This window comes from Rattus norvegicus, chromosome 6 (assembly GCF_021556685.1).
Source record: "Rattus norvegicus strain SHRSP/BbbUtx chromosome 6, alternate assembly SHRSP_T2T, whole genome shotgun sequence".
In the NCBI taxonomy this organism is placed as follows: Eukaryota; Metazoa; Chordata; class Mammalia; order Rodentia; family Muridae; genus Rattus; species Rattus norvegicus.
The window spans coordinates 47,386,729-47,673,798 of NC_141539.1; the positions used below are offsets into that span (position 1 = coordinate 47,386,729).

A 287,070-nucleotide genomic window follows, 5' to 3' on the forward strand; every position below is an offset into this window, starting at 1 on the left:
TCTAAGAGCTGGGGATGTCGCTCAGTGATGTGGAGTACTTTGCTAGCATGTAGGAGAGTCTGGTTTCTAGGATCAGGGAAGAAAAAAAAAATCCAAATAGAAATCCAGCTCTAGCTCAACAATCTGAGTTCTCTACTTCAAAACATTGAGAATACATTTTGTAAAATCCAGAAGCAGGAAGTGCTAGCACACGTCTTTAATCTCAGCACTCAGAAAGCATAGGCAGGTGGATCTCAGTGAGTTCGAGGCCAGTTTGATCTCCTGAGCAGAATTCCAGGACAGCCACAGCTACAGAAACAAAATTCCAGAAAACCCGTGTAGGTCTGAGCTCTGTCTCTGGGGCCTGGTCTCGGTCCTGTATTGCCTGCTTGCAGCCTGGGTCTTGAGCCCGACAAAGACAGCACAGAAGACTTCTGGAACGCAAAGGCAGAGACAGTGTTTCTTGCCGGAGCGCTCTCCCCGGCTCTCCCGGAAGCGGTGCCTGGGTAGCGGTGTCAGCAGCGATGGACGTGGAGCAGATGGTAAGTACCTAGAGGTATGGGTCGAGCTCCAACTCGGGTTCCCTAACTGAAACAACCAAGGACAACTAGGAGGAGGAGGAGGGGAAGGAGCAGAGCCCGGAGGACGCGTCGGCTGGGGGCGGTGACCCGCATAGTGGGCGGAGCGAGGGGCGGCGGCCACGGGGCCCGGAACCTGGCTCCTAGTCCGCCCTGGGAGATGCGGTGGGTGGAGTGTTTGTTCACATGGACCGTGGGCCAGACAGAGGATGAAGCTGTGAGCTTGTGGGATAGCCACCCCCATGGCTCGTCTTCTTTAGAGGAGACCATCCAGTAAAGCTCCCTTTGATGCTGGGGCGCGTAAAGGAGAGCAGGACCTGGAACTTGGGATGCCTCCAAGTAATTCCTGTCAGTCTGTCTAGAGTACAAATTTCAGACATTCTAGTGTGCTTGCTATTTAGGGTTTCTATTGCTGCAATGAAACACTATGACCAAGAAGCAAGTTGGGGAGAAAAGGGTTTATTTGGCTAACATTTCTACATCATTTGTCAATCATCTAAAGAACAGGGCAGGAACTTGGAATCAGGAGCTGATGCAGAGGCTGTGGAAGGGTGCTGTTTACTGACTTACTCCTCATGACTTGGTCAACCTGCCAGGGTCTGTAAATCCTAGAACTACCAGCCCAGAGATGACACCACCCACATTGGGTCGGACCCTCCCTCACCAATCACTGATTAAGAAAGTGCCTTACAGGCCTACCTGCCACCTGATGGTATGGAGGTATTTTCTTAATTGAGCTTCCCTCCTCTCAGATGTCTTTAGCTTGTGTCAACTATCCAGCACATGTGCCCATACCTCATCATAAAAGTGGTCAGGATGCTCCTGAACTTTGCCTGCACTTTTAACATGATAGACATATTCAGTAATTGACCCATATGCCAAACACCAAAGAATTAGGAACCAATTAGGGACTCATGGTAGACAGTCAATACTATTTGTATTTATTACAAATGTAATAATGTGTCTAGATAATAAGTTGATAAAACTAAAATTATAACCCACCATGATCCGTCCATATAGACCAGGACCCTATGCTCCTTTTGCTTACAGTAGAACCCCCAAGTACCCAGTTAAACATCTAGTACACATGTAGTTGATATACCCTTTATATTGCTGGATGAATAAATCAAAATTTGGAACATCTACCTTATGATACATTCTCAGTGCCCCAAAGGGAAAGCCAACAGTGTTCTTAATCTTTGTGTGTTTGTTTTGCCTACACTGGGCTGTCTTTTCCTCCCTCAGCTCTTCGGGAAGTTTACCTATATCTTTGTTTCCAATTTAGCCCCGCCCACCTTTCCTTCTTTGTTCTCACACTGCATATTTCAGCAGTTTTAGTAACAGCATAGTTATAGCATTTCTTACTACTAAAGAAACTAAACTCTCCTTATTTATAATACTGTCTGATATATTTTTAGTTTTTCATGATTTTTTTTAATTTGGGGGGGGGGGATGATGAAATTGCCAGGAACACTGGAAGTAGAACTTAGAACCATGGGTTGGTTTAAGGTGCAGTGTGTTGGCCTGACAGTAACAGATTTCTGCCTTCCACAGAAAGCATTCACAGACCGCTGTTCTCAGTGCGCCGCTGTCTCCTGGGGCCTTACTGATGAAGGCAAATACTATTGTACCTCCTGCCACAATGTCACAGATGTAAGTAACATGGCATTCACGAACTTGATTATGTTTTTAAAATTGCAGTTTCAACCTGGTACATGGCCTGACTCCTAAAAACTGAATCCACATCACTCACTCAGTGGCTGAATTCCAAGAATAGAAACAGCCTTGGATAAGAACTTTGCAAATTAGACTGGAGATGAACTTTTCAAGTCAGCATCGAGTCACATTTTTTCATTTCATTTATACTGTGTATGTACGAGGTTTTGTTGTTGGTTTTTTGTTTGTTTGGTTTTGGTGTTTTTGAGACAGGTTTTCTCTATGTAACAGCCTCGGGTGTCTTGGAACTTGCTTTAGACCTGGCTGGCCTAGAACTCACAGAGATCTGCTTAACTCTGCCTCCTGAATGCTGGGATTCACACCCAGTTTGAAGTATTTAGCATTATACTTGAAGGATATTTTTATTAGTTTTTAACATGTTGTACCAGCTTAGAGATTTGGAGGACAGAATGTTAGAATGGTGGGGGACTGTTGGGTGTATTGGAAACATTCTTCCTTACCAAATATCTTTGTGTAGTTCCTTACACCCTACCAAGTACTTTCTCATCCATTATGTAATTCCTGCCTCACAACAACCTGTGAGATACAATGTATCTCACAGATAGACAGAGCAAGCAGGGCTCATGAGTCATTAGTGGTTTTTGTTGTTCTCGTTTTAAGACAGAGTCTGACTGTGTAGGCTCCCACTCAGAGAGCCAAGAGAGCTAGGATCAAAGCCATACACCACCACACCTGACACTAGATGAGTTCGTGGCTAATGCCAGAGGAGTGCAAAGATTTTGGATAGGACTTTGTATTAGTCAGGGTTCTCTAGAGTCACAGAACTCATGGGTAGTTTCTATATAGTAAGGGAATTGGTTGATGACTTACTGTCTGTAGTCCAACTCCCCAACAATGATCAGCAGCAGCTATGAATGGAAGTCCAAGAATCTAGCAGTGGCTTAGTCCCACAAGGCAGGGTGGTGGAGAAGAGAGAGAATCTTCCTTCTTCCAATGTCCGTAGGTCTCCAGCAGGACATGTGTCTCAGATTAAAGGTGTGTACTACCGTGCTTGGATCTGGGACTTGGTTTGTCCCAGATGACCTTGAACTCAGAGATCTCCTTGCCTTAAGTCTGCTGGGATTTATAGCCACTATGCCTCATGATTTCCATGCCAAGATCCAGGTCAGAAACTTATATCTCCCAGCCTCAAGGTCTGGATCACAGGTGAGCCCTCCAATTCTGGATTGTAGATCATTCCAGATATAGTCAAGTTGACAACCAGGAATAGCCATTACAATCCACCCCTTGTCAACTTGACACAAATAACATCTCATGTCCACCTGAAATAACAAAGTCATGAATACACCTAACATGATATAACTATTCCCTGAACAATTGCAAATGCATTTGTAATTTACAATGGGGCAATGTCCCTTGGGAACATTCCTTTAGTATCTCAACTTAAATACCAATTGATGTTAAGGAAATTGGAAGAAAGACAAATATATTCTTTTTATTTTAAAGATTTATTTATTTCATATACATGAGTAAACCGTAGCTTTTTTCAGACACACCAGAGGAGGGCATCAGATCCCCATTACAGATGGTTGTGAGCCACTATGTGGTTGCTGGGAATTGAACTCAGGACCTCTGGAAGAGCAGTCAGTGCTTTTAACTGCTGAGCCATCACTCCAGCCTGACAAATATGTTCTTAAGGAAATAAAACAGAAGTATTCATATTACTTTATAATTCTGATCATGTAGCCTTAGCTGGCATTTATAACAACCTTCCTCTATACCCATTCTGTATTTCTTCTATGCTCTGCAAGCCCCTCAGCAGATCTTGGCTCTTTTCCTGGAGGAGTGACCCATACCTTCATTCCTGATGGGTCTGTGCCCTTTGCCATCCTGCTTGGATTAGGCTGTTGTAGTTTCCCATTGACTTTAATCACAGGACATGGTAGTACCAAGAGATGTCCTAAGGGATCTCCTGCACTCTAGACATAACCCTTCTTACCTCCATTGTGGAGAGGCAATCCAATTTCCCCATGGTAATCTGAATCTATCACCCCTCCTAATGCTGTTATTCCTTTCTTAGCCTGTTGGTTTAAGGGCATTAAAAGCCCAAAATGACCAGGGGGATGTCTGAGCTTCCAGTTCAATGTGGTGGTCACCCCCTCTCTGGAACCAAAACCTCTAGGCCAACAGAACCGAGAGTTGTGGGGACAGGAAGCAAAAATTTTCCTAGAGGGTCACTAGGCATGATCGTGAGTGGAGTTATTCCCTTTTCCACCCCTTGATTCTTGGACCCATGGGTTCTGGCTATGGGAGAAACTGTACCATATATTGAATGCTGATTCAAAGCATATACTCCCTTCTGAAGAACTTTGCCCCAGCCCTCCATGCTGCTGCCACCTAATTGGCATTGTAACTGTATCATTAAAAGGCCATTCCATCTTCCTATCAGACCAGCTGCTTCAGGATGGTGGGGAACATGGTAAGACCAGTGGATTCCATGATCATGGGCCCACGTCATACTTCTCTGGCTGTGAAATGAGTTCCTTGGTCAGAAGCAGTACTGTATGGAATACCATGATGGTGGATAAAGCATTCTGTAAGTCCATGGGTGGTGGTTTTGGCAGAAGCATTATGTGCAGGAAAGGTAAATCCATAACCAGAATAATTATCTACTCCAGTAAGAACAAAACATTGTTCTTTCCACGGAGAAAATGGTCTAATGTAGTCAACTGCCACCAGGTTGCTGGCTGGTCACCTCAAGGAATGGTGCCATATGTCTTTGCTGTTGGCAGATATGGCATTCAGCAGCAGCTGTAGCCAGGTCAGCCTTGGTGAGTGGAAGTCCATGTTGTTGAGCCCAAGTATAACCCCCATCTCAGCCACCCTGGCCACTTTGTTCATGTGCCCATTGAGCAATGACAGGGATGGCTGGAGAAAGAGGCTGACAGTCCACAGAATGGGTCCTCTTATCCACTTGATTATTGAACTCCTCCTCAGCTGGTCACCTTTTGGTGAGCATTTCAATGGGACACAAATATCTTCACATCCTTTGCCCATTTGGAGAGATCTATCCACGTACTTCTTCCCCAGATGTCTTTCTCACCAATTTTCCAGTCATGATCTTTCCAAGTCCCTGACCATCCAGCCAATCCATTGGCTGCAGCCCATGAGCCAGTGAACAGTCATACATCTGGCCATTTCTTCTTCCAAACAAACTGTAATAACATGTGTACTGCCCGATATTTTGCGCACTGTGAAGATTTTCCTTCACTTGTATCTTTTAGGGTTGTCCCGGAAAGGGGTTATAATGCTGCAGCTGTCCACTTCTGGGTGGTGCCCACATAACGTGCACAGTCATCAGTAAACCAGGTCCTAGTCTTCTCTTCTTCAGTCAGCCGATCACAGGGAACACCGCAACAGGCTATACGCGCATGCTTGGCAGCAGATGGCCTTGTCACAGGAGTAGAGACCATGGGTATTTGAGCAACTTCTTTATATAACTTCCTTGTGCTTTCAGGACCTGCTCAGGCCAATCATGTATATACCACTTCCATTTGATAATAGACCGCCGCTGTGCGCGTCCTACTTTATGAGTTGGAGGGTCTGATAACACCCAGCTCATAATCACAGTTCAGGTCACGTGGTAACCTGCTGTTCTATTGTCAAACATTCAGTTTCCACTAAGGCCCAATAGCAGGCCAAGAACTGTTTTTCAAAGGGAGAATAGTTGTCTGTGGATGATGGGAGAGCTTTGCTCCAAAATCCCAAAGGCCTCTTCTGTGATTCACCTACAGGGGCCTCCAGAGGCTCCAAACAGCATCTCTATCTGCCACCACCATCTCAAGTACCACAGGGTCGGCTGGATCACATGGTCCACGGGCAGAGCAGCCTGCACAGCAACCTGGACCTGCTGAAGAGCCTCCTCCTGTTCCAAGCCCCACACAAAGCAAGCAGCTTTCCGAGTCACTTGGTAAATGGTCCTGAGTAACACACCCAAGTGAGGACTGTGCTGTCTCCAGAATCCAAATGGACCCACTAAAGGTTGTGCTTCTTTTTTGGTGGTGGGAGGGGACAGGTGCAATAACTTTCACCTTAAAAGGAATATCTCTGTGTGCCCCACACCACTTTGACTCCTAAGAATTTCACTGATGTAGATGGTCCTTCAATTTTGGCTGAATTTATTTCCCATTCTCTGATACACATTTGTGTTACCAATGAGTTCAAAGTGGTTGCTACTTCTAAGTCTTCTAACCCCATCACACCTATTTCTTTTTTTTTTTATTGGATTATTTTTATTTACATTTCAAATGTTATTCCCTTTCCCAGTTTCTCGGACATATGCCCCCTATTCCCTCCTCCTCCCCTTCTTCTATTCTTCATAAGGGTGTTCTCCTCACTATCCACCCTGCCTTCATGCCCCCCCCCCAACATTCCCCTACATTGGTGGTCCAACCTTGGTAGGACCAAGGGCTTCTCCTTCCACTGGTGCCCAACAAGGCCATCCTCTGCTACATATGCAGCTGGAGCCATGGGTCAGTTCATGTGTGGTCTTTTGGTAGTGGTTTAGTCCCTGGAAGCTCTGGTTGGTTGGCATTGTTCTAATGTGTTTGCAGACCTCTTCAGCTCTTTCAATCCTTTCTCTAATTCCTCCAACAGGGATGCTGTTCTCAGATCAATGGTTTGCTGCTAGCATTCACCTCTGTATTTGACATGTTCTGACTGTGTCTCTCAGGAGACATTTATATCTGGTTCTTGTCAGTATGCACTTCTTAGCTTCATCAATCTTATCTAGATTTGGTTACATGTGGAGCAGGCTCTGAATAGCCGGCCATTCCTTCAGTCTCCGCTCCAAACTTCGCCTCCATATCCCCTCCTATGGATATTTTTGTTCCCCCTTTTAAGAAGCACTGAAGCATCTGCACTTGGTCATCCTTCTTCTTGAGCTTCATGTGGTCTGTGGATTGTATCTTGGGTAATTCGAGCTTTTGGTCTAATATCCACTTATCAGTGAGTGCATACCATGTGTGTTTTTCTGTGATTGGGTTACCTCACTCAGGATGATATTTTCCAGTTCCATCCATTTGCCTATGAATTTCATGATGTCGTTATATTTAATAGCTGAGTAATACTCCATTGTGTAAATGTACCACATTTTTTGAATCCATTCCTCTGTTGTAGGGCATCTGGGTTCTTTCCAGCTTCTGGCTATTATAAATAAGGCTGCCATGAACATAGTGGAGCATGTGTCTTTTTTTTTTTTTTTTTTTTTTTTTTTTGGTTCTTTTTTTCGGAGCTGGGGACCGAACCCAGGGCCTTGCACTTCCTAGGTAAGCGCTCTACCACTGAGCTAAATCCCCAGCCCCGCATGTGTCTTTTTTATATGTTGGGGCATCTTTTGGGTATATGCCCAAGAGAGGTATAGCTGAGTCCTCAGGTAGTGCAATGTCCAATTTCCTGAGGAACCTCCACACTGATTTCCAGAGTGGTTGTACCAGTTTGCAATCCCACCAACAATGGAGGAATGTTCCTCTTTCTCCACATCCTCACCAGCATCTGTTGTCACCTGAGTTTTCGATCTTTGCCATTCTGACTATGTGAGGTAGAATCTCAGGGTTGTTTTGATTTGCATTTCCCTGATAACTAAGGATGTTGAGCATTTCTTTAGGTACTTCTCAGCCATTCGATATTCCTCAGCTGAGACTTCTTTGTTTAGCTCTGTACACCATTTTTTAATAGTGTTATTTGGCTCTCTGGAGTCTAACTTCTTGAGTTCTTTGTTTATTTTGGATATTAGCCCTCTATCTGTTGTAGGATTGGTAAAGATCTTTTCCCAATCTGTTGGTTGCTGTTTTGTCCTAATGACAGTGTCCTTTGCCTTACAGAAGCTTTGCAGTTTTATGAGGTCCCATTTGTCCATTCTTGATCTTAGAGCATAAGCCATTGGTGTTTTGTTCAGGAAATTTTCCCCAGTGTCCATGTGATCGAGACTCTTCCCCACTTTTTCTTCTATTAGTTAGAGTGTATCTGGTTTGATGTGGAGGTCCTTGATCCACTTGGACTTAAGCTTTGTACAGGGTGATAAGAATGGATCAATTTGCATTCTTCTACATGCACCATTTTGTTGAAAATGCTATCTTTTCCATTGGATGGTTTTAGCTCCTTTGTCAAAGATCAAGGGACCATAGGTGTATGGGTTCATTTCTGTGTCTTCAATTCTATTCCACTGATCTCCCTGCCTGTCTCTGTACTAATACCATACAGTTTTTTTTTTTTAAATAACTATTGCTCTGTAATACAGCTTGAGGTCAGGGATGGTGATTACCCCAGAAGTTCTTTTATTGTTGAAGATAGTTTTCGCTATCCTGGGTTTTTTGTTATTCCAAATGAATTTGCAAATTGATCTTTCTTTTTTTTTTTTTTTAATTGTGTCATGTTTTAGACCCGCACCCACATACACACCTTCTGAGCACCTCTCTCTTTTTTTTTTAAAAGATTTATTTATTATATGTAAGTACACTGTAGCTGTCTTCAGACACACCAGAAGAGGACATCAGACCTCATTACAGATGATTGTGAGCCACCATGTGGTTGCTGGGATTTGAACTCAGGACCTCTGGAAGAGCAGTCTGTGCTCTTAACCACTGAGCCATCTCTCCAGCCCCCAAATTGATCTTTCTAACTCTATGAAGAATTGAGTTGGAATTTTGATGGGGGATTGCATTGAATCTGTAGATTGCTTTTGGCAAAATGGCCATTTTTACTATATTAATCCTGCCAATCCATGAGCATGGGAGACCTGAGATCTTCTTCAATTTCTTTCTTCAGAGACTTGAAGTTCTTGTCATACAGATTGTTCACTTGCTTGATTAGAGTCACAACGCATTTTATATTATTTATGACTATTGTGAAAGGTGTTATTTCCCTAATTTCTTTCTCAGCCTGTTTATCCTTTGAGTAGAGGAAGGCCACTGATTTGTTTGAGTTAATTTTATATCTAGTCACTTTGCTGAAGTTGTTTATCAGGTTTAGTAGTTCTCTGGTGGAACTTTTGGGGCCACTTAAGTATATTATCATATCATCTGCAAATAGTGATCTGACTTCTTCCTTTCCAATTTGTATCCCTTTGACCTCCTTTCGTTGTCTGATTGCTCTGGCTAGAACTTCAAGAACTATGTTGAATAAGTAGGGAGAGAGTGGGCAGCCTTGTGTAGTCCCTGATTTTAGTGGGATTGCTTCAAGTTTCTCTCCATTTAGTTTAATGTTAGCTACTGGTTTGCTGTATATGGCTTTTACTATGTTTAGGTATGGACCTTGAAATCCTGATCTTTCCAGTACTTTTATCATGAAGGAGTGTTGAATTTGGTCAAATGCTTTCTCAGCATCTAATGAGATGATCATGTGGGTTTTTTTCTTTGAGTTTGTTTATATAGTAGATTATGTTGATGGATTTCCGTATATTGTACCATCCCTGCATCCCTGGGATGAAGCCTACTTGATCATGATGGATGATTGTGTTCTTAGATTTGGTTTGCAAGTATTTTATTGATTATTTTTGCATCAATATTCATAAGGGAAATTGGTCTAAAGTTCTCTTTGTAGATTTGGTTTGCAAGTATTTTATTGATTATTTTTGCATCAGTATTCATAAGGGAAATTGATTTGAAGTTCTCTTTGTTTGTTGGGTCTTCATGTGGTTTAGGTATAAGAGTAATTGTGACTTCATAGAAGGAATTCGGTAGTGCTCCATCTGTTTCAATTTTATGGAATAGTTTGGATAATATTGGTATGAGGTCTTCTATGAAGGTCTGATAGAATTCTGCACTGAACCCATCTAGTCCTGGGCTCTTTTTGATTGGGAGACTTTTAATAACTGCTTCTATTTCTTTAGGAGTTATGGTGTTGTTTAGATGGTTTATCTGTTCCTGATTTAACTTTGGTACCTGGTATTTGTCTAGAAAATTGACCATTTCCTCCAGATTTTCTAGTTTTGTTGAATATAGGCTTTTGTATTAGGAGCTGATTTTTTTTTTTTTTTTGGATTTCCTCAGATTCTGTTGTTATCTCTCCCTTTTCATTTCTGATTTTGTTAATTTGTGTACACTCTCTGTGCCCTCTGGTTAATTTGGCTAAGGGTTTATCTATCTTGTTGATTTTCTCCAAGAATCAGCTCCTGGTTTTGTTGATTTTTTTAAATAGTCTTTTTGTTTCTACTTGGTTGATTCCAGCCCTGAGTTTGGTTATTTCCTGCCTTCTAGTCCTCTTGCGTGTATTTGCTTCTTTTTGTTCTAGATTTTTTTAGGTGTGCTGTCAAGCTGCTAATGTATGTTCTCTCCAGTTTCTTTTTGGAGGCACTCAGAGCTGTGAATTTTCCTCTTAGCACAGCTTTCATTGTGTCCCATAAGTTTGGGTATGTTGTGCCTTCATTATCATTACATTCTAAAAAGTCTTAAATTTCTTTATTTCTTCCTTGACCACGTTATCATTGAGTAGAATGTTGTTCAACTTCCATGTATATGTGGACTTTCTGTCGTTTTTGTTGTTATTGAAGACCAGCCTTAGTCCATGGTGGTCTGATAGCATGCATGGGATTATTTCTATCTTCCTGTATCTGTTGAGGCCTGTTTTGTGACCAATTATATGGTCAATTTTGGAGAAGGTACCATGAGGTGCTGAGAAGAAAGTATATCCTTTTGTTTTAGGATAGAATGTACTATAAATATCTGTTAAGTCCATTTGGTTCATAACTTCTGTTAGTTTCTCTATGTCTATGTTTAATTTCTGTTTCCATGATCTGTCCATTGATGAGAATGGGGTGTTGAAATCTCCTACTATTATTGTGTGAGGTACAATGTATGATTTGAGCTTTAGTAAGGTTTCTTTTATGAATGTAGTTGCCCTTGCATGTGGAGCACAGATATTTAGGATTAAGAGTTCATCTTGGGGGTTGGGGATTTAGCTCAGTGGTAGAGCGCTTGTCTAGCAAGCGCAAGTCCCTGGGTTCGGTCCCCAGCCCAGGGGGAAAAAAAAAAAAAAAAAAGAAAGAGTTCATCTTGGTGGATTTTTCCTTTGATGAATATGAAGTGTTCTTCCTTATCTTTTTTGATGACTTTTGGCTAAAAGTCGATTTTATTTGATATTAGAATGGCTACTCCAGCTTGTTTCTTCAGACCATTTGCTTGGTAAGTTGTTTTCCAGCCTTTTAGTGTCTGTCTTTGTCTCTGAGGTGTGTTTCCTCTATGTGGCAAAATGCTGGGTCCCCTTTATGTATCAAGTCTGTTAGTCCTTGTCTGTTTACTGGGGAATTGAGTTCATTGATGTTAAGAGATATTAAGGAATAGTTATTGTTGCTTTCTGTTATTTTTGTTGTTTGAGGTGAAATTATGTTTGATTTTGTTGTAAGGAGATTACTTTCTTGCTTTTTCTAGGGTGTAGTTTCCCTCCTTGTGTTGGAATTTTCCATCTATTATCCTTTGTAGGGCTGGATTTGTAGAAAGACATTGTGTAAATTTGGTTTTGTCATGGACATCTTGGTTTCTCCATCTATGTTAATTGAGAGTTTTGCAGGATACAGTAACCTGGGATGGCATTTGTGTTCTCTTAGGGTCTGTATGACATCTGTCTAGGATCTTCTGGCTTTCATAGTCTCTGTTGAGAAGTCTGGTGTAATTCTAACAGGTTTGCCTTTATATATTACTTGACCTTTTTCCCTTACTGCTTTTAATATTCTTTCTTTGTTTTGTGCATTTGGTGTTTTGACTATTATGTGACAGGAGGAATTTCTTTTCTGGTCCAATCTATTTGGAGTTCTGTAGGTTTCTTGTATACTTATGGGCATCTCTTTCTTTAGGTTAGGGAGGTTTTCTTCTATGATTTTGTTGAAGATATTTACTGGCCACCACACCTGTTTCTTAAACTAGAGATTGTCACGCTGTACTGTGTAATCATGGTAAACAAGGTTATCTCCACACTGAAAGTTCCAGGTCCTGTTCTAGTCAGCACATCTTACCTTTAGGCCAGTACCCAAAGTGCGGACAGCCTGATGCTGGACTAGCTAAACATGCCTCGACTGTTCTTCCTCACAGGGAAGGATTTTCTAGAAGTGCAGAGCCAAGAAGGAGTAAGCACTGCCCTCAGCATTTAATCAGAAAGTCTAGTTGGGGCAGAAGAGAGACTGTGTCCCAACATAGAGTATGATAGGGGCTGACTTGCCTTCCTACCTCAGACAAAGATGCGAAACAACAGAAGACCCTTTAAGATACATAACTAATTTAGCAGATGACTCAGTTCCACAAAGCACTTTGCTTTTATAAAAAGTGTGTGTATGTATGGGTATGTGCATGTACATGTGAGTGTAGGTGCCTATGGAGTCCAGCAGGGGGAGCTGGGTTTGGGATGTTTGTGAGTTGATGATTGGTGGGGAACCCAAGGGTCTTCTGCAAGACCCATGCATGCTCTCAGCCCTGAATCATCTCCCCATCCCCATACAGGTGTGTTCCTTTGAGGTGGCTTCTTCAGTCTATAGCTCAAATGCTTGTTTGCTTCCCTGTTAGTCAGACAGGATATTACCCCAGTATATACTTAACCAAAAGCACTGGGGAATGGTGGAGTGATAATCTCCTTGATCATGGCAATGGAGACACGTCCCATCAAGATATGCAAATACTCAGGTACACAAATCCGTCAGATTGGACACTTGAAATGTATGCAGTTTATCCTGTGCTTTGATGCTCATCGAGGTTCCGGTGGTTTAGTCAGTGTTAATTTTATAGTGCAGTTCAGATGTAAACATAGTGAAGGAGCCTCCATTTGCAGGTGGAGTCAGGGCACTAATTTCATAGGAATTGAACAGCCGTAACTAATGGCTTCTTTTATTTCTGTCTTTGATGTTTCTTGGTTGGGACTGATTAAGTCAACTACCATCATTTTTAGTTTGAAAGAATATAATATTACTACCAAGCTTCATATTTAAGAGTCTCAACCCAAGGGAGTGAGAATGTACAGTTCTTAAAAGTGGATGACATTTTTTTTCTTTTCTTCCTGTTCAGTGGCATGATCTAGAACATTCTGTGTGCTGGACAAGTGTCCTATTAACTATATCCCTGGTCTCAATGTGTTTTTGTAAAAGGCTGTGTGAGTCTGAGAAGCTGCCCTCCACACCATAGGCAAGCCTGAGTGAAGTTACTCTGGGCTTTACACTAGCCCAGGCATATTCAACACATAGAAGAGTGTACAGCTGTGCTTCCTGGAGCTGTGTAGTATGGTGCTGTTGAAATCAGTGGGCGAAGAATGACTAGTGAGTCAGTAGCCTGGAACGCCTGTTCCAGAGGCTGCGATAGAGCTCTCCTGCCCTGACAGTCTGCTTCTCTCCTCTCCCCTCAGTTCACTGTGTGTGATTCTTCAAGTTCTTGGCACTGTGTACAATCCCAGGAAAGCCTTCTGAGTGGAAAGCTTTTTTCCTGGTGTGTTTTAGTCAGGAAAAAGAACTTAGGGTCCTTAATCTGGCCAGTTTAGATGGCACATATTTTTATAAGTCCTTAAGCATTTAATATCAAGTATGGGCTTAAATTATGTGAGTTTAATAATTTTTGTAAGAATAGTGCATGTTGAAAACTATGTAAGTGGAAGCCCAAGTGCCCAGCACTCTGAGCAGCTCCTGTCCCGACTTTTGTTTTTCTGTGTAGGGAAAGGGAAAGGAAACTTTAAGTCTCACTGAGTATTTTTCTTCATGGTTTCTACTACGTTGTTCAAAGTATCACAGATTTCTGTTAAGTATTGAATATGCCACAGTCTAATTATGGGGATGTTTAGCCTTCCCTAGTTCTTGTTCTGTGTCTTACATAGTTTGAGAGTGTGAAGCCCCTTCTCACTTCTTACATGTTTTACTGTCTTTTCTGGATAATGGTGTTGTGCTGTTTTGGCATGACTTCTCACCATATCCTCTTTAGTATACCATAGTGTTTTGAAAACAGTATCTGCACCCAGAAATGTATTGTTAGAGGCATGCCTCTTACTGTGTTTGAGATGGGTTTCATGTAGCCCAGGCTGGCTCTGGGGGCTTGAACATGTTCGGGCATGTTAGGTTGGTGGGGTACTCCTCAGCTTATGCCTTTTACTCTTATGAGACTCACTCTGCTGCAGGTGGTAGAGCCTGGAACGAGAGCTCAAAGGACAGGGCATTCCCAGGCTATCTGGAACCCTCCTCCCTCATTCTCAGTTTTTAAATTTAGAAAAGTTTATTAATATTATTTACTATTTAAAATTTTTTACTTTTATCCAGAAATGAGACTCAGTATTTTGTTTTTAGTTGCAAGAAAGTCAGTCTGAGATAATTGCCCTTGATAGCCATTGGTACCAATCAGTTTGTTATGAACGGTACTATTACCATTTTAAAGTGCTTTTATGGAAATAAAAAGTGCTTTTATTTTATTTATTTTATTTTTTTCAGATAAGGTCTTACTTTGTAATGTTGTCTGGCCTGGAACTCACTTATGTAGACCAGGTTTGCCCTGCCTCTGATCCCTAGTGCTGGGATTAAAGGCATGCTCCCCACACCCATGGTAGTAATTTTGTAAATGAAATCCTTTCTGAATTAATGTTCACACAACCATGCTGAAAGAGGATGAGTCTCCCTGTGTGGCAGGCATTAGCCATGGCAGGGAGTCAGGAAATTGGTTGTTTTTGTTGTCCCTTGTTTATTTTCAGGGAGGGTCTATGTAGCACAGGTTGGCCTTAAACTCTTGATCTTCCTGCCTTCACCGCCTAAGTGCTTGGATTATGAGCTTGTGCCACTATCCCTAACCACACATTGTTTTCATGTTAAAGTGTATTTTGCACAGATAAAAAATGAGTATATTTTATTTTTGGTTTTGTTTGATTCCCCTTATTTTTTAAAAATTTAAATAAAAGCTTTTAATACATCTTTGTTTTGTTTTGCTGTTGTTTTCAAGATATGGTTTCTCTGTGTAGCCCTGGCTGTCCTGGAACTTGCTCTGTAGACCAGGCAAGCCTCAAATTCAAAAATCTGACTGTCTCTGCTTTCCAAATGCTGGGATTAAAGTTATGCACCACCTTGTCCAGCTTTTTAAATTTAAATTTAATTGCATTATAATCTCATAATTTAGGTAAGGGTTTGTTTGTTTGGTTACTGTGTAATTGTCTCTTTTAGGAACCAATGTTTTGAATGAGAAAGTAGAATAAAGATTGACTGTCAGAGTAAGGCTTCGCACTCTCGGTCCGGCACTCTCAGTGTGCACTTGGGAGGTGAGTTTCAAGGTACAGAGCTTTCCTCCTCATGGCCTGTCTTTGTTTCCTGCAGCGATCCGAGGAAGTCGTGAGCACTGCAGTTATCCCTAACACCAAGATCAACTCCATTAGCAGGGGCCTGAGACAGAGAAGCAAGCATGGTGAGTACCGATGCCCACAGCAAGGCTCCCTCACACGTTCCTTCATGAGGACATAGACGAAAGTCCAAGTTATTAAAGTCCAGTTGCTGCTGGGGGTACACTCGGGAGCAAATGCGCTGAAGTATGTGTTGTCCTTAGGCTGCTCTTCTGCAGGGGCAGCTGTCCCGCAGAAGGTAGTAACAGTGTCAGCTGTCTGAACCTGGCCTGTGTCTTGTGCTGTGCTATAGTGATGTGATTGTCTGAAATGGTTCAGCTGAGTGCCTCTCAGATTGGGCTAGCTCAATGCCATCCATGTTCACCTTTTGAACACTGTTTCTCACGTTGAATTTTGAACATACCTTTTTAAAACAGGAAAGATTATTTTTTCCTAAGATAGCTATAGCATGAGTACTGATTCAGTGAATTCTTTTTTTTTTTTTTTTTTTTTTTTGGTTCTTTTTTTCGGAGCTGGGGACCGAACCCAGGGCCTTGTGCTTCCTAGGTAAGCGCTCTACCACTGAGCTAAATCCCCAGCCCCGATTCAGTGAATTCTTACAGTGGGCCATTATTGAGAAGGATCTGAAAATATCCAGCTGGTGTTTTTATATTTTTGTGACTAACTAGGACCAGATAGATTGTCAAGTGGAAACCCACTGACCTAATGATATGGTAAATAGTTCTACAAAAGGTCGCTGTCAAGGTATGTATCCAAATGTATATGTGGTGACATGTGTATGAACATACATATATGGACATACATGAAATATATATATGTGAAATCCTTAGATAAATAACAGAGAGAATGCTCAAATACACAGATTTCTGTTTAAGCTTTAATAGTAACTTTAAAAGAAATGATTATTTTATATTTATGTATGTTGGTATTTTTCTGTATATGCAGGTGCCCTTAGAGGGCAGAGGACTGTGTTATAGATGGTTGTGACCCCACCATGTCGATGCTGGGAACGGCGCCCAGGTCCTCTTCAAGAGCAGCTAGTGCTCTTTCATCACTGACCCGTCCACCTCTCCAGCCCAATAGTGACTTTTTAATAGGCTAAAACTTGGTTGATTATTATTCAGTTTTATTAGAGTAAAACACGATTAGTTGTAACTTAGATATGTAAATAGTTAAAGTGTATAGTTCAGGTTTAAATGTCTACGGAACCTTGGATGGTGCATTAGGTGGTGTCTCCTAGTCAATGCCAGAGTCATGGCATTGTCACCTGTGAAAGAAAACCATTTACCAATATATGTAGGAGAGTACAGAGAAAGTTAAATGCAACATCGTCAGTGTCTAACTTTGTATGACAGTATGTGGGAACCTTGTCCATGCATACCACTTGGAGGGTTTATCCTGTTCGCCTCTGCATGCATCAGAAATGATTGGCTTTTTTTATATTTAAGACTCTGCCCTTCACTGATATTCTGGTGGGTGGAAGGAGTTGGAGTCTTCAGGGTGTGCAGAGAAGCTGTGTGGGAGTCAGTAACAAACTTCAGAAGCCATGTGTGAGAAATTTTGATAGTGTGCTTTTGAATGAATTTCTGTGTTTGCCTGGCTATGGCAGGTAAAATCAAGGGTCTTCACCCACTGTAGCATTGTCTGCAATTGGTTGTTACCATAGCTAAACATATAATTCTGACTGCTCTGGCAATTTCTTTATGATCTCTTACCTCATAAGAATGGTCCATTTGAAATATTCAGGAGCTGGGAAATGGCTCTCTCAGTGAAGTACCTGACATACAAGCACTGGAGGTCAGAGCCTCAAAACACATGTACAAGTGGCTAATTATGCCATGCTCCTTGTGACCTCAGTACTGGGAGGGATGGATTCAGGTAGATCTGCAAAGCTCACTGGCCAGCCATCCTCACCAAATCCACGGGTTTCAAATTCACTGGGAAACCCCATTTAAAAAGCTAAAGGTGGAAGGGCTGGAGAGATGGGACAGCAGGGAAGAGCATTTTGCCAACACCCACATGATGGCTTACAGCTGACAGTAGTTTGAGTTTCAGGGGATCGGATGGTTTCTTCTGGCTTCTGTGGGCACCTGGTTTTCCTATGTGGTACATATACATACATACAGGTAGAACACCCATATACATGAAACGAAATAATAGTAATTTTTAAAGGATTTAGAGTGATCAAGGAAGACCCTGTCATTGATTACAGATCTACACACTCCCACACATGGCCACACGAAACCCACTTACATGTGCATACACAGTAACAATTACAAACACTGCACACAATATCACATATAGATACGTAGGATACATCTGGTACCTAGGCAGTGGTATATCAAATTTCTTAGTTTCAGTTTCTCTCTCCAGAACCATTTTCATAAAAGCAGAGTGCCATTTTGAGTTAGTTTGTTTTCTTAAATGTGTGGATTGCCCTTTCCTGACCTCTAGGCATCATTTATTGGATCATGGCATTGCATATTCATCAACTAAAATACTGTTGAAATGGAACAGAAAACTGGTGGGTGCAGTGACCAAGTATTTCCACATAGGAATGCTTTGGGCACTGTAAAATACTCATCTAAAAAACTTAAATCTCCCTGGGTATGGTGGCAAAGCCTTTGATTCTAGCACTAGGAGGCAAAGGCAGACAATTCCATGCTGGCTTGGTCTATGTATTGAGTCACAGGACAACTTGGGTTACAGTGAGACACTGTCTCAAAACCAAATAAAAACAAAAACAAAAACAAAAATCTCAAACAAGCAAATTTCACCCATTTTTTTTTTTTTTTGGTTCTTTTTTTTTTTTTTTTTCGGAGCTGGGGACCGAACCCAGGGCCTTGCGCTTCCTAGGTAAGGGCTCTACCACTGAGCTAAATCCCCAGCCCCCATTTTTTTTTAAAAAACATACCAAGTAGTCAGTTTTCTGCCTCATGGATAACTGGGAAAATTGAGTATGATAACAAAATGTTTAGCTTTAGCATCTTTATACAAATGCATCCAATTAGTAAAAAGAATGTACAGATAGAAACTGTCAGGCTGGGGCTGGAGAGATGGCTCAGTGGTTAACAGCACTGACTGCTGTTCCAGAGGTCCCGAGTTCAAATCCCAGCAACTACATAGTGACTCACAACCATCTGTCATGAGATCTGATGCCCTCTTCTGATTGTTTGAAAACAGCTACAGTGTACTTATATTTAATAAATAAAGAAATAAGTCTTTTTTAAAAAAGAAAGAAAGAAAGAGACTATCAGGCTGGAGAGATGGTTCAACAGTTAAAAGCACTGGCTACTTTTCCAAAGTTCCTGAGTATATTTCCTAGCAACCACATTGTCCTAGGGTTTCTAATGTTGTGATAAAGTACCATGACCAAGAATCAAGCTGGGAGGGAAGGACTTATTTGTCTTATACTTCCAGATTCTAGTCTATTATTGGAGGTAGCCAGGACAGGAACTCAAGCGAGGTTGGAACCTAAAGGCAGAAGTTCATCCAGCGGCCAAGGAGGAGTGTTGCTGACTGGCTTGCTTCCCCTGGCATGCTCAGTCAGCTTTCTCATAGTACTCAGACCACCAGCCCAAAGGTGGTACCCACAATGGGCTGGTCCCTCCCCCACTGATCACTAATTGAGAAAATGCCATCCCTACAGCTGGATCTCATGGAGGTGTTTTCCCAACTTGGGGTCTTTTTGTCCCAATGACTAACTTGTGTCAAGTTGACACACAAGTTGAGCAGCCACTACACACATGGTGTACTTACAACCATCTATAAAATGATCTGATGCCATCTTCTGTCATGTAGGCATATATGCAAATAGAGCACTCATATACATAAGTAAATAAATCTTATAAAGGAAGAAAGAAGCTATTCATGGTTGAGTAGTGATGGATGTCTGTGCTTTCAGCACTTAGGAGGTGGAAACATAGGCAGGAAAATTGATACACATCTGAGGCCACCTCATCTGCATAGCAAGTTCCCCACTGGGCACAGTCACATAGTGGGACCTTATTAAAAAAACAAACAAAACAAAACCCAAAGCATGTATACATATATAGCATACAAAATCACATATACAAAATGTACATACATACAATATGTACAACACAAATAGACACAAAATCCACATACATACAAAGTATACACACATACACAAAGAATACATGCATATTCATAAAGCGTACATGTGTACACACAAGAAAACTATTTGAAGTACAAAAATGGAAGTCTTTCGGCACATGTAAACAGAGATGGCGTTATGTAGAAGCATTGTAGTGAGTTAGGATCTATGCATCTAAGGCTAGCTATTTGTCCTTCAGAGAAAGGCTGGGATTGGTACGTGTGTGAAGGCTTCCAGTGCATACTTTATCACCAAGCAGAAGCCCTGGAGACCCTCGGAGTAAGCCCAGAACTAAAGGTAAGTGACGTGTGTCTGGATGTTAGCTGTTGTCGTTTGAAAAGTGGGACTCGAGTGGACCCTCCCCTAACTCTAAGCTTAGAAGTCTATCTTGAGGTCTGCATTTAATCCCCAGCACTGAAAAACAAAATGGAACATTATTTATTTGGTTTTCCCATGTGCCCAGTAAGGAGAAGCATGTGAGAACGCATGTAGATCAGGGGCCATCTGTAGAGTGTGAGAGCTTGTGTGGTACATGTGCCTATGCGTATGTCACCATCACCTGTTTTCCTTCCTTGGTAGAATGAAGTCTTGCACAGTTTTTGGAAGCGCTACCTTCAGAAGAGCAAGCAGGCCTATTGTAAAAACCCAGTTCGCACAAGTGGAAGGAAAGCCAAGGTGAGCCCTGGGCCCTGACATGAGGCACTAAAATTCACTCGCGTGACAGAAAAACAAAGGTGTTTCTCATGACTGCTTGAGTCTGACTGTGGTGCTTGTCTGTGAATTTTCAGGAAAGAGGCGTCTGGTGCAATCCAGAATGATCTAGACTTCAAAATGAATTGTGGCTGTTTATTAAACTAGTTATAACATGAAGGAAGTAAAATTTATCTTCTGTCTTAGCGTTTTACTGTTATGAATAGACACCATGACCAAGGCACATTTTATTTTATTTTTTTTTTTCTTTTCCTTTTTTTCGGAGTTGGGGACCAAACCCAGGGCCTTGCGCTTGCTAGGCAAGCGCTCTACCACTGAGCTAAATCCCCAACCCCCAAGGCACATTTTATAAAGGGCAATGTTTAATTGGGGCTGGCTTACAGATTCAGAGGGTCAATCCATTATCCTTAAGGTTGGAACATGGCAACAACTAGGCAGGCATGGTGCAGGAGGAGCTGAGAGTTCTACATCTTCATCTAAAGGCTGCTAGTAGAATATTGGCTTCTAGGCAGCTAGGATGAGGGCCTTAAAGCCCACATCCACAGTGACAGACCTACTCCAACAAGGCCACACCTACTCCAACAGGGCCACACCTCCAAATAGTGCTACTCCCTGGGCCAAGCATATGCAAACCATCACAGTTTCCTTTTGGAAATTTTTGTTGTTTTGGTTTTGGTCTTTTGAGGCAAGGTCTAACTTCCTAGTCGAGACTGGCCTTGGACTCTTGGTAATCCTTCTGCTACAGGCTTTCAAGTACTAGGATTACAGCCACCAAACCCAACTCATGCATTTTATAGAGAGAACTTTAAGGAATTTCTTATTTGCTTTGTAGCATCGGAGTCAAACTAATATGTTGGGTAAACTCTGTGCCTCTGGGCTTCCTAACTGGCCTAGAAGAGGGCTTTTGAGGGACATCTGTCATTTGGCTGCTTAATTTGTAGTATTTGTTTGTCTTGTTTTTTTTACTGTTGTTAGAATTTTTTGCATATGGTAGTCCTATGATGGTGGTGGTGGTGGTGGTGGTGGTGGTGGTGGTGGTGGTGGTGGTGGCTGTTTTTGAGACAGGACCTGATTATTTCTCCCTGGCTGGCCTTAAACTCACAGATATCCACACTGCTTCTGCCTCCCAAGTGCTATGATTAAAGGCAAGTGCACCACCCAGCTTATTTTATTTTGAGACAGGGTCTTATGTATCCTAGGCCAGCCTTGCTGTATAGTCGAGGATGACCTTGGCTTGCCTTCACCTCCCGAGTACTAGATTGACAGATATAATTTTATGTTTATGTTTGTATTCAGAAGATCCAAACCAGGGCTTTGTGCATGCTAGGCAAGCATTCTAGCAACTGAGCTGCATCCCCAGGCCCTGCATGTGTTGTTCCTTCAGTTGGCCCCCCTGCTTACTTTACCTGGCATCTCCATGTCTGCCCCTTACTGTCCCATCTCAGAGCTTTGAAGTGACGGCCAGGCAATCTGGGTGCCCGTCCAAGCCACTCTCTGAGCCGTTTGCTCTGAATTGCTTCCGAAGTGTGTTATGGCACTTTTGCTTGGAGTAAAGGACAGTTCCAGTGCTGAGGTGTGTCTGAAGAGTGGCAGCTACCCTCCAGGACTTCGCCTCAGTCCTCGAGACTCACGTTTGCTAGAAACTTGGGAGGTGGTCCAGCATTTCCTAGTTTGGCAAGGACCTCATAAGTCTGTATGCAAAGGTCAGTGATCCAGGTCTAAGATGCCTGGGTCAAAAGGAAAGGACTAAGTTATAGGTGAACAAAGGAGAGGCCTCAGAGCTGCACACGGGTCACTAACCTGTCCAGGTATAGGAGCCCACATGCTTGTCACGAAAAGCAAAAGGTGCTCTATGGTCTTATGATGCCATAAAAAAGAAAGAAAGAATTATTCAAAATAGTCAAAACATGACCTTTAAATTTCATACTTGGTGTCTCTGGTTGTCTTTGCGCCCTGGGATGCTGCCTAGCACATAGAAAACAGAAATGAAAAATTGGGATTCTCTATGACACTTTAATCTTAGGCTAACTGAAAACTTACAAAAGTTTTGTTGATGTGAGTAAACACCTGGTGGATAGTATCACATTAAATCCTGGCGAATAAGAAACGAAATTGGAAGCCCATTGGTAAATCACATCATTTCTGTCACACTAGTATTGCAGTACTGTTTCCTGAAAGGGATAGAAAAATATATTTTAAATTAAAAATGTGTTTGGGCTGGTACAACCACTCTGAAAATCAGTCTGGAGGTTCCTCAGAAAATCGGACATTGTACTACCTGAGGACCCCGCTATACCCCTCCTGGGCATATACCCAAATATGCTCCAACATATAACAAAGATACGTGCTCTACTATGTTCATCGCAGCCTTATTTATAATAGCCAGAAGCTGGAAAGAACCCAGATGCCCTTCAACAGAGGAATGGATACAGAAAATGTGGTACATCTACACAATGGAATATTACTCAGCTATCAAAAACAATGACTTCATGAAATTTGTGGGCAAATGGTCGGAACTGGAAAACATCATCCTGAGTGAGGTCACTCAGTCACAGGAAAACACACTTGGTATGCACTCATTGATAAGTGGATATTAGCCAAAAAGCTCGAGTTACCCAAGATGTAATCCACAGACCACAGGAAGCTCAAGAAGAAGGATGACCAAAATGCAGATGCTCCCACTCCTTCATGCAGATGCTCCCACTCCTTCTTAAAAGGGGGAAATAATATCCATAGGAGGGAATATGGAAGCAAAGTTTAGAGCAGTGACTGAGGAACTGTCATTCAGAGCCTGCCCCACATGTGGCCCATATATATATATATATATATATATATATATATATGTGTGTGTGTGTGTGTGTGTGTGTGTGTGTGTGTGTGTGTGTGTGCGTGTGTGTGTATATATATATATATATATATTTATTTATCTCCAGCAAAACTAGATAAGATTGATGAAGATAAAAAATGCATGCTGAAAGGGACCGGATATAGATCTCTCCTGAGAGAGACATCCAGGGCATGTCCAATACAGAGGTCAATGCAAGCAGCAAACCACTGAGCTGAGAACAGGACTCCCTTGGGGGGAATTAGAGGAAGGATTGAAAGAGTTGAAGGAGTTTGTAACCCCATAAAAACAACAATGCCAACCAATCAGAGCTTCCAGGGACTCAACCACTACCAAAAGACTATATACATGGACTGACCCAGGGCTCCAACTGCATATGTAGTAGAAAACAGCCTTTTTGGGGCACCAGTGGAAGGGGAAGCCCTTGGTCCTGCCAAGGTTGGACCCCCAGTGCAGGGGAATATGGGGGTGGGAGGCAATAAGGGGGGATGTATAGGAGGAATACCCATATGGGGAGGGGGAAGGAATGGGAGTGCTTATGGACAGGAAACCAGGAAGGGGAATAACATTTGAAATATAAGTAAAGAAATATATCTAATAAAAAATTTTTAAAAATGTGTTTGGGGAGTCACTTACAGATAGAGAACTTGCCTAGCAGTTCTGAACCACAGATCCCACCTTGGAATGTAGGGACCTCAGTAACGCTGCAAATGCGACCTTAGGGCTTTGGATGCAACTGTTCCAAGTAGAGAGGCCAGTGTCTGCACCCTAACCTACCGTGTTTGAGCTATGGATAACTATTGATTCCAGATCGAGCAAACGAATGTGTGTAGTAAGGCCTTGGAAAGGATGTTATGTAACCCAGACTGGCCATGGAGGACTTACCAGTATGGTGAAGGGTCTTGGGAAATGAGGTTAGCATGAGGTGTGGAAAAGAAGCAATGCTGAACTTCAGGCCTCCCTGGACCACCCACCCAATCCTATATCAGGTGAGCGGCAGCGGATGGGGCTGGCAGCACACAAGACAGGATGAGCAGTAGGCTGTAGAAGGGTTTTGTGAGAGATCCAACGGGACTTCCTGATGGTCTTCATGTGGGGTGTGGGAGGCAGGAGTCAAGGATGCCTGCAGGTTTCTCAGCCTTAGCAGGTAGAAGGAAAGAACTGCCACAAACAGAAAGGGCAGGTGGGACCAGGGGTAGGGTTTGGGACATGTTAAGTTTGAGACAGCTGTTAGACATCCAAGAGGAGAAATCACATATGTAGTGAAACAGACAAGTCTGTAGTGGAAAGGGTAGATATTTAAAACTGCCAGTGTACATTATAACCATGAAATAATCAAATCCAGGCTGTAAGCATTCTACCCCTGAACTACAGCTTCCAAACAAGTGCCTGTTACTCTGTGACAAAACATCACGACTGTAAGCAACTGGGGAGGAGAGGGTTTAATTCTCTGATACTCCACATCCTAGTGCGTCACTGAAGGAGGTTAGGCAAGAGCTGCAGCAGCGACTCTGGAGGAACACTACAAACTGACTGGCTCCAGCTTGCTCAGCCTCTTCTGTTATTGTTTTGTTCTACATGGAAAATGGTAGCATTTATATGAACCTCCCTGTGTGGCTTCGGCCGGCAGGACACAGGCAGACCCAACACCCTTCATCTTTTCCTCAGCTCTTCTGATGAACACTTTGGCCTTGAGGGACGACAGGCTGCTTAGGGACCTCTCCCTTCCCCAGGACTTTGCAGGATCCTGATTGTACCACAGCAGTGATGGCAGCAGCTCCATTCTTGTTTTGCAGCACTCCACCTGTGTCTGCTCAGCAATTCAGCAGCTGAAAGGCAAAAGGATGGCATCAAGTCTCCCAGCCTACTTTCCTATACAGCCCAGGGCCATCTGCCTGGGATAGCACCACCCAGAGGCTGGGCCTCTGTAGCATTAATTTCCAAATGGCACACATGCTTGCTCACTGAAGTTCCTTCTTCCCAAATGACTCAAACTTGTGTTAAGTAAGCCAAAATTAGCCAGCATACTGAGATACCCCAACATTTTAAGTACCCTTAAGGAAGAATGCTGTAAATTAAACTGTGACATGCTAATGATTGTTTGAGTTACCTGGATTTCAGGGGTTTTAAAATGTGGGTGGGTACATCACAAACGTAAAATACAGTAGCTATGATTTAAACCCTAAGTTTGTTGGATGTTACCAAAATGCAGACACAGAAGAGGACCAAAAACCTGAGCTCTGGGCCTTCCCAGGGTTACTGTGTTGTGAAGTCAGGACAGCTGAGAGGAGGGATGTTCTGGAAGCCAAGGAGACAGTGTTTCATAGGAGGACAGTGGCATCTGGTGATGCTGCTGCTAGGTTAGGGAGAGAGGGCTGAGACTGATCAGACAACCAGTGGAGCTGAACTGGAATGGGGTACCAGGCAGGCAGACGGATGAAAGGCAGCCTATCTTCACTTCCTCAAGGCATTTTGCTTCAAAGACATTCAGAAAATTGGATGGAAAAGTTTTAAGTGGGAGAGATGATAGTGTATTTAGTATTGACAGACTGCTACTGAAGGGTTAAAATTTCTAAAAGTTAGTCATGAACAAAGTCCAGACATGCCTGAGAGAATTTGAGATAGGGCTCACTGGCCCGACTATCAACTCCCAAGGACACTGGCCATCTGGAGCCACCCTCTCCCCTTCCTTCACTCCCTGAGGATGGGTCATCCCCCTGCTGCAGTGAGATGAGTTGCCCTGCCCACATTGATGAGATGCTAGATTACACGTATGCTTTGTTGATGTAACTCCGTGCCAAAAGTAACTGTGCACCCTTTGTATTAGCCAATTATGTGTATCCACACGAAACCCCTGGTTTTCCCTATATAAGCTCCTGCCTAGAGAGGCTCGGGGCTTGACTCAATCTCCTGTGTGAGATACGTGTCAGCCCGAGATCTCGTAAATAAAACTGCCTCTTGTTGATTACATCAAGACCGGCTTCTCGTGTTTCCTGGGGGTACCCCAACCCGTGACTGGAGCGAGAGTCTCCCCAAGTCTGGGGGTCTTTCACTACAGTAGAAATGAGTGATTTGAGGCGAGTGTACAAGTGGAGAAGTTGGCTTTAGTGGGAAATTACATATCCCAGAAAAACTGGGAACAGGGCAGAGTCTATGACAGAACAGCAGGCAGGTAGGTGCCTTGCAGGAATCTGTGGAAGTCCTCTTCTGATTGCTTCAGGTTTTCTAAGTGCATGCTTCTCGGTCAGCTTTGTGATGCACCTTGCCTCATGCAAGGGACATTTAGTTTCCTTCAGGATTTTTTGCTTCTGTGTTCCATATGCTTCTTCAGTACATGAGTTTGATCTCCTTGTGATAAGGTCATGTTTCTTGACCTGCAGGGGTGAGGTCATAGGACTGTGAATGTTATCAGCTCCTCTTGGCCATGTAAGCTAATGAGATCTTTAAGTAGCTGGTCCCCTGACTATTCTCCAGACACTGACTACCATCTCATTAGTTCACACGTGACAACAGTAGAATGAAGTAGTACATCCTCCTTAGGTACTGGTTATACACAGAAAGTGCTATGCGGGGAAGTAAGAAATCAGGAAGAAGAGTGGTTGGAAAGGCAGCATAGTAGAGTAAAAAATCAATTGAAAAGAGAGAAAAGGCAGTTTGGGCAAAAGAAATGAAGGGACAAGATACAAAGTTAAAATTTCCCAGGCAGATGTGGTAGAAAGCAGCCAGCATGGTAGATCCAAAATGACATTGGTGCTTTCTTTTGATCCTACAAGAGAGGTACACCTGGAAGGAGGAGGAGGAGGAGGAGGAGGAGGAGGAGGAGGAGGAGGAGGAGGAGGAGGAGGAGGAGGAGGAAGAGGAGGAGGAGGAGGAGGAGGAGCAGCAGCAGCAACAGCAGCAGGAGGAGGAGTGTGTGTGTGTGTGTGTGTGTGTGTGTGTGTCTGTGTGTGTGTCTGTGTCTGTGTGTGTCTGTGTGTGTCTGACTGTTTCCTTACTTAGCCTTGTTTGTAGTCCCTCTCTGGGAAACATTGCTGATTAGAGCAGTTCCCCAGAAAGGACTCAGTGATGGGCAGACTATTTAGAGTCACAGAAGTTAGCTTTCAAACTCCAGCAGTAATTTCTGTTTGTGTTGTCTTGTGAACAGGTATTAGAAGACAATCTGCAGTCCTCTGACTGGGGCAGTGATTTTGAGTTGCTCAGTGACACCACATGTCCTCCTGAAAGTGGAGCAGAGTTCCAGTCTGACTCCCAGACTCCAAAGCCTTTCCCTGCCACCAAACGATCATCAAAGTCAGGTAAAATGGAGAAACAGTCTACCTAGAGTCTTTAAAAACCGTTATTATTTATTGTGTGTGTATAGGAGAGTACATATGTGTGACAGTCACTGGCTGTTCTTCCAGAGGATCTGGGCTTGATTCTCAGCGTGCACACGGGCAGATCATAACTGTTTATAACTCCAGTTCTAGGGGATCTGGTGTCCTCTGTGTCCTCTGCAGATACCAGGCACACAGATGGTGCACACTCACATACAGACACACATGTACCAAAATAAAAAATAAATCTTTTAAAAATGATGATTTCTGGAGCGTTCTTTTAGTTTTTACACTAAAATTAAAACTATAAAGTGCCGACCATTACAAGGAATATAAAACACCAGCTACCATCCCACTCAGAAATAAACATGACTGCTATAGGTGGCATCCCAGCCACCAGAAAGCTGTTGATTTGCATATGTAGACAGAAAGGCAAGGGTTTTGTTTTGTTTTGTTTTGTTTTGTTTTTTGTCTAAGACAAGGGTTTCTCTTTGTAACAGTCCTGGCTGTCCTGGAACTCATTCTGTAGACCAGGCTGGAATTGAACTCATAGAGGCGAGAGGGTCTGCCTCTCAGGCATTGAGATTAAAGGCATTAGGCCACAGTGCCTAGCTGAAAGGCAAGATTTTAAGTACATATAATTCAAATAGTTCTCCATGTTATAAAAAAAATTGCAGAGAGAGAGAGAGAGAGAGAGAGAGAGAGAGAGAGAGAGAGAGAAAGAGAAAGAGACCCTTAGTATACCTCGCCTTCACTGCTGCTGGCATGCTGGGATTTCCCCTTAAGGTAGAATTTGTCAGCTTTCTGCTCAGATATCACCTTTTTTTTTTTTTTTTCTATTTTTTTTTTTTCGGAGCTGGGGACCGAATCCAGGGCCTTGCGCTTGCTAGGCAAGCGCTCTACCACTGAGCTAAATCCCCAACCCCAAGATCACCTTCTTTTTTTTTTTTTTTTTTTTTTTTCATATTTCATGGTATCTTTTCTCTCTTAGGTAGATGAGCATCTGTGATTTCTTTTTTTTTTTTTTTTATTAACTTGAGTATTTCTTATATACATTTCGAGTGTTATTCCCTTTTCCGGTTTCCGGGCAAACATCCCCCTAATCCCTCCCCCTCCCCTTCTTTATGGGTGTTCCCCTCCCCATCCTCCCCCCATTGCCGCCCTTCCCCCAACAATCACGTTCACTGGGGGTTCAGTCTTAGCGGGACCAAGGGCTTCCCCTTCCACTGGTGCTCTTACTAGAATATTCATTGCTACCTATGAGGTTGGAGTCCAGGGTCAGTCCATGTATAGTCCTTAGGTAGTGGCTTAGTCCCTGGAAGCTCTGGTTGCTTGGCATTGTTGTACATATGGGGTCTCGAGCCCCTTCAAGCTCTTCCAGTTCTTTCTCTGATTCCTTCAACGGGGGACCTATTCTCAGTTCAGTGGTTTGCTGCTGGCATTCGCCTCTGTATTTGCTGTGTCTCTCAGGAGCGATCTACATCCGGCTCCTATCGGCCTGCACTTCTTTGCTTCATCTATCTTGTCTAATTGGATGGCTGTATATGTGTGGGCTACATGTGGGGCAGGCTCTGAATGGGTGTTCCTTCTGTGTCTGTTTTAATCTTTGCCTCTCTATTCCCTGCCAAGGGTATTCTTATTCCCCTTCTAAAGAAGGAGTGAAGCATTCACATTTTGGTCATCCTTCTTGAGTTTCGTGTGTTCTGGGCATCTAGGGTAATTCAAGTGTTTGAGCTAATAGCCACTTATCAATGAGTGCATACCATGTGTGTTTTTCTGTGATTGGGTTACCTCACTTAGGATCACCTTCTTAAAGAGGTCCTTCTGACCACCTGCTCAAAAGAGCCATCTTGCCCCCTTTCTAGAAACCTTTGGATGCCCCTGCATTGCTGTTTTTCTGGACAACACTTTTCTCTGTCCACCATAATTGTTGTTTATGGCTTAGTAGAGTGTAAATTACTGGAGAGGTGAGACACCGGTCATTGTCATTTCCCCAGGCCTAGGGGAGTGGCACAGAAAGTGAGGTGGGTCTCTGTAGAATAAGTAGGCTTGGCTATAGTGTCTGCTGGAGGGCACCTGGAGGGTGGGTGGGGGTAAAGTGCTACCTTATCCAAGCAGTTTGGAATTTTCCCTCTGATTGTTTGACCTTTTATTTTTAAAAATAGCTTGTGTTCGCTACATAAAAATTTACATCTCTTTTAAAAATCTCATTCCACCCTAACGATAACCCTAATTAGATTGAATACATGAAGGGAATCAGTTATAGTTTATTTTGAATGGCCATTGTTTTGTTACTCGTTTTTAACAGTTTCACTGTGTTTCTGAATAAGCAGCATCCGTCTGTTCTGGATCTGTTGATGGAGTGGAGTACTCAGAGCGGAAGGAGAAGGGGCTCCTGAAGATGACTGTGCCCAGGACACTTGCCCTCTGCTATCTGTCCTTGCTCTGGCAGAGAGAAACAATTACACTTTCAGACCTTTTGAGGTAAGCTGAACTTACTTCCTGATTATCTGTGTGAATTTAGGAACATCTTCTAGATATTTTTAATTTTATAAGAAAGCATAAAAGCTTGGGTAGTCATTGAACAAGTCTGTAAATGTTTCTCTGTTTCTGCGTCCTTCCAGGTAAAACGGGTCTGTCATAGTAATAGCACCTTAGGGCTGTAACTGCTTCCACCACTGGCACTGTGTGAGCACCTGAGCAATGAGTGCAGCATCATTAGTGCCCTGGCAAGTCAGCATGGAGTCTCACAGTCACTGCTGTCATCATCGGCACTTGTCCTTCTATTAAATAGACTGCTCCTCATAAATGATGATAGTGCCTTTGATTTTGGCACATTAAGCAAATAAGAAAGCTGGTCTCAGGTGTGAGCAGCTGCACATAGACCTCTCGCGATTCAGTGAACTTTGCTCAGTTGAACCTTGCCTTGCTTTGTACCCTCAGTAGATGACATCATCTTCTCCCAAGACTAATTATTATCTCTGTGCTGATGACTCCCCACTCTATATCACCAGCCCAGGCTTGTCTGCCGAGGGCCAGACCCATATATTCATCTGTATAGCTGCCCATGGTCATGACTACTTGATGCCTTTAGTGTTAAAACCATGTGACTAAAAATTGCCTCACCATCTGCCTCCTTGATCCTGCTCTCCTCCAGTGTTCTTAGCACATGCTATGGACCCTGGTGGTGGCAGGAAACGGAGGGTTTCTCCTGGACTCTCCTCACTCTACATATGCAGCCCGTCATTGTACTGTAGCCCTTTTTTTTTTTTTTTTTTTGGTTCTTTTTTTCGGAGCTGGGGACCGAACCCAGGGCCTTGCGCTTCCTAGGTAAGCGCTCTACCACTGAGCTAAATCCCCAGCCCCGTACTGTAGCCCTTACATTTCCAACCCAGCTCTGTAACTCATCTTCCCTCCCTGCCTTACGTCACCTCACCCTGATTGATTGCTTACCGATCTCTCACTTGCACTCTGTCTGCAGGCTGTCATTCCTTTTCATCTCCCTGCTGATAACCAGAGGGTCTTTCAGAAAGATCCCTAATCAGAGGACGTAATCGTGTCCTCAGAGCTGGCCAGTCATCCCAGGGCAGTTGTAAGTGGGCAACAGAACTGCCCTAGAAATTTAACAAATGAGAGAAGTTCTTCTCAGGGAAAACACTGTGTGGGTGGAGTAAACAGTCCCAGTCTTCAGCCTCCCTTGCTCACCCTCCTCCCCACACAGGGAATTGAAAAATGCCTTCAAGATTAGATCCAGCAGTCGCCCACCATGCTCCTTGGGTACACAGGCTGAGTCCCTTGGGCAGTAGGAGAAGAGGCTGACACCACTGCTCCTCTGTGCTCTGTTTTAACCCCAGAAGGAGCTCCAAGTCAGATTCTCAACTGTCTCCTCTTGACCAGCAGCCCCAGCATTGACCGGGGACTGCAGGACTCAGACCCTGGGGTAGGGCCTGCTTATCTCTGCTGAGTTGCCCTCCAGGTTCTCCAGAGCAGTCTGAGCTACTGCTAGAAGCTGAAGAGCATTGCTCTGCAGGGAGCCATGGCTAGTTTGGCTGGAATCTATACTCATCCATTCATCCCCTCCTTCCTTCTTCTTTTTTCTTTTTTCTTTTCTTTCCTCTCCTTTTTTTCTTTCTTTTCTTTCTTTCTTTCTTTTTTTTTTTTTTAAGACAGGATCGCTCTCCTCACTCTGGCCTCTACTCAAAGATCTGCCTGACTCTGCCTCCAGTGCTGGGATTAAAGGTGTGCACTACCACACCCAGCCCTACATATTTTGTAGTTGATGGTGAACTGTGTCCTTATTTATCTTCAGAGCAGCATCCATAGGCTTTAGGATTAATTCTTCTTATCCCTTCACATTTACTATAATGGACCCTCCCCTGCTGGCAGCAACAACAGACAGTAACAGCAGCCAACATTGCTTGGACAAGTCCTTGTTGAGCAGCTGCTGTACTCGTGTAAGTGCTCCAGAGTGCAGAGCCTTGAGAGGCAGTTGGGAGCCTGTGAGCCGTGTCCACTTTCACACTGACCATGGATAAAGGAGAAGGTGATGGGCCACGCACGTCAGAGCAGAACTAGGGTGCGGGGCGGAGCCTGACTGCGCAAAAAGGCGTCCATCCGAGCTGCTCTTGGAGTGAAGGAGCAGCCAGCCCGACCCGCGCTATCCCAGCATTCCAGGGGGCGGGCACCTAACCAGGACAGGGCTCTGGAGGAAGAGACTGACGGGAGGGGAGGACTGAGAATGAGCAGCACAGAGGTGAGCTTGGTAAGCCACGCCAGGATCAGGGAACTTTTCCCCTTTAAAGATTTCTGACACTTTCATATGCATGTATAATAAATCTTAGTTGTTTTCACCTCCAGGCCTCTCATTCCTATATAACTTAAAAATATTGACATATAATTTCCATATGATAAAGTTCCAACCATTAAGAATATGCAGTCCCGGGGTTGGGGATTTAGCTCAGTGGTAGAGCGCTTGCCTAGCAAGCGCAAGGCCCTGTGTTTGGTCCCCAGCTCCGAAAAAAAGAAAAGGAAAAAAAAAAAAAAGAATATGCAGTCCCTTAGGGCTGAGATATGGCTCAGAGAGTTAGAAGCACTTCCTGCTCTTTCAGAGAATCTGAGCTCAGTTCCCAGCAAGCCCATGGTATCTCAGAACTGACTGAGTCCAGTTCCAGGGGACTGGTACTCTCTTCTAGACCCCACAAGCACTAGGTACACATGTATTACATACATAGATGTGCAGGCAAACACTCATATGCATAAAATAAATACATCCTTAGAAAGATGCACAATTTGCACTAGGTGTGATGGTGCAAGCCTTTAACCCTCTGCATTCAGGAGACAGAGAGGCAGGCAGAAGTGTGACGTGTGTTCCAGGGCAACAGTGCGACCGTCTCACATAACAAAACAAAACAGGAAGTAAAATGTGATTCAGTGGTTTCTCAGAATACCACAAAAATATTCACTGTCACTTTGATTCACTTCCAGGACATATTTTATTACCTTAAAAATGCCCCGTGCCCATTAGGACTTTGAGTTTTAAGTCCTATAGTAAGTGGTGGGGAGACTGTAGCCGGAGCGACCATCTGATCTTAAAGGGTCACCCAGGTAGCTCTGTGGAGTGGTATTCTGTACAGGGAAGGGAGACAGGTCTTTTCCTATACCATAGGCAAGAGGCGGCTGCTTGGATGAAGCTGTAGTAAGGGAAATGGAAAGGATAAACAGACCAGGACTGTTCCGCAGAGCACACAGCTCTAATATGTGGTGTTGCTTTGATGGTCTACAGCCAAGAGCTGGCTTGTTAAAGTCTAATGTGTCTCAAATCAAAGCTTCCAAATACTGTGTAAAATTATGAGCAGAGAGTATTTCCCAGAGATGGTGCTGAGACCTTTGTTGGGCAGGAGAGGGGCGAGGGATGCTTTTTTCTTGTGTCAGTTCCTTTTCAACAACTTCCTGGCTTGATCCAGAGAGGCTGCTGATAATACCCACTAAAGGAATAGTGTGTTAGAATTTTGATTGAGCTGCCATCCATTGTAGGGGTGAAAGGTTTTCAAAAAGAAATTTCAAATTCAAAAGTAAGCCAACATTGAGAAGTGGTTAGAACAGGGCTGAAAACTGTCATTGTTAAACCCCACATACCTCCAGATCTGCTCTGGGTGCAGCTCTGCTTCCCTGAGTCTCAGTCCTCTTTCTTGCCTCTGCTTCAGCACCACTGAATGAGCCTCTCTGGCAGCCCATGTGGGCACGATCCTTCTTTCCTGTCTGCCTGACCTGGTAGGGTGAGGGTGGGCCAACCCTTCATCTCTTGTCACTCTCTCTTCTAGCACTGGACCTGCTTTGAGCATGTATTAGTACATTTATTAAATATGTATAGTATGTGTGTGCACATATCAAGGAGTAAATAAATGATGCACATGTTAGCGTTTGGAAGTCTAGCTGTTTGGAATTGATAGGTATGTATTATATCATGTATATAATAATGTTAAACCAATTTTGTAGTTTACTATGCATAGATACCTTATGTAACCTAAAGCAACTAATGAAAACCCAGCGGGAGAGGCTTTCACCTATGTTACCTCAAATATTTTTTTTTCAGAGAGGCCTTACATATGGCATGAATTTAATACAAAAATAGATAGACATTGTGGAAGTCTCCACATTTTCCTCATAATTCCATAAAAAACCCAGACACTCATTGCAAGATTTCGTCAAAGAAAGGAAGGGGACAGAGTCTGTTATTACTTATGTTTCCTTGGTTTCTTCGTTTGTCCTTTTTTCTTTTGTCCTTTCTTCTTTTTCACGAGAACTGCCTTTTCTCCAATAAATGCATTCTTAGAATGGAATTTTCCTTCTTTAGAAGTAAAATTAAGTCTTTGCTTAGATTTACTGACATCTTTCTTCAAGCTTGGATTTGAATTCTGTTGCTTTAGTTTTTCTTTATTAACAGAACCCATGACTCTCAGTTTTCTTCCCATTAGCTCAGAATTATTTAACTTCAAAGCAAGATGAACAGCATCTGTGTTCTCAAAGAGCACGTAGCCAAACCCTCTGCCGACTCCTGTGAGTGGGTTTCTCACGGTCCTCACTGCCACAATGCTCCCACAGTCCAGAGTGTTCCTCCAAAGCAGACTCTTCCACTTTGTAAGGGAGATTTCCCACAAAAACTGATCTCTTGTCCCTAGAGGCAGTTTCAGATGCCAGATCAACGCAATACGAAATCCTTCTGCAGTCTGGGCCCCATTTCTTGACAGTGCTTTTGCAGCAGCGCTCTCCTCCTTAAACACTACATATGCATTGATGCTTTTCTGGTCAGGAGGAAATTTACGTTTTATTGCAGCCAACTTCTTGGATAGCGTCCCCTCTGCTGGCATCACAGAATGAAATCGTGTGGATTCTACTTGTCCATATTCTTTAAAAAACGACTTCAGCTTCTTCTTATTACACGTGACAGGCAAATTACCAACAAACACAGTTCTCTCATTTTTTAACTGCTCCTCTTCGGGGTTGAGTGGGACTTTTGTTCTTTTGTCCCCATCCTCATTGAGGCTGAGGGCAACATCCAGGGCTTCTCCATCAGCTGCTTTACCACGAGACTGAGACCTTCTCCGTGCCTGCCCTTGGTCCTGATGAATCTCTTCTAAATCAGCATTCGCTAGCGCACTTTCCCTGTTTGCTAGCCTCTTGTCTGCATCGAAGAGTTTCTTCACTTTCACTTTTCTTGCAGGTTCTTGCAAAACTGGCTTTTTTTTTTTCATATTTATCAGGTGGAATTTTAATTCAAAGGAGGTAGCTGTTCAAACAACATCATCGTCATCATCATTATTTTGAGAGAGGATATCACTGTGAAATTGCAGCTGGTTTTGAACTTGCTATATACACCAGGCTGACCTCATACTCACAGTTATCTATCTGCCTTTTCTTGATTAAAGGGCATGTGCCCTCCCACTTGGTTTCCAAGAAAGTTTTATAAGATCCAAGAAGTTTCTCTTATCAACCCAACTGGGACACACTGTTGCGTCCTTGTATCTTCTTTTTCTTTGCCTTTTATCCCCCTTATGTCTAAGGTCTACTCTGGAGGTATTCTTTTATGGTGAACTCTTCCTGACAGGTCCTGCCTCAGAGAACCCAGGAAAGGTGAGCATAGCCCACTCTGTACCCTGTCACTCCAAAAAAGGAATAAAGATTTACAAAACTGGCCTTTTAACGTGGGCCACACTTTCTTCTTCATCATCGAGTTTTCTTTTTTTAGATGTTTCCTGGGGCACAGGCACAAACACAGGGGGAGCTGATGTCTCCGGGGTGCTGAAGAGAGCTGCCAGCTGCCCTGTCCCTCCTCCAGGAGGATGTGTGCTGGCCACAAGCTGTTGGCAACCTGTCCCACCTGGTGGTTGGTGGCTGCATTCAGAGCTCTGTCTCCGTTCCTTCTTTCTCTTTTGTCCCTCCCCTCCCAAAGCCATGCTTAAAAACTCTACCTTGAATATTTAATCCTCAAGTTTCAATATACTAAAAGAGGAATCACATTTTAATTTTAAAGTTAAGTTTAGGTCAACACTTCCCTTTCTAGGAAGCTGGTGACAGTGGAGGCCGAGGCAGTGTATTCTCAGTGCTTATTCCCACCTGGCTTTCTTATTGTTTGGGAATTTACACAGGAGACCCTGTCCTGCATTCTCTCTTCTGTTTCTTTCTCTGCTTTGTTTTCTTAGCATGTTGTCATTTATTGACTGGCTGCCCACATCTTCTAGCTAGAATACAAGGTCTGTGGGAGCAGGAATTTTACCTGTTTGGTTCACTCTTGCTTCCTCACTAGTGCTCACGGTACCATAGCCTAACCTTTATTTTACTTGATGAATGGGGTATAAATACATGTTTTAGTCCATTTTTAACATTTGGAGTTTTCTTAAGACTCAACATTTGACTAAAATGTTTGATCTCTTATTGTATACAAGGTATTGGGATGAAAACCTTAATAGTTGGTCCATCAGCAAGCATGCACTGGGCTAGGTCCTGAAGGCAGAAGGGAGACAAAGAAATAGGGACCAAGGAAGAGCTTCCTGAAGAAGGGACTCACAGGATGAGCAGGAGATAGTCATGTGATGGGAGCTGGAGATGGAAGGAAGGCTGTGGGAGCCTGGTAGTGAACTGGCAGATCCATGCTCCTCAGACACAATGCATTGATTAGAGTTAAACAGTCTGTAGACAGGCAGCTGACTGGTCTTCATGGGTTCTGGGGACAGTAGCTTTTGAAATATGTGGGAGGTACAATCCACTGAGTGTATTCTTCCTTTGTGAAGGGGCTAGATTTTCAGAAAGAGTTGACTCAGAGCAAGTGTATAGCTCTCATTGAGATGTCTTTCTGAAAAATGCAGGTTTGTTGAAGAGGACCGTATTCCATACATAAATGCTTTTAAGGTTTTTCCAGAGGAGATGAAAGTATATGGTCGTGACAAAGGCATCTTTGCTGTCGAGGTAAGTTAAGATTCTTTTGTGTATTATTATAGTTCTTTCTACATTCTCTCGCGCAGTATCTGATTTTTCAGTTTTCAAACACATCTAAAGTCTAGTTTCCATAGTTGTAATTTAATGATGGGTAGATGTATTCTTTTTTTTTTTTTTTAATTTGCTCATGTGATGGCTCTGAAAAAGATGTGGTTCTGTCCCTGCTTCACACAAAATGGTCTTTAGGAGGAGCTGGCTTAAGTTTTCTACTTGTGTTAATTCCTCTCCTTTCTGAGACAGGGTCTCACTGTATCACCCAAGCTGGCCTTGAACTCATTATCCCTCCACCCCAGCCTGCTAAGTGCTGAGATTACAGGCAGGTATCTTATGCCTAGCCTCCTTTATCTTACGTTAGACCTGTTTCCTAGTGGAAATGCTTCCGTCCTTCAACAGTGCATCTTTATTACTATTAGAGTACTCCAAAGTTTCCCCTTGTTCTTCGTTAGATGGTTGTAGGTATGCTAAATATTAAGATTAAATATTTTCTTCCATTTTCCACTTAAATGATTGTACTAGGCTTGCGTGGCCTCTGTGGCAATGGCACTGTTTGCAGCTTAAGAGATATTTGTGGAATGCATGCCTGTGGTTTCTAGTAATGCTTGTGGCAACTTAATAAAGACAGTGTGCTTTATAAGATGTGGAATTAAGTCTAAAACATTGTAACTTTTCTACAGCCTTATATAATAGGCAAATCATTAGACCTAGGTCTGGACGGTATCTCCCATATCAGAAGTCTTCTGTGCCATGATAGTTTCTCAGTCTTGTAGAAAAAGACAGCTAAAGAAGCTCCAGATCTTTTCTTTCAAAAGCCACTATCGGACAGCAATGTACAAAAACTCCCAAGAACGTGGGTCTTGAGTAAAATTAACCAAAGTGAACAGTGCATTGAGAAATATTACTTATGAAAAACAAAAACATACAACAGCAATGGAAAACTCTCCATAACTTTGGGTGAAAACACTGAGTCAGGAACACTTACTTGAGGTTGCTCCTACCTGTCACCCGGCCTTGACCCAGCGGGTAGGATGGTGCTGCTAGAATGCTGCTGCTGTTCCTGTTAGCGTCATTGCTGGAGAGAAGCAGGGCCAGGTGAGATAGGAAAGTCCATAGGGGATGTTCAGGAAAGCCCACATCCTACGGACCTGAGACTGACTATCGATGGGTCAAGCAGAAGAACTGTAGTTACTAAGAGGACAGCTCGGAATCTGAGCAAATGTCCTAATGATGTCACTGTAGGTGGCGAGACATTGGCATCAGTCAAGAAGTTGATGTCTTTTTTTTTTTTCCATCTTTATTAACTTGAGTATTTCTTATTTACATTTCGATTGTTATTCCCTTTCCCAGTTTCCGGGCCAACATCCCCCTAGTCCCTCCCCCTCCCCTTCTCTATGGGTGTTCCCCCTCCCCACCCTCCCCCCATTATCGCCCTCCCCTCAACAATCACGTTCACTGGGGGTTCAGTCTTAGCAGGACGAAGTTGATGTCTTATACCAAAAGTTAAGGCACATACTGTCCCATCTACTTGTCTGTCTGTCTATCTGTCATCCATCTGTCATCTATCCATTCATTTGTCTGATTTACTTTGATTGTTCAATCTTTCAAAGGTAGGTAGATTCCTTTCTTTGGAAATAGAATTTAAGGCAAAATAAATAAAAAACATTTAGGACCAAATAATTGTAAGAATTTTTTTTCCTCAGTTAATTCTCTTAGAAAATACTTCCTTTGTTCTGAGGTAGGTTACATCAGTAATCATTATTTGGTAGTACATAATGCAGAGGACCTCCCACCCACTTTGGTCTCACATTTCAGAAAATCCTTTCTAATCAAATGCCCTGTGATGTAAAAGTATGCTGGCTTGTCGGTGTTGATAACATACTGACATAATGTTGGAGAAGTCTCAGGATTTTACCTCTCTCTGAATTAATCGGGAACTGACTGCAGTTTGTTGCCAATCAGGGTGTAGCAGGACTAGAGTGTGCCAACCCCTCCAACCCACTGTTCTAATTACCTGCAGCCAGTCACAGCACAGAAATATTAGATGAGAAATTCAAATGTTAACTCAAAAATTTTGAGAAATGTAATGGAACATCGTGTGTCTTGAGTTTTGAGTGATTTGATGGCTGTCCTGTGTACTGCTGCCAGGGTGTGAGTCATCCCTGTGCAGCCCGAATGCCTGGCATGTGACCTGCCCACTCATCACTTGGCAGCCATTCCTTATCAGACTGACTATCCAGGATCAGTCACAGTGTCTAGATTCAGTAAGCACTAGTGAACTCAACAGTGACCATAAGATACTGGCATGGTGATGTCAGCAATTCAGAGGTGTCTAGGAGCAGTGGTTAGGCCACCCCCATTTACATCACTAAAAAGTATTTACTATTTGAATTACGTATGAGGGATAGGGTATGCGCATATGAGTGATTCTCTCTGAGGAGTTCAGAGGCCTAGGATCCCCTGGAACTGCAGTTACAGGTGACTGTGAACTATCCTTGTGGGTTCTGGGAATCAAACCCAGGTCCCCTGGAATGACAGCTCTTACACTGCGCCTGCCATCTTCAGCCCTGCCGCCTTGGTTACTTGTGTTGCTGTTTGTTGCGGTTATTAGCACTAATCTCTTATTGTGCTAACTTTTGAATTCAACCATAGATGTGTGTGTGTGTATATAGAAGAAGAGAAGCTCGGGGGCTTTGAAAAGAGCAATTTGATGTCAGAGGATTAGGAGCATTCCCTGGCAAGCCACTAGAGCGCCTGAGTAGTTTGTGAACTTCTCTTACTTCTTTAATGTGTGAGGACATGCATGTGGGAGTGCGTGGGTGTGAGCATGTACATGTGCATGAGTGCATGGACACTTGCTGTTTGTCTTCTTTCCTACAAATACTGGTATGTCAGTGGTGATGGGAAGGATGTCATATTGTGTTGTATAATTTGTTTGCTAGCAAAAATAATTCCAAAAAAGAAAGTGTTTCATTTGTTCTTTGATAAGTAAAATTACAAACTTAAAAATTGTTCAAAATAAGATAAACTCATTTATATATCCCCTTAGCCATATTGCCTTACTATTTACAAGTAAAGTTTTGGTCTCCATTTTTAAAAAAAAATTTTTTTTAATTGCATGTATGTGTCTGTGTGTGAGTATATGCACATGAGTGTAAGTTGGCCTCCATGTTTTAATAGATTCACTCTGAGTGGCTTTTATTAATGTGGATTATCTTTGGATAGTACTAATAGTAGGATGAAAATTTACTGTTACCCCAAAAATCACACTTGAGCTAGTGAGACTGCATATTGGGTAGAGGAGCCTTTTGCCAAGTCTGACAACCTGGGTTCGATCCCTAAAACCCACAGGATATGAGGAGATAACCAGTCCTTCAAGTTGTCCTCTGACTATACATGCTCTTGCACATACACACACACAATAAATAAATAAGTAAACACAAAAATCACACTTATGATCTAGAATCCTTTAATACCTTACTTTCATTTCTGCAATTGTAGCCACATTTATTCTTATTTTCTGTCGTGGTTGTTGAAGACACTGAGCTTGTTCTGTTTTTGTGAGGTACTAATTTGTAGCCTTGAGCCAGATGAATGTATATGACTAGAAAGACAAATAATAAGCAGGCCATGTCATGTGACCAACATCTCAGGTCATTAAATCCTCAAAGCTTCCTGCACCAAGTTGAGATACTGTGAGAGATTTGTCTAACATGTGATGCTCCTTGGCTCTATGTCTACACCTTAAAGTCCAACCAAATTTGTGAGCAGCAGTCCCTAAAATCCTTGGTGAGCAGAAAGCACGCTTTGAGGTGGGGTTAGTCCAAGGGCAGCTATCTCTCCTCTTTAGTTGCCATTTTCCATCATGGCAGGCAAGGTTGTGTTCCACATGTGTGTGCATGTGTGATGGTGAGTATCCACAGAAGAGAAGCAGAGAGCATCTGCAGCTCTCACTCGACATGGAGAAAGCAAAAGGAAATCATACTAGTAGACATTATGTTTCAGACAGCCCTGGTTTGAAATCTTTATAGTTGATTCTTCATGCCAAGCCCATGAAGTAGGTTTCATGTGTTGTTATTGTCTGTGGCTATGGTTAGATAACTGGCCTGGCAATCTTACTCTGTAGGCTGGCCAAGGCAGCCATAGTTTGGAGGGACTGTAGGAATCCATGAGTATGAGAACAGAGAGGAGGGGGCAGAGATAGTATACTGAGCTAAAAGGGAGCTCCACACTGGTCACTGAGACCAATCTCAAGCCCGAGGCAGAGATGGCACTAGGAACAAAAGGCCTGCAATAGAGGACGAAGCTGGAAGCCCTTCAGGCTGGTACTTCCAGTGGGAGCTGTTCTGTTTCTGGCCTGAGGCAAGGCCTGCTACCCAGAGCAGTCACCTGAAGTGGGCTTCTTCCTGATAAAACAAGTTAGTGTCTCTTGTCTTGGGTGAGGTCATTGGTATAAAGGACAGGACATTTGCTCTCCAGCAAGTACTCTAAGCCTCAACTAACTTGTCAGAATGTTGGAGAACAGCCGAAGGAGAAACACCATCCTGGGAGTCTTGTTTCAGTATGGAGGAATGAAAACCTAAGCTCTTAGTTTTAGAACTGACCTGGACTCCAAGTTGGTATTTATATATATGTGTGTTAGGTGTGGTATGTGCACAAATGTGTGTACCTCTGTGTGCATGTGTGTGTAGGTGCCTGCACCCATGTACACTTATGCAGAAGCCAGAAGTGCCTTCCAATATTGCTCCGTGCCTAATTATACCGAACCAGGTCTCTCGGTGAAGCTGAAGCTTGCTGTTTTGACTAGGCATATGATCCACGAGCTTCCGGGATCCATCGTCCCCAGCTACTAATGCTGGGCCTTTAAGCACATACAACCATGCCTGCATTTCACCTATGTGCTGGGGACTTAAACTCAGACCCTTGTGCTTGCACAGCACATGCTCTTTCCTGCCAAGCCATTTCACCAGCCCTTGTTTATATGTCTTCAATGGCATCCCACATAAACTGAGCAAAGCCCTGACTTTCAGAGTAGTAAAGTTCCTGAAATCATCACATAATAGGAAGCTTGCTTTGAAAAAAATAATTGATTTGTAAAGTTTAACTTTAGACTTAGTGGCTGAAACATTGTTTCTGGTAGTCACCTGAGCCTTACTGAAATGTCCTGCTAAGCCAGCCAGAAACCTGCTGCCTTGTTCTAGTGTGTGTCTCTATGTCATTATATGTTCGACTTTTCTGGAAGGCTAGTGACTGGCTTATCACCTTTATGTTAGTTCTCTGCTTAGCTTTGGTTTGTAAAATCCGCCTTCCTGAGCCCTGGCTTATTTCCTTTCCCTTTCAACCTTTCCCTGTGGCCAGCATGTCATGCAGCTCACCTCCTGACCTGCTAGGCTTCCGTGCTGCCTCACAGCTGCTGCTCACTGAGTCCTCGAGTTTCGATTGGACAAGGCTGTGTCCATTCTGCCAGTGCCTAAAGATATTCTGTCCTTAACTCTCCAACCAAGTCGCAGTCCAGGACACACATCAGCAGCTTTATCATAGATTGATGGGAAACTCCAGTGTGAGGAGAACTGAGTAATCGCATGAGCCCACTTGTCATGTTTTCTGACATGGAAACTGACCTATGAGTTAGGCTCTATGAAGAAATAGCTCATCCTTCAGTCCATAAGGACTATCTGTGAAGTCCAAGTATGTGACAGGCGTCCACACAGCAGCTTCCTTCAGGCCCCAGGAAGGGTGTTCCCTCTCTTGATGAGAGTGGAGAGAATGATAAGCTGTTGTAGGGGAGAATTAGTTTTGAAAAAGAAGGGTTTCAATATACATTTCTTAGTCTTTGGTCACGCCCATTTCTAGGGCTTCTCACACCTAGAAAGCCTGTGTGCATCCATTTGCTCCTTTAGTATTTTATAGTCTTGGTTTAGAGGACATTGCTTTTTGATCTGAGTTTATGTGTTGAGATTAATATCAAGATAGTTCTTTTCTTTTTAATTAGGAAGTGTAGTTTTACTCTTTCTCTGTGTGTGGTATCTACATGTGTTTACCTATGTGTGTGGCCAGAGTCAAGTGTCTTCCCCGCTTCTCCCTCTTTCCCTCTCTCTCTAGAGGGGGGAGGAGGGAGAGAGAGAGAGAAAGAGAGAGAGAGAGAGAGAAAGAGTCAGAGAGAGAGAGAGAGAGAGAGAGAGAGTCAGAGAGAGTGAGTCAGTCTCTCACTGAACTTAGGACTTCCTATTAGTCAGGCTGGCTGTCCAGCGAGCTCAAGGTCCTGTCTTATTTCCTAGTACCCACTTCAGGCCCTCATGCTTGCACTGAGCCTCCTCCCCTATCCCCGGGGCTTCTGTCGCTATGATAAAATGCCATGGCCAAAAGTAACTTGGGGAGAAAAGGGTTTTTAATTCAGTTTACAGTTCCACAGCACAGCCCATAAGGGAGAGACATCAGGGCAGGAACCAGGAGGCAGGAGCGACGCAGAGGCCATGGAGGGGTGCTGCTTACTGGCTTGCTTAGTTTGCTCTCATATACCATCCGGGACCACCTGCCCAGGGATGACTCCACCCACAACGAGCTGAGCCCTCTCACATCAATCAGTTCCCCATGTGTAGACAATAGATTAAAACACACATACACATGCGCATGTATGCACACACACACACACACACACACACACACACACACAAGTATAAAGGATACTGTCTAAGGAGTGACAGAGGCGATGGGAGGGTGACAGGAGCAGTGAATGTAGGGAGAACACGATGACATAAGTGCACTGAATATCATAAAGGAACATTGCATATCTAATGAGAGAGATTAATAACTAAAACATATTTGTATAAAGAGTGAGGGGGAGTAAAAGTAGGTGTGCTGCTTGGCTTTGTTCTTTAGGACTCTCCACATTACCTTGCACAACGGCTGCACTAATTTACACTCCCACCAATAGTGTATAAAGGGCACCACCTTCCCCATCCTTGCCACATTTTGTTGGTTTTGTGTGCGTATGTTATTAATGACAATATTAATTACTGATTGGAATAATAGAAACTAGATTTGTGTTTCTCTGATTTTTTTTTCTATTCTTTTTTTTCGGAGCTGGGGATCGAACCCAGGGCCTTGTGCTTGCTAGGCAAGCGCTCTACCACTGAGCCAAATCCCCAACCCCTTTCTCTGATGTTTTGAGAGACATGTTTAGTAGGTGTCAAATTTGAACTACTTTCTATCAATATAAATAAAAATGTTATTTAATTATTTCAGGTCTGTTTGACTTTAATCCACATAATTAATTGTACATATTTATGAGGTATGATTTCTTACTTCAGTACATGTGTGCAGTGTGTGGTGATCAAATGGGGCAGTTGGCATGTCTGTCTTTGTGTTGGGAACATGGGAATCCTCTCTACTGTCTGTTTTCAGATATTCAGTTTTCATTCTTGAAAGGTGTCCTGCTGTGCACTAGACAGTCACAAGTCCCAGCCTCTGGCTCTCCCTGTTCTACTCTTGACCTCTTGAGCCTCCACATGGGAGAGCATGCCATAGCATCTCCTGGGCCTGACTTTAATCCCATGCCAGTGCAGGCCACTGCAACACAGGGTCTCATTCTTCATGGTTGAACATATCCTGCAGTGGCTGTAGACCACATTTTCTTACCTCCAGGCATGGGCTGCAGTGAGCTGTGCTGCAGTCAGTGTGCATGCGTGGCCTGAGGCTGCTTGCTTTCTCGTGGGTGCACTCTACTGTGTGACTTGCAGACTCCAGTGCTGAGCTTTCGGGTTTTGGAGTTTGGTGTTTTCTTTTGCTGCTTATTTTCCAGACGGGTGCTTTTGTTGTAGCAAAGGCTGACAACCTCAAACCCACAGTCTGCCTCCCTATCCTGATGCAGAGTGCCACTGTACCGGCTTCTGTCTCCATCCTGAAACAGAATGCCGCTGTACCGGCTTCTGCTTTAGTTCAGTGGCTCGTCCAGTTTACATTGCCGTGACAGAGTAGATGAGTTCAGACCATCAACCGGGGTTTTTGTTTTTGCTTCTTTTCCTTGGGGGAGGGTGTTTTAAGATTTTTTTTTTCTTCTCCATGTACCATGTTATGAAAGAGAAAGAAAACAGGTTTCTATCTTTTAGTAGGAGTCATCCTTACTCAGGGGAGATGTTTGGTATTGGGCTTTCCTTTGCATTTCTTGACAGCTGGTGGTGGTGGTGAGTGTTTTTCATGCATGTGTACATTTTCATGCATGTCACCCATTTGTATGTCATTTGAGTTGTTTGGTTCAAATCACTTGCCCATTTAAAAACTGGTTTGATCTACACGATTCTGCTATTTCCTTCTTTATATAGTCTAAGCATTTGTCTTTTGTCAGATGAATGGTTCATAGGTATTTTCTTCCATTTTTATAGGTTGCTTCTGAATTCTGCTGTTTGTAGTCTGATGTAGTTGCATTTATCTTTTTTTGCCTTAGTTGCCTATGCCTTTGATGTCATATCCAAAAAAATCTTTGTTGCAACTAATGCCCGGAAGCGTTTCCCTTTGGTTTTAGAATTTACTTAATTTTAGGTCACATCTTTAAGCCTTTGATCCACTTTGAGTTGCTTTTTTTTGTTTTAGTTGTTGGTTATGGTGAGAAATAAAATATGGGTCTCTAATTTTCCAGGTGCCATTTATTAGCAACTATCTTCTGCCCACCTCTTGGTTCTGGTATTTCCATCAAAACCAATTGACTGTTGTTCATGGGTTGTCTCTGGGTTCTTTGATTTGTTGCATTGCTTTTGTGTGTATTTCCTGCTACTGCCGTGGTTACTGTGGATTTGTAGCACAGTCTTGAAGTCCAGTGTACAATCCCACTAGCTTTGTTCTTGTTAGTGTTACTTAGTTATGGAGTCTTTGTGGTCCCACACACACTCAGGAGGTGTGTTTTTCTCTATGTATGTAAAGACTGTCATTGGTATTTGATAGAGATTGCACTGGATGTGTAGGTGAGTCACGTTGGGTACTTTGGGTTGTATGGACATCAAATAATTTCCTTCAATCCACAAACATGGATTGTCACCCCCCCACACACACCTCTACCCTCACCCACCCCTTTTGGCGTTCTCTTCAGTTTCTCAGCAGTGCTTCCCAGTTTATTATGGAGCTCTCTCATCTCTTGGTAAATCTGCAGTGTAGCTCTCTGTGGCTTTCTTGACTTTTTGGTAGTTATCAGTGCAGAGAAATGCTACTAATTCTTGTATGTTGATTTTGTGTCCTGAAAATTCATTGAGTTCGTTTATCAGTTCTGATCTTTGGTGGGCTCTAGGCTTTTATATGTCACGTGCAAGCAGGGAGAGTTTGGTTTCCTTTTCCTCTTTGGATGACTTTTCTTTCTTTGCCTTGTCCAGCGGTCCTGGGTAGAATTTCTTACACACTCACTAGGAGATGCGGAAGTAGGTGACCTTGCCCTGCTCCAGATCTTCCAGGAAATGTTTTCAACTTTGCCACCTTTTAGTTTGATGTTAGCTATGGGTTTGTCTGTCCTACATAGCCTTAATGAGTTAGAGGTGTGCTCCTTGTATACCCAAATTGGGGAGACCTGTATCATGAAGGGTGCTGAATTTTATTTACTGAATGCTGTTTCTGTGTGCATCCGGATGGAGCACACTGTTTTGTTTTGTTTCTTTCATTCTGTTGGTGAATGTGTCACACTTACTGACTCGTGTGTGCTGCACTGTGTACCCCCGGGGTGCTGTGTATCTTCACGTGCTCCTCCATTCAGTTTGCAGTGCTTTGTTGAGAGTCTTCTCATCTCTGCTCATCAGTGACACTGATCTGTAACTTTCTTTTTGTTCTTTTCATCTTGTCTGGTTTTGTCAGGAAATGCTATTCTCCTAGAATTTTCCCCCATTTCAAGTTTTTGAAATGGTTGGCAAATAATTAAAGTTAGTTATTTAAAAGTTTGGTAAAATACAACAGTGAATCTTCCCAGTCCTGGATATATTGTCTTACTGATTCCATTGTGTTGTCTCCATGTCTTTTTAGCTTGTCTGTTGCTTAACCCTGCAACCTTGGGAGCTTATGTTAGTCCAGGAGCAGACCATTCCTTCTGGGCCTTCTAATCTGCTGGCAAGCAGTTGTTTGTACACGCGATTCCCTAATGCAGGGTTCTCATGGCTCCTATGGCTCTCATCCCCTTTAGGAAGTCACCTGAGACCATCTGCATATCAGATATTTACATTATAACTAATAACAGCAAAATTACAGTATGACGTAGCAACAGAGGTAATTTTTTGGTTGTGGGTATGTGTGTATGTTTCTGTATCAAAGGGCCTTGGCCTTAGTAAGACTGAGAACCACTGTCCTAAGACCTCACGTGGTAGTTGTTCACCAGAGTCCCCAGTGCTGCCTATATTTCTCTTGTGTCGGTTAAAATGTCTTCTTTTTCTCTCCTGTTTTATTTGAGGCTTCCCTCTGTTTATTTCTTTGTCCAACTAAATGTTTGTTGACAAGATTTTAAAATTTCTTTTAAAAAAATATCACTTTTTTCTTCTTTTTGGGGGTGTGTGTGGGAGAATGGTGGTATGTGTCTGTTAATCCCAGAATGTGGGAGGCTGAGGCAGGAAGATTGAGAGTTTGAGGCCATCAGTCCAGGCTCAGTCTCAAAGCCAAACCAAATCAATATCAACCCCTTTTTGTTTCATTGATTTCCATTTCTCCTCCTGGTGCTGAGAATCAAACACAAAGCCTGCACTTAGCCCTGCTGTTCCTAGTGGCCAGTGTTGTCTCTCACTGGCCTCTAGGTGGTTTGTTTCTGCAGATCAATACTGACTTGACAGATCTCTGCTTTCACTATTAGTTGGTTTTGTTTTTTTAGGGCTGTGTTTGTATTTTTACCATGCTGGTGATTTGGTCTAGACCTTGTGGGTCTTCTGGTGTTTTATAGTCCCTTCCATCAGCTATGCTTTCCTTCTTTATTAGCATTCGTTGCTGTTCTTTTTAGCTGATTCCTCACATTTACATCCTAGGCAGGCCTTGAACTTAAAGCATTCCTCCTGCCTCATCTCCCCTAGTGCTAGCATTACATACAGGTATGTCTGTGCCCCACTTCCTTGTACAGGTCCCTGAGCTTTCTCTTCATGCAGCTTTATCCTCTCTGGGATCTGACTGTGAACTTCAGCCATTTTACTTCTGAGAATCTACTGACACCTGGCCCCCCCCAGGCCACAGGGCTGTTGTAACTAGTTTCTCACAGTGTTGGTGGACAACTGATCTAGCAGTGAGCTGGGTTCCTTGGGTTCTTTGCTCAGGGTTCTAGCTCAGTGCAGCCTGTTGTCCCTCACCTGAAAACTCCTTTGCATATTCCTTCCACTTCTCTGTTGTTTATGGCAGGTAAAAGATCACCTCCCAGTGTAGTTAACTCCCAGGGTAGAAACAGGAGTGTCCCAATGATGGGTCTCTAACATATGGAGTGGAGTTAGTGTCCAGATGCTGAACAGTTCTTTCCCAGATGCCTACAGGCATCTCAATGCTTACTCATTCTTAGATTCTAAAATCCTAATTGTAATCTCTATTCCTGAGTATCTCCACTAGTGTAATCTTTTCATAATCAAGACATCCCCTGCAAAGGGTCATCTGAGTGGTAAAGCACTTACCTAGACGACTTTTCCTTAAGTGGGGTGTGGTTTCGGACGCCATGGTTTTGGATATCTACATACTTGTTTTATAATCCCTCTATCAGCTATGTTTTCTTTCTTAATTAGTATTTTAATTGACGATCATGATTTCATACATTTATGAAGTCTATTTTCAGTTCCCTGTTTCTGTCCTTCTTCCCAGTACCTAGCTTATGGTCATTATTCCCATCTTCTGTGAGTATAACTTTTTAAAAATACAACATGCAAGTAAGATATTTGGCTTTCTGAGACTATTTCACTAAGCATAATACATTCTGGACTCACTCGTATTAATCATGAAGAGTCAAATTTTCTTTTCTCTTAAAGTGTTTGTTTTCATTTCATTTATGTTGCTTTATAAAATATATTAATAACTACTTTAGAGGAAAGGGTGTTTATTTTGGCTTACATTTTCAGGGTGTAGTCTGCCCTTGTGGGGAAGCCACAGTGACAGGAGCTTGAAGCAGCTCTTCACATTACATCTGTAATTGGAAATGAAGGGAATAAATGCATGCGTGCTGCTTGCTTATTTACTTACTTGCACTCAGCTGGACTTCTCTACTCTTATACAGTTCAGGACCTTTTGCCTAGGGAATGGTTCCATCCACAGTGGACTGAGTCTTCCCACATCACTTAACTAAATTAAGACAGTTTCTCATAGACATGCCCATAGGTCAAGTCAATGTAGATAATCCCTCACTGAGACTCCTTCCCCAGTTTCTAGATTATATAAAGTTGACTATTGAAGTTATCCATCACACTCTACTTCTTGTCAGTTTGACATACCAAACATCACTTTTAAGCCATAACCTTCCACATCTTGTCTTCAAAGTCTCTTTTTAAATATAATGTAGCCCAACTTTAAAAGTCCAAAGTCTTTTAACTATGGGCCCCTGAAAAATTAAAAACAATTTATATACTTCCAATATATGATGACACGGTATAGTATTTTTATTCCAAAAGTGATTTTTTTTAGGACATCACAGGGAAAAATCAGATAAAAGCAAAACCAAAATCCAGCAAATATACATTCCATAACTCAGTGTGCAGCATCTGGGGTTTGTCTTCTGGGCTTCACGGAACCTTGGTAGCCCAGTCTTTCCAACTTTGTAAGACAGCTGAAGTTTCAGCTTCACTGTTGGCCTCTTAGAACCTTTTTGCAGGAACTCTGGTCCTGCTACACAGTGCCAGCCTCAGCTGCTCTCTATCAGCCCCCCAATCTTGCATCTTTCATGCCTTCAAACAGTACCATAGGCGGGACAGTAGTGGTGCATGCCTTTGATCCCAGCACTTAGGAAGCAGAGGCAGGCAGGATCTCCAGGTCTGAGGTCAGCTTGGTCTACATAATGAGTCCCAGAACTACCAGGACTGCACAGAATAACCCTGTCTCAAAAAGAAAAGAAGAATCTGTTACTTCCTGGAACTGAAGTTACAGATGATTGAGCTGCCTTGTGGGTGCAGGGATCTGCCAGAGCAGCCAGTGCTCTTAACCAGGAGTGTCTCCAGGAGTGACCCTTTTCCTTTAATATAGTCTCATTGCGTTTACTTGAGGGTTGGGGAGGGCACTGTGCCATGGTGCTTATGTGGTGGTCAGAGGACAAGTTACAGAGTTATTTCTCCCCTTTCTCTTGTCGGTCCCAGGGGTCATGTTGAGCATATCAGACTTGGCGGCGAGTTCCTTTACCTTCTGATGCATCTCTCTGGCCCTCTTGGAGAGCTTTTGAAAATAAGCATCTTTTTTTCTTAGTAGCTGTTTATTGATAAATAGTTTAATATAAAGAGATTTTAGATCTTCAGATTTTTGCTCAGACAGAATCACAAGCATTACAAATATTTTTTTTCTTTAAAAAAGAGGTATGGAAGGGGATGAACCAGAAGGAGATTGATCTGGAAGTAGTGGCATTTGAAAATAAATCAACAAAAAAATTTAGTGTTACCATATATTGATGACAAGGAAAGACTAAGTTTCCTTACATTCCATGGGTGAAAAGTTCTGGCTAAACCTAGAGTTGGGGCAGGGCTGCGCTCGGAGCCACAGTGCTTTCTACCAGGTCAGCAGACCTTCCTGCCTCTGCACACATCACTAGGAAACCCATCACCCTTCCCTACTTGGAGGCTGGGATTGAGTGTACTGGGCCCTCCAGGGACACGAGCCTGTAGTCTTCTGGGCCCACAGGTAATATCCTGTAGTGTGGTAAAGAAGCTACCTCCTCAAGAGACACTCCCATTGACAATTTCTGTTATAATCAGTAAAGGTCAGGGCTTCAAAATAAGCACATTTTCAGGAATGATCTTAGATTTATAGGGAAAACCACAATCCTAAAAACAGTCCAAAGAATGCCCATATTCTGACACTTTCTCAAATTCACCTCTTGTTGACATTTTGTCCTTTTCCGAAGTATTGGCTGTCTCTATCTGTCTACCTGTGTAGCTATATACTTCTAGTTCTGAGTCACGGAGGGGAGTTACAGTCATCATTTCTTGCCCCTAAGTATTTTAGCATGCTTTTTTTTTTTTTTTGTTCTTTTTTTTCGGAGCTGGGGACCGAACCCAGGGCCTTGCGCTTCCTAGGCAAGCGCTCTACCACTGAGCTAAATCCCCAACCCCAGCATGCTTTTTTAAAGACTAAGAATATTCTGTTACATGCTACAATTTACTTACAAGTTTTTATTCTCTTTAGAGCTGTTTCAGACAGATATGCCATAATTTAAATAGTTTTCTATTAATATAAGATTCGTGTTTGGGGAGAAAAGGCTAAAGAAGCCAGCTGGCTCGTTAAAAACTAAAACTAAAGGACATCTCTACATCTGCAGTAGGAAAATTGACAAAATATGTCGTTTGTATTGACTACATAAACAAATGTGGAAATGAATATAGATGGCAGGTACAAGGAATGTGTATGAATCTAAGAAACACAATGAGTTTAGAAAGCAAGATTCATTTTATCCCAGGGATGCCGGGATGGTTCAAAATATGGAAATTCATCAACATAATCTACTATGTAAACAAACTCAAAGGAAAAATAAGCACATGATAATTTCATTAGATGCTGAGAAAGCATTTGACAAAATACAACACCCCTTCATGATAAAACTCTTGGAAAGATCAGGAACTCAAGGCCCATATCTAAAATAGTAAAAGCCATATACAGCAAACCAGTAGCTAACATTAAACTAAATGAAGAGAAACTTGAAGCAATCTCACTAAAATCAGGGACTAGACAAGGCTACATACTCTCTCCCTACCTATTCAATATAGTGCTTGAGGTCCTAGTCAGAGCAATCAGACAACAAAAAGAGGTCAAAGGGATACAAATTGGAAAGAAAGAAGTCAAAATATAAAATTTCCTGAACAAAACACCAATGACTTATGCTCTAAGATCAAGAATCGACAAATGGGATCTCATAAAACTGCAAAGCTTCTATAAGGCAGAGGACACTGTTGTTAAGATAAAACGGCAACCAACAGAATGGGAAAAGATCTTTACCAATCCTACAACTGATAGAGGCCTTATATCCAAACTATACAAAGAACTCGAGAAGTTAGACTCCAGAGAGCCAAATAACACTTTTAAAAAATGGGATACAGAGCCAAAGAAAGAATTCTCAGCTGAGGAATATCAAATGGCCGAGAAGCACTAAAGAAATGCTTAACATCCTTAGTTATCTCGGAAATGCAAATCAAAACAACCCTGAGATTCCACCTCACACCAGTCAGAAACTCAGGTGACAGCAGATGCTGGTGAGGATGTGGAGAAAGAGGAACACTCTCCATTGTTGGTGGGATTGCAAGCTGGTAAAACACTCTGGAAATCAGTCTGGCAGTTTTTCAGAAAATTAGACATGGTGCTACCTGAGGACGCAGCTATACCATTCCTGGGCATACACCCAAAGGATGCTCTAACATATAACAAAGTTACATGCTCCACTATGTTTATAGCAGCCTTATTTATAATAGCCAGAAGCTAGAAAGAACCCAATGTCCTTCAATGGAGAAAAGGATACAGGAAATGTGGCACATCCACACAATGGAGTACTACTCAGCTATTAAAAACAATAACTTCATGAAATTCTTAGGCAAATGGATGGAACTAGAAAATATCATCCTGAATGAGGTAACCCAGTCACAAAAGAACACACATGGTATGTACTCACTGATAAGTGGATATTAGCACAAAAGCTCGGAATGCCCAAGATACAATTCACAGACCACATGAAGCTCAAGAAGAAGGAAGACCAAAGTGTGGATACTTCATTCCTTCTTAGAAGGGGGAACAAAAATATTCATAGGAGGAGATATGGAGGCAAAGTGTGGAGCAGAGACTGAAGGAATGGCCATTCAGAGCTGCCCCACCTGGGGATCCAGGCCATATATATTCAGCCACCAAACCCAGACAATATTGCCGATGCTAAGAAATGCTATATATAGCTGTCTCCTGAGAGGCTCTGCCAGAGCCTGACAAATACAGAGGCGAATACTCGAAGCCAAACCATTGGACTGAGCACCCGGTCCCCAATGGAGGAGTTAGAGAAAGGACTTAAGTAGCTGAAGGGGTTTGCAACCCCACAGGAAGAACAACATTATCAACCAACAAGACCCCCAAGAGCTCCCAGGGACTACACTGCCATCCCAAGAGAACACACGGAGGGACCCATGGCTCCAGCCCCATATGTAGCAGAGGATGGCCTTGTAGGGAATCAATGGGAGGAGAAGCGCTTGGTCCTGTGAAGGCTGGATGCCCCACTGTAGGGGAAAGCCAGGGCGGGGAGGCAGGAGGGAGTAGGTGGGTGGATGGGGAAGCACCCTCATAGAAGCAGGGGGAGGGGTGGGTTAGGAGTTTCTGGAGGGGAAATCAGGAAAGGGGATAGCATTTGAAACATAAATAAAGAAAATATCCAATTTAAAAAAAAAAGCAAGATTTGGGGAAGTCTGTATAAAGAGATCCCATTTTGTTAGTATAAGTTATTGGTGGTTCAAGTTCAGGATACCAGGATCTGCCTCCAGTGGACAGGGGGCTGGGTAGGAAAGGCACACACTGTGTGCATCCCTAGTGATGATGTCCAAGTTCCTGAGCAAGTAGTAGGTTCACTCTCCTATCTTACATCAAGGGTGCTAATATATAAAATGTACTCTTCTGTGTGTCTCAACAGTTTAAAGGCAGCTAGAGGATGCTAAGTGGAATCTCTAAAAGAGAAGACGCAGTGGCAGTTTGTGGTACAAGGCTGTTTCCATGTCTTACATCACCAGCTGTGAGACATAAATTTTGTGTGAGTTGGGCCTGTATTTGCTAATTCAGTCCACAAGAACTGTGTGCATGGATGTGCTCAGTTGTGTGGTTGATCAAATGATGAGAGATGAATTTGAAACAAAATATATAAACACTGCTTTGGGAGAGTTCAAATTGTCTTGCTGAAGTTTTTGTTTTCCTACTCAAACCAGAAATTTTGAGACTGCTTCTGATGTAATCATTGTGTGATAGAAGTCCATTAAATACTATTCTATTATTTAGTTTAAAAAAGGATTTCATTAAATTTGTTAGGAAATACCTTTGGGTATAAGCTAGGGTATTTAACAGTAAGAAGCTTGGGCCTGTTGGTATCAGTTGTGAGATAAATCATCTTATCAGTTAATGTGTGCTCACCAGTTCTCAAGCCAGTAGTGCTCAAAAATGGCGTCTATTGGGGGAACATTTATATTGCTTTTGGGAGAGCCATACCTCACTGCCAAATGAAACTGGTGATTTCATATGGATTATCTGTGATTTAGTTTGATCCTGACTACTACACCCTGGTGCCCAGTGTGCTCAGCCCAAGGTTCTCCTCCCTGCACTACCTGGAGAAGAGACTGGAAACTTGTTTTGCACTTGATCTTGACAGGCATGAATCTCCTACCAAAAAAAAAAAAAAAACCCCAAAAAAACAAACAAAAAAAACCAAACCAGTCACTAGGCTCTTCCAGAATCAGTCCCAAGAGGGGACTACCTGCTTTGCTGAACACCAGTTCTTAGTTTCTTTCTTTTTTTTTTAAAGATTTATTTATTATGTATACAGGATTCTGCCTGCATGTACACCTGCATGCTAGAGGTAGACACCAGATCTCATTACAGATGGTTATGAGTCACCATGTGGTTGCTGGGATTTGAACTCAGGACCTCTAGAAGAGCAGAGAATGCTCTTAACCTCTGAGCCATCTCTCCAGGCCTAGTTCTTAGTTTCTTATAGTATTAGGCTGTGACACTGGAACACAGTTCCAACAACAGTCCGCACGGTCCAGAAGTCACCAGCTCCTGCAGTAGCAAGTCCACCTTGGTCCTCAGCTCCTAATTTGTATTTGCTCACACAGCTTAGATTTGCCTGTACAAATATTTCTGAGAAGCTCTCACTCTCCCCGCCCCATTGGGGGCACCCACACTGTACTCCATATAAGCACCTCATTCACCACCATGAACCGATAAACATAGGAAGTACCTTTTGTTACTACACAGTAAATGTGTAACCATTAAGATAATTCTAGCAGTATAAAATTGGCTGGCAAGCCCTTTTATGAATCATAACATATGTGCAATTCATTTTATCCTTTCTCCATAAAGAATACACATTACAGTGCTTTGTCTTTTATTGTGATAATGTTACTCCTTGTCAGTTTTCTTGAGACAAAAGTCTTGTAGTAATAAATTTGTATTCACAGGTGCATCCAGAGCTCACGAGCATGTTCTTAGCTGAATTTTAGCTTCATAACAACAGTAGGCAGGGTGTGGCCCGCACCTCTTTAGTAGCTGAGCAGGAAGTCAGCTCTGACGGGGTATTGTAATCTGCTTTATCACGGGAGCCTGATGTTGTGTAACAGAAACTCCAGCTTGTCCTCGCCTGTCCTAAAGCATTGCTTCATGAAGGGAAATAAACTCACTGGAATATTTGTGAAATTCAATTAAAATGCTTTCCCAAGCACTCTGTTTTTAAATGCATGCTGGAACAATTTATTATAGCCTTGTGGTCTTTTACAAACCATATTAATTGAGTGATTTCTTCAGTTGTAATTAAGTGGATCTGTGTTACTCTAGAAGCCCTGTGTCACTTCTGTGTCAGGTGAAGTAGTGGCCTAAACCCAGCCCTTTATTTTTCCAGGAGAAGGGGACGATCTGGCTGCCATGGATGCAGTGTTTGTTTAATGAACAGGTTGCTTTCGTCCACTGAGTGCTTTGCCTCTGCTCACAAAAGTGCATTCACTCCACTGTAGTGTGTTGAAACTTTTCAATGGAAACGGATTTTCACTAACAAAGGAAGCATTTTCTCCCCCTTTCCATGTCTTAGCTTTCCCCTCAAAGTCTTGGCTTCTCCAGCAGCTGTACCTCCACCAGCAATGACAAAAGGTGCGATTGTACTCGGAGATGGCCATGAAGATAATGTCACTGGAGTTTGTGTGGGCTCCCGAGGACTCTTTTCTTCTGTGTTTTGTTCTACTTTTGTTATTTCAGAAGGTTTAGCATGCCTTAAGAACAACAAGAACACCCCTTCTCCCCCATGCCACCCAAAGGCTTTAGAACCCCTTTTTAAACCCTTATCCTATGAGACTGCTTCCTTCCATTAGATGTCTATAGCTCTTAGGGAGCAACTTCTGCAGCAGGTTTGAAGACATCCACCCAGACGTAGGAATGGAGTGGGATCCCGAAAGTGGTGAGTGGGTTGCTTTCTTGCAGGCAGGCCAAGAGAGTTTCAGTCTGACTTGAGGGCAGTCGGCAGTGTGCATAGTAAGCTTCGTTACCTCCCTTCATCTTCTCTGAGTTGTGACTCCAGCCCCAGGCTGGCAGCCTTCATGCTCTGTCTATTTACTTAATTAACTCGAAGATAACGTGTCTACATCTCTTTTGGTTCCTTTTTTACTTAAGGTTCTGGGCAGTGGTGCTGATTCTGAAGCACCATTTACTTCTAGCAAAAATCTTTCAGGTTTTCTGATAGTTAGGCTGAACACCTAATCTTTTTCAGGGGTTCTCTGTCCACCCAATAGTCAAGCCATCAGTGGAACCAAATCATAGGACCTAGCCAAGATGGTCTCCATTAGATTCAGTTCCACCTATAAATGACCTTTTAGGCTGTGATTCTTTTGTATAAATAGATACTAGGTGGTGTACGTTTTCAACCACAGTCTCTGGCAGCCTTTCTAAATCTTCCTCTTAAGATTCAGCCATCTTGTCATTACTCACTAGACTCAGCAAGTGTGGATAAAGAAGCCACCAGAAAGTCCTTCTGAAGTACAAACACACATTCTGAATACTGATAAGCAGCATTCTCCTCTTCCCTCCAAACAAGCAGAGAGAAAAGATGTAATGCCGGTTCAGCCAAGCCCACTGAGTGGCACTCTGCCACGATGATTCATTTTGCCTTGGAGCAATCTTACACCCTTTGTGAAACTAGGTCTCTTTTGGTTGAAGGAAGAAAAAGACTCCTCCAGAGCTGTCAGTCACTGCTTAAGCACTACCAAACGAAGGACTTAGTGGATCAAGTTTAATACACCCCAAGTGTCCAAACCTTCCTCTAGATCTGTTCACCATGCGACTCAGTCACCTGTGTCCCTGCAGCATGCTTGTGCAATAATGCTTGAGTAATAATCTGACAGCTTGAAGTCACCTGGGGGAGATGAATGCAGTGTGGTGATTCCAGCTGTGCTCAGCCCCTCGGTCCCACTCCTCCCTTGGGGAGGGAGCACTACTGCTAGACAGCATGAGGAGCCGGCTGTGGACTTCTGTTCCTGACCTCCCACATCTTAAAACACCACCAGTATGTGTGTGTGTGTGTGCTTCTCAAGCTTGTTCAGTGAAGCCACCTGAGGATTTCCACCATTCCAGAAGAAAAAGGAGAATGGGAAGCCACTGGGCTTTGTCTGTTACTGTTGTTTCCCCCTGCCAGTGGCATACATGCTCTCTGGGGATCCATTAGAGATTCCACAAACCCATTAGAGCATGTCAGACTTAAAGGTGCATAAGACAGTGTCACACACCTGTCACTCAGAAGGATGAGGCAGGGGAATTGGGAGACCTAAGCCAGCCTGGGCTACACAATAAGTTCTGGGACAACTTGCATTATTTACTGAGAGATATTATCTCAAAAAAAAATCAAATAGATACAGTAAGTTCTGGAGTAGTTGTTTAGCCTGTGTCCTCTCAGACCCAGACTGAGTCAGGAAATCTGGGTATGAGATCTAAGCAGACGCCTCAGTAATAAGCATCTTGCTGGTGGTTCTGGTAGAGATGCTGCTCTGCGCAGTGCACAGGAGTCTTATCTCTCTGCTATCTGCCCTTTGTATTCCACACTGAGCCGTGTAGAGTTTCGGGTTCATAGGTGAGGGTCAGAAGGTGACCCAAGGGTTAGTGGGAAGCACAGTGCCTCGGCGCCTTACTAAACAAGTAAAGCTCTGAGTGCTGGGCCCCCAGAGCGTCTGCCATGTCAGTCATCATGGGCTCTGCTCCTCAGTGAGAACATGCTACACACACCTGCACCTCATGCAGGACCTTTCCCTCGGGTGTGTTCTGCACGCAAGTCTCGCCGGGTGTTCATGGTGCTTATGTGCTGGCTCTCTGAACCTTAAATCTTGTGGCTGTCAGAGGCTGACTTCGCTCTCTGGACTGAAGGCAGTAAGACAAAGGCAAAAGCGCTTCACAGTCCTCCTTCTCTAAACTGTGCTAGGGAGCAGTGCCGGCCTTCCAGCAGGCTTAATCCCAATGTCAGTGGGGCTGTGGTGTGACCATACTCAAGCCTTAGAGGCACTGCCAAACCCTGTCTCGTTGATGCCTCCCCTGGGACAGGACCAAGTGTTAGTGGTGACACAAGTCTTTATCCCATTTGAGACACTGAAGGAAAACACTTCGTCCTACTCTGGGCTGAGAATAAAAATCAGATGCACTGACCAGAGTCTGCAGCTACTTTTCCGGTCTCATTCAGTGTGACTTTGTCATCTGGAAAGAAAGACCCATATCTTGGTGTCACATAGCTAGCGGTTGATTTCATGTCTCTCCTGAAGTGCGCCTCCACTGCAAACATCAGATCTGGGTAGCTGTTGAGTGGTATACATTTTATACATACTGATTTTTTTTAATTGTCATTACAGTTACCACCTAAGCAATAAATGTTGTTAGCAGATAGCCTGTGAGAGAGAGATGATAGTTTGTCTGGGTTGTTTTAGCCCACAGGAGAGCTGTCCAAGTAGAAATGTGCAACAGGCTACTGGGGTGAAAGCCCCAGTTGAGTCTGCCCAAGATGGCTGAGAGAGAAGCTCTCCACATCTGTGTCACAACTTTTCAATGGGGGTTTTGGGGTGGGTGTGTGTGTGTGTGTGTGTGTGTGTGTGTGTGTGTCTCACTGTAGCCCTGGATAACATGGAATTGTGTAGATGAGGCTGACTCTGACCTCACAGAGATGGGCCTGTCCCTGCCCGCTGAGCATTGAAATTGAGGTACTATACATTGCACCTGACTTTTGTGGCTTTTTTGTGGTTGTCTCAGTACAGTATTCTGTATTGCTGAAAGTTATGATTATATACTAGTTTTATAATCAAACTTAAATGTTGCTGAAATATAGTTGTAATTTAAATATGTAGCAATGATGGTAGACTGTTTTTAAAAATAATGGAATGACATTAATATCCTTTAGTCATCTTTAAAAACAGTTTGGGTAATTCATAAATTTAAAAATTGACTCTGTTTAAAAATAATATTACCCAAGAGTGCTAGCTCACACCTCTATTCTCACGCCTACCTTGGGAGGTAGAGGCCAGCCTGGGACACATAATGAATGCAGGCCCCCTTGAGCTGCAAAGCACACCCAAAGGCCAAGGTAAATACTTAAATAGGAAAATTTAAAAGCGAAATCTAAAATGCCAGATTGAGATTAGATAAATTTAAAATCTAAACTTAGTATAAAGGAAAGCTTAACATTATGTGTATTTTTTTTTCTCCTTGGTTCATATTTGGAAAGATGGCAGCTGACTCATGACTGGCTGTTGAGATTGACGGATCACTCTTTTGTGTGACGGTTTTGAAAACATGCTTAGTCCATTTAGCCTACCAAATTGCTGCTCATTATCGACCTGCTTGTCAGGAATTTGTCATCTAGTAAATCACATTTTTGAGGGAGGTGATTATTCTTCTAAGGGGACATGTACTGCTCTAGTGCTTGGCTTGCAGGTAAGAAGAATTCACTTGTGTCTCCTCCTTGCCTTATTTAAAAGGATTAGGGCTGCTGTAAATCCTGTCAGCCATGCTAAAATTGTCTTAACTTCAAAGACACTCGAGGCTCTGCAGAGAGAAAACAGAATTCTAAATGAATTATTTTTTCTAAGGAAATAGACACTTCCCTTCCAAAGATGAATGAGAATTCGTTTTCCTTTTTTCTCATTTAAATTAGCAAATTAGTATACAGTTAATAGTATGTTAGCATATAAGTAGAATTAATTATTTTTACCTCAACATTTTAAAAGAACACATTGCCACTTGGAATTGACAGCAGTGCCCTTTGTATTCCCCAGCTGTGAATTAATTATGTGTTGGTAGCACATTAAATGATAATCAGGTTAAAATACATACGATACAGAGACAACTGTAGCTTCATGAAGAGCACAGTCAGCATGGGAAGGAAGTATAGACGACAGTGCATGACCGTGTCCTGTACACCTACTCCCGGACTCTTGGAAGGCCTCACCGCAGCCTTTACATCTATGGAAGAGCTGGATTTAACAAGAAGGTTCATAAAGAAATCATAATTCCCTCAGGTGTCTCCCGAGCGTGTCCACACATTTAGAAGGTAGGAAAGATCGACTCAACAGCAGGCTGTCTAAACAACCCCAGTCACTGGGAGCTCAAAGTGGGCAGCTATTGTTTCTTTAACCAAAGGAGAAGTTTTTAATGCTTAGCCCCTAAAAGTAGAGTGTCTGGAGCTGGAGGGGTAGCTCAGTGGAAGAACATGTGTCTCCCCCACCCCGCCACACCCCCACCAAAAAGAGGAAGCAATGGAGTGAGTGTCTGCTTGGGGAAACGTTGGCAGGCATCATTCAAGATTTGCAAAGAGGCCAGGCACCTTCCCAGCCCACGGGGATTTGTACATTTCTTTTGAGTACTGTCTTTAGTTTCTTTCACGAAACTGATCTACTGATTTGCCGAAAGCGTCTTCACCTCCTCCTCCCTTTTGTTTTGCTGAGGTAGCTTGAGGTCTGGGAAATGCATGTCATAGAGTGGGTACAGCACAGTGGGTTCCTTCTTTTAGCCATGAGCCAGCCACCATGGAGTAGCACTGTTCTAACTTAACTATGAATAAAACTAGGGCCCAGACTCTTGAGTCCTTTTCTCACATCTGACATCTTTCTTTGAAAATAGTTTAAAAACTCACACTGTTGTGTGTAGAGTATGGGTTTTACTGCTGATTCACGTTGCCTTGTGAGATACCCGGATCCACTCATGTCTCATCCCTGACAGGCATCCGTGTCGTTTCCTGCTTGGGCTCGTACAGTTTCCTTATACAATGTCTAGTATGTGCATCTCAACAGGCTTGCAACATTTCTGTCAAGATCAGCTTAGCCTTAATGAAAACCTGGGGTTTCCTGAAATTCCATGAAATACTTGTGCATATCACTAGGCATGGTCATAAGCTTCACGTGAACAAATTATATGAAAAACAAAACAAAACAAAAACAAAACAGGGGCAGAGTGTGTTCTTAAGAAAACTCCAGACTTTTCTAAGAGTTCAAACAGCACTGCATATGCCTTTATGTGGAGGCATTAGATGGAGTTGAGCTGCAGACTTTAGCTTGTAGATTAGAGCGTGGCATTATCTCCCCACAGAAGCACAGATATTAGGTTACCATGAGTTGCAACTGTTAGTGTTATTTGATGATAAATGGGTTGTGTGTGAGAGCGATCATGAGAACACTGTAACTTAGATTGATTAATTGATTGATTGATTTGGGATACTGAGAATCACACTACAGTCTTGCTAAGGCTGGACAAGACTCTATCTCTGAATTGTATCTCACCCAGTGTGTCTTTAGATGAGTCTTGGCTTTATCTTCCTCCAGATCTAAGGCAAGAAGTAATGATTTCACTAGAGTATGAGCAAGGCCAGGATGAACTTTATGAGCCAAGCAGACCTATATGGCATTTTAACTTCTATCACTACTGTTTAAAATTACTAAACTGGAGAGATGGCTCAGCGGTTAAGAACTCTAGTTGCTCTTTCAGAAGACATGGGTTCAGTTCCAAGACCCACATGGCAGCTCACAACTGTCTGTAATGTCAGTTCCAGGGGATCCAACACCCTCACACAAAGGCAAAATACCAATGCACATAAGATAAAAATAAATAAAATTACCAAACTGGAATAGTAAGGATCTTTCATACTTTCTCCATATTCTAAATTTTATTTAATGAATATATAATACTTTTTTTTTATGTGACTGGATCTTGCTATGTAACCTTGGCTGGCTTGGAGCTTACTGTGTAGACCAATTTGGCCTTGAACTTAAAGAGATATGCCTGCTTCTGCCTTCCAAGTGCTGGGGTCAAGGTGTGCACTGCCATACTTAACCTTATAAATATATAGTACTTTTATTGCAGTTACTTGTGTATCTTGTAGGGGAGGTACAGGTGTCACAGTGCACATGTTATATGGCATATGTGAACCTCATAGAACAGCCTGCCAAAGCCAGTTCTTTCCCTCTATCATGTGGGTCTCAGGCGTTGAACTCAAGCCATCAGGCTCAGTAGCAAGCACTTGTACCCATTGAGCTATCTTACCAAGCCACATACTGCTTTTACTAAAAGATGTATTTATTATGTGTGTGTGTGTGCATGCAGGTGTCCATGGAGACCAGAAGAGGGTGTTGGCTCTCCCAGAGCTGGAGTTCTAAGTGACTGTGAGTCACCTGATGCAGGTGCTAGGAACTGATCATTGGTCTTTTGCGAGAGCAGCAAATGATCTTAACTGCTGAGCCATCTCTCTAGCCACCCCCTCTTCTACATAATACTTTTAAGTCAGAAGATATCTTTCAAATAATTTTAAGAAAATCTTTAAATAATTAATATTGCAAAGATTACTATCTTGATTATGTCTTTTTAAAATTTCAGTCTTGGCCTGACTATGAAGACATCTATAAAAACATGATTGAAGTCGCCGTGTTTTTAGATTTGCCTCGTTTCCCAGACATAACTGAAGACTGCTACCTCCATCCCAACACCTTGTGTATGAAATACTTACTGGAGGTCAATCTCCCTGGTGAGCTGGGCTGTGCATGGGGAGGAGGCCTGGCTGCCAAGTTATGTTAAGCAGAACAGTAAGGCCTTTCTTTCAGCTGCAGACTACTTAAACCACCTGAAGGAGTCCATAGTAACAGGAACTTCATTCAAATGCTTCCTTAAAATAATTCACACCATATAACACAGTTAAAGGGACACTGCTCAAAAACCAAGTTCTGTCTTTGTGTGACTTATGCTTGAGAGAACCTACGTAGTTTCGGTGGCAAGTTGACTAAGTACAGACAAGCAGTGAGTATCTCAGTATGGGCTGTTGATGACCTGCGTGGAAAAGCTGCTCTATCCCCCTGAGAACAGTATTACTGCATAGTGACTTCTAATAAAGAACAAAAATACCAGCCAAAGGTAATGAGAGTGGAGGAGAAAGACCCAGAGTTCAGGGCCCGACTAAGCTAGCAAGGAGACCTAATTCAGAACAACTACAGCAGTCCTGGAGGCTACCTCGCATGGTGCTTGAAGCCTGATAGCATTCACAAGCCCCAGTTTCCAAAGCCACGGAGAACAGTATGGACAATACAGTGAATGTTTGAGGGCATCGAGGACTGTGATAAGAGCTTTAGACACTCATGCAGAGTACATGTGTCAGGTAATCCTGGTGCAGCCTGTGACACTAGCCAGTCCTGAATTTCATACTAGACTAGAAATACAAGAAGCCCAGGACTTTTATTGTCTGCCTGATGTTTTGTTTTGTTTTGTTTTGTTTTGTATTTTGTTTGTGGAGGGAGAATGTTGAATCAGGGTATGTCTATGTAGCCTGCAAGCTCACCAAATAGACCAGGCTCGCCGTGAACTCATGGAGATCCTTCTGCCTCTGCCTTCTGAGTGCCGAGACTGTGGGTGTCAGTCACTGTGGTCACCTTAGAGTGACTTTTGCTGAGTTACCACGATGCATGTCATTTCCCCTTGCCTTGCTCTATTGTAGATGGCCTCTGTTGAGTTCCTCACACAGCAGGTGAGGGAAAGCAGTACAAAGTAAGATTGTGACAGTCCCTGCATGCTAGGATTCAAATTACAAACCATCCATTCACTTAGGAGTTCTTGGGGAGCTGCCTTAGCACGGAGGCAGGTCTGACTGGGAAAGCCTGCTGGTGTTCCACAGGTCTCCTTAGAAGCCATTGGTATAGTTATGACCTGTGACCCGAGAACCAGCCAAGAGAACCGTGTGATGTGAAATGGGGAAGGAACTGTTAAAGTGAAGAACCGAAGAACTGTGTAAATAGAGGCAACAGACAGTGCAGGCTTTGGGGACATTTGGGAAACTTTTGGGGATAGGAGCTAAAAGCTTTAGTGAGTTCATGACCTCAGACTGAGATGGCTGATTACACCTTATAATCAGAAGAAGGGAGCCCAGTTCAGGAGGGGACAAGGACACTCAGTAATGGAGAGGGTGATCAGATGTGTGTCAGTCAGCACTGACTTGAGTACTTTAGGCAGGTTTGTTCATGTAGTGTTCATAACCATCAGGAAGACACTATGGTAGCTCATCCTTTAGTGTAACACATCTGAGGTCATATGGAGCTAGTCCCAAGTGACAGGATTCCACACTCTGGTTTTTCTTGCACCATGTGCTCCATGGAGGGAAAGAGGTCTGTGGATCAGACCCATGTAGTATTCATTCTATCTGTTAGAAGAGGCTTCTGTGTAGGTTAGTGAGGGATTTGCTTAATAACTTAGAGTTGTCAAAGTATGCCTCTGTATAATCTTATTTTATCTTACTATATTCTCTCATAGCCCACTTAACAAGTAAGGAGGATATTGCTAAGTACAGGGGCTTATGCTAATAATTCCAAACCTCAGGAGGCTGAGGCAGGAGGATCATGAGTTTGAGACACGTCTAAGCCACATAGAAAATCCCTGTCCTTAAAAAAAGAAAGAAAGGCGAGAAAGCTGAAGCTATGTGGCTCTACCATGCAGCTACCAATGAGAAGCCTGAATACAGGTCCTAGGGTTTCAGGTCCTAAGTCTCACATTACTCAGCCTTGAAGCCACAGACATAGCCCATGCTGAACGCAGAACTTCTTTGGGGAAGCAGAGCATCTAGCGAAGAGCTTTCGGAGCTCCAGAGCGCTCTGAATTCCTGGAGAGAGTTGGCTGGACTCTTTAGGTATCAAGTTGCCGAGATTTGCCCATTACTATATCCACACTGGCCTCAGTTTTTAAAAGTATTATTTCATTAAAAAATGCTCTCAAAATTCCTGCATGACACCATGTTTTAATGAAAGGTTCCTGGGTAATGTGTTGCAACCCTGTAATCTCAGCCTCCACACCAGAGGTTGAGGCATGAGACGCATGAGTTCAAGGCCAATATGGGCGATATCGAGACCCTACCTTACAAAGCAAGTGTGTAAAGATAACTTATGAATATGTATATTACTGTGACCTAGTTAGCCAAGTAATTTAATTTGTATTTAACTGTTTTGTTTTTCAACAGAGGAAATGTACACTTTAACCTGCCAAGTAGTAAAGCTGACTGGAATTGGAGAAGTAGATTTTCTGACGTTTGACCCTATAGCTAAAATGACAAGGACAGTCAAACATGATGTGCAGGCTGTGGCTGTCATCGTGCTTGTGTTGAAGCTGCTGTTTCTGCTGGATGACAAGCTGGAATGGTAGGTCAGGGGCCGGCGGCTCATTATTGCACTGACTCCAGCTTTGAAAAAAACCAAACAAAACAAAACAAAAGGGGGGAACCCTTGCTTTTGCCAGCTACTCAGAGTGTAGGAGCCCTGTGCTTTCACAGCAGGATGTGGGGTCTGCTGTGCTGATGCCATGGGGCTTTCCTGAGAGCACTCACACCTCTTGATCATGAAATGCTTCTGAGCGAGCAGCATTTCTCATCCCAAGGATGTCTGGTTTTTAAAGCACCATACATTGTAAAAAAAATAATTTGGCACCATATCAGGATGCCTTTAGGCTTCTGGCATCATATCTCTGAGATTATTTTAGATTATAAAGGTGCTCTACAATGTTACCCTCTTGAGAGTAACAGGAGTGAAGGCCTTCAGTGTCTTCTTCCTGGACAGTAATTGCCTCTCCAATTTTGGTGCTTTCTCCTCAGGATTCAGATTTAACTGTCCAAGCTGGATACGGTGGCTACCCCTTTAATCCCAGCACTTAAGAGACAGAGGCAGGAAGATCTCTGTGAGTGCAGGCTAGCCTCTTCTCCAGAGAGTTCCAGGCCAACTGGAGCTACACAGAGATACCCTACCTCAAAATTTTTTTATTAATTAATTAATTAAAAATTAAGTGTCCAGACACATGACGTCTAAAGAAGTTGCTTTGTGTGTTGTCCCCCCAGGTCTTACTCAGATCTTGCTGAAGCATATAACGAAGGACACAAAGAAGGTACTTGGACTTCTTTATTAGTCAGATTCAAAGTGGTTGTAAATGACAGATTAAAGGGTAGTTGGCATGGAGGAAAAAGATGGACAGTCACATACATATACAGGGTCTGTATGTGCACAATTGTGCACATGCTTACTTTTCTGTCTGCAGATTTAATTGTAGTGTCTGTGGCTGCCAAGAGACTTGGGTGATGTCTGTGGTCAAGACCCACATGTTCGCTCATTGTTGTCTCTCTCTTGCTGCTTAGCCAGACCAGACCAGGAATTTCCGCAACAGCTTGGTTTCTGTGGCTGCCTGTGCTGGGCCCTCTATGTGAAGTGCTCTTGTTTCCTACTTCCACAGCCTTCAGATTTAGCAAGTGCCTCTTTATTCTCCTGTGAGCAATATTCTGCCTGCTCTCCCCACCCACTCACTGCACAGCAGCTCCCCCTTTCCAAAGCCAGAGCTGATCGTGCCTGCCACCATTACTGCTGTCTAGACTCCACTAGATACTTAGCGCATGGGATTACAAGTAGTGGCCTGAGCACATCTGTCCTTGCAGGGCTGCCTGTGTTTGTAAACTCTGGTGATTTGTCTTGTATGCACTTTGTAAAAAGGCAGATATTTACCGTGTATTAAACACGGGCTTTATGCATGGCTTTGCCAGCTCTTCTCCACTGAGCTATAGCCTCAGCCTCTTTTTTCTTTCTTTCTTTTTTTTTTCTTCTTCTTATTTTAAAGACAAGAGCTCAGTAAATTGCCCAGGTTGTTCTGTGTACTGTACTTGATTTAAGCTCCTCCTGCTTCAGCCTCCCAAGTAGCTGGGTTAGAATCCAGTGCTACAGTTTTGGTTCATATTTGCTTTTTATCTGATGTGAAACAGAGTTGCCGGCCCAAGAATAACTCAGTGCTTTTTTGTGTCTATATGAATTCTTACATTCACATGTAGTTCCATTTGCAGAAGGATTTTTGTTCATTAGTTTTAGGAGTTTATTATTCTCAGTTCATTTATGTTTTTCATAACATGTGTTTTCCATAACATATGTGGAGTTAAACACTTCTTACTGTCCCATGCTTATAGGAACACATACATGGGGTTGAACTAGAAGTCTTCTGATGTTCCTTGAATGCTGGAAGTGATGTCAGGAGAATGGGGGTCAGAGAACCCAGAGTTGACTTAACTGTTAGCTGTCCTCTGATCTCACAGTTCTCTGGCTAGTTCCCCTCGACCCCCTCTGACTATGCAGTCTACAAGGCTATATCATTTGGTTATATTGGCCATTTGAAAAGATTTGTAGACATTAAAGAGGCCATTTTTATTAGAGGATAATGGACAGTAATCCTGTTTATACTTGCCATGTCTTGGTCTGTTGTCTCTCTAGCCTATGTCTCAAACACACTCCAGCTCTCCACTGCAGTTCACTTTCTTTCTCATGGGCAGAATCTCTGCATTAAGAGTAGGAAGAACAGAAAAAGGTCCTGAGGAGAATGGGATTCATCCACCATAGACCACTCCTCACGCTTATCACTCATTGCTTATCAGCACAATGGCTGAGTATATTGGAGTTCTACCAGGACTAGGCTGTGCATGCCGGGTGTGGGATGGGGAAGGAGGGGCTGGTTGTATGGCAGCTAGCAAAGTGTGTGATCCCTTCTCCAGGAAGCAGTGAATCCTTCAAAGCTGAGGAGAAATATGTAAAAAGACAGTTTTGGGACAGTCTTGTGGGGCTACAAGATTGTCACACCTTACAGCAGAGAGTGATGGCAGTTCTGCTCCTCTTCCTCACTAAGAGACTTGATATAAATGTTCTGTTCAGTCATTAACTCAGATGTGAATAATGGATGTTGTTTTGATACTACAGAACATGGATTTCATTTCTTTCAGAAACTCCGCAGTTTGATTTCAGAAAATGGTACCAAGTTATGAAGAAAACTTTTGATGAGAAAAGACGAAAATGGGAAGAAGCAAGGGCCAAGTATGTCCTCTGTCTTCTGTGTCCTGCTCTGTGTCCTCAGCTCCACATCTGTCAGTGTGTGCTTGGCAGCCAGTGACCTTTCTCTAGAAATTTTTTTAAAATTTTTTATTAGATATATTTCTTTACTTACATTTCAAAGGTTATTCCTCTTCCTGGTCTCCTGTCCATAAGCCCCCATTCCCTCCCCTCCCCCTCCCCCATAAGAGTATTCCCCCTATACATCCCCCTTATTGCCCCCCTATATTCCCCTGCACTGGGGCTCCAACCTTGGCAGAACCAAGGGCTTCCCCTTCCCCTGGTGCCCCAACAAGGCTATTCTCTGCTATATATGTAGTTGGAGCCCAGGGTCAGTCCATGTATATAGTCTTTCGGTAGTGGTTTAGTCCATGGACGCTCTGGTTGGTTGGCATTGTTGTTTTTATGGGGTTGAAACTAGACATAGTTGGCAGGATTCAAACCTGTGTGAGGAGACCCCAATGAATTTCTAGTCCATCGCCTTAACCACTTGGCTACGACTACAGAGCCTTAGAAATTTTTGTCCTGTACGTTCTAGTTAGTTTTTTCCCCTGGTGTTGGGATTCCAGCTCAGGACTTCACACACCATCCTCCAACCCCCTCTTTACTTTCTTACATCACTACTAATTAAACATGTTCATTTTTAGATTTCCTCGTTTTTCTTTTTCTGACCTCTAGGATCTAGCCTAGGCACCACACTATACTTTGCACTTGGGTTTGTGCAGTCTGTGTGAGCCTGGCCTGTGTGTACCAGTCTCCCCATGGGCAGAACTGGTCCGGTCCCATCGTGGGTGCCGTAGTGCAGAGACTTTAAGTGCTCTCCTGTGGCGTGTGTAATGGAAGGTTCTCTAAAACACTGACCTCTGAGAAAACCAGAGGAGGACACAGTGGCACCTATCTCAGTTCCCCTCAGTGCTTGTCCCTGGAGCACAGTTCAGGACAGACCCATGACTGTGCAACAGGAAGAGTGTTGCTTTAGGGACAGAAGTACAAGGTCTCCGTCCTCACGGACTTGCTCTGTCACCTGCTCACCTCAGCTGAAACTGAGTTCATTCATAGAAGTCTAAGTGTTAGCTGTTTAGCTGGGAGCACATCTCCACTGATGTCCAGCACAGTCTCATTTCTATTAAAACTCTGAGTCCCACAAGACAGAAGAAAACCCAACATCTGTTTATATAAATTTACACTAATATTGATATAATCAAATCATTTTATATTGTTTAAGAAAAGGCAGTCTCTAAAGTTCTTTGAAATGGGAAGTCACTTTAGTTCCCTGCTGAGCAAATCAAACATGGCCGACCCTCATGGACTACTAAGAAACCATTTTCAAGTTTCAAGGTGAAGCTTTTATTTTCCCCCTAAACTTCAGAGAAACATGTGCAAAGGCAGATAACGTACTATGGAGGAAAAGAAGAGTGACAGGTTTTTGCTAGGTGGCTCTGGGAATAGGAGCAGTGGGGACAGTGCATCCTGACAGGTAGGTGGGCTCAGGTTCTGACAGTAGAGGACAGGGTGTGGAGTGTGCTCTGACAGCCCACTGATTCCTCTTCTTTGTTGGGTCCCCATGTTCTATAGTAGATGAGTAAGAGTTGTCCTGGGCACTTGGGGAGTCAGCCTCTTTCTGTGGTGTCAGCTGGGTAACTTTGCTGATCCTGAGGGCTGGGTGTTGCAGGGCCATGCTGTACAGTCTCCTTGACTTGCCCCAGCAGGTCACCCCTTACGTTTCAGACACTCCCAGTTCATGCTGCAGTGAGAGTGAGTTAGTTACACGTCTAAAAGTCCTGACATTTAGCTACTTTAGGGGAGTATTTAGCAACAAAAAGGAGTAGGTATTTTTAAAAATCCATTTTTTAGAGACATTAAACCCCAGGGAAGAGGTTGTTTATAGGATCCCATACCAAAGCCATCCTCCACACAGTGTTAATAGGCACAGGTGGTGGTGTCAGTCACTGCCACCTGATGTGTGGGCATGGAGTCCTTAGGCATGCTGAACACCTTTTTAGTGTCATCTATGCCAACCCATTTTCACATACATTTTTATTTTTTTTGTCTTCCTTTGTAAAGGTTTTATCTATCTATCTATCTATCTATCTATCTATCTATCTATCTATCTATCTCAGTTTATTTATTTCTTTTACTTGGGATAGAACCCAAGCCTCCCTATTGCTCTGGGCATCATCTTTCGAGCTGTCAATGATCATTAACACATTTTCTGCAGTTAAGCATACTACTTTGCATGAGAGTTTGAAAAATGCTAGTAAAAAATAGTAGTATAAAGCCAGCTTAGTGGGCTGCCTTGATGGCTGTCAGTTTATCACAGGGGTTGGGAAGAACCTGGGTAAAAATTTAAAAGCACATATAGAAAAACTCATTGCCAGTTAGGGGAGATGGCAAGCATTAGGACATGCATTCTAATCCCCAGCACCCATGTAAAACCCAGATATGGTGATTCATATCTGGAACCACAGCACTGGGGAGACAGGGACAGGAGGAGCCCTAGGGCTTGCTGGCTGCCCAGTCTAACCCAATCAGCAAGTTCTGGGTCCCCATGAGACAGACAGACAGACAGACAGACAGACAGACACACACACACACACACACACACATGAAAGAGAGGGAGGAAAGATAAATGATAAAAAGAAAAAGGTTGCTGATCTTTTGGGTTAGGTAAAATTTTCTTTGATATAAATCAAAAGCATGATCCAGAAAAGAAACATTGGTAAATTGGACTTTAGAAGTAAGGATTCCTTCAAAAGTGCTTAAGAGAAAATGAAACCCTGGGCTTAGAGAAAGTAATTGAAAACTAGGCATAGAGGTGCACGCCTTTAATCCCAGCACCCGAGAGGCAGAGAGACAGGTGCTTCAAGGTCTGCATAGTGAACCCCAGGGCAGCCATTGCTGCACAGTAAGACCCTCGGCATGGGGGAAAAGCCAGAGGGGGGGGAGGGGGGGAGAGGGAGGGAGGGGGAGGAGCAGGGGAGAGGGAGAGGGGGGGAGGGAGGGGTGTTGCAGATCTACTAAATATCCCATGAATATCAGACGGATATATCTGATGAAAGATTTTTATCTATAAAATATAGAGAATTAATAATAAAACTAGGAAAACAAGTCAAGTTTTCAAATGAAAAACTGAACATGTACAGGATACACAAGAAGAGACACGTATCATAATTAGAAGGGGGTCTACTCTCAAACTACAGTTGTTCCTGCAAGTATAGGATCTGGAATGTACAGCTACTTTGAAAAGCTCAAGTGAAATAAAAATGTATGTTTCTGCAGAAATCCATATAGAAATGTTTGTAGTGATCTCCACTAGTGACTGGGTAAATAACTGGCATATCAATGCCGTGCAGCCCACTGAGCAACACAGAGCAAAGCCTTCTGATACACAGGAGTTCGACTCCTTATATGATAGTGGAAGACCCACAGGTTGCATAGGGCCTGAGTCTATTTATGTAACATTCCCCAGTGGCCAAGCTTATAGGTTGCCCAAGATCGAGGGTGTGGATCTGACTAGAAAGGGCCTGGCTTTGGGGATGATTGGACTGGTCCGTGTATTAGTCACAGTGCTGATTACATAGCTGTGTGTGAATGCTAATTGGAAGTGTCCTGAAAGAGGTTTCATTATATGTAAATTATACCCCGATTCTCTTTTCAATCAGTGAAACAAACCATATCAAAAAGAGGGAAGCATCTAGAAAGGGTCTAGCTAGAGTCCAAGGCCTCTGTGGTATGTCTGTTTGGGAACTTTTTTGTACTGTGAAAAGCAGGCAAAAGAAGGCAAACATCTGGAGAAGACTGCATTTCAGGAGGCTGTCCAAACAGTTGGAACATTGTAATCCCCAACCCATGTTCTTGGGGTGTGGCCTGGGGATGGTAGTAATGCCTCCTTGATTGTGGTGGCCACTTGTTTAGGTCTTCATTATCAGTGCACAAGAAAAACCTGTCCAGACCTGTCATTCCCAAGGAAAGCTTAACAGTGAGCATCCCTCGGGATTTGACTATACAGGGCACTTGTAAGAAAATAAATGATAATTTTTAAAAGTTATTATAAATAAAAATAATAATTAAAAATAATTTAAGAAATTCACCAGAGATCTAAATGACAACCTTATCAATGTTTTAAGTATGGTATAATTTACCTAAATTTAGTTTATACATAATTTCCAGGAAGGCAGTATTATATAATATTGATACACGTCCACTTCTGATGCTTACAGAATTGCCCAATATCATTTGGTGGTTGCTTCTCTTTTTAAGACAGAATCTCATGTAGGCCTGGCTGCCTCAATGCACTGTGTAGCTCAGGCTGGCATTGAACTGAGATCACAGGGTGTGCCACCCGCCTCTGCAGCTCTGCAGCACATAGCAGCGCACATTGCCTGTTTGTAGATTAGTCTTACCGTGTAGCTCTGGCTGGCCGGGCACTCGCCTCTGCATGCTGAGCACTGGGATTAAAGGCATGTGCTACCCCCACTGCGAGCCTTACGATGTAACAGTCCTGTAAGAGCAAGAAACAGCACAGATGCTAAATGTGTCTGTTGGCTCCTGTATTCATCTAGTCATTACTAATGAATACTTAAGTTGAATGCCTACTATGTGCCACCCCATCTATTATTAGCAAGGAACCTAAAGGGGACAGGGACCCCACAAGAAGACCAACAGAATCAACTAACCTGGACACTTGGGTCTCCCAGAGACCAACGCACCAACCAAAGAGCATACAAGGGCTAGACATAGGCCCCCACACAAATGTAGCAGATGTGCAGCTTGGTGATCATGTGGGTCCCCCAACAATTGGAGTAGGCTTACCCTGATTCTATTGCCTGCCTGTGGATCCTGTTCCCCTAAACGGGATGTTATCTTGTCTGGCCTCAGTGGGAGAGGATGTACTTGAGGTGCCAAGATTAGTTTGTACCCAGGGGGCCTCCCTCTTCTCAGAGATGAAGGAGAGGGAGGGTGGAGGGAGCTGGGAGGGGGATGCTGTAATCAGGATGTAAAGTGAATGAATGAATAAATAGACTAATGAAAGAAAAAAGGAATATATAGCCATAGTGGGTGTTGGGGAACATAGACATGAATGGGAAGACCTTGATCCCACAGCATAGAGGCATTAAAATGGTGTGATTCTACAAAAACAAATACAAAACCAAATACTTAAGTTGAATGCCTACTGTGTGTCCTAGAGGGCATAAAGGAGACAGAGACAGTTCCAGGACCTCCATGGTCAGTGGGGCTGCTAGACACATGCAGAAGTTGAGCAGACCCTCTGACTCAGTCTCCTTCTGTGCCGTGGTGTCTTTATTATTTTATTTTTTTAGTAGCCTGAATCAAGAAGGTGGATTTTTTTTTAAACTGTGGTTTCTGGAAGGCTCCTACTTAAGGAAGTGAAGAACGGAAATGAGCTTTGAACCATGGAGTTATGTTGTCCCACAGTGGTATCCTCTGCTGGGACCAGAAATGGGGTGTGCCACTATTCACTTCTGGTCACCAGTCAAACATAGGATGCCAGATAGCATTTAGCCTATGGCCTGGGGGGGGGGTACCCTGTGGACCAGATCATCCCAGCACCCCTCTGCACTGAACACGCCTAACTGGCTCCCCTCAACAAGATCAGATTTAGCTCTGTCTTGCTAGCGTCTGGGTCTTTCCTTCCTATTCTCAGTAGGAAGAGGGTGGCTTCCAGGCACTGGGTAACAGAGAAATGGGTACCCGCTGTCTATTGTATGTGAGTTTCCAGACCAGAGGGCATAGACCTCAGTGATGAGCACTTAAGGCAAAGAGAAAGAGCAGTGAGAGCGAACAGCAAGGGAGTGCGTGTGACGGAAGCCAGCTCGCTGTGCTGTCGAGGTTGAGTGGCCCCTAAGGCCTTGACTCCTAGGAGGAGCACACCACTGGCCGCTCTCTCGGGGGTTTCCTTCCGCAACAGAAGCACTGACAGAGTGTAGACAAGCACCCAGAGCTGCGGAGTTTCAGGTGCTGCCTCTGTCTCTGAGCATTGGGGACCCACTTCTCATTCTGCTTCGTTTCTCTTCTGCCTTGTATAGGTATGTTTGGAAAACCAAAAGGCCACTCTACCGTTCACACATTGATAAGTCAGTCGCATATAAGAGAAGAGGTGAGTCTGTGGTTTCCTTTCTGTGCCAGGCAGCAGCACAGTTGGGATACCACCCATCTCCTCATGAAAAGCAAGGGCATGCACGTACTTTCCACTCAGGGGGGATGCTTTTGTGTCCATCTCCTTCCAAAGGAGAACTCACGTAGGAATCATATTCTGGGAACTTGCCTCCTTCTTCATAGCAGAGCTCAATTTCTCAGCAAAACTGAGGTCCTCTGTTTCCATGACTGTGAGAGCTCTGTCAGGACGCCCTGAGATCGTCCTGTGCTCTTTTAAAATTGCTGTTAAGTAACTTCCTGAGCCCCTCATGCAGCTCCGGCCTCACCTAATGCTCCAGCGTATGTTACTGCAGTTAGGAAACCAGCTGGGTGCGAGTGTGAACTAAGGACGCTGAGGGAGGAAGGGGCTCCAGAGTGTAAAGCCGGACTGCCCACCACCACCCCTAAAGCAATCCGTTCCCGTGACCCAGGCTTTCCTTGTGCACTAACATTTGTCTCTTCCTCCATCTCTAGAAATGGTGGAGAATCTTCAGAAACAGTTTAGTGCCCTGATTGGTTCAGCACCCGAGGTGGAAAGGCAGGCCCCTTCAAGTTTTCAGCTCAACTGGACTGGAGAAGACACCGGTAGCCCTTGTTTCCATGGACACAGCCTCCAGGGGCTCCTGATATCGAAAGGCCAGGCCTTGATAACCAAGAACTCCCTGTACTGGCTCAGTACCCACAAGTTCTGTAAAAGGTGTGCATGCTTTTAAGACCCCAGAAGCATGAGGCATGATGACGTCTCCAACTCAGCTTGGAGTTTCTTTCTCTTCCTTTTGGAGGCTATGATACAATTACACTATTTCTCATCTCCCTTTCTTCCTCTAAACTCTTCTATATACCTCTTCTTGCTCTCTTTCAAATCCACTGGTTTGTCTCTTTTTCCATTAATTGTTACATATATGTATGTATATACATGCATGTGCCTTAATACATAAACACACCCTGCTCGGTCTGTATAGTATTATTTGTACATGTGTTGTCATGGCTGACCATTTGCTGTTGGATAACCAGTTGCTGTACCTTTCTCCGGAGAAGTCCGTTCTCCCCCATCTCTGCATTCCTTAGTTGCCTGTAGTTCTTTGTGTAGGGCTGAGTTCTCATGGGCTCCCCATCCACTTAGGCATCTCTATTGTCATTGTCCTTGTTCAGTTCTGGTTGAGGTAGCCATGTGAGGCATTATGTGTGTAGCTTCTGACGTTAGGAGATACAGCATCACAGCAAAGGCTTGATCCTCTGCTCTCGAAATCCCTGTCCTCCTCTGCTGTGTACCCTGAGCCTCAGGTGCCTGAGTGCCTTGGAGATGCACCCATTAGGACTGGGCTCCACGCCTCTGCATCTTGATTGGTTGTGACTTTCTGTAATAGTCTCCATCTGCTGCAAAGAGGAATTTCCTTTATGATGAGAAGGAGGAGGAGGAAAGGAGGGGGAGCGGGAGGGGGAGGACTACACTTACCTGTGAGCATAAGGACATACGTTTAAGAGTAACTAGGAATTATGTTTGTTTAGTGTAAGTGGTGACGGTGGGATTTTCATTCCTTAAAAAAACAAAAAAACAAACAAAACTACCCAGGGTTGGGGAGATGGCTCAGTGGTTAAGGGTACCTGTTGCTCTTACAGAGGTCCCAGGTTCTGTTCCCAGCACCCACATGGGCATCAGGTGTGCATATGATACATAAATGAAGACAAAATTGTTATGAAATAAATCTAAAATAATAAAATACCTCAGGAATCTAGGACCACATATATAACATGGCTCACACTGCTCCAAGCGGTTAGTGTTTACCTGTCTTTAAACCTGACTGTGGGCTAGGTCAAGCATGTCAGAAATAGAGATTGATACAGTGAGCCCTCCTGTCCCAGCTCAGTGATGATGGACAGTGTGACGAGTTTTCTCTTTTATAATTAAGGAGCTCAGCAGAGTTCCCAAGTCTTTCTAAGCATAATAGTGCTTAAAGCTAGCTGTATCTACTGGTGAAGGGATTGGGGTGGGCAGTGCAGTGGTGCCAGAGCTTCTTAATTACTATTTAAAGATAACATGCCTTTTCCTCTTTCCATTCCAGCTATTGTAAACATGTGACAACTTACGAAGAATCAAATTTTTCTTTGAGTTACCAGTTTATACTAAACATTTTCTCCTTCTTACTGAGAATAAAGACCTCTGCTCTCCATGAAGAAGTGAGCCTACTTGAAAAGAAACTTTTTGAAAAAAAATACAATGAATCAAAAAGGAGCTCAAGATCCAAGAAAGTGAGAAGACATTGAGAAGCCAGAGGGGCTTGCTCTGAATGGTGCGCTATTGGATAATGATGTCTTAGCACTATGTTCCAGGGAACTATGTAAAGTCTATTGTTGGACAGGCATACATTTTGACAGGTGTCTTTATATGCATTGTAAAATAGGTGAACTTTGAATTATTTTCATGAACACTTTTTTTCAGAAAATTAAAATATTATATAAATGATATCTGAAACTTGTATTCATTGTATTTTAAAGTTAAACTTTGTTTTTACACTTTCCCTTTCTAAGATGGAAACTAGCTATGTAGTTGAGACATAGAACTGGATGTACAGCTCAGGCTAGCCTGGAACTCACTCTTGTAGCCCAGGCTGGCCTCAGTGCATCTCCATCTTGAATCTGGGATTATAAGCATGCACCATTGCAATTGGCTTTGAATTTACCTCTTACTTAAACTTAATCCCAGACTGACCAGAGGTCTAACATAATCATTCACCTACACATATGTGTAAGTGTTCTGAGGAAATAGTATGGATGCCTCGGTGTCCCTGGGGTTGCAGAATCCTCCCAAGCATATCTCCAACCTAGAAGGCAGAAGAGAAGGTGGGCAGCATCGCCACGACAGACAGCAGCCTGGCGACACTGAGTTCACTGTGGGCAAAGGAACAGGTTATTAACGTGGCCAGGGTGCTTGCAAAACAATAGGCAAAAGGCTAAGGAAATCCAGAGGCCAATCCAGAAAGACACGAAGTGCTGTCCCACGTAGTGAACTGGCGGTGTTTTAAAGAAGTGAAGCACCTGGAGGATATCGAAAAGTCGCCATTCCTGCTCAGAGTCCATTTTCTCAAGGCACACCGAGAGTGGCCATGTTTTGGTGATGATCTAGGCATCAGAGGTGCAGCACCAAGCCACCTGCCTGCTTTAAGGGTCATGTGACCTAGTTGGGCGCTGACAGAAAGTCAGTATGTCTTATGGGGGATTAAATCAAGCAGGAAACAGTGGGGGTGATCATAATAAGAAGAGGAACTCTAAGAAGCATGACCGAGGGAGACCTTCTAGGGAGGTGACATTTGAGCAGAGGCCAACTAGCATGAAGTACAGTTTAGGGAACAGGCTGTGTTCTCAGGGAAGATCATTCCGGAGTGACAGAGGGAAGGACAGAAGAGGTGGGCATACCATCCAACCCAGGGTCAGAACCGGGCTTTTATCCTGTGCTCGTCACAGGAAGCTTTGGAGAAAATGTCAACAAAAGCCTGAGGGAATTCTTTCCGTGTTTGCTGAGTTTCAGGCCTTGATTTGTTGATCAGTAATAAATCCTGCATTTTTTAAACATGTTTTTGGCTTCTCTGAGGGAAACCCCATGGTCTCATAGTTACTTAATGTAGTACTTTACATTGACTGAATTTCAAATGTTGAGCCAACCTTTTATTCCTAGGGTACCCCTCACTTGGCCCTAATCTGTCACCTATTTTATACATTAAGTCTACTTTCTAGAAAATATGTTTTTAGATTTAAGACAACATTTTGATATGTAGCCTGGGGTGGCCATGACTCAGTTCTCCTGAGCCTCCTAAGAAAGCTAGATAGAGGCATAGCTAATAGGCTAAAATTTTGTTAGTAAATCTTTGTTCTCTGTTCATGAGGGACATGCTGGAGTTTTCTTTTGTTTGGTCTTAGACTCCTTGAGATCTTGTCATGTTACCATCACTCATGAGAAGTGAGTTCAGCTTCCATCAATTGGACTGACAGTACTCAGCTCTGACCTAATCAGTGGGAGTTAGGTCCAAGATGGCCATGTGGCACAAACAACGGAAGCACTGGACATCCTCACCTGACAGTCAAGCGCGCTGATCCTTGGGCACGGGGCTTGGGGTCTGGAGTAGCACCTATCCTGTCGTCTGAAAACCTAAGGAACCAATTCAGTCAGCCTCCGAAATGTAAAGGTTTTCAAAGCTGATTACGCAAGCTACCATGCAGCAAAGACCCTGCCTCTCCTGTGTTTCAATCTCACCAGTGAATTCTGACCAGCACAGCTGCCTTTTTCGTTAGTTCACAGACAGCTGGGACAACTCAGACCCTGGCATGCGGCCGTCCAGCCTCCCCACTCTGAAATACGTGTTCTTCTGTAGTTTGAGGCTTGGCATGGCCCTTAAGAAAAAACAATGCCTTCCTGCAGCTCTGGCTTCCATGCACAGGAGCAGTGGGCATTACTCTGGGACTGCAGTGCTGGCACAAGTGGGTGAAGGGCCTCATCCCCTTGGAGGGCAGCTTCTGAGGGCATGCACCGAGCCTGCTTGCCACTGACGCATAGCAGAGGAAACCACTTCAAAAGCTGAAATGGAGGAGGAGAGGCCAGGACCCAGCCCCTGCCTCCTGGCAGCCAACAGATGGTGACTTCCCCTGTAGAATGCCTATGTCTTAGCCTCACGCCCCAGCCCCCCTCACTGGCACATCCTCAACTGCGTGGACACAGAAAGACACTGGGAAGGGGCTGTAGCCAGAGCTTCCAGAAGACTCTGGGCAGGATTTCTAAGCATGGCTGCTGTAAAAGGTTGCAGGGTGCTTTAGTGTCACAGCTAGTTAAGAGTGAGGTTTTTAGTCCAAGAAGCTGGTGAGGTTTTTTTAGTTTTGGGGGTGTTTGTTTGTTTTTTTAACTTAAATGCCTTTGACTTCTTGAAAACTGAGTAAACTCTCCCAGTTCAGTCTCTCACAAAACACACTCAAGAAGTTCTTACTGTGTGTTCAGTTGTTTGCTGCCCTTGTGGAGTGCCAGGTTGACCTCCTGACACCAGTGGCCAAGAAGCCTCAGCAAACAAACAGCCTCTGTTTGGGATCACTGGCCATCTGCTCTTCTGGGGCAAGTGTTTCCTTCCGAAACAACCAGTGCATGCCTTATGAATCTCTGCAGGAAACTGGCTGGCTTGGGAGTACTCCCAAGGGACTGTAAATGCCAAACTAGCCTCAAATATAATGACCTCGTGTCACCATTGTGGCATACATTAACTGCATTACATGATTAAGGATTACATAAAGTGGAACAGATAGACTTTTAATTTAAAAACTCCCAGGATTGGGCTGGGGATATGGCTTGGTGGTAAGAGTACCAGCTGCACAAACACAAGGCTCTGAGTTCGGATCCCCAGCTTCCAGGGAAAAGCCTAGCCTGCAGCACACAGCTGTGACCCTAATGCTGGGTGGGAGGCTAGACAGGTGGGTTCCCCAGGACTCACTAACACTGGGGGCTGGGGATAGGGAGGAGATTCCTAAATCCTAGGAAGAAAACTAGCCCTGAGGCCAGAAACATCAGGAGAGTGGAAAATGTATGTAGTTTTCTCTTTTTGAAATTCACACCAGAAGAAAAATCTTTCTGGAAAGGACCCTGTCTGTTAGAGCACTCTGTCCTCTCCCTCCATGGTTTTAATGGCCCCTATCCTCTAGATGATGCGATTCCCACAGTGCATCAGTGGAAGGGGGCACACAGAAGGACTATACCAGAGTCCTGGTCCTTCTGCTCTCCCAGCAGGAAGGGATGCCCGCCCCCTGCATGTGCCCCACATGCACCTCTTCTGGTGCCTAACACTGTATCCTCATCCCTGACTTTGCTCCCGAGCCTTTCCTTGGCACCTGAACACTCCTGTCTTTGACTTACCCAGGACCTACAGTATATCCTGCTTGGTGCACTTTGTGTTGTCGGCTTGCCTGTGTCCTCCTGTATGAGGTCATTTCTTGAGGTGCCTTAGAGAGCCCTGTAGCTGGTAGATCTCCAACTGTGTAATGACTAAAGGGGGCCATTGCTAACTGCTCCATTGGTCACTGAAGGCACTTGACATATTTAATGAACAGACTCACCTGTGTCCTTTCAAGTACTGGTTTGGAATCACTGTGAGCTCTTTAAGAGACAGGGAAACTGGCACCCCTTTCATGGTCATCAAATAGCTGTCTCCCACTTCGTGTTCCAAGGCCCTGCTCATGAGGCTGCTTGGCAAGGCACCACATTACTCCATGCTCAGCCTCATAACTACTGTGACGTGGCTCCCCTTCATTTTACGAGTGGGGCTATTGAGACACTGAGTTCATTGATTGCTTAGGATCAAACAGGAAGCCAGAGAACCAAGATCTGATCGCAGGCAGCCTGGCTCCAGAGTCCTTGAGCTACATTTCCTCACAGCGCTGCCTTTCTCATCTGGGGGTGGTACAGATGAGAACACCGGCCTCTATCTGCAAAAATCATCAGAACCTTGTCCACCTTCGCCCCGAACCTGGTCTCCCTCAGAGGTGTCCCCTGCCTCCTACTCAGCTACAACTCTAGCCTTTGCTGCCTGTGGCACCAATCTCCATCCCGCTCCAACACAGCCCCACAGTGTCACTGCCCAGCGCAGACAGACACTCTCACCACTCTTCAAGGGGGATTGCAAAACCTCCTGTCTCTTCAGGCATTTATCATACCTCAGCCAGCAATTTTCCAAAAATAGATTTACTAGCAGTCTGGGGCTCCAGATCTTCTGATGGCTCCTTGCTGTCTAGAGGCCCAGTGGCTTCTCACTGGACCATGGCTTCTGTACCGTTTTCCACCTCCTGCCTCCCGTGCTTGCTCAGCTCAGGCAAGCCATGACATCTCATTGCCCCAGGCTCTTGCCAGGGCTAGAGTTGCTGTCAGAATTGTCCTCTCTCTCCCAGAAGAATATTTTTCCTCCCTTAAAACCCTGCCTAGATGTCATCTCCAGCCAGCTTTGCCCACCTCAGCTCCCCAGAGAAAGCTCCTTTTTCTCAGAGCATACACTCGGCCAATGAATACATGACATTTGAGCAAGATATGGCTTTGGAGAGTGAGGGTCAGGTCAGCCACGCACACGAGTCCAGTGCCACAAACCAGGTAGGCCAGCTCAACATGTTACCCCACGGCTCTGAGGGTACTGGAGACTTTGGGCTAAGAAACTCAAGACCTTGCAGGAGAAAGAACTAGAACTCCTAAGAGAGCAGGCAGTATTCAAAGATGGGCACCAAGGACACATCTCACTTTTAAGTCAAAATGGACTCCAGTGATTAAGAGTGTGGCTGCTCTTCCGGAGGACCTAGGTTCAATTCCCAGCACCCACATGGCTCCTCATAACCATCTGTAACGCCAGTTCTAGGGGACCAGAACCCTCTCCTAGCCTCTGTGGGTACTAGGCATACAAGTGGTGCTCAGACATACCTGCAAAACATCAGAACCGATAAAATGATGAATTTTTTTATAAAAGAGAATTAAAACTTATCTAAGCTGAGTGTTGCCAGGTGAGACCCCCTCATCCAAAGCAGTGGCACAACATGTGCTCACACTTCATTCACACCAAGCACCGTCTGCTCCCAGACAGCCTTTGCAAAATTCCTCAGATAGGCTTCTCCTCGCTGACGATTATTGCCAAGTACCCTACATTTCCCTCTGTCTCCAGTCTGCAATTCTTTATTCTAGTTAGCATCAACAGACATCACTCAATACCACAGATACTGGTCTGGGTGGGTTCATGGTTCAGAAAGGACATATAAAACTGAAAGTAAAAAATAGGCAATTTTTCAAGCAAAGGAAGTTGTCCGAGCAGGGAAATCACTGTAAGAACTGAGTCAGTGAAGCATGAACTTGGAGCCATCGGAGCCATGATCCATTTGACCCTGGCTTGTTCTTTGCCTACAAAGTAAGGTTGTCCCCCAGCCCCTTGTACAATGATGTATGAGTTGCTCCAACGATTTTAAATAGATACGTAGTTTTGTTTTCATTAATTTATTCCCTCATATATTACTGCAGTTTCCCCTCCCCATCCACTCAGTCTCTGTTTCCCTTAGAAAAGGGCAGGCATCCCAGGGATACCAACCAAACATGGCGTGGATATATATTTTGTATGAGCTCTCTGACCACTAGTTATTAGTAGGACTACTACTTCAAGAAGTAAGTGTGGCCGTGTGAAGCAGCAAGCAGACCCCATCTGGGAGTTTTCTTCACGTGCCACCAAATCCAATGGCTACACCCATTCACTGTTAGTCACAGGCCAGAGGGCTTTCTGGAGGTTAAGGCCTGTGCTTCTGAGCCCAGGGCTTTCTGGTAGTTATGTTGCAACTGCTGAGCCCTCGCTGAGATGATCAATTGACAGCGAAGCCACGGCAAAAGAATGTGAGGTATCCTGGTTCTTGTAGTTGCCAGCAAGCGGGTGACGCCCTATCCCACGGAGCCACTTCTCCATTCACAAACAGGAGCACAGCTGACTGCTTGGGTGTCTGGAGTCTGGATGAAGTCCCAGGTACCTGAGAAGACTCACCCGAGATTAGTAGACCTGGCAGTGGCAGGCAGGATGGGGGAAGGGAGCAAGCCTCCGGCAAGCATGCTCAGGACAACAGTCACATTTGAAAGTAAATACGGGTGACCAAACTGACTACAATCCCGAGAGTGAGTGGTCTCAAGGTTTGAACTGCTTGAGCAGCCACAAAACCAGAGACCATCCTAGAAAGTGCCAGCTACCGCTCTTCTGGATTGAACACGCCCAGGCTGCTCTACAATGGGGGCCATGGGTTAATCTTGGAATCTCAGGCAGAGACAGCAAACCTTGGAAAGTGTGTTGTTAGGAAACAAGCTGCCGAAGCACACATCCCACACTTCCCGGCGCAGAGACTGAAACTAATTATCTCTCTACAGCGACTTCTCCATCTATGAGAGACGACCTCAAACTACCTCCAACAGCTTCAAGGATCAGAGGTTCTTGGGGGTGTCTGATGGGGGACACTCGATATTCCCCAAGGAGGACCAGTGTCACTACCGTCTTGAATAACAATGACCACTGATGCTAATATGGTTGACAGTTTAAAAGAAAATGAAGTAAAGTTTTTGTGCTCTAAATAGCTTGTGCTAGGATAAGGAAAATTTGAGAAGGTTGTAAGTTTATTATCTGTTAAACTCCTGTTATGTGCCTGAAACTGTATGGGACATCTAACTTTTCTTTCTTTTTCTCTGTGAGGGTCTTACTGTACCACTCAGACTGGCACTGACTGTTAAACCTCCCACCTCAGTCTTTGGACATGATAAGACTACAGGTATGTCCCACTATGAGCAATTTGTGGTATTTTTCTTTTAAAACTAGCAAAAGTCTTTAATGTTAGTAGTGATTACGGCCTGATTGCTCACAGGGAACTCAAAGGTTGGGCAGCTTTCTACATCTCAGGCTGGAGGGGGCGGGGAGAGTCAAACTCAGTCGCCTCCCACACCCTGTTCCCTGGAGTAGAAAGTCCTTCATCTCCTGCTGGCAGAGGTCTGAGACGGTGAGCTGGGTGGGGCGGATGGAGTTCTGGCACCGAGGCTCTGCCATTATTATTGAGCCACTTAAGATGTCCCTTCCTTACCAGCGTTTTCACTGGGCCTAAAATCACTGAAGGCAATGAGCCCCACAAATAGCCGTTGGAGGCAATGGGGTGGCTTTCCTGAGGACTAAGTACATAGATAGGTTCCTGCTTTTAGAATATTTCTGTTGTCGGGGTGCAGAAAGAGTACTCAGGAGACTGAATGCCAGTCCTAGCACTTTCTGGCAAGCGCTACTATTTTGCTACACTCCAGCCCCCTCAGGATCTTTAGAAGATAGAAGTCATCTTTAAATGCCCATGTGACAGGCAATGTGGGTTTTTTAAATTGTATCTTTATTAATGTTTAGATCAAATGCACAGTAATGGGGTTTCATTATGACGTTTTCATACAAACACGACATTCCACTTTCCTTCGATGCCTGCTCCCCTCTACTGTCCCCTCTCTCTGGATCACTTCCTTCTCCCAAATAGCCTCACCTCTGCTCTGATGTTACACTCTCTCACACAGCCTCCACTGTGGAAACTCTTGAAATCCATCATTCCAGTTAACTTCACAACACTCAAACCTACTTCCCTCACATCCCAAATGGAAACTGAGAACCATGAGGAGCGCAGCCTGCTCAAGGCAAGAATGAGATGCTGGCCTAGGATTTGAATCCTGGTCTCTGAGAGTCATTTGGAACTGAACTAAGGAGAGCACATTGCAGTCTGAGGTGTGGGCTAATAAGGGGCCATGAGCAGAGCCCCTGGGAGTAATTGGAGTGACACAGCAGGTTGACCTTTAAAGCCAGGGAATGATGCTAAAACAACGCATGCCCAGAGGACACAGTAATAAGAATACAGTGTGTTGGAAGCTTTCAATTGAGGCATGGGTTAGGAAACATGTCAGGGGCAGGTGGGAAAGGAACTGCAGTGGCTAGGGTGCTTCTGATCACAGCAACAGTTTTCTTTTACTGATGCCCAGAGAAAAGAAACTGTGCTGTGAGCAAACTCACTAGCCGGGAGTAGCATCTGTGCTAAGACCCTCTGGATTGCAGCCAACTTTGACACATTGTTTTCAGACTTCGTTGTTACCACATCATCTGCACTGGGGATTGGGAAGAAGTCCAGTGAGTGCCCTACTCTGACACCCATCACTTAGGACACAATCTTCTTTTCAAAACGGTGTGACATTTCCATAACCCCAGCTTTTGGGGAGCCTATGACAGGAGAATCATGAGTTTAAGGGGTATACAGTGAGATCCTGTCTTAAAAAGCAAGCCACAGCAGGAGAGTGGTGGTGCCTGCCTTTGAGCCCAGAACTGGGGAGGCAGAGGCAGGCGGATCTCTGTGAGTTGGAGGGAAAAAAATGAAGAAAAAAGAAAAAAAGGCAACAAGCACATCCCTTAAATTAAAGGACAGCAGTTGGGCATATTGCTTTATGCCCGCATCCAGCTACTCAGAAGCCTGAGGGGAGAAGATTGTCTGAGACCAGTCGAGATTCTATCTCCGAAAAGCAAAGCAGAAAACAACAGGGCTATCCCATTCTTAAGGTTAAGAAGGCCCTCCAAAAAGATAAGCTCCACTCATAACTAAAAACCAGTAAGATAGTGTTTTCTTATCAGTCTCTGACCATGCCCGGTGCTGATGTAGTCATAGCTCGGGCCAGTGTGAGCCCTTAATTGTCTAAAATGCACAGCCTTCTGGGAAAAGGTCTGTAAAGATCTAAAACATTCCACCTGTGGGCTGCTGTGAGCTAGATCAATGGCTGACGGACAGGCCTGCAACCCTGAGTTTCATCCCCGGAACACAAATAAAGGCAGAAGGAGAGAACTAACACTATAATGTTGTCCTCTGACCGCCATGTGTAACCCTTAGTGTGCACACATGCATACACACACATCATGTACACACATGTAAAATAGTAAAAATGCTAATTTTAAAATTGCAACTCCAATTCTAGGAATCTATCCTGTGACCATACTTGGCCTAGCATACAAAAATATACTCAGGAGGATGCTTACTGCGAATGTTTGTGACTGTGAAAAGCTAAGGGAAAACCTACTGATCACCACTAGCCTCTAGCACACACCAAACCAAAGAAACACAGATGTTACCGCAATCACATGAGAACTGTGGAAACCGTAGGAAGTGATCATTTGTCTTAGCAAAAACCCTATATGCTTACAATTACATAAAAAAACCTGGAACTATACACACAATCGTCACAGTTCTCTCAGGGAGCTGGGGATGGTGGATGGAGGAGCCATTTCAACTCTAGCTCTTCCCAATTGCTTAAATGTCTTTCTCCCCTCCCTCACTTGTTTCTTAGTTTATTTATCTCGAACTATGAGTACGTATTACTTTCTATGATTGAAAATAGTGTTAACATATAAATAAGGGCCTTTGAGATGGCTCAGTGGGTATGGGAGCTTGTCACTAAGCCCAAGGACCTGAGTTCGATCCCCGGAACCCAGATGATGGGAAGAGGGGACCAACTCCCACAAGCTGCGCTTTCATCGCCACACACAAGCTGCAGCTCATGCTCCCACACATAGCCCCCAATCACGTCAGTGTGAATAATTTATAACAAAAATAAAGGCATAATGCTCACAGCTCACAGATGTGGACTTGAATTTCAGAGTATATTAGAAATAAACAAAATAATTCTATCTTGAAGTTTACTAACAAGACCTAATTTTTTCAGTGTTTGTTTGTTTGTTTTGTTACAGGGTCTTCTATAGTCTAGGCTGGCCTGAGACTCACTCTATAGATAAGGACAACTGTTCCCACCTCCCAAGTTCTGGAACTACAATTGTACGCCACCATACCTAATCCTATCTTTTTATTATAGCTATGATCTAATACCAGTGGGCCTTCCTGTTCTGGTTCTGGTTTTATGGCTTAGCCTGTCTTCATTGGTCCTGTATATTTGGTACCTACCATGTGCCAGACATTGAGCCCAATGGACCAATGCTCCTAGATGTTCTCTATATTAGAGGGCCATGTAACTTAGCCCCACAGGAAGGCCGAGGGACTAGAACGCAGGGCCTTGGAGGCCTACAGAAAACTGTGCCATTCAATAACCGTCTTCAGGACATTTTCCATGTATACAGCAGTGCTGGGGACCAAGCACTGACAGAACAACGCCCTCTCTGGGAAAGCTCACATAAGATATCGGATGTGGAGAACAGGGCATGGTAAACGTGCTGGAACTATGCTGGTGGCACTGTGGATGGCTCACTGGCCCAAGGCTCTGGAAGGCCAGATAGGGGAGTGGAAGTACTGTGGTAGTTCACTCAGAGTCTGTGGTATCTGAGTGAAGTGGTGTCTGCCAACCTCCAGGGTAGCAGCTGACTTGGGAAGGGAAGGCTTTATTGGGAATGACATGGGATTGTGCTTTAGGAAGGGCCACCCTGGCAAGAGTATGGAGAGGTGTTTGTGTGGGTGTGCACTTGTGCCTGTGTGAGCATGTGCATGTATGTGTGTGCGTGTGTGTGCGTGCATGCGTGTGTGTGCACACGTGTGTGTGTGTGTGTGTGTGTGTACACATATAATTTTCTTAAATTTGAGACTATCAAGTAAAGAAAGAGCAGACCCCAGGCCCAAGAGTTGAACCAGGGCTGAACACAGAGGCGGGAAACGGCCCTGAGCATCATGTCTGTGGTTACTGACTGACATGCTAGCACCCCAGAGAACTGAGAACACAGGGTGGGGAGGTGAAAGGCAGCTAGCACAGGACAAAGGCATGGTCAGCCCTTAGCAAGAGCACATCTGCCTCCCTGGTTCATCATCTCTCACTGGCCGGGAGCTTTCATTCTCCTCTCAGCTCACCTGTCTGCCCTCTCTGTTCTCCTCTCACCTCCCTCTGAGCCTTTGATGTTGGAGGTTCTGGGGCCTAGGGACCATTGCATCTTATATGTTCCTCCCTGCCTTGGGGCTTCAGCCATTTTAAGGCTTTGAATTCTGCCCTCAGGATGACCATGCCCAGAGGTCAAATTTCGGTCCAGATATGCCCCCTGGACTCCAGTCTAGTATCCATCTGCATGACTCATGTATTCAGATGGAAAATGAACTTTAAACTTAACACATCCCAAACAGGACCCTTGCCCACTTATAAACTGCCAAGTCTGCTGTCCCTCACCATCTCAGGGGACAACAGTCATTCTATCCAGTTGCTCAGCTGAAAACACCCCTGGTCATCCTTAACAAGAATGACTTTTTTTTTTTTTTTTGGTTGTCAAAGTTTCACTTTGGGGCTGGCCTGAAACTAGAGAGCCTCCTGCATCAGCCCCTGAGTCCTGGGATTGTAGACACACTCTTTAACTTGCTTTTTGGCTCTCAGAGAATCCCGTTAGCTCTAATACAAAGGCATCTAGAATTCAAACCCTTCTTAGTGCTCCATCACCCCGGGCCATGCTTCTGGCTACTGTTTATCTTTTGCTTGTATTTTTTAAATTGCCTCCTACCGATTCCCTATACCATTCAGTGGCCAGCTTATTTTAAAAACGCAAGTGAAGTCTGTCTATACCCTACTCCAAGCCCTTCAAAGCTTCCTCACTTAAGACCTTACAGAAACCTGTGGGGCTCTAGAGTTTGCACCGGTGCCCAGTTACTCTCTGGTCACAGTACTCTCTCAGCTTTGCAGTGGACACGCTGATGTCCCCTCTATCTTAGTCCACGGCTGTGCCTTCACCCTTATGAAGTACGTTGACTGCCCATCATTCACCATCTTCATTTTTAAGCCCAGAGAGCGCCATTCTGCTTTCCCCATCCACCTGCAGAGATTGCCATCTCTGCACACCAAAGGAGTCATAGTGACTCCCAAACTAGGATGATCTAGGAAGCAGGAAAAATTGTCTGCTCGGTCTCTGCCTTGTCCTCTACGGTGATCCGTCTCCACTGTAGTAGGCCTGAGGCTGAGGTTAAAGCCGACCCGTAGGGGGGAAAAGATGTTTTTTAAAAGGGTGAAGGATATGGGAGGAAGATGTGGAAACCAATCTGGAGCTAGTCAAACCGAAAGACCACACAGGTAGTAGCTAGGAGTTGAGGATGCTAAAGCCCAAATGCAGCTCTGAGCAGATAGAGCCAAGCCAGTACAGACGCCCTTAGGAGGCTGGTGAGGAACCCTGGAGCTTGGGAAGGTGGCTTAGAAAGATGCTATTGACACTTGGTAGGTGCCCAATAAACAGAGACCGCTGATTGGGGAAACATGGGTTATTAAGGGGCTGTGCAGATTTGCGACTGTCACACAGTGGACACTGAGAGATGAACTAGCAGGAAAACTCCAAACCTGTACAGATGCAAAGAAATTCCCTAAGTATTTCCAGGCAGAGGCCTTGGAGCCGGGGAACTGACCGCGAACGAGAACTGGAAGGTGAGACGCGCCCACGCGGGTGCGCGCCGAAGCTTCCCGGCGCCGGCTGCAGCACCGGCCGGCGCCACCGGGGCCAGCGGCGCGCAAGCTCCCCAGCACCGCCGAGCACCGCCGAGCACCGCGTGGCCCCCGCCCTCCGGTCCGGCCCTCAGGCTCCAACCCAGACCTCCATCTCACCAATCAGGAGGAGGTCCCCGCCTCCTAGCTCCAGAAGCTCCGCCCTGGGCCGGCGCGCCGCCAGCCAATGGGAGGCCGAGCCCAGCGCCCAGTGCGCGCAGCCCGCGCCGAGCCGGCTCAGAGCGAGAAAAGCGAACCCAACCCGTCGGGGCCGCCGCTCCGGACCCACCGCCTGCCGCCGCACGCCGCCCGCCGCCGCCTCCTCCCCCCGGATCGGGTGTACTGTCCCAACCCGAAAGTCCAGTTCTGCGGCCCGGCAGCGGCGAGCGAGTGAGCGCGATGACACAGGAGTACGACAAGTGAGTGAGGCGCGGGCGCGAGTCCGGCCAGGGCCCGGGGGCCACCGCACCTGCCGCCGCGACGGCGCGGGCTCCGGGAGCTGCGAGGCCAGGCTGGGCGGGGCAAGGCGCGGGGGTACACCCGGCCTGCCGTCGGAGGGCTCCCGGGCCCCACGCTCATGGCCCGGTGGGGACGGGTGGACTCCGGGCAGCCTGCTGTCACCTGCCAAGCTGCCAAAGCGAGAGATCTAGGGGAAGGTTGAAGTGTCCGCTGCCCCGCGTTTTCTAAGCTGCGGCTGCTGTGTGAGAAATCTGCTGTGGGTGTTCTTGGGCCCTTGCATCACCGACGGTAATTACAGAAGACTATTTTTGCCGTTTGGGAATATCAAGTGAAAGAAACTGCAAGTCGAGTGATAAAGCTAGAGGCTACTCGCGAATCGGAATTGCTTTTTGGAGTTTGGGACATAAGAAAGTAGCGAGAAATGTTCAGTGATGATGTAAGATGTGATCAAACGTTGGCAGAACTTGGGGGGGGGGCAGTTCTCAAATTTACTCGCAACTTTTCTATAAATATGAAGATGTCCTGATAGAATCTATCTTATCTCAGCCCAGTAAATCTGGAGCAGTGAATTGGTTTCATAGTTAACTTGTTAAGGGTGGCTTTCTCATGCTTGTTTTCTGGAAGGTTAGCTGAGTGTGGAATCAGCAAGAGATTAATCTTGTCTTTAGAAAATGAAGTTCAGTTAGTGCTCCGCTCTCATTTTAGAATCTTGACCCATAACTCTTGAAGGTCTGAGGCTCATTTGAAAACACCCATGAACCTTCAGGACCGGAGCAACAACTTGCTGGTCTTGAAGAAGTGGGCTGCAGTTGTTCTTGTGTTTATTTCTCTGCTCACTGACTAGGCAAAAGCCCCAGTGCCAACCTCTTGGCCTTAGGCATACTTTGGAAATATAAAATGCCTTCAGGGTAATTGCAGACATAAAGCCGCTTGGAAAATATTTAGTTTCTGATCCTTGTACCAATGTTGGATGGGATGGGAGGAGGGAAGCTTGAAAAACTAGCATTACGAGTGTTGAATGAGCCAAGTGCTGTCAGTCTTCTGGAAGTGACTATTAGGCTATTACTAATAGCTCAGCAGTTCACCAGTGACTCTCACCAGGGAGCCACCATGGTCCGCCTCAGGACCCAAAGGCTTGGGGGGTGGCTGTGGGGTGGGGGTGGGCAGTTTGTGTATTTCTTTCTTTGGACAAAACGTGAGGTTTGTAAAGATAAGTCTTCTTAATTTTTTAGATTTCGAAATCACTTGCCTGCGGATGTAAACCCTTAGAATCGTCTCTTTTCCTCCCCTTTTCAAAGATGCCCTTATTTTCTTCTCCTTCTAAATCTATATCTGTTTTTTGAAGGATGTGGGTGGTTGCCAAGTCCTCAGCTTTGTTGATTCCTTGAACAGATAATCAGACTTTCTCCACTCACTTTTAGAAAAGGTAGGTCACCTCTAGGCCATTTACATATTTCATTCGTGTGTTGCAATGAGAACTGGGCCTGGATAGCTGTGATTCAGATAAGTTCCAGACACCTCCGTTCTTGTTCCTCCACACACACAAAAGTACAGCCTCGTCCTGCTAAAGTCAACGCTCCGTTTTTCCCTTCTATTGACTTATTAAATAGTGCCTGCTGAACAGTGGTCGAGACTGTTGACATTTCCAGTTTTTGGAATCAGTAGTGTTTGCCTGAATCATTTAAACTAAATCTCCTGTAAAGTGCCGGTAAAATCACCATTCATTTTCGGGATTTTTCCCACAAACTGCGCTGTTAACGTGAAATAGTCCTTGCCTGGTGTGAAAAACTAATAAAGGTTTTATTTATTTGGGGGGAAGGGAGCACTGGGGATAAAGCTCAGGAAGCCCCCAACCCGGAGCAGGGAAGTCACATGCTCAATGCCTTAGTAAAGATTTTTTTTTTACATTTTATTTATTTTATGAGTTTGTGTTTGTACTACTCTCATCCTCCCAGCATATTCTCTGTCCTCCCCCCCTCTCTCTTCTCTCTCTCTCTCCTCTCTCTTCTCTGTCTCTCTGTCTCTCTCTCTCTCTTCTCTTTTCTCTCTCTGTCTCTCTCTCCTCTCTCTTCTTCTCTCTCTCTCTTCTCTCTCTTTCTCTCCCTCTCTCTTCTCTCTCTTTCTCTCCCTCTCTCTCCTCTCTCTCTTCTGTCTCTCTCCTCTCTCTCTTCTCTCTCTTTCTCTCTCTTCTCTCTCCTCTCTCTCTTTCTCTCTCTCTTCTCTGTCTCTCCTCTTCTCTCTCCTCTCTCTCTTCTCTCTCTATCTCTCTTCTCTCTCTGTCTCTGTCTCTGTCTCTCTCTCCTCTCCTCTCTCTTCTTCTCTCTCTCTTCTTTCTCTGTCTCTCTCTCCTCTCTCTCTCTCTCTCTCTCTCTCTCTCTCTCTCTCTCTCTGTCTCTCATGCACTCACACACTCAGGACAGCTTGTAGTTAAGTCCTTTCTATCGACTCTGTGGGTCTTAGAAATTGAAGTCCGATACCTTTATCAGCTGAACCATCTTAGCAGCCAATGAAGACTTTTAATTGATTAATTTGCCTCAAGTGTCTGTGTTGTGTGTGTGTCTGCGTTTGTAAAAGTCAGAGGACAACTTGAAGGAATTCCTTCTCCCACTGTGTGGGTCCCAGGGAACTTCAGGCCATCACAGTCATGAGCAAGTGCCTTACCCCTGAGCTATCTTCCCCAGGCCCACGTAAAGATTTTTTAAATCACATCTGTCTACTATTTTTTTTTTAAGGCTGGTTTTCATTCTGTGGCTTCATTTGTTGTAGGCTAAGTGTTTATCTCCAAGATGAGCAGTTCACGCCCATGCCAGAAGATTACCCTGCTTTATTGATTTATTGTCCCCATTGGCTACATTCCAGGCTCCTCCTGCTGGTAACAGCAGAGTCTTCTAACTTTCTCATACCCTGAAGGATTAAGCGAAATGTCCCTTTTGCTTTCTGTCCCTTCTTCCTGCCCCTGTTTCTCGGAAGGAGCTGTTTTAACTCATGGCATCATCTGGGGAAGGGGGAAGTCACATGTAGCAGCGGGCCTGAGTGTGATTGAACAGTATCCGTGACTCACTGTATGCCCCGTGTGTGCTGCTGTAAATATTTAAGTAGCCCTGTGTCTTCTCGGGGCTAGTTTTGAATTTTGACAAGTGGTATCATCTCGGTGTCTCTGACAGGGGTCCTTAGCTCTGCCTTGCCTCCTGAGCCGGTCTTCGTCTGACTTACTAAGGTTATTGATGTAGCTAAAATGCTACAAGGTGGTTTAAAATATGCCTTAAGAAAGTGTTTTGTAAACCAAATGTGAATTTTTGAACTTTTTTTTAAATTTCAAAATGATCTTTAAGAGGAGTGTGGGCACCATTTCACTCACTTCATTGAGCTTCCTTTAGACGGACCTTCAGAAGCTGTTAGTATTCCATTGACTGTAGTGCAGAAGGTGGATCCCAGCACCCTGTCCGTGCTAAGCGGTTGCTCAGCCCGGGCTGCCCCCCACTTGTAATTATGTCCTGGCAAGGGCCTTGTGTCCTATTTTAGAGGAATGTCAAAGAACTGATTGTTCAGTTCCGTTTTGTTTTTTAACAGCTTCTAAGCTGTCTTGCTGTAGGAAGTATGGAGTTAACTTTTCAATTTCTTCCTCTGAAGCAAAAGGCCAGTGCTGGTTCTTCAGAATGAAGCCCTTTACCCCCAGCGGCGCTCCTACACCAGTGAGGACGAAGCCTGGAAGTCGTTCCTGGAAAACCCTCTCACGGCAGCCACCAAAGCCATGATGAGCATCAATGGAGACGAAGACAGCGCCGCTGCCCTGGGCCTGCTCTATGACTACTACAAGGTGGGCGGTGGGCTCTTCACTGTTCAGTTCACGCCATGCTCAGACGCTCCTGATTCAGCAGCCTATAAAGCAGTCACTCGCTGGCGGAATTGTCAGGCTGCTTGCCTCTCTGGGGACTATAAAGGGTTTAATGAGTGCCCCAGCTTTTGGTGGTTCAAAGCCGAGCCTCTCCGATCATAGAATCAAAGGGTGGTTTTTAAACAGCTGCTTTGGCCCTTGCTGAAGGAGACGCTGCTAATAAAAGAAGGCAGTAGCCAGTCTCCCCCATTTTGAATATTTTAACTTGGTTCCTGATGTCATGGAAAGGGGTTGTTGCTGACTAACCTACACTCTCCCCTTCCAGGTGGTCAGGGTCACTGCTATATTACCAAGTTGGGAGCTGCTGTGGGAAATGCACGCATTTACACTTCTGGGGCCTGGCTCTAAGATCAGAATACATTTTCTTGCCTGTTTCTAGACAGTTGAATTAGCCTTAACTCATGTGTACCAGGTGTGGGTTTTTATACCATTCTACCTCATGGTTCTTTACGGAATTCTAGTAATTTCAGCTGTCATTCACTGGTGACCTATGTCATACCTGACATGGGTCCTGAGGCCGTCCTGTGGGTCACTTTTGACTCTTAAGCCCAGCAACTGGGATGCATTCAGTTAGGGTTTCAGTCCTGGTCCATTTCCAGCCACAGACTGGTGCTGAGGAGGGGCCTGTGTTTGCCTTCTCCTTGGTTGTCCCGCAGCAGTTGCCCAGGGATAGCCATTTGAGTTGGTTGACTGAAGGCATCAGTTGTTATTTCTTGATAACTAGCCTTGCTTGAAAAACAGATTGCTAATAAGTCAAACAGAACTTAGCTTTATCTTTCTAAAAAAGATCTGTGTAGTTTTATGTGTATGCATATGAGGATGTATGGGCAGGTTCTATCCATGAGTGCAGGTGCCCTTAGAGGCTGGAAGAGGGAGAGGGAGCTGGATCTTCAGGTGGCGGTGAGCTTACCCTCCGTTAGTGTTGGGTCCCAAACTCCTGTGCAGGGGCAATGTGCACTCCTCGCCCCTGAGCCCCTCTCAAGCCCCTTTATGTTGTTGTTAATAGGGAAATATGAAAGAATTCTTGCACAGACCAAGCACCGCACACACGTCAGCAGTGAGTGTGCGTCTGTTTGGGCCATGCCTCAGGTAGGTTAATGGCACAGTGTACCCAGTGAAGCGCTAAGCCTCCTGAGAAATAAAAGGTGGCTCCTTCAGGTGAAGGCTTCTCCCCTGGATAAGGACTGAATCCCTCTCGTTGGTATTGACGCCTTAGGTTCCCAGAGAGCGCAGATCATCGGCTGTAAAGCCTGAGGGAGAGCACCCAGAACCAGAGCACAGCAAAAGGTAAGTGCCCCCTGCGGCGGCCTGCAGACCGGAGGATAAACTGTGTACACGTGAAGAGGCCGGCCCTGTCGGATCAGACAGTAGAGTGACCTGTCATCTCAGGGTTAGAACCTCTGCTACTCTGAGAAGTTATCTGTTTATTTAGTCTGTGTCCCCCTTCCTATAAAACATACACATCAGCCTCTACTGTCTGGAGGGAGGGTTTTAGTTAAAAACCTGAAGTGTTTGCTCATGTGCGTTGAGACCCTCTAATGGGGTGAGGCAGGGATGTATTTTAAAACAAAACAAAAAAAGAACCTGGGTGTGGTGGTACACGCCTGTCACCTCAGCACCTGGGAGGCAGAGCAGAAGGCTCAGGAGTCCTAGCCAGCCTGGGCTCTTGGGAGAGCCTGTCCTAGCTCAGGAGTCCTAGCCAGCCTGGGCTCTTAGGAGAGCCTGTTGTAGACAAAACAAGGCTTGGCGTGCAGATTGTCAATAGAGAAGTTGGCCCTGAGAGGCGAGGTGCTAGGTTCAATGCCAGATCTGCAGAAAAAGAGAAGTTAAGTATCAATGGCTCCTGAATGGTTGTCTGAGTTAAAACTCAGTGAATCTGAACTCCTCTTGAAAGTGTCTTTTAAATATTTAGGTTGAAACTTTAATAATCAACCATATAGCTGTGAAATGTTTTTAAAAGACACATTTTACACTCATTTGTGTGTATAAACCTATTTGGGCCCCCCAAAGTGCACATATGGTCAGAGAATAGCTTAGGGAAGGTCCCTCTTACCACTAAGTGGCTTCCAGGCATCAAACTCAAGTTGTCAGTCTTGGGGGCAAGCGCCTTTACCCACTGAACCACCTTGCTGGCCCTAAAAACAGCTTTTAAATTGACCCATGTTCTATTAGTAATAAAGAATAAACCAGCTGGGCATGGTAGCATATACCTGTAATCCTAGGGACTCTGAAGCAGGAGTTCAAGGCCAGCCTGAGCTATGTAGTTAGATTCTATCTTGGGGTTGGGGAGAATGACAGAAATTGACTTAAAGAATGAGTAACAATTCATATTCCACATTCCAGACAATTATTTCTTTACTGTGGTTGTGGTCAGTTGCAGATAGTTTTTGGAAGTATGCATTTATTCCACTTAATTTGTTTCATAAATATTTTCCATATTGCGATTTAAACCTTAATAATTATTTCTGGCCAATGGCTTCTTTATATTTCTTTACTTTTTATTATGACTCTTTTCAAGCACAGTGACAGGAGAAATGGTGACACCAGCATCTATTCATTGCCAGACTCAACCACTGTAATGCTGAAGTTTTTCTCTTTTTCTTAATGGTCAAATTAGTTCATGTTCTATTTTATGTCCTTTTGCTGGAGTGTCCTGAAACAAACTCAAAATGAACTTATTTTTGCAGCCATGTCTAGTTTTTTGCTATGGCAAAGCCACAGTGAAACCTTCGATTTTTTTATCCCAAGTTGTCCTGGTTGGCCTGGAGCTAGTTCTCCTGCCTCAGCTTCCTGACATTTTCTTTAGGATCAATCCTCAGGAGTGGATTTACAGTTCAAGGAATGAACATGTTTTGCTGATTTTTAAGATGTGTAAAATTGCCTTTGTTTCATTCCTTTATGTTCCTTCAGTTTGTAATATTTCAGGGGACTTTAAAATCACAGTCATGGCATTTCCTGCTCTTGCCTTCCTGCTCCCCCTCAGTCCTCTTGCCCTTCCCCCTCTCTCCCCATTCCCCTTCCCCTTCTCTCCCCATGTGCTCATGGCCACCCTCCACTTCCCTACTCCCCTACTCTCTCTCCCTCTGCCTTTCTCCGTGCCCTCTCAACTCCCCCCCCCATGTCCTAAATAAACTCTATTCTATACTAAAACAAAACAAAACTAAACACACCCACAGTCATGGACCCTATAGCTTGGTGATAGAACACTTGGGAAGCATGGACAAGGCTCTGGATTGCATCCCCAATATCAGGAAAAAAGTCAAAGCAAACAAATTTTTAAAAAGCCTCCACATGGGTTGGGGATTTAGCTCAGTGGTAGAGCGCTTGCCTAGGAAGCGCAAGGCCCTGGGTTTGGTCCCCAGCTCCGGAAAAAAAGAACCAAAAAAAAAAAAAAAAAAGCCTCCACATTTGGGGCTGAGGAGCCAGAGCAGCAGGTAAAGGCCATGCTGGCCCCGGTTCTTTCTGTGGGGTCCAGGTAAAGGGAGAAGGACAACACTCTCCACAGGCTTGACTTCTGACTTCACATATATGACACTTGGCACATGCACACACAAGTGCACATGTGTACACAACCATGTACACACATACACACACAAACACACACAAAATAATAATGAACATTTTTAAAAATAATTATTCATATCACCCAAATATTAGACCACAATTGATTTTATGTAAAACATCTATTAATAAAGTGTGACCGTGAGTTTCCTTGGGGAAGCAGATAGTATCAATATTAGAAAGTGATGCTCAGTAAGGCTTGCTTGTGAGCATCTTCCCAGGTGTTATTCCCTGAGTTCCGTCCTCAGCACCCATCTGAGAGGGCAGACACCTCCTGCGCTGACTAGTTTTTGTCAGCTTGATCCAAACCTAGACAAACCTACCTGGGCAGAGGGAAGCGCAGTTGAGGAGTTGCCTCCAGCAGATTGGCCTTTGGGCATGTTTCTGGGGTTGATTGCTGATTGATGTAGGGAGGGCTCAGCCCACTGTGGGCGGTGCCATCCTTAGGCAGGCAGACCTGGGCTGTATAAGAAAGGTGGCTGAGAGGGGCTGGAGAGATGGCTCAGCGGTTAAGAGCACTGACTGCTCTTCCAGAGGTCCTGAGTTCAATTCCCAGCAACCACATGGTAGCTCAAAGACCATCCCTAATGGGATCCAATGCCCTCTTCTGGGGTGTCTAAAAATAGCTACAGTGTGCCCATATAAACAAAATGTATATAAGAAATACTCAAGTTAATAAAAAAAAAAAAAAAAAAAAAAAAAAGAAAGGTGGCTGGGCAAGTGGAAACAAGCCAATCAGCAGTGTTCCTCCTCCAATTCCTTGAGTCCCTGCCATGGCTTCCCGTGATGATGGACTGTAACCTGCAGGCCTTTCCTCCTCCAAGTTACTTTTGGTCACAGGGTTTTATCACGGCAACAGAGATGCAAGCCTGTTCACATTGTTTTTACTTTTCATAGGTAAGAACGGAGTCCTGAGAGACAAAATAGCTTGCTCAAGCTCACACAGAATTTGAACCCAGGTGATCTTGCTCCAGGATCTGTGGTTCTAATCCAACTGATCAGTTGCACTTAAAGCTTCAGGTTTATAATAAAATACGAGGATCTACGTTAGGATTCCCGGGGAGAGCATGTGCTGGAGAAAAGCTCTAGGTCCCCGCAATTGAGAGCAATGAAAAGCTTTTGGGTTTGCTTGACCGACGTCTTCACCAGGAATGAGCCCTTACTTCATTCCTATTTAGTTGGTTTCTGTCAGGTGCATTGCTACTTTGGGGGGCCCAGATCCTCAGAGTGTGGGGTTATCCGTGCTAGAGCATGTGGTGCTAAGTATGTGTAAAGCCCTTGCTCCTCCCAGGTCATGGAAGCACTGTATCATCAAAGTTGCACTACAATGTCCTTTCTCCTTTCCTGAAGAAACAGCATACCAAATGTGACGGAGCAGCCCCTCATTTCTGCTGGAGAAAACAGGGTGCAAGTGCTGAAAAATGTACCCTTCAACATCGTTCTCCCCCATAGCAACCAGCTGGGCATTGATAAGAGAGGCCATCTGACAGCTCCTGATACTACAGTCACTGTCTCCATAGCGACCATGCCTACCCACTCCATCAAGACAGAAATCCAGCCGCACGGCTTCACTGTGGGAATCCCCCCAGCAGTGTACCACTCGGAACCCACCGAGCGCGTGGTGGTTTTTGACCGGAGCCTCAGCACTGACCAGTTCAGCTCTGGCCCACAACCTCCCAACGCTCAGCGGAGGACTCCGGACTCCACCTTCTCTGAGACCTTCAAGGAGGGCGTTCAGGAGGTACAAAAGACAAAACATCTTCCTAAGACAGCGGCATGTTTGTCTGAGTATTGAGTTCCACCTTTTCCTGGTTATGTAAGCTTGAAACCTAGCCCAGAATGAGTGGATCAGGAATAAAAGATTTTTTTTTTTAAGAGAAAGGCCTGTAGGTATAATTTGTAAGCTAAACCTACAAATCCAAAAATTATCATCAAGGGCACATGGGTAATCTTACCAACAGCTGAGCTAACAATTATGGTTTCTGCTAAGAGATTTGCTGGGGAGAGAGAGGGAAAGGGAGCCCGTGTCCAACTGCAGTGCATTCTCATAGTATTTCTTCAGCTTTCACCCATGCAAGCTCCTGAAGCTCCTAGCATGGCAGCTCTGTCCTGTCCTCACAGGGCGCTACTCCATTAGTCGCATGATCCGGAAGTGGAGGTGGTCCTTGGTACAGCCTACAGATTTTACAAATGAGTTCTGCAGACTCCTAAGGGTCTGATCATGCACAGAGGGTGTTGGGAGCAGAACTCACTGCCATTGCAGGGTCCCGTAGGTGGAAACCGACACTCCCCAGGAAAGGTAGCAGGCTTGCCCAGCCCTGGTACAAACGTGACTCATGGCCCTTGTAGTTTGGCTGCAGATTCTAGACTTCAAACATGTGATATGGGAAAGATGAGGAAAGAGAAAGAGGGCATCTCAGGGACTTAGTGGAGTGTGTGTGTGTGTGTGTGTGTGTGTGTGTGTGTGTGTGTGTGTACACATGTGCATGTATGTATGTGTGTGTGTGTGTGTGGTGACATGAATGCATGAATGGTATATACAAGTAGACATTTACTTTTTATTTTATCTATTTTTTCATTCATTCATTCATTTATTTATTTATTTATGGTTTTTTTTTAATTTTTTTTAATTTTTATTTATTTATTTATTTATTTATTTTTTGAGACAGGGTTTCTTTATGTAGCCCTGGCTGTTCTAGAACTCACTCTATAGACCAGGCTGGCCTCAAACTCACAGAGGTCCTCCTGCCTCTGCCTCCCGAGTGCTGAGATTAAAGGTGTGTGCCACCTCCTGGCTGATAATTACATTTTTATATTTAATTTTTAAAAATAGCTTTAGGGTCTTTGTTTTGAAATGAGGCCTTGGGGGTTGGGGATTTGGCTCAGTGGCAGAGCGCTTGCCTAGGAAGCGCAAGGCCCTGGGTTCGGTCCCCAGCTCCGGAAAAAAAAAGAACCAAAAAAAAAAAAAAAAGAAATGAGCCCTTGGACATTAGTGACTGTGGTGAGAGTTACTGCTCGAGGCTCACTCCGTTGGTATTTCAGGTTTTCTTCCCCTCGGAGCTCAGTCTTCGGATGCCGGGCATGACTTCAGAGGACTATGTGTTTGACAGTGTTTCTGGGTAACAGTTGTCTTTTTGTTTGACGTTTGGGTTTTCGGCATCTGTGGTCATTTCTCTTTGTATCGATCAGTCCTGACAAATCTGAGGTGGCTTTGGCGAGCTTTCACCTTCCTCTGACTCCACCAGCTGTCATCTAATCTTGGGTAGGGGACTTTGGATGTGGTGATTCGGTGTGGGACTCTGGTTTTCGGTTTCCTCAGCTCCTGGTGTTGGTACTTCTTCCTTCCCTGGCTCCCTTCTGTGGTGTTGAGGGATGAGATCTGAAGGGAGGGATGGGGATTGAGGTAGATCTCTGTGGACCGACCCTTCTGCTCCCAAAAGTGTGTAGTTAGCTGACAGGTAGGGCCAAATGTGGTGGGCAGTGGACTTTATTATCGTTGTTAAGGATAAAATAAACAAGTGTAATTTTTTTCCTGACCTTGCAACTTGGTTTTAGCTTAGCAAAATTGCACCATCCTCTGGAACTAGGAGCACTGTCTAGGTTCATGAGAAGTATATAAACACCTTAAGATTTTTTTAAACCTAGGGTTTCATTTTTTTCATTTTATGTGTTTAGACTTCCTTTATTAGCATGCCTGAGGTGCAGGAACTGCAGACTGACAATAAAGCTTTGTGATAAAGCTGACAGGCTTTCTCAGTGACATGTCAGGCAGTAAATATTTTAGGCTCTTTAGCCTCCTGTAGTTTTTTCACTAGCAGCTTTGCTGTGGTAATGAAACGGGGTCCACAGATAAGGCATAAGCAAGTGGTGTGGCTATGTTCTAATACAACTTTACTCAGAAGCATACGTGTAAGGGCCACTTCCCACTGTAGGAAGGCTCGGAGTGGCTGTGTAAAGTAATAGGAAACAGGCAGTTGTGGAGCACCCGCCTAGAGACAGGTGCAGGCAGAAGCAACAGGAGAGTGTTGGTGTCTAAATGGCTGAATGCAGAACTCTCAGCCCATTTGCAGCCTTTGTCCATAAATTCCAGATTGGCAGCAGGCCCCATGAGCTCCTTCCACCACCTCCTCGGTTCCTGATGTCATTTGTGCCCAAGTGTCCAAATGTCTAATTGTTAACCTTACGTCAGAGACTTTGTAATCAGTATTTCATAGCCCACTGAGTTTTCTGGGTTAGGATCCTGTTTATCAAGTGAAGGGGCAAGTCTGCTTCTGACATGGCCTGGTCAGCTGGATGCTCGCTGGTGGTCTGCTGCCTCAGAACCTACCCCTCTCCTCACACACACCCTAGCACTTTAGGGCTGCACTAAAGTGTCCAGGAAGCTTCCAAAAGACTGGCCCAGACCTGTTGCTTCTTTGTCCTATAGGAACAACTTTGAGTATACCCTAGAAGCCTCAAAGTCACTTCGGCAGAAGCAAGGGGACAGCACCATGACATACCTGAACAAAGGCCAGTTCTATCCTGTCACCCTAAAGGAAGTGAGCAGCAATGAAGGGATCCACCACCCTATCAGCAAAGTTCGAGTAAGTTCTATACCTGATTCTGTTCTCCAGGAATTCTTGTCAGGTGACACTAGGCCCTGACACTTCTAGGTGTTTGTAGCTGAATAAAGGCCGGAAGTGCCGAGCTGTGGTGTTCGTTGTTTAAGGATTATTCTTACTTTTCTTCCTGTGTCTCCGAGTGTGCGTGCTTGTGTACGGATGCCCTTGGAGGCCATTGGATTCCCTGGAACTGGAGTTACAGGCTGTTGTAAGAGGCCTTTGAGTGCTGGGAACAGAACTCAGGTCCTTTGGGAGAGCAGCAAGTGTCCTTAACCACTGGGCGAGCCCCCAGCCCCCATAGCCTTGCTTTACACCACGACTCTGGTCTAATAACAAGTGCCTTTCTCTGGAGCTGCTCGCCCCTTCGGGTCTTCATGCTGTACCTCGTTCTCGTTCCCAGAGTGTGATCATGGTGGTTTTTGCTGAAGACAAAAGCAGGGAAGACCAGCTAAGGCACTGGAAGTACTGGCACTCCCGTCAGCACACGGCCAAGCAGAGGTGCATTGACATTGGTGAGTGGCCACGAAGCCCACCGACATCCCGCAGGCTCCAGTGCCCAGCTAGCCAAGTCCTATTACTTTTGGCAATAATCAACTTCCTGCTGAAAGCATTTGAATCTGATGCCAGCCACAGATGTGTTCCAGGCACTGTCCTGTGGCTCTTGGAATCAGGGCTCTGTCCTCACTTCCTCCACGGGCCCGTGCCCAGGCAGTGGTTTGCCATGTGACTCTGCAGCCAGAACGGTGGCCAGCCAGCATGAGAGTGTCCCACTTTCAACCTGCACTTCTCTTTATCCCCTTCTCTGCTGCTCTAGGGGGGACCCAGGACTGCCCACATGGCAGCACTCAGCCACTGAGCTCCACCCCCCCCCACACCCCAGTCTGCACATTTTGAGAGGCATAAATGTCTTCTCTAGGTCTTTACCTGGCTTCTCTTTAGAGATAACGACAAGGAGATTTCTAATGGGCCAAAAGAAATCATTTCTGCAGCTAGGCCCTGAGCTAGCTTGCTCATCTTGTTAGTCTGTGATAGCCCAGTGGTGGATGCCCAGGGTACAACCCTCCAACGCTTCTGCCCCCTCTGGTTTCCAGTCTTACCTAACAGTCATCTACATCACAGGCGGCTGTCCGTCTGAGGGCTTCCGCTCACCTTTTTAAAGTCTCAGGCTCTCTTTTTTGTAAGAATAAGAAGGGCTGAGTTTGTTGGGGCGAGGTCTTTCGATCTAGCTCAGGCTGGCCTCAACCTTACTAAGTAGCTCAGGCTGTCATTGAAGTCACAGCAGAAACTTCCAGCTTTGTCTCCCAATTTCTGGATTGTAAATTGTGTCTCCGCCCCTAGCTTAGAAGAACTGAGTTCTAGTCTTGGTTCCATAGATACATGTCTTTCGGGACCATTGGTTAAACTTTTTAGACTTATTTAAACTTTCTAATTTTAACCCAATGATACAGAATTAACTGTATCTAAGCTTGCCTCTACTTAAAAAAAGACTCCTGTGATTATTTTTTTTCCTCCTCTATTTTTCAATTTCTTTCATTCCAACAAAATCCTCATTTAACTCACCCAGTGGACGATGCGGAAAACTGAGTGTTCCTAGGCCTGCTATGAGCTCACACTGAAGCTACCCATCATAACTTTCTTTTTCTTGTTGGTTGCCTCATGTAGCTGACTACAAAGAAAGCTTCAACACCATCAGCAACATTGAGGAGATCGCCTATAACGCCATTTCCTTCACCTGGGACATCAACGATGAGGCGAAGGTATGTCATAACGCCCAGGGTGCGTCTCATCCCTTCCAGCTGTCCCAAGATGGGAGGAGCAGCAAGATTTCACAGCCGATCTGCTTTGCAGTTCTACATTTCTTTCCCTCCTAGATGTTATGAAACTGTCCTCTCAGTTCCCACCCTCCTCCAAAGCTGCATTTTTTTGGCCATCCCTCAACACACATGTGAACCCTCCAGGCTGAACTGTCACCTGCCAGTGCCTCCTGTGTGACCCCCAGTCCCACCCAGGCCCTCATTCATCTGTCTTTACTTCCTCATTTGCACAGTAGCATCTACACCTTCCCCTCCCTCCTGCACGGGTGATGTAAGGATTAGTGCAATAGCATCCCTCCAACCAGGCAGGGTTCCTGCACAAAGGCTAAGTCCAAGTTGCTAGCGGTTACCACACAACAGCGGAAGATTCTTCTGCCTCGGGCAGTGCACAGTTGCTTCAGATTCAGAGGGTCACTTGGGTGATTCTCTGGGACTTTCCAGCTCCTTTAGGGACAAGCGAGTATATTCTTAAGTTACATCTCCCTTCCCCAGTGCTCTCTCCATTCTCTTCATTAACATTGAGTTCTACCAGTTGGTGATGGCGCACATCTTTATTCCCAGCTCTTAGGAGGCAGAGGCAGGGAGATCACTGTGAGTCCCAAGCCAGCCTCCTCTACATAGTGAGTTCCTGGCCAGTCAGAACTACACAGTGGGAACCTATCACCAAAAAAATGGAAAAAAGAAAGAGGGGGGAGAGGTAGGGAGAGGGGGAGGGGGAGAAGAATCAAATACTGAGAGGTTCTTGAGAGTCAGGTGAAGTTTATTCTGTCTCCTGTGACATGGTGGTTATAGCTAAGGCACAGGTACATCCTTCCTCTACAGGAGACAGTGTGCAGGAGCTCTGGTGCCGTGACAGTCCTCCTGCCAGCCCACACCACTCCATGCAGATGTCAGCTGCTCCATCCAGAGCTGGGCACTACATTAACTTTAGAGGGGCTACTGTGGGAAGCCTGGCACTTCCTGAATGCTTGTCTCAGTTATGTGGAAATTTAAAACTGCAATAGGATTTAGCGCATGGCTTCTGAGAAGCCCTGTAAGAGGAGACAGCCATGCTCTCTGGATGCTTCTGGTCTCGGGCTCCTGAGAAGTGCTTCCTGCTTCACACTGGGCAACTGGAGTGACAGGTTAACTACTAGTAAAGCTCTAAGCTGTCTTCTCCGACTTTAGTGAGACCTATGCCAGGCCCTAGCTCAGTTTTGGGTTCTGTGCTTTTGGGTTGGTTTTGTTGGTTGTGGGTTTTGTTGTTGTTTTTGTTGTTTTGTACCTTTATTACCACTGAAAACACCGAGAAAGCAAAAGGCTGATGGGGCCAGTTGTGCTGTCTGTTGGGTGTGGCCAGGATTAATAAGCGCTTGTCAGAGCCTGGGAGCTCTTGGCTGGAAGGACCTGCATATGGGCAGGGTGCTTTGTTTGCATGATGTGTCACTCTCAAGGGTGGGAGTAAGGAAGGCTGCGAAAACAAGGACAGCAGGCTGTATGCTGAGGGCTGGCAGGTACTCAACCTGATACAAGAAGTCGGTGAGGAGAGTCTTCAGTCTACTTAGAACAGGGAGGCAGAGCTGACGCCCTCCTGTAGCCAGTCCAGAACCCACACTCAGCCCTCCCCTACTCCCTGGGCATGGTGGTGTGCCATTCTTAATGAAGCTGCTCCCGTTTGAAGCTGATAGCAGACATCGGTTTCAAGACTGTGTTGGAATCCAGCAAGCAGAGTCTTAGCTTTTCCCAGCCAAGTCCGTGCTTCTGTTTTCAAATTTAAAGTAATTAATGCCTCAAGGTAACTAGAGTGAGTAGGTGTTGGTGCGGAACCCTGTAGCTGTTTTGTTTACTTACTTATTTTATGCAAGCATCTATCTTCTTAAGTGGCTCCTTCTTGTTCTCACGTAGGGATGCCCGTTTTTAATTAATTCGTTGTTTTCTTAGGGGGGCAGAGGATTAAACCCAAGGCTTCAGCTTGCTAGGCAAGTGCTCTCTGGGCAAGCTACACTCTAGCCCAGCAGCATACGTTAATTCCTGATTCTCTCCCACAGTCGTCCAGGTTGGTAGGCCATGTATGGAATTCTTTTGCTCTGATTTCTGATGGTAACTAGGGCATACAGTCTTCGGCATACCGGTATGAGGACATCCAGAATCCTCACCCAGCATCTTCCTGTGAGTCCTATACATATGTATGTTCACTTTGATGTCACTGTTTTGAGAACAAACAGAGTCAAATCATGAATGTCTTGGCTCGTGCGGTACTGGGAAAGCACTGCTCCAGCCTGGACTCAGCTCACAGTGCACCTCTGTACATGCAGGTCATGGGCGCAAGCAGGGACCTGCTGGAGCCACACAAGCATCAAGGGGAAGGCTGTTCATTTGAAAGCAACAGCAGAAAGAGAAATTACTTTGAAAACTAGGAATGTCTGGGTGTGGTGGTGCTTGCCTTTTATCCCAGCATTCAAGAGGCTGAGACAGGTAAACCTTTTGAGTTTGAAGCCACGCTGGTTTGCATAGCGGGTCCCAGGCCAGCCACATGATGAAGACATTCACTGGACATCTTCTAAAGACTCCGAAGTCTGCAGACAGGTTACAGTTCAGCCATTGACTTTCCACTAGGCAGCAGCCCCCATTTCTTCCTGAACACCGTGGAACCAAACCGAGCTGCTGGGTGTATGTTAAACAGGAAAAGGCAGCATCTACATTTGGACCTTCAAAGATAGGCAAGGTGCTAAAGTGTAGGGTTTGTAGGGCAAAATATGAGGGGCCTCTCACCCAGAGAGGAGAGGGCAGGCAGTAAGGCACAGCATAGAACAAGGTGTGCAAGGACATAGGACAGTCCCCTGTGCAAGCAGGTTCCTTCCACCCTGCAGGAACCCGACTTCATCCAGATAGTGGCAACTCTACTAGCAAGGCTAACTCCAGTTCTGGGGTTCCAGGCTGTAGCACTAGGACTGCAACCCATAGGTCATGTGTTAAATGGACTTTTGTGGAATAGCCTAAAATCTTAACTATAGCATCACCCAGTCAAGGGAGAATGTGTATGTTACTTTACACATGAAATGTGGAAGCAGAGTTTTCAACCAAAGTCTCTCTTCTACAGTAGTTGTATTGGAGGTGGGGGGTGTTGGAGAATTGTGGTTCTGCTGGAGCTCCTGGCTTAGAATCTACTCTTAACTGGTTTGGATCATAAACCTTAAGGGTTTACAGCAGCATTGAGATTTGATTAGGAAGCAGGAGAAGCCTAGAGATCTAAAATTAAGTAGTGGGAAGAAAAGTTAGAGGGAGAGCCAAATTGTTTGGGTGACTGTTACAGGTAGTACCATGCTGGGGTCCCCTGCCCTGTTCCCACTCCACCCAGCACCATCCACCATACAGCAGTGCTCTGGATCCTGTGTGCAGCTTGGTGAAACCAGGCACTCGAGAGACCAGTGCTAGACCCTGGATAGCAAGTGCTCTGGGCCTGGTATTATTGTATGAAGCTCTTGTTATCAGTAGGACAGCATTGCGTATTCACCGCAATTCACAGAATCTACTCTAGAAAAACACTTTAACTGCTGAGCAAAACGTTTATGTTGGACGATAATCTACTGCAGGGGAGTAGAAGTTATAAACCAAGGAGCTATTGCCCAGGAGTCCAGTGATTCTGGACAGCACCAAGGAAGGTTATCTAGCAGCAGCTGGGGAGTGGCTCTGATGACAACCAGAATTTAAAGGAGGAAGATAGACAGTCGAGCGAGGGCCAAGCCCCTGGAGTGGGCCATACCAGGGAAGAACTTGTAGAGAGCCTTGTGTGCTTTGCGTGCTGTGTCTCCTGCAGCTCAAGGCTGCAAGGCCCCTGGTGCTCTTCTCGAGTTGCTGTCAGATTCTAGCAGGAAGCTCTTTAGTCTTGGTGTGTGACCAGGCTGCTTGCTGACCAATGGGACTGCATCTTTCCTCCCTGTGGTCCTTCTATGGGTGTGACAGTAAGTCACAACACACTTTTCCTCTCTCTCTAGTTCGCTTCCTCCCGTTTCTTGCCTTCCATGCAGGGCCTTAAACTGAGGAGATAGGGTGGGGACAAGGACAGTCAGAGGCACAGCATCCTGTCATGCAAAAGCTGTAGGGTCAGACTGTATGTGCTTCCACGGTCTGTGATAGACCAGCCGCTCTGGGAAGGTACTCAGGAATCTGGACAGTTGTTCTGGAACACAAGTTTCTGTCATGGAAAGGCTCCTGTTACAAAATAAAGAGGATTAAAACAGGTTGACGCCTACTTTGAGGTCCCATAAATCCCACCATGAGGATTCTTGTGTTTAGGTGGAGTGGCATCTTTCCTTTTGTTTCCCTGGCTCAGCAAGAGCCAGTGGAGTGCCCGGGGCGGGGCCGTCAAGGGGTGTGGCCACTCTGGTAACTTGAACTTGGGATGTTTTGTGTGTGCTTGTGGGATGCAGGTTTTTTTTTTTTTTTTAATGTCTCTGGACTGAACGCATTGCTTGCATTTAAAGGGATTCCATTCTAGTGAAGCATCCATCAGGGTGCCATTAAAACAAGGCGGTGCCATGTTTGGTTGTATTGAGCCGGGACAGGTTTGGTTTGTTTCACAACTTATTTCTAGTGTGAATGGGAGGGCGGGAGGGAAGAAAGAAATGAGTCAAATATTGTGCTTGTAATTGCAATTAGATGATGCAAAGGACCTAAAACTAAAGTGTGTACTAACTGGGCTGCTTAAGACAGGTCAGGAAACACTGTTACTTTTAAAGCAAAGGCCGTGGGCCAGCAGGGTGGCTCAGCTGGCAGATTGCTTGCTGCAGAGCCTGACAGTTCAGATCAGTGGCCCAGATCCATAGTGGAAGGAGAGAACAGACCCTCCCACACACACTTTCTCCTTAACCCCCAACCCCACACACATACTAAATGATAAATATTCCGAATATTACATCACAGAAGCTACTTTCAGAGTCTAGGCAGACCATGATGCTAACTAGATTGTACTGGATTATCTACACACACCTTGCCTTCTGCTCCCAGCATTGGCAAGGGTTTTCATTTATGTGATTTAAAGGCACATATCTGTGGGGGGAGGAGATGGCTGGGTGGGTAAAAGTGCGTGAAGACCTGAATTCACATCACAAGTAGCCACAGCAAAAGCCTTGGTCACTAGGCCTGAACAGCAGGCAGGAGGATTGCTGGAGCTTGCCGGTTGCCGGGCTAGCTCCAGATTTGGGAGAGACCTGTCTCAAGGGGATGAGACAGAGTACTGACAGAGCAGAAAATAATTCATCCTTCTTTGACCTTCCTGGCACACGCCAACAGCCCCACATAGTAAATAAATAAAAATAAAACATAGCATCCGGGTGTGGTCGCACCTTTAGTCCCAGTACTCTAGAGACAGAGGTGGGCAGATCTTTGAGTTCAAGGCCAGCCTGGTCTACAGGATGAGTTCCAGGACAGCCAGAGTGACACAGAGAAACCTTGTCCTGAAAAAACAAAACTAAATAAATAAAAACACTAAAGTAAACATGTTTGCAGTATACCCACCAGACAAAGAGCAGCGTGCCTCTGTGGAGCGAGGCATCTGAGAGGAGCCCTGCTAGAAAGACAAGCTCATCTCCTCCAGGCGGCTGCTGCTCGGGTAAAGCACAAGGGTGACCCCTCTTTGAGGCATCTTTAAAAGCTAAGTCTTTGAGGCTTTGCTGCACTAATATTTCAAGGTGTGTATACTCTGCAGCCTCTTAAGCAGTAAACTGAAACACACCGGACCATGGCAGGTCTTCAGAACCCACAGGTAACAATAGGGAGTATTTATTCAGCATACGCCTGAGGGTGAGGGCCAGCCGAAGGCGTCTCTGACTGCCTCGGAGACACTTGGCAGCTGAAGAAAGCCTCGCTTTGGTAGTGGAACCTGTATCCTGTGGAAGGAGTTTCAGGCGCCCTTGCCTGTTTAAGGACTGTTGGTATTGTCACTTGAGTTAGGTGTTTTCTTTGGGGGGTGGGGAGTGAGCAAATTTTTACCCTTCCTCCATTCTGCCACTCCCGGGAAACAATCCGCTCCTCTGTGGAGACTTGTCATTTGACAGCTTGTCACCCTAACCCTCCTTCTCGTGTTCCTTCCTGGAAATCCCATCTGTGGCGCTCTCTGTCTTTCAGTCGCCTTTGCCACTCCCATGTTTTGTTTTGATTTTTAATTTGTGTGTTTGTGTGTGTGTCTTTGCCACTTTTAAACCAAAGCAGAACAGCTGTGGCTCTGGCCTGATGTGGAGTAGCTATTTGGAGGCAGTATGAGGCCTAGAGTCACACGTATAAATGGAAGCCACAGGTCTCCCCAGCCTTTGGTTAAACAAACGAAGGCTTGGCCCCTCTGTTAGTCCACAGACTTCGCCTTCAGCCCTTCTCATCATGCTTCTGGAACTTTTGGTTGGCAGTCAGCTCGCTGCCTGAGTCTCCTTTGTGACCCATGTGCTCGCTCACCTGGCCTGTTCTGTGCCGGGGGGGGGGGGGGGGGGGGGGGGATGGAATGCGGTCTGTGTTTGCCTTGAGTCACGCCCCCATCCAGTTCTGCATATTTCTGAGCACCCATTCTGCTTCTTTGGGACAGCAAGTGCCAAATCACTGCATCTGCCAAGTGTCCTTAGGTTCACCAAGTCTAGGCTGTGGAACACGACAGAGGGAAGGGGAGCAGGTAGGTCCCTCTAAGTGTTTTCCCCTCCGTGCCGCTCTTTTATCTCGGTGACTTTTCCCCTGGCTCTCCGCATGGCACAGAAACCGAGACGCTGTGTGGGCGGTGTGGGAAGCGGCTGTGGCAACAGCGTGCTGACTCCGAGCTTGTTTCCCCTTCAGGGAACGCCCCTCCTGGCCGTGGGAAGACTGCGAGTCAGTACTTTTTCTCCTCCCACGTCCCTGCCTGCCCCACCCCTTCCTGCCGGTCGGGCTCTTTTCTTTTGATGGTCATTTGATAGTCTGAGAAGTTACCAAAAAGCTCAACTACACCCTTGAAGCTCTCGGAACAGTTCGCAGTTCCTGATGACAGTGTTCTTGGAGTTGTAGTGTCTTTAGGACAGCGTAGTCACCTCCCAGCAGAGCAGGGAGCAGTGTGATGCACCCGGATTACCTGACGCATCAGAAATGGAACTGGCTGCTGCCGAGTGGGTGACTCAGCCTCGATACTGGATACTGTCTCAGTTCCACACTCTCATTAACTGCACATGAAGTGGGCTGCCAGGGAACACCAGTGCACGAGCTGGGGGGCGGGGGGAGTGTTTGTTCTGGTGTGTGGAGGGGGAGGGCTATGTAAAGCCCAATAAATGATCCCTACTAATTAGACATTTGGCCAAGAACTGGATCCTGATTTATAGTTTAAAGTCTTATGCTCTCAGCTTCCATTCAGGCCCATAGTCTCTGTGACATGTCATAGAAACAATGGTGATTTTACTCTCTCCAGTTAGTGCTGTTGGAAATGAGGGGGAAATGTTACCAATGCTTTCATTTCAGCTGTTGGACAGTTTCTCCCTGTGAAGAGCTATTTAGGAAGATCTTTATACTGATTTGGGTGATTAGAAGTGAATTTATCCAATAGATTCTGCTTTCCTTTTAAAAGTTAGATTACATTCTAGAAAGGAACTTATAGATATTATCTGTATTTGACTAAGTTGAATCTTCATACAAAAAAATAAAAACAAAGGAGATTTCCCAGAGGCCACTGGGATTGTATCCAAGATGGCTGTCTCTGTGTCTCCTGGAGACATGTGGCCATTAGCTAAGTCCTGCAACTTATTTGCAACAAGTAGGAATTTGGCACAGACTATCTGCTTGCTTTGAAACCGGGAGACCTTTAACTTCATGCCTCATGATCAAGGTGACCTTCGGTTCTGTCTTCTATCTAGGTGTCCGTTTCCCTCACTTTCCCACTTCTCCAGTTTTACACTCGCTCTCTATGAGTGGCTAGGAATAGGCTGGCTCTGGAGTCCTGGGAGCTGGGTCCTACCAAGGCTTTGCCATCTGTTTTCCCTGCCTTTCTCCATCAATGCCCTCTAACTTTGCACCTCACAACTTGGCCTCGTCTGTCTCTAGTGAAGAGGTTATGAGAGCCAGGCACCATGGGTAGTGTGGCATCCATGGAAAGGGAGAGACATTGAGGACCTATGCATATGGAGAATGTCAAGCTGTTTCATTTACTATGATAATCTCACGTAAGCATCTTCCCTCATTGAACCCCTTACTTTTCTCTTTCCTTTCCCCTCCATTGGAATCTTTCTTGTGATGTGTACCAGGTAGTCAGAACTTTTTAAGTGCATCCAAATGCACAAGTAACAAGTAAGCAAGGGGCTCTCAGCTTTGAAACCAAACCTTCCCCACAAGTCAGTCCAAAGTGTAAGGCAGAGCACCATTGGTTCACCCTTGAACTTTTCTGGGCAGATCTGACTCATTTCTAATGCCCTTCCAGGGTCAATGCTTTGCTACTAGGGCAGAAGATCTGGCTTTAGAGGCCGTTTCACCAAAAGCTCACTCCCCTATATGTATGGTCAGTCTGCCAGCCAGCCATTCACCTATGCAGTTCTGGGAGGAGGCAGACATATTGGATCAGGCAGCCTGGCTTGAAGCAATGGGATTCTCCAGACTGTGATGCTGATCATTAGTGAAGCCAAAACTGTGTTCTTGGGTCTGTCATCAGCAAGGCCAAACACATGTTCTTAGGAGTTCCGAGGAAGATGCATTTTCAGCTAGTGATTCATCGGCTGTTGAATATCCCAGCAAAGCATGCTTGAGTCGGACCGTTGTCTCTACCTTTCTGAGTACCTGTTGTGAGTTTAGGTGGGGACGAGGCAATAGAGTCTGAAGAGGGAGCTGACATGGGGGCCCAGCAGGCATAGGGGATGGAGAAACAGTGGTGGACTTGTGTTCTGCAACTCCACCATCACATTGGAGACTGGGAGAGCTCTAGTCCGTACCCTGTCTGTAACTGCACTGTGATGGGGACTAGGGTAACCTGTCCTTAATTAGTCTTAGCATTTCTTTTTTTTTTTAAGGTTTATTTATTTTATTTATATAAGTACACTGTAGCTGTCCTCAGACACACCAGAAGAGGGCATCAGATCCCATTACAGATGGTTGTGAACCACCATGTGGTTGCTGGGAATTGAACTCAGGACCTCTGGAAGAGCAGTCAGTGCTCTTAACCACTGAGCCATCTCTCCAGCCTCCTTAGTTAGTGTTTCTATCCTGGGAAACACCATGACCAAAAGTAAGTTCAGGAGGAAAAGGCTTTTTTGGCTTACACTTCCACATTGTATGTACTCCATCACTGAAGGAAGGCAGGAAAGGAACTCAAACAGTGCAGGATCCTGGAGGCAGGAGCTGATGCTGAGGCCGTGGAAGGGTGCTGCTTACCACCGTGTACTCAAAGGCTTGCTCAGCCTGCTTTCTTACAGAATTCAATACCACAAGCCCGCCCCACCCATAGTGAGCTCGGCCCTCCCCCATCAATCACTAATTTAAAAAATGCCTTTCAGCCAGATCTTATGGAGGCATTTTCTGAATTGAGGTTCGCTCCTTTCAGGTAACTCTAGCTTATGTCAAGTTGACATAAAACCAGCCAGCACAATTACTAAGAACAGTGTAGGGCTGAAAAGATGGTGTACTTGGTCACCTTGCTGTTGAGAAACACTATGACCAAAAGCAATGTGGGTAAGAAAGGGTTTATTTCACCTATAGCTTACAGTCTATTATTAAGAGAACCCATGGTAGGAACCAGAGCATAGACCATGGAGGAACAGTGGTTACTAGCTTATTCCTATGGCTTGTTCAGCTACCTGCCTAGGGATGATGGTACCCACTGTGGGCTGGGCCTTCCTACATCACTTAGTAGTAAAGAAAATGGCCTCTGACATGCTCACAGCCTGTCTGATGGAGGCAATTCGTCAGTCGAGGTTCACTTTCCCCAGACATGTCTAAGTTGGTATCAAAGTGACAAAACCTGACCAACACAGTGGGTAAAGCATTTACTCTATAAGTGTGAGGATCTGTGTTCCAGCCTCATAGCCCAATGCCATCGAACTTGGCCGAGAGACAAGGTTCAAACAGCCTGAGTAGAGCGAGTTTCCTGGGAGAGTCACTGTTCTGCCGCTGGCCCCACATCACTTCCGGCCTCAGTTCTTCCCTTCCACATACACACATGGTGTCTTCAGACACATCCCAGTCTGGACACCGGGCTCGCTCCCACAGTCCTTCTGACCCTGGAATAATCAGACACTTATAAACTTTATTTTTCGTCTCCTGGCAGTCATTTCTGAGTGAATGTTTTGCCTCCTTGTGTCTCTTCTGCTCCCCTTCCTTTGAGGATAGACTTGGGAGTTGCAGCCAGCCCTGTGGCACCATCACGAGGCTGCCAGGCTGCCAACGCCAAGATGCTTCTGAGAGGATCCTTGCACTGCAGTTCAGGGTACGGAACAGGAAACCCAGCCTAATGGACATCCCTTGCTTTCGAGCTGCATTTTACAAACCAATTGAAATCTTTTTGAAATATTCTGAATGTATGAATTCTCAGCCAGGAATGAGGAACTGTCCTAGAAAAATGGCCTGGATGTTTAAAAAGAATCTTGCAGAACATCTTTGGCCTGTTCAGTAGTTGGTTTTTGTGGTTAGGTTTTTTTTTTTTCCTTGTAACTATTTTGGGTGGGAACTTTAGTAGCAGTCGCTTGTGATTAATGTTTCAATTAGTTAAATATCTCATACCTTTTCCTCAAGATAGGTAGCAAGGAAGTGTACAAACAGAAAGGTTAGCATTGAAGGCTCCTTCCATAGCAGAGACCTTCCCAGCACTCTGCCAAAGGGAACGTGTCAGAGTTTAGCAGTAGTAGAATTGGAAGTGGTGCGTGTGTGTGTGTGTGGTGGGGGTGGGGTGCACATGAGCGCATGCTTGTGTCTACACACTCATGTGCACCCGCACCTGTTTTGTGGAGGAGAAGCTGGGTGTGTAACTACCCACCTCACTCTATCCCTCTGACGACTCCTGTAAGAGCCTTTGTGATCATATCAACAGAGGGAATTTATCTGCCTAGGAAGAAGGCTTGGGATGCTCATTTTATATGAATTTGATTTCCTCCATCATTATTCTCATTCAGGATGTGGACTCAGTCACTTTTTAAATGACTTTATGTGTGGGGCTGTCTTGCCACTTCCTTAAGTTGATCTTTTCCTTCAGCTCTCCCTTGCAGCCCTCTGCGTATAGCTAGACTGACAGCCAGCCAGTGTGGCACCAAGACCCAGTGATACATCTCAACCCCTGGATAGCTGGATAGCTTGTAGAAGGTGGGAATGTTGAACTATGAAAACACATGCCGTTTCCTCTTTTGTTAAAGGCATATGCAAGGGCTGGGACAGTAGCTCAGTGGTAGAACCCTTGCCTCTTGTGCAGAAGGCTCTGGGTTCAATCCCCAAATAACAAAAAACAAAAACCCCAAACCAAAACCTTTTGACTGTGCTGTGCTGTGGTGGCACACACCCCTAATCCCAGCCCTTGGGAGGCAGGAGGATCTCTAAGATGGAGACCAGCCTGAAGTACAGAGTGAGTTCCAGGACAGCCAAGGCTACACAGAGAGACCCTGTCTAAACAACAAACTACAACAAACCAAAACCAGCATAAGCCACATGCGTTTCCTAGAGGTCACTGAGGTGGGTCTCAAAGGGTCAAGTACATAGTCACGACTGGAGCTTCCGCCTGAGCACGTGGGTTCACACAGCGCTGCTAATCCTGAGAACATTTCTTATCTACTCTGAGTACCTGAGGACAGGTATGACCTTATTGAGTAAAAGAATCTGTGAATGGTGAATATCCCTACTTCATAGGTCACTGCCTGTGCAAAATCCTTTTTCAATTAAAAATGCACATAAGGAACTGAGCTCTTCAGGAAGAAATCATGTGTTAAGATGGGCTTCATAATCTCTGAGCTTAGGAGCTGAAGGAGGCCTTTGGTGCATCGGAGTTGCCAGTGTGTAGACGACCAGTCCCTTCACAGGCATCTGTCATCCTGGGTGGTCATGTGAGCACACCATGGGAACACCTGACGGCGGCTTTGGTGTCTGAACCACCCAAACTGAGGTGTCCCAAATCCCCAGCCACACGGCCTGTCTGCCGGGTTTGGGGACATGAGGGGTCCTGCATGGCTGTGGTGTAAAGCAGTGTTGGAGAGATGCGCTCCCAGGGCTCTTGTGTTCAGTGGTTCCCTGAAGTGTTGTCAGGAGGAGGAAGAGGGAAGAGATCTGCACATCTACCAAGTTCCCAGGCCAAGTTGAATGAGGTCGCATCCTTTGAAGTGACAGCATTTATAGAAAGTAGACTGGTAAATATATGTTTATTTATATGTTTATTTGTGTGTGCACAAGTGTGCTCATGTGTGTGGAAGCTAGAGGTTCATACTGGGCATCTCCCTCAATCACTTTCCACCATACCTTTTGAGAGAGTCTCTCACTGAATCTGGGCCTCGTCAACTCACCTCAACTGACTGAGGGTGGGCAAACCCCAAGTATCCTCTTGTCCACGGTGTCACATCCAGGTCATAGGTGTGTGCTGTGAATCAAACTCAGGGTTTCATGATTGCGCTAGGCTGGTGCCTGAGTTACTCAGATCATTTTATCTGCAGTAATGACAGTAAGGTTTGGGGCCCCTCCTCCTCCTCCACTGTGGGCAGAGACTACACAGGGGCCTGGAGTTGGCTGGTCATGTGACTTCAGGGTCCAAGGCTACAGTGCTAGTTACAGACAGAATTGGTGCCAAACTTGGTTGCTTTGATTTTCAGATCAAATCTGCCTCTGAAGAGCACCGTACTCTGCCCAGCAGAAAGTCGAGGGAGGGGGAGATGCCGTTCTTGCTAGCCTTTAGTGAATGCAGCCTAAACCAGCATGAGTACCACGCTGCCCACGCTGCCCAGGCTGGCACAGCATAGTCTCCCATTATGCTGCTGCATGTGCTGTCGTAAGAGCAGGGCTGCTTCCTTTGAGGTCTTCACTGTCCTCCTTACAGTGTCATCTGTTCCCTCGGTCCTGCTCACTAGCGTGCTTGTGTGTCCCTCTGATCAAGGAGGCCGTTTTTAAATGCCCAGTCAAGATGAGTCAGCCTTTTTGATAACCTTTGAAGTTTTCTGGGTCGAGAAGAACTTTCATAAATGGGAAGCAGATGGATCTGAGGAGGAACATGAGAGCAAGAGTGTGAGGCAGCGCTCCCCTAAGGCTCTGTACTCAGCCTGATCCTGACTCTGACTCATGCTTTGAGCAGAGGCTTGAAGCCGGGAATCAAGGGGTGGGTAGATGTGGGTTGGATTACCGTGAAATCCTCTAGCCAGGGGACTGGCACTCTGGGTCAGAGACTTCCTGGGATCCGTGAGGTAGAGTGTGACTTTTTTGAATTAGGAATTGTGGACATGACCCAGAATGACGAGGTTTAGATTCTTCCAGCTGACTGGAAGGCAAAGTGTACAGTTTGTACAGTGGTTTAGTAAGTAGTAAATAACTCTTATTGTTTACAAAGACTGTGGTTCTTTTAAAACCTTTTTTTCTTATTAGTTTTATTTTTTCCCTTTTCAGATTTCTGTCTCTCTTTAATGTGTGTGTGTGTGTGTGTGTGTGTGTGTGTGTGTGTGTGTACATGTGTGTATGTCACAGCATGCTTGTGGATGTCATCGGTCAGAGTCAGTTCTTTCCTTTCACTATGTGACCCAGGTCATCAGGCTGAGTAGCAAGTCCCTTTCTTTACCTGCTGAACTGTCTCAGTGGCCCCTGTACTATAGACTGTCTCCTATCTCATTTGCATATTTACGGATTAATATAAAACATTCTTTTAAATATGTACAAAAAGGCATCAAGTCAAAGCCCAGATCTTTCTACAAAGTGATTCAGAAATCCCATGAGCAACTTCCTGCTTGTGTATCTAGACTTAAGTCTTTTTTTAAAAAATGAAAGCAGGGGCTGGGAAAGTGAGTCAGTCAGTAAATGCTTGCCTTGCAAGCACAGTACCTGGGTTTGGCCTCTTGCCCCCATGGAAAAAGCTGGGTGTGGTAGTGTGCCTTTGTCCCCCAGTGCAGGGGAAGCAGAAACGAGAGGATGTCTGGGGCTCTTCCATCCAGTCTAGCCTAACTGCTGAGCTTCAGGCTGTGGGAGAGCTGTGTCAAAGGTACTGATGGTATTTCTAAGGATAGCACCTGCGGTGCGTACAAGCACGCATGCGCGCGCGCGCTCGCGCACACACACACACACACACACACACACACACACACACACACTTTTTAAAAGAAGAATTATTTATGATCATAGATAGATAGTAGCTGAATTCATGCACACTAGAAGAGGGCATCAGATTCCATTACAGATGGTTGTGAGCCACTATGTAGTTTCTGGGAATTGAACTCAGGACCTCTGAAAAAGCAGTCAGTGCTCTTAACCACTGAGCCATCTCTCCAAGCCCTCATTTTGTTTTTAAAGCCAAGTAATTTTATGTTGTTTAAGTTTAGAAAAGTATTTAGAAGCAAGATACCACAGGGCCAGGGTGTGAAGAGTCTAGAGAAAGGGACACACCTGGGCACCCTCCATCCAGATCTCCAACCAAAGGATACAGTGTGGAAATAGGTGGTTGTGGAAATGAGAAGTTGCTTCACCTTCACCTTCCACCTGGGACTAGCAGTTCTGGAGCTTCAAATGTGGGAGGACAGTGCCCTCTTCTGGGCGTAGAGAAAGCTCGATTGAGTGTCTAAAGAGCCCAACATGGTCACAAGCACACGAGTGGCAGCTGCCCAAGCCTGTCTGAAGAGACAAGTTTTACGTGCAGGACAGGATCCGACCGGACCCTTGCAGACCTGGGAAGGCAGAGGAGGGCTGTAGGGTCACCAGATCAGTGAGGAGGCTGGCAAGGTCAGAAGAGACGGGACTGACAGTGCCCAGGGACCCTGAGAAAGATCTGGGGAGTTGGTGAGAGAACAAGATAGGGGTGATCTTCAAACTTCTAACTGGACATGTCCCGGTGTGATTAGAATGTCCGGTCTTCCTCTACTCAGAGTGTGTAACTGTCTGGTCTAGAACTTGCTCTTTGTTACTGTGGGGCTAATTCTCTTTCTGTCCAGTTTCTCTTCCATTCGGTCCTCCTGTATAGCACACCATCCCCACCACACACCCATTTACAACTCAAGGCTAAACAGTGCTCCTTGGGTAACCTGCCCTTGACTGTTGGGGCCTAGGCATTGGAAGGAATCCAGGTTTTCTGGTACAAGGGTCTTGAATCTATAAAATTGCCCATTAAAAAATACTGATTCTAATATTATTTACTGCGTGGTATCCATAAATAAATTCCAAAGCCAGTGTCCTGAGACTCAAAAGCACCTGAGCATGTTAGACATCTTAAAACCTAGAGCCAGAAAAGTGGGGGTAGAGCATGCTCACCAGCCAATGTTCCCCCAGCTGCACTGAAGAGCAGCAGTGTGTCTCCATTCGCTTAAACCTTTGAGAGAACTTGCTAGAAGGTGAACATGGGGTAACTGAGTGGGAGACAGGACACAGGGTGGGGCTAGGTGGGCCACCCTCGGCTTCCTCTTCAAAAAAGAGAATCCATTCTATGGCTCAAGGGCATGCCAGATGCTCTGTGGAACTGACCCTGTTGGGCTTAGTGACATCATCTATGAAAACTGTCTGTGTGGGTCAGTGATACTTCAGATGTTGATGAAAGGAACAAACTTGTGAACCAGCGGGTGTGACCTCAGTACCTGTCCCCTGTTCTCTGGAGTGCCCGTGTCTGCCTGGAGGAAGTATGGCCACTGAAGGCCCACTCAGACACTGCTTCCTGCCTTGTATAAAGGCTCCCCCAACCAGCACAGTATCTTCATGGCTTCTGGTATGTGTCAACCAGATCTCTGTGGAGCCTCCTTCAGTGAGGAATGTCCTAGTGTTTGGTGACTCTTCAGTAGGCCGGCATAATAATTAAAGCCTGTGAAAAACTTTGCCAAGTTCAGTGGCTACCCAAACGTAGTGAATCGGAATTATATTTAAATTATAAAAGGCCACCCAGAAAGGAATGTCTTAGACATCACTGGAATTAAGTTATTCTCTGAGGACTTGGCCCAATGTGATTCTGTTACCAGATTCCTCCAAGAAAAAGAAATGAAGTTGTTTTTGTGAATGGGCTGGACTGCAAGGGAACTCTGCTGGAATTGTATAGTCAAGCTGTAGATTAGAAGACCCCAGCCTTTGTTTAAAAGGACACAGGCTGCTACAGACTATCCTAAAAGGTGACACCAAAGGTACAAGTGGTTCCAGAGAGTGTGCAGAGTTGTTCCCAGCAGCCAAAAGACATATGAAGGTGTCCCAGGAAGATGACACCAGCCATGACAGGCACCATGTCCGCTATCCTGGCTGATACCCAAGAGTGACCCTGGGAATAAACAGTGTCCATGCGCCCCCCTACTCTCCATGCCTTTGCTCACTTGCTCTCTAGAGTCCCTTGCTGCCGCTAAAGGGTGGCTCTCAGAAGAGTGTCTGTCATGCCAGCATGTCAAGGCCGGGCAGGGCTGGCTGTTGGAGTTGCCATTCACAGACCCTTCTCTTCCTTCACAGGTCTTCATCTCTGTGAACTGTTTGAGCACAGATTTCTCTTCTCAGAAGGGTGTAAAGGGCTTGCCGCTGAACATCCAAATTGACACGTATAGCTATAACAACCGTAGCAACAAGCCAGTACACCGGGCCTACTGCCAGATAAAGGTCTTCTGCGACAAGGTGAGAGGGCAGCGGGCTCAGGGACAAACACCTGAGGTGGGCTCATCCTTCCACACAGCAGCTAACCTCTAATGGGCACTTAATTGACTTATCCATGTGGGAAAAGCAGCTCTGTAGACAGAAGGGGAAATACACACGGACACTTAAAAAGACTTGAGAAGATTGGATGCTGCCTTTTGTGGTTGGGTCTGGTAGAATAAAGGATGTGGCCCCGGTCCTGGGCCCAGATCAGTAACTACTGTGTTGACCACCCTCCACATGACTCACTGCCCTGAAGGCTCTTTGGCAGGCCATCCCTCAAATTTCTATGGTGCAGCTCCTTCCTGGGAAACACATAGCCACTTTCACCAGGAGCCAAGGTTTCTCTATCGAGTCATGGAGACTCTGGTAGAGCTATTGTATCTGACCACTGGAGGGCGCCTGGAACCTTTAAGTTCAGAGAGCTTTCTCAACAGCCCGTCAGATTGGATGGATCTGCAGGCCAGGGTCCCCACCTGTAACAAATTATCACAGATTCAGTGGTTTAAAGCTCAGTGTTACTGGACCAACACTGAAGCTCCTTTCCGGAATGTCTCCTCTGCATCTTTAGACCGCCTCTGATTGTTCCACCTCCTGGTCCCTTGTGATCACCTCCAGCGTTCCCTCCCCCTTGCCATGTAATCTGCTCCTTCTCCAGCCCAGGGATCAGGTGTGGGGATTACTGGAACACAGGTGCTTCCTGTGGGCTGCACTTGGAAACAGTGAGTCACAGCCAGTGGGCACCAGTACCTCTGACCTAGGCCAGTCTCTTCCCATCTGACCACATTCCTCAGGAGCCCAGGAAACCCTGATGATCCAGGTGTGTGGCACCAGCACTTGAATTGAAAGGCAAGAGAATCAAGGTGGAGACCAGCCTGGGCTACACACAGAGACCCCGTCTCAATCAAAGACAAAGCAGGACCATCTTAGGAGGAGCTGTCAGAATGTTTGCGCTCTTTTTATACTAGAGAAGTTGCAGTTTTAGTCAAACATTTTTCCACATCTGATGTTTTTATTACATCTTTCCCTGCGCACTCTTGAGAATTCATGCATTCACTTTTTGAGCGCCGTGAAGGCTTATTTTTCATATAGCCTCAGCTCTTTGCTGCCCACCTGCAGCCCTGACTCTGGGTGACCCACTTGCCTCTCAGTGCCTTTCGGTCACCTTCTCCTGGCTCTCGGGACTCTCACTCTGAGAGTCGGTCTCAGCCATCATCAGAACCCTGAAGTGGGCACTGTGGGGTTTCCTTTGGTCGACCCACAGTACACCTCTTCCTAAGGAAGTTGCTTTGTTGTCTCTTTGTTATGAACTGCTAACTGACAATGTCATTTGATAAATGACAGCTTTTCACCTTCAGGAGCCGTAGCCACTCAGTACATCCTTAGAGAAAATGAGGGCCAAGTTTGGATTTCTAAAGATGGTATTCGAGCAGCTGCTTTTTCCAGAAGCTCATATGTCTCCCTGGCCACCCTTTAGGTTCTGAGAAACTGTCACATGTAGTTCATGCCCATTATAGAGGCAAGACTGACCTTGAGCTCCTGTCTGTTTCTCTGGGCTTAAGCTGGTCTTTAGGTCCAGGCTGCCATCTCATTCAGTCCCCACAGAAGTCGGTCTCTGTCAGGGTCATAGTCATCTTAGCCCTGATAGACTGCAGGAGCTTTAGGCTAATGTTTTGGGACAAGCCCTGCTGTCCCAAAGCTCAAGCACATTCCCAGCAGGTGATGCTGAGAGAGAGGTCCGAAGAGCTTATGGCCAGATGTCCCCGAGCTGTTCCAGCACTTTCTGTGAACTAGGAATGAATTCTTAGCTTTTCTGCGTGAGAAGTGTTTTACCTCAGGCTCTTGTGATGGGTGTGAGGTCCGGCTGTCCGTTCACAAATGCTGCACAGACTTGGAGCTGGTGTTTCTGAGGAGTCTACAGCCACCCAGGTCTGCTCTGTGCGTAAGATCTTCCTGTCTATAACTGTTACCAAGGTTTTCTCTTCCACTGGTTTGAGCAGTTGCGTCTGATGCGGTTCCATGTTCTTGAGTAGCTGAGCATCTCTGTGTTTGTGGCTGTCATTGGGTTTGGAACATGTCTGGCTGTTCCAGCAGACGGGCCTGCTCCTTCCCCTCAGGTTCTCCAGTTGCTTCTGTGATGTGCTTTGAGTTTCACCCATGGCCTATGGTTATTGTTGATTTCTCTTACTTTATTTCAGGTAGTTTCTTCCATTGTCCTAGGTGTGCTGACCTGTGGTCATCCATTGGTGAACTGAACTCCATCCATTGGTGTTTGCATCTCTGAAAGTTTAGGCTGGACCCTTTTTAGCACATGACTGTACTTAGCAAGCAATGGTTTGTTTTTGCTGTTGGTAGTGCTGCTGCTGCTGCTGCTGGTGGTGGTGGTGGTGGTGGTGGTGGTGGTGGTTGGGTTGGGCGGTTCCTACTGTGGTCCTGGGGAGCACAGAGTCCTATGCACACTAGGCAGCTGCTGTCCCTCTGAACCACACTCCGAGCCCAGCTATGGTTTTTCCATGGCCTTGGAACATATGGGATAAAGCTACACTACTGGCTTAGTGTCTGTGCCTGGGTTCCCCTCAGTGGTTTGATTTCCTCCCTGTTTGGAAACCGCTTGGCTATCTTGCTGAGTACTGAACCTTGTGCATTTTGCCTTCCTGGGTGGTAGGTGACTTTTTTTTTTTTTTTAATTCCTGGAACTCCTTCAGGTTTGTCCTGAGATCCCATTAAGTTTCTTGGAAATGGTTTGCTTCGTTCAGATGTCGTCTCCTGACCTGACAGGCTATGCTGCAGCCACGCTGTGTCAGGCTAATTGTTCTGCACCAGTGAGCAGGATTTTCCTGGGTGTTGGCTTGGTGCCCTGTGAGAGGAAAGTTCTTCCAGTCCAATTGGTGGGAACAGTGTGTTCACCCTGCATTTCGGGCGGTGTTCCTCTTGCTGGGGTGTGCTCTCCTTGGTCTGGAATAGCATCTGCATGCCCCCAAGAGTGCTGGGCTCTCTGGGCTGACTCTCCTTGGTACTTTGTTGTCCTTCTTCCTCTTCAGCGAGGACCCTGGAGGCCCCCGGGGCCTGCAGGTAAAGGGCCTGCCCTGCTCCCTCCCTCCAGTTCTGCAGCAGCCGTCAGAATGCTTGGCTCCTGAGTCTAGCAAGGTTCCATCGGTTCAGAGTAGAGCTTGAGTCTCTGTCTTGGCAGGAGCCGAGTTCCGTGTTGTTCTTTCTGGATATGGCTGATAATGCAGTTGGTGGCGCTGCCTTTGGACGGAGGTGTGGTTCTCTTCTAACCGAGGTGATGGTTAGGTTGGTGTTGGTGTTTATTTGTGTGTGGATGCTCATGTTGGAGGCCGTGTGTGTACAGAGCCAGAGTCTGATGTCGGGTATCTTTTTTATGCATTTCCCGCCGTCTGTTTTGAGGCAGTCTCTTGTGCACCCAGATCACCAGTTTGGCAGCTCTGTGAGCCACCTTACTCCAGGATGCACTGCCTCTCTGCCTTCAGCTCACTGGGGCGGTAGGCAGGGCTACTGTGCCCACCCACAGTTTACGTGGGTTTGGGGATCTGAACTCTAGTCCTTACCCTTGTACTGCAAGCACTTTACCTGCCAAGCCATCTCTCCAGCCCCATATACAGCAGTTATAAGCAGGCTATGTGTCTACCATGCTGTGTGTTAGTGCCTCTGGAGCAGCCAGAAGGTTTTGTGTTTTGCTTTCAGACCTGATCCTTATCATGTAATGATGCCGAAGATCAGTGAGAGGCCCTCGCTTCCTCCTTCTATCAGGGAGTGTAGTTGACAGAAACGTGAGCCAACAGTCATCCGCACCACCAGAGACCCCATCTCTCAACAAAGCAGAATGAATCAGTGTTACATTTTAATGTGTTGAGTGCTGGCCCATGTCAGGTCATGGTTTGACTAGTGAGGTTTTGTGAGTATTTTTTGTGGGTTCAGTTGCATGATATTGCTATTCTGCACTTGATATACATGGCACAGATAAGCCTTCTTACAGGACCCAGAGCACAGAGACCTCATGTGTCATCTTTGTTTGTGTGAGTGACACCTGATGATTGTGTCTGTCACTCACAGACACCATGACTTTGGACAGATCCACCCTTCTCTGTGACAACATTTGCTACACGGGGAATATCCCAGGGCCACATGTTACTTTTTCTTTCATGGCTCTTTCCTATGAGGTAGGGAGGCACCCACGCCTTGGCGGCCATCGTGATGTGCTAGCATGTTCTCTGAGCCTTACCTTTAGCCTGGCCACATCTATTATGAAGAGGAATTTCAGTTTATTTGTGTTTAAAGTAGATGTTTGCTGGGATTGGTTTCATGTAAATGTAACTGGATATGCTCATTGTCAAAAGGAGTTTCCCATGTGACGTTTCCATACATGCTTATGATGCACTTCAGTGAGATGGAAGATGTCTAAGAGGAAGTGGATGTGGGGAGCCCCTGCTGGCACTCACTTCCAGAGAGGAGAGAGCCAGCCAAGGAGTTCCCAGAGGAGCTGATCAGACTCTTGTCTCCTCTGTCTGCAGGGAGCTGAACGGAAAATTCGGGATGAAGAACGAAAACAGAGCAAGAGAAAAGGCAAGTGCACTGACCGCAGTTCCCAAGGAGTGACCAATAGTGGCCTGCTGTGCCCTGCAGAGTGCAGGCTAGACCAGAGGGGGGACTGACATGGTGAGAGCCCTGTGGTTCTGCTGCTGTGCAGATAAAGCAGAGCCCTGCTCATAGAACTACAGGCCTGTGTCGTGGGTTATCCCCTGCTCAGGCTTTTTGGATGCTGGTTCTAACTCACTGTGCAGACCAGGCTGACCTCCAAGTCATAGAGATAGACCAGCTTCTGCCTCCTATATGCTGGGATTAAAGACATGTACCACCACACTCGGCCAGCCCATAACTATAATCTCTTGGTGGCTTCTGTTTTTCTCCCCAGTTTCTGACGTTAAAGTGCAGCTCCTTCCCTCACACAAACGGACAGACATCACAGTGTTCAAGCCTTTCCTGGATCTCGACACTCAGCCTGTCCTCTTCATTCCTGACGTGCATTTTACCAACCTGCAGCGGGGAAGTCATGTAGGTAACCAGCCTTCGAGGTTTTGCTAGGCCTGGCAAAAAAGAAGCTCAGTGGCATTTTTCATAACGTCAGACCGCAGTGACACTTAACCAATCACTGAGCTCTCTGGAACAAACATTCTCTGTGACGTGACACACAATGCTGCATCTGTCACCTGGGCTCCCCTCATATTCTCTCATGTTGTAGCTCATATAAAAATGTTGAGTACAGCAGCACAGTTGGAGTTTGAATCTGTAGCCTGAAAGTTCAGCTTGGGTGACAGCTGTGCCCGAAGGCCCTCTTCTTGTAGTCCCCGTTGCTGGATGTCATCACTGTGTGCCTACAACTATGGTTTAGCATCTCAGACTACTTTTTATTATTATCATCATCATTGTTGTTTTGGTTTTCAAGACAGGGTTTCTCTGTGTAGCCCTGGCTGTCTTAGAACTCGCTGTATGGACCAGGATGGATTCAACTGCCTGCTTAGCCTCCCGAGTGTTGGGATTAAAGGCATTCGCCACCACCTCCTGGCTAATTCATGCTAAATTTAAAAAATAGCTGCACCCTGCTTTGTGGTATAGTAGATTCAAGAGAATGTGGCTTTTCTTTTTATACCACGGTCAGGAAAATATCACAAAGGAGGTCATGTGCTCCCTGAGCAGATTTATAAGGACTGATGCATTTTCAGGGGTATTGCCAACCTGTGGTTCTAGTGAGCAGCCTCAGGGCAAGCTGGAGTCTGAAGAGGCCAGTGCTGTGAATACTTGAGCCTTGTCAGTCTCTGCCATCTCCCGTGGGCTCTTAAACTCTGACATTCTGTTGCAGATACAGCCAAACACGGTGGGTGGATGATTGAGTGAGGCATCATCTCACAAAATGCTGATGTCAGCCAGCTCCCAAAGGTTTGGTCCACATTCAGAGACCAGCCTGGGTCAGCCAAGGGGAAGAAAGCTGTAACAGTCTGGGTACTGAACGCTACGGCCACAGGACTGTGTCTGTTAGAGAGGTTTGGTGTTAGATTGGTCACATTCAAAATGATCTCTGTGTAAGGACTAACTTACTTATGTTCTGAGGTCTTTGAACTGATTTGGCAAGCAATCTGAATGTGTGTTTGCTTCTAGGTTCTTTCCCTCCCCACTGAAGAACTGGAAGGTGACGGGTAAGGTCCCTCTTTGTCTCACCCTAATAAAGTCACTTGGTTTTGAAGTAATCTCAAACTTCCAGAACCATAGAGATACAATAGGACATGCTTTCCTCCTATCCTTATGTTCAAGCTTAAGTTTCTCAACCAATGTGGAGGGCACCCGCCATCCTCGTGCTTCTGAAACTGAGGCAGGAGGATGTGAGTTTGAGGCTATCCTGGACTGCATAGTGATTTCCAGGCCAGCACATTATAGTAAAACCCTGTTTCCAGTAGAAGAATAAAGAACCGACCCAGAGCCCACCATTGCTGAGTATCAGGTGTCTGTCTCCTAGAAACAAGGGCCTGGCCTGTATCCTACTGTGTGTAAGGCTCTGTTGACTCCGTGTGTGGACTCTATTCACCATTATGCAAGGCTAGATCCAGTTCAGAGCCTCCCGTGGCGGTCTCTTTAACCACCCCAGTCTGAAACAACCTGGCTTTACTTAACCTTCAGGGCATCTTCAGCTGAGGCCTAGCTGTGCACTCTGGCTGTGCATATTGGCAACACTGTCCTCTGACATCTCCCCTTGGCACCCAGCTCAGCTCAGCTCATTTCCTGTGCCCACAGCAACCATCTGACAGCCTCTCTGCTTAGATTTCTCCCCTTTTGTTTTGGGGGCTGTGGTGACTGACTGTACCTGTGAATTTCTCTCTCACCTCCAGACTTCCAGTTTCCTATTATTTATCTAATGCAGGACTCTGTTTCTCACTTCAAGTTGTGCCCATCACTAGCAGCCACAGGAAGTCACTGATCGCCTCTGTTCCCTTAGAGCAGCCCCTGGTTCTTGTCTTTGGTTCCCCATAAGAGAGGTAGTGTGTAGCATCCAGAACGGGACCCTAGATGTCTGTTTGGGGTCTTAGCGATCTTCTCTGTAAATAGCCGGCCTACCCCTTTGGGCTCTGTGCCCATCAGTCCCCTGCTGTTCGAACATCCACAGAGACCCCACCTGGCTCATCCTTCACCATGGCTTTGGGGCTGAATTTTGAAGAGCAGTAGAGCCTGCCTTGGTAATTACATTTTCCCTTTACACAAAAGTGCACGGGGTTGGAACACTCAACTCAGCACCATCCTTCGCCTTCTCTCCCTTCATCTCAGGGTTTTGGTTTTGGCCTTTGAGACAGGGCTGTGCTCCAGCCCACACTGCCTAGGACTCACTGTGTAGCCTGACTCCAGCTCACGAGCTCTCCCGCCTCGGGCTTCTGAGTACTGGCATTGCAGGCCCCATGCCTGGCATTTTTGGTTCTGTTTTTGCTTTCCTCCCTCCCTGACTCTCCCAGCACACATTCATTGCCAGCTGTAGTTTATCCAACTACTAGACCGGCACCACTGGTTCCATTTTTGGTGTGTCAGACATGGCTCCTACAGATACCTTCGCCACGTTCCTGTTAGGGGTGCAGAGCTGAGATTCACTGGTGCTTTCCAGCCTGTTCTGAATAAGCACTTGCTGCCCTTATTTCCGGTCGTCTGTTCCTTCGCCCTCCCCTCACAGATCCTCCTTCCCCTTTGCCAGCAGTGGCTCAGACCTGCGCATTTCCTGTGAAGCTCCTTGTCTACTCTGCGCTGCGATTTCCATGGACACCACAGTATGTGAGGGCTTTAGAAACTGCGCTGTAGTCCCTCAAGCCCTCTAATATGCTGTCCTACCTGTAGGCTTGGAATTCCCTGAAGCATAGGCCACACATTTTGGCTACATCTGCCCACCAGCAAAACTTTCAGAAGTTCCCTCTGACTTGATTCCTTAAAGCTGAACAAAGGAGGCTGCCTCCCTGCCCGGGCTGTCTCCTGCCAAAGCCTTTGTCTTCCTACTGAGTGCTGAGTTAGTGGGAGGAGGTCCAGCGTGAACGCCATCCAGCATGTCATTTGGGTGTCCTAGGCCTGCTCTGGCTATTGTCTGGCTTGGACCACATAAAGAATGGAGTTTGAATCCAAAATACAATGGTTGCTCTGAAGAACTCCTGCTTGTGCAGTTAATCAATCAGAGTTGAAATGGCTGACCTAACTGCTTTGCCTACCCCCCACAGGTCTGTCTTGAAAAGGGGACCATTTGGAACTGAAGATGACTTTGGAGTTCCTCCGCCTGCTAAGCTGGCTCGGACAGAAGAACCGAAGAGAGGTGTGTTGGCTTAGTGGGAATTCTAAGCCAGCAGTGAGCTCATGAATGTGGCTCATCTGGCTTCACCCCTGCATGTTCACCCTTCAGGCTACCACCTCCCTGAGTATGAGGGGAGGCAGTATCAGGGAAAGCTGCAGTTAGGTCCTAGGGCTCACACTGTGGTGCTGTATGTTGCTGTCCCTTATGGTACCAGTACCCGTGATCTGTGTTCATGTTTGCTCATGTGAATTAACTGTTCTCTCCTCACTCCAAATCACCATAGTGCTGCTCTATGTCCGAAAGGAATCAGAAGAAGTCTTCGATGCCCTGATGCTCAAGACCCCATCTTTGAAGGGCTTGATGGAGGCAGTAAGTAGGACACCGTCCACAGTCTCTGTAAAAAAACAAAGGCAGCCTATGGCATCCCGCTGAAGTATTTTATTAGTCAACCCCATTTCTCTGTCACACCGGAACCCAGCCAGGCTTTGTGTGTGCTTAAGCACTACCTGCATTTGACCTGCCTTGGGCATCCTCGCTCGCTTGACTGCAGGTCTGCCTTGGCCCTTGTGACTGGCCTGAAGGTGGTAGGTGAATCGCTGTCACGTACACTGCCACCTTCAGTGAATTCAGTGCCTAAGGGGGAGTTTAAAGTTTATCTTCTTGATTAAAAAGAAGAGTCGTGTAGCAAACCGCTAAGAGGTTGACAACAGTAAAACCTCAGAAATGTCATCCATAAAACAGTGGCTGAGTTGGACTTGGTAGCAGCATCTGTAGTTTCTAAACCTCTGGAAGCCAGGGTGCAAACTGAGAATTAGAACCAACGCTGTGTCAAAACAAAAACTCCAGCTCCCAGCCGGCCTCTGCTGCCTCCTTGTGTCTACCAACCATGCCAGACCTTATCCAGAGCACATCTGAGCGGATGTAGAGGTGATGACCTCCAACCCCAGGAGCTGGCAGAGGCTGCAGTCAGCTGGGCTTCATGTCCCTGTGGGGGGTCAGTAGCACAGGAAGGAGGTGCAGACTTCCCTCTGACTTGTCTTGGCCAGAATTCTAACATCAGCGATGTGTCCTGACATTTTCCAACTGTAAACCTTACAAATCATGGACATTCTAATCTCAAAGTAATGTACAGTTGAAATTGGACTAGAAATGTCCCTCTGCTCCCTTTGACAACTGTGGTGTGCTGAAGCCTCTTGACAAATCTTTTAAAAACAACCAACAAAAACCAAGGTCTCACTGTGTAGTCCAGGCTGGTCTAGAACTTTCTATATAGCCTCAGACTCCCTTTTGCTGGGATTTCAGGCAACCATACTCAGCCTTGCCCAGGTGCCATTGTGGGCACTGGAGCCACCAGAGTAATGACACAGTGCCAAACGGAATAGATTGCCTAGGTAGGAAAACCGAAGGGAATAGAATAAGCAGGAAACTCGTAGATTTCAGATACAGAAAGTGCAGTGAAGGAGCGTAAATCAAATAAGGTGGCAGTGGGTCCCAGCACCCCTCAGGGGACCCTTCCTACAGTGATTGGCCTCAGCTCATTGATCTGGCATCAGGCTCCTGAGCGCTGGGTTACAAGCATGCTCACCATGTTGGCTTTTGCATTCCTTGAAGATGACACAAACTTTGGGTTCATACCTGTGTATTGGGTCCATGACTCTCAAGGATGAATGCATTCCTCAGACCAGCACCATGAACTGCACAGAATTTACTGACTGGGTGTGCGCTGGGACTTGAGTGAGCAAAGGGAAGCAGCATTGGCTCCTGGGTAGAGCATATGGGGCAGAAGAAATCAAGGAGTTTGCACAGGAAATTAGCTCCACTGTGAACGCAGGCCTCTGAGTCACAAAGCCAAGCCTGGCCACCTCCTCCTCTCACAGGGTCCCAGCTGTGGATGTTTCTTTCAATCAGTTAACTTGTTGACATCTGAATTAATTAGGGAAATATCAGTTCCCTTTCCCCAGATGTGGTCTGGGTCTTGACCTTCTAAGAGACACAGACACACACACCATATACACGAGGACTGGAGAGATGGCTCAGGGCTTAAGAACACTGCTGCTTCTCCAGGGGACCTGAGTTCTATTCCCAGCACCCACATGATGGCACACAGCTGTCTGTAATTCCAGTCCCAGGGGATCCAGTGCTCTCTTCTGGCTCCGACAGGTACCAGGCATCATGTGGTGTACAGATACACATGCAGACAAAATACATACACATAAATGTAAAATTAATGACTACATACACATAAGTAAAAATAAATCTTAAAAAGCAAACAGGATAAAATGGAAAGACGAGTGTAATCGTGGCTGTCTTTCAAAGCCTTGGTGACAACGTTCTTTCTATTCTCTGTGTTTTAGATCTCAGACAAGTATGATGTCCCCCATGACAAGATTGGGAAAATATTTAAGAAGTGCAAAAAGGGGTGAGTACTGACAGCGCGCTGTATACCCTGAAGACAGTCAGCTGCAGCACAGCTGTGACAAGCTTTCAGCGCCATTCATTCAGAAGCCTCCAGGTCACTGTAGCCCAGGCTAACTCTGAACTCATGGCAGTCCCTTCTGTTTCAGCGCACGCGCGCGCACACACACACACACACACACACACACACACACACACACGCAACCCCCGCTTCCAGTGCAGGGAGTGTAGGTGTGAAACACTATTCCACACTTTCTTTCCTTTGTTAAATTATTTACTCAGTATTGATCGTCCTTTGGAGATCAGGGTTTTTTTTCCCCAAAGACAAATCTGTGTTTGCCTTTCCCATGCCTGGCAGCAAGAGGTGGCTGCACATTCCAGGGAGTGTGACAGACCTGACTAAGGAGGTCAGGCCCCTCACTCCCGCCCCCTCACCAGCCAGGTGCTAGGCTGACACATTCCATGCCTCTCAACCTAGTTTTTGAGATGGGTTTGAGTGTTTATAAACGAGGTGTCTGAGGGCTCATCTGTGATCACATGGTTTTGTCTGATCACAGGCTGTTCTCTTGAGCACCCAACCCTGTGCTGTGTTTTCATCTGTGGAAAATTGCTTCTTGTCTAGTGTGTGTGTGTGTGTGTGTGTGTGTGTGTGGTGTGTGTCTCCATGTGACAGTGAATCAGTGAGCTGGTGGAGGTCTTTGAGGAGCCAGTTCCCCCCTACATGTGGCCAGCATGGATCACCATGCTTAACTACAAGCACCTTTGCCTCTTGAACCATCTTTCTAGTCCCACACAACTCACTATTTTTAGATCTTTTGGAATTTTCTAGATGAGTCTGATGGGAAGGGTTAACTTTTTTTTAAGATTTACTTATTTATTATATAAGTACACTGTAGCTGTCCTCAGACACACCAGAAGAGGGCCTCAGATCTCTTTACAGATGGTGGTGAGCCACCATGTTGTTGCTGGGATTGAACTCAGGGCCTCTGGAAGAGCAGTCGGTGCTCTTAACCACTGAGCCATCTCTCCAGGCCTAACTACTTGGTTTAAACTTGGAGGGTAGCTTGTCAGGAAGCTCACCATGGAGATGGGTTCAACTGAATCTCTGGTGTAGAGCCACAGATATCCTGCAGGTTTATTTTTCCGTATCGGTTACCACTTAGTGAGTGAACACTCTAGGCCAGAAGTGATCAAACGGGCAGTGTTTCCTCTGTGTCACCTGCTTCCACCACTGCCATCTTTTATCAGTTCCTTCCCTGGCCAGTTCTCACTGGTCCTGGCCGTAGGCACCATGGGGCTCTGTCTTTTGAATGAGGCAACTGCAGCATGGGAAGGTGTGAACAATGTCCCCACAAGTCACAGCCAGTCTGTACTCAGCTGATGAACAAATCGAAGCCTATCTCCACAGCCCAGTAGGTGGTGGGGACTCATGCCCTCTCCTTCTCCAGGATCCTGGTGAACATGGACGACAATATTGTAAAACACTACTCCAATGAGGACACCTTCCAGCTGCAGATCGAAGAAGCCGGCGGATCATACAAGCTCACCCTGACAGAGATTTAAGGTGGGGGCGCTCAGCCCCCAGGCGTAGGGATTCAGTGAAAGGGTTCCATAGATCTATAGTTGGCCAGCAGAGGAGCCCAGGCACCTACCCTGCAGAACCTTAAATATCAGGGAAGGAACCTTTCACGTAGGAAGGGCACTGTGTATATCATGCTGTGTTGATGTTTTCCTTGTGATAGAAATCTATGTGTTGTTGTTGTTGTTGTTGTTTGAATTTCTGATGTGCTTAGAGAGTGAAGCATGAGGACTTTGCACCGGATCTAACAGACCGTGGGTTATCTGCTATACCACTTGTCAAGATCTGCCCGTGTCCATGGAGCAGTGGCTGCTGGCTGGCAAGAGATGGGAAGGCAGTAGCTTGTCTTTGAGGATTTTGTGTTCTCGATGACCTCAGTCTAATTGTGACTGCCTTGAGGAGTGGGCCCAGCCCTCAGTGATAAAGGGCTGAGCCCTCTCCCTCCACCTCTCCTCCTCCAGTGTTTACTGAATAGGGTGCATTACTGGAACCTTCCCTTGCAACTTCCTTGGACATATTGACTGCCTTTCTGATGAAGAACTTACATGAGCGACAGTGTGAAGTTAGTTTAGTGGAAGCTGTGTTGTATATAAGTGCAATATTGTTTTGAAGGTCTGTAAATGTGTACATATATGTCTGATATAAATATATAATATATGAATACGGTGTCTGTGTACAGATAGTGAAGGTGAGCAGGAAGATCTACCTTGAAAACCCTCTTAAAGAAGAGGTTAAGTTATTTTCCATAACATGGACCAAGCAGGTAGAATGCTATTTCCCCAAACACTAGCAAGTGTTCCCTAGCATAGCAAAAAGCCATCTCATGTGGCAGAGCCATCTGCTCTTGCGAATGTTGTCACTGTGTGGGTTTCTGCACCCTGAGTGGAGATAATGGAAGGCTGGACTGCAGCCACTGTATGAGGTGTGTGTGCAGGTGTCAGCCAGCTGTGCCCATGTGAGTCACAGCTGTCGCCATGAGCCAGCGATGCAAACCAAGATGGGCAGATTCTCTAAGTGCTGTGTTTCAGAGCTTCCAAGCGTCAAGCATTCATGAATTTACAATTCTGTGGCAGGGGAATCTTTAGTGCATACTTAAATATTTAAAAACAAAACAAAACTTTACATTGTAACTTTATAATGAATCCTGTAACAGAAATACAACTGCGGGTTTCTTTAGGTTCAGGGAACTAGAATAGGTCATTTGTGCAAGCAGGATTGTTAGCAGTAGACTTAGCTTCCTGATGAAGTATGTGAACAAAATAGCTGGTTTTCTAAGATACGGGATACGGGTCATATAACAATATTTTATATTTTGTTTTATGAAATCAGTTTTATTGTTTTAATTGTATCATTGAACATGTGTTTTAAACCAAAGGAATTGAATTTTATAAGTCTATTTCACAAGATGTCAGCTTCTGTTATTCAGCCTAATTCATTTACTCATCCCTTTCCTTTGCCTCGGCTGACCCAGAACTTGCTATGTAGACCAGACAGCCTCAGACTCAAGAGTTCTGCTCCCCAAGTGCAGGGATTGAAGGCATGCCCCACTACTCACAGCATCACTTTTAAAGCTCAGACTGACTGAATTCATAAACCTTCCTCAGCCACCCCAGCACTGGAATTACATGCGTACACACCATGTGTAAAGTGTGCTTTTAATGAATAAGATGCAGTTAATGAAGTCATCTGGCCTAGGAGAGTTCCTGTGACTTCTGAGCATTTTCCCGACTACATTCTTAGGCCCGAGATGCAGCCTGTGCCCTCAGCCTGGGCTACTGATGGCTCAGCGGCTTAGGTCCAGCTTGAGGATCGCTTCCTCCCAGCTCCCAGTGCTGACACTGGCTCAACTCACTGGACTCTGACCTTGGAACCTGGCATTGTCCGAGAGGCAGCTTCCCTAGCCAGCATCAGTTACCTGGTAGACACTCGAGAAACTTATGACTTCCCCACCTTTAGCCAACCCAGGCAGTTTTGAGGACTTTGTGGAATTTCTAAGCCCAGAAATGAATCTGGGTAGGTCTTGGACCACGTGGCTCAGGGTAAAAACTGTCGAGTGAACAGCAATGATTTAAGCAGGGAATGGTGGTTTCAAGGAGCAAGAGACCCTGGTGGGAGGGTGTGGCATCGTAGAGGAAGGCTGAGTATGTCTCAGCATTTGGACAGCTACCTGTGCCTTGGCAGTGTTGAAAGAGGTATGGTGTTTGTTTCTGTGACTCCATGTGCTCCAGGAAAGAGCTATGTGACATCATCCCATGTTGGCAATCACATCCCACCTGAGGTCACCAGCGGTGCAGACAGGCTTTGATTACTGACACCTCCTGGGGGTTAGACCTGGTGCTCAGAGGGGATCCTAGGTTGTGCTCAGGTCTCCTGTCTTAAGCATATGACTCCTGATCTTGAACTCTAAGCACTTGATCCCTGGTCCCAAACTCATGTAACTACTATGTGCTTCAAATCTCTGGATCAAATACAAATGTAACATCAAAAAAAAAAAAAAAATCCAGTTAGCTCCCAGAATGAACAGTACGGCTCCACGAGAAGGTGACTGGAATTTAGACACCCACCTCCCAGTCTTCCAAGAAGACCATTGAGAAGGTCTTACGGGATAAAAGTTTCTGGAGTGAGCTCTTTAATGGGATTAGGGCTAAAGATACTACTGACTCCGCCACTGTGGTCTTAGCAGTGAGCACTGGAGGCGTGAACTGAATGGAGTGCAGTCTCACCACTGGACACTCAGGCGAATGCTTCCAAACAGCGGATAGTAGCTGTTCACAAGCCAAGAAATAGAATGATGTTCACCTGGACTTAGGAGACAAAATGATGGAGGAGATGTGTTCTGGGATCCAGAGACCTGGGTCAGGTGCCATGAAGACCCAGAACTCTTGGGTCTGGGCTGGCAGGAGCCAGAGCAGCAGAACCACTGACTGAATCAGATGCTTCATCCCGTGGTTGATTTACAGCCATCCTGGATGACCATTAGTAATATAAGGCGATGGCTTGGGGGACACAGGACTCTACGTTGAAAAGAGGACATGTGAGAAGGTTGACTAAGCTAGAGAGAAGTGGCCTCCCCCCCCCCCCCGCCCCCCGCAACGGTATCCACCTGCCTTCAACAAAGTATTCAGTGGTGGGAGTGGAGGTTATACACTGGCTCAGCAGCAGCCTTCCAATCCCAGTGCTCATGTAGCTATGGCTACTGTTGAGTGTCCAGTCAACCACGAGCAGGGGCCAGCACTAAACTGTGCTATAGCACCAGCTTCCATCATAGAAGGGCAGCTTTGACTCTTACTGGAATGCACACTGGATTTTCTTCACCCTCCTTGCATGACTGATGCTCCTGCTAAAACTACCACCTGAACGCTTGCAGAGTGCCCTGTCCCCTGTCAAGATATTCCACTCAACATTGCTTCTGACCAAAACACCCACTTCACAGCCAAAGACATCGTCCAGTGAGCCCATCCTCACAGAATTCTCATGTCTCACCATGTTCCTCGCTGTCCCAAGGGCTGTCTTAATAGAACTGCACACCGCCCCTTTGATGACTCCATTACAGGGCCACCTAGTCCCTACAGGGCTAAAACAAGGTTCTCCAGAAAAGCTGCATTTGCTCTGGATCAACATGGGGACACTATGGTTTCTGCTATCGAGACTCCTCCCATGCAGGAGTGGAAGGATGAAGTGGCAGTGGCACCACTGTGACCTCCCGGAAAACTGCCTTCTGTCCAGCCATGGCAGTACATGCCTGTTAATCACAGCACATGGAGGGGGAGGGTCAGGACTCGGTCAGCTACGTGAATATGTCAGCCAGTGCTACAAGATCCTGTATCACGGAAGAACAAGGAGCCGGAGAGGCGGCCCAGCATCTGCAGTGTGCATGTCTCCCGCTGAGGACCCGAGTCTGGTTCCCAGCACCCACACTGGCAGCTGACTACCATGTGTAATTTCAGCCTTCTAGCCTCTGTGGGTAACTGCGCACACACACACACACACACACACACACACACACACACACACACACACAATTTTTTTAAATAAAGTATTTAAAAATCTTTTGAAAAGAAATGAAAACAAAACTTTTGTTCCTGTTTCTTTTATTCTGTGTCCTGCTGTCCCCGTAGGTCTCAGATGCAAAGCCAAAGGTGCTTCTACCAAGACACACAGGAGGCCACCGAGCTGGGCAAGACAGCTGCCACCTGCCTTTTACTCAGCCTGTGGATGGAGCCGCTCACACTGAGGGCAGTTCTTCCCCTCTCGGCTAATGCTCAGTACCTTAGGCGTCCCTTCAGCCAGGCAGGTTGACAGTCACATTAGTCATTGTGAAGGCCCAGACTCTTCAGGAGGGAAAGGGTTCTCTGTACATGGCCCAGTCCGAGCAAATACAGAACACATAGACGGCAGTTTATAAATGGCAGCTACCACCCACAACCAGCCACAGACTGAGGACTGTGATAGCCATAGTTCCCCACCGTTATAAATACAACTATGCGTAGATCCACGTCTGATGCAAATCTGCTCGCTCCTTGCTCGCTCCTGTGCTGTGTGTAACGTAAGGTATGGTGACTTTCATTGGTATTTGGGAATCACACTTTGATATCACAGTATTTTAAGTTGTACATTATTAAGAGAGTGTACATGGCTCAAAGATGTCACCTCCCCTGGGGAGGGGATTACACTGTCTTTGGCTGTGTGAGAAGCATGTCTTTTTTGGAGATGAAGTGTGGCCTAAGGTGGGGAGTGTGGTTACTAGGTTGACAGAGGGTGGGTCAGGGCTAAGATTTCCTAGGGATCTGGCGAAACATCGTGCCCAGCAGCCTCTGACATTTCTAGAAGAGATGAACATTGGGTACATGGAGGCATACGTGTGATCCCAGCTCGGGAGGGGAAGATAAGAGGTCAACAGTTGAAGGTTGTCCTTGGTACTTGGTGAGTTCAAGGCCAGTCTAGGCTGTGTGAGGCCTTAACTGAAATGACGAGAGAGTAACACCCCACATCATAGTGTTTGAATCAGTGGACCAGAGGTAGATTAGAACAGGAGGTAAAGGAAGGAGAGATCCACTCTCTCCTCTTGGGCTGGTGTATCTGCCTCTCTTCTTGCCCTTGGAAACCCCACTCCTGGTTCTCAGGCCTTCAAACCCAGACCAACACTGGCACTGCTCTGCCTTTTCCACCTCCCAACCCCGGACTGAGACTAAATTAGCTCCCTGGATCTCCAGTAAGTATATGCACTTCTCTGCCTGGTGTGGTCCCCACCCTCACTTCCCCTTACATGTGTGTGTATGCATTATAGAGACGATGGACGATAACTATATATGGTTATATAGAGATGAACAGGACCGTCCTCTGTAGAGAGAATATCTTATGTGTGGATGCATCACCTGTAGAATAGAAGGTAAGATTCCAGGAGGCAATGAGAATTCTGGGAGAGAGCCAGGCACAGAAGTCATCCGAGAAGATGTGACAAGACATGCATGGTACCGGAGCACAGGCAACCAGCCACATGACAGAATGTGAGTCAAAGTAAGTGGGTTATTTTAATTATGATCCTAGTCAGAGAAGAGCCTAGCTATATAGCTAAGGTATTTGTAAATATGTGTTGAGTCTGAGTATTATTTCTGGAATCATGGGGCTGAGGGAAGAACCAGAATTAACCTCTACAGTCCTCTGTGTAGAGAGAATCTCTTATAAGCATCACCTGTCAATAAAAAAGCCTATGGCCAATGAACTGAGACAGGAAATAGAAGGCAGGACACTGGCAGGAAGAGAGGATTGTGGGAAGTAGAGAATAAAGGGAGATTCGAGAGACATTTTAAGGAAGATGCAGGTTAGGACTGAAGGCCAGGTAACTAACCATGTGAAAGACAGAATAGTCTGGGTTAAATACATTATGAGCTAGTCAGAAAGTGAGCCAAAGTTTATGGCTTAGGCACTTAATAATAAGTAATTAGTCTCAGTTGTCATTCTGGGAACAGGGTGTGAAAAAGGAAAGATGGAATTATTTTTTTACACCTCTGCAACAGTCCACAAACAATCATTCTGCTGGACTTATTGTTTCCCTTCAGCGAGGGATAGGGAGGTCCCAGGGCCTTCACCTGAGTATTTATCTGCCTACCCCCATCACATGGCCTCAGAGAGGAGCTAGAGTATACAGTTGGGGGAGGAGCCTAAGGGGCTCCGTCCGCGCAGCTGTGGAGAAGCCATATTTATCCCTGCTGGAGGAAGACTTTCAAGTTCTCACTCCTGTAAGTTGGCCCTCAGTGATGCAACCCAGTAAACTCAAGTGAACTCATACCTTGCTTTGTGACTGGTGGCCTTAGGAGGAAGGGTCACCATTGTTTACATCCCCCCTGTAGTCTCCCCTGTGGAATGACATTTTAGTGAGAAGATTGTCTACACACGTGAAGCTTGTCTTCCTATCAATTGATCAATGACTGATATCTATCAAATTTCTCCATCTATCAGTTCAATAGTTCCTACTCATTCTGTTTCTCTAGAGCATCGGAAGTCAGAGAGATCTCACTTCTAGCTGAACAGCCCACCTGTCTACTTCCTTGCCTAGACAGTATGTAGCGGTGACCCTGTGCACAAGGTAAATGCTGCACGTGCTTAGACAACCTGGGGCTTGGTTCTGTTGCACAGGTGGACACCCTGCTCTCCACGGCCCTCATTTGACCTCCTGGAGCCTCAGGGACACCCTTCCCCCTTTTCTGTAGTTTCCCACCCCAACAGGCTGGATTCTTCTCTAGCCTCACCCACCATGCCTGTGTTATACCAGGGTATAGGAAGAGAATAGACTTTTTGCTCTGCCAGTGCAGATGGAGTACGTGGCGTACCCAGCAGCCTGCAGCTGATGCTGTTACCAGGGACCAGCACGATGCACTTCATCTGCATAGTCACTAATGAGAAGGCTGAGCAAACATCCTGCAGGCCACGACTCCAGAAGACAGCGGTGCTCCTGGGACCAGTAGCCTCTATCCAGGAAGTCTCCAGGGGAGAGAGAGAGGCCTGTGCCCATTATCAACTCTGCCGTCCAGTCTAGAAACTGTGGTTGGACAAGGTCATCATCTCTATCCCCAGGGCCATATTTGTCACCCAACCACAGACAGAGCTGTCATCACTTCACCATCTGCTGAGCCTTCTTGTAAAGACACGGTATCCGCAAGTGTCTACCCTCACAGTAGCTGCCTCTTTTCCCATTGTTATTCTCTGGGAGCCCACCCTCCAAACAGCGCATGCCCAGCCTCCAAACAGCGCATGCCCAGCCCAATAAACACTGCAAAGCATCCCTTTGTCTCTCATCACTACGGCTGCTGCCATAGCTCCGTGGGCGCCAGGCTAGCTGTTGAGGGGACTTACAGAGCCCTCCCTGGCCTGTCTCTCAACCTAGCATCCATGTTCAATCAGCTTTCAACCGGTGAATGGTTAGCAGGAACGTGCCAAGCAGCCCTGGGGAGGTGGCCTCGTTGGTAAAGTACGTCTACCTGAGTTTGTCTAATTAGCCATATATCTGAGATCAGTTTCCGCTGTTTCCAACCTGTGTATGGGCCACGCCTTCTCATTTCTGTTCGTGTTCCCCCCCCCCCCAATACTAGGCCTTTTTGAAAGTAATACAGTGTGGCACCTCTGGAAAGAGATTCCTCCCACTCTAAGTGCTCCAAGTCTGCTCACCAAGTGGCTTTTCTAGGCTGTCCACATTCCCTGGGCTGGAGCTTGCTCAGTAGCTCAGAACTAGGCTTAGACTTAGCCACCAAAGCCTCCTGGGCTTTGTTGAAGAACTCTGTGGGGGATGGACGGAGCACGAGCCACAGACAGCCCTGCCTGGCCTTCCGTTTCTCTTTGCTCAGTCCTTGAAGGTCGGCTAGAGGTGGGATCCCCGGGTGTCCCAGGGTCCTTTCCTTTCCACACCTTTGTGAATGTGCATGGCTTTCTAGGTTCCCAGAACCGTGGAGGAGCTGTGCAAAGTACCCAAGCCCCTCTCGTCCAGTTTCCCCCTTTTAGCTTCTATTTACATGTGAACATGGTTTGCATGTGGGTGTGTTTACATGCCCAGGGCACACATGTGAGGGTGGTTTATGTGCATCTGTGACCTTGTCATATAGAAGCCAAAAGTTGATATGTCTCTATCAATTGTTCCCTGGCTTGTGTATTGGAGCAAAGTCTCTCACTTGAATCTAGACTTGCTGGCCTCAGTAGTAGTAGCCAGACAGCATGCGCCAAGGATCCCCTATCCCTTCCCCCTAAACCCTGGGATTACAGTGGGTTCCTACACCGGCCCAGCAGTCACATGGGTGTTGGGGATCTGAACTCAGGTCCTCAAGCTTGCATGACAACTGAACCATCTCCCCGGTGCCCCCCTTCTTGGTTAGTCTAGAGTGTGCTCTGTCACATAACCATGAAAATAAGGCCATTTTGAAATATTTTTTAGCCAAAGTTTCTTGGGGAATACCAAGTGAGCTTCAACTTGGGTCAAGTAAAAGCAGCCTTGCAAATGGGGTTTCCCGAGAATCACCAACAGGTCAAATGATAACTCTTCAAACTGAAGCTCTCCTGGCGTTCCAGCCCATCCTTCCCACTCTGGTAGCTAGCTGAGCCCTTGGGAGCTGAAGAAGACACTGGACTATTACACAGCCATGAAGGAGGGAGCAAAGAACAGACACCACAAAGACTCAGATGCATCCCAAGTCAGACCAAAAAGGAACGTATTGAATAGTCCCATTTACATAAAATTCTAGGAAATGCAAACCAATCTACTGTTACAGAAAGATCTGAGGCTGCCTGGGATGGTTCATCCTGAATGGGAGCATAGTTTCTGGATAAGACAGAACTCATTAAAGTTGGCCAAATTGCATCACTTAATAAGAGCAGTTTTAGTATGTAATTATGTAACTTCAGTTAAGCTACCTTTTGCTAATTTCTGGTTTTGTTTCATTTTGCTTGAGAAAGAGTCTCATTGTATAGCCCTGGACCTTCTGGGAATCAACATAGAGTAGACTGACCTCAAACTCAACAGAGAGCCTCCTGCCTCTGCCTCGCTATGCTGGGTTTAAAGGTGTCCGCCACTATGTTCAATAAGTTAAGCTGTCTGAAAGTCGGATCTACTGCCTACTGACAACTGACTCTTCCCTTCTACCCCACCACAGTACTCACAGCTCCAGTCTCCCTCATCCAGAGTCCACAGGATCCTGGCTAACACTAGGTCTCCTCCCAGGTCCCAACCCTTACCTGCCTCTGGGCCTTTTCCACAGAAAAATTGGCCTGACCAGTATCTTCCATCATAACCTCCTCTTTCCTTCTCCCTGGCTAGCATTACCTACTCCATCTCCACTCATCAGAACTAGGGCCCAGGCCCAACCCTGTGCTCTTCCCAAGACCCCATTCATCCCTCTTGTAGCAGAATCATCTAGGTCATGGCAATGTAGGAGGGCAGGGCTTTCTCTTTTAGATTCCAAAAAGAACTTTGGGAGAGCCTGGGTTAAGTATCTGCCAACCTCAGAAAACTCAGCAAATGTGAGAACAACCACTTACTAGGGCTCGACATCTAGAGGTGTAGCTGGGAGTGACCCTTGAGAGGAGGGCACCTTGACCTGGTGGGGGAAAGGTAATGTAAGAGGGCAGGAGGCCTCATGGTCTACTTCCCTTTCTGTTGCTGTGATTAAACAACAAACAAACAAACAAAACAAACAAAACCACTCTGACCAAAAGCCACTTGGAAGTAGCTTCATTTTATCTTCCAAGTCACAGTTCATCCCTGAGGAAAATCAAGATAGACACTCAAGCAGGAGGTTGACAGACCCGTGAATTAATACTGTTGTTGGTTTACCCACAGGCTCAGGCTTAGCTAGCTTTCTTACACAACCCAGGACCACTTGCATAGGGCATGGTGCCGCCTTGAGTGGGCTGAGCCCTCTTCCATCGAATCACAAGATATCACAGACACATACCTACAGACCAACAGTCCTTGGATTAAGATTCTCTTCCCAGACAACTCTAGACTGTGCTATGTGGACAACTAAAGGTAACTAGGATACCTTATAACTAGGTCATAAGTTGGTCACCCAATGACCTATTTCCTAGTTAGCTTATGGACATACCACCACAGGCCCTTGGCCTCAGCCTGTTTTGACAGGCCCAGCTGGGCCTGAGGGATAGAGGAAGCATTTCTATCTTCCATCTGCATCTCTGAGAGCCTTTGCCTCCAGGTGAGGAGTACTGGAACTTAGCTGAAGTTCTGGGGGGACTGTATACCCTCTGGAACCCTGTCCAGGCAGCCAGACCCTCTGTTCTGCCTCCCAGAGCACAGCAGCAACCCCAACACACTCCCCACTAGCACAGTCAGGAGGAGCCCCATCCAAGCAGGGAAAAAGAGAGGCCCTCCACACATGGACAAGCATGCCTGTCAGTCCAAGAGAACAGCTAACCTGCCAGGGCTAGCTACAGCTTTTCCAGTGGCCGACAGCCAGGCCAGGAGCTGGCCTGTGAGTGTCTAGGCCAACTGGCTAGTGGCTGCCTTATTGATACTGGCCTCGGTGCACAGCTGGAAGACATGTGACCTTTCTCCTACTTCCAGCTCTGGCCTCCAGATGATTCCAGGCCTCTGAAGTCTGCAGCTATCACATGTTCCTGGCACAGAGGTCTCATCCATTCCTGCTCCTGGCTCTGGGCTGGCAGACTGCATTTGAGAGCAGAACACAGCAGCCAAGGCCCACTTGCAGGGCAAGAGCGACCTGCAGGGCTGGGTAGTGTCAGAGCCAGGCACAAGTCCTACCTGCAAGGGACCTCAGAAGCCCTCCGCCCTAAGCTCTACCCTAACACAGCTGCTCTCCCCTAGGCAGCCTTGAGGGGAGGGAAAAGCTCTGTCCAGATGTTATTACCCAGGGCCTCAGGCTAATGACATTGTATTTGTGGCTCTGTCCTCACTGCAGTACCCACCGGAGACTCTAGACTCTAGGCTCTGCTTAGGCACCAAAGCAACTGTACCCTCCCATGCCTTCATCAGCAAGGGCCTCTGGTGGGGACGGGACTTTGTCACTTCTTTTCTTTTAAGAAGATCACGGGTAGAAACCAGTCCATGCATGGCTGGGGGATGACTCTGTTGGTGATGCATTTGCTTCACAAGCAGGAGGGCCTTGACTGGGATCCCCAGCACACAGAGAAAAGATGGCTGCAGGGGTGCACACCTGTGATCCCAGGACTAGAAGGCTGGAGACAGGAGGGTCCCTAGTGCACACTGATCAGACAGTCTAGCTAGATTGCTGAGCTCCAGGTGCAGTGAGAGACCCTGTCTCAAAACAAGAAGAAGACAGGAGAGATGGCCCAGCGGGTAAAGGCCCTAACTGCACAAGCCTGGATACCTGAGCTCAACCACAGAACTATAAAGGTGGCAGGAGAGAACAAACTTAAGATACTCCTCTAATCTCCACATGTGCACCATGCGCGCGCGCGCGCGCACACACACACACACACACACACACACACACACACACACACACAATGAGAGTCAATAAACTAAAAATAATTTTAAAAATAATAAAATTTTTTAAAATGAATTGGAGAAGAATTAAGGAAGATGCCTAACTTCAACCTCTAGTCTCCACACGTGTACACATGAATGGACAGACATACAGATAGACAGACATGGAAGAGATGGAGAGGGAGAGGGAGGGAGGGAGGGGGAGAGAGAGAGAGAGAGAGAGAGAGAGAGAGAGAGAGAGAGAGAGAGAGAGAAGGAGACTGACTCTCCACCCCAACTGGAGCCTGCAGAGCAACTGTGTGATAGCCTGGTGGTACCCTGGAGATGTCATAACAGGATAATGGCATAGTGGTGGCACAATGATACGGTGGGGACACGCTGGTGACAGGGTAAGAGAACCTGAGTCAGACCCAGTCACCAACTCCTCATCACACCCCCCCTCCCCGTGCTTCGGTTGAGGCAGATCTCAAGCAACCCAGGAAGTGCTGTCTCAGGGGCTCCCCACAGGCCTTCCTGACCTCCAGCTCCTGGGCACCTGGGCTTACTTCAGTGTCACCTGAAGCTGTCCCCCTTGAGATGTCCTCCTGCCATCCAGCCTAAGAAGGAGGGTCCGGGCGCCAGCTCAAGGAGCTACCTTAGAAGATTCTGATCTAATACTTTGTTCCACCCAAGGAGGAAGCTTCAAAGCTCAAGGGCTCAGAACAATGCAAAGGGGGTGCATTGCTAGAGGTACCCCATACATCCAAAGACACATGGGGCCAGGCTGCCTGAAATCTGTCCCTTCCTGCTGGCCATGTGGCTGGTGAGTCGCCACCATACTTGTGAGCCACAGTTTCTGCAGTTTGACAGTGACACAGAGATCCAGCCTCGAGGGTGTGTATGAGGAGTTGGTACCTATAACCCCAGTACCTGGAAGGTGGACACAGGAAAGAGCAATAAATTAGTTCAGGGTTGACTTTACTAGGTAGAGAGATCAAGGCTATATGAGACCCTATGTCAAAAGCCAACCATTAGGGCTCAGTTGGTAGGGCGATTGTCTAGCACACATGAGGTCCCGAGTTCGATCCCCAGAACTGCATAAACGGGGCACGATAGCACATGCCCGAAGTGTCAGCACTTGGGAGGTAGAGGCAAAATGAATTAGATGGTCAAAGTCAGTGTGAGTTACATAGCCAGTCTAAGGCCAACCTGGGATATATGAGACTCTGGCTCAAAAAACCAAAAACAATAACAAAATGTTAAACCAATCTAATTTTCTTTTTTTTTTCTTTTTTTCGGAGCTGGGGACCGAACCCAGGGCCTTGCGCTTCCTAGGCAAGCGCTCTACCACTGAGCCAAATCCCCAACCCCCCAATCTAATTTTCAACAACTAAATTATTCTAATATATAAGTCATAGAATAAATAGAAGATGAAATTAAATTAGATTTGTGATGAGAAATTTATGCAATTTCAAAGTGCCTGCCCACTAAATACTTATAATTTCATTTACATTATAGAAAAACATCACTTTGCAGTAGAGATGCCTAGCAGAAGTGCTTGATGCCAGGGACCAAAATGAACATTGAGGCAAAAGAAAAACTAACCTAAGACCATCTGTGATACAGCCAGACTGAATTTACCAGTCACCAAAGCAATACACTTTGTTAAAGGCAAAGAACTTACATACAAGGGAGCTGAGCCTGCAGATGAGAGACCCCTGTTCTCACAGCCCCTGCTGTAATTCACATCCGGGGCTCTTGATAGGGTAAGGAAGCAGGGTGGTCTGAGGCTTAGAGAAAGGTGATGAGCAGGGATGTTACCAGTGGTCTGTGCATAGGATGCTGGCTAGTTTTATGTCAACTTGACACAACCTAGAGTTACTGGGGAGGAGGGAGCCTCAATGGAGAAAATGTCACCATAAGGTCAGATTGCATGCAAGCCTGTGGGGCACTTTCTTAAGTAGTCATTAATGCGGAAAGACCCAGTCCATTGTGGTGACGCCATCCCTCCACTAGTTGTCCTGGGTCCTATAAGAGAGCAGACTGAGCAAGCCATGAGGAGCAAGCCAGTAAGCTGCTCCTACCTCTAGGTTCCTGCCCTGTGTCGGTTCCTATCCTGACTTCCTTCAGTGATGTGGAAGTGTAAGACAAGTAAACCCTTTCCTCTCCAACTTGCTTTTAGTCTTGGTGTTTCGTCATAACAATAGTGACCCTAAGTAAGACAACAGTCTAATGTGATGGGGAAGGTACGCCAGCAGGAGCATGAGGTGGTTGGTCACACTTCCCCTCAGCCAGGAAAGAGGGGAAGATGAATGCTGGTGCTCAGCCTGACTTTTATTCAGTCTGGGCCCAGCCCATGGGATGAGGCATTGGAGTTTAGGTGGCATTCACCTTTACCTAGCTCCATGTTAGTGGCTCAACACGGCGTCTTTTCTCCACAGTCACATCCCCTATTGTGTGAATAGGTAAACCAGAGTATGAATTTCAGACTCACGTGGGACCCACACTTGCAGAGACCCCATCGTAGACTGATCGATGTCTGGCTCAAACTAACCTCATTCTGAGGATGAGAGACCCAGGCTAGGCTATGGAAAGGAAGGCTGGAAGAAAACCATATCGAGGGCTTATCACCCACAGAGACCCCCAAGAGTGTGGTCACCCCCTTCAGAGAGCCAATGACCCTCAAACCAGCTGAGAGATACATAAACAAGGATGTCAAGCTCCCTCAACCTCCCAGGACACCACCATGTTGGGAATTGGTTCTAATGATTTCTCTTAATTCAGCTCCCAAAGCTGCACTTCCAGACCTGAGGGTCCCTGCCCCCAGCTGGCTTCGATCGATAATAAAGAATATTGCTGTACAGCCAATGGCTGGGCAGAAAGATGGGGGGGGCTTTAGATTGGGTGGGCAAGACACAGAGAGAGAGAGAGAATGGGGAAGCAGGAAGATGAAACTTAAAAGCCTGCTGGCATGCGGGAATCTGGGAGAGTGGCCCTAGGTCTGGGGTAGCAGAGATGAAATAATAGATTTTAAAAGATGTTAACTCGGGAGAACCAGAGGGGAGTGTTTGCTAGCCGTGGGGGAAATTTAGAAGTGCCCAACTGAAGTTGCTTTATGAGGCAGCCTTCCTACTCGTGTGGTCTTTGTGACTTCCACCATGGCGTGCCGGGGCCAGGGTCAGACGGGTGCAGAAGGTGCCGGTGCAGACCATCAGCCTTATCTTCAGACACTTGCAAAACAGATCTCGAATTCAGGTGTGGCCGTATGAACAAGTGAATATGCGGATAGAGGGTTGTATTATTGCCTTTAATGAGTACATGAACCTCGTATTAGATGGTGCGGAAGAAATTCATTCTAAAACAAAGCCAAGAAAACAACTGGGCCAGATCATGCTACAAGGAGATAGTATCTGCTCCAAAGTGTTTCCACCGAGCAAGGGTCAAGCATGAGAGAAGCTGAGAAGGCAGCTCGGTGTTTAAAGGTGTCGTCTGCTGGGAGCTACATTTACTCATCTTGCTGTATTTGCACATCACTAGGTGACAATTTGTGAGAGTGTTTTTGTTACAAAAAAAAAAGATGTGCCCAATCACTGAGCTAGCCAAAGCATATCAGAATTGCTGGTGTGTGTGTGTGTGTGTGTGTGTGTGTGTGTGTGTGTGTGTGTCTGTGTGTGTGTGTCTGTGTGTGTGTGTCTCTGTGTGTGTGTCTCTCTCTCTCTTGTATATGTGTGTCTCTCTCGTGTGTGTGTGTGTGTGTCTGTGTGTGTGTGTGTCTCTCTCTTGTGTATGTGTGTCTCGTGTGTGTGTGTGTGTCGTGTGTGTGTATTTGTGTCTCTCTTTCTCATGTGTGTGTTTGTGTGTGTTTCTCTCTCTCATTTGTTTGTGTGTGTGTGTGTGTGTGTGTGTGTGTGTGTGTGTGTCTTTCATTCGAGAATGCAGAGAGCTCTCTGCCAGGAGCCAAAGCAGTATAACTAATTCACCACTACGCCACCAGGTGGCCATGCCACTTGAGTTTAAACAAGTGTCCCCATGGGACAGGAACAATGCCTGAGCTATGGCCCGAGTCAGCAGTTTCCTTGTAAGGCCACTGTGAGCACCCAGTCAGACGATGGAGAGTTCAGGAAGAATCTTTATTATAGGACACACCCAGGGATGGGCACACACAACTCTGCAGGCCACTCTGAGAGACCTGCTTCTGCAGGCTCTAACACCCCACAACACGGAGATCTGCTTTCTCCTTCCTCCCACAGTGAGCTCTACACAGATTGGCCCTCATGACCACACCTATTACTCATGTTCGTCTACACACACACCCAGGCTGAATTTGAATGGAGTTCTTCTGTATTTACTTAAGTGCTGGGAATTGAGCTCGGGGCTGGTGTGGGATAGGTAGGTGGTCTACCCCGGACCTACATCCCTAGCTCTCTCTTTACTTCTTAGTTTTACATAGGAACACAACAAGTTGAGCAAGCTGGCCTCAAACTTGGGATCTTCTGCTTCCGCCCTGCTCACACTAACATGTTCAGGGGTGAAAGGACAGCATCTCTGCCCGCTCAGCACGAATTCACTCAGACTTTAGGGACCTTGATTATGGTGTTTGTGGACTATTGGTTTTTTTTTTTAAATCTTTTAATTTTTTTTAAAAACATTTATTTATTATGTATACATCATACTGCTTTCTGCCTGTGTGTACGCCTGCAGGCCAGAAGAGGGCACCAGACCGGATTATAGATGGTTGTGAGCCACCATGTGGTTGCTGGGATTTGAACTCAGGACCTCTGGAAGAGCAGACAGTGCTCTTAACCTCTGAGCCATCTCTCCAGCCCCCATCTTTTAATTTTTTAAAATATTATTGTACATGTATGGGTGTTTTGCCTGCATGTCTGTGTACCACCTGTGTGCCTAATGCCTGCAGAGGCCAGAAGAGGGCATCAGATTGCCTGGAACTGGACCAGACAGTGGTGAGCCACCGTGTGGATACTGGGAATAAAACCTGGGTCCTGGGGAAGAGTAGCCAGTGCCCTTAAGCACTGAGCCCCCTCTCCAGCCCTGGGTTGGTGGCTTTGACACTGAAAAGAATCTCAGGACTAGCTGGTTTATGATAGAGCGGGGTTGGTAATTTCACTGAAGATATTTTGAGGGTTAAGAGGAAGAGAGACACTAACAAAGAAAGGCACATGGGTGGGGTTTTGCGCTTCCTAGGGAGTAGGGACAAGTACCACATGGGAATGGGCTCCTTCCAGACAGAGTGTGGGAGGCTAAGACACACCCGAGTGTGGGTACGGAAGAGAGTTAGCTGCCGAAGTACTAGCCATATTACCCTTTTGGTGGCTCTCAGGTTACATGTCAAAGGTTGTTGAGATAGCCTTTCCCTTTCTCTTCCTATCGGAGAGATATGTGAGGTGACTCCGCAGATGGCGTGGATGGAGTTATAATCTGATAACATAAAGCCAGGAGCCACTAGGGTTCCACAAGGGTAGAGGTCCTTTCTCTAAAAACAGCTTTCTGGCAAGATTCCTAGAAAATGTCAGGTTTGCGGCTGGGAAGGGAGACGGGCACGAAGCAGCTGAGTCGTGGAGGAATTCTACTACTGACAAGGACTTCAACCGGATTCCAGAGCGAGGGGCTCGTCTCACCCTGTCAGTGTCTCCAGGCTCCTCCCTACCCTGATGTCCTGCCGTAGGATTGCAAGAGAAGTGTCCTTGCCTGCCTCTTTACTCTGGGGGTTTTGTTGGCTTGTTTCTTTCCTTTCCTGGCTCTGATCTGAGACTGTGATTGGCCCCTGTAGGTAAAGGAAAGACCTTGTATTCGGAACAGGACAAGCCTGGGTTAGGGCCTCTCGAAGCCACTTGTTTCCTTGGTGACATCCTCGAAGGTTGTTAGGATGAAGGTTGTTAGGATACAGTGACACTCTATAAATGCCACACGCAGGCTCTCTCTCTCTCTTTTTTTTTATTTTAAAGATTTATTTCATGTATGTAAGTACACTGTAACTGTCTTCAGACACCAAAAGAGGGCATCGAATCCCATTACAGATGGTTGTGAGCCACCATGAGGTTGCTGGGAATTGAACTCAGGACCTCTGGAAGAACAGTCAGTGCTCTTAACCACTGAGCCATCTCTCCAGCCCCACATGCAGGTTCTTGTGAGCAGCTGAACAGAACTGAGATGAATGAGGTGTCCCAATTCTCCTTGTAGACCTCACTGTTTGGAAGGGTGTGTGTGTGTGTGTGTGTGTGTGTGTGTGTGTGTGTGTGTGTGTGTACATGACAACACATGTCAACCTTCTTAGCATAAGCGGAATCCTGTGACATTAGATACTAAAATCTTGTTTCAAACATCCCTGTGTTTTAATAAAATATTTGTGACAAAGCCGTCCATTCACCATGTCACCGATTTATTGGCGAAGTCTAAGTCAGCACAGTCAGTCACCAGGGAAATGCAAATTCACGTCCCAGTGAGAAGCATCCTCTCCAAGCCCATCAGGACAGACAAAAGGAGGCAGAACGGTGAGAGGCAGAGCCACAGAGACGTCATTGCTACTGAGAAGCAAAATGGTAGAAGCACTCTGAAAAAACAGTTTGCTGAACAAAACCCAAAACTACCCAGGAGAGTGTATAGATTGTGTGACTGCGTCCCTGAGAACTTCTGTGGTGGTGAAAGGCAGATCAACGGGTGTGATGGAAGAGCAAGGGACTGGCCACAAAGTGACACAGACAACGTGACAAATGGGCCTTGCCCCCAGCTTCACCTGCTGGGCAGTTGGTTTAAGCCCTCCTTTAAGCCCTCATTGCTCCAGACTTCCTATCCTCACCTGCACTTTCTGTCTTGTTAAGATGGAGTTCCATGTAACCCAGACTAGCCTCAAACTTCCTGAATTCCTGATCCTCTTACCCAGTGGTTCTCAACCTTCCCAATGCTGCAACCCTTTGATACAGTTCCTCACGTCATGGTGACCCCCAAGCATAAAACGATATCATTGATACCCAATAACTGTAATTTTGCTACCGATATGAATTACAACATAACTATCTGATATGTGACCCCCTTTGTGGTTTCAACCCGGCAGCTTGAGAACCATTGCTCTAGGCTCTTCTTCCTACCCATAGTGGTCACAGGTGTGTCCCTCAGGTTGTTCGTAGCCCTCTTTCTCTGTCTGCTCCTTCCTACTCCCCCAAGGCTCCTCCAATGCAAGCACACCTCTTTGCCCTCTTTACCTCCTATAATACTCAAGTCAGACCTGGCCAGAAAATGGAGTTCTGACCCTAGGGGTTAGTAGTGTGGAGTGATCTCCTGTCTGCCTCACGCACCTCTCCCTATGGTTCCTCTGTCCAACCCTGTGCAGGTCACTGCAGACTCTGTTTCCACCTGGACAGTGCCCTCTGAGAAGACAGCCAGAGCTGTCTGTCTACAGAACCCTAGGCCCAACTCAGGTCTTCCAGAGGGTTACTGAAGGGAATGGCCGAGGATCTTGGCCACTTTCTGCAGAATCAGGGTCATTCAACTCTTCCACACTCTCTAAATGGGACAATACACAAATGGGGAAATCTTGGGATAAATGCTCACCAAGGCCATGCCTAGTCAGGACCACTAGGCCATCTGGAGTCCCCTCAGAACTTTCTAGAAGTAGAGAGGCTGCTCGAAGCCACCTGAGCTGTTCTAGCCCCTTTTCTGCCACTCTAGAGAAGGAGCCTGAGGTAGGAACCTGACTCTGCAGACCACCTCTTCCAACACACTGTTGCTGAGGTAACCACCCTGAGTGTGTCCCTCCTCAGGGGAAGTGGTGGCCAGGCCCACCCAGTAGGCCAGGAGGGGTTTTCTCAGGAAGAAGCAAGGCCCTCAGAGAGATGTCCTATGTAACCAAGAGTCCCTCCTGTCTCCACCCAGGGGAAAGCACCAGCCAAGACACTCTGGTCCCTCCCTTCCTTCCCAAGACAGTACTTTGTAACCAGAGCCAGGAAGCCAGGCAGCTGGGAACTTGAATGGCCTCCAACCTGTGCTCTGACATAGCTAAGAGGGAAAGTGGGATCAAGTCCAAACGGAGCTCTAGGGCCTCACTGGAGGACAGTATGCTGACGCTGGAAGGTATCCTGACACCTAGCTGAGGTGGCCCACCCAACGACTCACCCAGAGTGTGAACTGAGTGGAACCATTTCCTGTAGCAGGGTTCCTCGATGACTCTCTCCCACGACTGTCAAGGTCTCCACAGGTCCCCATGTGCCCAAATGATTGACACATCCACCCACATGTGTGAGACATCCAGCTGGCTCCATCCCATCGGAGCCTAAAACACCAAACTGCTCCCTCTGGCTCCTTACAAGCAATTTTCAGCACAGGGTACAGCTAAGCAAAAAAATTAAAATAATAAAATAGTCCATGGATACTTTGGCAGCCTGTAAGGGCAGTGTTAATGGGGATATCATCTCAATTCTGAAAATAACATAGCCAGAGAAGTTTCTGGGCAAACAGGATTCACAATGTCTTTAAGAGTGGGAGTCTGTAAAGCCAGAGAGGCAATGAGTTTTACACGTTTGAATATATTATATGTATGATTAAGAAAATTCTGAACAAAATCACATAAATAGATGTGTGTATGTGTGTCTATGTTTGTACATGCCTGTGTTTTCACAGGTAGAAACACCTGGCACCTGCAGTCTGTCCCAGTCGAACACAAGGACCTGGTGTCTGTGTCACTTGTGAGGTAAGGCCCTGCTGCCTATGCTGTGACTTCAGGAGCAGAGACTGCGGGAGTGGGGGGCTGTGAGTGCGGGGTACCTGGGGGAACTCAGGGACTCATGTCTTCCTCAGAACAGCCAGTCAGCTGCTGGAGTTCTTTTTGCCATGCAAGAAGGCTCACCCTGCAGTGCAATCGGCCTCTCCAAATCACAGCTCTCAGCCTGTCTCAGTTAGGGTTCACTACTGTAAACAGACACCATGACCAAGGCAAGTCATATAAGGATGACATTCAGTTGGGGCTGGCCTACAGGTTCAGAGGTTCAGTCCATTATCAAGGTGGGAACATGGCAGCATCCAGGCAGGCATGGTGCAGGAGGAGCTGAGGTTTCTACATCTTCATCTGAAGGCTGCTAGGGGAAGACTGGCCTCCAGGCAGCTAGGATGAGGGTCTTAAAGCCAACGCCCACAGTGGCACACCTACTCCAACAGGGCCACACCTTCTAATCATGCCACTCCCTGGGCCGAGCATATACAAACCATCACACAGCTCCATCCATGGTGGCTTTTGGCAACACCTTGGGCTGACTGGGACTCTTGGGACAGAAAATGGAGGCTCCATTCAAGAAGTGAGAGAGTCAGCAGTTGGGATAGAGAGAGAAGAAACTTTTAATGTAGTTTTGTATATTTCTGTTTTCTATTAAGAGGACAGACTACTTTTATTCTTTGTAATCATTTAAATTATTTCATACAGTGACTCAGTTACATTCTCACCTGCGTCAACTATAAAAATACTTGAAGTATTTGAGGGGTTGGGGGCAGGTGGGATGGGTGGCGGGTGTTGAAGCAGAGTCTCCCACTGTAGTCCTGCTGGTCTGGGACTCTATGTAGACCAGTCAGCACGTAGGCAAGTCTTGAGCATGCAGTGACCCTCCTGCCTCTGCCTCTTGAGTGCTGATCATAAGGAAACGTGGCAATATACCCAGGTTATTATCTTTTTACCCAGGCTATCATGGAATTTATGACAGTTCTCCTGCATCCCCCCCTCCAAGTTCTGGAATTGCAGATGCTAATTAAAGATCTACATGGAGAACTCAGTTCCTATCCTCAAACTCATTGACAGTACACAATGGGGTAGGCAAGGAGGGGCAGGAGGCAGAGGCCAGGACTTCCCAACCCTTTCTTTACTGGCAATGATAGGGCTCAGGCAAGTACCTTACCTCTCCTCTTCTACTCCTCTCCATCAGATGATTCTACTCTAAAGAAGGTCAGCTGACTAGAGACACCACTGGCCACATGGCTTCCCCATTCACCCTACTCTGGGGCTCACTGCACTGCAAGAGTAGGCCTGGCCTGGAGGAACCGAAGACCCACAGTTAAGTCTATTTCTACCTGGCAGCTTCAGGGACAGGAACAGTTTACCTTACTCCTGGCCCCACTGCCAACTGGCCCTACTCCCTTCAGCCCTGCCCATCCTCTTCATGCCCAATCCTGTTGCCCTTATCCTAGGGCTCCTCCTTGGTGCATTTTTAGGAACATTAGAGGCATACCCTTCTAGTCTGCTGTTCCCACGCGATAACCCCAAAGGCCTGGGGTGATGACAGCGGTGAAGACACAAGCTAATGGTCCAGTCTTGCTTGACACCAAAGCCCTTTCCATAACCCCACGAGTTCATGAAGAACTCAACATTTGGTGTTAAGTGCCTGCTGTCAGCCCATTGCTCTGATGCTATCCAAGAAGACCTGGGTCCTATGCAGGCCCCGGGATCCCAGGGCCTCCAGAGCTATCTGGACCACTCATCCTCTCTGCCTTCCTTCAAACCTTCGGAGATAACGATCTCCTCAGGGTGGGGTTCAGCATCACAGTTCAGCTGTGCCAAACATGTAAGTCCGGGGGCTGGGCACAGAGCAGACAGCTGGGATCAGAGGTTCCCCTTAGGATCAGAGCCAGCCTGACCCCAGTGCTCTCTCCTAATATGGGGCATCATGTGCAGCAGGTTGGGGGTATTTCCTGCTGAGGCCTCCAGTCTCACCAGGGTTAACTCCTGAGTGGCTTCCATGCTTCCTCCTAATGTCAGAGCACACCGAGGGCCAAGCTGACGCGACAGTGTTCACCCTGAAGAAGAGGAATGCGGAGAAGACTCCTCTCCTGGGCCCTGGGCCAGGCTTTGAGCAGCCAACTCAGAAAGCTCACGTGCAGTGTGCACCCCCTATTCTGCTGAGCTGGTCTAAGCACTGGACTGGAGAGCACACTGGCTGTTGGGACTTCTGAGGCACAGCTAGTGGCGGAATGGAGAGCCAACTTGCAGAGTAGAGAGCCTTCCCAAACCTGCTGGACCATGTTGCTGGTAAAATAGTTGGCTCTTTGTCATCCACGGGACATTGGCTCCAGGGCCATCAGTAAACCCACGCCCATGGCTGCTCAAGTTTCTCACATTAGAATGGTATAGTGTTGGCATAGAACCATGCCCAGACTTCCGCGTGCTTCAGATTGTCTCTAGTGGGTCACGAATTCCATGCTGGCTAGTTTTATGTCAACTTGACAAAAGCTAGAGAGCCATCTGAAAGGAGGAAACCTCAATTGAGAAAATGCCTCCAGCTGGAGGGCATTTTCTTAATTACTGATTGATGGAGGAAGGCCCAGCCTACTGTGACTAGGGCCATCCCTGGGCTGGTGGTCCTGAGTTCCAAAAGAAAGCAGGCTGAGCAAGCTAGGAGGAGTAAGGCAGTAAGCAGCACCCCTCCATGGCCTCTGCTTCAGCTCCTGCCTCCAGGTCACTGCCCTGTTTGGGTATCTATCCTGACTTCCTTCAGAGAGGGACTGTGATGTGGAAGGTATAAACCAAATAAACCCTTTCCTCCCCAACTTGCTGGTGGTGATGGTGTTTCATCATAGCAATAGCAACCCTACCTAGGACAAATTCTGTGTAATTGCTAACCTATTGTTTAGGGAATAAATGACAAGAGAAAAACAATCTCTGTGTGTGTTTCTTAAAGAAATACTTATTTTTTACTAAGTGTTTTTACCTGTGGTTCGTTGAATCTATTTAGCATCTAGAACCCACAGATATGAAGGTATGCCTGTAATATACTTTATTTCTCTGAAAGTAAAGCAGGCAGGCAGTTTCCCTAACTGGGAATCCATATTTCCTGTGATGGTTTGTATGTGCTTGGCCCAGGAGGGGCACCATTAGGAGGTGTGGCCTTGTTGGAGTGGGTGTGGCTTTGTTGGAGTAGGCGTGTCACTGTGGGGATGGGCTTTGAGATCCTCCTCCTAGCTTCTTGGAAGTCAGTCTTCCACTAGTGGCCTTCAGATGAAGATGTAGAACTCTCAGCTCCTCCTGTGCCATGCCTGCCTGGATGCTGCCATGTTCCCACCTTGATGATAATGGACTGAACCTCAGAACGTGTATGCCAGCCCCAGTTAAATATTGTCCTTATAAGAATTGCCTTGGGGGGCTGGAGAGATGGCTCAGCAGTTAAGAGAGTTGAGTGCTCTTCCCGAGGTCCTGAACTCAATTCCCAGCAACCACAGGGTGGCTCACAATTATCTGTAAAGGGATCTGATGCCCTCTTCTGGTGTGTCTGAAACAGCTACAGTGTACTCATATACATGAAATAAATAATTTTTTTTTAAAAGTTGCCTTGACCATGGTGTCTCTTCACAGCAATGGAAGTAAGACAATTTTCCAGAATCTTTCCCAAGCAAGGTCCTGGCTGCCTGTGTAACCTACAATATCCCTTTAAGCACCCAAACCATGCCACACCCATGAGTTCTTCAGCTCTCCGAGCCTACTCCTGGGACCACCCTGCCATGGAGGCTCTTTTCTTGAACATCCACATGCACATTCACACATGCACATATTACATATCTCACACACACACACACACACACACACACAGAGAGAGAGAGAGAGAGAGAGAGAGAGAGAGAGAGAGAGAGAGAGCGCGCGCTACCTGGAGAATTTGTTCTGACTCATCTCTTACAAAGCATTATTGTTTTTGATATGGTTAGTACAGGGCCTTGGCCACTCTACACTAAACTACAAATTATTATTTTTTTTTTTTGGTTCTTTTTTTCGGAGCTGGGGACCGAACCCAGGGCCTTGTGCTTCCTAGGTAAGCGCTCTACCACTGAGCTAAATCCCCAGCCCTACAAATTATTTTAAAGACAAGGCCTTTTGACTTAGCAACAATCCTAGATTCCGCGCAAGGCTGCAAGCATAGGGCAGTCCCTCCCTCTTCCACACAGCCCTGCCTCAGTGTTGACATCTGTGAAGCCAGGCACACTCACCACAGTGCAACCAAGCCAGCCACAGGTGTCACCAGTTCGCTCTTTCCATTTCCAGAGCCAGTGCAGCACCCCGGTGTGTCTTCTAGCAGGCCACCTCCCATCTGAGAGACTTCTTCAGACCCCTTAGGGTTTCATAGCCATCGCCCTTTGGGATGAAGCCTTCTGTACCACCCCTCCTCTCGATATCGTGAGGTAGTTCCTGTACATTACTTTGCCATGTTGATACAGGTTGTCACTGAGTGTAGCCCCATCACTTGAGAGAAATGACATCTGCTAGGTTTCTGCCTCCCCTGTCCATGGGTCTGAAATGTACTTCCAAGATAGAGGACAGAAGGTCCTTTCCTGACAAGGTCATCACTGTGAGACCTAGTGGCCTTCTTTCCCATTTCTCCATTTATGTGCACTTTCCTAATCTCCCCTTCATACCCTCACTGAATCTCCTCCCCGCAGGGGCTAAACTAACTCACTGTAGACAACTGGTTCTGCTACTCTGAGGAAATCAAAACCAAAATTTTACATCATATCCCTGATATAAAATGACATATTTGCTCCTCACCACCTGCTAGGAATCAAACCTAGGGTCTTATACACATAATAGCAACCTTTCAAACATGGAGTTGCACCCCCAGCCCTTACAATAACTTTCACATAAGCTGTGTGCACCAACTGTCAACTCAAACCAACTGTCCAGGGCTGGAGAGATGGCTCAGTGGTTAAGATCCCTGACTGCTCTTCCAGAGGTCCCGAGTTCAATTCCCAGCAACCACATGGTGGCTCATGACCATCTATAATGGGATCCAATGCTCTCTTCTGGTGTGTCTGAAGACAGCTACAGTGTGCTCCCATAAAATGGGATATATATATATATAAACATCCAGTTATATATATGGATGTTTTGACTACATGTATGTCTGTTTACCACATGTATGCACTGCCCAGAAGACAGTGTCATACTCCTTAGGACTAGAGTTACAGATGGTTGTGAGCCACCCTGTGGGTGCTAGGAACCAAACCTGGGTCCCCTGGAGGAGCAGTCAGTGCTCTTAACAGTTGAACCATCTCCCTAATCCCGACCTCCTTTTCTGTGTGTATTTTCCACCCAAGGGTGATGTGTCCACAACACAGAACCCAGGGTCAGAGTAGGCTGTTGACTCTGTGTGCCATTTCCCTCCACATGTCAGGACCACAGCAGTGTTCTTCCTTGTCACGAGGACGATGCTCCTTCCCAGCTGCCTGCCAGTACATGACAGACACCTCGGCCAAATCCTTATGTAAGCTTGATTTCACTTAATCCCATGACATTCCAGTACACAGATTCATCTCCATTTAGTAGGTGAACAAACAACCACAGGGAAGGCAAGCGAGGTCCTGGGGGAACTGAGCCATCTCTGTCTTCTCCTGGCCCAGTGGCTTCCAATAGGAACTAGCTGGATGGGGAGTGGATGTACATACGGAAGCTTAACCGTCTGGCGCCATGGGAAGCAGCAGGTAGTGACTGTCGCATACATGTATGTGAGTGCCACATACATAGACATGTCTCTTCATAAATTTGGAGGTAACAGTGCTTGTATAGGATGGAGAAAGACAGGTGGGACGTGGTCATCAGAATCAACTAACCTCCTCATGGCGGGGAGGGACAGAATGAGCTACAACCTGTACTGTGGTAAGGAGTTTCATGGAGAAGGGGGAGAGGCTTCTAGTCACGGGGTGCAATTGTCACTGTGGTTGACTAGGAGTCACCTGGTTCCAAGCAAGCAGAGCCTACCTGCTCACAGTGAGCTCTGAATTGGGGGTACTCTGCCTTGGACTGAGAATTGACTGTAAGGGATTAAAATCATTTTATGCTGAGCCAGGAGGACGGCCAGCCTGTAGCCATCACTTCTGAAGGCTGTGTGGTACACAGGGACCACAGTGCTTCGGCAGAGACCTAGCACTTTCCAGGATGTGGGACTAGGGGCAGACATCCTAACAGATTTTCACTCAGGTCCCCACAGGGGCACACAAAGGCAGCCTGTGCGATGCTTCTGTGCTGCCAATGCCTGGAGCTCCCTTCCCAGCTCGCCCTGCTGCCCTGTCTGGGCCGGTGCCAGCACTGCACTGGGTCATTAGGAAAGCCTGTTTGGCAGCACACCTAATTGCAGCCTGTTGCCTGGGCAGACAGGCCAGGCAGCCACGAGACACTTGGATGGTGGCCCTTCTGGGTCAGGAGGTGACTTATGCAGCTGCCCAAGGCTACACAGCTTTTCCAGTCTTTTATTTGTTTGGTAGACAACAACCTTGGGGAATTATGTCTAAGAGGTGGCAGGGTGGTATGGGTGGAGAGGGATCTAGTTGTTGGGCTTGCCGTCACTAGGCAACAGGGACCAGCTCTTTCTGACTGCTAGGTCTCCCTTTCTCTCTCTGCAAACCAGCAGTCTCCGTGATGACTCCTGGCCCAGGGTCTCAACAGCTTTGGAAACGGTGAGATGCAGGGTCTCAGGCTCTGTTCCAGACCTAATAAGGTTCATAGTGGGCCTACAGCCTAGGTCCTACCATGTCTTCTCTGCGCAAGGTCATTGGTCTCTTCCTAGGCTCACACGGACGCATTGAACTGACACTGTGTGAGGATGTCTCTTGCTAAGAGATGGAGAATGCCACCGACAGGGAGGCCCTACCTGTCCCTTGACACCCAGATCAAATGAGCACCATAGAGAATCCTCCGAGAAGCTTCCCTGGGGACTGACTGATCAGGTCCCCTCTGCTGCCCTTGATGGAGGCTGTGTCTTGTTTGTGGGTTAGTCTCTCTTGCCTAACGGTGAGTGTGAGTTTTAATTCTCATCGTTCCCAGATCCCTCTCCTTCCCTGCCATGTGCATGGCCCCTCCGAGAAGTCTCCAGGAGTCTATGATACTCAGGCTCTATTCTTGGTTTTTGTTGACAAAAGATGCAAGTTGAGGTCATGTGGAGCCTCTGTCCAAGTACCTGTCATGCAGATACAACCTGCTTCTCTCTCCCTCTCCTTCTCCCTCCCCCTCCCTGTGTCTCTCCCCCCAACCCCCAGAACAAAGACAAATCTCACAGGGGAGGCACCCAGCCTGGAGACACACAGAAAGAAGGCAGAGGTTGTCAGTCAGGATGTAGTCACCTACAGCCTGAACTGCACAGTAGGTCCATGGAGTGAGTCCTCTGGCTGGCAGGAGCTGCAGGGCAGGTATTAGCAGCTGGAAAGGGTGGGAAAGAAAGCTCTGATTGGGTGGGGAGGTGGTTCCCAGGACCACCACTCACCAGCCTCTGACGGTGGTGCTGGTGTTTTATTCTCCTCTGTCCCTCAGTTTCTTCACGCATAGCATGCAGCTGCAACGGAGGGGCAGCAGACCAGCATCCACACAACACTGGCCTACCTCTGCTGTTTGATGCATGTCTGCGGCCTGAACCTCCTTTGCATCATTGCGATTTCTCTCTGGAGACCACTAGACCTCAATTTCCCCATTTACAAATAAGTGAGTTAACCTGCAAAATAAATGTCTTAGCCAACTCTGTGAACCTCTATCTTTCGTCCCCAGGACCTCCGGGGGAGGAGCCAGGAGCCTAGGGTTGTTAGCAGGAAACAGTCACCCCCAAGCAGTCACCACTGACAAGGTGTTCAGCCAACCAGAAAGCCAGCCATGTAATCTGTTCCCTCTGGGTTCTGGTCTTTCTGCTGCTTCTGGCTTGGTGAGCTCCACCCAAAAAGAAATAGACTAGCAGGAAGACTGGGTGGGCCCAGGCCTGTCCCAACAGCCCCTCCCCCTCTCTGGCTCTTCTCAGCCAAGCAGGCAAGGGCAGGGAGAACAATGCTAATAACTCTGTCCCATGTTGAGTTTATGGCTGGATTCTGGCCAAAGGCTGGAATATTCAGGAGTTGTACAGGCCTGGGCTGACTGGGCTAGGATCTGGAGAGGGGTCACTGGGTGACTCACAGGTGACCCCCTGGGGATCCTCACCTCTCAGCAGCTGCCATCCACAGCTCCTCCAAGCCTTCAGTCGCCAAGAGACTAGCCCTGGTGCATCACATGTGGAATGGGTCTGTGAACACACCTAAGTCAAAGATTCCCAGATCCAGTTTGTCTGACCGCAAGATTTCAGAACAGACTCGGGAGATGTCAGAGTGGGTCATTTTTTTCTTCCCAGGTCTGAAGGTCATCTGTGACTTCCATCTTGCCTCAGAAGAAAAGGCACTTTAGTAGGGAAAAATGGAAAGATATACTCTCAGAATAAGCGATAATTCCTAAGCTATTTCATGTTTTAGTGCACTCTGTGTCGCTGACATAGTACCACAGGTGAGATGGTTTATAATAAGCCTTCGTATTTGCTGTCTTGTGGTCTTAGAGTCTGGGTGGTCTTAGATAGAGGGGTCAGTGTCTGGAAATGGCCTTCTTGCCGTGTCACCCATGGCAGAAGGGCAAAGAGAGAGCAACAAAGAGAGCAAGATGGGATCAAGTCTATCATTGTATAAGGAACTCACAGCCTTAACCCGCTCCTGGAGGAGTAGAGCTCTTGTTACTGAACCACTTGTAAAGGTCCCACCTCTTGATACCACGAAAGATCAAGCTTCCAACATACAAACTTTGAGGGACCTGTTTAAACCAAGCGTAATTTGAAAAAAAAAATGAAAATTCCATAGTGTGGGATGAAAAACTCAGTCTCTGTCCTTGCTTTTGCCTGTTCACAAAAAAATCATGAACGCTAACAATTTGACCATAGTTCAAAGCCAATTAGAAACCCAGGGGAAAGGCCAAGTGTAGTCGCACACACCGTTAATTCCAGCACTCGGGAGGCAGAGACCAAAAGATTTATGTGAGGAGTTCAAGGCCAGCCTAGTCTACATAGTGAGTTCCAGGACAGCCAGGACTACACAGTGAGACTCTGTCCTAACAAAATAAAACAAAACAAAAAACAAACTCAAGCCAAACAAGAAACCCAAGGCTAACCAACTCCAGTTCTCAGACCAGAACTCATCCAAAGAGGAGACCTGCCAAGGCAACCCAGTCCTGGTAACACCAGGACCCAGAAGAACTAGTTTGCTATGTCAAACCCATTGTTTCCAGTTTGGCTGTTGGAACATTCTCACTGGGTTGCTACCTTTTCCTGTCTGTGGTTGGTTTCCACCCTTTCTCATCTAATCAAATGTGGATCTTAGCAGGACACCTGTCCCCGGCAGGTGGCTGGTCTTAGTAGATAATTCGGATGGTGGAGCTCTGAGGAACACCCTGATCTGTTCCTAACCCTCCTGTGGCTCCAGCCATCTTCTTTCCTTCAGACACCATTGGTCCCACAGCACTTTCCACGAAGCACACCCTTCCTCCTGCCCAGGACCAGCTCCCTACTACCAGCCTCTGCCGCATCCCACCAAGGGCTGGCCGTGTCCTTTGCTTCCCAGACTCCTTCCCTACAGCATACATCTGCTCAAGGTTCTACTCTATCCCTTCAAACCTCCTTCAACAATCCCCGAAAATCAAGGTGGTTTTTCAATAATAGGGAAAAAGTTGGGGGCAGACATCAGAGAAATTCTGTGGGCTTTCTGAATTCTGGTTTTGTTTTTTCCTTCCTTTTTTTCTTTTAACTTAGTAAAAGTGTGTAGGTAGAAAGCCATTAAATAGCTGGGTATGGGTAACACATAACTATAACCCAGCTCTCTGGAGGCAGAAGCAGGAGGATCCACAAGCTTGAGGCCAGCTTGGGCTCTAAATGTGAAAGGGGGAGGGAAGAGGGAAGATGAGGGGAGGGGAGCGAAGAGGAGGGGAAGGAAGGAGAGGAGAAACTCAAGAAGGCACAGCCTTACTAAAATTACTAAGAAAATGGAAGCAAGACCCAGGGAGATTGCTCACTCGGCGAAGAGCCTGCTACACACAGGAGACCCTCAGTCCAGATCCGCAGAACCCAAGGAAAGAACAAACAAACAAACAAAACAAAACAACAACAACAACAACAACAACAAAAAAACAAAAAAAAAAAAAAAAAAACAGGCCTGGCCCTGTACTTGTAATTCCAGCACTGGCAGGGCAGAGATGGAGAATCCTTTCAGTTCAATGGCCAGAAGTTGGTGAGCTCCACCATCAGTAAGACATACTGTCTCAAAAAATAGGTGGAGAACTAAGGACAAGAACACCCAACACCAATTTTACTGCCTCCAGGCGTGTGCACACATGCACACACACACAGACACACAGATACACACACAGACACACACACACACACAGACACACACACACACACACACACACACACACACACACACTGGGGATCTGGCTTTACAGTGACCAATGGGGGGAAATGGTCATAACATCATAAAGTAGGGGAACTTGACAATATCTTTCTGGATTAAATGCATGTATAAAGTAATTTATGGTTGTGCACACTTGGAATCTCAATATCATCTGTCTCAGAAGAGTCAGGGAATCTTGGCTAAGTTTGAGGCTAGGGCAGGGGGGTTGCGATGAATTCAAAACCACACAGACTAGAGACAAGGCCCTGTCTCTATAAAAGAAAAGAAAAGTGCATGCACACATATCAGGACTTGTGTAGCAGTTTTATTCATAAGAACACCAGACTGGAAACAATCCTAAGGCCTACACTCTAGCAGGAAGGCCTTTTAGAAGAAAATAAACACAGGGCCTGGGAAGACAGCTCAGTCAGAACAGTTCTGCTGCCCTGACCTATGTAAAAAGCCTGCAAACACTTGTACTCCCAGCACTAAGGAAAAGGCAATTCCCAGTGGCTTGCTGGCCAGCCAACCTAGTCTAATTGTCCAGCCCCAGGTCCTAGTGAGAGAACTTGTCTCAAAAGGCAAGGCAGATAGGTGGCTCCTGAGGAACAACACCCAAGGTTGACATCCAGTCTCCAATGCATGCACACTGATGCATGTACACCCACGAACATCTGCAAACAACTCCACATGCACACACATACAAACCCCAACTCTATGTAACAGCATGTCGAGTGGAGAAAGCCAGACCCCAACACACACACACACACACACACACACACACACACACACACACACACACACACACACACAGTAACCAATGATCATAAAGAGCATAAGGAGGATTATGCTGGTCGGGGTTGAGGGAGGATGAAATGGTGATCTGAGGAAACTCAGGGGCTTCTGGCTTCTGGGAATAGTGTTTCTTTTTCTGGCTGTTGGTGGCACGGCGAGTTCATCCTGTGAAGACTCACTGAACTGTGCCTACCATTTGTGCTTCCTGTAACTATGCTATGCTTCAGTAAAAGCCACAGAGAGGGGCAGTGGAGAGGAGAGAGCAAGAGAAGAGGGAAGACAGAGACCCCCAAAAGTAGTTAATCCCAGCAATTCTCATGCTGACAACTGATCCTGTAGCTCTCTTTGCACGTGAGCAAACAGTGGACTAGCAGGATATACTGGGAAGTGGCGAGCAATTTAGATGTCCTGATTATTCAACCGTAAGTGTTAAACAATTCATAACACATCCATAATGGAGTGTTATTTAACCATTACCAAGTACAGGGCTGATTTTTATGACTGATGTGCAATAACCTCCAAGACATAATGTGAGGTCAGCGGGCAGGCTCAGAAGGTTCATAGCATACCATCCTCTATGCAGGACGACATGCACACATAGGTAGACTGCAAGTGCACAAACAGGGGTTGGGCTTTCTGGCCTAAGGCACACCGCTCTCTCTAAAACTCTTATCTTTAGCTCTGTCCAGTCCTACCTGCTAGAAACACTACACTGTCACTGAGCATTGGGTGACAGGGGTCTTAGGAAGTCATCTAGCTTATAAAAAGATCAATATCCTCTTGAATATGAGTAAGGTCGGGAGCTTGGCAGCAATGGATAGCTTAGGTAGATACGGGTAGTTTGGAGCTTGTGCCTTAAGAGCCATGTTCCCAAGTATCCCTGCTGTCCAGGAAACAGTCTGCAGTGAGAGAAGCTCCAGGTCCCAGGAGATCCATTGCCTTCTCTCTGTAGGAATGAAGTAGGCAGACAGCAGGACTTGGGCAAGGTCACACTGCCAGAGAAGCAAGCGATTGTGTCCAGAGCCCAAGCACATGGGTTTGTACTGAGCAACTGCCAGGGAGGGGAGCCATACTGCAGACTCAGAGGAAGCAGACTACTGCTCTCTCCAGGCAGAAGTAACATCTGGAAAGCGAGGGTAGGACTTAGGGTCCTGGATGGAAACACGGGGGGTGGGGGGAGCAATTGAGAAGCAATGGAGAAAGAGGGAGTTCCTGTGGACTGGAGGACTGGAGTCAGGTTCAGAGGAGTCAGGGATTCCTGGGTAAGTTTAAATGTCTAGAGTATGGGTCTGGTACATTGTCCACTTTTGGAAAATCCTTCCGGTGGTGAGAGGCAATGACAGAGTGACAGCCTGGAGGTAGGAAATTTTGCTGGGAAAAGGTGACAATCATTCAGGTGTGTCTGTGTAGCAGCCTGGGCATGGGGAGGAGTAAGTGATGAGAACAGTTGGAGCAGTATTTTAGAAGAAACAGTGATGTCATTGGTGAAAGAACAAACACAGGAAATGGAGGGGCTGAAGGTGAACCATGGGACTAGATCAAGAGGCAGGATGTCCAGGGGCACCCTGCTTAAGTGAGGACATCAAATTGGGGTAAACACAAGTTCATTCCCAAGAATGTTGGATGAGAGCGAGAGGTACCTGTGAAGTGCTCCATACAGAAGCCAGCAGGGTTGACAGGGCTGGTTTAATGTTGACTCATTAAGTCAACAGTTGCTACGAGCTGACATGGATAAAACAGCCACACTCCCCATCCCAGAAGAGACAGACAGTACACAGAGAAAAAGAAACACTGCAGACCATGCAAAGTGCTGTGGGGAGGTAAGGTAGAGAGAGACAGCAGTGAGAGAGTAAGGTCAGCCTGAGTCCACAGGTATGCTGGGAGAGGCTTCCAAAGGGAGACTCGTGGATACATCAAGGAAATAACAATTCCTGAGCCCTGGAGATAGCAGTTAATGGGACAGGTGACCCAAAGGAGCCCTTGACCCTTGTCTTATTTTTGTGATATAACAACACAGCTGAGACCGAGAAGTTTATATACTCTGTGTGTGTGTGTGTGTGTGTGTGTGTGTGTGTGTGTGTGTGTGTGTGGCCATGTAGAGACTAGATGTCAACCTCTGGTGTCATTTCTTAGAACCCACCCACCCTGGTTTTGTTGGATTTGTTTCAAACAGTGAATCTCACTGGGCTGACTGACCAGTGAAGCCCAATGTTTTCTGCCTGACTCTATCTTCCCAGTGCTGGGATCCCCAGTGCGCCCCACCATGCCTAGCTTTTTATGTGGGTTCTGGGGGTTGACCTCTGGTCATCCTGATGCAAGCTCTTTACCAACTTGTACACCTCCACCCTGTGTAAAAAGTTCATTCTGGGGCTGGAGAGATGGCTCAGTGGTGGGGAGCACTGACTGCTCTTCCAGAGGTCCTGAGTTCAAGTCCCAGCGACCACATGGTGGCTCACAACCATCTGTAGAGAGATCCGATGCCCTCCTCTGGTGTGTCTGGGGACAGTTACAGTGTACTCATATAAAATAAATAAATAAATCTTTAAAAAAAAAAAGTTCATTCTGCTCAGTTCTGCAAACCAGGAAGACTCATTTTGTTTACCCTCTGATGGGGGTGGGGAGGATGTCTTCCTGCTGGATTATGACACAGTAGAATGTCACGTGGTCAGGTAGAGCAAGCAAACTAGCTGGTCTCTCTTAAGACCTCATAACTTTCCTTAATCCCTATCACCCTCTGAAGGCCCCCTCTCCAAATACTATTAGCAGATAACTCGAGATCATTCCCCAACACATGGAACTGTAAAACATATGTGAGAGAGAACAGGAGAGAGCTGAAGAGCAGGAGCTCAGGAGTGGGAGCCACTGAAAAGTTGGAACACGCCTGGAGGCATTGGATGGGGCAGAGGTGATCTAGATAGGGGTGAACACAGGGAGGCAGAAATTCAACGGGGAAATGAAGCAAAAAAAAATTTGCAATGTTTTTTGCAAATTGCAAAAAAACAATGAAGCGCAAAATAGGCCCCGGGTGTACGACTAACTCTGTGTGTGTTAAATGCCCAAGGAGACATGTGAATTCACCTTTAAACACTCCTACTGTTACTTCTTTGGCCTACTTAACCCCACTGTCAAGCCAGTGTGGAACTGTGAGGAATCAGAGCTGCTACAAAGCTTAGGCCTTACTAGCTTAAGGAGAGGGCTCCCTGCCTGCTCACCTGTCTGGTAAATATAGACGGCACAGTGCCCAGCTCCTGTCCACTCATATCAGCTATGATCTTTCCCATACCTCCACCGGTTTCAAGGCTCTGCAGGGAGGCCTCAAAGGGCTAGTAGAGGAGGGTCCTATTGCTGCCCTGCAGGTTGGGGGTGCGGCATAACATCCTGCATGCATGACCCCTGCTCCCCAAGACTTGTGAAGACTGTATGTGAATAACCACACCTAAAGACCAAAGGAGAAAAATGGGTACGAGGGATTTGGGTCAGCTCTCACGTATAGGCCTGAGGACTCCCCAAGTGGGTGGCCTTTGTATGGCCACAGGGGAGGACCTGCAGGCCTCATTAGATACAAGTGAGGTGGCTGACTACACCGCTGTAGTCCTTTTGCAGCAGACAGCAGATTAGAGTAGTAAGAGCTTTTGATCTGGCGCCATGCAGGAAAGAGCGGATGTCGTCCCTAAACCCAAGCAGCTTTCAAATCTCTTCCTGGGCAGAGGTGCGGTCCTAAGAACCTGCGGCATCTTAAAAGAAATTAAGAGACAGCGTGAAGCTGTCCCTGTGGGTCCCGCCTACCAGATCCGTCCACTGCGTGGGGCCAGCGCGCGACCTCTGCGAGCAGCCCCTGCGGCAGAAGAGGACCTTACTGCAGTCGACTGCCGCCGCGCCGCCGCCGGGACCTTTCCCCTACTTTCCAGGGCTCACGCCCCGCCTCTAGCCCGACCAAAACACGTGCCGCCTCCCGCCCCGCCGGATCACGCCGCAGCCAGGCTCCGATCACGCGCCCCCCCGCGGCGCCCATTGGCCCGCTTCTTGCGGGGCGGGCGCCGATTGGCTGGCGGCAGAGGTCACGCCTCCAGCAGGGAGCGGTGTATTTTGGTTTGCCCGCGCGCCCCGCCCAGGGCCGCTCCCTCCGCGGCGCCCCGCCCCTCCCGCGCCTCCCGGGCCGCGCGGAGGCAGAGCCGCGCGGCAAGGAGGGCGGAGGTGCGCGCCGGGAACAGACGCTCGGGACACCGCCGCCCGCCGCCCACCGCCCACGTGCAGCCTCCGCCGCACGCAGAGCTCCTGCCTCGCAGCATTGCTGCCTGCAGGCCATACGGCACCATGCACTCGCCAGGCTCCACCGGCCCGGGCGACGCGCGCGCGGTAAGTGACGGGGCGCGAGAGGAGACGGGGGACGCGGGAAGGATGGCGACTCTTCTCTGCGGTGGAGGCTGCGGCTGTGCTCTGGTCCGGGCAGGGACCGGTAGGCTCGGCCGGGTCAGGGTGGGGAGGGGGGTGTGTTAGCGCGGCAGCCAGCCTTCAGCTTTGTCTCTTGTCCGCTGCGGCCCCGCCCGGCGCGGCTATTTCCAGCCATGACGTCACCCGAATGCAGCGGAGGACCGCTGTTGGATGTGGGCGCGGCTGGCGGGAACTTGGGGGCGGGGCGGGGGCGGAGTCAAAGCCGGGTGCAGCATGAGGGGGCGGGGCGAGAGCTACTAGTAGTGGGGGGCGGGGCCAAAGCAAGGGCGTGGGCGAGAGTGCTTGGAGGAGATATGGGAAGCTAGATGGGACCAAGGCGAAGGGCACGGTGAATGTACCTGGTAGTAGTATAAGAGGGAGTAAGGGCGGAGCCAAAGCTAGAGAGCTTGTTGAGAGCCTCTGGTGGAACTGTGGGCGGGGTCAACGTAAGAGTGCTTAGTGAGGACGGATGGGAATTTACCTAGGGGCGGGGCAGAGGCTAAATGAAGGGGAGGGAGTGTGGTGAGAGCATCAGGTGGGCATGTAGGGGGGAGGGCTGTGGGTGGAGCCAAACTAAAGGTGTCTCAGGAGGGTGTGGCAAGAGTACCTGGAGGAGGTTATGATGGAATGAACAGGAGCAAGTGTGTCTTGATAGGCGGGTGTGCGAGAGTGTGGTTCGAGGAGATCTATCAGCCAAGCTTAGTGGGCTTGTAAGGGTAGGGCTGGACAGGGGTTGGGGGTCCAAGGGAGAGGGGGTGTGGTAATAGGACTTTGCTGGAGTGGAAGGCCTGGGCCTAGGGACTGAGTGGAATTATGGCAGGGACCTCTGTCAGAAGGTGTAGGCTGAGGAGCAACAGAACCTGGCAGAAATGTAGGGGGGCAGAAAAGTGGTGCGGCACACAGTGGACTCAAGGTTCAGCCACTGGGAAATTAAGCTTGGGAAAATGCTTCCTTTCTTAGGGACACCGCTCTGGTCCTTTTGAGCTAGAAGATCTCACCACCACCACCACCCCCCGACTGGTTGCTTGGTTTCATTTGCTGCTTTGTGTGTTTATCTTTCCCACGGCACCTTCCTACTAGCCATTTTGGTGTGTACCTCCAGAGTTAGTCTTCATCATCTAGCCAAGAGAAGCGTGAAGTCAGTAACCTGTTTTGTTTATTTTATAGTTGTGGGATTGAATCCAGGGTCATGCATGAGGTAGTCAGGCATTAAACTATTGAGCAATAGCTGGGCTTTAAAACCTTTTTTAAGAATCAGGATGTGTGTGTGTGTGTGTGTGTGTGTGTGTACTGCTTCTCAACCAAGACCAGTCTTCAGAGCTTGAAAGCAAAGTTGTGTTGAGAGTCCCCTTCAGGTGTCTCGTTAAGGGTGTTGCACATGCCTGTAAGGGTTGCCATCCCTTTATTCTCCTGAGCTAAGAAGCCGCTGTGTTCTGCCACCTTCAGGCTGACATCATGGACATTTGTGAGTCAATCCTGGAGAGGAAGCGGCACGACAGCGAAAGGTCCACGTGCAGCATCCTGGAGCAGACAGATATCGAAGCTGTGGAAGCTCTCGTTTGCATGAGTTCTTGGGGTCAAAGGTCCCAGGTGAGACCCCTCACACCCGTCTCTGATTCTGGTGACGTCACCACGGCGGTGCTTATGGACACAGCTGCACCTGATCTACCAAAGGACTTCCATTCTTTTTCAACTCTGGTAAGAGGAGGTTGAGGGGAGGAGAGCGTTTTTGAGAACTGCCTAGAATAGCTTAGGTTAAATATGCTGAAGAACCCGTAAGGAGATCAACAGATGACGCCGGCCGGGAAGCTGCCTGTGCTCCTTTTGTGTGGATGCCAAAGTGTGCAAACTCCTCTCTTACAAATGTTTTCAGTGGGTCGTAACTTGCTGAGAGATGCTCAGGGACAAAACCTGTAGGCAGTGACAGAAAGGTGTATTATGCCAGCTTTCCCAGGAGTCTTAAGGGGGGGTCTTGAGTTGCCTCAGACTGGGATGAGGATTTGTGGGAAACAAGAAAGCATGTACTCTGACATCTCACAGCCTTTAGCCTAGTGGAGACATGTCACCTCTGCCTTCCCGTGACAGCCAGCCAGTGTAATTTGGAGTTGACACATCAGTATTTTATCTCTAGGTTTTAACTTGCAGCACCATTGCAGGTGCTTCGTGGGTTGGAGAAGTCAGATCACAGATTGTAGGCAGTAGTAAAACTGAGAGCTGGCCGCCTGGGCCGGGAACTTGCCCCGGAGAAGCTTATGGAAGGTGGAATTGGAGGAGTGGGTAGGAGTGAGGACTGGAGGGATTATGAGCTGGCTCATAATAGTAGCCCCTCAGGTTTTCAGGCTTGGGCTTTTGTGAGGTGGCTGAGGAACTGCCCGGAGCCATCACAGAGAGGCGTGGTTCAGGAGAACCCGGGTTTTCTTGGTTTAAGAATTGAAACGTCATGAAGAACTTTATAGATCTGTTTTCGTTTTTGCAGTTCTAGTTGAATTGCTTATTTCAGAAGCTGTGCATGACCTAGGTAGGGTAGATAACACCCTTCTTCCAACAAGACATGCGCATGGTTGGAAGGGGCCGTTCATGTGGGGAGAAGTAGGAGCAGCAGAGTCCCCAGAGATCCTCTGGGTCAGTCAGGGCAGTCCCCTCACAGGCAGTGGGATCAGTGCAGTCAGATAATTTCCTTGTGGCTCTTTTGACCAAAACAACCTTTGACGTGGCGCTTTTCTTTCTCTCCGTTTTTATTTTAAAGTGTATAACTCCTCCTCAGAGCCCAGAGCTCATGGAGCCAACAGGGACCCCTGTTCCTTCCCAAGTAATCAATTCCCAAGGATGCATGGCCACTGCCCTCCCCCCATCCCCTACTGGGGGCCCCAGAACACTGAGCAAGGGGGAACCACCGGAGCCATCCTCAGAGTCCTCCTGCAGGGCCGTGATGACGAGCGTGATCCGTCACACTGGGGAGAGCCCAGCTCCGACATGTTTTCCAACTGGTCCAACTCAAGAGCAGCCAGCGTCCGACAGCAGAGGAGGACAAGACCCGTTGCTGGACCACCTCGAAGCCTTGCAGGACACACGTTTGGCAGATGGCTTACTTGTCACTAACTTGGTTTCCTGTCAGCCTTGCTTGCACAAGTCTGGTGGCCTGTTCCCCATCGACAAAGGCCAACAGACAGTATGGCCCGCTGCCGTTCAGACCTGCTTACCAAAGAATCCTGAAAGTGACTTGTCAAGGAAAACCACCCCTTTTATTTCTGTCCCTGTCTCTAGCCCCCCTGTCCTTTGCCAGATGATCCCTGTGGCTGGACAAAATGGCATGCTCTCAGCTTTTTTGAGGCCTCCTACCCAGTTGCCTGCAGGGACTATCAAGCCCATCCTACCCCAAGCTGCTTCAATGTCTCAGCCTGTGTTCATGGGCCCGCCTGTGCCTCAGGGAACTGTGATGCTGGTCTTGCCACAGAGCACCTTCCCCCAGCCTGCTGCCTGTCCATCCAGTGTCATGGCCATTGGAAATACCAAACTCTTGCCCCTTGCCCCTGCCCCAGTGTTCGTCGCCTCCAGCCAGAACTGTGCGCCTCAGGTAGACTTTTCCAGAAGGAGGAACTATGTTTGCAATTTCCCAGGCTGCCGGAAGACCTACTTCAAAAGTTCCCACCTTAAAGCTCATCTTCGCACCCACACAGGTAAGTGGTAGGGTGTGAAAGTTAAGTCGGGTTCTTCTTCCCAGCGCCATGTTCCCAGAAGTAAGACTCAGACTCAAAAAATATATTTACAGATACCTTGACCACATGGCTAAGCTCCACTCTGTCATAACTTAGATAACCCACTTATTTTAACCTACATTCTGCCACATGATCGGCTGGCTACCTGTGCTCAGGTGCCGTGTCTGCTTCAGCTGAGAATGTGCAATTCAGTTCTCAGTGAAGCCAGCTCATTTCAAGTGCATGCGGCTAGTGGCTTCCCTAATGGCCAGAGAATATAGTAGATCTTCCCAGGTGAATCTCCAGCCTGGCTGTGTTCCAGAATTCTCTCTTCCTAGATGTCTGACCTCTTACTTCCTGCTTAAGCCATAGGCCATCAGATTTATGATTGACAGGCGCTGCACCTGTACAGACATAAGATAATCTCTCTACAGCGGGGTGCCTGGTGTGATGGGTGCACAGCTCAAGGGAAGAAAGCAACCTGGGCCTCCTCTAAGAGAGGCAGGTGCCTGCTGGAGGAGACAGTGGGGCTTGTGATGGCTTTAGGGTACTCCTCACCTTTCTACAGTAGGCGTCAGTAAAAACATCAGTGTGACTTGGAGGTCCGTTCAAACCATCAAAGTTCATACTGTAGAGTGTTTTAAGAGTATAAGGTTTTTGTTTTTGTTATTTGGTTTTGCTTTGGAAACTGTATAGTTTTAGGTTAAGAAGTCTCACAAGGGGCTGGAGAGATGGCTCAGTGGTTAAGAGCACTGGCTGATCTTCCAGAGGTCCTGAGTCAATTCCCAGCCACCACATGGTGGCTCATAACCATCTGTAGTAAGATCTGATGCCCTCTTCTGGTGTGTTTGAAGACAGGTACAGTGTACTTATATATAATAAACAAATAAATCTTAAAAAAACAAGAAACAAAGGAAATGGTGGTGAGACATATGATAACCCACATGGTCAAAGAGGACGGATATCAACACTCACTCAACCGACGTGGGGCAGGCCCTGAAATGATCAATAGACAGGGACTGGAGAGGGCTGAGGGTGATGTGTGGAAATGGGCAGATAGATGAGAACAAAGGAGGCTGTGTTTGCTCCGACAAGGAGACAAGACCAGGTTAGCTATAAGGTCCACATCCTAAAGCCGGCCATGGCTCCCACATATGAAGGAACGATTCTTTCTGCAATGTCTGCAGACCAGACACCATGGAGTCTGCCATGGCCAGAGTATACTGTGCTAATTAGAAGTCAACCTCTAGCAACCTATTTTGAAATAAAAAAAGCTATAGCAGGAACTCTCTCCAGGCCTTTTCCGTATTGCAATCCTTGAGCTAGACATTCTAATGGGATCAGGGGGTGATGTTTCATGGCTGAGTTTAGGAAGCCTGCTTTTCTGCAGACGCCTCATCTACACATGTGCTTACATGTAAATACGTGACTCTCTAAGGTCAGCTTTAACAAGAAGACTAGACTATGTAACCACGGGACCATTAAAAAACACCAAGCACATAGACTCACAGAGCACCTAAGAAATGTATGCTCTACCCTACTGAGTATTCTGGCCAGGTGGCCTCAGTGCAGGCATCATCACTCATGAAGCTGTTTGAGAAGTGCAATTTAGTTCTCAGTCAGACCACCCCTTTTCAAGTGCTTATGCCTAGTGGCTACCCTAACGACCAAGACATGTTCAAAAAATAAACTCAAGAGGTTACTATAACTTCTTGTGTGACTTTCTTTTTTTTTTAAGATTTATTTATTTTCTGTATGTGAGTACACTGTCCCTGTCTTCAGACACAGCAGAAGAGGGCATCGGATGCCCATTACAGATGGTTGTGACTCACCATGTGGTTGCTGGGAATTGAACTCAGGACCTCTGGAAGAGCAGTCAGTGCTCTTAACCACTGAGCCATCTCTCAAGCTCCTCCTTTCTGCTTTGTTTTTACAATTTTAGGATTTATTATTTTATTATTTATATCATTACTACTACTACTACTACTACTACTACTACTACTACTACTACTACAACAACAGTTTTGGTTTGTTAAGACAGCGTTTTTTCTGTGTAATCCTGGCCATCCCGGAACTTGGTCTATGCACCAGGCTAGCCTTGAGTTAAAAAATCTACCTGCCTCTGCCTCCTGAGTGCTGGGGTTAAAGAGGTGTGCCACCACACTCATTTATGTTTCTGTGTGTATATGCATGTGCATATCGGCTCATCGGCCTGTGGATTTGACCCCTGGAGCTGGAGTTATGGGTGATTGTAAGCTGCCACTATGAGTCCCGGGGTCTGCTGTGGGTGTGTTTGAAGAGCAGCTTGTTTTATTTTTACTTACTGATCTAAACTGGATACAAACTCCTGGTGTCCCACTTGTGACGTCAGCACCTTCAGCAAGGTTGTGCTGGGAGCTGTGTTGGATAAGGGGTAACCTGAGGGGTAACCTGTAGTGTTCACATGGGCTCTTTGGCATGGTCTGTCCAGATGACCTTTACATCATGGCACGGATTGCAGATTTGGAGAGGTGACGGGGTTTCAATGTTTACTCAGTTTCCCTAGCTAACTGACAGACCCGCAATACCTGAATAAAGCCAGTTCCTTCCATGCTTTTCAGAGAAATAAGTTCAGTTTAAACAAGTGTGGGGCTCTGAGGAGACCGCTGCTTTTGCCATTCACCAGCCCTTCATGGAGTCTTCCTAAGCACAGAAACTTCAGGTGGGCTTACCTCAGATTGAGTTTCAAGTACTTCTTTCAATCTGAACAACATTTAAATGAAGAAGGCCAGGTGAATGGGTACACCGTTTTTGGCTGAATACAAGGAATTTTGTAAATTGTGTGCCGAGGGGCTGGCATTCTCTGTGCAACTCCTGGGCACTTTGTATGCTGCTGACCTTAGGGGAGCAGGGATAGGAAAGGCAGCTGTTTGCATCTGCTTTTGGATGTTTTGACAGCATCTAAGACGCTGATAAAGAATAGTACACCAAGCTCCAGGCTCTGGAGCCTCGAGTCTAAAAGCCTGTGTCGATCAGTTATCTGTTAGATCTTCCCAGTGTGGCAGACAACATCATCTAGTGCAACAGGGTTAGTATGCCTGACAGCTTGCTTTTATAACAAGGCCACTCCTGGGACTCTGTTAACCTAAATTCCAATGCTCAGGACCCAGTCAGTGGCCAATGATCCTACTACCCCTTAAGCATCAAAGACGTATGACTTCAGAATTACATTTCCAGGGTGTGAAGTCTGGGGTCCGGAGTCAAACCACATTAGCCACCTTTGCTTGCCGTGGAAGATTCTGAAATGCACAGAATACGAAGCCTCGCTGCTGGATTTTCTGTTAATTCAACTCTGAGATCTATCAGAATCGGTATCTCTTCAGACCCGTTATACCTGCCTTAGGCAGTCATGGAGACAGATCGCTTATGCATGCAGTCTGTGATCGCCATAGCCAGGTATGGAGGCTTCAGGATACAGAGAAGGGCCTGGTCCTGTGCTGGCTGGAACAGCAGTGTGTTGAAGAGGTATACTGTCTGTCTGCCTGAAGGCTTCCTTACCTCTGTAACTCCAGGAAGATATTTTGACTCTGAGGCACTTGCTCTAGAACGTCAATAGGCACTTAAAGCTTCTGACAAGAAAGTGTCTATTAGAAATAGAACACGGGGCTGGGGATTTAGCTCAGTGGTAGAGCGCTTACCTAGGAAGCGCAAGGCCCTGGGTTCGGTCCCCAGCTCCGAAAAAAAAGAACCAAAAAAAAAAAAAAGAAAAAAGAAATAGAACACAAGGGCTGGAGAGATGGCTCAGCTGTTAAGAGCTCTGACTGCTCTTCCAGAGGTCCTGAGTTCAAATCCCAGCAACCACATGGTGGCTCACAACCATCTGTAATGGGATCTGATGCCCTCTTCTGGTGTGTCTGAAGACAGCTATAGTTAGTCATATACATTAAATAAGTAATATTTAGAAAAATAAATAGAACACAAACCTTGCCATTTTATAACCTATGTGGTGGTTAGTGTTGATTGTCAGCTTGACAGGATCTAGAATCACCTAGTAGACAAGATTGAGCCTTGAGGGAGAAGGTTTAGTTAGGGTAACGTGAGAAGACCCACGGTAACTGGGATTCTGGATTGGTTAAGTCTCTGCTTCTGGACTATGGACAAAGTATGACCAACTGCCTCAAGCTCCTCCCACCACTCCCCTGCTGTGGTGGACCTGTGCCCTCAAACTGAGCCACAGCGAACACCTCCTTAATTAGCTTTTGTCAGCACCATGGGAATGGACACAGCAACCTGCTTGTCAGTGTAGAAATGTAGACATAAACCAGTGATTCTAAGAAAGCTCAAAGCCCCTTGGAAGGATTTTTTTTTTTTTTTTTTTTTTGTGGGTGTGTGCAGTTTGTCCTGAGCGAGAAAGAATTATTTCTTTAAAGAGGTTTTCTCTCACATCTGTGGATGGTGGTCAGTTGGTGGAGTGCCTGCCTAGCATGCATGACTTTCCAGAGTTGATCCCTAGCGTGTAAAGTTAAGGAAAGTGGTGCACACTTGTGATCCCAGCACTTACGAGATAGAGTAAGGAGAATCAACTTCATGGCCTTCCTGCTACATGGGGTGTTGGGGGGCATCCAGGCCTTCATGAAACCCTGTCTCAAAAAAAAAAAAAAAAAGCATTTTCCAGAGAGAGGAAGATCTCAAGTTCTCAGCCAGCCCAGGCTATCCTAAGCAAAACTCTTCTCAAAGAGAAAAATATCCAGGGTGTTGGTATACGCCTTTAATCCCAGCACTTGGGAGGCAGAGACAGATCTCTGTGAGGTTAAGGTCTGGTCTACATAGGGAGTTCTAGGCCAGCCAGGGCTAGGAGACCCTGTCTCAAAAAACCCTGTCTCAAATACAGTCCTCCCCAAATACAATAGTAGATTTGTCTCTATTTTAAGATGCTTCTTAAAAGCCGGGATGGTAGCACATGCCTATAACTCTAGCACTGAAGTAAATTCCAAGTCCCAAACCAGCCTAGCTACATAATGGATCTCCATTAGAAAATAACATGAAGCAACATACATGTGTACATGTTCAATTTTTGAGAGATTAGTTTGACATCTGTGGGCTTTGGCATGTCACATCATGTAGAAAGAAATGCACTGTAGAGGGCTTGCTGAGTTCTGAGCTGCCTGGTGCTAGGACAGCAGTGTTACTCTTCTGCTGTGTGACGAACAGAGCTGTGGGCAGCGCTCGTGGGCTTCTCAGTGAAGTGCCGAGCGTGCACATTCACTTTGACATGTTCTTCCACAGGGGAGAAGCCTTTTACCTGCAGCTGGGACGGCTGTGACAAAAAGTTTGCAAGGTCAGATGAACTGTCTCGCCACCGCAGAACTCACACTGGAGAGAAGAAGTTTGTGTGTCCTGTGTGTGACCGGCGCTTCATGAGGAGTGACCACCTGACCAAGCACGCTCGTCGCCACATGACAACAAAGAAGATCCCAGGCTGGCAGGCAGAGGTGGGCAAGCTGAACAGAATCACCTTAGCAGAGAGCCCCAGGAGCATCCTCGAACCTTTGCCGGCCTCTGGCTGAGGCTTCCTGTGGCATCCATCACCTGTGGGCTTCTTCGAAAACCTCTTCAGGAATGGAACCTGTGTGTTCCTCTCCAAAAATAACCATGGTCTCTGGGCTGTTGAAGTGGGGAGCTGGTTCTGATGGAAGTGTATTAATTTTACTTTTCTGGTTGGGACCCTGTTCTATATCTTTTGTAGTTTCAGAACTGTCTGTCTGTCTCTGTGTGTCTCTGTCTCTGTCTGTCTCTCTCTTTTGTAAGGAAATGGAAGAAAATTTGATCTAAATCACCAGCATTCAAACAAATATTCCTGCAATAAAGTTTACAAAGTCTGGATTTTTTTTTATACCTTTCTATTCATGTTTTGTAGAAATGTGACAGGGTACTAATTTTTATACTTTTTATAAAAATATTTATATTGTGCTCAAATCACCAATTTGTGGGTAGACAATTTTACAGCCTTCTTTTCCATGTTTTATAACGTTTTGTAATAACCCTGCTTAAGAGTGAGCCTGGTAGTTAGAAAGAAACAAATACCAAGTTTGTTACCAGCCTTTTATAGTGATTGTTTTAGATCAGAACTGGTTGAATAAAGAACTCTTAAAGGGGAAAATAAACTTTGTAGTTAGCATCTTTGTATCATTTTCAGGGGAAATTCTAGCAGCCACTCCTGTAGCCCACAGAACTAAGATTGTGGTTGGGTAGAAGGAATCATGTGAGCGATGTCCCTGAGGAGGGTGTGCCCGGGTCTGCCTGGGCTGCTGGCCAGCTGAGCAGGGGCGAATGTGGAATGTTGACTTCTGGGCCATCTGTCTGCTAATGGCAAATGGTCCCATGTCCTGCCTGTACTTAAGCACCAAAACCAAGAACGTGGATGCAGAAACTTTGTAGATTGCCCGGTGGCTTCTGTTGTGGATTTGTACTGCATGGCGGATTGACCACACAGAGAAAGGGAAATGTCTAAATGGGTTGGTTAAACTTTCCACCGGAGAGCACCTTCCACAAAGCAAGGCCCTTTGTACACAGTCGGCTCTGGGGTTCAGATGCCTTTCTTATGGACAAAACACCGAGAAATGTGTCACTAAATGGCAGTCAGTACCACCCAACTACCTTCCCGGTCATTGTGTGTGAAGGAAATGATTTTGCTCAAACAAGAAGACTTGGGGTGGGGATTTTGTAGTTTGCCTGAAAACATCTGGGGAACTGCTTTTACGCCTTGTGAGCGCGCGTCCTGCATCCAGGTGGTCACAAAAAATGGTTTTAGTTAAAGTTTAGTTAAATTGTATTGCTCGGGCAATACAGTTAAGTGTGAGAACAAAGTATATTGTGCTGTTTGGGCAACCTGAGAATATATTTGTGTGGTACGTGTTAAGTTTTGTATTTGCCTTTTAATGATTGGCATTCAACTTTATTAAATGATGGCAAGGTAGAAATATTAAACAGATAAAATGAGGTTTCTGTGTTCAGGTCTTTTGAGCCTTATATAACCATTACGTGGTCATACATTGTATGTTACTTGATCCATGTTAAGCTGCCTTGGTAGCCAAGTTTTGTATGTACGCGTGTTTAGGAACTGTCCAGGCAGTGCTGTTACTGTCTTTCAACACAATGGAGTGCAGGAGAACTAACTGTATATAGCTCACATGTGTCCCAGCACCCTGGTCCTGTCCACCTGTCTTAAGACAGCATCCACACTGGTGACTGTAAGTGATAAATGGCATCCAATTTGGAATGTCTTTTTTTCATTGTGACATGCAGAAGTGATGTTCCTTGTCCTGGTGTTTCTGTGGGTAACGGCAGGCCTTGGGGGGTTCGGTTGCTCATCACAGAACTTTCTCAGACCAGTATTGTTTCTAAATGATGGATGTGTTGAAATACCATTAGCTTTCCATTTCCTAATTAGATTTAGGAACCCCTTTTCTGAAAGAGCCCCCAACATTTGTCTACTGAAAAGAAAACAGTTCGTATCTGAATAGGACTCCTGAGCCCCAGAGCCCCGGGAGTGGCTGCTCCCTTGAGGGTCCTCCCCAACTTCCCGCGGCGTGATGGTGATTCCAGTGCACTTTATTGCTTGAGAAGTTCTTGATTTGATTTTTTTTCACTTTGTTGAGCCTTTCAGTAGTTTTAGTGATAAAAATTTAAATGTTAACTACTTTTGTTTTATGTAACAGACCTTGACTTATTTAAATGAATATGTGTAATGTAACTTTTTTTTCCCTTTGAATCATATAAAACTTTCTTGGTTCACAGACAAAACCTGAGTGCTGTGTTGTATAACTGTGTATGTGTGGGTCTGGAAGACTCATCGTGTATTGGCCTAACTTGAACTCTTATTTTGGGCGGTCTACTCGGTTTCAGGGAAAGCAAAACAGTGGCAAAGAAATCAACCCATAAGAATCTTTGCAGCCAAGCTGTGGCAGTTCAGACATTAAAATAACAGTAGTAATAGCTCCTCCACTTTTGTCTGACAGTAGCAGAGACTGGCTTCCATCGTCACTGGAACCAGCCATCCACAGCAAGGGTCAGGACATGATTTCCTGTGTGTCCTCCCTCCCTCCCCACCTCTTGGCATCTGGCTGGACTATGCTATGCAGAGCACACATCGATCAGGCCCCACAGTCATCTTGGGAGGCAGGAGACATGGGTATCATTCCTCCCAAGAGACTATGCTGGGGAGCAGGGCGAGGTCTCCCCTGTTGCTCCTGGGCTCTTGTAGACAGAAAGACCTGGAGTCATCTGGGTGTGAATCCAGACAGCCACTCATCCTACTGAGCAGCTGAGACTTACCATTCCATCTCTGCCTCCTGGACACAATATACCTCACCTCTCCTGGCTGCACTCTGCCTGGCGTGGACTATGCCCCTCTTGTCTGCCATAAGTGTTCTACACAAGAGGAGTTGCTCTTGGAGTAGTCTGCACTGCAGGTAGTCTTCAGACTACATGAGCTGTTTATATGCCTCATCCTGAGGCACAGCAGCTTTGAGGTGCAAGCCGTGGGCCAACTGCTTCTAAGGGTTCAAGTACTTCTCTGTCTTTCCCAGGGCCCCATGCCCTAAAGAAGGCAACCTTTCCTTGCCAGCAATGGAAAGGGTTTCTGTGTGTAGCCCTGGTTGTCCTAGACTCTGCACATGGACCCAGATGCTCTAGCAGATAGGGGAGAAGGTCATGCCCCCCTCTTTCCCTGTTGGTGGTCTCCTTCCCCAAGAATTAGCATAATCTCTAGGGGGAATTCTTGGTTAGCTCCCAGCTGGATTCTGACTTCTCCAGGCAGCCACTGCTTCCCTCAAGACCATGTGGTGCTACTGTTGAGAGTTGAAATTGATCTTGGGAAGTCAAACCTGTCCCCCAGTACCACACACACTATTGCTTTAGTGTTTGGATGTGCAGCTTGGCGGCCCACCCTTTCAGTCTCCTGGGGGGGGGTGCTTATCCTGAGGCACCAGCAATTTTGGGGTACAAGCTATGGGTCAACTACTTCTGGGGGTTCAAGTGCTCCTCTGTCTTTCCCAGGGCCCCGTACCCTAAAGAGGGCAACTCCTCCTTGCCAGCTCTGGGAAGGGTTTCTCTGTGTAGTTCTAGTTGTCCTGGAACTCACTCCGTAGACCAGGCTAGCTTCAAACTCAAAGATCTGCCTGCCTCTGCCTCCTGAGTGCTGGGTTTTAAGGGGTGTTCCACCATCATCTAGCAAATGAAGGGTTTCTTTCCACCAGGAAACAGTTCCCTTCTGCCTTTTAAGGTCTAAGTTTACCCCAAGGTCCAAGCTAGCACCCCAAAAATGGTCTAATTATGGAGCCTCCCTCCTAGAGGAGGTAACTAATCTTCGGGGCCTAATATGTGACTATGGGTCAGCAGTGGGGCTCAGTGGGTAAAGGCATCTGTCACCAAGCCTGGGGACTGGAGTTTGCTTAGTGGAAAGGGAAGCTCCTGCAAGTTGTCCTCTGACTTCCACATGTGCCCTTCAGCCTCAACACCCATGTACTACACATACACATACTTGTGTGCACACACACAAGTTATAATAAAACACTTTCAAATAAAATGTGATTTATGCACTTAATGCACAGAATCACCCAAGGGCACCTTCCTCCTACCTGTGTCAATGACTTGCTAAGCACAGTCTTCCCTAGTCTGGAAGATTAGATTTAGGAACCCCTTCTGTGAAAGAGCCCCCACCACTTGTCTACTGAGAGACTAAAGTTGGAAAACAGTTCCTATCTGAAGAGGACTCCTGAGCCCCACGGCCTCAGGGGCAGAGAGAGAATGTGGCTTGGCTGCATCTATGCCATGTATGTGGGAGTCAGAGGACAATCGAGGAATTGGTTCTTTCCTTCCACCACTGGGCCCTTGGGGGACGCAACCCTTAAGTTGTCAGGCTTGACAAAAAAACAAACAAAAAAAACAAACAAACAAAAAACTACATTTTATTTCTGCCCAACTCTTGACAGGAAGCAAAATACCCGTGACACTCACTATCTCGCCTGGCTCCTGCTCACAGACACCTGATCTCCAGAGTGCAACCCAATGAGGAGCACTGTCAGGGGGACAGTGTTCTGAATCCCAGAATCTCCCAGGGCTGGGACTCCCAGGCAGGGTTCTGGGCATCATTCCAGGAAATGAAGCAGCTCTGGGAAATTTGGAACATCAAAAAAAAAGGGGGGGGTGTTAAAACTTTGTACCAGGCAGTTTGTCTAGTCCCTGCTGATGGACAAGGCCCCTGCCAAGCTGATCAAAGACACCATGGACACAAGAGCAGTGATCTGGGAACTTCTCAAGGCTCTGCCCCTCTGTCAAGAAAGCCTACCCATGATTTCTGACCAGAAGGACTCAGGTTTTTCTCAAACACAGCTTTCACACATCTTGAGGAAAATCTGCTGCAGTGCCAGTGATCATCTGTGGTTACTTAGACCCTCATGGGAACCAGGGTCAGTTCGCTTTATGTGGGCAGACCCCACCCTCTGCTTAGTGTTAAGCATGTGGCTGGGAAAGCAACATGGGTAGTCAACCATGAAGAGCTGTGCAATGTGTGACATATGTGGGACCTGGGTATGCAGGAAAGGCTCCTGTAGGCTGCAGTGATACCCAGCCCCACCTCTTGCAGCCTCTCTGGAGTCTGAGTTTCCCGGGACCACACTTTTTTTCAGTTGGCACACACTTTGGCTACCCACTGTTCAGTAGATCCTTTTCTGAAATTCAGGGTTTTGCTTGGTTTGGGTTTCTCTCTCTCTCTAGATCTGGGAAGGGCAGTAACTTCTTAGGTTTGAGAAGGTGCACATCTTCATGTTGAATGTTAACTACTGTGGGACGTGCTTTTTTCTGACTTAGCACCTTGATCTCATTAAGGGTTTCCCCAGGAAATGCTAAGATACTATCTCTCCTCTCTTCTTAATCCCTATCTTTCTCTTAATCCAATGAACGTCGCTATTGGAACAAACACATCCTGCTGTGGATATTTACAATATCAAGTTCAAAGCCTGATCCATCCTTCGGTTAAAAAAAAAAAAACCAAAACATTAACATTTTAACCTCTTTTAAAATAAGCATTTTTAATATTCGCGTTATTAAAATAGAAACAGCTTTCATTTTCATAGCAAAAGCAGTCATTTGGGCTCTAGTAAGATACAGGTGCTAGCTCTGGGAGGTTTTGACCCAACCCTCAGCTGACTAGCAGACACTCCAAGGCTCTGGGCTCCCACCGTAGCACAAGTCTCCCCACTGAGCACTCAAAGGCACTCTTGTCAAGTCACAAGTTCATGGAATCATTTGCAGGGGACGGCAAAGGACTGTGGGTGTGGGGACGGTCTCAGTGACCATTCTTCCTTGGTTCCTGAGATACTGTAATGTAGGTTGTGCTCTGAGGATTCATGGGCTGGCAGCTGTTCTCAGGAGAGGGAAGATGCTGGCGAAGGCCACTGCCTTGGTCCAGAGATGCAACCTAAGCTGAGGCCTGTTTGGACCTTAGCAAAAGTTGCTGTTGTTTCCCGATTCTCTGCCCCCTTTCCTGACAGACTCACGATATAGTCCAGGCTGAATTTGAATTCACTATGCAGCCTTTAAGGCCTCAATAGCCCTCCAGCCTGATGATATCAGGGATGCAGACTTGTGCCTCCACTCACTAATCTACGAACCCTGTCTACCAGCTGGGTCCGTCCACACCTGAGCAAGACCACGAAAGGCCCTACAGGACCACACAGGACCTTCCCACGGGCTCTCTCTATTCCCATCTGTCAATGTTTGAGGTCCCTTTGGCATCATTATTGTGACTACCTTCCACTCAAGCAAGAAGAAGGAGAAGAGGCCCTTTGTGTTAGCCAGACTGCCAGCCAGAAGGGAAACTGGAGAAGAGTTGCCACGAACCTCTACACGCACACCTCTCTCAGCTCCAATGCAGCCCTGCTCTCAGTAGGATGCATAAAGCACGATGGCCCTCCGAAGATGGCAGGGCCCTGGTAGGAAGATAGAGCCGCCCAACTGATAGGGCCTGAAAGACCTCAAAGAACCTCCAGGATTCTCCCCAAGAGAGAAACCAAGAGGCCCAGAGGGAAGTGATACCAAGCTAATGGAATAGTGGGACGCCAGAGCATCTGTGGTTCCCAGCCCCCTCTCCTCCTCCTCCATCCAAGCAGGGGAGGCTGTTACACCGTAGCTCGGAGGAGCCTCCCGCATACGGAAGGGAGAAGCCAAGGGACTCAGGCCCTAAGTCCTTGCACCTGCAGCTTGTCACTACCTCTATGCTGTCAGAAATGCAATCTCTGGACCCGCCTAGACCTACACGCTCAGCACCTGCCCCCCCCATCCGTATACTTGGGCCCCTTGTGTGCCCGTGGAAACTGACATCCATGGAGGTAACTGCACGGGACTAATCTTAGTGTGGAGACTGAGAACATTCCTTGGTGGAAACTTCTAGAAGCCTGTGGCACAGATGCCAAGACAGGTCGACCCTTTCCCACCTGGGCAGAGCAGACAAACAGTTCAGATTCAGGGGAACCACACGGCCAGGCTACCCCTCAAAGTAAGAGGAGGTACGCACACGCCTGTGGCCTGGCACCTACTTGCCCCTCACTCTTGGTCGGCCAGGCCATCGGCAGGACTCCAGCCGTGAACCTTAAAAGATCAGTTTGGGAAGATAGCTGTATTCCCCTCCGGCTAGGTCGTGGGTAGGTAAGCTGGTGCCTTTGGCTCTAGCCCAGCTCACAGACCTACAAGGCCTGGGCAGTGGTGTCCAGGGCCACTTATCCGGCTCAGCGGCAGTATTCCCGCTCGATGCTCGCCATGAGCTCCTCTTCCGAGTAATCATAGGAGATGGCCGACTGCCCCTCGGGTCTCTTGGGGCTGCTGCCTGGGGCTCTGTGGGTGAGGAATACAGACATAGGTGGATATTGCCTTCAAACTCCCATCTCCTCTAGCAGCCACAGTGGTCTCTAAGTGGTCCATCCTCACATCCAAACCAAAACCCTCTGCTCTGGAAACACCCGAATCTCTTTCCTACTGGACACATAGCCATGACCTTCTTCACTCGTATCTACCGTCACCCTCCCACTTTATCCACCAAGACCTGCGATGAGGCTGACGCAGGGCAAGTCCGATGCCCAGGCCCATCTGAGGTTCCTAGCTGACCCTCCGAGAACAGCGTCCAGGGCTCTGTATACTTCTCCCAAAACACAGAGTGAGAGACCTGGGTAAGCGGCTTGACCTTCAGAGATCCGACTGCTGCCGAAGCATTTGCCTTTCCTACCTTGCCTGCAGGGCAAAGGGGAACATCCAATGCTTTGGAGGAGGGCAGATCTCAGCTGGCTTTGGTGCACCGTAGCTGGATGACCCCAGAATAGTCATGACCCTTGCTGTCTCCATCAATAAGGAGGAAGGACTGCATCCCAAGACAGACCAGAGGAGGGCTAAGGTGCTGCTTGTGTCTGAGAGATGGGGACTTAGGAGGGTCTGAGCAGTTTGTAACCTTGCAAGCCTGGAGTAGTGGTAATGGCTGCCCTTCCTGACTGATCCTCTGGAGTCCCCACTGACTTCTGGCAGAGAGAAAAGAACACAAGGGCCCACCATGCCCTCAGAACAAGCCAGAGAGCTGTGCAGGAAGTTGGCTTTCCTGCCATTCTGGAGACCTTCAACAGGAACTAGCCCTTCTAGGCTTACCGCTGCCAGCTGCTGGCACTAGTTGATGTAAAAGCTGAAACAGTGAAAGCTGAAGCAGTTGGCGTCCAAGGTCGTGGTGAAGGGGCTAAGACTCCTCACACTATCCCTCTCCCACTGTGTATGCTGATAGCCCTGCAGGTGGACAGATATCCAGAGAGGAAGGGGCAGGAGGCACGGACCAGCAGAGGAGTCTGACGGAGCAGCGCTGGGTCCCATGTATTCTAAGGACTAGAAGCACTGACATTCTTCTGTGTGCGTGTGCGTGTGCGTGTGCGTGTGCGTGTGTGTGTGTGTGTGTGTGCATATGTATACAAGGGCTTGTACCGTGGCACACAATAGAGGTTGAAGGACGGTGTGCAGATGTTGGTTTCTCCCTCTCTACCATGGAGTCTGGAGACTAGACTTAGGTTGTCAGACTTGGTGGCAAGTGCCCTTTACCTATGGAGCCATCTTGCTGCCTCTCACATTTTATTTCCATACTGGGCAGTGAATCCATAGCGTTGCACATGGCATGGCACTGTGTTCCCAGCCCCTGAGGAGTTTTAAAGGCAAAGAGTCCAGGACTCTGGGATACTACTTGCAGGGTTTGGGGTGGGTTTGGTTGTTTTTATTGTTTATTTGTTTGTTTACTTATTTGTTTTAGTCAGTGTTTCACTGTGTCGCCTTGGGTAGCCTGGAACTTGTTGTATAGACCAGGCTGGCCTGGAACTCTTGCCTCTGCTTCAGCCTCTGTGTCCTAAGTGCTGGGATTAGAGGCTGAGCCGCCAGCCTGGCAGCATTACGTGTGAAGCTTGCAGGAGTGTTAAGTGATTTTTCTTGACCGTTTTGGAGCAGCGGTGAAGTCCTTATGGCAAAGGGCAGTCTTTACAGATAAAAACTGAACACAACAGGACACCCATGTATATCTGAACAAACCTGAACGGTCCAAAATGGCCACAGAGAAGCCAGACCATGAGGAAGGGAGGGACGGAGGGACGGAGAGACAGAAGGACAGAGGGACGGAGGGAATGGAGGGTCGGAGGGACAGAGGGATGGAGGGAGCGAGCAAGTAAGCCAGGAAACCAGGAAGCTAGGTCAGGTCAGGAGGAAGCTCAGAGCTGTGTGAGGACTAGGCTTGGAAGTCACCCTTCACACCCCTTGAGTGCACAGCTATACGTGTTGAGAGCCTCACTGGCCTGTGGGACAGGGGACTGGACGGCTTTAGGTGGATGGAAGGGAAGCACTTCAGGCTCGTGGAGGCCATGGACCTCCTCCTCATACTTACTCAGAGGCACAGCTGTCTTCAGGGTTGCCCGTAACCTTCTTTTCTGGGGACACCTTGAGCAGGAAGACAGGAAAAAGCATCAAAAACGTGTCACCAGTCTACTGGATTAACACTCTGGCTTTATGGAAGAGACAACAGATGTTTAAACCGGAGTCTGTAAACATCAGAATGGCAAAGCTTCCCTCGGACTCTGGAGCCCCAGTTACCCATTTTGCAGTCAAGAAAACTGAGGCTGAGGGAGAGACTTATAAAACTCATAAATGAATGAGTGAATGAATGAATAAATAAATAAATAAATAAATAAATAAATAAATAAATAAATAAATGAAACAGCAGCACTCAGATCCCTTGCCTCCCAACTACTGCCACGTAAGGGTTCATTCTGTCTCACCTCCGGATATCAGTGTCCCATTGGGCCTAGCATGAGACCATCCTATCTCCATCTCTAGGAACCAGATCACCCAGCCTCAAGAGCCTTGTACCCTCCCTTTCAGCAAGTCTGCACTACGTCCACGCTTAACCTGGGCACACACTGTAATCCCAGCATGTGGGATGCCAAAGAAGGAGGAATGCTTAAGGAATATTTAAGACCAGCCTAGGCTTAGGAGTGAGAACTTGTCTCAAAACACATATGTGGAGCTGGAGAGATGGCTCAGCGGTTAAGAGCACTGACTGCTCTTCCAGAGGTCATGAGTTCAATTCCCAGCCACATGGTGGCTCACAGCCATCTGTAGTGGGATCTGATGCCCTCTTCTGGTGTGTCTGAAGACAGCTGCAGTGTACTCATATACATAAAATAAATAAATCCTTAAATATGTATATATGTTTACTTAAACAACTAAAACAACTACAGTTTTTTTAAAATTTATTTATTTATTATAATATATGAGTATACTGTAGCTGTCTTCAGAAGAGGGCATCAGCTCTCATTACAGATGGTTGTGAGCCACCATGTGGTTGCTGGGATTTGAACTCAGGACTTCTGGATGAGCAGTCAGTGCTCTTAACCGCTGAGCCATCTCTCCAGCAGCCCCCCCCCTTTTTTTAAAAAGTACAATTTTTTAAAAATAACTGTGAGCAATATGTTCATTGCTTATAGGTTAACCTAGCCTGAAGCACTTTGTTACAGCGGCTTGAAGGATCAGTGATGCAAAGATAAAGGGTTTAAAACAAAACAAGGCAACCTAAAAAAAAAACCCTCTAGAACAAAAGGCTCAGGTGAAAACAGGTCACCTAGGGTCAAGAAGGAGGCTGCTCTGCGAGGTGGCAGCCTGGAGGCCATAGTCAGAACGCTCCAGGAATGCAGGAGAGAGGTTTTGAATTTGCAATTCTAATTCTAGAATCCATCAGAATAAACAAACAAGCAAACAAATTCAAACATGCAGTTTATCAACCCTTACTCTTTCTGGTGAAAGTGTGTGTGTGTGTGTGTGTGTGTGTGTGTGTGTGTGTGTGTGCATCCATGTGCACATGTATGTATAGGACAGGTCTACTTCTATCACTGTCTACTTTCCTGTTGTTTGGTTTTGGTTTTTAGCCAGAGTCTCTCACTAAACCCAGAGCTCAAATACTGGCTAACTGGCTGAGCAGTGGGCTCCAGGGACACCCCACTCCCATCTCAATCCCCAGAACACTTAGAGTTCTAGGTGCAACCCGACACATCCAGATATTATATGGGGATCTGAACTCAGGCCCTCGTACCTGCATGCAGGCACTCTGCTCACTGACTCTTCTCCTCAGACCCAGGGGAGAGTTTTAAGGCTGTTCTGTTTGTTTCATTTTTAAATCTAGAGAGAGGTTGGTGCAGACATTACTCAGTAGTCTCGATGGCTAATCTTCATTGTCAACCTGACTACATCGGAGTGAAGGACAATCCAGAGATAAAGGGCGCGCCTGTGAGATTGTTTTCCCTGGTTTGAAGTGTGTGAATCCACTTCTGGTCCAGTCCTTTGAGGTAGGAGGACACGCTGCCTTTGAACCAGAACTTGAGGCAAGAAGACAAGCCTTCTTGTCGTTGTCTGGGGTTTTTTGTTGTTTGTTTTCCCAACAGGTTTCTTTGTATAGGCATGGCTGTCCTAAAACTAGTTCTGTAGACCAGGAAAGACATACATCTAATCTAGGACACACCTTTTCTGCTGGAAGCCTATATAAGGACATGGAAAAACAAACAAACAAAGAAAACGGAAGCTTTCTTTCTTTGCCTTCTTGCTCTCCCCTTGCTAGCAAGTCCACTCCTTCACTGGCACCACAGCCTACTTCTTTGGAATTCCGGTGTCTACTGAAGACCAGCTGAGACATCCAGCCTTGTAGACTGAGCAACTTTTCATCTGTAACCCCCACAGTTGGATTACTTGTACCATAGACTGACTGTAAGTGACTCTAATAGACCATATACATAAATTCTATAAGTTCCACTTTCTCTAGAGAAGGCTGACTAATATGAGTTAAGACTAAGAGTGTTCACTGCTCCTACAGAGTACCCGGGTTACCACACTCATGTGTCAGCTTGGAGCTACCTGGAACTCCAGCCCTAAGGGATTCAATGCTGCCTTCTGGCTTCCACGGGCACCTCCATGCCTGTGTTGCATATAAACACACACAAACACATACACATACAAATAAGTAAATAATGTTTTTAAAGTCTAGCTGAGGATAATGGCATATACCGGTAATCCTAGCACTCAGGAAGCTGAGGCAGGGGGATAAGGAGTTCAAAGCCATTCGCAGCTGCAAAAGGAATTTGGGGCCAGCCTGGGCTACATAAGATCCTGTCTCAAATACCAAAGGAAACAAAACACCCAGAAAACAAACCACTTTACCCGTGGTAAAAAATACACATTCCCTGCATTTTTTTTTCTAGTTCAATTACTTCCAAGCGTGCATTCCCATGTCAATAAAGCACGTCCACACCGTTACACACCACGGCTCTATTCTGCTGAACTGAAAGTTCACTAAACACTAACTCCTCACAGCCTCTCCCAGCCCTTGGTAACCACCATGGCTGGTGTTTCCCATCTTTGAATTTGCCTGGTCTGAGTACCCACAAGTAGACACTCCTATGAATCTGCCCTCTGTCCTTCGTGACGGGTACATGGAGCGACGTCTGACAGAACTTCTAAGGAGAGAAACCCATCCTGTCGCATGGATGGTACCCATGCGGCTTCTCCATCCACCTGCAGATAGACATGGGGCTGCTTCCAGCCATGTTTGAGCTGTGGTGGTAATGCTGCTATGAACAAGCTGTGCCCAATCTCTTTGGACAACATTTTCCATCCTTCCGGGTGTATGTGAAGCTTCCTTCTCATGTCTACACCAATCTGTCTCCCTACAGCTTTCCGTAGCTGCCCGTCCTGCTGCAGCTGGTTTGATTGTTTGGATGAAGGCCTCTTACTCGGACACCTATCTCTTCAGTTCAGCTTCCGTTGGAGCCAGCTCTGCTGTCCCCTGCTTGGCTGCTTCTCCTGTCGTTAGGACTGAAGGTTTGTCATGGTTTCTGACCAGGCAGATGACAAGGTGGAATCCAGCACCAACATCAACCCCTGGACCTGCTGCTGCTCAGAGGAACAGCACTTGATGGTAACAGGAATCCCTACCTTCCCTGCAGACAGCCAGGGTGACAAAACCCTGTTGCCCTGTGAACTGCGCTCAGAGAAGTGGGATCAGAAGAGCCATGTCCTGGCTCTTTCCCAATGGCTCCAACTTGTCCCATCCGTCCACTTCTCACCTCTGTTTCTCTTTGGGGCCCGTATTTTGACACATGGCACTTTCTCCAGCCAATTTGTTTTAGCCTTGAACGTGACCACCACAGGTGGGAAATACATCAGCTCCCTCCTGGAACATCCAGCCTTGCCCAAGCCAAGGAAGAACTTGAAGGAAAGATGGCGACAGAGACATGAAGCCTCCTGCTCCAGCCCACTGGAAGCCTGCTACCAGCTGCTCACACTTACATCTGGACCAACAGAGCATGTGCTAGGGTTGTGGGAACCGTGCTGAGCTTAAAGTGTGTATGTGCTTGTGAGTGTGTGCCCTGGGGTAGGAGAAGGCATAGCTCCCCTCGCCATCCAAGGAAGACTTTAGACAAACAAAGCCCAGCTATGCAAAGAAACAGAGAACCCACCCCAGGAGGTGAGAAGCTGGCAGCTCTTCAGGTCTCCTGGACTCTTACAAGTAAGTGTGTGCATGTGGACATATATATGTGTGTGTGTGTGTGTGTGTGTGTGTGTGTGTGTGTGTGTGTGTAAGTGTACACTTGTACACACACACACATGCATCTGTATGTAAAGTTTCAAAGGTTATTTATTTATTTTTTAGAAATATACTGCCTACTTTACTTACCAGAATATATCCTGCATCTTCTATAGAATGTTCTCCCCTTAATTGATCAGCTTTGTATGTATTGTGTATACATGTGCACAGGTGTGGTATATGTACAATGGACATAAGACACTGTGGGTGGTTAAAGCACAGCTTCGTACAGTCTTCATAAATGTGTAGATATGCATCCACACCCATGAGCGTAAGCAAGCTCACAGCCCCTACACACACACACCTCACATACACATACACACACACACATACACACACACACCACACACACACCACACACACACCACACACACACACCACACACACATACACACACACACCACACACACACACACCACACACACACACCACACACACACACACACCACACACACACCACACACACACACCACACACACATACACACACACACCACACACACACACACCACACACACACCACACACACACACACCACACACACACACCACACACACACTACACACAACACACACACACAACACACACATACACACACACACCACACACACACACACCACACACACACACACCACACACACACACCACACACACCACACACCACACACATACACACACCACACACACACACACACCACACACGCACACATACACACACACACCACACACACCTTGCACACCACACACACACCACACACACACTACACACAACACACACATACAACACACACACATACACACACACCACACACACACACACCACACACACACACCACACACACACCACACACCACACACATACACACACCACACACACACACACCACACACACACATACACACACACACCACACACACCACACACACCTCGCACACCACACACACACCACACACATACACACACCACACACACACACACACACACAAAGTTCTCATCCCTGCTCCTAGTAACTCCCTTCTTCCCTGCCCCTCCCCCAGGAAGCTCCTAATCTACTCTGCCACTTCAGACAGGTCTCCAGAGGAATGGAAGCCTCAGTATGGACTCCTTACCACCTGGCTTCTTTCTCTTAGCACAGTGACGGTGACGTCCACCCATACTGTCTGATGCACTCCTGTTTATTCCCATGTGTCTGTATGTTGTCTTCTCTACAAATTATCTTTGTCTGAATCCCAGCTTGGTTGGTTTGGTTGATTTTTAATTTTTAAATTAAAAAAATTAATTAACTTTTTTTAAATTGTGCAAACTTGAACACATTACAGACAGAAAAGTATTAAGGGACCTCCAGTACCTAACCTACCAGGGGGCACTTTTCAGGATTTTGCCAGTCAGAGTCTGCTCTTCACCACTAGAGGGCACTGGTCTCCCAGCATAGTGGTCAGTGTTGGTGGCCTCCTGGGAAGTGTTCCTCATGGCTTCACAGAAAGCCCAGTCTTCCATAACCACCACCAGACCCCAACAACAAGCCAAGTGAGAAACGTGAGCTTCCATTCCAGGACCCCACGGAGGGAGCAAGGTTTTCCCACCCCTAGGCACTGTACTTCTAGCTTAAAAATCTTACTCCTGGTATCCTGCTGATACTACAGTCTCCCAGGATCCTGTCCCTAAGATCTGAGAGGAGCATCTGCCTTTCTCTTTTATTTCCATTTTAAAATTGTTTGTATTCAGAACTTACTTTTTTGTGACAGAGACTCATTATGTATCCCTGGCTGGCCTGGAACTCCTTATGTAGACCAGGCTGGCCTCAAACTCATGGAAATCTGCATGCCTCTGCCTCCCAAGTGCTGGGATTACAGGCCAGCACCATCACAGCTGGTTTAGAAAGAAAATGGGAGTGGTTTCTCACTTCTGGGCTTCTGGCAGAACGTGCCATTCTTTTATCAAAGGGTGGGCTCCCACAGTGCCCCCTTTGCTATCTGTCACTACAAGGAGACTTCCTTTGCCTGGGGCTTCTTCTCTCCTTGACTCCTTGGTGCTGTCTTTCCTGTTCCTTCCTCAGAGCCCCCTTGTTGCAACATGGACTCCCTTCCGTGGCCTTCCCAGCACTGTGTGAGTTCTTGGAGTCGGCCATGTGCTTCACTCTTCTTGATGTGCCATGGAGACCCCACTTCAAGCTATTTAGAGGTGTGGTCTTTGCTCTGCCTTGCCTGCGGGCACACTGGTGCTGTCTGGGAGCTCTTTGTTTTGTTGTTGCTGGGAGCCCAGCATCCTTTAGTCCCTCTGGTGCGTCTGCTTCGCAGCTGTGAGTTCCTTTCTTTGCTTCTTCCCTGCAGATTCCATAGCAGTGCAAGCCATGGTCACCCTAAAGTCTCCTTTGCCTGGTGGTAACAGACCCACCCCAGTCCCTCTTGGCTACAGCAAATCTGAAACTTTGCAAAAGTGGTGAACAAGGTCTCATTCAGCCCCAGGAGAAGGTACCACTGTTCCACACTGTTCCACACAGTCTTGTGACGAATCCTCCCCTACACACACACACACACACACACACACACACACACACACACACACACACACACACACTCAGTGGCAGTGTGGCAGTGATGCTCTGTGGTTTCCCTAGGTCACCACTGATTGGGACTTACAAGACAGAGGAGGAAGGTAACAGTTACTACCCAGCACGAAAAGCACTGAATAGATGGTTTGGGAACTGAACCAATTTCTTCTCTAAAAGAGCCCTCCAACATCACCAGGGCCGCCTACTCTGGCACTGAGATAGCCCAGTCTCTCTCTCTCTCTCTCTCTCTCTCTCTCTCTCTCTCTCACACACACACACACACACACACACACACACACACACACACACACCACACCACACCACCACCACCACCATGGCACTGTAACAAACATCTGAAAAGATAAGAGAACACTTCAGTTCCCTGCCCCCACCCTCCATGAATGAAACAATCTTCTCGGCTCCTTTTACCCAGGAAGAGGCCAACTGATTGACAGGGGCTCTGCTGCGTCCTTCAAGCTTACTAAATGGCTCTTAAAACCACCAATTCCAACCCCTAGGTTGACTCAGTTTTCCCCTCCTCTGCAGAATTGAAGTTTCAAGCACCCCGACTAATACCACTGATGTACAAGTTCTAGTAACTCTGGGAAAGGATTTCTGTCTTGAGCACTTCCTGTGGCCATGAGATTAAAAATTAATCCAAAGCAGTAGCAGGAGAGGGGATTGGATCCATGACTTAAAGGCCAGGGATTTGATAGACTGTCTCACATCCCTTAAACTATAGGGGACCATACAGGGGAAATCTGCTTATAAGATGGTTCAAGTAGGACACTTCAAAATAGAATTACACACACATACGAATTCACATAAATAAATTAAAAGAGTTTAAAAGATTATCCCTACCTTTTTTTCTTATAACTCTCAATTTGGCAAAATTAAAATAACAAATCCAACCTCAAAAATTGTCTAAATATGAGCTGGAGAGATGGCTCAGGGGTTAAGAGCACTGGCTGCTCTTCCAGAGGTCCTGAGTTCAAATCCCAGCAACCACACAGTGGCTCACAACCATCTGTAATGGGATCTGATGCCCTCTTCTGGTGTGTCTGAAGACAGCTACAGTGTACTTACATATAATAAGTAAATCTTAAACAAAAAAAATCTTTAAAGAAATTGTCTAAATAGCTAGACATGATGGTACACACCATCATGATGGTACACACCTGTAATCCAGCACTTTTCTGATCTTGTACTCTGTAAATAAGTACAGTTATTATGTCATTAAAAAATAAAATATTTTTAAAATATGGATGAACATGGAAAGAATTAATACAAGACTAATATTAAGTACACATTAATATAGTTTATTAAGATATAAACTAAAACTGTATCTTTTATTTTTACTACTTTCTAATTTACTATTTATTTGTATCTGTATTGGTATGTGTCTGTGTGGGTTTGAGCAAGTTCAGTGCCCTCAGAAACCAGAAGGTAGGGGGCTGGGGATTTAGCTCAGTGGTAGAGCGCTTACCTAGGAAGCACAAGGCCCTGGGTTCGGTCCCCAGCTCCGAAAAAAAGAACCAAAAAAAAAAACAAAAAACAAAACAAAAAAAACAAACAAACAAAAAAAAAAGAAACCAGAAGGTAGCATCAGATCCCCTGGAACAATGGTTCTTAACCTGAGGGTCATGACCCCATTAGGGACCGAATGACCCTTTCACAGGGGTCATCAATTTGTATATCAGAAATTCTGCATATCAAATATTTACATTGCAGTTCGTAACAGTAGCAAAATTACAGTTATGAAGTAGCAATGAAAATAATTTTATGGTTGGGGGTCCACACAACATGAGGCACTGTATTAAAGGGTTGTAGCATTAGGAAGGTTGAGAACCACTACCCTGGAGGAGTCACAGGGAGGTGTGAGCAGCCTTGCATGGATGGCGGGAACTGAACTCAGGTCCTCTGTAAGAGCTGGAAAAACTCAGAACCAGTGAGCCATCCTCTGGCTCTCTAGAACTGTCACAGTATAAGATTGAGGAGAGCCGGCAGGCTGACCACCTCAGCTACCACTCAGGCCCAGATCCAGGGCTTTGAGCTGGCCCACCCCAACATCTACCCCATCTATGAACTGCTGGAGCATGTGAAGGGGCCGGTCCTACAGACCCAAAGCTGCAGGATCTCCATGACACTGGGCAGCAACAGGATATCTGAGAGGAGTCCTGGTGAGGATCCAGGATTGATAATGTAGCAGAAGCAGAGGCCTTGAACCAGACCAGTGACTCATCGCAAAGAAGTGTGGACAAAAGGGTACACTGTGGGATGCACTGTGACACATTACAGCTTCCACAACAAGATGTTTGTTTGGGTTTTGTGGGGGGTGGGGGTTGGGGGAGGTTGCAAGGGCAGAAGAAAGAGAGGTAGAGACAGGGAGATGAGTGGGATTGGGGTACATGATATGACATTCACAAAGAATCAATAAGAAGGGGTTGGGGATTTGGCTCAGTGGTAGAGTGCTCGCCTAGCAAGTGCAAGGCCCTGGGTTCGGTCCCCAGCTCCGAAAAAAAGAATAGGAAAAAAAAAAAAAAGAATCAATAAGAAGCTGGCTTTTTTTTTTTTTTAATCCAGTATAACACTATGTTCAGGATGACGATTCAGGGGTATGAATAATTGGCCTCTAAAGCACTCCAGTCAACAGTGGTTCCAATTTTGTTCCTTGTTTTCTCAGAGTCAGGACCTGGAACATGCTGGGCAAGTCCTTTACTACTGAGCTAGCCCCTTAGTCCCACGTTCAATGAAGTGTTTAAATGAAGGACCTTAAAAGGATTGTCGGGCTGGAGAGATGGCTCAGTGGTTAAGAGCACTGGCTGCTCTTCCAGAGGTCCTGAGTTCAATTCCCAGCAACCACATGGTGGCTCACAACCATCTGTAATGGGATGTGATACTCTCTTCTGGTGTGTCTGAAGACAGCTCTGTGTGTGTGTGTGTGTGTGTGTGTGTGTGTGTGTGTGTGTGTGTGTATACATATATACATATATATATATATTTAAAAGTATTGTCATTTAATCATGATGTTCTTATTAACAAGAAAAAGGGGGGAGCACCTTATCCTAAGGGTTAGAGTGTTATAAATATAAGGAAAAAATTTCATTTTTCCTTCCTAATAAAAGAATAGGAATAGTGTGCTCATGCCTTTGTGCTCGGGGACACATTCTCTCGAACATTCTGAAGGAAGGCCATTTTCTATGGATGATGTTAAATTTGCAGTTCTTTCCTATCTCGGTGGTAAGTTACTAATACAGAGTTCTGTAAGATGCCCAGCCCCTTGGGGAATCAGCTACAGGCACAGGCAAGCTACTTAGCACAGAAGCTTGGACTCCAGGCTCCAGCATGGGCAGTAGCTTTTAAAAGCAGGGGCCTCGGGGTTGGGGATTTAGCTCAGTGGTAGAACGCTTGCCTAGTAAGCGCAAGGCCCTGGGTTCGGTCCCCAGCTCCGAAAAAAAGAAAAGAAAAGAAAAAAGAAAAAAGAAAAAAAAAGCAGGGGCCTCTTTTCCTGACTTTGTCTCCCTGGACCTGAGCACTCTCTTAGGGGACTCATTCATCAGTTTGAGAAACATTCACAGTACGGGAGACACACCTGAGACAACCCCCAACCCCAAAAAAGAGTAGCCACTGCTCTGACTTTCACACTTTTCTTTCCGTTTCTCTAGAGACAGGATTTTTCTGTGTAGCCCTGGCTGTCCTGGAATTCACTCTGTAGACCAGGTTGGCCTCAAACTCACAGAGATCCACCTGCCTCTGCTTCCTGAGTGTTGGCTGGGATTAAAGGCATGCACCACCTTTTCCCTGATCACACTTTATTTCTTGAACCTACCTCCTCACACCTCTCTCTCTGCTACCCCTTAGGTCAAGGGCGTGGTCAGTTGGACATCCAGAGTAAACCCACCCCGAGCTTTCTTCTGTCTGATTTACCCTTCTCCCGCTGTTGAGTAATTTCCTCAACAACACAATAATCTCACCCTCTTCAACTTTCAAATGCCCACTTCATTCTCAATAAAGTCTATAGCCCTGACATAGCAAGACATAGCTGAAGACCTTTCACCCCACAGCCCAGCTAGCCTAACTGTACCCACCATCATGGGCACACAGAGCCTTCTCTTCGCCTCTGCTCCTGTCCTCTGACTATTTCAGACTCAAGTCAATTGCTCCTGCAGACTCTCAGGCTGAGACTTCTCACTTCCCCCTGGTTCCCAAACCTGCGCTCTGGTCACCTGTCTTTGTCCCTGACACCTAATGCAAGCCCCAGTTTCTAGGGGCTGTAGCTGTGGCTGGAACTTCTGTCTCTGTTATATTCTTCCAGGCTGGCACTTCGAAAGATGGAGGGAAAATCCGTTTATTTCCAAACCTTTGGAAGTTTCCCAAGCACTTGAAAATGACGCTGAAAAATTGTTTCCTTGTTATGTCAAAATCTCCCCCAGATCCCTCAACTGTTTATCCAGTGTTACTGTTACATAACTGTAGGCTGATGTAGTCTTAGAGGAATCCCGTTATATAATTCAGTCCTCACCACAGCTCACTTGTCCTGTTATAAACCTCAACTGGGCAATGGGAGGAAGAGATGGGACAGAGAGAAGTGTGTACCCAAGGCTTCCCACCATCCCAGAGGCCTTTCCGTGGTGATGCTCGCCTGGAAGCTGGGCCCAAGAAGACATTCCCCTCCATCCTGCCGGCCTGCAGCAACCTCTGCCTCCAGATACTGTCTTTGGCCTCTTCTTCCAGCCAAGAGCAGCTAAGACCCGTTCTGATTTTTAGCTCTGTAGCAGCAAAGACGTGCCAACCCACCAAAGACATGTTTTTCTAGAACAGCAGGGGTGTTATTACAAGTGTTCAGCATGAGAGGATAAGGGAGCTAAAAGAGTCAACGCATCTTAAAAATAGCTTGTAATATGGGAATTGCCTGGCCAGCCAAGGATCCGGATGTGTCTGCCGCGGCAGGGCGTTTTCCAACCACTGTTTGGCAGGTGGTCCGCCCACTTATCGCCTCCGCCCACCGTATTCCCTGAAGGCCAAAGCTGAGGCCCTTGCTGGTCAATTCCCACCTGGGCTGTAAGGATGCTGCAGCTAGACGACATGCAGCACCACTGGTAAAGTAAGGCAAACCGCGAGCCAGAAGAAAGTTCTAGGTGTTTCTGCCAACTGCTGTTTGTACTTGCTCTTTTAAGATTGTCTCTGTAAGTCACCCCGAAATAGAGACAGTAGTGAGCACCCCCATGCAGGAGTGGGGATAAGGAAGGGGCACAAAGCCCTATAAGGGACTAAGGGTGGGAGGGACCTGGGTGAGCGGGGGACAGAGACGCCGAGGCCTGGATGGGTGCAGAAGGATGAGTGGAGGGACCAGCCCCCCATACTCACCGCGGGTGGGAGCCGGGCGGGGCCTCGTGGGGTCTGCTCCTGGGGTCCCCAGACCTCCGACTCGGCCAGCAACTGGTCCAGCAGGCGCAGGGTCTCCTCCCGGCCACCGGGGGGCGTCGCGGGGCGGGGATCAGGGCCGCACTCCTCCTGCACCGCGGCTGTCTTGGCCTGGTCAGCCGCGCCGCCCTCCAAGGCTGTCTCTCCCGGGCCCGTCTGGCGCCTGTCAGGACTGCGCCGCCGCCTCAGGATTCGGCCGCTCCGGCTACTGCCGCTGCCCATGGCGCGTACGGGACCTGGAGCGCGCAGCCGGGAAGCCGAGCCGGACTGGGGCGGGAGCGCGGCGAGCAGGATGGGGCGAGGGAGCAGCAAGGGGGATTCTGGAGGACTGAGCGGAGGAGAGTGCGATGGAGGGATGGGGGGAGTCACGGGGGATGGGGGCTATGGAAGGTGGGGGAGCGGATGGAGTCACGGGGGACGCGGGGATGAGAGAAACGGAGAGGCAAGGGTGATCTGGGAGGCTGGAGGAGGTAAAAAGCTGCTAGGGAGGCGGGGGACGCTCCTCAGCGAGAGAATTGGAGGATGGGGGAAAGACGTGGAGGAGGTGAAGGACGGGGTGGGGCGGGGGGAGCGCGGGGGAACAGGGAGAACAGAGAAGGTGATCCTGCGGGGAGGAGGGTAAGAGGTATGAGGAGAGGGTGGGAGTGACTCGCCGGGTGGGAAGTTTGAGGTAGGGTGTGTACAGGAGGGAGGTGTAACAGGGTTAGTGTTGTATGGGAAGGAGCCTTAAAGGGTGCAGGGTGGGTAGACCGGTGGAAGGGAAATCGGGGTAGGAGATCTTCTTGGGGAAGTTTGGGCGAGCATGGGTGGGAGTCACGCTTGGGGAAAGGGGAGCAAGACACCGGCTGAAGGACGGAGGAATGCTTGCAGCAGAGCTGGATGCCAGGGGAAGGGGGAAGATCAGGAGTTGGAGAGTAGCGCTGACGGAAAGGAGGTCGTTGGGGCTTCAGGTACAGGTCTGAGAGAGCAGAGGCAGAGAGCCGAGGAGGGGGACAGAAAAGGAGAATCAGAGTTTTGTGTGTGTGCGAGAGAATGTCCAGGGGAGGGGGGAGCTTCAGGGTGGCCAGACTGAGTGAGGGTTGAGAGGCGTGTACCAGGGCCCTAGGCGGGGCACACTGAAGGGGCGTGTCCCTGGACGGAGAAGCTAGGGATGGAGAGAAGACTCTGGAGTGAGCGTGTGAACCTAGGAGGGAAGGCTGCGCAGAAGTCCGGGTAGTTAGACTGTGGAAGACCGGACCCCGGGGGTGGGGGCGGGAGCAGGGTGAATTTAGAGGTTGAAAGACTACCTTCCTCTTCACCCCCGTCTGACCTCGGTTTGGGAGTCCTCTGGCCGGTTCACCGCAGGCTCTGGCTTCCTTTTCTCCAGGTAGAGATCTGGTTACTAAAGCTGTCTCCACTAAGGTTCCTACAGGCCTAGGGCGACCCTGGTTTAGCTAGATTTGTGCTTTATGGTTTCTGGAGGCTTACTGTTGGCTGATTCTTTGCCTGCTTCCCTTCTAGTACTTTCCAAGGCAGGGTGATTTAAATGCCCTGATTTTAGCTTTCTCTGGTTTTGACTTGCCAATAACCCCCTCCTTACTTGCCAACCCACTGTGAAAGTGGAATTTTGGGCTAAATTCTCCCAACAGTGGCATGAAATTTTACTATTTCCATCACCGCAGGAATAGACGTTAAAAACCGATGCCCACGGAAGTGGGATACACACGAGAACACATCTGTGTTGGTGTGTTTGTATTACCAACAGAACTAGAGAAGAACACTTGTTTACACTTCCCCTTCCTTTTTAAAATGAGATTTCTTGGCCATCCAGATGTAGGGGATGGGGCCAAATACATGATTTGATGACATTCAGGTGTTCCAAGTGCACAAATGTGTCTAGGTTAGAGATTACTGACATGAGTTTTCTCTTTATGAAAACAAATCTCATCTTGAAACTCTTCAAGCCACGGGGGAGAAAAAAGTCAGAGGGAACGAATTTTTCTTGAGCAAAGTTCAACTCAGTTTAATCATTTAAAAGAAAACATATTTTACTCCTGCCCAAGTAGAGTCTAGTCATGTGACTCCGAGTTTAAATATAGCCAGAGCTCCTGTGTTCTCTAGAGCAGCCAAGTTTTTCCTCACTACTCTTGACTTCAACTGTTTCCCCCAGACTTGTCTCCGTAGCTATGCCTGCACAGGAGTCGTGCCAAAGCCTGTGTTCTTTCTGAGATCACATATAATGTCAGCCACATTTGGAGTCCTGGCTTCTGTGAGAGTCTGCGAGGCCTGCACTGAGGCATCGCACTGCATGCCTGTTCTCCCAGCACTCATGAGGTGGAGGCAGACGGTTAGGAGATCAGGGTCTTCTACGGGTATACTTAGCAAGTGTGAGAGGACAGTCTGGACTGCAGGAGACCATCTGGAAACAAAACCCACACTGATACTGAGCTAGCAGGCGGCCTCCAAGACCATTTCTAAGGGAGAGAAGAGTCTGCCCAGAGCGAGTTAGTCCCAAGAATTTAAGACTAAATTTCCAGGCAGGAATCTCACAGCCACAGGTAGGCTTGTGTGTTTTGTTTGGTTTGAGACAGCGTCTCACTTTGTATCTCTGGCTTGCCTAGAATTTATTATGTAAACTAGACTAACCTCAAACTCACAGAGATCCTCCTGCCTCTGCCTTTTAAGTGCTGGGATTAAGGGCTTGGGTCACTAGAGCTGTCCCCATACACAGTCACCTTTCTTTTCTTTTTTTAAAAGATTTATTTCTTTAATGCATATGAGTACACTGTAGCTGTCCTCACACACACCGGAAGAGGTCATCGAATCTTATTGCAGATGGTTGTGAGCCACCATGTGGTTGCTGGGAATTGAACTCAGGACCTCTGGAAGATCAGTCAGTGCTCTTAACTGCCGAGCCATCTCTCCAGCCTACTGCAGACGTCTCTCTATAGAGATCATGGACGGTTGCTGGTGATGGCGGGTGGAATGTGAGATCCAGCTTGAGTGCTTTCGCATTAACTCTGAAAACAAGAACCTGTACTGGTTAGTTTATTTTCGATTTGACATAAACTGGTTAGGCAAGTCTGTAGGGGCTTTTTATTAATTAATAATCGTGTGGGACTTGGAGGTATAAGTGTGGTGATTTGAATAGGTATGGCCCCACAGACTCCTGTGTTTGAATGTTTGGCCCATAGAGCGGCACTATTAAGAGGTGTGGCCTTGTTGGAGTAGGTGTGGCCCTGGAGGAAGTGCGTCACTGTAGGGGAGGGCTCTGAGGTATCATACGCTCAGGCTCTGTCTGGTGTGGTGCCTAGTCTCCTGCTGCCTTTGGATCAGGATGTAGAACTCTCCGCTCCCCCAGCACCATGTCTGCCTGCGTGCCACCATGCTTCCTGCCATGACGATAATGCACTAAACCTCTGAACCTGTAAACCAGCCCCTAGTAACTATTTTCTTTTATAAGAGTTGCCATGGGGCTGGAGAGATGGCTCAGTGGTTAAGAGCACTGACTGCTCTTCCAGAGGTCCTGAGTTCAAATCCCAGCAACCACATGGTGGCTCACAGCCCTCTGTAATGGAATCCGGTGCCCTCTTCTGGAGGGTCTGAAGACAACGACAGTGTACAGTGCACTTATATAAAACAAATAAATGTCTTTTTTTTTTTTATAAAAGAGTTGCCATGATCATGGTGTCTCTTCACAGCAATAAAATCTAAAGTAAGAGACTAAGAAAATAAACTGAGGGGGTTGGGGATTTAGCTCAGAGGTAGAGCGCTTGCCTAGGAAGCGCAAGGCCCTGGGTTCGGTCCCCAGCTCTGAAAAAAAAGAACCAAAAAAAAAAAAAAGAAAGAAAGAAAAGAAAATAAACTGAGCGAGTCACGGGGAACACGCCAGTGAGCAGAGAGCTCCTCTGTGGTCTCTGCTTCAGCTCCTGCTTCCCAGCTCCTGCCCTGACATTTTTCAGTGATGGACTCTGACCTAGGATGTGTAAGCAAAATAAACCCTTCTCTCTCCCAACTTCTATTGGTCATGGATTTAATGTTAGCAAGAGAAGCCTGACTGGGACAGAACACATTTCCAGTCCAGAATATCCTTTCAATAAACTGACTCACTGCATGTGATGGCATACCTGGTAGTCCCAGCACTTGGGAGGTTGAGACAAAAGAACCACCAGGCTTGGGGTGCAATTCACTTGTAGCTTCTTGCTTTGCATGCTCAAGGCTTGCATTTGGTCGCAGAGTTCACACACACACACACACACACACACACACACACACACACACACACGGCAAAACAAAATCCAATAACTTAAGTAGAGAGTTAAGCATTGACAATATATTCTGGAGGGACCAGTGGGTAGCTGAATAGTCTGTCTGGCATCTGAAGAAGCCGGTCCCATTCCTGTCATAACCTAGGGACCAGTCTATTGCAGTGGACAGACAAACCTGCCCACCTTTCAAAGTCCTGCTCAGGTTCCCTTCCCTCAAGGACCTCAGCTATACGCTGCCTGCCCAGAGGTCTGGTTCCACCCCCAGCACCATAAATAGACAGCATTGGATTAGCAGAAAGTGAGGCAGTGCAGTGTGTTTTTGAGACAGGATCTCAGAGTCCAGACTGGCCTTGAATTCACCATGTATCCTAAGATGGCCCTGGCCTTCATCTGCCTCCCAAGTGCTGAGGCTACGGGCGTGTACCACCGCACTAGCTGCATTCATGTGGTATTGGGGATCAAACCTGAGGCTTCAAGCATAGGCAGGCCCTCTCCCAAACTGAGCCATATCCCCAGTTCTCGCCCTTGTATGTGTGTCTTCTTTTAATGCCTACTGAACTATGTGAGCGGCTTAGACCCTAAGGACTTCTGGTTCAAGGACTTCTGGTATCTGGTACAGCAACTGCTTAGCTTGTTACTTGAGACCCTATTGAAACGAAGACAAAGGAGTTGTGAGGGACAGGGAGGGACCATCTCAAATGACCCATCTCACCACACTCTCAAAGGAGGAAGGCTGATATCTGAGAGCAGCCAGATGACAGAAACAGAGGAGCGGAAGCCTTCCGTATATGTAGGAGCTGGAGACATGGGGCCAGAGGACCAGTCCAAGGGTCTCCATGTATGGCATGGATGTCACCTCCAAGCCTCCTGTTCACGCTTACATAGTTTTGTTATGTTGCCAGAAGTGCGAGATTCTCTTTCTAGAATGCTCCCGGGAGCACAGCATCCCTTTGGAGCTCAGGGTTGTACGGTGCAGAGCAGGATAGGGTAGAATGGGCTTGGGTGGGATGGGACGGGATAGACCGGAATTGCTAATGGGCAATATTTGACTGGAGAAACAGGCAAGAAGCTAGGCTCCTGGGCTCAGGAGCCCAGGCTTGACCATGAGCTAGGATGTGGCCCCTCGTGTAAGAGGGCTATCCCTTCTCCTGGGTGTCTGGACTCAGCAATGAAGAGGCTCTCTGGATAGGACAAGTGCTAGGTGCATAGGGTCACCTCCACAGTTGTCACCTCCCTGTGTGTCCCTTCTCCTTGCAGACCTGTTGCTTACCTCCCATCACCCACCACACAGTGGGAGATGCGATGCTTCATAGGCTCTGGTCACCACTAGAGTGATCAACTGTGGAAACAGTCTAGGACAGACAAGAGGTCAGTGAGGGGAAGGAGCAGGCCTCGGTCAATATGGCCATTAGTAATATGTAATGTTTATCCAGGAAGTGAGTTTTGTGATGCCACTGGCTAGAAGGCATGGGACAATAAAGAGAGTGTCCCGTGTTATGCTCAAACACCGCACTGTGGAGAGAAGCTCCAGTGTGGAAACTGACTTGTTGGGAGGCTCACTCCTGCACACGGCCAGCCATACAGCCACAGAGAGCTGCAGCGACACGAGATTCCTGCTTCTTGTTAGAGATCAGACAGCTGCCTGCTCTGTTAATCAGCTCAGAGGAATAGAGGTCTCCAGTTTAAGTATTAAAAGAGTCTTGGTGCTTTGACTTGTAACTCATTAACTATTAAGTCATGTTGAAGTCCCAGCCTCCTCCAAGGTTACTCATTAATACCTATGAACTCCATACAAGCACCAGGCTGACAGGACCTCTTATCTCTGGAAATGCCCCTTTCCTCCACCAGTATGATGGTGGGTGTTGTCAACCTGACAGAACCACCTGGAAGATGGGTGTCCATGGGCCTTACTTAAAATGATGCAGTAAGATGCATTTATGTTTTTACGTGTTGAGGATTAGTTCTAATGCTCTGAGTTAATCCAGCTCCCAAAATTAGGAATCTGCCTGTCCAAACACTGAAGGTCCTTGTCCCTAATTGGTTTTTGATCGACCAATAAAGAGCCAACAGCCAATGGCTGGGCAGGTAGACTGAGGCTGGACCTTTAGATTTTACGGGCTAGGGACTGTGAGACAGAAAGGAGGAGAATCGCCTTGGTCCAGAGGGAGATGGATCAGATTTAGAGCTGTGGGAAAATCATCCGAAATGTAGGTGAGAAGGAATGTGGCCCCTGGACGGGCTGCCCAGAAATGTCTTGGGCAGCAAACACTAGGGAGCTGCCTAGAAGGAGCCAGGGCAACAGAGATAGAATGTAAAGTTTGAGGCTGGTACTGGCTGGTTTTATGTGATACAAGCTGGAGTTATCACAGAGAAAGGAGCCTCAGTTGAGGAAATGCCTCCATGAGACCCAGCTGTAAGGCGTTTTCTCAATTAGTGATCAGAGGGGAGGGCCCAGTCAATTGTGGGTGGTGCCATCCCTGGGCTGGTGGTCTTGGGTTCTATAAAAGAGCAGGCTAAGCAAGCCAGGGGAAGCAAGCCAGTAAGTAACATCCCTCCATGGCCTCTGCATCAGCTCCTGCTTCCTGCCCTGCTTGAGTTCCAGTCCTGACTTGCTTTGGTGAGAAACAGTTGTGTGGAAGTGTAAGCTGAATAAACCCTGTCCTTCCCAACTTGCTTCTTGGTCATGATGTTTTGTGCAGGAATAGAAACCCTGACTAAGACACCCGGCAAGCCAAAATTTGGGCCTGCTGTTTTGTAAATAAAGTTTTATTGGAACACTGCCATGTGTCATTTGTTTTCATGTTGTCGGAACCTGTTTTAGTTGACAGTCCAGTGGGCTTGGGTTGTTTGTTTGATCGATTGAATGATTGATTGATTGAGTGTAGGAGTATTGTGTTTGTTTTTTGACAAACAACAGAGTAGCCCAGACTGGCTTTGAACTCACTATGTAGCTGAGGGTGGCCTTGAACTCATGATCCTTCTGGCTTGACTTCCAAGTGGTGATTTTACAGGTGCGTATGCACTAGGATTACAGGTGTTCACCACCATGCTCAGCTTTTTCCTGGGGCGCTAAGTAACTTCCGTACTGAGCCCATCCACACGTTGTTCTTTACCTTCCTCGGGCATGGAGGATTGGGGGAAAGCCAGAGATGCATTGGAAGTTGTTTTAAGTTCACTTAAGAATGCTTATGTAAACACATCTTGATAACTTAAGCTGAAAATAAGCTTACACCAGCATGAAACCGGTAGGCAAGAAACACAATCTATTTGAACAAACACGGTCTCCCCTGTCTTCCGTCTCACTCAGCTCTCCAAACCTTTGTGAAGCATGTGGGATGGATTGGAGGGATACACCCATGAGTGGCCTATAACGCTTACCCACAGGCTGTGCAGGGGCTGGCTGCTGGCATGGCTCAGCAGGTAAAGGTTCCTGCTGCCAGGCCTGATGACCTGAGTCCACTTCCTGGAATCCACATGGCTGACTGACTCCAGAAGGTACAGTATGCACTTTTCAAGTCCTGGTACAGCTTACTGCTTAGCCAGCTAATCCCGGAGCTCTGGGTAACGTGTGCACTGTGAGGAGTCCTGACAGAGGCACCTTGCCTAAAGTCACATGCCACATGCTTTAGATCTGTCCTTCTTTGAGGGCTGTGGTGCTCTGGCTACCCTGTAATGTAACGGCCACTCTGAGGTTCCTGTGTGTCGGTTCAGAGCCGTGTTGGAATGTTAGGTGGTTTTACTGGGAGGTCTGTGCTTTGTTGATGCCATTTCTTAGCCTAAGATCAGGATCCTGGCTCTGGCTGTGCCCCACATCCTGGCTAAGCCACCGCCATTGGCTGGCCGGCACACTGCTCCATGGAGAATCAATAGTCCAGTTCCTTGAAGCAGCGTCTTCTACACCCCCGAAGGGATCACAGTCTACTTCCGGTTGTTTTCACCTGCTCTCCGTCTGTCTCCATCTCAGGGACAGCGACGGGGATGGTTCACTCGAACTTGGGTGGCATCCGAGCCATCGTTCAGCAAATGGAAGCCTGAATAGTAGCTGCCTTGACAGCGAACCCTGGTTGCCATGGCAATGGGCAGTCGGGTCTCTCCCAGACCCTGCAGTCAAAAGCAGCACCACCAAGCCAGCTTAAGCTACAAAGTGGGGGCTGCAGCGGTTGACAGGGGTCTCGCTCTTGTCTCTGTGTGTTCCAGGATGCTGGGTGAGGCAAGGGGGACTTGGGAGTGAGTACTGCCTTCCATCTGATTTGCCTGCCCGGCCTCTAGCCCACACCATGGCATGTGTGGTCCAGTGAGGACTTGGGAAGGGGCATCCATTTAACACATGGCAATGGCACCCGCCTCTCAGGGATGCGTTAGTCTGGAGTTCTGTGAGCATTTGTTCTCCTGTGTGTCTGGCATGGTGAGCACTGGGATCAGAGATTAATTGGACGGAGACCCTGCCCTCCCTGTCGCCTGGCTGAGGAAGGGAGTGGGTAAGGTGGTGTGGCTGATGGCAGGGAGGTGGCACAGTTCTTCTATGCTTCCCTGGGGGTTAATTCTCCATTCTGAAAGCATCCTTGCTCTGGACCCTGAAACTTTATTTATTTATTTTTTTCTTTTTTTCGGAGCTGGGGATCGAACCCAGGGCCTTGCGCTCGCTAGGCAAGCGCTCTACCGCTGAGCTAAATCCCCAACCCTGGACCCTGAAACTTTACAAGGGGAGGCCATTCTCTTGCCTCCTAGACTCAGCTCTATGTTATGTGTATGAATGTTTTCCCCAAATACATGTCTATGCAATACTTGCCTGGCTGGAATCCACAGAGGTCCAAAGAAGGGATCGGTCTTCTGAAACTGGAATTACAGTTGTAATCTGTCACATGGGCTCTGGAAAATGAACCTGAGATGAGTAGCCAGTATTTTTTTTTCTTTCTTTTGGAGCTGGGGACCGAACCCAGGGCCTTGCGCTTGCTAGGCAAGTGCTCTACCACTGAGCTAAATCCCCAACCCGAGTAGCCAGTATTCTTAACCATGAAGCCATCTCTCCATCCCTGTAGCTAGTTTTGAACACACCAACAGGACTTGGTATCAAAGCTGGGCAGGGGCTGGAGAGATGGCTCAATGGTTAAGAGCACCAACTGCTCTTCCAGAGGTCCTGAGTTCAAATCCCAGCAACCACATGGTGGCTCACAACCATCTGTAATGAGATCTGATGCCCTCCTCTGGTGTGTGTGAAGACAGCTACAGTGTACTTACATATAATAAATGAATAAAATCTTTAAAAAAAAAAAAAAAAGCTGGGCAGAGTGCCAGAGCCACTTGGAGTATGCCGTCTGCAGGCCGTCCTTGAAGGGGAGTTAGCAGAGGTTCCGGCCAAAGGTGTAGCCAGTGGAGGGAGCAGGTGAAGAAAGGATGGCTTGAGGACAGGTGCAGTGATTAGTGGCTTCAGGATAGGGGTCCTTTAACCTGGGACCCAGCCAGTTTCAAGGCAGGAAGTGCCACCATAGTCTGCTCAGATGGGCGTGGGTTTTGCTGCTCATCAAAGCTGCCTGTGATGCTGGGCGATGACTTCTTTGTAACTTGGGAATGTCGCTCAGTGGGCAAAGGGCTTGCCTGGCAGGCACAGAGCTCTGAGTTCAATTGCCAGCACTGCATAAATGAGGCATAGTGGCACACACCTGTGGTCCCAGTACTTGGGAGGCAGGGATTGATTTTCTCTTATTCCCTTATCCATTCTTTCCTCACACCCTCATCTGTGAGAGAGAGTTCAAGTAGTGCTACCTTTGAAGTTGACTATGAGCTGGGTTTGGTGGTGCAGTCCAGAGGCAAGCCTACATAGTAAGACATGGCCCTCCCACCTCAAAACAAAGCTTCCTTTAAAATACAGATGTGCAAGAGTGTTCTGGTGCCTTCTGTATAATGAATACCAAGTCTATAGCTGCAACTGGACCCCCACCCCAGTGTTTTTCAGATCCCATTTCTCCGTCCTTTAGACCACAGAGTGGGGACTGATCATCCACCACTCAACGGGCAATGCTTTTGATCCTGCAGGCCAACAGCTCCCTCTGGTGGTCTCTAGAGGAAGTCTTAACTGTCAGGGACTTCTGGAAGCTGGAAGCTGGATGGGGATGGAGGAAGCCAGATCAGCAGTGGTTCTACTGGATTCTGTACTGCACACCGTTCAGATCCCATATTTGCCTGAGTGAAGGAGAGGGAGCTTGGGAGAGCGTCAGTGAGCTTTGTTAGCGTGATGAAATGTCTGGCAAAAACAAAAGAAGACAGGTTTATCCTGACTCCAGGCTTTGGGGGTTTTCGGTCTGTGGTGAGCCAGTTCCATCCCTTCTGGACCTGTGGTGAAGGCAGAACAACATGGTGGACAGGGCATAGTACAGGGGGGCAAAGGTGCTCACTCCTGGAGGCAGGGAGCAGAGGAAGGGTCAAGGAGACAAGATGTACCCTTCAAAAGCATGCCCTACTTCCTTCGTTGGTTACACCCTACCTAGCTCCTAACAGGCCATTCAGTATCAGAGGGCTGCTCAATCTCTTGATGAGTTAGTACCCTCATGAACCAGGGACCTCTCACTAGCACCCGAAACTGGAGCCAAAGCTTCATTGCATGAGCCTTTTAGGGTTACACTGGATAGACAAATAGGAACAAATAGTGTGACCCCTAGGTCTCACTGCAGCCTTCACTGGCCTGTTCCTTTAAAGCCACCTCATGAAGTTTCCCTTGGTCAAGGCACTGTGCTGAAGGGTAAGGGTCCGCTAAGTGAAATACACCTGTTCTTCCCTCTAGTCTGAGGAGCACCCATCATGTGCTACTATGCGTCTGCTTCTAGATGACATCCATGCAGAAACGCGTCTCGACAGAGGCTGCACATCGTGTATGCTCTGGAAGTCAGCAACCGTCCTAACTGCTGACCATGGAGAGAAGAATCACTGAGGGTCCCAGAGTGGGAGATGGGCTTTAGTTGATCAAAGGATACATTACGCACTTCCTTCTGTCTTGATGCCCCATGGTACTGGGAAAGAGAATCGAGGGCAGGGTGCTGGGCTGTGGTTCAGGTGGTAAAGTTCTTGCATAAAGTCTGGGTTCGATTCCTGGTCCTGCATCAGACCAGATATGGTAGTACACACCCATAATCCCAGCACTTGGGGAGTGGGGGGCAGGAAGTTCAGAAGTTCAAAGTCATCTCCGTCTCTAGAGCAAGTTTTGCTGCAAGTCAGGCAGGCATGAGATCCTGTTTCAAAAGAGGACAGGGACCAGATTCTCAAAGACTTGATAAAAATCATTTCGGGGAGGGAGGGGGAGGGTGGGGCAGGGGAGGAGGTGAGCCTGCATGGTTCCCCCTCTCTACCAGAGAGGCAAGAATGGGGTAGAGCGCTGTAGGGAGGAGGGGCAGATTTATTTGCTTTCCTGTCCACAACTCCTTCTACAGATGGGATGTGAGATCCTGAGAATAGAGTCCAGGTGGTGGGCTTGGGAGCCTCCAGAGGCACAGCCATCAGGATGGCTGCTGTCCTTGGTGCTTCTGGACAGTGGCTTAGCCAAGAGGAATCCACCCCAAAGGCTGATCTCCTTCGGCCTTGCAGAGGCAGTTTTTAGACGTGATCTGCTAGTGAGTTTTGAGCTGGTTTCCTGATATGTGGCATTCTGCTCAGCTCTGACAAGACAGCCAGGATGGCAGGGTGTCCAGCCAGGCCACTGGTGGTGCAGTGCCAGGAAATGTTAGCAACCGCCTACAAACAAACAAACAAAAAAACAGACAGAGCTGATCTGGTGCAGTCACAGTAGGGCCTTTTTTATTCGAGTTAGCTCACCCCTCAACCCCCAGCACACCTCTGTCATGCAGGACAGTTTTGGTGGGGATCTCCAAATATCTACTGGGGCAGGCTTTATGGAAAGCTATAAGCTGGGGGTGGGGGAGGAATTGGAGAGCTGCCATGGCCTTTAACATAATTGGCTGGTGCTGGGAGTCATATCATAAACTTAATGTGTGCTTCCCTCTGCATAGATGATCGTCGTTAGGCAGGGGACAGACTTGTAACCTGGGGGTGCAGGTTTGTTGGGGAATAACCTGGAGACGCTGGTCTTGTTGGGGGTCAGCCTAGAGACTGGAGCTAGGCCTGGGTTTTGCTGGGGGGAGTAACTTGGAAACTAATGCTAGGTACTGGCCTGTTTGCCTGAGTTTAAACTTAGGTCAGGTTCTCTAAAATGGAGTCTGAACTTAAAAGATTTGGCCTCTCGGCGGGAGGTGGATCCATTTTTTTTCCTTTGACAAAAAGCTCAAAACAAGCTACTTGGTGTGGGTACAGATGGAGAGATGGTCAAGGGGCTGAAGGGATGCACATGGTTCTAGGTGCTTCTGCTTCCTCAGGCTGAGTGTAGCCCAAGGCCTGGAACCCGGAGCGTGCGTCTGCTCTTTGCTTGGAGGCTCACGGTCAATATGAGGCACCGTCACAATGACATTTGGTCCTTTGACCAGAGGGTCCTTTCCCTCTGAGGGAAGAGACAGCAGCACTGGTGAATCTGAGTACCCAGTGGAGGTAGAGAATGACGGAGGCAGTGCGCCTGCTCAGATCACATGATTAACTGTCTCAGTCGCCAGCGCCTAGCATCCAGGCTGGGCCCCAAAGACGCAGAGGCCAGTAGGACCTAGAGACCTGCTCCTGGTGTAGGGAGAATGGCAGGCCATAGCTGGGGGTTTGATGCCATCAGATGGGTGTTTAGGGAATATTCTGGAGGGCAAAGGGCGCTGGTGCCAGTGGCTGTCGGGGCTCTTGGTTACCAGAACCTGCACTGGGTAGATGAATACTGCCTGTCCTAGTTAGGGTTACTATTGCTAGAGTGAAGCACCATGACCAAAAGCAAGTTGGGGAGGAAAACATTGGTTTGCCTTACACTTCCTCATCCATAGTCCATCACCAGGGGAAGTCAGGACAGGAACTCAAGCAGGGCAGGGACCTGGAGGCAGAGGCTGATGCAGAAGCCACAGATGGGTGCTGCTTACTGGGTTGCTTCCCATGGCTTGCTCAGCCTGTTCTTTTTTTTTAACAGAACCCAGGACCACCAGCCCAGCTATGTCACCATGCAGTGGGTGGGGCCCTCGCCTGTCAATCAGTCACTAAGAAGATGCTCTGTGGATTTGCCTGCGGCCCAGTCTCATGCAGGCATTTTCTCACTTGGGGCTCCCTCCTCTCGGACGACGCTAGCTTGTGTGAAACTGACATGAAACCAGCCAGCACACTGTGGAGAGCAGACTGGTCTTGATGGGGAAACCAAAGAAGCTGACTCAGAGAGTCAGCGGGGACAAAGAGAACCTGCACCACGCAGCAGAGAATTCCAATGGTGTCAGGGTCGTGCCTTGGGGGCTGGGAGAAGGCTCAGCAGTTAAAAGCATATCCTGGGTCCAGAGGACCTGAGTTCTCTTGCCAGCAACCATACCAGGTGTCTAACTCTAGGTCCAGGCCAGAGCTCTGCAGCACCGCAACCATGTGCAAACACACTTGACACATAATTAAAATCAATAAAAAGAATCCTTTTTTTTTTTAAAGATTTATTTTATTTATTATATATAAGTACACTGTAGCTGTCTCCAGATACACCAGAAGGGGGCATCAGATCTCTTTACAGATGGTTGTGAGCCACCATGTGGTTGCTAGGAATTGAACTCATGACCTCTGGAAGAGCAGTCGGGTGCTCTTAACCGCTGAGCCATCTCTCCAGCCCCCCCCTTTTTTTTTAAAGTCATGCCTCAGAGCCATCAGTGCAGGATCTGTGTGCTTTAGGATTTTTGGTCAACTTGATATGAGCTGGAGTCATCTAAGAGGAAATTTTGGTTGAGAAAGCACCTCCATCAGATGGGCCTGTAGGCAGGTCTGTAGGGCATTTTCTGATTGGTTGAGGTAGGACTAAACCCACTGTGCAGAAGTCACCCGTGTGCAGGTGGTCCACGCTTGTCTATTACAGCAGGCTGAGAGAGCCAACAGAGAGCAAGCCAGTCAGCAAGCAGCACTCCTTAAGGTCTCTGCTTCAGTTCCTGCCTTGACTTCCCTGGATGAAGGACTGTGACCTGGGATGCGGAAGCCAGATCAACCCTTTCCTCGATAAAGCTTCTTGGTCATGGCATTTTATTTTTTTAATTAATTAATTAATTAATTAATTAATTTTTATCACAGCAATGGGAACCCTTACTAGTAAGGACAACTTATCACAGCCATGACTGCCTGGGGTTTTTCCAGAGCTGCACTACCAGAAGGTGGCACTCTCCCTTCAGGGACAACAGCCAGGTAAAGATGTCCATTTGGCTGGCCCATCATCACAGTCTAATTGCTGGAAGAGAAAGTGTTCTCTTGATGGCTCAGTGGTTAGGAGCACTGCCTGCTCCTCCAGAGGTCCTAAGTTCAAGTCGCAGCAACCGAATGGTGACTCACAACCATCTGTAGTGGGGTCTGATGCCCTCTTCTGGCATACAGGTACAGGTGCAGATAGAGCACTCATATACATAAAATAATACAATTAAATAAAAAAAGAGCTCTCTTGCTTACACAGTGGGATATGGGTGTTTCACGTGGATGCCAGCAAACAAGGAACACGCTAACATGCACACAAACATGCATATGAACAAAAGTACCCCACACATTTCTGGTTAATTCAAACGGCAGTAGTTTCATTGTTACTTTCCTTTTTCCTTACTTCCAAGCCCAAAGATGGATTGGTTTCCTTGAAGGAAGCATAAAACAAAACAATGCCTGGGTTTACTAACTCTGAGCTTCTCTGCTTCCAAAAGCACGTGTGTGGTCCTTCCTTCACTGACGGCTGCAAACACCTTATGGGCAAGAACTGCATTTCCTGCCTTTTCTTTTATCTACCTTTTTGGCGGGTGGGTGGAATGGGCCTCACTTGTGTAGCTGTCGGGACTAAAGGCATGCCTGGTCATGCGTGTTCACTTCTGCCGTTTTCTCACTCACAGCTAAGTCCCCATCCATAAAGGCTCAGCTAACAAGTGACTGCAATGGGTCTCATTCATGGTTGTGTTGTGGCACTGGACAGTGCTGGTAGAAACATGCTCCTGACATTGAAGGAGGTGTGCAGAGAGGAAGATGCCAGGGACACAGTGTATGGGAAGGTGACTGGTGTGACAGAGGGGATAAACACCAGGCATGTGCTTGGGGCCCGGTGTAGTTACTGTTTTCCTACGCGGCCAGTTTATATTAGTCTAGTGGTGTTGGGAACCTCATCAAGATGGCTTTTGAGTAGAGGCTTGTAAGAGGTAGGGGATGAGGTTTTTCAGAGCCCCTCAGGAAGCTGTGTGGGGCCCAATGAGGATCTGGAGGGAAGCAGGCAAGGGGCTAGATGCTTGGAGACAGAAGTGGGCCTAGAAAGTTCTTACATTTGTACCTGATGGGAGCGCGGAAGCCAGGCAGGCATCTGACCTCTGAGGCTGTGCTTTTGCCACCATGTTCTTTGTCTATTCCAGGGACACTGCCCTATTGAGTCATTTCATCCCACCCCAAGTGAGATTCTCCTGAGTCATCTCCCTATCTCTCCAGCCCTGCTGTACTCAGCTGCCGGCCCAGCCCACACGAGCCTGGCAGTGGTAACACTGACAGGAAGCTGTCAGGCCTGTGGACACTATGAATGCTGGGTAACCCTGGAGAACCTGGGAGAAGGCTCACAGCCACAACAGCTTCGTATAACTTGCTAGACACCACAAGAGTTGCCTCACTTCAGATCCCAAGCTGTTGAGTATTAATAGCCCACTTGGAGAACAAAAACAAAAAAACCCTCAAACATTTATTATTACTGTGTGCTCAGCATTCGGTTTGGGGAATCAAACTCAGGTAGTGGGGCTTTTGCTGCTGGGCCATCTCGTTAGCCCCAGTGGACCATTTCTTACAAGAGGGAGTCCACACCAGGAGAGTAGGAATTCTATAGAGGCAAGACTCAGCCCAAGCTTGTGGAGTCCAAAGATGCTGACTTAGGCCCTGTCCCTGACTGTGTGACCTGTTAAACTTTTTCAGTGTTTTCCATCAGAGGGGTTATGTGACACATGACAGATATAGTATCAGTTTTGTCCCAAGTTCTATACTGTGAACCCATTAAAATGCCTCTATAAAGTTTGTGCTCATGGTGGCTCACAGCCACCAATAACTCCAGTTCCAGGGGATTCTGACTTCCTGGCACCAGGCACACACGTGATACAGATACACCCATATAGGTACAATATTTAACTTACACATAAAAAAAATACACAGATCTAAAAAAAAAAGTAAAAGTTTGTGTTGAACTGAGTTTTGTGGGGATGGGTGATAATACCTTTAATCTCAGTAGAAGCAGAAGTATGTGGATCTCAGAGTTTGAGGCCAGTCTGGTCTAGGGAGTGAGTTCCAGGACAGCCAGGGCTATGTAGAGAGACCCGGTCTCAAAACAAACCACCACCAACAAAACAAAGCCAAAACAAACAAAGGAGAAAGAAAGAAAGAAAGGAAGGAAGGAAGGAAGGAAGGAGAGAAGGAAGAAAGGAAGAAAGAAAGAAGAAAAGAAAGAAAGAAAGAAAGAAAGAAAGAAAGAAAGAAAGACAGACAGACAGACAGACAGACAGGAAATCCCAAGTGAGTGGGTCAAGGGCATCCAGCTGTGAGTGACAAGGACATTCCGGCCCACCCCTCCCTCAGAGGCTCTTTCATTCCCTCACACTGGCCACTCTTGTAGTTACAGTTCTGGGAAGTTCGTCATTGCCTCACTGCAAGGCTGATTCCCGTTTTCCTCTTGCTGTCTCTTGCATAACAACTGTTTAGCTAAGCTCGTTGTCAGAGTGGCCACAGATGTTTTCTCCATCCAAATCTGACTTTGCCCTTCCTTCCTCCTCTCTAGTGGTGGGATCCCCACTGTACTTGCAAATCTTTGTAGAGGTCTCTCCAAACCTCCAGTTCAGAATAACTCTGAAGTTTGCTTCCTTCTCCCCCAACCCCACAGACACACACCTTGTATTAAGAGAGAAGAGACTCAGTATACTGAGTGCTAACCCTGGGTTCATCTTCCAGCACCATCCAAAACAGATAAGATGTAAACCAGGCATCGTGGCACAGACCTGTGACCCAAATATTGAGGGGTTGAAGACAGGAAAAGCAGGAGTTCAAGGTCATCCTCAGCTAAAATGCTGAGTTGAGGGCCAGCCTGAGATTCATAAGACCCTGTCTTATGAATTAATACAGTGTTTTTTTAAAGACCAAGGTGTTGGGCTAGAGAGACGACTCAGTGGTTAAGAACACTGGATGTGGGGTTGGGGATTTAGCTCAGTGAAAAGAACACTGGATGCTCTTGCAGAGGACCTGGGTTCAATTCTCAGAACTAAAATGATGACTCGCAGTAACTATTATTAACTCCAGTTCCAGGGGACCCAATACCTTCTTCTGGCATCTTCAGGCATACATACAAGCAGGCAAAAACACTCATCACATAAAATAAAATAAATAAGATAAAACAAAACACAAAGTGATCTGTGAGCTGGACACAGTGGAGTACCTTGATCCCAGAAGGCAGAGGCAGGCAGATCTCTGTGAGCTCAAGGTCAGCTTGGTCTACATAATGAATTCTAGGCTAGCCAGGGCCATAGTGAGACCATGCTTAAAAAAAAAAAAAAGAGCAAATCTTAAATGATATCTACCCAGCATTTGAACAGGTTGATTGCAAAACTAAAGCTGTTTTTCTTAGTATCATCGGACAGTATTCAGTTGCGAAAGGAATGCAAGTTGCCAAGATCAAACTGGAGTTGCTCGAGTCAGCCCTAACCAGTCAATAAAGCCAGGAGAAGGACGCATACTGTTACAGCCAGTACTGCCAGAAGCACATAAGCTTACATGGCGAGTCCCCCTGCAAGCACATTGGCCTCACGTGTTCAGCCTTGGACTGTTAGTCACTTTGGCCATGGATTATCCTAACAACGTGGGGTGGGGCCCCGGGAGGTTAGGAACGGGTGCTGGAACTACAGTTTTGGGTGGGTGTGAGTCATCAAGTGGGTGATGGGAACCAAACCAGGTCCTTTCAGGGAGCAAGTTTTTCTCAACCACCAAGCTTATTTATTGATTTATTTACAGATCAAGTCCCATTATGCAGCCTAAGATGACCTAGAGCTCAGCCTAGGCTGGCCTCAAAAATCAGACGAGATCACCTCCCGCTTCTGCCTCCTAGGGCTGGGATGGAAAATGTAACACCTGGCTGTTGACCTTTTCTGTGCATTGGGAACATTCCTAATGAAAACACGTTGCTAGGAATAAGAGCAAGTGCCATCACCTCAGGCACAGGTCACTTTCAAGGGCTGTGAAGAAAGCAGTGAGTTTCACACGTGCACTGAAGAGGATAAAGCAAACTGCAAATTGGAAACAGGAGGGTGAACCCTGGAGAATTAGCTTTTTTTTTTTTTTTTTTTTTTTTTTTTTATACTTCCTGGGACGGAGTCTCTCTACGTAGTAGTCCTGGCTCTCCTGGAACTCACTCTGTAGACCAGGCTGGCCTCAAACTCAGAGATCTGCCTGCCTCCCGGGTGCTAGGATTAAAGACCGGTGCCATCATGCTCTGCTTGGTTTTTCTGTATGTTGGGCACATTTCTAATAAAAAGGTGCCTGTGTCTGGCAAGACGTCTCAGCAGCCAACCCTAGCGTCATAAATCCCACCCCTGGGACCCCACAGAATACGAGAGAAGCAACTTCCACAAGTGGGCCTCTGACCTTCACACTAGACCCTCACCTCACGCAAAATTAGTTTAAAAAAAAAAAGGAGTTGGCGAGGGTCTAGTGTTGTGGGACCTTTACTTCCTTACCTATAAAACAGGCCTAAAAAAATATCCGTCTGCCCTTTTCATCTGCATTAAAAATGTAGGTGACCTGATCCAGCTGTACAGGGGCTGTGAGTGCCGTGCCTATCTGTATGTCGCTGTGATGCTGACAGCTGAGTGGATTTGGCGGGAAACGCTTGATGTCTGCGGGGACTCGGTTTTCCACATCCAAGATGCCTGAAAGTAAACTTGCCCTAGAGAGACCGCAGCGCGCGCGGGCTGAAGGGCGAGTGGGCCTTGGAACATTGATTGAAGTGGAACCAACCAATCACAGCGCAGAGGTTAAAAAAAAAAAAAAAAAAAAAAACGGCGCCAGAAGCAAAAAACGCTCAGCTCCTGACAGGTCGGAGTACAGGGGAGCCTAGGCGGGGCTGCCCACAAAGCTCAGCCGGTTTAGCGGGAGGAAGAGGCGTTTGGAGGAGGTTGTGAGCCGAGAGGAGAGAATGGCGGCACCCTTCCCCCTTCCCTCAGTGACTCAGTGTTATTTTAGTAGCCCGACCTCCGTTGTACTGAGGACACCAGGAGCTGGAGAAAACAAAGGCAGCCCCTTACGATACTGATAACTGAGTAGTAGAATGTGAATTAGGCCATTATATATTTAAAAAAGACCTGACAAATTGGCTAGAGGTGATTTAAAATATTTATCGATATGGCCCATATGGGGACCTGGGTTTTGTCCCAGCACCATATAAATTGCGCTGCGGTGGATGCACGCCTGTAGCCTTGGCCAGGAGGATCAGTTCAAGGTCTTTATCAAGTACATACTGAGTTAGAGGCCATCTAGGATAGACTTAAGACTGTTTGAAAGGAGGGGTTGGGTATACTGGTGTGTGTCTTGGTGAAACTGAGAATGTCTATTTGCGTCCATGTATTTTTATCTTAGAAACTAAACCGCCCGCCTTAACTTTGAGCTGCCACTATTGTTCGATGATTTTCACATCTACAGTGAGAGAGAGGGGAGCCTCCCTCGCCCTCTTTTAAAATATTTGACCTAGGAGAGTCATAGGAGCGTTCCCAGGTTCCACCGTTCTTTCCGGGATCTCAGCGTCCCTTCTCAGCACTTATCTCTGGTTATCTTGGACCCCGCAGGGCAAACCTGAAAGCCAGCGACAAAGCCATAAGGAAACTTGAATTCCTGTCTCCACCCTCACCACAGGAATTTTCAAATTCATTTGTTGGACTCTTGGACGCCCAGAGTCGTTAAACGAACGTAGGACTCGTAATCATCCTCTGAGCTTCTCGGAATTTTTGTTCGGCCAGCAACCTTTTAAAACAAGTGGGACACAGGGGCTGGGGGCCTGACAGAAGAGGCGGGGGTTAGGAAATGGCCCCCAAGGCTGCGTCCGTACCCCTTAGTGTACTTGGAGGCAGTTTTTAGGGAACCCTAGTTTGAGAACCCTCTTATCCCACAAGGTCGGCGCGATTACTTGGGACCCCGAATCTCTTTAAGAAACCAGGGTTCCCCGCACCCCTAGACTAGGGACGCAAAGTCACTCAAGGCAACGTGTCCCAGAGGCCAGCAGCGTCACTCCACCCTAGGCACCAACCTCGGCGGCAACGCCCGGCACCCCCTTGAGCTCTCCAATCCCCGAGCCTCTAGCAATCCAAAACGGTTCCGGCCCCTCGAGCGCCCGCGCGCACCAGGGCGGCGCAGACTCCTTGTAGGTCTTTGTGCGGAAGGCCTACGGCGCAACTCAAATCTCCCGCGCTGAGCGGCGAGCGGGGTCAGCGGCGTCCAATCGCAGCCGAGGACACGCCCACCTCGGACCGCGCGATTCGAACGCCCTTTAAAGGGTGCGGACGCCGGCAGCTGCCGGTGCACCGGATTCCAGCTGTTCCCTCTTCTCCTCGTCCTCTCCACCTCTGCCTTCGTTCGCCATGCTCTCGGTCCGCGCCCCGCTCGCCACCATCGCTGACCAGCAGCAGCTGCACTTGTCGCCCCTGAAGCGACTCAGTCTGGCTGACAAGGAGAACACGGTGAGGACGACGGGGTTGGGTATGCACTGGCAGGCTGTGCGGTCCCGGACCCGGGAGGGTGGACGGTGCTTACCGCCACTCACCCTTGCTTGTCTCCCTACAGCCCCCAACCCTCAGCAGCGCCCGCGTCCTAGCTAGCAAGGCTGCAAGGAGAATCTTCCAGGACTCTGCCGAGCTGGTGAGTGGCCCGTGTGGGGCTGAGGTAGGTCGCTGAGGCCTCCAATAGACGGCACCACGCCGATGGCGCCAAAGCTGCATTGTCCCAGCTGACTTAATTTGACTTTCTTCTTTCCCGCCAAAGTGTCCCCCTTGCATGTCCTACTTGGGTCGGCCTAGGGTAACAGTAGCATGCAACGTGACAGCTAACCACACCAGACCGCCCATCCTTGAAAGTACTTGACCTGATGAGACACTAGCAGTTTCAGACGGTTCGCTTGGCATTTGGGGGTTCACTTGGCATTCTCATCCAACAGGAAAGTAAAGCACCCACTAAGCCCAGCATTGAGGAAGAGCCGTTACTGAGAGAAAATCCCCGCCGTTTCGTTGTCTTTCCCATCGAATACCATGATATCTGGCAGATGTACAAGAAAGCTGAGGCCTCCTTTTGGACTGCCGAGGAGGTAATCATTCAGGACTTGCCGTGTCAGAAGGCTCCTGCGTGGCCATCACAACTTTAAGATGTGCCTAGATTCCCCTTGGGAATGGTAGTTTAGTGAGATATCTATCGGGTGCTCTCGTGAACAAATGGGATTCTGGGTGTGAAGAGTACAGTGGTCAAATGATATAGGGGATTTAATTTTTAAAATGTGTGTGTGTGTGTGTGAGAGAGAGAGAGAGAGAGAGAGAGAGAGAGAGAGACCTGCCTACCTGTTAAAACCGTGAACTTCTAAACTTCAGGTGGACCTTTCCAAGGATATTCAGCACTGGGAAGCTCTGAAACCAGATGAGAGACATTTTATATCTCATGTTCTGGCCTTCTTTGCGGCGAGTGACGGCATAGTCAATGAGAACTTGGTGAGTTTGCGTGAAATACCCATCATTCACTTAGAGATCTAGAGCCGGTGCTTGACCATATTATGCCCCAAATGGGGGCTGGAGAAGATGGCTGGCTTCACACTCTCCACTCTGGGACTTCCTGCTTGTGCGGAAGACCCGAGTTCTGTTATGAGTATACATGTCGAACTGCTTCACATCTGTTTTCCAGCTCTGACAAGTCACACTGACCTTGGGCACTTGCCTGTACATGCCTGCACCCATTCAAAGGCGTGCACGAGCAAAATAAAGTCTTGAAGAGCTATGAATGTATATGTTAGCATTCATCTTCGTTTTCCCCGCTCTGTTCAGTAGCAGTAGTAAGTCTTCTCTTTGTATGTCCTACTAGCTTAGCTTTTTGTGGGCCTCTATAATACTTTGGTCGCACATTACTTGTTCTAAGTGGGTACTTGGAGTTAACGGGAACAGAATTAGTTAATAACGAAATGTTTAAAAGAAACCCTATGGGGCCTGGACAGTGGCACTGAGGTTCAGAGCTCGTAACAGTTTTATTAAAATAACTGGCAAAATAGGAGTTACATACATTTCCCGGTTGGTAAATTGAGCGTATGACAAAATTATAATGAGCGTCATTGCAAAACACGAAAAATTGTAATAAAAATAGAGGGTTAAATTGTATTGAATGTATACCTGTTTTTTATGTTTTTGAAACAAGGTCCTAATGTAATCCTGGCTGGCCTAGAACCAAGATGGCCTCTTACTCAGATTCCCACCTAGTGTTGCAGCAGGCGAGGCCACGTTACTGGTAGCCTGGAGGAAGTGAAGTGAAGCAACCAGTAGTTTTCCCAAGTCTAACTGTGGTTCATTCTACTACCACTAGGTGGAGCGATTTAGCCAAGAAGTTCAAGTCACAGAGGCCCGCTGTTTCTATGGCTTCCAAATTGCCATGGAGAACATACACTCCGAAATGTACAGTCTCCTTATTGACACTTACATTAAAGATTCCAAAGAAAGGTGAGTATATATACACATGCTCTGCCCGAGGTGCTCACTTATTTTGTTCCAAGTATTTTTGTTCATAAAGGGAAAATGAGCAGAAAACGGACTGTCTGTAGATGTGTTAGTGTCAAGACTGCCTCAAGCTCTTGTGTGCTAGCTTGTGTCTGGAATTCCAGCACACAGAGACCAATACAGCAGCATTACCAAGAAGTCAAAGGCTAGTCAGATGAACTGCTGTCTCAAAAAAAAACGAGCCCCAGGGGCTAGAGAGATGACCTCTTGCACAAGTTTTAGCTCCTGGCCCCCATGGGGCAGCTCACCACAGGCTGTAACTCCAGTCACGGGGAAATGATGCCCTCTTCTGGCTTCTGTGGTTATAAAAGCATAAAATTATAAGTGGAAGTGAGGGGAATTACACACTCTAGAAAATAAATCAAAAGGTTCATTTTAGGCCAGTTTAGCTGACGTATTACTCCATTAGATTATAGGAGAATAAAGAAGGCTTATATGTTATGGAGGTAGGCTGGAAAGGACTGGGTTATGGTGGCCACTGAACACCAGGATGGGAAGCAGATGTAGAAGTAATGAATCAGGCCTATGAGATGCCTGTTGTGTTGCCGGGGCTCTGAGGTACCATTCCATATCATACTTTCTGCCTACAGAGAATATCTCTTCAACGCCATTGAGACAATGCCTTGTGTGAAGAAGAAGGCTGACTGGGCCTTGCGTTGGATTGGGGACAAAGAGGCTACGTATGGTGAGGACACTTCCCTCCTTAAACCCAGACTTGATTGTCCCAAGTAATGCCACTGGATGATTGGCCCGTGCTGAGAATGCAGTGGTCTCACAAGGAACGTTTTCGTGTTAACTCTTGCTAGGAGAACGAGTTGTGGCCTTCGCTGCGGTAGAAGGAATCTTCTTTTCTGGTTCTTTTGCATCAATATTCTGGCTCAAGAAACGGGGACTGATGCCGGGCCTTACATTTTCCAATGAGCTTATTAGCAGAGATGAGGTGAGTCTGAAATAGCTATGTCTTAGATGCGTGCCCTTCCATCCACTGATGGGGACCTAAGAAAGGGGGTGTGGTCACTCAGAAAAAGGGATTGTACTTAGTGTGTGTGTGTGTTGCTTGCAAAAGAAGACAAAAGGGAGGATGACCTTGGAACTGGGTGGTTGTGAGCTCTGATATGGGTTCTGGGAGCTGAACCCGGGTCCTCTGCAAAAGCAGCGCATGCTCCTTGTAACTGTTGAGCAAACTGTCAAGATGTTCCAAGTCTTGGGGATTCAACCTAGGGTCTCAGTGCTTGCTTGCTAGGGAAGTGTCCTGCCAGACTCCCAGCCCTGTGTCCACATTTAATGTGAATCCAATCACACAGTACTCAGGGAAGAATAAGCTACCTTAAGTGATGTATTAAGACTACTGGTTTTCCCAGCACATATTCCTGTTATCCTGTAGGCTTGGATGCATAAACCAAAGCTCTTAACAGAAGTTCTAGGGTATCAGACATGATCCTTTGTACTTCCGAGTTAATTGGTAAGCCTCCTGCTGAGGAGAGTCTTTGCTTGGGCTCCTTGTAGGTTCTTGGGGTAGACTGAGGACAGACAGACTTAATAGTTTGTCAGGTCTGAAAAGCAATGAGCAGAAACCTCACCATCCCTGGAGCCCAGTGGCAGGGCAAGTGATTACCTTCCTGTGTAGGAAGATAAGCCCTGGGGTTCACTGGGGTGTCATGTGCTGTGCTAAGACTCGCCACTTTGTGTCATTTGAAATTGTGCCTGATTCCTGAGTCTTAAAAGCTAACTGACCTTCTTTGTTGAGAACTAGAGCTTATGGCTGTGAAGATATTTGAGCCAACTGTTGTAGCCTCTGGGTATCGGAAGGGAATGGCTCTGGTACTATACTGTAATAGGTGGCAGCCTTGAGGGCCTTGAATGCCTTGAGTTGGGCTAGCCTACTCCTTGGTTTCATAATTGACAGTTCAATATCCGGTTTATTTTTCTCGCCTGTATCATTGGATGTTGTGGCTGTCTGTAGCGTGGCTGGCTTGGAACAGTGTAGGCCAAACTGGCCTCAAACTCATGGGTGATGGGGGGGGGGCGGTCGGTCTTGTCCCTGGCTCCAGAATGCCGGGATTCCACTAACTACACCAGGCTTAAATACCTTCCTTTGCCCTCAGCGTGGCCAGACAAGTTGCATGAGGTTGTAAGGATAGATAATCTGATGCGTGCGAACGGTAGGAGTCTTCAGCCTCACGGTGATCTTGAACTCTCCCTCCCAGGGTCTGCACTGTGACTTTGCCTGCCTGATGTTCAAGCACCTGGTACACAAGCCCTCGGAGCAGAGAGTAAAAGAAATAATTACCAACGCGGTCAGGATAGAGCAGGAGTTCCTCACAGAGGCCCTGCCTGTGAAGCTCATCGGGATGAATTGCACCTTGATGAAGCAGTACATCGAGTTTGTGGCCGACAGGCTTATGCTGGAGCTGGGTTTTAACAAGGTAAAGCGCTGTTTTTGGTCTCCACCATCCTCCCCTCTTTTCTATCACTTGTTTTCAGCATATATATATATATATATATATATATATATATATATATATCAATGTGACCTTTTTCAGATTTTCAAAGTAGAAAATCCATTTGACTTCATGGAGAATATTTCACTAGAAGGAAAAACAAACTTCTTTGAGAAGCGAGTAGGCGAGTACCAGAGGATGGGAGTAATGTCAAATTCGACAGAAAATTCTTTCACCTTGGATGCTGACTTCTAAGCAACCGATCCGTGTGCTCTTTGCTGATTATTCTCCCCTTGTCATTAAAAGAAATCAGCAAAACCAAACAACTGGCTACACCACGAATTGTCGTTAAATTTGCTAACTGGTGTCTAAAAGCCGTGTAGCTACCTCGGTCCTGCTTGCTAGGTTTGCCACTAGAAGGAAGCATACTTAAAACAATGGCTACTTGGATCCTCAGGGAGATCCTGTCTGCAAGTCGCGTGGTCACCCTTAGCTTCATCAAAGCACTAACAGCTCACCCGGCCAGGCTTCATGAGCACTGACCCTCAAGCAAGCAGGTTTATTAAACATTTAGATGCCAACCTCACTTACTGTTTCCTGCAGTCATGGAGAGTTTACTTAACAAGTTTGTAAATAATAAAACTGGCACTTTGCACACAGACTTGGTACTATCCTAGGGGAAGGCCTGCTTTATTTGGTTTCTAGACCGAGTAGGAAGTGATCCATTTACCACTGAGGGCAGCCCCATTCAGAGTCTTAAGTGACTAAGCCAGTGTTGAACAAGCAATTTCCAGGCTTTGTTCTTCAGGGAACTTCCCATCAGCTTTGAAGTCGGTCCTGTGCACCCTAGGCACATGGATCAGTTCACAAGTGGGGTTCAGTGGAGAGAACTTCCCCCTCAGAAGTCACTTGAAACTTAGATGAGATTTGGGACACTTGCTGGTTGACTCTGTCTCATTTGTGTAAAAAGTAGTTTTTTTTTTTTTTTCAAGTTATACTTTGTCCCATTCCTAGTTAGTACAAAGTCTTGAAAGGGCCTTTGTAGGGCTTTTTAAGTCAGGGTCTTAACTATGTAACTCTGGCTTGGCCTGGAACTTGCTATGTAGACCAGGTTACCCTCAAACTTGCCTGTCTTCCCAAATACTGGGATTAAGGTTTCTGTGACCATACCTGGCTTTACCTGATGAATTCCTAAACACCAGAAAACCAGTACTGTATGAGATGTTAATGTGTGTTCCTTTCAGACTGGAGTACAGACCAGTAGATAACAGATAACAGCTGGTTCACCTTAATCTGCCTTTTTGTGTATTAATCTGTGTTTAGAGAACGGAACAATAGCCAGAATTCACCTAGCGAGTTCGAGGCCAGTTGGTGTATATGTGGGACTCTTAACCAAAACAGCAAGCGTTCCCTGGGGTAGTTCACAATGATCTCCAGCTTCCTTGTTAACCAGATAACTGCAAGTCAGATGTATGACCCTGGTTGGTTTATTGTATTGATATGTTTCTGTAATATGAGTAAATTATTGTTACTTAAAAGTAATAAATTCAAGTTTCAAAATTGCATGGTGTACAAGTGTTAAATGATTTAACCGAAACTTTAATGTCCGTTCTTTGGGTGAATTTACATTTGTTTACATTCCAAATGCTGGTCCTCCCCTCACAGAGTCCCTACTCTCAAAACTGACCTTCTGTTTTTTGTCGGTTGTGGGGACAATTTTCCTCTTACATAGGTCAGTAAGATAGATATGCCCTGGGCCTCGGTTTGAGGTCTGTGGAACCCAGTCTATAGCCCTGGCTGGCTTCAGCCTCTTGCTGGGATTACAGGTGTGTAGCAAGCACTTTTAGCTTTTGTTTGGGAGTGGGGAGCAAAGATCACAGAAGCCAGAATAATGATCTTGAATTCCTGATTCTGCCTCTAGCTTCCAAATGTTTAGTTTTTAGTCTGGTAGCCTTGGCTATGGGCCCCTTTTACATTTCAAAGCACCCTGTTTCTGGGCTTTTAAGTGGGAGTCTAGCTTTGCTGTCCTTCCAAGGAGTATGTATCTGGGATCAGGTTAGTCTGTCAAAGGTCTTCCCTTATCTCCCCATATTGCTGTCCAATCTGTCATTCCTTCAGACAAGCCACTACTGTGTGCTGGGTTCACCTGTTGGACTCTTCTGGGCTTTGCTTTGTGCCCATGACCCAGAAGTCCCTCCTGGGGTCCTTAGAATTGCTGAGCTGCAAAGGGTAAGGTAAAGAAGGTGACTTTTTTCTGCAGTGGAGTGGAGGTGGTGTGGTTTCTGCCCCTGAGTGCTCTTGGTTCTGCATTACCTAGCATGGGACATGTCACCTAGTGAGTGACAGGTGCATGAGAAAAGGACTGAAGTCCAAGAGGCATCTAGGGAGCACACTGCCTTTGTTGTACCCCAGTGGTATACATGATGACATGTGAATGGAGAACCTGGTTGTGAGCAGACCCACTTGGGGAAGGACAGGTTAACTGCTTCAAGAGGACCTGTGGTTACAACACTTGGCAGTGTACTGTCCTAAAACAGATCTTGCTTGTGCCTTAGAGGAAGGGCCACCTGGATACTCATAACCTTAACTGAATTGACCTTGGGTGCAACCTAGGGCACCTGTGAAATTTTAGGCATTTAGATCTGGAAGAGATGGATTTCCTGACATAAAGTCCAAATTAAGGGCTCAGTGTAGGGTGTGCCTTGATCCTGGATGTGGTTTTGTTTTGTTCAGACAAGCTTATTCCCATTTCATGGGAATCAGTGGAGGCCTTGTCTGCTGAGGGAGGGTCTGTGAAACCTTTCCCTCTCTCCCCCTTCATCACCAAGCATTGACATGGCCATTAGGAGTACTTGGCTTTTTGTGGAATGGAAACAAGATGGTTTGCTAGTGCCATTTGGCTGAGGGGCTGCCTCACCATCTCTCTTATTGGGGAACAGTGGCCCCTGAAGCTTTTGACATTGGTTCTGTTTAGCAAGATGTTCCAGGCTTTGAATGTACATGACTGAAGGATGCATGGCCTCTTCCCAGTATAGATACCACCCTGCTGTCTGGGCATAAGAGAGAATGCAGCCGTGTCCTCCAGAGTGATGGGCAACCCAGGTCTGCTTCGCCAGCCTCTTAGGGTTGACTTGGCAGTTTTCAGTCAGAACTGTTGACTGGCAAAGGTGTTAGATTTTACTTCTGCAAGGTCATTTAGAATGAGAGAGCGCCAGGGTGACAATGGGCTGCTTGTCAGAGACTGGAGCATTCTATGGGATGAGGTGATTTCTTCCCCATCGATGACTAGTAGACTATTTTGCATTAAAAAAACTGACTCCTGTGACAAAGCTTCTGAGGGAGATTTTGCCCCATTGAATCCTAGAGCTGGGGCTTCAAAGACTCCAGTTACCTCTAAGTGGGGGAAGGGACATTAAAAGAACTAGGAGGGGTTGGGGATTTAGCTCAGTGGTAGAGCGCTTGCCTAGCAAGCGCAAGGCCCTGGGTTTGGTCCCCAGCTCTAAAAAAAAAAGAAAAAAGAAAAAAAAAAAAGAATGAAAGAACTAGGGGTCTCCATACCTTCCTGTTTTCCTTGGTTCTGATGAGCAGAAAAGGGGCATGGAACGCTCTCTTCCAAGGAGTTCCTAGAGTATTAATTCACTGGGACCTCTGCTAAGTTCGAAGCAAGCCAGAACTCTGAGGAACACAAGGATTGTCTTCCACTCGATACCCGCCCCTCTTTTATTTTGAGATAGGCAGGGTCTTTTTCATTGTGTAGCTCTGGCTGTCCTTGAACTTGCTATGCAGGTCAGGCTGACCCTGATCCGCCTGCCTCTGCTTCCTGAGTTGCTGGGGTGAGAGGCATGCCACTCTACCAATATTTAAGGACCTCTCTTGATTTCTCTCCTGCCTTCTTCCCTCGGCTCCTGTCTTAGACCTTCATTCTTCCGTCCCTGGGTCTTCACCATGCAGACATGGGATTGCTGGACCAGACAGCAGTGTTAGACCAGGACTTGAAACCACTTCCTAGCTCCTACAGTTTATAGATGGCCACTAGGCTGCGCCTGATCCTGAGGCGTTCATGCCATCCCAGCTCTCAGAGTTTTGTTCTCAGTATGTGGTTACGTAGATGTCTTGCCAGGACACAGAGGAGGCAGAGAGGTGGTGGACTCCTGATCATTCCTCCTGTGAGTAGCTTGGCAGTCAGAGAGGTGGTGGACTCCTGATCATTCCTCCTGTGAGTAGCTTGGCAGTAGGGCCACAAGAGCAAAAGCTGAGTGGATGTCCCAAACGGAAGTAAGTAGACTGGGCCAGAATCATTGTCTCTAGAATTTGCTAGAAGAGTGGACCCAACAATAAGGGATGTCCCACTTGGTCGCCCCACAGGTGTGACCCAAACTGCACCCTAGTTCTGCTTTGCTCTCTTATCTCCTGCTTTCCAGTTCAAGAAATGGAAACCCCCCATCTCCCAGGCTAAGGTAATCCAGGGTCACTGGCAACTTCTATTTTACTTGTGGCCAGGAGAGGGAGCACCTGCCTTCTCATGCCCCTCACCAGGCACCAGGCATCCACCTATCTACGAGGTACATCACCTCTGCCTGTCCCCCACTCATGGCCAAGCTTCATGCCCTGCCTCTTCTAGCCCAGAATGATCCATCTGTCCAGAGACAGGGCAGATGCCACTCTGTTGCATGAGCCCCACCCTCCATGTTTCAAAGTATTGTCTGAGTCCAGGGCTTTTACCCACCCTGCCTGGAATCTCCCTGGCCTGAGCCATTTCTCATCTTCCCTCTGTTTATCTGGGCTTCCTCATTGATTGTAAAGCTCTCAACCCTTCAGACCTCAACTTAGAGGCCGCTAGGAACCTCCCCAGCCCTACACAGGCTAAGTCAGGACCCCTTTGTAACGTCTCAGCCTTTAAAACAGTATAGACCTGCATTCATCACCCTGCTCCCCCTCCTCCCCTCCCTCATCCGAGGAATGAACTCTGACACGGCGTGAGGTTCACACCGTAGGGCCCAGCTGAGGTTGTGAGTGTAGTAGAGCCGTTGGCACCAGAATGGGCGGTAGGTACTTGGGCTTTCCGCTTCTCTTGCTTCTCTATGCTCTCCCGCTCCTGCTGTTCTAGCAGCTGTGGGTGCCCACCACATACACCCAAATTGCCGTCTCTCTGTCCACAGTTATGCTATGGCAGCCCTTCAGCCGGCAGAGTGACTGGAAGCAGGAGCTTCAGGCCACAGGGCCAGAAAGCTAAGGTGAAGGCTGTTGTTGTTGTAAAATTATAAAAAATAAAAAGTAGTATCTGTTGTCTTTTACCCTACTAGGTCCGACACCTCAGTGCCCCAAGATATCTGCTAGATATCTTGGCGGAAACACATCTCAACTCCGCAGTGGCCCAGTGTCTCCAGCCGCCACACACTTTCCTACACTCAAACCGTCACATAAAAGAACACACAACACGATAATCTTTGACCCAATCGATAAGATATAATTGCCCACCTAAACATACAAAGCCCGGTACCATCCATCCCTTGAGAACATTAATAACAACCTGTAAATACACAGAGTAGAATCTTAACATCAGCCTCCATTGTCTGTCCAGCCCAGGCTTCTCTCACCCTCTCTCCTCTCTGTTCCAGTCTCCTCCTCTTCCTTCAAACTTCTCTTCCTTCTCCAATGACAGACTTCCTTGTATCCTGTACCTGCCCCTCACCTGTATTTTACAAATTTAATGGGGAGACGTTTCTGGTGAAGTCACCTGATTCCTGAGTACGTGACTAGGCAGCTGTCCTTGGGGCAGTGGAATTAGCATCGAAATACAGATAACTTCAGGACAAACCACAACAGGTGTGTCCCTGCACACCTGGAGTTTCCTTCCCGGAATCGCCCTGAGTTCCGGGGCTTGCGGTAGCCAGCTTTCTCCTTTTGCACCTTGGGCTCTTCCAGGGGCAGAGGCGAGGTCGCTGAGCTCTCACCAAAGCAGTTTGGTCCATTCGTAGTTTTCTTGGGAACCAGGGCTTGTGCTGGTGTCTGTCTGATGGAGGCGGGGGATGAGCTTTATGGAAATGTTAACGAAACATCATTTGGCATCCTTGGACTACTCGATCCTGGGGCCTTGGACTGCGGCTCTAGCTGAAGACAGCTGTCCACCATCTCCAAACACTCAGCTTCTGGGCTTCAAGCACAAAAGCAACCTCACTATTCTGGCCCTTCAGTGATCCCCAACAAATTGTTTAGCCTGTAGTGGAACTGCTGTTTTTAGTAGCTAAATCATTGGAGACATCAGAACAGAAAGCTTCCAGATCTTTGCTTCTGTGAACGTTAGGAGGTCATCTTTATTTAGGGAGAGTCAGCAGGTACCTGTGGAAGTAGAAGGTTGTCATATGGGAAAGACTACAGTATCATCAGCATTAATACTGATTGATGGTGACTTTTTGGAACGGGGTATGGACCTCAATATGTAGACCAGGCTGGCCTAGAACTCACAGAGACCCCCATCTATCTCTGCATCCTGAGTAATGGAATTAAAGGCCTGTGCCACCATGGCCTGCTGACGGTGACTTTCGAAAGCTACCTTGAACACTGAATGGACGGTCTTACGTTGGTAAGTAAAATCTGTACAAGAGGAAGGCTGGAATGTAGTCAGCCTAGGACTCAGAGAGCCACCTGTTCCTGCCTCGGGTGCTGGCATTCAAGGCATGTGCCGCTAAGCCCAGCTTGTTTTGTTTTTGAGGTATGGTCGGTCATGTAGCAAAGGCAGTACTGAGTTTACGGTGTAGCTGGCCACGACCTTGAATACCTGAATGTCTGGTTTTCTCGACTCCCCCTCACTAGTGCTGGGATTACAAGTGTGCCCCCCATGCCTGACCCATGTAGTGCAGAGGGTTGAACCCACGGCGGCTTCGAGTATGCTAGGTGAGCGTTCTGCCGACTGAGCGCTATCCCAGCTCACAAGCTCATTCTTTTGTGGAGACCCAGCATGGGTCACTGTCCCCAGCCCCAAGCGCTAATATCGCCTCAGAATGCTCTTGCTTTCTAGCTGCCTGCTTTGTTCATTTGTTTGTTTGTTTAATTGACAGTTTTCATCCGTTCTGGTGACATCGTCACTAGTTACCTGCCACATGCCTTTCCTACCCTTTCTTTTTTTTTTCTTTTTTTTTTTAAAGATTTATTTATTTATTTTATATATAAGTACACTGTCTCTGTCTTCAGACACATGAGAAGAGGGCATCAGATTCTATTACAGATGGTTGTGAGCCACCATGTGGTTGCTGGGAATTGAACTCAGAACCTCTGGAAGAGCAGGCAGTGGTATTAACCACTGAGTCATCTCTCCAGCCCCCTTTTTCCTTTTTTATTCTTTTATTCCTGTGGGCAGATTTGTGAAGATTCATTCTGTTTGCTTTTTCTCTTCCCACCCTTTTTTTTTTTTTTTTTTTTTTTTTTTTTTTTGCCTGAGGATGGTGAATGAGGAGGGACCAGGACCTATCAAGTCCCATGGCACTCATGGTGTTAGGGATGTCAGAAACAAAAGCTCTCCTTCCTCCCCTCCCTCATCCTCCTGCTCCCCCTCCACCTCTCCCTCATCCTCCTGCTCCCCCTCCTCCCCACCCTCATCCTCCTGCTTCCCTCCCTCATCCTCCTGCTCCCCTCCACCTCTCCCTCATCCTCCTGCTCCCCCTCCACCCCTTCCTCATCCTCTTGCTCCCCCTCCTCCCCGCCCTCATCCTCCTGCTCTCCCTCCTCCCCTCCCTGCTCCTCCTGCTCCCCCTCCTCCTTTTGCTCCTCCCCCTTCACTTCAGTCAGTCATGGTTTACCTGAGATCTCTACTCTCTTGGCTCACTCTGTGTTAGTCAGGCTCTCTGTTATTAGGCCATATGTCCCTGATGCCAGAGGTTCTCTGATCACCATATCCTCACAGCCTTGCTCCCTGTTTCCTGGGTTAGCAGCAGCTTTTGAACTTATGTTTGATTTGGGGTTTCTGTCTCTTTTGTGTTCCTTGGAAGAATTTATATCAAAGACAGTTCACATTCTGTTTGGCTCTCCCCCACTCCTTCCGGATGGTTTTCTTTCTCCTTTTTCTGGCTTATCAGGATATAATTGACACAAAACACATGGTGCCCGTTTAATGTTCTATTAGTTAAATATTGTGTCGTTTTGTTGCTATAGTGAGACACCAGAGGCAGGCTAACTTTAAAAAATGTTCAATGTGGTCTGGATCCTGACATGGGGAGCCAACAGGAAGAAGGAATCAGATTGAAGAACAGGAAGGCTACGAAGCTGAGGGTGTCCACTTTTCTCCCAAACGATCTAAGGACGCCCCCAACCCACCCCAAAAGGCAATCCCTTGAGGATCTGTCCCATCACACAAGCTCACATGAACACAGCAAATGTGTACCATTTAATACATGTTGCTTCTCTTTACAGGACTGAGGATGGAAACCAGGGCCTTCTACATGCTAGGCAAGCACTCTACACACTGGGCTAGATCCTCGGTCTCTTGTTCAATATTCAGGTTTGACGTAAAAGCCTCCCCACAAGGCCATCACAGCTGAGCCAATGAGCATCTCCCCACCCCAGTTTCCCCAAAGATGAATCACCTATTCACATACCCTTACCTCTGCTCCTGTTTGCAATTGGCCGCTGAGCCACAGGTTAGAGATTAGTTTGCATTCTGTAGAACCTTTTTGAAACAGATTTATTTATTTTTAGGTTTTTCAAGACACAGTTTCTCTGTGAAGCCCTGGCTGTCCTAGAATTCACTATGTAAACCAGGCTGGCCTTGAACCCAGATCTCTGCCTCTGCCTCCAGAGTGCTGGTATTAAAGGCAGGTATACTTTACCACCCTGCTAATCGTTTTCATTTTGCTTGTTTGTGTGCATAGGTGTTCATGAGTGCAGGTATCTGAGTACCGGTAGGTGCCTTTGGAGGCCAGAAGGTGCGTATCCCTTAGAGCTGGAGTCACAGTTTGTGATCTGCCCTGAGATGATGTGGGTGCTTGGAATAGGACTTGGGTCTTCTGCAAGAAATGTGTATGCTAATTACTGAGCCAGATCTCCAGCCCCAGAAGTGGATTCTTATGCTACGTCTTCTCTCAGGCCTCTCCCTCAGGCGAGTGTAAGTGCTCTGAAATCCGTCAGTTGCAGTGTGTAACTGGATCGTCCTCTCGCCCTGTTGCAGATCCTTGAATGGTGTACCGAGGTCTGTCCAGGCCCTCCTCGACTGTGGGAGGACACTCAGCGCTGCTTGACTGCTCTAATAATGCTGCTGTGAGCACTCGTGGGAATCTCAGTGGAATGGTTTTCTTTCTCTTGAGTGTGTCCATGGGAGTGCCACGTGGTCAGCATGAGTTCAGCTTTTTTTTTTTTTTCTTTCGGAGCTGGGGACCGAACCCAGGGCCTTGCGCTTGCTAGGCAAGCGCTCTACCACTGAGCTAAATCCCCAACCCCATGAGTTCAGCTTTTAAAGAAGTTGTAGAATTGCACCATTTTACATGCCCAAGGGCACATGACAGCTGTGTGAGGGTTCCGGTGGCTTCACATCTGTGCCAAGAATGATGTGGCAAGACCTACATGTGACTTATAGTGGGTGGCGGGCCTGTTCTCTGGTGGTTTTTGCTTAATCTTTTCCACAACTGATTTTTCATACTTATGCTGGCTAGTTTGACACAAACTAGAGATCCAGCTGTGGCCGGGCCCCTAGAGCATTTTCTTAATTAGTGATTGGTAGGGGAGGGCCCAGCCAATTGTGGGTCTTGTCATCCCTGGGCTGGTGGTCCTGGGTTCTATAAGGAAGCAAGCTGAGCAAGCCATGAGGAGCAAGCCAGTAAGCAACACTCCTCCATGGCCTTTGTGTCAGCTTCTGCCTCCAGGTTCCTGCCCTGTGTCAGTTCCTGTCCTGACTTATATGATGACCAGTGATATTGAAGAATACACGAAATAGACCCTCCCCAAATCCCCAAGTTGTTTTGATTACAGTGTTTCATTGCAGCAATAGTAACCCTAAGCCAATAACATACATACATACATACATACATACATACATACATACATGCATGCATGTATGTGCCATGACTTTTGTTTGTATATATGTGTATATGTGTGTGTACACACATGGATTTGCACATATGTGTGTGTGCATCAACATGAAAAACTGCAGCTGGCCCCTGGCTTTTGCCTCCTTAAGGCTGAGGCAAAAAAGTTTAGTGGCTTTTGTCACTAAATTGGACTCTAGGTCTCCTCTCCCCTCGCAGACTACTTTAGTTGCATAGAAACACGATCATAGCATCTTCATACTGCATATTTCTAACACAAAATTAGTAGAATTCAGTTGGAGACCAGATTCTCAGAGCAGTAATGAAGACTTGAGATAAAACTTGCCTTTAACCATCCACCTGCTACACATTCTATCTGTCTATCTATCAACTGACCTATCTATCTATCTATCTATCTATCTATCTATCTATCTATCTATCTATCATATTGTGTTTTGCTTACATGTATGTCTGTGTAAGGGTGTCAGATTCCCCTGAAACTGGAGTTACCTACAGTTATGAGCTGTCCTGTAGGTGCTGGGAATTGAACCAGGGTCCTCTGGAAGAGCAGGCAGTGCTCCTAACCGCTGAGCCATCTCTCCAGTCCCATCACATTCTTAAACTCAATATTGTTCTCCTCAATATGATTTTCCTGAAGAAAAAGAAAGCTTACCTGTCTCTGCATACAAAAATCAGAGTGGGTATTTGGGGCTGGGATTTGAAAGCCAGAGAGGGAGATGGGCTCCCTCGCTCCACACAAGCTGGGGGAGTTAAGGGTGGAGTTTGAAACCCGTGCCTCGTCTGGGAATCCCGTGAGAAGTGAGTGGCACACTGAGGATGCTGAGGATGCGGCTGTGGCCACTAGGTTCTGGGAAGGGACATGGGGCCATCGAGACTGGGACCACCTTTCTCAGTGGTGATGCCCAGTGCATTGGGCAGACCCTGTGATGACTTGACTGTTGCCTCTCCTTCAAGTGAAGGGACTGGGAATCTGGTGAACTGGGGCAGCGTGCGCTGGGCTAGGGGAGGAGTCTGAGTGACTCCAGATGAAGGGCCCTGGAATCTTTGGGAAGATTATCTCATTAGAGAGTTAAGAGGAGCAATACCCACTGTACCCACTGTACCCGCTGACACAGCAGGAGAGGGTGGTATCCGACCATTGGTTATTTCTCTCAGTGCCTGGCAGAGTAACTTAAAGGAGGGACGATTTACCCTGGCTGACTGGTTCGGAGAGTTCAAACCATCATGGCTGGGACAGTGAGGCTGAGTGGCTCCGTTTACAGCAAGGCAGGCCAGGAAGCAGCAGGTGTGGTACATCCTTCCACCCACCACCCTTCAGTGATTTAAGCCCTCCTGCTGGGCTTTGTGTCCTAATGTTTTGACAACTGCCTGGGCCAAGTGTCAAACAGGAACCCTAATTATGAGAGGAGCTACGTCTTTCTTGGTCCCATCAGACCTTTCTTTCTAGATCTTGCAGTAATGTATCTGCGTTTGCATCACAGCCTTGGGGCTGCTGAGTGCTTAGGTCTTTGAAGCCTGTTTCAGGAGAGCAGCTTGTCCTGTGACCTACTCGTTAAACCACAGTAAAGAGGAAACAGCCTGACTTTTTGCTGCTGCTTTTGGAAACTAAAAAAATAAAAGGAGGCTGGTTAGCACAGCTGAGGAGTGGTGACTAGCAAAGAGCTCTATGGACCTCCCTGGGAACACGTAGGCGTGCCCAATCTGAGGGCTGGTTTTGGGCCTGAAAGTTGACAGTTGTGATGCAAGCCATTGCCTATGGCAGCCTCTGGACCAAACTCCTCGTATATCCTGCAAGCTGTTTGCTTTTTCCTTCACAGGACTCTGACTCATGACCTCAATTGAAAGGAGCATTGCAACCCTGCTAAAAAGCTCATGTCCTGGTGATACTAGAACATTCCTTAAGCACTTCAGGGTGAGGTTCCTTAGGTGGCAATGGAGGCCTGCTCCTTCAGCTTCAAGAAGCAGGTGTCAGTACTAGAAGTGAGCTCACCTGAGGCAGGTGCCTGTAGGTTACCTGGGTCTTTGCTTCCTCTCCTCTCACAGCAAAGGAAGTCCCGGTGTTTAGAGAAGCCATCCTAAGTCCCACTGCATGGAAGGACAGCTAAACTCAAGACCATGCATGATAAAGCCACTGTGACGCTGTGGACTTTGTGTCTCTGGATGAATACCAGTTTCTTAGGCCTCATTTCACATCTGTCAAGTGGTATTACTAAAGCTTGCCCTTTGTCCCTGGGAGACTTTGGGGAGCGGTACCCTGTGATGCATGGTTTAAGCAAACAAAGAGCTATGTACCTGGTGTGGCATTACTGAATGTTCAGGGCACAGTGCCACACTGCAGGAGCTCCCTGAGGGTCTGGGGTGGGACCAGTAAATAAACTGTTCCTAGTTGTTAGCTGAACCACCTTTTAGATTCCAGGCAGCTGGGACCGGAAGCAGAGAGTGGGTGGGGCTAAATTCCTGCTAGCCAGCCACACAAGAGTCTGGAAGAGTCTGGAAGTCCTCAGTTCAGGTAGACCGCTCATTTTGAAAATGCAACCAACCCAATCACAGATTAGGGAGACATTCAAGTGTGGTGTGAATTTAAAAGTGCACATGTGCTGGACAGGATGATGTCCTCAGAGCACAGCATACAGCTGCTCTGAGCCTAGGCAGACAGACATGCATACACTCAGCCTGCACCTCCCATTGACCTATATTCCAGCTTGGGTTGGGAGTCACAGCCAACCCATATCAACCTACACGTTTTCCCTCTTCTAAGAATCATTTGATTCTCAACTCTCCACAACAAAGATATTTGCCACTCTTTATCTTTATACCCGTTTCCTTGAGCAATCCTCAGGTCTTTTAGAGGCAAAGGACCAAAGGACTATATTTATTGTAGCATTTCTTTTTAGTGTGTGTGTGTGTGTGTGTGTGTGTGTGTGTGTGTGTGTGCGCGCGCGCGTGTGTGCTCTTGAAGGCCAGTAGAGGGCATTGAATCCTTTGGAACTGGAGCTAAAGATGGTTGTGGGTTACTGTGTGGGTGCTGGGAACTGAGTGTAAGTCTACAAGAGCATTAAATACACAGGTTGGTGGTGGTGCACACCTTTAGTCTTAGCACTTGGACGGCAGAGGTTGGCTGATCTCTGTGAGTTCAAGGCCAGCATGGTTTATCAAGTGAGTTCCAGGACAGTCAGGGCTATACAGTGGAAGTCTATCTCAAAACAAAATAAAACAAAAACAAAATTATTAGCCGGGCGCTTGCTTGGTGGTGTGTCCTTTTTATCCCAGCACCTGGGGGACAAAGAGGCCAGCCTGGACTACAGATTAAGTTCCAGAAACTAAAACCAATCCAAACAAACCCAACAAAGAAAACAAAACAAAAAAAACATTGAGTACTTTTTTTTTTAAAGATTTATTCATTTATTATATACAAGTACACTGTAGCTGTCTTCAGATACACCAGAAGAGGGCATCAAATCTCTTTACAGATGGTTGTGAGCCACCATGTGGTTGCTGGGAATTGAACTCAGGACCTCTGGAAGAGTAATCGGGTGCTCTTAACCGCTGAGCCATCTCTCTAGCCCAACATTGAGTACTTTTAAGCCCTCTCTCCAGCCCTAAAATAACCAGTGCATTAGCCAGGAAGTAATATGACTTTCTTAACCACTTAATATGAAGATTATACAAGATTATGATTCTCTCTTTCTCTCTCTCTCTCTCTCTCTCTCTCTCTCTCTCTCTCTCTGTGTGTGTGTGTGTGTCTGTGTGTCTGTGTGTGTGTGTAAAAGGAGAAAGGGTTGCTTTGGCTCATAGGCTCAGAAATCTTAGTTTGTGGTTGTTGGGTCCCAGTGTTATAGGCCTGAGGTAAGGCTAACATTTCATAGTGTGGGAGGGGCATTGTGGAATAAAACTGCTCACCTCTGAAAAGCTGAGAAAGAGAGAAAGACCCAAGGAAAAGTATGGTCCCCAAAGAGACGCCTTCAAAAATCCACATCCTTCAAATAAGTTGTATTGGTTAATCCTGTCAGCTTGACAGGCCCTAAGTTATAGAAGAGACGAGTCTTTGGTCATACGCATGAGAGTTTGTTTAGATTAGGTTAACTGTGAGACTGTCCATCCTAAATGTGGGTGGTACCACCATGGGCTGGATCCCATACATCAGGAAAATGAGGAGCAAGCTGAGCATTGGCGTTCATTTTCATCTCTTTCCTGACTATAGATACCATGTGACCGGCTGCTTCGTGTTCCTGCTGCCACACCATCCCCACTGTGACAGACTGTATCTTCAAACTGTGAGTCAAAATAAACCCTTATTCTTTGTTTTTGTCAGATATTTTCATCACAGCAGTGTAAATAGTAACTGACCCATAGGGTCTGCCACCTAAGCTTCCATCACCTTCCAAAAGTCTATCAAAGTCCAAACCTGTAAACGAATTAACCCACTGAGAAGGTCAGGGCTTACACGATCCCTGCCTTCAACACACAATCCTTTTCAGGTGGTGGTGGTGGGACACTCCACATCTAAATTATAACAGAACTTTGTACCTAGTGTTTTATTTCCCCTTCTAGAACTCATTTTCTCATTTTCCTTCTCCATCTTGCCCCATAGGATGCTGCCGCCTCCCCCCCACCCCCCAACCTCCCCAGTTCAGCTACTGGGGAAATAGCGGAAGGTAGAAATGTTTACAGCTACCCTTCCCTCTTATGGCCACAGAAGAAGAGCTTTTAAGGCCACTTTATTCTCAGGCCTCCCTTGGTTCTATTACCACTCTCTTCTCTAAAGCCCAGAGTAGGAAGAGCTTTACTTCCCTGATGTTTGTGGTCCTGAGGGGAGGGCTATGCAGGACTTCTCTGTTAATGTTTGGCTTTTCTCAGTCTCCTCCTTGAAGGGTCCAGACCTTATACAACACAGACATCATTGATCAAGCCTCTGTTTCTCCTAGCTTTTTTATGCCATTTTTTCTTCCCTTCTTTGACTCTCCCTCCATACTGGGAATCTTCTGCATGCAACTGCTCCATGAATGACCTCCACCACAGCATGTCCCTTTTGTTTCCCATGTTATTTTTTTTTGTTTCCATAGACATACTGTTTTTCTCCCCCTGTAGCCTTTTCTTTCTTTCTCGATTACCTTCATTATTGTTTTTTTTTTTTTAACTTTTTCTTCCTTGTTTTTGAAGGTGATAGCCTACAGTCCTTGGCTAACCATTCTTTTTTACTCATGGACGTTAAAACATTCAGGCACTGGCTGGGGAGTTTTACTTTTAGGACACTTACTGGCATTATGTTTTTATTAGTGCATATGAAATATATGGAATGATTGGTCTCATTGTGGCATCTTTATACATATAAAATATTTTGATCATATTTGTCCCAAACCATTCTGTCCCTCTCCTCCCATCTTCTTCCTTCTTTTCTTTTTTTTTTTTTTTTTTTTTTCTTTTTTTCGGAGCTGGGGACCGAACCCAGGGCCTTGCGCTTGCTAGGCAAGCGCTCTACCACTGAGCTAAATCCCCAACCCCCTTCTTTTCTTTTCCAAATCAAATATTGCTATTATTATACTGAAAAATAATTGATATCTTATATGAATGTTTAATTAAATATTTAGAATAAAAATATGGCCTGGGTTTACCTCACAATAATGTGGGGAGAAGGGGAGCAAAAAGGAAGATTGTCAGCAGTCCTCATGCTGAGGTGGACAGTGAAAAGAGTACATGACAGCATACTGTAGCACCCTTTCCTTGTGCCTCTATTCATAAACCCAGAATTGTCCCAGTTCCTGCCTAAGTTAGGACTCAGGATTCCATACAGCACTGAGAGGCACCATGGACTGCTGCAGCAAACTCCCAGGCAACTGAGTAATAGTTTTAAAATTTGAGGGAAATGCATCAACATCTGTCAGTCATAGATACTCACAAGCAATTGCTTGGATTTTTAGAAGACCCAAGACCTGCTTTTGTATGCATTCCATGTCTTGTTAATACCAAGTTACCTTTCTTATGTATGGGATTCTTGTAGCCTCTGGCTTCTCTGTAGTTCCCCAAAGAACACTTTGACTTCAAGATGTATCCATCTTGGGGTTACAACTCAGGGAGGGTGTCTAGGGGCAGTTGAAACTGGGCCAGAGAGATGAGGCTTCTCAGAAAAGAAGGCAGCTATGGCATCAGTGAGGAGATTGCAGACCTGGAAAGCAGTAAGTGTTACAGGGTGTTAGGTCATCTGTCCATGGTGGTAGGTGCTAGAGGCTGGCTTCAGGGCAGGCTTGTAACCTAGCCGAGAGAAGTCATTTCTTGTTGGAACTAGAGAACAGAGTTGTTCTGTGATGCATCAGGGATGAAAGCTAGGGTTGTCCTTAATGGAGTGTGACCTTTGCAGGGACACAGGGAGCCATACTTAGGAAAGCCTGAGCTCACTTAATTCTTGTCTGTCACCATCTTTTGTGTTTGTGGTACATGTGTGATGTATGCATGCTCATACATGTGTGTGTCAGCTAGAGGTTGGTGTCAGATGTCTTTCTTAGTTACTTTCTACCTTACTATACTGAGTCGAACTCTTGCACTAGACCCAAAGTTCACCATTTAAATTAGACTGGTGAGCCTCCAAGAGCTGCTTGTCTCCATTCCTCTGGAGTTATAGATGTAAGACCCTGTGCCTGTCTTTTATGTGGGTGCTAAGGATCTGAGCTCAGGTCTTCAGGTTTGAGCAACTATTCCTCAGCCTCCATGGTTTTAATCTTCTTCCTCTTCCTCTTCTTTCTTTCTTTCTTCCTTCCTTCTTCTTTTTCTTCTTTTTCTTCTTCTTCTTCTTCTTCTTCTTCTTCTTCTTCTTCTTCTTCTTCTTCTTCTTCTTCTTCTTCTTCTTCTTCTTCTTCTTCTTCTTCTTCTTCTTCATTTTCGTTTACAGTGTCTTACTTAGGGTCTTACTGCTATGAACAGACACCATGACCAATGTAGGTTCTATAAAGGACAACATTTAATTGGGGATGGCTCACAGGTTCAGAGGTTCAGTCTATTATCAAGGTGGGAGTGTGGCAGCATCACAGCATCCAGGCAGGCATGGTGCAGGAGGAGCTGAGTTCTACATCGTCACCCGTAGGAAGCCAGGAACAGCTTGAGCATCCTAGGAGTTAGGAGGAGGGTCTCCAAGCCCACCCCCACAGTGACACACTTCCTCCAACGAGGCCACACCTTCTAATAGTGCCACTCCCTGGGCCAAGCATATACAAACCATCACAACCAGACAGGGTTTCTCTGTGTAGCCTTGGCTGTCCTGGAACTCACTCTGTGGACCAGGCTGGCCTCAAACTCATAGAGATCCACCTGCCTCTGCCTCCCCAGTTTTAGGATTATAGGTGTGCACCACCAGCGCTTGGCTTTGATGTTCTTCTTAATGCCTGAGCAAGTGGACCTGCATTTTTATTTGATGCCGGGCACTGGTAGTTATGCAGTGGGTCCTGAGGGGGAGGGGACCGAACCCAGGGCCTTGCGTTTGCTAGGCAAGTGCTCTACCACTGAGCTAAATCCCCAACCCCCATACTCTGGCATCTTAAAGAGAAAAAAAAAAATCCTTAGCCAGAAGAAGGTGTCAGGCTAGGCTTCAGGACTCTCAGGCTTGAGATTCAGTGTGGCTAGCAATATATAAGAGTGATGACTCCCCCAGGCACTCATTCTGCCCTTCTTGGCCTCAGTTTTTTCACCTGACAAATGGACATGCTAATACTAGACCCACCTGCCTCACAGAATTGCTATCTCCTTAGAACTCAGGCTCTCCCTCCTGTATCTTGCATTGCATCCAGCCCCAGCACCCCACGTTTGATCACAGAATCTACTCATTGATGACTCCAAGCAGGAGCTAATGGGAAAGTGACTCCAAAGGGTGACAGAAAAGATGGTTGATGTTGCTCCATGGTAGCTGAGTCTAAGTGGCAGCTTTTTCAGCTGGGTAAGTTTGGTGCTCTGGCCTTCCACAGAGACACGGGACAGCTGGCTCACCCTGGGCCCAAGACCACCTGAGGGTATGTGGACACCAAAATGTTCGTCTCACAAAAACACATAGGCAAACTTCTTTTAAGGTCACAGTTTCAGTTCAAAGGTCTGCCCTGTGGAGAGTGACACACTGTTGCAATAACCACCGTCTCATGAAAGGCATCCCCCGTGCCAGAGGTGAAGTAATTCTTATCCATGTTTTAGCTTTCATTTCATCTCACTTTAAAAATTTATTTTCTAAGTCGAGTATGTTGGGATATACCTTTAGTCCCAGCACTCAGGAGGCAGGTGGATCTCTGTGAGTTCAAGGCTAGTCTAGTCTACAGAGCAAGTTCCAGGATAGTAGCACTACATGGAGAATCCCTTTCTCAGAAAAAACAAAAGTTCCCTTAGGTGTTTGTATAGATTTTGTGTATGTGCACGTTCATGTGTTTGAGTGTGGGCACATGTGTGGCGTGCTGCCTCTGTGGAGGACAGAGGATAAGTCCAGGTGTTGGTTGGTCTTGCTCCACTTTGCTTATGGCAGGGTTTCTTGTTCACTTCTGTGTGTACCAGACCAGCGGGCCCACAAGCTTGCAGGGAGTCTCCTGTCTCTGATTTCCATCTCTCCATTGGTGTGCTGGAATTACAGGTGTGCACTGTCAAATCAGGCTTTACGTGGGTTCTGAGGATCTGAACCCTGGTCCTCCCCATCTCCTTCACTGTTTTTCTGACATTGAACCCACATATTATTGCATGGTAAATTAGACTACATTCTATCGACCTGTTCATTAGGTAATGGGCACTTGGGTTGGTCCCGCTTTGGGCTGGTTATGAATCACGTGCTTGGAGCATTCGTGTTCAGGTTGTGAGCTCTGTGGACACGTTTTCATTTATTGTTTATGGCTGTGAGATTTTTTTTCTAGGACGTCACACATGGTGGATGACATGGGTCAGGTATAAATCCCCTTGAGCTTAGGTTTCTTATTTGTGTCTTGTGTATAACACAGATGTGGAAGAGAAGCTATGTATGCTGTCTGTCTGTCTGTCTGTTGATCAGATAGGGGGGGGGGGGAATGTGCTACCAGAAAAGCAGAACCAGTGAAAGCAAGGAAGCCCCCTCACAACAGAATTGTTTGCAGGAGAGGAGTGATGAATTGGTGAACTCTGTCTTCTTATCTAGTTAGTGGTGTGTGCATGCATGTGTGCATGTGTGGCAGTACGTGTGCCCTTACACATACACTGGAAGCCAGAGGAGGATGTTGGCTGTGTCTTTCACTGTCCAGCTAGTATAGGCTGCCTAGCCTGTGAGCACCTAGGATCTGCCTATCTCTGTCCCCTAATATCATGCCTAGTTCTTTTCTTTTCCTCTTTCTTTCTTTCTTTCTTTCTTTCTTTCTTTCTTTCTTTCTTTCTTTCTTTCTTTCTCTCTCTCTCTCTCTCTCTCTCTCTCTCTCTTTCTTTTTCTTTTTTCTTTTCTTTTTTTCTTTTTCTTTTTTTTTTTTTTGGTGGATGCTGGGGATATGAGCTCGGGTCCCCGTGCTTGAATAGGAAGCTCTCTTATCTACTGAGCTACTGAGCTCCCCTGTCCCATCCCCAGACAGGATCTCGTGTACCCCAGGCTAGCCTCAGAGTCACTGTGAGCTAAGAACAACACTGAGCTTTTTAACTCCGCCCCCTCCACACCTCAAACACTAGAGCACCGGTTGTGTGCCGCCACACCTGGTGTATGCAGTGCTAGGGACAAAACCCAGGGTTCTCAGCGTGCTAGGAGAGCAATCTGCCAACTGTGCCACAACCTCAGGCTCTCCCAGTCCTTTCTGCTGAGGTGAGATGCAGGCGAGCACTGGTTGAAGGCTGTTGGTGCTCAGGCCTCGGATTGGCACGGCTTGACTTGGAAAGTCGACATGGAATCATGCCATCTGACTCACCAAGCAGGGATTACCTTCTGATTGTCCCATGGCTCTGTTCCAGTACCCTGGAACTGCCGCCTCTGAGTCCTTTAATTATGAGCTGCTGCCAGGGACCTCACCCAGAACTGAGAAGGTATGCCTGCCCTGTCTTTTTATAGCATATCCTTCGTGTCAGGATGGTGGACGCTTTCTGGTAGGAAGGATCCTAATTTGGCCAAATCGTGGGGACTGTCGCCCAAACACCGCTAGGCAGAACAGGAAGGGAAGTCACTGTTGAGTCAGACACATTCGATCCAGGCTATACAACTGTCACTCACTAGGAGCATAACCTCCAAGTCCCCTCTGAGCCCTGTCCCTCATGTCTTTGGGATAAAGATGGTGATTGCAGGATGGTTGTGACAATCAGATAATGAATACTATGTGCCTGTGGATAGGTGGCAGTTGCTAGGAGGTAGCTTTTGTGACACAGCAATACCTGGTGGCCTAGTCCAAATGCCTGGCTCTATTTGCTAGGTCACAACTGTGGGTGAAAAGCAGAGAGCGAGGAGACCAGGCTGCTTCCCCTCCTGGTGTGTCTCACACACAAGTGATCCTTCTCCATGGCGCCAGGAGCTAATGTCCTCTTATTTTTTTTATTTTTTTTGTTTGTTTTGTTTTGTTTTTTTCTTTTTTTCAGAGCTGGGGACCGAACCCAGGGCCTTGCGCTTGCTAAATCCCCAACCCCACTTTTTTTTCCATAGGAATTTCCCTTTATTCTATGTTGATCAGTGTTTTTGCCTGTGAGGGTGTTAGGAAATCCTGGAACTGGAGTTACACACAGATGTGGTTGCTGGGAATTGAACCTGGATCCTCTGGAAGAACAGTCTTTTTTTTTTTTTTTTTTTTTGGTTCTTTTTTTCGGAGCTGGGGACCGAACCCAGGGCCTTGCGCTTCCTAGGTAAGCGCTCTACCACTGAGCTAAATCCTCAGCCCCGGAAGAACAGTCTTAAGTGCTGAGCCATCTCTCCAGCCCCACACTAATGGGTTTCTGTCTGAAGGAACTCTGTATTTTAACTTGATGTGTCTTAGTAAGTCTTTTTTTTTATTTTTGGATGTCTGTGTGTACAAGTGTGTGTTTGTGCAGGTGCACATGTGTGTGACTGTTCATGGAGACCCAAGAAAGACCTCAGATGTCATACATCATTCTTGAGGTTTCTGCCCTTCCTCCACCCTTCCCTTCCCTTCCCTTCCCTTCTTTCCCTCCTTTCTTTCTACCTTCTCTCTCTCAGCACTCCCTCCCTCCATCTCCTGTTCTTTTTCTCCCCTTTTCCCTCCTTCTCCCCTTCCCTCCCTCTTTTTCTTCCTTCTGCCAGGGTCTTTTCCTGGCTTATCACTCTTCACATAGGCTAGTCTTGCTGGCCATCAAGCCATGGGATCTGCCTGTCACTGCTCCCTCAGTGCTAGGATTACAAGTGTGAGACACATTGTTGCTGTAGCTTCCTCCTCTTCCTCCTCTTCCTCCTCTCCTTCCTCTTCCTCCTCTTCCTCCTCTCCTTCCTCTTCCTCCTCTCCTCCCTCCTCCTACCCCTCCTCCTCTCATAATGTGGGTTCAGGGAATTGAATTTATGTCCAGTAAGCACTTTACTATATCAGCTGGGTTTAGTAAGCTTTATTGACTGTAGGAGACACCTTAAAGCTTTTACAAAATGTTCTCACCATCACTACTCCCTTCTGGTCCGTTGTGTGGCTTTCTTAAATAGCCCAGGCCCACCAGCCTGGGGATTCACTGTGCACAAGGGCATGAGCCATCCTATATTAATTAGCAATTGAGAAAAGAACCCACAGGCCAACCTAATCTGGCCAACTCTTCAGTTTCCTCAGAAGTATGAGGGAGTACCTTTCAATAGCGGTTACAATTTTTGGCATGTGTGTACTGCTCCCTCTGATGATGAAGACAGTTCCATTTCTTGGATGCTTTCTGTAGTGATGGGCCCTCTAATTTGCCCTCAGGAGAACCCTGTGAAGTAGGTATAATTATGCTGGTGTACATGTACAAGTTCAGGTACGGGTTCATTCAACAGGCTGGGTGACTGACAGACACATCCCTGAAGCCGAAATACTCCCTCTAGGCCACTCAGCGGCTCCCACAGCCTGCAACCACTGTTACTGTTCTAAATTCCTGAATGGGAATTTAGACCTGTGCTTTACGATACTCTATCACTTTAAACTGTCTTGGTAGTTCTGTGCTGAGCGATTCCCCAACTTCCTGCCCCCTTAAAGATCAATTTACCATGTATTTAGAGTTCTGCCTGCATGTATGCCTAGAGGCCAGAAGAGGGCACCAGATCCTATTACAGATGGCTGTGAGCCACCATGTGGTTGCTGGGAATTGAACTCGGGACCTCTGGAAGAGCAGCCACTGCTCTTAACCTCTGAGCCTTCTCTCCAAGACCTTGTTGACTTCTTTTTGATGTTTAAATCTACATTCTAAAGTTGTATGGGAAGGCCAGACAGGAAACTCAGTTAAGCATAGTTTTCACATCTGGAATGACCCATAACCTCTGGGAGGGCAACTTCCCCAGCACACCCAGCTCAGAATGGGACAGCCTTGAGGGTCACAAAGTGAGCATCCTGGTTTACAGTTTCCGGCCCTCTTTGCTTTGCTCTTGATTCATTTGAACTTCAAATTTGTTCAGTTTTTAAAGTCAGTAAATGACAGGCAAGAACTGGAAGAGCCACTCACTCATTCACTCACTCACTCATTCACTCATTCATTCATTTACTCATTCACTCATTCATTCATTCACTCATTCATTCATTCAGTGGACAGTGATATGTGCTGCTTTGTGGTGCCGTCCAGTCTGTAGAGATGACCCTGCTTGACCCTTGACCAAATCTGGAAATAAGATGTAGTGTGGAAATAAAAAGGAACTAGGTTGGAAGCAACATGAACAAAGCATCTCCCAGTGTAGTAAGAGGCCAATGGAGCAGGATGTAACTGCATCTCCAGCTCTGGCCTAGAATATGCACTTCCGTGACATCAGCCTTCGGCCACAGGCACTGGAATGACCGGAACTCTGAACAGGTTTGCTGTACTCAGGGCCTATGATGCTTATCAAGAAACCAATCCCTGGGCTGTAGGGATGGCTTACTATTCAAGAGCACTTGATGTTCTTGCCAAGAACCAGGGTTTGATTCCCATCACCAACATGGTGGCTCATAGCTGCCTGGAACTACAGCTTCGGTGGATCCAAAGCCCTCTTCTGATGTCAGAGGGTACCAGACATATACACAGGTCACTCACACACACACACACACACACACACACACACACACACACACACACACGTACATACATGCAAGCAAAATACCTATATACATATAAAAAATAAATCTATTTTTTGTTGAAAGTTTGTTCCATGGATATTTCTCTCCCAAGCATGTTTTTTCCATTCATCTTTTACTAGCCACATAGCTCTTTTCTTCCCATGTGAGTGCCCATTGTCCCCACCTTCTTTAGAACATAAATTGAGGTTGGAGCTATCATAATCTGCCTCGCAATGTGCAGTTCCTAATACACTAAAGAAAATTCCTCTTCTGAGTTAGTATTGACTGAACTACACGGGCAGCTCTAAGATCTACTGAACAGAGCTGGGGATCCCGGCTACCTGGGGAGCCATCCATGGTGCCCCAGAGGAGGGAACATCTAGGCCAAATCCCAGAGGATGAGTCACAATGTCCGTGTGTTGATGGGTGAGCAACTGAAGAGGAAGTCCCCACAGGGACAGAGCCCCAACATAGGCAAGGACCCAGACAGGGCATGGAGTATGCTGGGGTTCAGTAGTGGGTAGCAGTTAGAAGGTACCATCTCATGCTTCTGGAAACAGAGGGAGGGAGAGGACAGGAGACCACCAAGGGCTCTTACATAGATGCTCAATTTCTTCTGGAGATTAGGGGCAGGAACACGGTGTAGGTCTAGAGAACATCATGCTCATGGAGGTAAAGTCAAGCCGGAGGACCACAAGCTAAGAAGACCGATTTCAACAGAGAAGTCAGTGACGTCACAGGCCAACTTGGGACGATACTAGGAATGATAAGAAGCGATATTTTGGAAGTTAAGCTTGTAGAAGTTGGTGATTCAGTCCTGAGGGAGGAAAAAACCAAGAATGGATCCCAGATTGTGAAGCCTTGTGGTTGGCTACATGGATGTAGGAAAACATGAAGCAAATATCATAGCGGCTTGAGGCTGATTGTACTATGATGCTGAGTTATGGCAAGATACCGTGTGGTCTCTCCTGTAAAGACATGGGACCACCCCAAACAGTCTGGGAACGACATGGCTGACCACTGACCTCCATGTTTGTGCTGTGGCTCGTGGGTGCACGTGTGCGCACACATGCACACACAAATAATACCTTTTTAAATTAAAATATGTAGATAAAAAAGGAATGTATTGGAAGGCGTTTGCCATCTTCAGATACAAACTGTGGAGTTCTTACACGGAAGCTGAATCAATAAACCGGTGAATTATCCGAGGAGGGTGTAAGGAGAAGGTGGACCAAAGGCATTCAGAGCATGGAGGACAGCAAGGGGCAGGAGGGATCAACAGGCAGTGGAGACCAGGAATTGAGAATTATTTGAAGAATGGGCTGAATAGGGCTGAAGAAATTCTCTCAGGTTGGGGAGGGGAAAGACCCTGGAGAGCTCAGGCTCCTGTAGGAAGGTGGGAACTGGAGGGCAGGTTGAAATAGACTGCCAGTCAGTGAATGACAAAAACCGGAAGTGGAGAAAGAGAAGGGAAGGGGAAGGTGGAGGGCGGAGGGTGGAGGGCAGAGGGCAGAGGGAAGCTTTCTATATAATTTGGTCAAGCCTGAGCATGCGAAAGACCATGCTGGAGAGAGGGGAAGACTGAAGCAGGAGCAAGACTGGTCAGACAAAACTCCAGGGTGTGGTTGGTGGCTCTGAGCTGAGCTGGGCCAGGATGTCCCAGAGTACATACACCACACCGCACCACACCACACCCACCACACCAGAGGGAAGTGGGCAGGGCTACAGGGTGCTGGTGACTCATTGAGGTGTTGAGCTGAGTGTGAGGAGGGAGGTGGCACAGACAGCAGTCAGGGTGTGTGAGAGGAAGGTGAGATTGGGGTGGCTCGGGGTGTAGATAAGAGAGAGGAACCAAGACAGCCACACTGGGAACTGAAATCCAAATTCCAAGATGTCAGTCCTCACAGCTGTGGGTATTCCTCTTGCAGGCCGTCCTGGGTGCAGAGATGGACGCCTGGAGGGTTAACGTGTGAAAATCTCTGCCTTCAGACTCATGATCACATGATAAGCAAGGCACAAATATAAGAAATATTATATTGTGGTGTCCTTGCTCCCAACATGCGGTGTTCTAAACTTTTTGTCTTGTCTTTACACATGTCTTACATAACCCTTGCTGGCCTTGAACTCCCTATGTAGTTGTGGGTGGCCTTGATCTCCTGATCTTCCTTCTCTGCCTCCTGAATGCTTGGGTCACAGGCATGGACCACCACTATGACTCATGATTTCACACACACACACACACACACACACACACACACACACACACACACACACCTCTTTATGTGTATGGGTGTTTTGCCTGCATGTATACCTGTGTACATGTATGTGCCTAGTGCTCATGGAGGCCAGTAGGGCGCATTGAATCCCTTGAAAATGGAGCTCTAGATGGTTGGAAGTCACCATGTGGGCGCTGGGAATTGAACCCAGGTCCTTTGGCAGAACAATCAATGCTCTTCAATGCTGAGCCACCTCTTCCTCCCTGACTCTAAATATTTTAAACAAATACTCATTTAGTTTATAAGTATTATGGACTAGTTAGTGTTATGGGCTAATTAGTATTAAGGACTAGTTAGTATTATAGACTAGTTAGTATTGAGGATGTTAGTATTACACCATTTTTTTACTCATTGAGACATTAAAGCACAGAGAAGTCAAGAATCTGTCCCCAGGGCACTCAGCTCCTGAGTGTCACGGTACTAGCTCAGGCAGTTTGGCCCAAGACCTGACACACTGTGCCTCGGCACTGAGCTCTTCATTTTCCTTCAGCGGGTCCAGGTATCTGCTTCAGCCCCCATCCAATAAAATGCCAAGAAAACAGTCGCAAACGGTGGTGTGTCTTCCTCTCCCCCATAATTCCAGTGATTGCCTGCAGTCTTTCCTCATGGTTATGACTATACCCAAGAACCTTGTGTGATAGGGTGTGAGTTTGGGGAGAGGGGATGTGTGTGCACTGGGTATGCATGAAACACTGAGATGTCCTCTCTCCTTGAAGCTTCAGTCATGGTCTCTGTAGGTCAAGGTGCTCTTTGGCCCTAACCTCAAAGTGTTTGTATCCTGACAGGAAGTTCAACTTCCTGCTTCCCTCTTGGATACTATTCTCAACATTTCTCCCTTCCCCCTCAGTATTCTAGAACTTTTAACCCTTTGTGTCTACTCCTGCTCAAAGACATACCTGCTTTCCTGGTCAATATCTGGGTAGAGTTGTGCTTCACCTCTGACCTGGACCTGGAATAGGCTTTGCTTTGTGCCACCATAGGATCTGGGTCTTCTGGGAGGCCATTTGCAGTTGAGATTAAAGTGAAAGCCCTCGGGTGCATTATTAGCCCCAACCAGGCTATCCTTGGCTTCTATATAGACTGGCACTGACTTGGCTCCTAGGGGTGTGGGGAAGTCCTGATGCTCCTACACTCTTGGGCAGTGTGATCTGAGAAGGAATGGTCAGGCCGGCAATCACTCATGTGACCATGTCTGGCAATGGGCATTCAGCAAGGCCAGTCAGACCCCAGCGCTCCCTGGGAACATGGCTGGAAATGAGACTAGGCTACCATTTCTGCAGGATTCAGTGGGACCTAGAGGTCATCAGAGTCAATGCTGGCACCAAGAGGACAGAATACCACCTTGTGGTTATAAGTCAATGCCTTTATTTCATACTGGGAGAATGTTCTAGAATCTTACATGGATCAAAGACCTGGTAAGATCCACCCTAGTCTTAGAATACCTTCATTGTGTGCCAGGTGGTGGTGGGGCACACTTTTAATACCAGCACTTGGGAGGCAGAAGCAGGTGAATCTCTTGAGCTCAACGCCTGATCTATAGAGGTCAAAGACAGGCAGGGCTACACAGAGAAACTGTCTCGAAAAAAAACCAAACCAAACCAAACCAAACCAAACCAAACCAAACCAAACCAAACCAAACCAAACCAAACCCTCACTGCAGTGAAAGTTATGTCAGCTCAGAATTACCAATTAGGGATGGGCAATTTATGCAATACAGTGTGCTGAACTGTAGCCACCACCCAACCCTGCTGTGCACACCCTGCCTCAGTTTCTGTAGATGCTCTGGCATGGGAAGGTGTGGTGGAGGTAGGGCTCTCACTGCTCTGGCTCTAAGTTCCGAGCACCTGGGAACATGGAGGCTCTCCCAGACTCCTCCCAGCTCACCTCAACCCCAGTGAATCTGGTTCTGTAAAGTCAGACACGTTGTCTTACATCCCCCTGCTTCTTAAAAAAAAAAAACAAAAAACAAAAAACAAAAAACAAAACAAAACAAAAAAAACCCTGATGTTCCTCGGGAAAACAAAACTGACAAAATCACTATCTTGGACTCATGATTTTATTATTTTGCTACTACAAGCATGGCTCCACAAAAATAGCTACCTGCCTTGTGTTAAAAGTAATATAAGAATAGTACATCTTGGCCTTTTGGCTAAGACCAAGTATAAAAAGGATTCATGGGTTAGAGAGATACATCTTAAACTGCAGAAGTTTGAGGAGCCAAGTTTGGGCCCCTCCCCTATCAGTCATGTAAAAAGCCAGGTATGGTGGTCCATGTCTTTAATCCTTTTGCGGGAGGTATGAAGTGGGCAAAAGTAGGTGGTTATCCAGAGGTCACTGGTCATGTAGTCTAGTCAATTGTTGAGCTCTGAGCATGGGGAGAGACTCTGTCTCCAAACAGAAGGTAGAGAATGAATGATAGAAGATACCCGTTGCTGACCCCTGTCCTTTACCCTTACAGACGCACATGTGTACATGCACACATGCATGTGCACACACATAGTCACATACATACAAGTAATGTGGTGAGACGTGGTGAGGTGGTTTGCTCACATGGTACACACCATGCTACTGATGAGACTGAAGCAGGAGAATTATGAGTTTGAGGCCATCAAGGACAACATAGGGAACAAAGGGCTTTCTGAACACTCAAATCATGTAAAGGAATGAGCACCTGAGGAGCTGACGCCCAACCTGAAATCTGAAGCATTCACTGAGGCTTCTACACAGCTGAGTGGTCCATGCTCCATCTTTTTCAGCTCATCTCCATGGTAACCACCATCCCTAATCCCGTGTGCATCTGTCCTTCTTTATCCCGTTTTTTATGTCCCCCCCCATCTTACCCACTCCTCAGTCATACCACGAATATTAGATTTTAATTATTTAACTGATTTTAAAGTGTGTCATACTGAATGGAATCTTCTAGAAGATGACAGTTACCTGTACTTTTACGGGTATCACTCGGTACTTTGGCTGTTGTATGATAGTCCATGGTGTGAATATGCCTCTGTTTGTCAATATCCTCAATACCACTGCTGCTGGTATTGGAACATACCTGCTAGAAACACTTTGGTATGTGTCTATTTCTTGGGTGTATAGCAAGTGTCAGTGCTAACTCAGGGGGTATGCAAACGGCTCTTCAAGCATCTTCCAAAGTGGTAACTGGTTCACACTGGTGCCACTAAAGGGCACCAGTAAAGGGCATTTGTGGGTAATTCATCTCCTCTAGCACTTGGAATTGTCAGATCTTTAAGTTTGTGCTGCTTATAGGTGTCCCCTAAATGGCAGCTCACCATGTTCTTCTTCAATCTCTGCTCAACTGCCTTTCAAGGATCAGGGTGCAGACATCTTGACTGAGAAGCCCTCCCGGATTAGCACTTGTACTAGTCGCTAGGCCACCAAGTGTTTGATGCCTCCAGCCTCCTCCTCTTGACTCTGTGACATCAGGTCTTTCAAACTCTCCCAGCAGGTCTAAGTACACAGCATTGCACATCCCTGATCCTTCAGCTAATTAGTGCTGATCGAATAAGGCAGAGTTCACGTTTACAAAGATCGGGGAAATCACATCTCATCTGCGAGGGAGGAAGCCGAGTCCCTGAGTCCTCAGGAGACTGGGATAGTAGACCACTGGCTTGTGAGTGCACCTTAGAGTGGTTAGGGAGAGACCCTAATTAGCTACCCTCTGAAGGCCTTTTAGCAGTGGTTGTTTGGAGCGTGGCTTCTCCCAGCAGGCTTGCTTGGGCCTCTGGGGTTTGAGCTATGTCACCGGTCAGGAACTGAGGCTTTCCCTGGAGGCACAAGCCTGGCCTTAGGTTTGGAGTGGATCAAACCTTCAGTTCACTAGTGGACGGGCTCTGGGCACACTCTTAGTACTTAAGAGGCGGTGAGAAGCTTGAGACTCTCATCAGGGAACCTAGGGTGTCTTCCAGAATGTTCCAGGATATGAACTCAGGTATTACAGGCTCATGACACCATCCATGTGCCATGTCACCTCAGGTATATGTGCCAGGATACATAGTAAGGCAGCAGTGGACTTCCATGTGGGCTGCTTCAGGACTTGGGCAAGGGTAACAGGAACTCTGACCTATTAAAGCCTGACTGAGGGCTTTGTTTCTAAGAAGAAAGATGGTGGCCAAATGGAAGCAAAGACTAGACCAAGACGCCAGAACTCCTCCTACACACCTGCCCTTGTTGCTCAACTGGAGATTTTATGCCAAGACAGGGGCTCATGGAGTTGATTCCCTGTGGCCTGAGAACCTGTGCCCTGGAGCCAGGCCTGGTGGCAAAGGACTGTAATCCCAGTGTCTTGGTCAGGGTTCTCTAGAGTCAGAGAACTTATGGAATGTCTCTCTATATTAAGGGAATTTACTGTGATGATTTACAGTCTGCAGTCCAATTAACCCAACAATGGCAGCTGGGAATGGGAAGTCCAAGACTCTGGTAGTTGCTCAGTCCCACAAGTCTGGTTGTTTAAGCTGGTCTTCTGAAGAAATAGCTTCCAACAGATGTGCTGGCAAGTAAGTGCAAGCAGGCAAAGAAGAGTGAGACTTCCTTCTCCCAATGTCCTTATGTGGGTCTCCAGCAAACGTGGCCCAGATTAAAGGTGTGTGATACCATGACTGGATTTGGAACTTGCTTTGTCCCAGGCTGGCCTTGAACTCAGAAATCTGCTTGCTTCAGTCTCCTGTGATTAAAGGTGTGTACCACCTTGTCTGGGCCTAAGCTTTCCCTGGCTACTATGCCTCAAGATCCAGGTCAGAAGCCTGTGTCTTCTAGCCTCAAGGTCTGGATCACAGGTGTGCCCTCCATTTCTGGATTGTAGTGCATTCCTGATGTGAAGTTGATAACCAGGAACGGCCAACACACTCAGGTAGAGGCCACATTTGAGGCAAGAGCATAAATCATGTCTGACTGGGCTACAGAGTCAGTTCAAAGTGAGCCTAGGTAACTTGATGAGACCCTGTCATAAAATAAAAAGCAGACAGGGTTGTAACTATTGCTCTGGGTTAGCCTGTCCAAAGCCCTGGGTTCAACCTCCGGAATCTCGAAAAACAAACAAACAAACAAACAAACAAACATACAAAGGATAAATAATTGTGCATGGGAAACAGGTGGGAGAAGAGGGAACAGCTTCAGATCTGAGCCCAGAGTATTCAAAGAGTTAACTGGGTTCTTCTGTGGCCTTTGTTCCTTAGGAAGCCCAAGGGGGAGGCCTGGTACCTCTTATCTCAGCATTCTTCTGCTGGGATAAAGAACACCCCCTTTCGTATTTTCAGTTCAGTGTAAGCTTGTGTGTCCATCCTGTATTCTGTTTAATCTTGCTAAGATTTCAAGTCATAAGTTTCCTTGTGGATCCTCGGGCCGGGCTGTGCCTGAGTAAAACCTAATTGCTTCGGATGGGATTCCCTGTCATGTCCAGTCCACCCTATAGAGGGGACAGGAATCCACAGAGTCAGTGTAGGAGGCCAGGATACCCTTGGGCAGGTGGCAGGGACCTGACATGCTTTTTCTTTTTCTTTTTTTTTTTTTTTTTTTTTCAGAGCTGGGGACCGAACCCAGGGCCTTGCGCTTGCTAGGCAAGCACTCTACCACTGAGCTAAATCCCCAGCCCCTCTGATATGCTTTTTCTAACACTGGGCTTCACCAACCTGCTCTAGGCACTTCTTCAGTCTACCTGCTTAAGCACGTGGATTCCCGGCGATAGACTCTGGGGGAGCAGAAGTCAAACTAGGATCTTGCCCTCTGGTGGCTTAGATGCTGGAGAGATTAGCCCAGTCGCTGTGACACAGCTCCTGAGGGTATGAATTCAGTTGCTACACCTGACTCTGCCTCAGGAGGGTGATACCCAACTCTGCCTATGATGAGCAAGGTGGCGCTGTCTAAGTGGTCTAATCCCCTGCTCTTTAGTGTGCTTGTCTGTCAGGAATGAGAGGAGAGCCCTGTGTCTGTCATGGGCCTGCTGTGCGTCAGCTGCTTCGCAGTTACCACAGTGAACTCTCATAGCGTAGCCAGAGGCCGCCACCACCACCTCCACTGAATCGGAAGGCTTGAAGCCCAGAAAGCAAAGAGCTTGCTTGGCTTGTCCCACTTGGGCACACTGTAAAAGGCAGAGTAAGCTTCTATGTCATTAAGGCTTGGCGTCTAAGTCCCAGTTTCCCCATCCCTGGATTCTGCCTCCAGAGCCCTATTGCAAATGAAATGGGATTTCTTTTTTACGTATCAAATGCTGGAACCAAGCCTGCGTCCCTGTAAGGTACCTGGTAAGAAGCAGCTAGTGTGGCCCCGGGAGCCATCTTCTGTCTTTTTCTCCCTCACATCTCCCTGCCACCTCACATCATCTCCCAGATGAAGCATACACACCCATTTCCCCTTTGTAATAATTATTACGTGTGCCAGAGTGTTTATGGAAAATTAGCTTGGTCTGTGTCTTCTATCTCTAAGGACCCAATCGTGTCTGGCAAACAGACTCCCAGATGCGAGGCCAGGCTCTGTCAGCCAAACAAAGGGGAGGAAATGATCCAGGAAATTCTGACAAAGAAAGCAATTACTTGGTCTGACATACTTGGGCCGCTCCTGCCAAGACTGGGTCTCTTTGTTGCCATTACCTGAGGGATGGTCTGCGCAGGCGTGGTTTCATTATTTGTCTTAGCAGTTGTTTAACTGTGTCAGCTCTCGCTAGCCTTAACTCTAGGTGTGGAAGCTGAGTTCAGCTGAGCCGCTGGGTCCTCGGGTGTTCAGGTATGTGCGGCTCCTTCCCAGGCCAAAACTTTAGCAGTCACACCAGTGGTCAGGGCTCCCGCCCTTTTTCTTTTCTGGAAGCTTCTCTCCCCTCTGACACCATCAGCTAATACTGCCTGGGATGACTATCATTTAGTAATAATTGTCTCTCTTACATTTCCTCAGCCTCCACATCCATTATCCTCTAATCCTCACTCACCATGGCCAGGAAGACAGGCATTAAGTGCTGCTAGTTTAGAAAGGGGGAGAGGGAGGAGGGAGAGAGGAGAGGGAGGAGGGAGGGAGGGGAAGGAGGAAGGAGAGAGAGGAGGGGGAGAGTGGAGGAGAGAGGAGGGAGGGAAGAGGGAGGGAGGAGAGAGAGGAGGGAGGGAAGAGGGAGGAGGGGAAGAGGGAGGATGGAGAGAGAGGAGGGAGAGGTAAAGAGGGAAGAGGGAGAGGGACAGAGGGAGGAGGGAGAGGTAAAGATGGGGAGGGGCAGAGGAAGGATAGAATGGGTTTATTCTAGGCTACTGAAAGCTAGCAGCTAGCCAACACAAGAATCCCAAAGTCAGTGCTGCCCCGCCCCTGTCATGTGTGCGCGCGCGCGTGCGTGCGTGCGTGCGTGCGTGCGTGCGTGCATATTCACATGATGAGTGTAGTTGCTGTGCATGCCACAGTTCGCACATGGATATCAGAAGGCAACACTAGTTATTGGTTCTCCATTTCTACCTTGTCTTAGAAAGGGCCTCTCTTTTATTGGTTGTGGCTGTGCACACATGGGCTAGCTGCCCATGCATTTCCAGGCATTCTCTCATCTCTATTTCCCATCTGGCCATAGGAACTCTGGTGTCATAGACGTGCATTGCCTGTCCAGCTTTATGTAGAATCTGGGGATTCCAGCTCATGTCCTCATGCTTGTACACTAACCACGTACCCATCAACACATCTCTTCAGCTGTTGGAACTGTGTTCTCAGACTGTCGTCTTCCCACAACATCCTGAGCTCTTCAGAGAAGCCCGTGAGCCCCAGAGGAGTGACTTTGGCCTTTTATTGATAGAATTCCAGGACCCGGTGAGAAACAGAAGGAGGTTGGCTTGGCAGCAGAAGGCATATCAGGAATGCGCCAAATTATGCCTTGCAGGTAGCTGACTCCCATGGGTGGAACTGGGGGGACAGGTCCAGTGTCACAAGCTCCCTAAGCAAGATAGATAGCATCTCCCTGCTGGGGCTTGGAATGTTGGCAACCAGTGAGGATGTCAGAGGAGAAAGGTGCACAAGCCAGATGCACCTCTGGGATAGCTGTCTCTTGTGACATCTTCCAGGGGTGACAATGGCATTCCTAAGCTTTTGACAAAGATAACAAACATTATAACAAACATTAGCCCATTCTCCCCACCCCACAAAGAGACAGAAACTGTTTCTCAGGTCCATCTATAGGTGGTGGCCTCTTCGTCATTTCACAATCGACTGGTTCCCTCCACACCCTGCAGGGTCACTCATTAGGAGGTGACCAAATCACCCAGGGAACATCTTGTCTCACCAGTGAGCTCCTCTGCCTGCTCCAAGTCTCTCATCCCCAGAGGAGGTTTTGTCCCAGCGTCTCTCTCAGGTGAGGCTTACTGGGACAAATGGGTAGGGCAGCCTGCTTCTCTCCTTCATGCTTTACTTTTGTTTATGTTTCCTTCTCTTGGTCTTTGGCGAACTGGCAAGGCATGGTGACGTCAGATCCCACAATTTGCTTCTAAATAAAATTTTTTTTCTTTTTTTTTTTTTTTCTCTTTTTCGGAGCTGGGGACCGAACCCAGGGCCTTGCATTTGCTAGGCAAGCGCTCTACCACTGAGCTAAATCCCCAACTCTAAATAAATTTCTCGTGGTCAGTTTTGTCTCCCCGCCAAAGCCACTGGAATCTCAACAGAAGTACTTTACATCAACCGAAGTGTCACAAAGGTTCGTGATCACCACTCTTCTGTCCGTCAGAACTGCTTTGCACTACATCCCCAAGGAATTGCATGATGATTTAAGATGCTGTGAAGCAGAATGGGGTGGCAGGGGCTACACCTTTAATCCCAGCCCTTGGGAGGCAGAGGTAGGTGGATCTCTCTGAGTTTGAGGCTACCCTGGTCTACAGAGTGAGTTCCAGAGTGCTACACAGAGAAATTCTGTCTCAAACAACTACAAAAACAAAAATAAAACAGGACAAAATAAAGTCAATAATAAGTAAAGACTTCCATAAAAGGGTAGATTAAGTGTAATATGAAATTACAATGCTAAAATGTAAATATTTTAGGAAACTATTTTCGTTACAGTTGTGGATAACTAGCTTTGGTGTGTGTGTGTGTGTGTGTGTGTGTGTGTGTTTGTGTGTGTGTGTGTGTGTGTGTGTGTGTTATGATACTCACATATTACGTTTTAGTGACCTAAGCTTCAGCAAATGTTCACTAAATGTTACATTGTCAGACAAGACCCGAGGGTACAATGAGTATACCAAGTCAAGCCTTGTCCTAGACTCCCAGTCTCCAGAGAGAAAGGAGTTCCAGTGACCAGTAAGGCCCTAGGGAAGGGACAGGCTCTGTACTCTCTAACAAAACTTGTCTTCTGCATCTAAATTAACTGACCTGCCTCTAGCGTTTCTCCATTTTGCTCCAGTGAGTTTAGCATCCCTGAAATCACAGGCTCAGCTTCCAATTTTCCAGACCCGATGATTTCCAACCATAAGTGGACAGACTCTTTCAGGTTCTCATCTCACAGGGAGAGAAAACAAACAAACAAACAAACAAACAAACAAACAAACAAACCAGTCCCTAAGATTGACAGCCAAATCCCCATCCCCAGATGTGCTTACGCAGTTCCCCTAGGCTTCCCAGCATCTGGTGTAGTGTGGGCCTGGGGCCTCCAGCTTGGCTCCCTGGACCCCAGTCCCTTCCCAAGGCTCATAGGAAACAACATTCTCCATTTCTGAGCAGTGCATGGTCAGAGGTCGGAACCTGCCTGCTTCCTGCTGGCTCACGTGGCCTTACCCCAGAGCCTCCCGCATTTGCACCAAACCACCCGGGTTTCACATCTCTGTAGTCACAGTCTAGCTCTTGGTTGTATGAGCTGTCCAGGTTAAGTGAGTGAGAGCTCTACCCAGACAGCAGCTTTTGTCAGCCCCATGTTGGCTCCTATCTTCCTGCCTGGCAAATGTTACCACTCAGCACATCAATCTTCCATGAGAATTCATTCCTCTTTGCTTTGTTCTCTCTGAATCTCACCTCTAGGCCTAACTGGACAGTGCTGTATGGGTCCCAGAAGTTTGCCCAAATGACCACAGCATCCCTTAGGGCTTACACAGCAGCAAGCACTGTGATGTTTTCTTTCGGAAGCATCTGGAACACACAGTGAAGAATTTGCGCATCTGTAGTTTTGTTTTTATGTTTTTGAAACAGGGCCTCATCTGTCCCAAGATGGTGGTGAACCTTGCTTTTTAAAAAGGAATGAACTTAAGCCTCTGATCCTCCTGCCTCCACTTCCTGAGTGCTCAGATTATAGGCATGTACCGTCATGTAGTGCTAGTGGATCAAATCCAGGGCTTCACACATGCCAAGTGTGGTGGTTTGAATATGCTTGGCCCAGGAAGTGGCACTATTAGGAGGTGTGGCCTTATTGGAGTGGGTGTGGCCTTGTTGGAGTGGGTGTGGCCTTGTTGGAGGAAGTGTATCACTGTAGGGGTGGGCTTTGAGACACTTCTAGCTGATTAGAAGACAGTTGTCTAAGGGTTTCCATTGCTGTAAAGAGACACCATGATTAAGTTAACTCTTTTTTTTTTTCTTTTCTTTTTTTCGGAGCTGGGGACCGAACCCAGGGCCTTGTGCTTGCTAGGCAAGCGCTCTACCACTGAGCTAAATCCCCAACCCCTAAGGTAACTCTTTTAAAGAACATTATTTCATTGGAGCTAGCTTACAGGTTCTGAGGTTCAGGTATCATCAGGGCAGGAAGCATGGCAGCATCCAGGCAGATATGGTGCTGGAGGAGTTCTTTCCCCCACATTTGTCAAGTGACTCGGTAACCTCGTAGGGCTGGGCTCTCAATTTTCTTAATGTTGTGACCTTTTAGTACAGTTCCTAATGTTGTGGTGAGCCCCAGCCATAATACTATTCCATGGCTACGACATAACTGTCACTTTCTACTGTTACGAATCATAATGTGAAAGTTTGACCTCAAAGGGGTCACGACGCACAGGTTGAGAACCATTGCTCTAGGGCGTTGTTCTGGCTAAGTTTGTATCAATTTGACACAAACTAGAGTCATCCAGGAGAAGGAATCTCAACTGAGGGATTGCATCCACAAACCTGGACCATGGGCAAGTGTTTGCTGCATTTTCTTGATTGATAATTGATGGGAGAGGGCTCAGCCCACTGTGACCAACCCTGGGCAGGTGGTCCTGGCTTGTGTAAGAAAGCGAGCTTGGGAACTATTGGAGTTCCTGCCTCTGTTTCATTCAACAATGGACTGAATACGCCAACTAATGGAAGCAGGATAAGTAAATGTTCAACAAAGACATGTTCCTAAGGAAATCCCCTATCCCTAGTTCCAGATTGGTAGAATAACTTGGTACAGATGTTTGTGGATTTTAGGCATAAAACCCTGAAGGATCTTCACTCGATGTGATCCTGCTAGATCAGCTCAGAAACCTGATCAACAAGTCTTGGGGCATATTGTAACCAGTGAGCCAAACCCTTCCGTCCCCAAAGCTGGTTTGGGTCTTATGTTTATCACAGCATCAGGAAGCAAACTAGGACAGAGAGAGGGGGACACTCTTTTACATGCTAGCAAATGGCTAGCCATGAAGTGGCTAGGTGAACAACCCAGGAGTGCATAGTTATCTATCGAGCTGGGTTGAGATTTGTTCTCAGTGTAGCTCACCTGCTGGCGTATTCTCTGCTCTTCCCAGTTCTTCTATACCAGTCCTTGTTCATTCACTTAGATCTCTGGTGCTTAAATATACAGGAGTTCTTATTGGAGAAAAGAAGAGGCGACCCTGAGCCCAGGGAACCTGAGGGGCCCTGGCATGTGGAGGAGGCTTGAGAGCCCCTCAAACCCTTCTGTATCGGCCTTTACTTTCCTCCCAGCTGAGATCTAGAAGGCAGGGTCCTGGAGGAGAGGCATGCGCGTATCGTGGAAACTGTCTTGTTTTGCATGGCTGCATGGCTGTAATGAGGCTAAATCTGGGGAATTCATTTTCTTGCTTTTCTTTTGAGGGGTTTTGTTTGTTTGTTTGTTTGGTTGGTTGGTTGGTTTTTTGAGACAAGGTTTCTCTGTATAGCCCTGGCTGTCCTGGTGCTCAATCTGGTAGCCCACCTGGCCTCAAATTCACAGAGATCCGCCTGCCTCTGCCTCCCGGAGTTCTGAGATTGAAGGTCCAGCTGAGCTTCCTTTAAGATTTATTTTCTATTATTTTTTTTCTCTTTTTTTCGGAGCTGGGGACTGAACCCAGGGCCTTGCGGTTGCTAGGCAAGCGCTCTACCACTGAGCTAAATCCCCAACCCCATTTTCTATTATTTTTAACCATACGTCTGATCTATGCAAATGCCAGAGGAAGACAGAAGCATCAGGTCCTTTGGAACTGGAGTTACAAGCAGTTGTAAGCCGCTCAGTGTGGGTCCTCTTCAAGGGCAGTGCATTCTCTTAACCATTGGGATATCCCCCCAGCTGCAGCTTGTCCTCTTTGCAATTGAATCTTTTTTGGGTAGCCCACGCTGGCCCAGAACTCTTGATCTTCTCACCTCAGCCTCAGCTAAGATTACAGGTACGTGTCGTTGTGCTGAGTAGAGGATCCTGCTCTGCAGTATGTTGTCATCCCTGCGTCCAGGTGTCTCTGGATCTTGACTCTAGTACATGGCTGCAGGGGCCTTGGCACTCTCGTTAACTCCGCAAAGGGAAGTGTCAGAGGTGAAAAGGACACAACAGAGAGAACTTCTTGGCTTTTTGGATTTCTATTCTAGGATATTTCCTGGAGGAATTTCTGTGATGCTAGCAATGGGCTACGTTCTATTAAAAACAGAATATAAAACACATTTGTATTTGTGTATGTGTGTGTGTGTGTGTGTGTGTGTGTGTGTGTGTGTGTGTATGTATGTGTGTGTGGTCTGTGTGTCTGTGTTTGTGAGTGTGTATGTGTCTATGTTTGTATGTGAGTGTGTGTGTGTGCATAGTGTATGTGTGTAGAGGCCAGGTCTACATGAGGTGCCTTTCACTACCATTCTCTAAAGGAACCTGGTGCTCACTGATTGGCTACACAGGCCAGGCAAGCGCTGTATAGTCTCTGCATTCCAACACTAGGGCTATACGCACATGTATAGCCATGGCCGTAGCTAGGTTTTAGATAGATACTAGGGATCTAAATGTGGGTGCTGGGGCCTCATGTTTCTTTACCAGGCGCTTTTCCCACAGAGCCCTTGCTCCAGTCCTGTGTACATATGACTCCTAAAAACTCAGGGTGAAACAAACCTTTCAAGCAATGGTTCTCAACCTGTGGGTCAAACAAACACTTTTTTTTTTTTCTTTTCTTTTTTTTCGGAGCTGGGGACCAAACCCAGGGCCTTGCGCTTGCTAGGCAAGCGCTCTACCACTGAGCTAAATCCCCAACCCCAAACAAACACTTTTATAGGGAATCACTTGTCAGATTTCCTGCATACCAGATATTTATATTACATTCATAACAGTGGCAAAATTGGGGGGGTGGAGAGATGGCTCAGTGGTTAAAAGCAGTGACTGCTCTTCCAGAGATCCTGAGTTCAATTCCCAGCAACCACATGGTGGCTCACAACCATCTGTAAAGAGATCAGATGCCCCTCTTCTGATGTGTCTGAAGACAGCAACAGCGTATTCAAATATATAAATAAATAAATCTGAACAGTGGCAAAATTATAATTATAAAATAGGAATGAAAATAAATGTGTTGTTGGGGGGGTCACATGAGGAGTCGTATTAAGGAGTTGCAGCATTAGGAAGGTTGAGAACCACTGCTTTAGAGAAACAGAAAGGACTTAGGGTGCAGACGATGTAAGTGACAGAAAGTGTGGGAAGGGAAACTGAGGCCAAAGGTGGTTAGTGTTATATGCAGAGAAGGTCAGAGCAAAACAAACAACAAAAAAATAATAAAAAAGCACAGTGGGTCTCTCTTCTCAGTCTCTCTCTTGGTAAACACCAGTGTAGTGGGTGGTGAGAGTTTAGTTGTTAGTGTGGTCCCCTGGACATTTAGCAGGAATGACTCCATGTTGACTTTTAGCTGGGTTGGGGTAGCCATGTGCACTGTGAGTACAATGGCTCTCTGTGACGTGTTTTAAAACACCTGTGTATATCTGTCTTTTAAATCCTGGCGGTGATGTCATTTGTATCCATCTTTGTGTTTCTTGCTTTAGCACAACACAATGGCGCTAAAATCTAGGACTCTGAGCCACCCCCTCACTTCCTTCGTTAGTGGGGGTGCCTTGGGATATTCTCTCCCACAGACTTCCTCTCTTCTCTGACACCCAGAGTCTCTTGGCAATCACTGTCTTCTGGATGGAGAGCCTGTGCCGAAAGATGCCTCTGTTGACTGTCTCTCACAGCCCCTGGGCAGGTTCCAGCTACCAAAGACCCATCTTCACAGGATTCTGCTGAGCTCAGCATTGTGCAGGAGAAGGATCTATGACAGGGGAGTCATGGGTGGAAGCCAGAGCTCCGGAACAACCTGCAAAGATGTATCGCAAACGGGGTTGGGGATTTAGCTCAGTGGTAGAGCGCTTGCCTAGGAAGCGCAAGGCCCTGGGTTCGGTCCCCAGCTCTGAAAAAAAAAAAGAACCAAAAAAAAAAAAAAAAAAAAAAGATGTATCGCAAACACAGGCATAGAGTTAGAAGACTTCATAGCCCTGCTCATACAAGCCAGAGTGACAAAGGATTCATGCCCAATGACTATGCAAGAGCAAAGCTGGCTGCTAAAAGCATGTTGTCACTTACTGCTGTCACTAGGGCAAGGCCCCACCTCCTTTAGTTACTATCTAACCTTTTACATGTTTTACCTTGAGACAGAATGTCATGTAGCCCAGGTTGACCTCGATTCACTATGTAGCCAAAGCTAGCCTACAATGTATTCTTCTGTTTTCACTTCCTCATGCTGCCACACCCAGTTTTTATGCAGTACTGGGGATTGAACCTGGGTGCTATACATGCCAGGCAAGGACTCTGCTAACTGATCTACAGTTCCAGCCCCAGGACTTCTTCCCCCAATAACAGGGTCTTATTCATCCCAGGATGGCCTTGAACTCACTGAGGATGACCTTGAACTTCTGATCCTCCAGCTTCTATCTACTTCCTAAGTGCTGGGACTTCCGGCGTGTGCCACCAAGTGTGGTTTTGTGACTTCCCTTTGAAATGCATACAGCATCTACCTCACCCCACTACTGTGGGTTTCAACAAGAAAATAACTTCATGTGGAACTAGAAAGGATAATCTGAATCAAGACCACAGCAGATTTGTTTCCTGTAATTATGACATTAAGACATTAGTCCCATCTCCGGACATGTGCCTGTTAGCTCTGTAGAAATCCCTCTGATGAAAAGACATCTTGATGCAGGTATTCTATCTGTTTTGGCGTGTCTTGTCTTCAAAGGTTTCAATCACCTTTTCTAATGTCTTCAAGCCTCTGACTTTTTCTTCAATCATTCACTTGATGCACGCACATTTGCTCGCTGGTTCAGGCCCACCGAGCATCCATGCAGAAGAACATCACTACCCCAGACTCTAGACCCCACTGGGTACTCAATAAGGGGCCCCCCAAAAGAAGCCCAGGCCAGCGTGGCTCAAAGTTCAATCCTCCAAAGAGCCAAAGGCCTGGCTTCACCCATCAGACCCTGAGGTGATTATGCTTGAGTTCTGTGCTCGTCACAGAGTGGCGAGTAGGGGCTGGAGTCAGACCTGGAGCCTAGGCTACGCTCAGGGCCAGTGATAAGGGACAAAGTCAGAGGACTTGGGGATGGACACAGTGGGGAGGTGCAGTGTTAGTGACTCCCTGTTGCACACGTCGTCGGTATGGTTGGTAAATCTGCCTGGCCTAGACACTGACATCGAGGCCCACCTCACTCTATCCTGGATCCTACTGATCCTTAAAGTTTTTTGTTTTTGTTTTTGTTTTTTTTCCCACGTCTCTTGCAGCCTCATGGCTAGAATTTCCAAAGGGATTCTCACTGCTTTGAGAATAATGGGAAAGCTGGGGTGTCTCAGGTTCCTGTCATCGTCTCTCCTGCCCTGGATGGCACGGGTCGGGGGAGATTTGGCTCCTGGTACTCAGCCCCTTTCTGTTCAGCCTGCTCTGCAGTTTCCTCACCTCCCCTGGAGTTGGACTTATAGGCAGCTGTGAACCACTTGGTGCTGGGAGTCAATCTCTGGTCCTCTACAAGATCAGTCCCTGTTCTTAACTGCTAAGCTACCTCTCCAGCCCCCTGCAGGGTATTTTCCTAACGTTCTTATTCCATTTTTATCCTGAAGACCCCCACCCCACCCCTACACCCTGGGAAGGGGGTTACTCAGGAGGCAGGAGGCAGTCCTGTCCCCTCTTACCTAGTTTCCAACTTTTGGACGGGTGACAGCATGTTTGGCCTTTAGTGCTGAGTCACCTACTGGGGCTTTTTTTTTTTTTTTTTTTGGTTCTTTTTTTTCCGGAGCTGGGGATCGAACCCAGGGCCTTGTGCTCCTACTGGGGCTTTTGTCAGGCCCTAGCTATCTCTGAAGGGCCTGTTGGGTTTCAAGGCTTTTCATTTCTCCAATAGCAGTCTTTGTTGATGAAGCAGAAACTGGGAGAGGCCAGGCCCTGGGAATTGGGAGCTGGCCTGCTTGTCCTCCTCCACCTCTCCATTCCTGAGGGCCCTACCTGGACAGAACTCTGAGAGGTGAGACGTGTAGAAGGGCAACTCCGAGGAGGTCCACGGTGTAGACTTTTGTGGGGCTGAGTATGTGTGCCTTTACCTTTAGGGGAAGGAGTCCCTGCTTGTGTCAAACCACACCCTCCATCCATGTGAGGGCAATGTGTGAGGCTGTCTTGATCCCTTCACTTGGTGATTCTAATCTGGGTTAAGCTATTCTTGTAAGCCTGAACCCCTGGACACGTGGGAGGTCACCAGCTGGTTTGGACCCCACCTGACTCATCTCTGTCTCTCCTTCAGCCTTTCTTCTCCTAGCCTCTTACTTCCTTGAGTCCCTTGAGTTCCTTGTGTCCCTGAATCTCTGACCCCGAGACCTGAATATCTCCCCAACTGTCTTTGCATAGAACCATTAGCTGCTGGTGACTTTGAGGTAGGGTCTGCCGATTTCTCCGATCACTCTACCCTGCTTGTTCATGAATGAATCCAAAGGCTGGTGTCATAGCTTTCTCTTCTGCCTCCACGGCTTCCTCACGGGTGGGGGTGGCACAAGTCACTGCATGCCCCTGCTCCCAGGGTGACACATTTGGAGCCTGTGCCCATTTTCACTTCCTGGCTATGCCCTCCAGCCTTCAGTGCAGCCAGGCAGGTTCAGCTAAGGATTCTGCCGACTGTGGCTTCCTCCCCGGAATATCAAACAGGCTGGGGGAGGGGTGGCCATCCTTCACCCTTTCTCCTCCGCTGTCACTGCTGGGGCTGGGTAGCACACAGCAAAGGCCCTATGTGTGGAGTGCAGGGACATTGGTGTATTCTGAACTCAAGCCAGTACTAGGTGGTATCAGGGCCACAGGACTGATGGGTGTCTGTCACTTGGATGGTTTCAGTATGTAACGATTGGAATGTCACCAATGGCAAAAACTAACAGTGTCACAAGCATTCACTGGTGGAAAATGGCAGTCAAGCCTTGTGCCAAAGCTTTGTGCCTACCAGTGTGTATAGTTGAGGAGCTCATGGCAGAGCCACATGTACCCAGTATAAACCATCATGTCGCCATGGTATGCCCCGCTCAAGCGTCCACCACTCAAGCCTTTGAGTTTCCCTCATTGCTAAGAAAAGCAGATGATACTGGATCCAGAAGAGAATTCAAGTTCCCAAAGCAACTCCACTGGTCTCTGATCTTCATTCTAGAATGTGTGTAAGTCTACAACCTTATGAATACGTCCATATTGCTCTTATATAAAAATCACTTAAATCAAATGACCAAATAATTTAGTGTTCACCCCAAATCTGTGAGTAAAGCCAACCCACCAGGAAAAAACACAGAACTGGCTGGCTGTCTCCACACGCCTGTGGGGAGGGCAGGTAAGCAGGCAGAGAGGCAAAGAAAGGTATTTTTTCTCTTTCCTTTCATTTTGCTTTCGATGTAGCTTTCGTTTGCCTTGGATTCTTGGTGATGTCCCTGCCCTAGCTCTCTAAGTTCCGACACTACAGATGTGTATTAAATACCACACTTATGGGTTGGGGATTTAGCTCAGTGGTAGAGCGCTTGCCTAGCAAGCGCAAGGCCCTGGGTTCGGTCCCCAGCTCCAAAAAAAAAAAAAAAAGAAAAGGAAAAAAAAATACCACACTTATTTTCTCAGAAGGCTTACTTGCCCTTTGCCCTCATTGGCCATCTGAAGGCAAGATGGGTCACCAGCAGCTCTACTGGAGTCACCCATGGAAGTTTGGCCAGGGTTTGTCTCACACTTGCAGTTTTAACATCCTCAGTCTGATCCCAAAATCCACGCTGAACAGTCAGCGTTTCCATCGGCATGAGAAGGACATGGGCTTCATTACATTGGACTAAGCAACCTGAGTGGATTGCTCAAGACTGGCTACCCAGTGAGACTGACCATGCTAGTCTTCGTACAGAAAGTATTTTAAAAGTGAAGACCTTTCATCCCCCTACCTCCCCCCCCCTGTGTAGACCAAGGTGACCTCAAAGTCAGAAATCCACCCACCAGCCTCGGCCTCCTTTAGTTCTTCCGGTTGTTGGACAGGACATAGCTGAAGTTTCTGAGTGCAATTGCTCTCCTTTGGCAAACATGAGCTATGTGTGTTACAGTGGGGATGAGCGATTCTAAGGCATCGGTTCTCAATCTGTGGGTCGTGATCCCATTGGGGTCCAGTGAACTCTTTCATAGGGGTCACATATCAGCTATCCTGCATATTAGATATTTACATTATGGTTTATAACAATAGCAACATTATAATTATGATGTTAACATTACAATTATAATGCAAGAAAAATAAATTTATGGTTGGGGTCACCACAACATGAACTGTATTAAAGGGTGACAGCATTAGGAAGGTTGAGAACCACTGATCTAGCTGAATAAGTGAGGTCAGAAAACAGGTGGGTGGCTTCTGAGGAACAGCACCCAAGCTTGTCCTCTGGCTTCTACACACATGTGCACACACATGCACTTACACACATATGTAATATATACACACACAAACACTGAAGTATCATGGCAGAGCAGTGAGGACAAGAAAGTCTTTTCACCGAATAGTTGCAGGTGAAATGTAATGGAATTCAGTCACTTGACCACACGTAAGAAGCTGGATATAAAAACATACACACTATGTGATCCTAGTGTGAAAACACACAGTAGGCAAAATGAGTCATGGTCTTAGGACATGAGGTGGTGCTTCTCTTTGGGGAGGGCAGGTTAGTAGCTGGGGGAGGGTACATTTGCAGTTCCTGCTTAGCCTTGGATGGTGGTTAATAGTGAGTTTACTTTGAGATAATTCATGCATGCTCACATGTGTGTGCACACATACATGTGCACATGCATGCACACACTTTCTTCTGTATACATGTCATACTTTAACATTAAAAAAGCTTTTTGACAATCCCCCACGCCCATCCTTTCCAACTTGGGTTGGGTTGGCAGAATGGCTTCCACAAAGAAGGGTGTCAAGAAGAAGGGCCGTTCTGCCATCACTTGAGGTGGTGACCCGAGAATACACCACCAACATTCATGAGCACATGCATAGAATGGGCTTCAAGTAGTGTGTTCCCTGGACACTCAAGGAAATCTGGAAATCTGCCATGAAGGAAATGGGGACTTCAGATGTGCTCACTGACACCAGGCTCAATAAAGCCGTCTGGGCCAAGGGAATAAGGAATGTTCCCTACCTCATCCGAGTACGTTTGTCCAGAAAGCGTAATGAGGACGAGACCAAACAAGCTCTATACACTGCTAACTTACGTGCCTGTTACCACATTCAAAAACCTACAGACAGTCAATGTGGATGAGAACTAGCCTGCCAAATGTCAAATAAAGTTGCAGAACTGCCCCCCCCCAAATGTTTTTGACCACATACTTTGTAGTATTATCATAGTGGGTAGATTACATCATTTCTGTAGGTTTCCTTTTGCCATGATATGTTTATAGATTTGGGGTAGGGAGGATATAATGGTTTCCACTTAAGTGCTTTGTTATGGTAACAGAAAACAGGCTAACACAGTCTTTGGAGGACCCGTGGTTTCCTGCTCATTTTTCTTTGATGCCCAACACTAAAGCAAAGGTCTTTGAACAAAAGCTGCTCTCACGGTGTGATCAGGGGCTGAGGTAACACTGCTAATATTTATATAGGTATTGTGGTTATAAATCTGTGGGCATACATTGGAAAAGTAAACCTTCCTGATAAATTGTTTACACTTTTATTTATCCTTTTTTTGTGCTCTAGCTAGAGGATCTAAAGTCTGTGTGGGGTTTACTAGTGTGGACAGTTAGTGTCAGGAGTCAACAAAGAGAAGCTATAAACTAGCAGGTGATTTTCCTGAGATGGGTCTGCCTTGAATTAACATCTAAGACGGATTTGCTTTGGTAATCAAGGCCCAAAAGAAATCCATTTTAGGAAAGATTCCTGCTATTAATATTATTTTTTATTATTAAATATACATAACAATCACTAGGTATTGACCCACCCATTTGAGCAGATTTCTGCAGAACTACAAAGATGTACTATTTTGTAGTGATGCTATATAGACAAATAGATAGTAATTCTATAGAATTTCTGATTTGATTTAAATAATTTTAGGAAGAAAGTTTTTTAGAGATGATCTTAGTTGCTAGAAAAATGTAACATGGGGCTGGAAAGATGGCTCAGAGGGTAAGAGCACTGACTCCTCTTCCAGAGATCCTGAGTTCAATTCCTAGCAACCACATGGTGGCTTGTAACCATCTGTAATGGGATCTGATGCCCTCTTCTGGTGTGTCTGAAGACAGCTGCAGTGTACTCATAAAATAAATAAACAAATCTTTAAAAAAAGATGCAATAAAGTCAGAATCAAGAATAGCATGTGTCCACTTATCCGAATAGTAAGTAAAAGCTGCATAATAAGAAATACAATGAGCTTTCATTGTATTCCTAAAAAGAGAAATAGACTTGAGACAATTTTGTGGTCAAAGAAAAAAATTCAGGTTCAAGGATAAAGTGATGGGTGTGCACTATGGTAAGGCAAGGCCATGGAAAAAAACTGTTGCTTTGAACTTTTTTTTTTTTTTGGTTCTTTTTTTTTCGGAGCTGGGGACCGAACCCAGGGCCTTGAGCTTCCTAGGCAAGCGCTCTACCACTGAGCTAAATCCCCAACCCCTGCTTTGAACTTTTAATGAGTATAATATAGTGAAACACTACTTTAAACTTAATATCAACATCCTCCTGTAACTCCCATTCTATGTAACATTCTATCTCTGAGGTAATTTTCTGAAGAACTTTTTGTCTTCAAAAAGGTATAAAAGACCAGAGAAAAGAAATAAAGTTGTTGGTTGAATGGATTGGCTTGGGGAGCTTTGCCCCATTCACCCATCCATCCTTCCATTAATCCATCCATCCATCCATATGCATATGTCTGTTTGTTTAATTAATTAAAAAAAAGAAGAAGAATCAAACAAGAAAGAAGACCTGGCCTGACCATTGCCCCCCCCCCCCCCCTCCAGCACGTTAATGCTTTCGGCACTGTAAGTATCAGAGCGTCTAAGTATCATCCACAGTTGGGAGACTGCTTTGTTCAACCTAGGCTTTTTGGTTCTGTCTATAGGATATGAGACCCTTAACACATATCCTGTGGCAAAGCCAAAAATAAAACTGAAAGTCTACTGTAAAGAACCCAACTGTTAAAAAGGGATGTTAAAAGGGAAAGAAAAATGAATTAAAAGACACCGACCTGGGGCTGGAGAGCTGATGGCTCAGTGGTTAAGAGCACTTGCTGCTCTTCCAGAGGACTTGGGCTTGATTTCTAGCACCCATGTGACCAGTAAGAAGCATCTATAACTTCAGTTCCAGGGGATCTGGCATCCTTGTCTGGACTGTGCAGTCACTAGACATGCACGTTGTACACAAGCATACATGCAGGAAGATACACTCATATACACTAAAAACCAAAAAAAAAAAAAAAAAAAGAGAGATACAGACCCTTCAAGGCATCGCGGTCTAGAGGAGGAAGCTTTATAACTGTCTGTATTCCTAACTTCCTACAGGACTAAAACTTGAACTGTTGAACTTTTCCTAAACAAAAGGTTGACATTACCTTTTTTTTTTTGTCCTTTTTCTCCTCATATCCCAGTTTGATTTAGTTCTGAGATTTTAATCTTTATTATGTTTAATGAGATACCCATGCCAGGGGACTGTGGACATTCAGTGTGAGTAGCACATTGCTTACCTCTGCTGAGCAGAAACTCTCAGACATAGCCACAGCATAGTTCTAATCTTACGAGCTGGGTCTCTTCCTGATCAAAAGGGGGCATAGATTATGGCCACCCAGCAGTCAGAAAATGGTAGTGGATTTTGTGTTGGTCACTGCTGTCCCTGCTCCATAGTTTCTTCTGAAGGAATCTCATGCTCCTTCCTCAGTTCTCCAAGCTGCCTCTGAACTAGAGGCCCATGACCCTTTATACACAGTCCACCTAAGTATAAGTGACTTCTGTATTCATGGACTCGGCCAAATGCCAATCAAACATATATTGAGACAATCATATCTGCAGTGTTTACATATTGACTGTTTTGCCATTGTGGTCTAGTGATAGCGGTAAAGAGCAATTTACGTCACTTTTTACATGGTCTTATATATTATATATTAGATCTTTTTTTTTTCCGGTTCTTTTTTTTCAGAGCTGGGGACCGAACCCAGGGCCTTGCGCTTCCTAGGTAAGCGCTCTACCACTGAGCTAAATCCCCAGCCTCTATATATTAGATCTTATATATTAGGTAATCTAGAGGGAATTTAGATGATGCAAGACATAGGTAGGTTATATGAAAATACCATGCCATTTGATATAAGGGATCTTTGAACACCTCCTGACTTTGGTGTCTGTGGGGACCCTAGGAGCAAGGGGCCACTGTACTTGGTTTTCATATAGCTGATTCGTTTGCTGAACATAGCTTAAATATCATCCAACCAAACCGGACCTGTCTGTCTCTAACACGTTCTTGCAAGGCTTTTTCTGTTCATGATCTGATTAAAGAGATGTGATGAGATGTAAAGACTACACGCCTTACTGATCTATCAAGGAGACTCGTGAGCAGGAGAAGGGACTCCATCTTTGTTCGTTGTTTACTTGGTGCCCAGGATGAGTCTCTGCAGCACCCTTGCTCCACATCACCACAGTCAAACCCAGCAGCCACCGTTTAGTGTCCTTTATTGCCAAATGTGTCTGTGCTGGATTGTTTCGCATTTCCCATCACTAGGAGATGATACCAGGACAGATAATGCTCACAATACTCTGGCCCTTTGGGAGATTTTAGTATTGAAGCTATAGATCAGCTTGTCTCTAAAGTTCCCCAGTGCCCCTTGGTTTCATCATTACACATCACACAATGTCTTCCAAGGACTCTCTTCCGGCTGCGCCTGCGCTTTGTTATAATAATGGAAAAGGAAAGGCACAGACTGTGTGGGAAGCGGTTTCCCGGTCAGCTGAACTGAACATTGGAAGTCTGATAACATACGGCACGGTCTATGCCTTTCACTCATCTCTTCTTTGATCTGCTTCGGCTCATTCTGAGGACATGATGTCTTCCGATGCTGGCGTGGGTCACCCTTCCCTTCCCCAAATCAAGATGGAAATGAGTGGTCCCTGTTTGAAGAGCGTCTCCTCTTACATGACTTAAGACCGATTTGGAGAAGCAGGATGATGCCATCTGAACAGAGGGATGATGGGCAATCTCATGGTTCTGGGATCCGAAGCAAAACAAGGCATCGATCAGAAGAGCTGTCACCAGTGTAGAACAAAGGTCTCAAAAAGGCCCTGAAGTAGATGTATCCCGCCACAGGAGTCCCTACATGTAGCAAAGAGACTTTAGACAAGGTACATGGGTTCACCTGTCCTTTGTTCAATGTTCCCGTAAAGCAAGAAAGTAGTTAACTTACTTTCGATTTTACAGGAGCCCACAGTTGAGAGACTAGAACTCTTAAAAGAGATTTTGGAGTTTTATCAAGAGACTGACACCCTACCCCAACATAATATTTTTTTATTAATTATTTGGCAATTTCATACAGTGCATCCCAAATATACTCGATTCCCATTCCTCCCAGGTCTACCCCCCCACCTTTGTATCCCCACATCCTCATCCCACAACCGAAGCCCACCAAGTCCAATTTGTGCTGCCCATATATTCAATGGAGCATGGTCAAACTCCCAGTGGTCAGAATCTTTTTTTCTTTTTTTCTTTTTTTTTCGTTCTTTTTTTCAGAGCTGGGGACTGAACCCAGGGCCTTGCGCTTCCTAGGCAAGCGCTCTACCACTGAGCTAAATCCCCAACCCCAGTGGTCAGAATCTTAAAGAAAACTGAGTCCTTCCCCACCCCGGCCAGAAGCCATTAACTGTGAAGAACCACACTTCAGCATCCTTGTCTCCTCAACAGCTTCCTGTCTAGACTGGTGAGGGGGCGAAGGGGAAACTTAAGAGTTCTTTGGAAAGTCGGTTGGATGGTGTTTTGCTGGGGCGAACACATAAAGGAACATTTTGCTATAACACACGGGAGAAAGGATGTTCTCTTCTAAAACAAACACGTGAAAGGACACGTGATAAAAGAGTCTTTGCTAATGACACACATGTACTGGTTCGCCTTACATTGTGTAGTTGAGCCATAGAGAGCTCACCAAAAAACTTCTAGTGATATACTGCAGTTTGTTGCCGCTTCTGAGGACTCGGGCTGATTGGATGCACGTGCTGAGGCAAGGCACGAGGAGGACACATGATGTTTAGAGGGTATAAATAGGACTCCACAGAGTGACGGAGACTGACCTTGGCTTGCTGGTACAGCTAGCTGTACAATGCTTGTTAGTCTCTTGTCTTCGCTGATCTTCACTTCCCTTGAGAGAGACACAGCTAAAAACTTCTCCTGGTGTTCCTGTTGGTCCCTCCTGCTGCTGACTCAAGCCAGGCTGAGGCCTGATTGTCTCTACTAGGTCATGTCACCACTGTTGCTAACCCGACTCTACCAAACTAGACTGCTGGTGTGTCTATGAAGTGTTTGCATACGGATTGAGCTGCCTACTAACCTGTGAACTGACCTGCTGACTTCCAGACAACACAGACAGGCGTTGCTCCAAAGAACTTTTTTAAACAGGTCCCCCCTCTCCCAGATCCTTTCTTCTCCACTACCTCTGGTGGGTGATGGGCTACAAGGGAGGTTAAAGCATTTAAAAGTAGGATTTAGGGGAAACCAGAAGAGACTGCTCTCTGCACACACATCTCGGACGCCAGAGGAAAAAGCCAAAGACCATCTGGAACCCTGGTGCACTGAAGCTCCCGGAAGGGGCGGCACAGGTCTTCCTGGTTGCTGCCGCTGCAGAGAGCCCGTGGGCAGCACCCCACGAGCGAACTTGAGCCTCGGGACCACAGGTAAGACCAACTTTTCTGCTGCAAGAAAGCTGCCTGGTGAGCTTGGGACACACGGAAGCAGAATTCCTCTAGGACCGGGCACGTTCTGTGTTTACCGGAAGTTCCACACCCTCGGATCCCGGCCCGCAGCAGCTCTCTGCTCCCAGACCCTGTGAGAGAGAGACCCAACCGCCTGGTCAGGTGGGCACTCCTGAGGCTGCAGAGCGGAAGAGACCACCAACACTGCTCACCCCTGCCCACATCCCTGGCCCAAGAGGAAACTGTATAAGGCCTCTGGGCTCCCGTGGGGGAGGGCCCAGGAGCGGCAGGACCCCTGCCAGAGACACCGCCGGACCCTGAAGGAAACAGACCGGATAAACAGTTCTCTGCACCCAAATCCCGTGGGAGGGAGAGCTAAACCTTCAGAGAGGCAGACAAGCCTGGGAAACCAGAAGAGACTGATCTCTGTACATACATCTCGGACGCCAGAGGAAAACACCAAAGGCCATCTGGAACCCTGGTGCACTGAAGCTCCCGGAAGAGGCGGCACAGGTATTCCTGGTTGCTGCTGCCGCAGAGAGCCCGTGGGCAGCACCCCACGAGCGAACTTGAGCCTCGGGACCACAGGTAAGACCAACTTTTCTGCTGCAAGAAAGCTGCCTGGTGAACTCAAGACACAGGCCCACAGGAACAGCTGAAGACCTGTAGAGTGGAAAAACTACACGCCCGAAAGCAGAACACTCTGTCCCCATAACTGGCTGAAAGAAAACAGGTCTACAGCACTCCTGACACACAGGCTTATAGGACAGTCTAGCCACTGTCAGAAATAGCAGAACAAAGTAACACTAGAGATAATCTGATGGCGAGAGGCAAGCGCAGGAACCCAAGCAACAGAAACCAAGACTACTTGGCATCATCGGAGCCCAATTCTCCCACCAAAACAAACATGGAATATCCAAACACACCAGAAAAGCAAGATCTAGTTTCAAAATCATATTTGATCATGATGCTGGAGGACTTCAAGAAAGATGTGAAGAACTCCCTTAGGGAAACACAGGAAAACATTAATAAACAAGTAGAAGCCTACAGAGAGGAATCGCAAAAATCCCTGAAAGAATTCCAGGAAAACACAATCAAACAGTTGAAGGAATTAAAAATGGAAATAGAAGCAATCAAGAAAGAACACATGGAAACAACCCTGGATATAGAAAACCAAAAGAAGAGACAAGGAGCTGTAGATACAAGCTTCACCAACAGAATACAAGAGATGGAAGAGAGAATATCAGGAGCAGAAGATTCCATAGAAATCATTGACTCAACTGTCAAAGATAATGTAAAGCAGAAAAAGCTACTGGTCCAAAACATACAGGAAATCCAGGACTCAATGAGAAGATCAAACCTAAGGATAATAGGTATAGAAGAGAGTGAAGACTCCCAGCTCAAAGGACCAGTAAATATCTTCAACAAAATCATAGAAGAAAACTTCCCTAATCTAAAAAAAGAGATACCCATAGGCATACAAGAAGCCTACAGAACTCCAAATAGATTGGACCAGAAAAGAAACACCTCCCGTCACATAATAGTCAAAACACCAAACGCACAAAATAAAGAAAGAATATTAAAAGCAGTAAGGGAAAAAGGTCAAGTAACATATAAAGGCAGACCTATCAGAATCACACCAGACTTCTCGCCAGAAACTATGAAGGCCAGAAGATCCTGGACTGATGTCATACAGACCCTAAGAGAACACAAATGCCAGCCCAGGTTACTGTATCCTGCAAAACTCTCAATTAACATAGATGGAGAAACCAAGATATTCCATGACAAAACCAAATTTACACAATATCTTTCTACAAATCCAGCACTACAAAGGATAATAAATGGTAAAGCCCAACATAAGGAGGCAAGCTATAACCTAGAAGAAGCAAGAAACTAATCGTCTTGGCAACAAAACAAAGAGAATGAAAGCACACAAACATAACCTCACATCCAAATATGAATATAACGGGAAGCAATAATCACTATTCCTTAATATCTCTCAACATCAATGGCCTCAACTCCCCAATAAAAAGACATAGATTAACAAACTGGATACGCAACGAGGACCCTGCATTCTGCTGCCTACAGGAAACACACCTCAGAGACAAAGACAGACATTACCTCAGAGTGAAAGGCTGGAAAACAATTTTCCAAGCAAATGGTCAGAAGAAGCAAGCTGGAGTAGCCATTCTAATATCAAATAAAATCAATTTTCAATTAAAAGTCATCAAAAAAGATAAGGAAGGACACTTCATATTCATCAAAGGAAAAATCCACCAAGATGAACTCTCAATCCTAAATATCTATGCCCCAAATACAAGGGCACCTACATACATAAAAGAAACCTTACTAAAGCTCAAAACACACATTGCACCTCACACAATAATAGTGGGAGATTTCAACACCCTACTCTCATCAATGGACAGATCATGGAAACAGAAATTGAACAGAGATGTAGACAGACTAAGAGAAGTCATGAGCCAAATGGACTTAACGGATATTTATAGAACATTCTATCCTAAAGCAAAAGGATATACCTTCTTCTCAGCTCCTCATGGTACTTTCTCCAATATTGACCATATAATTGGTCAAAAAACGGGCCTCAACAGGTACAGAAAGATAGAAATAATCCCATGCGTGCTATCGGACCACCACGGCCTAAAACTGGTCTTCAATAACAATCAAGGAAGAATGCCCACATATACTTGGAAATTGAACAATGCTCTACTCAATGATAACCTGGTCAAGGAAGAAATAAAGAAAGAAATTAAAAACTTTTTAGAATTTAATGAAAACGAAGGTACAACATACCCAAACTTATGGGACACAATGAAAGCTGTGCTAAGAGGAAAACTCATAGCGCTGAGTGCCTGCAGAAAGAAACAGGAAAGAGCATATGTCAGCAGCTTGACAGCACACCTAAAAGCTCTAGAACAAAAAGAAGCACATACACCCAGGAGGAGTAGAAGGCAGGAAATAATCAAACTCAGAGCTGAAATCAAACAAGTAGAAACAAAAAGGACCATAGAAAGAATCAACAGAACCAAAAGTTGGTTCTTTGAGAAAATCAACAAGATAGATAAACCCTTAGCCAGACTAACGAGAGGACACAGAGAGTGCGTCCAAATTAACAAAATCAGAAATGAAAAGGGAGACATAACAACAGATTCAGAGGAAATTCAAAAAATCATCAGATCTTACTATAAAAACCTATATTCAACAAAACTTGAAAATCTTCAGGAAATGGATAATTTCCTAGACAGATACCAGGTACCGAAGTTAAATCAGGAACAGATAAACCAGTTAAACAACCCCATAACTCCTAAGGAAATAGAAGCAGTCATTAAAGGTCTCCCAACCAAAAAGAGCCCAGGTCCAGACGGGTTTAGTGCAGAATTCTACCAAACCTTCATAGAAGACCTCATACCAATATTATCCAAACTATTCCACAAAATTGAAACAGATGGATCACTACCGAATACCTTCTACGAAGCCACAATTACTCTTATACCTAAACCACACAAAGACACAACAAAGAAAGAGAACTTCAGACCAATTTCCCTTATGAATATCGATGCAAAAATACTCAACAAAATTCTGGCAAACCGAATCCAAGAGCACATCAAAACAATCATCCACCATGACCAAGTAGGCTTCATCCCAGGCATGCAGGGATGGTTTAATATACGGAAAACCATCAATGTGATCCATTATATAAACAAACTGAAAGAACAAAACCACATGATCATTTCATTAGATGCTGAGAAAGCATTTGACAAAATTCAACACCCCTTCATGATAAAAGTCCTGGAGAGAATAGGAATTCAAGGCCCATACCTGAACATAGTAAAAGCCATATACAGCAAACCAGTTGCTAACATTAAACTAAATGGAGAGAAACTCGAAGCAATCCCACTAAAATCAGGGAGTAGACAAGGCTGCCCACTCTCTCCCTACTTATTCAATATAGTTCTTGAAGTTCTAGCCAGAGCAATCAGACAACAAAAGGAGGTCAAGGGGATACAGATCGGAAAAGAAGAAGTCAAAATATCACTGTTTGCAGATGATATGATAGTGTATTTAAGTGATCCCAAAAGTTCCACCAGAGAACTACTAAAGCTGATAAACAACTTCAGCAAAGTGGCTGGGTATAAAATTAACTCAAATAAATCAGTAGCCTTCCTCTACACAAAAGAGAAACAAGCCGAGAAAGAAATTAGGGAAACGACACCCTTCATAATAGACCCAAATAATATAAAGTACCTCGGTGTGACTTTAACCAAGCAAGTAAAAGATCTGTACAATAAGAACTACAAGACACTGAAGAAGGAAATTGAAGAAGACCTCAGAAGATGGAAAGATCTCCCATGCTCATGGATTGGCAGGATTAATATGGTAAAAATGGCCATTTTACCAAAAGCAATCTACAGATTCAATGCAATCCCCATCAAAATACCAATCCAATTCTTCAAAGAGTTAGACAGAACAATTTGCAAATTCATCTGGAATAACAAAAAACCCAGGATAGCTAAAGCTATCCTCAACAATAAAAGGACTTCAGGGGGAATCACTATCCCTGAACTCAAGCAGTATTACAGAGCAATAGTGATAAAAACTGCATGGTATTGGTACAGAGACAGACAGATAGACCAATGGAATAGAATTGAAGACCCAGAAATGAACCCACACACCTATGGTCACTTGATTTTTGACAAAGGAGCCAAAACCATCAAATGGAAAAAAGATAGCATTTTCAGCAAATGGTGCTGGTTCAACGGGAGGTCAACATGTAGAAGAATGCAGATCGATCCATGCTTATCACCCTGTACAAAGCTTAAGTCCAAGTGGATCAAGGACCTCCCCATCAAACCAGACACACTCAAACTAATAGAAGAAAAACTAGGGAAGCATCTGGAACACATGGGCACTGGAAAAAATTTCCTAAAGAAAACACCAATGGCTTACGCTCTAAGATCAAGAATCGACAAATGGGATCTCATAAAACTACAAAGCTTCTGTAAGGCAAAGGACACGGTGGTTAGGACAAAACGGCAACCAACAGATTGGGAAAAGATCTTTACCAATCCTACAACAGATAGAGGCCTTATATCCAAAATATACAAAGAACTCAAGAAGTTAGACCACAGGGAAACAAATAACCCTATTAAAAAATGGGGTTCAGAGCTAAACAAAGAATTCACAGCTGAGGAATGCCGAATGGCTGAGAAACACCTAAAGAAATGTTCAACATCTTTAGTCATAAGGGAAATGCAAATCAAAACAACCCTGAGATTTCACCTCACACCAGTGAGAATGGCTAAGATCAAAAACTCAGGGGACAACAGATGCTGGCGAGGATGTGGAGGAAGAGGAACACTCCTCCATTGTTGGTGGGATTGCAAACTGGTACAACCATTCTGGAAATCAGTCTGGAGAATCCTCAGAAAATTGGACATTGAACTGCCTGAGGATCCAGCTATACCTCTCTTGGGCATATACCCAAAAGATGCCCCAACATATAAAAAAGACACGTGCTCCACTATGTTCATTGCAGCCTTATTTATAATAGCCAGAAGCTGGAAAGAACCCAGATGCCCTTCAACAGAGGAATGGATACAGAAAATGTGGTACATCTACACAATGGAATATTACTCAGCTATCAAAAACAACGACTTTATGAAATTCGTAGGCAAATGGTTGGAACTGGAAAACATCATCCTGAGTGAGCTAACCCAATCACAGAAAGACATACATGGTATGCACTCATTGATAAGTGGCTATTAGCCCAAATGCTTGAATTACCCTAGATGCCTAGAGCAAATGAAACTCAAGACGGATGATCAAAATGTGAATGTTTCACTCCTTCTTTAAAAGGGGAACAAGAATACCCTTGGCAGGGAAGAGAGAGGCAAAGATTAAAACAGAGACTGAAGGAACACCCATTCAGAGTCTGCCCCACATGTGGCCCATACATATATAGCCACCCAATTAGACAAGATGGATGAAGCAAAGAAGTGCAGACCGACAGGAGCCGGATGTAGATCGCTCCTAAGAGACACAGCCAGAATACAGCAAATACAGAGGCGAATGCCAGCAGGAAACCACTGAACTGAGAATAGGACCCCCGTTGAAGGAATCAGAGAAAGAACTGGAAGAGCTTGAAGGGGCTCGAGACTCCATATGTACAACAATGTCAAGCAACCAGAGCTTCCAGGGACTAAGCCCCTACCCAAAGACTATACATGGACTGACCCTGGACTCTGACCTCATAGGTAGCAATGAATATCCTAGTAAGAGCACCAGTGGAAGGGGAAGCCCTGGGTCCTGCTAAGACTGAATCCCCAGTGAACTATACTGGTGGGGGGAGGGCGGCAATGGGGGGAGGGTTGGGAGGGGAACACCCATAAGGAAGGGGAGGGGGGAGGGGGATGTTTGCCCGGATACCGGGAAAGGGAATAACACTTGAAATGTATATAAGAAATACTCAAGTTAATAAAAAAAAAATATAAAAAAAATAGGATTTAAAAAAAATTAAAGTTATGGAGGGGGAGGGGAAGTAGAAAGGGGGATGAGGGATTTTTGTCACAGAAGCCTTCAATGTCTCTAATTCTCAGGAGTCTGCAGTCACCCATGCCACTGCCAAAACAGCTTCCTTGCCCATAGCAGCCAGCAACAGCATGGACCATGGATATCAACACTGGCCTTCAGGGACAGCATGAACGAGGGACAGCATGAACCACGGACACCAACAAGGCCTGTGGCAGCAGCATGGACCACGGAATGAACCATTCTTCACCTTCATGGTGTTTGTGTGGCTGAGCAGCATGCAGGGGGAGGGGTGCAGAGGGGGAGGCGGCAATGAGAGGGTGGGGGTGGGGGTGGGGGTGGGGAGGAGAAGGGCCTGCGTGAGCTCCAGGCAGCACTGCAGCCCCATGCTCTCCTCCCACAAGCAGGGCAAGCCGCATGAGCAGCAGCAGCAGCTGAGGCGCCATGCATATTTTTTTTGCCGAAACAGCTTTACATGTAAATACTTATAACTGCGATGTCACTGGTCTGTTAAAGATTTCCGAAGCACCGCAAAGACTGGGATATCGATGAGACTCATCTCGGATATCCTGTTGCTGCCCAGAGTCAAGGTGAGTGTGGAGTTGAGCAGCTTCTCTGGGGGCAGGAATCCTTCAAGCTCCAGGCTGCTCAACATCACCCAGCCCTTGGCCTGTAGCCACTGGGCCCCCTCTGTGCTGATGCTCTCTTTCCCCCAGCAGGTTGAGCAGCACAAGTGGCGGAGATGGGGAGGTGGCCCAAGCCTTGGGGCAGTTGGAGGATGGGCCCCACTCAGCCATAATACGGTCCTTTGTCCGATACATCTCTGGTTCTGCTTTCCGCTGTGGATGCTGCTCTCTTCAGCTCTCTTTTTCTCCCAATGCTGTGAAACCACCATTTAAACGTATCGTCCCGGGGCTGGAGAGATGGCTCAGCGGTTAAGAGCACTGACTGCTCTTCCGGAGGTCCTGAGTTCAAATCCCAGCAACCACATGGTGGCTCACGACCATCTGTAATGGGATCCGATGCCCTCTTCCGGTGTCTGAAGACAGCTATAGTGTACTCACATAAACGTATCGTCCCGTAAGACCTGCTGTCTTCAGTTGTTCTGGTGATGCAGAAGAACTCATACTCTTCATCTCCCCTCGAAGCCTCTGTGGGTCTCTCGGGCTCCTGGGGATGGTCCCATCGCCCCTTAGGTGCTGGAGGCTGCTGCCATTTTGAATCTCTCTGAACATTTTAATGAGTTTAAATTCGTTTTAAAGTTATATATGCTATTTTATAGAAGGTTGTTTTATTTTATTCTTATATTTTTGGTTGTGAGCCTAGCCTTTAACGGCTGAGCCATCTCTCCAGCCCGTTTTATTTTATTCTTAAAGATTTAAATTATTTGTGTAATTTATGTATACGAGTGCTCTGTCTTCATGCGCATCAGACAAGGGAATCAGATCCCATTACAGACGGTTGTGAGCTTCCATGTGGGTACTGGGAATTGAACTCGGGACCTCTGGAAGAGCATCCAGAGGCTCTTATTCGCAAGTAAAGCTGTTTGGGCAAAATAATATATATGTGGAGTCTCAGGTGCTGCTGCTGCTCATGCCGCTTGCCCTGCTTGCGGGAGTAGAGCATGGGGCTGCAGAACTGCCCTCCAGCTGCAAGAGTTAAGAGAGCGGGCCACCCTTGCAGCTCCCAGTTATTTATATTTTATATCGTGATATTAATATTAACATGTCATCTTGGGGATGCATGAGAAAGGAAAGGTTCTGATTGAAAGGGGATATGTTAGGGGTTGGGGATTTAGCTCAGTGGTAGAGCGCTTGCCTAGGAAGCTCAAGGCCCTGGGTTCGGTCCCTAGCTCCGAAAAAAAAGAACCAAAAAAAAAAAAAAAAAAAAAAAAGAAAGAAAGGGGATATGTTTTTGTCACAGCAGTAAGTCAGTTGCACTGGCTTGTTTCACGTCAACTTGGCACAAACAGGAGTTATCCTAGAGGAGGAAGCCTCATTTGAGAAAATGTCTCCATAAGACTGGGGTGTAGTCAAGCCGGTAGAGCATTTTCTTAATTAGCAATTGGTGTGGGAGGGGTCAGCCCATTGTGGGTGGGGCCATCCCTGGGCTGGTGGTTCTGTGTTCTATAAGAAAGCAGGTTGAGCAAGCCATGGGGAGAGGCTAAAGCAGCACCCCTCCGTGGCCTCTACATCAGCTCTGCCTCCAGGTTCCTGCCCTGTGTGAGTTCCTGTCCTGATTTCCTTTAGTGATGAGCAGCAATGTGAATTGTAAGCTGATAAACCCTTTCTTCCCAACTCGCTCTTGGTTCATAGCAACAGTCACACTGGCCAGGACGGCCAGCTGAGCAGTGTCCTGCTGTCCCCACCATTCTGCTACTTTATTTATTTATTTTTTAATGTATGTGACACACTGTTTCCTGTCTTCAGACACACCAGAAGAGGGCCTCAGATCCCGTTACAGATGGTTGTGAGCCACCATGTGGTTGCTGGGATTTGAACTCAGGACTTCTGGAAGAGCAAACAGTACTCTTAACCACTGAGCCATCTCTCCAGCACCGTTCTGTTACTTTTAATGATTGAAAACCAGAGGCCTGGGAGATCTGTGTTGTCAGAATATAGAAGAATGTGTGTCAGTCCATGGCCATAACAAATTGGGCCTGCAAGTCTAGGAGTAAGCTATGTACTCTTAGCAGCCCAGAGTCGTGAGCTTGCCCTATGTCTACTGTGATTAAGAAATAACCTAATTCGGGTGGTGGCGGCATCTTTGATCGCAGTGCTGGGGGAGGCAAGGGCAGGGACATGGGTGGTGATGGGGTGGGGCAGGGGCAGAGGCAGAAGCAGGTGAATCTCTGTGAGTTTGAAGCCAGCCTGGTCACAGAGCTAGGTCTATGACAGCCAAGGCCACCCAAATAGCTTTGTCTCAAAAACCCAAAACCAACTAACCAAAAACCAAAGAGAGAGAGAATGAGAGAGAGAGAGAGAGAGAGAGAGAGAGAGAACTTAAATCAGCCTGTCTGCACTATTCCAGAAGTTGATCTCAGGAACCCATGAAAGTAATACCATGTGGGCCAGTCAGAACCATTTGGTTTGCTGGGTATTGTTCTGGATTGTGGGCCCCAGGGGATACCTTTAGGTGTGAGTCCTGGAGGTCCACGGATTTCTGTTCAGCCGACTAGAGGTTTGGAAAGCAATGAAGGGAAGACACGGGGTCAGAGCACGCCGAGTCTCTGCACTAGGTTTGGGACCCTTCCAGGACAGCTCTGTAGAGCCCGGCCAGTGCTGGACACCAGAGAGCTCAGGAGAATCTCCAGGAAGACCCGCACGGAGTACAAGGCGCTCTGCTTGGCCCGAGCTCCTAACCTCGCTCTCGATGCACAAATCAAGTAGGAAATTGCTGATCGCGGTTTTTGTGATGTCTGCTCCGTCGGAGAAGGCTATCACAGAGCTGGTATCATAGCAGAACACGGAACCAACCCCCCGACATCCGCTGCTGACTGGGGTCTTCACAGTTCTGCCAGAAATGAGGACTGGGGGCGGGGGGCACTCTTTCGGATTTAAAAAAGTATTTTTTTTTCTTTTCTTTTTTTCGGAGCTGGGGACCGAACCCAGGGCCTTGCGCTTCCTAGGCAAGCGCTCTACCACTGAGCTAAATCCCCAACCCCTAAAAAAGTATTTTTTAAGAAAAATTGATTTGATTAGAAACATTAATTAATTTAAAAACGTTTCAATTTAATTAGGTGTATGAGTGTTTTGCCTGCCTGTGTGTATGTGGGCCACATGTGTGCAGTGCCTTAGAAGTCCAGAAAAAGATCTGGGCTGCTGGGGCTGGGGATTTAGCTCAGTGGTAGAGCACTTACCTAGGAAGCGCAAGGCCCTGGGTTCGGTCCCCAGCTCCGAAAAAAAGAACCAAAAAAAAAAAAAAAAAAAAAGATCTGGGCTGCTAAGAGTACATAGCTTACTCCTAGACTTGCAGGCCCTATTTGTTATAGGTGGTTGCGAATCACCATGTGTGAGCTAGAAACCGAGACCCCACCTCTAAAGAGTAGTGGGTGCTCTTTAGCATGAGGCCATTTCTCCAGCCCCATTTTCTCAGACAACAACAACAACAACAACAACAACAACGATGACAAAAAACCAATAAAAACCCTTCAGGCTCCTCTAGATTGCTCTGGATATGTACTTCAAGGGTGGAGAACAGATTCCTAGAGCTAGCAACGTCTCCACCTGACTACACCTGAGCCTCATTGTGAGGACCACAACAAGCCACACCCTCTTCTTGGAGGGACCACCTGCTTCAGATGCAAAGACTTTTATAAGAACCTGCTTGGCCCTTCATTCTGAGGGATTCAATTTTCAGGTGGGATTTTTAACATTATCAGATTGTCAGAGTTCACCTTGTCCTACCTCCCAGAATTCTCAGGCTTCCAACTCCTTTTGACATCTTCCATAGGTTTTTGTTCTGGATTTAAATAAGCTTTTCTCCCACCTGAGCAGCTGGACTATGATTCAGGC

At 46.7% G+C, this 287,070-nt stretch overlaps 5 protein-coding genes, 3 long non-coding RNA genes and 1 pseudogene across 46 annotated transcripts; 5 read left to right on the forward strand and 4 right to left on the reverse strand.

Annotated features, from left to right (window-relative positions):
- Positions 1–493: 493 nt before the first annotated feature.
- Taf1b (TATA-box binding protein associated factor, RNA polymerase I subunit B) lies at positions 494–76,901 on the forward strand. Of its 11 annotated transcripts, XM_087554782.1 has the most exons (18): positions 494–521; positions 1,060–1,269; positions 2,112–2,210; positions 5,519–5,709; positions 6,029–6,275; positions 15,550–15,637; positions 19,889–19,986; positions 20,269–20,364; positions 27,390–27,540; positions 29,892–30,042; positions 36,921–37,020; positions 62,779–62,926; positions 65,396–65,573; positions 66,263–66,309; positions 68,174–68,264; positions 74,327–74,397; positions 74,910–75,132; positions 76,499–76,901. In XM_087554782.1, the coding sequence occupies exons 5-18, from the start codon at positions 6,261–6,263 to the stop codon at positions 76,698–76,700; spliced, it is 1,659 nt and encodes a 552-aa protein (XP_087410908.1). In that variant the 5' UTR covers positions 494–521; positions 1,060–1,269; positions 2,112–2,210; positions 5,519–5,709; positions 6,029–6,260; the 3' UTR covers positions 76,701–76,901.
- Positions 34,282–36,011, reverse strand: Rbm34-ps1 (RNA binding motif protein 34, pseudogene 1; annotated as a pseudogene).
- On the reverse strand, positions 66,309–89,476 carry LOC148005164 (uncharacterized). 7 transcript variants are annotated; one of them, XR_015622944.1, is made up of 5 exons: positions 89,269–89,476; positions 78,505–78,579; positions 75,459–75,812; positions 72,683–72,780; positions 66,309–68,347 (listed from the first exon to the last, which is right to left on the reverse strand). It is a non-coding gene; the product is annotated as an uncharacterized LOC148005164 (long non-coding RNA). The 7 variants fall into 7 exon arrangements; XR_015622942.1 differs by lacking the exon at positions 66,309–68,347 and adding an exon at positions 69,603–70,023; XR_015622946.1 differs by lacking the exon at positions 78,505–78,579 and having other exon boundaries at positions 75,459–75,809.
- A 172-nt stretch (positions 89,477–89,648) lies between these two features.
- Grhl1 (grainyhead-like transcription factor 1) lies at positions 89,649–140,065 on the forward strand. 19 transcript variants are annotated; one of them, XR_015621867.1, is made up of 19 exons: positions 89,649–89,828; positions 93,499–93,685; positions 94,980–95,050; positions 98,675–99,065; positions 100,367–100,443; positions 101,751–101,907; positions 102,326–102,437; positions 103,588–103,682; positions 120,285–120,443; positions 124,994–125,045; positions 125,395–125,534; positions 126,636–126,673; positions 128,720–128,811; positions 129,074–129,159; positions 131,145–131,209; positions 136,903–137,335; positions 138,072–138,301; positions 139,276–139,370; positions 139,597–140,065. XR_015621867.1 is itself a non-coding variant. In NM_001431901.1 (16 exon segments), coding segments are annotated over 16 exon segments (1,857 nt in total). In that variant the 5' UTR covers positions 89,649–89,808; the 3' UTR covers positions 132,769–136,857.
- Positions 140,066–159,436: 19,371 nt separating this feature from the next.
- Positions 159,437–161,370, reverse strand: LOC148005165 (uncharacterized). Its single transcript, XR_015622947.1, has 2 exons — positions 161,158–161,370; positions 159,437–160,395 (listed from the first exon to the last, which is right to left on the reverse strand). It is a non-coding gene; the product is annotated as an uncharacterized LOC148005165 (long non-coding RNA).
- A 7,024-nt stretch (positions 161,371–168,394) lies between these two features.
- On the forward strand, positions 168,395–180,121 carry Klf11 (KLF transcription factor 11). Of its 4 annotated transcripts, XR_015621875.1 has the most exons (5): positions 168,395–168,569; positions 170,091–170,342; positions 171,391–172,321; positions 175,556–175,774; positions 177,605–180,121. XR_015621875.1 is itself a non-coding variant. In NM_001037354.2 (4 exon segments), coding segments are annotated over 4 exon segments (1,506 nt in total). In that variant the 5' UTR covers positions 168,480–168,527; the 3' UTR covers positions 177,886–180,111.
- Positions 180,122–183,386: 3,265 nt separating this feature from the next.
- Positions 183,387–200,522, reverse strand: Cys1 (cystin 1). Its single transcript, NM_001109597.4, is given in 3 exon segments — positions 183,387–185,209; positions 187,272–187,324; positions 199,434–200,522. Coding segments are annotated over 3 exon segments (438 nt in total). The 5' UTR covers positions 199,713–200,522; the 3' UTR covers positions 183,387–185,103.
- A 19,849-nt stretch (positions 200,523–220,371) lies between these two features.
- Rrm2 (ribonucleotide reductase regulatory subunit M2) lies at positions 220,372–226,601 on the forward strand. Of its 2 annotated transcripts, none has more exons than XM_087553730.1 (9): positions 220,372–220,533; positions 220,637–220,735; positions 221,007–221,153; positions 221,431–221,547; positions 222,407–222,540; positions 223,188–223,282; positions 223,404–223,537; positions 224,805–225,023; positions 225,141–226,601. In XM_087553730.1, the coding sequence occupies exons 1-9, from the start codon at positions 220,435–220,437 to the stop codon at positions 225,291–225,293; spliced, it is 1,197 nt and encodes a 398-aa protein (XP_087409856.1). In that variant the 5' UTR covers positions 220,372–220,434; the 3' UTR covers positions 225,294–226,601.
- Positions 226,602–257,140: 30,539 nt separating this feature from the next.
- LOC120093240 (uncharacterized) lies at positions 257,141–265,879 on the forward strand. Its single transcript, XR_015622285.1, has 4 exons — positions 257,141–257,246; positions 258,180–258,366; positions 258,663–258,834; positions 264,742–265,879. It is a non-coding gene; the product is annotated as an uncharacterized LOC120093240 (long non-coding RNA).
- The last annotated feature ends 21,191 nt before the right edge of the window (positions 265,880–287,070 follow it).

Bases quoted from the DNA above. Each gene is read 5' to 3' on its own strand.
- Taf1b (XM_087554775.1), top strand. From the start codon at position 1,186: ATGACACCACCCACATTGGGTCGGACCCTCCCTCACCAATCACTGATT. The intron at 30,043-36,920 runs GTAAGCTGAACT...TGAAAAATGCAG, and splicing joins ACACTTTCAGACCTTTTGAG to GTTTGTTGAAGAGGACCGTA. The intron at 75,133-76,498 runs GTGTGCATGCTT...TTTCCATTCCAG, and splicing joins ACCCACAAGTTCTGTAAAAG to CTATTGTAAACATGTGACAA.
- Grhl1 (XM_087553170.1), top strand. From the start codon at position 89,809: ATGACACAGGAGTACGACAA. The intron at 103,683-120,284 runs GTATGTCATAAC...CTTCCTTCACAG, and splicing joins ACATCAACGATGAGGCGAAG to GTCTTCATCTCTGTGAACTG. The intron at 128,812-129,073 runs GTGTGTTGGCTT...AAATCACCATAG, and splicing joins GACAGAAGAACCGAAGAGAG to TGCTGCTCTATGTCCGAAAG.
- Rrm2 (XM_087553730.1), top strand. From the start codon at position 220,435: ATGCTCTCGGTCCGCGCCCCGCTCGCCACCATCGCTGACCAGCAGCAG. The intron at 220,534-220,636 runs GTGAGGACGACG...GTCTCCCTACAG, and splicing joins TGGCTGACAAGGAGAACACG to CCCCCAACCCTCAGCAGCGC. The intron at 221,548-222,406 runs GTGAGTTTGCGT...TACTACCACTAG, and splicing joins GCATAGTCAATGAGAACTTG to GTGGAGCGATTTAGCCAAGA.